This window comes from Giraffa tippelskirchi, chromosome 7 (genome assembly GCF_054371585.1).
Source record: "Giraffa tippelskirchi isolate mGirTip1 chromosome 7, T2T-mGirTip1v1.2.pri, whole genome shotgun sequence".
Lineage (NCBI taxonomy): Eukaryota > Metazoa > Chordata > Mammalia > Artiodactyla > Giraffidae > Giraffa > Giraffa tippelskirchi.
In genome coordinates, this window is record NC_137281.1 from 58,261,243 (window position 1) to 58,517,162 (window position 255,920).

The 255,920-nt window shown below is 45.2% G+C and overlaps 3 protein-coding genes, 1 long non-coding RNA gene and 1 pseudogene across 38 annotated transcripts; 3 read left to right on the forward strand and 2 right to left on the reverse strand.

Annotated features, from left to right (window-relative positions):
• Window positions 1-13,487: 13,487 nt before the first annotated feature.
• On the reverse strand, window positions 13,488-14,941 carry LOC145512931 (endogenous retrovirus group PABLB member 1 Env polyprotein-like; annotated as a pseudogene).
• An 11,701-nt stretch (window positions 14,942-26,642) lies between these two features.
• On the forward strand, window positions 26,643-152,925 carry WDR59 (WD repeat domain 59). Of its 31 annotated transcripts, none has more exons than XR_014059179.1 (28): window positions 26,643-26,802; window positions 38,294-38,343; window positions 43,702-43,837; window positions 46,951-47,036; window positions 48,119-48,199; window positions 50,492-50,529; window positions 54,481-54,569; window positions 58,243-58,359; window positions 61,552-61,629; window positions 64,078-64,234; window positions 67,592-67,671; window positions 68,683-68,815; window positions 68,949-69,073; window positions 70,988-71,152; window positions 74,206-74,301; window positions 74,457-74,613; window positions 75,280-75,349; window positions 83,097-83,250; window positions 86,784-86,840; window positions 92,144-92,277; window positions 93,514-93,595; window positions 95,466-95,684; window positions 96,975-97,087; window positions 98,616-98,766; window positions 98,862-98,934; window positions 100,048-100,183; window positions 100,561-100,703; window positions 106,542-107,334. XR_014059179.1 is itself a non-coding variant. In XM_081508676.1 (27 exons), the coding sequence occupies exons 1-27, from the start codon at window positions 26,749-26,751 to the stop codon at window positions 152,203-152,205; spliced, it is 2,754 nt and encodes a 917-aa protein (XP_081364802.1). In that variant the 5' UTR covers window positions 26,643-26,748; the 3' UTR covers window positions 152,206-152,925. The 31 variants fall into 31 exon arrangements, 27 of the variants coding, with proteins under 27 accessions (XP_081364802.1, XP_081364801.1, XP_081364793.1 ...); XR_014059180.1 differs by having other exon boundaries at window positions 100,057-100,183; XR_014059177.1 differs by lacking the exon at window positions 95,466-95,684 and having other exon boundaries at window positions 99,570-100,183.
• A 10,861-nt stretch (window positions 152,926-163,786) lies between these two features.
• Window positions 163,787-219,759, forward strand: FA2H (fatty acid 2-hydroxylase). The gene is made up of 7 exons (XM_081508693.1): window positions 163,787-164,120; window positions 194,370-194,462; window positions 206,843-206,985; window positions 207,601-207,707; window positions 215,219-215,391; window positions 216,705-216,957; window positions 218,323-219,759. The coding sequence occupies exons 1-7, from the start codon at window positions 163,851-163,853 to the stop codon at window positions 218,400-218,402; spliced, it is 1,119 nt and encodes a 372-aa protein (XP_081364819.1). The 5' UTR covers window positions 163,787-163,850; the 3' UTR covers window positions 218,403-219,759.
• LOC145513179 (uncharacterized) lies at window positions 165,702-181,081 on the reverse strand. The gene is made up of 9 exons (XR_014059181.1): window positions 180,946-181,081; window positions 173,356-173,436; window positions 170,829-171,704; window positions 170,568-170,652; window positions 168,662-168,802; window positions 168,261-168,507; window positions 167,866-168,024; window positions 167,377-167,553; window positions 165,702-167,217 (listed from the first exon to the last, which is right to left on the reverse strand). It is a non-coding gene; the product is annotated as an uncharacterized LOC145513179 (long non-coding RNA).
• A 4,674-nt stretch (window positions 219,760-224,433) lies between the features above and the next one.
• On the forward strand, window positions 224,434-250,418 carry MLKL (mixed lineage kinase domain like pseudokinase). 5 transcript variants are annotated; one of them, XR_014059182.1, is made up of 11 exons: window positions 224,434-225,118; window positions 229,558-230,023; window positions 232,078-232,149; window positions 233,253-233,448; window positions 234,473-234,570; window positions 235,609-235,744; window positions 238,352-238,436; window positions 241,202-241,353; window positions 241,678-241,755; window positions 241,960-242,100; window positions 248,493-250,418. XR_014059182.1 is itself a non-coding variant. In XM_081508709.1 (11 exons), exons 2-11 carry the CDS (start codon window positions 229,570-229,572, stop codon window positions 248,522-248,524), a joined length of 1,416 nt encoding a protein of 471 aa, XP_081364835.1. In that variant the 5' UTR covers window positions 224,434-225,118; window positions 229,558-229,569; the 3' UTR covers window positions 248,525-250,418. The 5 variants fall into 5 exon arrangements, 4 of the variants coding, with proteins under 4 accessions (XP_081364835.1, XP_081364832.1, XP_081364833.1 ...); XM_081508709.1 differs by having other exon boundaries at window positions 241,678-241,727; XM_081508706.1 differs by having other exon boundaries at window positions 224,434-224,638; window positions 235,588-235,744; window positions 241,678-241,727.
• The last annotated feature ends 5,502 nt before the right edge of the window (window positions 250,419-255,920 follow it).

A 255,920-nucleotide genomic window follows, 5' to 3' on the forward strand; every position in this document is an offset into this window, starting at 1 on the left:
AGCAGCTAGTCATTCAGGGGGAATCCCTCTGTGGGCGGAGGGGCGGCGGTGGTCGGAGGGGTGGGAAGAAAACCCGGGGAAGAAGAGAAAGGACTCCAGACGCCTACCTAGCCCTGAGGGTCACTGGTCAAGCTCCCCTCCCGGCACGAATTTGCCCCCGCAGCACCCTCTGGTGGACGTGCTGTCCGTTCTATCTGAGGTTCAACATCCTGGAACCCCCAACACCAGGAAGCTTAGCATTTTGGGACTTGATAGTTTTTCCGGGATTAAACAGGGCTCGGGGGGGTGGGGGTGGGGGGTACTTGTGATTCCAGATTTTGCTGCCAATAGATCAGAACTTCCTATTCTGGACTTAAGCAAATGGGCAGATCCTTAGATAAAATGCGATTCTGAAAATCATCAGGTGTATGATAAAAAACAAAAAAATAACAGATGTGGAAATCTAATAATGCAGCTAGAACTAGTGATTTTAGAAACTCCCTGGTTCAAGGAAGGACTCCTGTTTTGTTTACCGTTTATCCAGGTATGCATCCCAGGGACTGGGACACAGCAGGTACTCAATATTTGCTCACCGAGTCTGCGTTTTGCAATGTCTCCCTCACATACTCAAATTCAGTCACTCATTCATTCTTTCGTTCATTCATTTGTTCAACAGCTGAGTGCTGGCTAGCACTATCACTCAGTCCCTGGTCTAACTGACTTCCTTGTTCTAAATGTCAGATACTTCCAAATCAAGGAGCCAAAACAGGATGTAAAGAAATATTAAAACTAAAAAAAGAAAGGTTGACCTGTCATAGGTATTGCTTGTCCCAGTGTGACCAACTTGGAAAGAATAGGAGGCTTTTGCAAGCAGCAAAAAGCCCTGCAGAAGGAAGCTGAGATTTCTGTATGAGAAATGATGGAGGACAAAACAGACTATTTTAATACCCAAAAAGTTATCTGTAACTTTGCAAGAGTCGGACACAACTTAGCAAGTGAGAGAGAGAGAAGTTTCCAAATGGGGAATTTGTATACAGCTAACATCCAAATCAACGATTTGAGGAAAAACAAAAAAAGATTAAATTTAACCCAATTTCCTCCCTGAAAAAAGAAGAAGGGTAGTTCAGCACTGTGCAGAAAAGAGGATACCCTCAACAGATCTCTACTGAGGAGATAAATATATAATCCCTAAGTATTGTAGCCATCTAACTAGCTTTTGATATACCTATTCATTCAAAACTTTTTTTTTATGTTGAACAAAATATGAACCTTTTTTTTTTTTTGGCTGCACTGCGAGGCTTGTGGAATCTTAGTTCCTTGACCAGGAATCCAACCTGGGCTCCCAGCAGTGAAAGCACAGAGACCTAACCACTGAACAGCCAGGGAATTCCCAAAATATGAATTACTAATAAGTGCCAGGCATTGTACTAGGTTCTGGGATATGATTCTGAGCAAGACATATGGAGTCTTGTTCTCATAGGGCTTCAGAAGAAACACTAACCTAAATGTTCATCAACTGGTGAGTGGATAAGGCAAATGTGATATATCCATACAATGGACTGTTATTCAGTCATTAAAAGAATGAAGTGCTGATACCTGCTACCACATGAATGAATCCTGAAAACACTAAATAAAAGAAGTCAGTCACAAAAGACCATATATTTTCTGATTCTTCTTATATGAAATGTCCAGAATAGGCAAATTTATTGACAGAAAGAAAGGTGGAGGGTGGGTGAAGGGAAGGAGCAGAGAATGGAGAATGACTGCTACTGGGTTTCTTTTTGGGGTGATGAAAATGTTCTGGAATTAGATAATGGTGATGGTTGTATAACTTTGTGCATATACAAAAACAAGCACTGAATTATACACTTAAAAGAGTAAATTTGACAATATGTGAATTACAGTGCAATAACACACACACACACATATATATGAGGTATCAACGCAGGCAGGGACACTCCAGTGTGGTAGATAAGCCTAAAACAGTGCCTGGCAAGCAAGCAACACTCAATATATGTTTATGAAATGAATGAATAAGTGCTATGAGAATTCAAGACCATGTGCTGATGGAAGGAGACAGGCACAGACATAGTGATTCTAAGCCAAGACCTAAAAGATGAGTTAGAGATTAGCCAGAGAAAGCAGGGTGGGGGTGAGGAATTAGTTGTGTTTCAGGAAGAGAAGAAGGTTCCAAGCAAAGGGAAAAGCATGTTCAAAGGAACTGAAAGATGCAATTGAGCTGCAAAGAGAGGAAGTGGGAACCAGAGATGAAGCTGGTCCTCAGAGCTGACAAGAGGGTCCAGGGTAGCCATAAACTGTATCCTGAGGGGATGGGAAGCTATGGAAAGGTTTATCAACATCATTATTATTAAAAATAGTAATGATTAATAAGGCCAAATGATTCATGAGCCCTGAAGATGCTGTTGCTGCTGCTGTTTAGTCACTTAGTCATGTCCGACTCTTTGCAACCCCATGGACTGCAGCCCGCCAGGGTCCTTTGCCCGTGGGATTTTCCAGACAAGAATACTGCAGTGGGCTGCCATTTCCTTCTCTAGGAGATCTTCCTGACCCAGGGATTGAACCCATGTCTCCTGCATTGGCAGGCAGATTCTTTACTGGTGAGCCACCGGGGAAGCCTCAAGCACTGAAGATACCAACTTGAAAAATTAAGAAACTTATCTTCTCCGTAAAGTTGTCTATATTTTTCTTAGCTTACATATTCATAAAGATATGAATGGAAGACTGGATAGAAACATGAAACAACATAATGTAATCCTCTGGGGGGTGGGAAGTAGGAACTGGAGAGCTGGGGTGATGGATGGGAAGCGTTTCATTTCATTATATACTTTTTTGTATTTTAGTGTTTGAACAGAGAGCCTAGATAAAGAGAGGGGTATATGGAAAGTGTAAACTACTGGAAGAAACAAAGCTGGATTTCTAAGCTTTACAGTGAACATGCTCATTAAGGCCTCTTTGGATGACAATTTCATTTTTTCTCTATGCTTCCCAATGGGGTGAAAAAGATTAGATCTGCTTAATAACTGTATTTCTTTTTGTATATTAATAATTTGCCCTGAGGAATATATTCCAGTCTACTGGTTGTCCTGTCTCTCTCACATCTGGCGCCACTGAATGGCTGAGAGTTTAATCTGCAAAGGTGAAGCCCCTGCTTTCTGCAATGTGATGACACTGAGCTTAAGTGGCCTGTGGGACCTTGAATGGCAGTCTTTCTCAGGCAATGTCCTTGTTATCTCCTTGCACAGTTATTCAGATGACAAATTTCCCCCTGAAATAAAAATATTAAGATATAGAGCAAGGAAAGTTCTTCATTCAGTAGCTTGATTCTATCTGTTATATCTTAGAGAGAGTGACTCATGCCATAGCAACAGGCATCCACCAAAACCTGCAACCTCAGATTAGTTTCATTTTGTCATTTGTTGCATCAAGAATCCAGTATGTGTTTTGCTCCAAGTCTCTCCTGTGGGTTCTTGGTTTAAAGTTAACAGATCTGGGGAGAGGTGGCAAGTCATTCTGGACACACTTGATGCAAGGCTATCATATGCAAAAATGGCCCCAGCTAGATGAGAACCCTCTATTTTATTTTTTATCTTCACGCTCTCACTGACCCTAGGGGAACTGTTTCCTGGCTCTCTGCCAGCTGTAAACCAGGATTAATAAATCACTGGCCCACCAACCGGAATAGTCAGGAGAAAGAGCTGACAAAATCAGCATTGCCTGTAATCAATATTTTATAATAACTATAAATGGAGTATAATCTTTAAAAATTGTGAATCACTATGCTGTACACCTAAAACTTTTATAATATTGTAATCAACTATATCTCAATTTTTTTTTTTTACAAATCAGCTTTGCCAAAGCCATTTGCCTTTGCAATGTGAGTGTGTGACAGTGACGCAAAACCCCAGTTTGGAACATCACCTGGAAGAATGTAAGTCTGGGACTTGAAGGGTTCAGAAAATGAAGGAAAAGGCTTGTTAGGGCCCACTCCTGGGAAGTAGCCAGGCTGTGGATGACCTCCCACAGCTTCTGCTGCTGCTGCTGCTGCTAAGTCACTTCAGTCATGTCCGACTCTGTGTGACCCCATAGACGGCAGCCCACCAGGCTCCCCTGTCCCTGGGATTCTCCAGGCAAGAACACTGGAGTGGGTTACCATTTCCTTCTCCAATGCATGAAAGTGAAAGTGAAGTCGCTCAGTCGTGTCCGACCCATAGTGACCCCATGGACTGCAGCCTACCAGGCTCCTCCGTCCATTGGATTTTCCAGGCAAGAGTACTGGAGTGGGATGCCATTGCCTTCTCCGCCCATGGCTTCTAGGAGTTGACAAGTGTCTCCAAGTAAGAAAGGTCCTCTCAGCCCTCTCATAGCTCTTGGTTTTGTTTTGTTTGTTTGTTTCTTTGTTTGTTATTGGCGTTGTTTGTTTTATTTTGTTGGGGTTTTTTTTGGCCACACCCTGCAGCATGCAGGATCTTAGTTCCCCAACCAGGAATGGAACCAACATCCCTTGCAGTGGAAGCCTGGAGACCTAACCACTGGACTGCCAGTTAAGTCCCCTCTCATAGCTCTTTAGTTTTTGAATCATTTTACTTGAAAAGAGAAAACGTAAAGAGAGAAAACCAGGCTAATGATCAACCAAATGTATGTAGCAAGGAGCCAGAGCATGTGGGCACATCCACAGATATTTGTTGATTGATGAAGAGAGGAAAATTACTGGTAGACTTCAGGGCAGGGTTCCAAGCTTCCCAGATATAGAGAGACTGAGGGGTCAGCTCACTCCACATTCTGCAGAAGAGGAAGCAGGGGACCAGAAAGATAAAGGACTGTGCTCAAACTTGCAAGGCGAGTTGCTGATAAGAGCCAGCCAGAGTCCTGGATTTCAGGGTTGGCCACATCATACCCTGCCTTCCTGTGGCGTGGCTAGCAAGTGACCTTCTGAAAAGACATTGTTTGGTGATAAGGGCCCTGCAGCCTGGTCAGCAAGTTGGGATCTGCCTGACAAGGGACCCCCAATGCTCTTCCATCTCTAACTCAGACTGGACCTTCAAATGCAGATCTCGGGGAAGCACAATAGTGAAAAAGCAAGCAGAGAGCTCTGAACTTCTCTCCAGAGTCCTGACTCTTTCCTGGTGACACCATGGGTGGGAGATGGAAAGAAGGCTTGAGGAGATAGCTAGAAAGGGGCTCATGGGCCCTCTTTAAAAATTCTCCTTGGCCTTGTTCAGGAAAGAAAACGTTGGGAAAACAGAGAGCACCGAGGGCTTGAAACCCAAAGTACTTTCTGTACCTAATACCTATGATAAGCAGATTCTGAGAACTAGACAAAAATAAACTAAAGAGGTGGGAGTTGAGGAGGGTTTCAGAAATGCTTGGGCAGGGGCAGTCTTACTCGTTTTAGTGGGAAAGGAATTAGCAAGTTACATGGAGACAGACAGAGAGGTTTGGAATCCCTTTCTCAATCTGTATCCAAAATAAAACTTCAAAGCCTAAGCAGGTCCCTTCCTAAAGAGCCCTTTTTTGCTTTTCTAGCTGTACTTTTTGTTACATCCTGCCATCTTCCCTAAGTTATAGCTATACCTGACTATTTGCTAACTACTCGTTCAGAGGACATCTACTTCTGCTTCATTGACTATGCTAAAGCCTTTGACTGTGTAGATCACAACAAACTGGAAAATTCTAAAAGAGATGTGAATACCAGACCACCTGACCTGCCTCCTGAGAAATCTGCATGCAGGTCAAGAAACAACGGTTAGAACCAGACAGGGAGCAACAGACTAGTTCCCAATAGGGAAAGGAGTACGTCAAGGCTGTATATTGTCACCCTTCTTACTTAACTTGTATGCTCTGTACATCACGTGAAATGCCCAGCTGGATGAAGCACAAGCTGGAATCAAGATTGCTGGGAGAAATATCAGTAACCTCAGATATGCACATGACACCACCCTTATGGCAGAAAGTGAAAAGGAACTAAAGAGCTTCTTGATGAAAGTGAAACAGGAGACTGATAAAGCTGGCTTAAAACTCAACATTCAAAAAACGAAGATCATGGCATCAATTCATGGCAAACAGAAGCGGAAAAAATGGAAGCAGTGACAGATTTTATTTGTTGGGCTTCAAAATCACTGCAGATGGTGACTGTAGCCATGAAATTAAAAGACACTTGCTCCTTGAAAGAAAAGCTATGACAAACCTAGACAGTATATTAAAAAGTAGAGACATAACTGCTAAAAAGGTCTATATAGTAAAAGCTTTGGTTTTTCCAGCAGTCATGTAATGGGTGTGAAAGTTGGACCATAAAGAAGGCTGAGCATGGAAGAATTGATGCTTTTGAACTGTGGTGTTGGAGAAGACTTTTGAGAGTCCCTTGGACAGCAAGGAGATCAAACCAGTCAATCCGAAAGGAAATCAGCCTCTTTAGTTCCTCTTCACTTTCTGCCATAAGGGTGGTATCATCTGCATATCTGAGGTTACTGATATTTCTCCCAGCAATCTTGATTCCAGCTTGTGCTTCATCCAGCTGGGCATTTCACGTGATGTACAGAGCATACAAGTTAAGTAAGAAGGGTGACAATATACAGCCTTGACGTACTCCTTTCCCTATTGGGAACCAGTCTGGTGTTCCTTGTCTGGTTCTAACCGTTGTTTCTTGACCTGCATGCAGATTGCTCAGGAGGCAGGTCAGGTGGTCTGATATTCATTGGAAGTATTGATGCTGAAACTGAAGCTTCAATATTTCAGCCACCTGATGGGAAGAGCCGACTCATTAGAAAAGACACTAATGCTGGGAAAGATTGAAGGCAGGAGGAGAAGGGGACAACAAAGGGTGAGATGGTTGTGTAACAGGAGGGAAAGGGGCAAGGCAGGACTTCCGAAAGGATGACATAGCCTAAGGACACAACATAAACCAATTAGAATCAAATGGTACCAAGATGGCAGACAAGACTAGACCTTAATTCTCAATAAACAAGTGAAATGACACACCCAGAGGTGCCATGACAGTTCCATGGCACTGTTAAAAGACCAAGGAGTGGGCAGTGGCCCAAATCCAGGAAATCTCCATTTCAGTCAGTTCAATCGGTCAGTCCTGTCCAACTCTTTGTGACCCCATGGACCATGCCAGGCTTCCCTGTCCATCACCAACTCCCAGAGCCCACTCAAACTCATGTCCATTATGTCAGTGATGCTACCCAACCATCTCATCCTCTGTCTTTTCCTCACGCTTTCAACCTTTCCCAGCATCAGGGTCTTTTCAAATGAGTCGGTTCCTCAGGTGGCCAAAGTACTGGAGTTTCAGCTTCAGCATCAGTCCTTCCAATGAATATTCAGGACTGATTTCCTTTAGGATGGACTGGTTGGATCTCCTTGCAGTCCAAGGGACTCTTAAGAGTCTTCTCCAACACCACAGTTCAAAAACATCAATTCTTCTGCGCTCAGCTTTCTTTATGGTCCAACTCTTAAATCCTACATGACTACTGGAAAAACCATGGCCTTGATTAGATGGACCTTTGTTGGCAAAGTAATGTCTCTGCTTTTTAATACGCTGTCTAGGTTGGTCATAACTTTCCTTCCAAGGAGCAAGTGTCTTTTAATTTCATGGCTGCAATCACCATCTGCAGTGATTTTGGAGCCCCCAAAAATGAAGTTTGTCACTGTTTCCACTGTTTCCCCATCTATTTGCCATGAAGTGCTGGGACTGGATGCCATGATCCTAGTTTTCTGAATGTTGAGTCTTAAGCCAACTTTTTCACTCTCCACTTTCACTTTCATCAAGAGGCTCTTTAGTTCTTTTTCACTTTCTGCCATAAGGGTCGTGTCATCTGCTGGTAGTTTGAACATTCTTTGGCATTGCCTTTCTTTGGAAATCTCCTCCCCTTCCCCAAAATAGTTGGAGCAATCCTCCCACTCTTTAGCATATGAAATTACCCAGCCTATAAGAACTAACCACACCAAATTTCACAGCCACTTTCGCCCTCTGTGATGGCCTACACTCTGTGGAGTGTGCTTCTCTCTGTATCTGAATAAATCCACTTCTGACCTATCACTCTGTCTCGCATTGAATTTTTTCTGTGATGAGACATCAAGAACCTGAGCTTCATTAGGTCCTGAAACCAGGTACTGTGGGTTTTGGTTGGGTTTGAGTCCCAGCCACGTGGGTTTAAGTCCCATACTGGGTTTGGGCTGGTTTCGAGTCCCAGCCATGTGGGCTCCAGTACCAATCTGAGGTAAAGGGTTTCAGCTGATGACCCAGATGGGGCAGTGATAAGGTAAGAAAAGGTTTAGAGTCAGGACTTGGTCCTAAGAGGTCCCTGGGACACTGTGAGCCAGGTATACTGAGGAAGACACTCTGCTGTTGTCTGCCTATTTGTGACTGGCAGGTCAATCCTGTGTGCTTATACATGTCCAAAAGCAGGTCCAAGACAGAATTATATCTTTGACTCTGAGGTTTTTCTCCTACATTTTTTTCTTCCTACTCATTTCTGCTCTGTTTCTTCTGTTAACCCCAGAAGATTGCTTTTATTCCCTCCCTCTAACCCTTACAAGTGTTGACCCTTCATTCCCAACTTAGAAACAACCTCCAGCTCATCGTCAACACCTTTGGGGAAGTCTTCGTGCCGTTTCTTTGTGACAACTTTTGGGCGCTAACAACCGGTTGGGAGACTCCCTTGGAAGGAAGGGACAGCATCTAAAATCCTAAGTGCAAATCTTGACCAAATTGTGTGGTGGATTCTGACTTAAGGGTAAAATTTTGAATAGAATAGGAGTTAGAGACATGATCTCTGGTTTGGGTCTGAAGTGGGTCAGGAGGCATCAGTCCCAACCAATACTCCCCTGGGTCTTATCCTCCAAGATTGGGAAAGATTTGAACGACTGGGATTAAAACCAAAGAAACTTGTTAGGCTTTGTAATCACAACTGGCCACAATATGAGCTAGGAAGCCAAGAAAATTGGCCATTAAGTGGGTCCCAGTGTTATGATACTATATTGCAGCTAGATTTATATAGTAGAAGGAAATTTAAATGGAGTGAGCTTCCCATGTGTTCAAATTTTCATGGCCTTGTATTTAGACAATGACACCCACAAAGGATTTAAGGTGTGAGTAGTTCAGAGGGATAATTCCAGTAAGGACACAAAAGACATTTTAACTGATCTACCCTATAAGTAAGTAAGTAAGTAAGTAAGTATTAGTCGCTCAGTCATGCCTGACTCTTTGCGACCCCATGGACTGCAGTCCACCAGGCTCCTCTGTCCATGAGATTTTCCAGGCAAGGATACTGGAGTGGGTTGCCATTTCCTTCTCCAGGGGATCTTCCCAACCCAGAGATCGAACCCGGGTCTCCTGCACTGCAGGCAGATTCTTTACTGACTGAGCTACAAGGGAAGCCCTGATCTACCCTATGGGGCCATCCAAAGGTTAAATCCTCTGCAAGGAGGAGCCAGAGCTGCTCTTGACCTACTGGGAGGAAACATTGACTCAGGGGAAGACACATCTAGGGATGAAAAGAGGCCCCACCCATATTCAGGAACCCCTTCTTTGTACCTTGAGTTACCCAAGGTGCCCATCCTTAGCTCAGCTAGCACAGTCGATGATACAGGTTACCAACCAACTGCCCCTACAGTTTTGCCTCTGAGAGAAGTTCCTGATGGAAATTGAGGAACACTAAGAGTCTCTGTACCTTTCTCAATGTCTGATCTAACTTTGGCAGAGAATAAGTTGGGAAGTTTTTTCTGAGGATCCTGAAGGTTCTACAACATAATTTACCTGACTAGTGAGATCTTTTGATCTCATCTGGGAGGACTTACAGATTTTACTATCCATTGCTGCACCTGTCGAGGAAAAGCAGTGCATAATACTAGCAGCCCAAGCCACGCAGTGCACCTTGGCAGGAATGATGCTGTCCCTGAGGCAAATCTGCAATGGAATTACCAGCGGAATTCTATTGATAGAGATAGACAGGATCATATGATTAACTGTTTAATAGAAGGTATGAAGAAACTTACAGTTCAGTTCAGTTCAGTTGCTCTGTCGTTTCCAACTATTTGCAACCCCATGAATCACAGCACGCCAGGCCTCCTTGTCCAACACCAACTCCTGGAGTTTATCCAAACCCATCTCCATTGAGTCGGTGATGCCATCCAACCATCTCATCCTCTGTCGTCCCCTTCTCCTCCTGCCTTCAATCTTTCCCAACATCAGGGTCTTTTCAAATGAATCAGCTCTTTGCATCAGGTGGCTAAAATATTGGAGTTTCAGCTTCAGGATCAGTCCTTCCAATGAACATTCAGGACTGATTTCCTTTAGGATGGTTTGGTTGGATCTCCTTGCAGTCCAAGGGACTCTCGAGAGTCTTCTCCAACACCACAGTTCAAAAGCATCAATTCTTCTGTGCTCAGCTTTCTTTATAGTCCAACTCTCACATCCATACATGACCACTGGAAAAACCATAGCCTTGACTAGACGTACCTTTGTTGGCAAAGTAATGTCTCTTCTTTTTAATATGCTATCTAGGTTGGTCATAACTTTCCTTCCAAGGAGTAAGCATCTTTTAATTTCATGGCTGCAATCACCATCTGCAGTGATTTTGGAGCCCAGAAAAATAGTCAGCCACTGTTTCCACTATTTTCCCAGCTATCTGCCATGATGTGCTGGGACCGGATGCCATGATCTTAGTTTTCTGAATGTTGAGCTTTAAGCCAAATTTTTCATTCTCTACTTTCACTTTCATCAAGAGGCTCTTCGGTTCTTCTTCACTTTCTGCCATAAGAGTGGTGTCATCCGCATATCTGAGATTATTGATATTTCTCCCAGCAATCTTGATTCCAGCTTGTGCTTCCTCCAGCCCAGCATTTCTCATGATGTACTCTGCATAGAAGTTAAATAAGCAGGGTGACAATATACAGCCTTGATATACTCCTTTTCCTAATTGGAACCAGTCTATTGTTCCATGTCCAGTTCTAACTGTTGTTTCCTGACCTGCATACAGGTTTCTCAAGAGGTGGGTCAGGTGTTCTGGTATTCCCATCTCTTTCAGGATTTTCCACAGTTTATTGTGATCCACACAGTCAAAGGCTTTGGCATAGTCAATAAAGCAGAAATAGATGTTTTTCTGGAACTCTCTTGCTTTTTTGATGATGCATCGGATATTGGCAATTTGATCTCTGGTTCCTCTGCGTTTTCTAAAACCAGCGTGAACATCTGCAAGTTCACGGTTCACGTATTGCTGAAGCCTGGCTTGGAGAATTTTAAGCATTACTTTACTAGCGTGTGAGATGAGTGCAATTGTGCGGTAGTTTGAGCATTCTTTGGCATTGCCTTTCTTTGGGATTGGAATGAAAACTGACCTCTTCCAGTCCTGTGGCCACTGCTGAGTTTTCCATATTTGCTGGCATATTGACTGCAGTACTTTCACAGCGTCATCTTTCAGGATTTGAAATAGCTCAACTGGAATTCCATCACCTCCACTAGCTTTGTTTGTAGTGATGCTTCCTAAGGCCCACTTGACTTCACATTCCAGGATGTCTGGCTCTAGGTGAGTGATCACACCATTGTGATTGTCTGGGTCGTGAAGAACTTTTTTGTACAATTCTTCTGTGTATTCTTGCCACCTCTTCTTAAATATCTTCTGCTTCTGTTAGGTCCCTACCATTTCTGTCCTTTATCGAGCCCATCTTTACATGAGATGTTCCCTTGTATCTCTAATTTTCTTGAAGAGATCTCTAGTCTTTCCCATTCTGTTGTTTTCCTCTATTTCTTTGCATTGATCGCTGAGGAAGTCTTTCTTATCTCTCCTTGCTGTTCTTTGGAACTCTGCATTCAGATGGGAATATCTTTCCTTTTCTCCTTTGCTTTTCGCTTCCCTTCTTTTCACAGCTATTTGTAAGGCCTCCTCAGACAGCCATTTTGCCTTTTTGCATTTCTTTTTCTTGGGGATGGTCTTGCTTCCTGTCTCCTTTACAATGTCACAAACCTCCATCCATAGTTCATCAGGTGTTCCATCAGGTCTAGTCCTTTAAATCTATTTCTCACTTCTACTGTATAGTCATAAGGGATTTGATTTATGTCATACCTGAATGTCCTGGTAGTTTTCTCCACTTTCTTCAATTTCAGTCTGAATTTGGCAATAAGGAATTCATGATCTGAGCCACAGTCAGCTCCCGGCCTTGTTTTTACTAACTGTATAGAGCTTCTCGATCTTTGGCTGCAAAGAATATAATCAATCTGATTTCGGTGTTGACCATCTGGTGATGTCCATGTGTAGAGTCTTCTCTTCTGTTGTTGGAAGAGGGTGTTTGCTATGACCAGTGCGTTCTCTTGGCAGAACTCTATTAGCCTTTGCCCTGCTTCATTCTGTACTCCCAAGGCCAAATTTGCCTGTTACTCCAGGTATTTCTTGACTTCCCAGTTTTACATTCCAGTCCCCTATAATGAAAAGGACATCTTTTTTAGGTGTTAGTTCTAAAAGGTCTTGTAGGTCTTCATAGAAGCGTTCAACTTCAGCTTCTTCAGCGTTATTGTTACTGTTCCAGGCATAGACTTGGATTATGGTGAAAAGGTGAAAGACCTCCAACAGGGACAGGATGAAAATCCTACAGTCTTCCAAAGGAGATTAGCGGAGGCTTTTAGGAAGTATACAAATGTGGATTCCTCCTCCCCTGAGGGACTGGCCCTCTTGGCTATGCATTTCATAGTCCAGTCTGCGCCAAACAGAAGGCACAAAATTCAGAGAGCAACTGTTGGCCCTCAGACTCCAATGAACGATTTACTCCAATTGGGTTTTTCGGTTTTCAATAACAGGGATATGGCTGAAAATGCTGAACACACCCAGAAAAATATGCAAGAGACTCAAATAATTGCATGGTTTGTCTGCTCAAAGACCACCATCTAGGAGGCTGCCCCTTCTGGGCCAATCTGGTCCTAGGAGACCACAAGGCCCATGGGTACCCCTGCAAGGCCAGTGTACCCTCTGTAGACAAAAGGCACTGGAGGAAGGACTGCAGTCAAGGTGTCTTTTGCAAGCGTCCAGGGCGCTGGTGTTATAGCCACGCGTTCCGGGAAACAAGCTCACTCAGAAGGACGATGCAGATAGTGAAGTGCAGTTTATTACACCGGCGGGCCCAAGGCAGAGTATCCTCTTAGCCAAGGACCCCGACCAGCATTTGTGAAAATCTTTTATACCCCATGTGTATGTGTCTGAACCCACCACCCAACTTCCTTGTGACTTACATAAACAAAGGAAAGGTAAATACAATCACAATAACTCCATCATTCATGTGTTATGTGTTCAAACAGTCAATAATCAATAAGCCTGAGGTTACAGATAAGAATTTATGACCTGTCCAGAGGGGGTCTTGTCCTTCTATTGTCATTTCCACAGGCACTAAGCACAGAGTTCAGAATCCATTAGAGAGGTGGCCAAGCATAATCAGCACGAACAGGCCTAAGATGGAGTCCAGGCCCTTTGAATTCCTTCTTCATTCCCCCCCTCTTGATGCTCCTAGTTTCCATAACGAGCATCATTCATTGAGATATATTGTACTTTAGCCCTCTGGCCACCCACATGAGAGAAGGCTATCAACCTCTGGGTTACAAAGTTCACAAGACATTGTAAGAAGCAGGGCCCACAAAGCAGTATGATTAGAACTATTATGACAACAGTAACAATAGTTTTCCACCAATCTCCCTTTACCCAGGACAGGACCAAAGTCCAAAAGGGAATATTTTCATCAGACATGGCTTTCACTTGATTTTGCATATCTTCCAAGGCAGTAGATACATTTTTAGACAGGTCAGGGATGTATACACAACACCCGACTTTAATGACTTTAATTATGGCGCAAGTCCCTCCCTGGGCTGCTGTGAGTATGTCTAATGCCATCCTATTTTGAATTACTGCCCTCCTCATCTGAATTTGTTCTTTGTTCAAGGCTTGAATGGCTTTTGTACTGTCTAAGAGGGCCTATTTAGTGAAATTAGTTAAGGCCTCCACCTTAATCATGATATCCCTTATCCCTACAGAGGGTACAAACAAGGCAGCAAGATAGTCATACCATTGGAACACAGATCTTGTCCATCTTGCATGCAGATAGGGCAGGTTTACTGGAGGTTGATGTAGGCTAGGCTTAATACTGCCATGGGCGAAAGTAAATCCCAGTGTGCAACGCCCTACCCAGCCAACTGGTAACCATGGCCATAAGTTAAGCCCACAGAGCCACTGGGTCCCGTTGGGGGCTACCCAATAGATTCCGGGATTATATTTCCAGTCGGAACCGGGCCACTGAACCGACTGATTGGGGTGATAGGTAACTTCTATGATTTGTTTACATTGTTCAGGAGACAAATAACCCATATATTTTAATTCTTTTGGGTCTAGGTGGCGGTCTCCAAATCCAACTTTGTGTTGTTTTTTTTTTTGTTTGTCCCCAGCAAATAGTAGCGGGAGCAATCAACTGTCCTTTCTCAGTAGTCATCCAGAAATATTCATCCCAGACCTGGTAGTATTGCTCAAGGTACCGGGAGGCCTGTCCCCCTTGCAAGGGAGCCCTTCTCTTTTTTTTTTCATATATGAGGTATAAGCTCTTGTTGTCTCCATAAGACTAGTGTTCATATTAAATGTAACCCCATGTCCCTGGCCCATTGATGGCTTTTTTTTTTACACCAGGAGAGCAAAGAAAGTTTATGATTGGTGAGAGAAAGGAAAGTTCCCTTTTGTTGTTCCAAGAAGGAGCACAGTGGTATAAAGTCTCCACAACGAAGTGGCGACACCCACCAGGGGAGTCCGTCCATAACTGACAGGGGCATAGCCCCACATACCCAACAGTCGGAGGAGTTGTGGAAGTCCGCATAGGAATGTGCCCATGAGATGAAGACGTTGTCCTATGCAGGAACAGTGGTCAGGTTCAGAACTGTGTTGGTGAGGCCGAGTAGCAGGAGTCGTTTACCCAGCTCCATCCTAGAGAGGGCTCGTCTAGGACCTCGTTTTCTTCTTCCTCTTCAGAATGATCTTGTTTTCCCGTGGGCGGTGGGGTCTTTCTGGGTGGTCAACTCGGCGTCTTCCGGGTCAGCGTGGTATGCCTTCTTCGCTCTGGTGTGATGGATCCAAGGGACAATGCCTGCAACTTTAACTGCAGTAGGGGTGGTTAAAACAACAGTTTAAGGACCTTTCCATGGGGGGGCCAGTGAGTCATGTTGCCAGTCTTTCACCCATACCTGGTCCCCTGGTAGAAACTCATGCATCTGCTCCCCCAAGGGGAACGGTATTCTTTCTTGCACAAACTTAGTTACTTGATTAATTACCTTACCTAGTTGTTCCATCTGCTGTGATATCCCATCTCCCCTTACCTGAAGTATATCAGTTGTTACCTGTCTTATTAGGGGAGGAGGCCTCCCATACACAATTTCATAGGGAGAGTAGCCGTGGGACCGTGGGGTCATCCTGAGCTTGAGCAAGGCCATGGGAAGTAAATCTACCCAGGAATAGTCAGTTTCTATAATCCATTTTGAAAGTGTCTCCTTTAGTGTCCGGTTAGTTCTTTCTACCATTCCGGAGCTCTGAGGCCGGTAGGCGGTGTGTAACTTCCATTTTATATTCATGGCTTTTACTTACTTGTTGTATCAGATCTGATATGAAGGCTGGGCCGTTATCTGATCCTATGCTGGTGGGGAATCCAAATCGGGGAACTATTTCCCTAAGCAGGCTCCGAGCTACTTCTGATGCTCTCTCAGTTCGGGTGGGGAAGGCCTCCACCCATCCCGAGAATGTACATACCAGGACCAACAGGTAGCGAAAATGGCGATATGGTTTCATCTCAGTGAAGTCCACTTCTAGATGTTCAAAAGGAAGAGTACCTTTTAATTGGATACCTGGAGGTTTTGGTCTGCACCCTGGAGCGGCGTTAATCTGAGAGCAGGCGTTGCAATTTTGGGATTCTGTTCTACATAGAGAGGAGAGGTGAGGAACCAGAAAATACCTTCGGATCAATTCCTATAATTTGTCAAGTCCCAGGTGCGTCATGCGATGAGCTTGGCTCACCAGAGAGGGGGCCATCTTTTCAGGCACTAGTAGCTTACCATCCGGTAGTTCCCACCATCCTTTTTCTGTCTTGGTGGCTCCCTCCACTTCAGCTAGTTGGTTTCGAGCCTCAGTGTATGTTGGGGAGTCTAGGGCCAGCTCGGGTAGCTCAGCTAGGACAAAAGTTCTCATGGGGATTTCCCCGGATTCTTTTTTGTCCTCAGCTGCTCGTCTGGCTGTCTCGTCAGCCAGCCTATTCCCTCGAGCCTGTGGGGTGTCTTCCTTCTGGTGCCCACGGCAGTGCATGACTGCTACCTCCGTGGGACTCCAGACAGCGTCTAGCAGAGTCAGGATCTCCTCCTTATTCTTAATGTCCTTTCCATTGGCTGTTAGAAGGCCTCTCTCCCGGTATAGCGCCCCATGTACGCAGAGCGTAGCAAAAGCATGCCAGGAGTCGATGTAGACGTTCACCTTCTTACCCTTTGACAGTTGCAGTGCCCGGACTAAGGCCCATAATTCAGCTCGTTGGGCTGACCGGTATTGTGGTAAGGAGCCGGCCTCGATAACAGTCCTCTCTGTGACTACAGCATAGCCTGACATTCGCTGTCCTAGCTTTACCAGGCTGGTGCCATCAGTATACAGAGTCCAGTCAGGATTTGAAATTGGCCTGTCTTGGAGATCTGGACGGCTAGCATAGACCTCCTCTAAGACTTCCTTGCAATCGTGGGTGGGTCCACCTTCTCCTGTTGGGAGAAGCGTTGCCGGGTTTAAACCCTGGCAAGGCTCGATACGGAGGTTGGGGTTTTCACATAGCAGTCCCTGGTATTGAATAATCCGGGAATTGGACAGCCATTTGTGGGGATCTCCTCGAAGGAGGGTGTTGACTTCATGTGGGACCTTTATGATCAGGTCCTGGCCGAAGGTTAATTTTGTGGCTTCACGTACCAGTAAGGCGACCGCGGCTACTGCCCGCAGACAGCTAGGCCAGCCGGTGGCAACGTTATCAAGTCTCTTTGAAAGGTAAGCTATCGGCCTGTCCCACGTTCCCAAGGTTTGAGTCAAAACCCCCATGGCTGTTTTATCTTTCTCGGTCACATATAAGGTGAATGGTTTGGTGAAGTCTGGCAGTCCCAAGGCGGGGACAGAGGTGATTGCTAGTCTTAGCTCCTCAAAAGCTTTTTGCTGTTTCTCAGTCCAACTTACTGGATTTTCTTCAGGCCCTGTCAGGAGCTCAAATAGGGGTTGGGCTATTTGAGAATACCTTGGAATCCAAACCCTGCAGAATCCAGTGGCTCCTAGGAACTTCCTGACTTGTTGCCGAGTCTTAGGCGTGGGGAGCCTCAGAATTACCTCTTTTCTAGATTGATCTAGCAATCTTATGCCTTATTCTTCCCTCTGGCTCTTTGGCAGAACGGAGCCTTTGTTTAATTCCAGTGGTTCCTCCCCCTTGTCCCGGAGTACTTACCGGGGAGTGGAGGGTAGAGTTTAGGGAACGTAGAGGCAGCATCGGGGGTGGTAGAGTCCAGTGGGCTCATTGTCCCTCCAGCTAAGGCTGGAGCCTGCCGAGTGGGCGGCTCTACAACCTGTGGAGCTGTTGGGACCGCTGAGGAGTCCGGGAGGCTGACCGGTCTCGGGCTGGTTCCTCCGGTTGGGCCTCCGGCAGCCGCGGTGATACTAGTTGGCAGGACCATCATCCAATACGGTGGTGGGGGAAATTCATCTCTTTCAGGGTCCTGTAAAATTTCCTCCTCATCCTTGGTTATCTTTTGGGCCATCAAGATTTTTCCTTCCCCGCCATGAGCATAAAAACGGGCCCATTTGGGGGGGTCTTGGGCTATTCCCAGCCAAGAGTCTATGTACGGGAACTGATCGGGGTGTCCAGGCTTTCCCGTAACTATAGCATAGACTGCCTTTATGAGATTTAAGTCCATAGTTCCCTCTGGTGTCCAGCCAACTCCCATGGAAGGCCATTTGACTTCACAAAGGGTACGGAGCCGGCCTGGTGTCATTTTCTTTTCATAGTCTCCATCGAACCCTTTCTTAAAATTCTTAATCATATTCTCCAATACAGTGGCCTTAGATCCGCTTCCTCCCATTTTCTTACCTCTGGATTTCCCTGTCCCAGGGCCTTCCCGAGAAGCCAATCTACCTGTTTACACTGGTAGGGGAGATGATGGGTCACACAGCAGATGGGTACCTCCTGGGGGAGGGCAGAATACGAGCACACGGAATTCAATATCTCCTTTTTAAAACCCTGTGGCGACCGTTCGGCATGTTCCCTAAGACGGCGTGGACACAGCTCCTAACTGGCTTTCTTAAACCCTAAGTTCCCTTTCTTTATCCCTGGCATGGCCGTCGACCCGAGTGCCAAGTAGCTATTGTCGCCAACCTAAACCAGTTTCCTATGTGTCTCCCTTCTGGTCCCTCCCAGGGGGGTGATCAGGCCCCCTCTTCCACCCTACCGGGTGGGTTCCTCCCTACCTGAGCGCTCAGTTCCCTTGCTGCCGTTCACTACCTGCCAAAGCAAAGAAACCGGGCGTTGAAAGGCCGAGTTCTTCCAGAGGGGCGAGGCACCTTCCCCCCTCTAGGAGATTCAAGCTACAAAGCCTCGGGGTGGCCTCAAACGAGACCTGTCTCCTCAAAGTGAGGAGTTTCCCGGCCAACGCACCAAATGTTATAACCACGCGTTCCGGGAAACAAGCTCACTCAGAAGGATGATGCAGATAGTGAAGTGCAGTTTATTACACCGGCGGGCCCAAGGCAGAGTATCCTCTTAGCCAAGGACCCCGACCAGCATTTGTGAAAGTCTTTTATACCCCATGTGTACCTGTCTGAACCCACCACCCAACTTCCTTGTGACTTACATAAACAAAGGAAAGGTAAATGCAATCACAATAACTCCATCATTCATGTGTTATGTGTTCAAACAGTCAATAATCAATAAGCCTGAGGTTACAGATAAGAATTTATGACCTGTCCAGAGGGGGTCTTGTCCTTCTATTGTCATTTCCACAGGCACTAAGCACAGAGTTCAGAGTCCATTAGAGAGGTGGCCAAGCATAATCAGCATGAACAGGCCTAAGATGGAGTCCAGGCTCTTTGAATTCCTTCTTCACTGGCAGAGAGAATGCCCCAGGCACCAGAGAGTGACAGGGGGGGCCCCTCCGCCATTGATGGTTTTGCAATCAGAACACTGAAGGGGCCCAAGCCCAAAAGTGGCTCTGCCTAGAGATATTGTCTACATAACCAATGTCCAGCCTCGGGTGATCATTGATGTGGCTGGCCGCTTTGTAGAATTTCTTATAGACACTTGTGCAACCTTCTCAGTGTTAACCCAAAGGATTGGAAACCTTAGCAATCATAAGGAATATGTAATGGGATTGTTAGGGAAGAAACAGGGTTACACTTTCGTAGAGCCCATTTGTGCAATGCTAATGGCCAGTTGTTTTTACATTCATTTCTGTTTGTGCCTGATTGTCCCATCCCTTTAATGGGAAGAGATTTATTAACTAAGTTAGGGGTCACTCTGTTTCTGGAAGGGCAAAGGAACCACCCTCATTGCCAAATGATTTTACCAGAAAACAGAAGGGGGCAAATTGAATCTGAAGTTGAAATAGAAGACTTACTAGGCCCTGGAATGCAGAATATCCAGGTTCCATATCTGGCCAAAGAAGTCCAACCAGTGGTTACTATACAAGATCCTCAAGAAATGGCTGTTGACCTTAGAGGGCATCAGTCTCAGATTCCCAGGTCTGAAATTGGAAAAGAGAATCACTGAGCTGACCAAGAAGCAAAGCAAGCAGCTTATATACAAACAGATAAAAACACAGATAGTTTTAGAAGTCCTAGGGTTGATAGAGGAAATGCCACAGCCTTCCTATACCAAGGGAGAAAAGTGAAAGTGAAATCGCTCAGTCGTGTCCATCTCTTTGCGACCCCATAGACTGTAGCCCACCAGGATCCTCCATCCAGGCAAGAGTACTAGAGTGGGTTGCCATTTCTTTCTCCAGGGAATCTTCCCAACCCAGGGATAGAACCAGGGTCTCCGCATTGCAGACAGACGCTTTACTGTCTGAGCACCAAGGAAGAAAACAGGGCTAAAAATAGGGGGTTAATAAGTCTAAGGGGATGGTATATGTTAGATGAAAGGACTATGATTTCACAAGCTCAGCAATGGAAAGTAATCAAGGCTTTATATGAAACTACCCACTGTGGATGTGAAGCTCTTTGGTATTTACTACAAAGATTGTGGGTAAAGGAATGAAAATGGTGGTGGCCCAGATTGCCAAATCATGTGACACATGTTTACAAAATAAGCCTAGAACAATGCCACCCCCTCCTCCATTATTTAGACCCATTCAACACCAAGAAAACATGGAAAACTGGCAAAATGATTTTACTCAGATGTCCAAGTCCAGAGGCTACAAATATTTATTGGTAAAGGTAGACACATTCACTGTATGGGTAGAGACTTTTCCCACATGGACAGAAAAGGAGCAACAAAGAACTTGATTAAGAAGATAATCCCATCTTTAAGATTACGTCAGTATATACAAAATGATATTGAACCTCTCCTGGATTTAGGAATTATTTTGGAAAAATTGTTCGGGTTCTCAAGATCTCGGCTGAAATTCTGGAACAGGTACCCTGAGGTCTCTGTGTTTGTGTGTTCATATGTGCCTATATGTGTAATAGATGTGTGATATTACCAAAAATTCATTAAAGAGCTCTATTTAATTGACTTAAAAGAAATTAAATACTCATATAAATACTCAAAAATGCAAAATAATCTGGCCAGAATGAATTTCAGGCTCATGTTATCTGAAAAATGTTCAGGACAAAACTGATATCTGGTATTGAAAGTGGTTTAAGCTTTTTGTTGTGATTAATATAGGCAAAGAGTTACACATGATCAGGATTTTCTAAAATTGGATTAAATTTTGTTGGGTAAATGGATTTTGTTAGGAATAGGCTAAGACAAGACTGGATTTAACTTGTTTCTCCAAAGTTTCTTCAAATGCTACTTTTGACAAACAAATTGAGATGAGTTTCTTAGCCTGTAAGTGATTTATATTTGCTTTTGAGATCTTTAGGGAAAAAATCTTTAGGTTAGGGAATAAGTATTGTCTTCCAGTGACTTATGATCTTATCTGACTAAAAACTAACTTTGGGATGTTTTAGAAGGCTCCTGAGGTATCTGAAAGACAAGTATTTAACTAGGGTTATTTGGTATGTTATGTTAAATGTGATCATTTCTAATTCTGGTTATTGTAACCAAACTTTATTGTACACTGTAATCAGATGTTTGACCATGTCTTTTGAGTTTTTTGTCATTTATAGATATTTCTTTACACTGGTGCTGATACAAAAATGCTTCATAATCAAAAAGATGCATAGGAAGACTAAGGAACCAGTTGCAACAGTTCTGCATCAAGATGATGGCTATGTAGGGATTTCAGCTGATGTGGACTGAAACAAGGAGCTGCCCTGCCCTTGGGGCCCCTAGATCTGGTATCCAGAGATTTTTACTCCCAGATAGGCAGGGTCAATTCCCCTACTCAGCCTCGAGGCAATTACAGAAGATGGACCTTTGCCCTGAGGGGGGAATGTAACAGGAGGGAAAGGGGCAGGCCACAACTTTTGAAAGGATGACATAGCCCAAGGACACAACATAAACCGATTAGAATCAAATGGGACCAAGATGGAAGACAAGACTAGACTTGATCCTCAATAAACAAGTGAAATGACACACCCAGAGGTGCCATGACAGTTCCAAGTCACTGTTAAAAGACCAAGAAGTGGGCGGTGGCACAAATCCTGGAAATTTCCACCCCTTCCCCAAAATAGTTGAAGTAATCCTCCCACTCTTTAGCATACGAAATTACCCAGCCTATAAGAACTAACCACACCAAGTTTCACAGCCACTTTCACCCTCTGTGATGGCCCATAGTCTGTCTGTGGAGTGTGCTTCTCTCTGTATCTGAATAAATCCACTTCTTACCTATCACTCTGTCTCTCATTGAATTTTTTCTGTGATGAGACATCAAGAACCTGAGCTTCATTGAAAGTGAAGTCGCTCAGTTGTGTCCGACTCTTTGCGACCCCATGGACTGTAGCCTACCAGGCTCCTCCGTCCATGGGATTCTCCAGGCAAGAATACTGGAGTGGGTTGCCATTTCCTTCTCCAGGGGATCTTCCCGACCCAGGGATCGAACCCAGGTCTCCTGCATTGGAGGCAGACGCTTTAACCTCTGAGCCACTAGGGAAGTCCTGAGCTTCATTAGGTCCTGAAACCAGGTACTGTGCGTTTTGGTTGGGGTTGAGTCCCAGCCACATGGGTTTAAGTCTCAAACTGGTTTTGGGCTGGGTTTGAGTCCCAGCCATATGGGTTTAAGTCCCATACTGGGTTTGGGCTGGGTTCGAGTCCCAGCCATGTGGGTTTAAGTCCCATACTGGGTTTTGCCTGGCTTTGAGTCCAAGCCAGGTGGGTTTGAGTCCCAAACCCTGGTAAACGGTTTCAGTTGGATGGCATCACTGACTCAATGGACATTAGTTTGAGCAGGTCCCAGGAGATGGTGAAGGACAGGGAGGCCTGGCAGGCTGCAGTCCGTGGGGTCACAAAGAGTGGGACAAGCCTGAGTAACTGAACAACCACATCCTAGGGCTTCTCAGATGGTGGCTCAGTGGTAAAGAACCTGCCTGCCAAGCAGGAGATACGGGTTCGATCCCTGGTTGGGAAGATTCCCTGGAGAAGGAAATGGGAACCCATTCCTGGGAAATCCCATGGACAGAGGAGTCTGGCAGGCTACAGTCCACGGGGTTGCAAAAGAATGCGTGGTGACTGAGTGATTAAACAACCACATTCTACATCCTAAGCAATAGGCAAATAAATAAGAATATAGTGTGTTAAGTGAACTCACTTATTCCTATGTGATAGGATAAGAATACCTGGAAAGTATTCTTTATCTTTCAATCTCCTGCCCTTGACTCTAGCTTGCAGTGTTTCCCCTTCCTGGCTCTTTGAGCTGATACCCTTCTCTCCAGAGCATTCTAGCATTTTTGATGGAGAATTGGGAAGAAACTGTAAGGTAGGAAGAAAGTCCAATGCAGGAGTTTGGAGGCCAGGGCTGGAGGAGATGTTTGAGGACTGGGTTGTGTGAGTATGTCTGATATGTGAACAAGAAAGAAAGCAAGGGATTTTAGGGAGCACTATTGGTGATTCTGTGTTACTTTCTGGGTGTAAGGAATTACAAGTAAGGACCTTGAGTTGTTTTAGGAACTGTTTTTGCATTCATAGAAGGCATCCTTTTGATGTAGACAGCACCGGGGGGCATGACATATACTTTTTGCCTTTATCCATTCGACCAGTATTCATGCAGTGCCATGTACTTCCTGTCACCATGGAGGGCTGAACAAAACAGACCTGGTCCCTTTCCTTCCAAAGCTTGAAAATATTCAATAAACAAATAAATATTGAGTTACAAATTGTGATGTGTATATTGAAGGAAAGGAAGAAGCCACAGTGTCGTGAGTAAATTGGGGAACTGTTTTATGTCTTTGGAACACATCCTGCTCTTCATACTTTATAACGCTGAAGTACATTTTAAAATAGAGGACTCTATCAAAAATCCTAAAATTATATTGTAAAGCTCAAATGTTACTGTCTTCAGGATGTTATGTCAGGTCTCCCATTTAAGCTGCTTTCTTCCATCACATTGCTTTCATAAACACAGTTCTGCTAAGTGTATACTGTTGTGTCCCTGTTTGCCCACATTGAGCAGTTTCCAGGCATGAGTTGGTCATCCTAACCTGCTGACAAGTCCATATTCCCAATAAATCCACACTTCAAGAGGGAAAGGAAAGCTTCTCATCTCTATTCGTGTCACAACTTGCATGTATAAATAGCTATAATTTTAACACCAGTAATGATAGCTTACACTTGAGTATTCACTATATTCCAGGCCCTGTGCTTGCTTAACTCCTTACAACAACCAAATGAATTTCTTCCTTCTATGGAGAAACTGTCCCAAAGAAAGGCAATGTCAAAGAATGCTCAAACTACCACACAACTGCACTCATCTCACATGCTAGCAAAGTAATGCTCAAAATTCTCCAAGCCAGACTTCAACAATATGTGAACCATGAACTTCCAGATGTTCAAGCTGGTTTTAGAAAAGGCAGAGGAACCAGAGATCAAATTGCCAACATCCGTTGGACTATTGAAAAAGCAAGAGAGTTCCAGAAAAACATCTATTTCTGCTTTATTGACTATGCCAAAGCCTTTGACTGTGTGGATCACAATAAACTGGAAAATTCTGAAAGAGATGGGAATACCAGACCATCTGACCTGCCTCTTGAGAAATCTGTATGCAGGTCAGGAAGCAACAGTTAGAACTGGACATGGAACAACAGACTGGTTCCAAACAGGAAAAGGAGTACGTCAAGGGCTGTATATTGTCACCCTGATTATTTAACTTCTATGCAGAGTACATCATGAGAAACGCTGGGCTGGAGGAAGCACAAGCTGGAATCAAGTTTGCCGGGAGAAATATTAATAACCTCAGATATGCACCCTTATGGCAGAAAGTGGAGAAGAACTAAAGAGCTTCTTGATGAAAGTGAAAGAGGAGAGTGAAAAAGTTGACTTAAAGCTCAACATTCAGAAAACTAAGATCGTGGCATCCAGTCCCATTACTTCACGGCAAATAGATGGGGAAACAGTGGAAACAGTGACAAACATCATTTTTGGAGGCTCCAAAATCACTGCAGATGGTGATTGCAGCCATGAAATTAAAAGACGCTTGCTCCTTGGACGAAAAGTTATGACCAACCTAGAGAGCATATTAAAAAGCAAAGACATTACTTTGCCAACAAAGGTCCATCTCGTTAAGGCTATGGTTTTTCCAGTAGTCATGTATGGATGTGAGAGTTGGACGGTGAAGAAAGCTGAGCGCCGAAGAATTGATGCTTTTGAACTGTGGTGTTGGAGAAGACTCTTGAGAGTCCCTTGGACTGCAAGGAGATCCAACCAGTCCATCCTAAAGGAGATCAGTCCTGGGTGTTCATTGGAAGGACTGATATTGAAGCTGAAACTCCAATACTTTGGCCACCTGATGAACTGACTCATTTGAAAAGACCCTGATGTTGGGAAAGATTGAAGGCAGGAGAAGGGGACGACAGATGAGATGGTTGGATGGCATCACCGACTCAATGGACATGAGTTTGAGTAAAGTCCAGGAGTTTGTGGTGGACAGGGAGGCCTGACATGCTGCAGTCCATGGGATGGCAACATGTCGGACACGACTTAGCAACTAAACTGAACTGAATTGAACTGATAGAGAAATTGAGGCTAAGCCAGGTAAGTCCAAGATTTGAAAGGCTGAGGCTGAAAAAGAGAACTTAATCACCATTCCTCATGCTAACATAGCAGTTCTCCAACTTTTGGATCTCAAGACCCCTTTAGACTTCTAAAAATTACTAATAACCCCCCCAAAACTTTTATGTGGGCTCTATTTAGTACATCAGAAATTAAAACTGAGAACTTAAAAAAACTTATTTCATTTAAACATCAATGCATATTAATGTTGCTGTTGTTCGGTTGCTCAGTTAATAAAAAATATTACCATTAATAACACATTTTATAAATGAAAAATAACTTAATTTCCAAAACAAAAGCTTTAGTGAGGAGAGTGGCAGATCTTCTTAACTGCTGGCTTAATAGAAAACCTCTGTATTTTCACATCTGCTTCGTTCATTGTGTTACGAATATGTATCATGTAGCCTCTGGAAAACTCCACTGTACATGGTGAAACACAGTAGAAAAGACAAATAACTTAGGATCACAATGAAAATTGTTTTGCCTTCAGAAGCACACTCCCCCTCCATCCTTGGACACTTTGGCAGGCACTGCTGTACTATATGGGCTTCCTTGGCGGCTCAAACGGTAAAGAATCTGCCTGCAATGTGGGAGACCTGGGTTCAATCCCTGGGTTGGGAAGATTCCCTGAAGAAGGCAACAGCTACCTACTCCAGAAACGACTCGTGTGTTGGCGCTTTTCAATGCCTTTGTGGCAGGCCTCTGGGGAATAGGCCATTGTCGCTATTCAGTGGCTAAGTTGTGTCCCTCTCTTTGGACTCTTTGTGGCCCCATGGACTGCAGCACGCCAGGCTTCCCTGTATTTCAATATCTCTCAGTTTGCTCAAACTCATGTCTTTTGTGTTGATGATGCCTCCCAACCATCTCATCCTTCGTCGCCCCCTTCCCCTGCTCCCTCAGTCTTTCCCAGAAGCTTGGTCTGGTAACCATTGGTCTGCACTAATGTCCGGCTTTGGTTATCCACGGCCTGGGCCTTGCCATGGACCCCGGCCGGAGGAGAACATCTTTCTCCCCTGCGCCAAACCCTAACCTGCAAGCTCTGCCCGGGTTGCGGCTCAACCTTGGACTACAACTCCCGGCAGAGCTTGCGGCAGGGGGGGCGTGTCCTCACCGCCCCGAGTAGCGAGGGTGGCTCGAGCCGAGGGACGGAAGAAGGGGGCGTGCCCGTCTCGGGGCCGGCACGGTGCCGCAATTGGAGGAACTGGGAAGAGAGGGCGTATCCAGTGGGTGTGTGAGCCAATGGCTTGAGGCCAGACGGGCGGGGCGTGGCGGGGCGGACCCGAGGGCTGCGTGGGGCTTTCTGAGCCCGGGAACGCGGGTGCAGGGGCTGGGAGCGCGTAGTCCTGCGGCCCCCGCGGCTGGGCGCGGGCGATGGCGGCGCGATGGAGCAGCGAGAACGTGGTGGTGGAATTCCGCGACTCCCAGGTGAGCTGGGGGCCAGTGGGGCCTTCCGAGCATGCGCCCTTCCTGGTTCCCCTCCCCCACGCGGCCGGGTCTGTCCCGGGGGCGTCGGGTCGACCCCCAGCCTGGCTGGGGAGGTGGGTAAGAGGGTGGCCAGGAGTTGTCAGGCCCGAGCGGGCGAGGGGAGCTTGGATGACCGTTGGGGGTGGTTGGGGCTGCCATTGGCAGGGTTTCGGGGTTCCCCTCGTGGATATAGGCAGTGGGGTCTGCCTGGGGACATCTAAGTGCAGAGATTGCGGGTTTGTGAGCGCTGAGCAGAGGCTTCCCAGGACCAGGGTGATGAGCGAGGGGGTGTTTGCAGTCCTCGCGCTTGGTGATTTTGGGCTTGTCACAGAACTTCTCTGAGCCTCAGATGCATGGATTTCCCTGCCTCACGGGACTTTGGAGTGGATTCGATTAAAAAAAAACCAAAAACAAACTGCATGCAAAGTGCCTGTTTCAGCGTCTAAGCTTCTAAGTGTTCACTGATTCTAGAATTGTGGAAAATATCGTACAGCGAATAGGAGTATGCACTGCATATGTTAAGCCTGGTTCGAATTCCGCCTCAGCTCTTAGCCTGTCCTCACTCTCTGCTCGTGTTTTCTTACCTGTAAGAGGTACGGATCGTGCCTACCTCGTAGGGTTGGTTTGAGAATTTTATGAGGTCATACATTTAGAATGTGTGGCACAGTGCTGGACACATGGTGAACCTAAAGGAAAAGCTCCTACTTACTAGAAGTTTTTACCTGCTTTCTATTTCATTCCTTCCATATGTCGGGCCTTGTGCTAAGTGGTTTATTTACATTTTGTTTTAATAATGCATGAAAAATCGTGCAAGGTAAGTAGACATTACTCCTTTTTTTTCCCATTGGGGAAGCTGTTCCCCATTTGGTTGATTCCAAGTGACTTGGCCACAGCCTCTCATTATGTGATCCCACTGGGATTTGAAGGCAGGCATCTGGCCCCAGGGACTTATTGGGCTCATTACACTACCCTGCTTCATACTGTATGAGTCTAGCATAAGGTCATTCCACGAGAAATATCATGGCCCCCTTCCCCCAGCACCTAGGACAGTGTCTTGGTGTTTCTCTTCGTTCATAGCACACATATTTATTGAATACCTTGTCAGTGCCTGGCTTTCATGCACTCACTTGTTCAATAAAGGTTTCCTGAACTTTTGCCAGGTGCATGCTGTGCCAGGCACTGTCTTGGTGCCGAGGTGATCTTTACTGAAGGGGAATCTGGATTTATGATAAGAGGATGATGTGGTTCCTTCTTTTGCCATGAAGATGAAGGAGTGGAGAACCTCCCACCAGTTTGCTCTGTGGTGCCCTTGATACAGAGCAACTCTGGGGAATTTGAGCAACCGCATTTGGATTAAAGGATCCTAAAAGCACTTTGCACTGTCAGCATGATGTCTCTGGAAGGAGGGAAGGTGCCAGACTCCCAGGGAAAAAGAACCATATTCCTGTTACCCTTCTTGTTAATTGCTTTCACTGAGGACTAAGAACAGAGTCATGTGTCCTACCTCTGAGCCTGCTAATTTGGAAGCTACTAATCTGCAAACCCTTTAATTTTCACAGAAACCCAGGTAGTCTCACCCCTACTTCTCTGCAGAGATGTAATTGGAAAGACCTGCAGAGAGAGTGCTGACACAGATATTAGGATGCTATGAAGTTGTATCGAATAATTAAACCTAAACAGCAGTTGTCATAGTCAGAGAACAAAGTAAATTGAGTAATCTAACTGCCTTGCGGGAGTTTCTGTTTTTCTGTCTGATTTTTCTGTTCATTTGGAAGGGTATGTCTTAGTGTGAATTAGCATGATTTTGTGATTGATTTTGGTGGTCTTTGGGAGGGATAGGGACCTACTGAGACCCATTTTATTAACTGTTTCATTGATGTAGAAAAGAAAAAGTTAAAACTCTTTATATCGCTTTTCTGAAGAGCAGAACAATAAACTTTTCCAAACACCCACCACTTTAAAAAATCATTAAAAAGACTTAAAGCTCTTAAGGACTTTTCTGGTGGTCCAGTGGTTAAGAATCTGCCTTATAATTCAGGGGATATGGGTTCAATCCCTGGTCCGGGAACTGGGATCCCACATGTTATAGCGCAACTAAATCTGCGTGCTGCAACCCAGAGCCAGTGGAGAGCCAGCATGCGGCAACTGAGACTGGGTGCAGCCAAATAAATAATTTAAAAAGTGGAAAGCTTTTAGATTTTTCAGAGAAAAACCCTAGTCTGAAAGGTGAAACTCTTTTTTACATTTTATATGTGTCATTTACTTTATAAAACAGATGTTACTTTCACCGATTACTAGTGAGGAACCTGTGCTGCTTGGCATCCACTCTGAAGTGGTCGCTAGAATCAATGAGATCAATGAGTGTGAACACTAAGAAAGCTTAGTGATAGTTTTCTGGAGCAACACCATCCACTAGAACTTTCTGAGATGATGGACATGTGGCTCTTCAACAATTTAAATGGATCTAGTGTGACAGGTATCTGCTGCTAAGTCAAGTCAGTCGTGTCCGTCTCTGTGCGACCCCATAGACGGTGGCCCACCAGGCTCCTCCATCCCTGGGATTCTCCAGGCAAGAATACTGGAGTGGGTTGCCATTTCCTCCTCCAGTGCATGAAAGGGAAAAGTGAAAGTGAAGTCGCTCAGTCGTGTCCGACTCTTCGAGACCTCATGGGCTGCAGCCTACCAGGCTCCTCCATACATGGGGTTTCCCAGGCAAGAGTACTGGAGTGGGGTGCCATTGCCTTCTCCAGACAGGTATTATATTTTAAAATTTAATTAGATTTTAATTAATTGCCATTAAATAGCCACTTGCGGCTAGTGGCTCTGGTATGGAAGGTGCAGTTCAGGGAACTAGGAAGATGGAGATTAGTTTCTACTGTCAAAGAGGGGGAGTTGGTGGACTGTGCAGATAAGGATCTCTTAATTCAACAGTTAAGTACAAAAATACCAAAGGGCATGACTTTTGTGATGAAGATATGAAGGGCAAACTCATAGCAGCTGTCTCCTTAATGTCTCCACTTGGGCATTTGGAAAATGCTCAAACTTTCCCTGCACCCCAGCTTCTTGCCCCCTTCCAGTCCACCCTCCATACAAAGTGATTTAAAAGAAGTACAGGTTTATTAAGGTATACTTAATGTTCAATAAAAATTCACCCTTTTGAACTTTCCTGGTGGTGTAGTGGATAAGAATCTGCCTGCCAGTGCAGGGGATGTGATTCAATCGCTGGTTCCTGAAGATTCCACGTGCCTTGGAGCAACTCAGCCTGTGCACCGCAACCACTGGAGCCAGTGTGCCCTAGGGCCTGTGCTTGGCAACAAGAGAAGCCACTGCAGTGAGATGTTCTAGCACCACAACCAGAGAAAGCCTGTGCAAAGCAACGAAGACCCAGCAGCATCTTACAAAAAAAGAAAAATTTGCTGTCTATGGTGTTTTGTTATAGCAGCTTGAATGGACTGATAATTAGAGAAGAAAACAAGCAAAAAATCCCTACCCACATCATGCTTTCATCTCTACATCTGATTTTCACTTATCTAGTGCATATGAAATGGCCTATTATTTGGGGGTTTAATTTGTATTTCCCTGACTATGTGAAGATGAATATCTTTTCACATTTTTTTCCCTATGAGATGCTTGTTTATATTTTATACCCCTTTTTTAAAATTGAGTTGTCTCTTTCTCATAGATTGAATGTAAAATTTTTTCTGAATTCTAATCCTCTATTTAGTTATGTAAGTTGCAAATATGTTCTTCCAGGTTGTGGCTTGCCTTTTCATTGTTCTAATGGTATTTTTAGATGAACAGTAGTTTAAGCTTAGTGCAGTTGAATTTATGGATTGTACCTTTTCAGTCTTCTTAAGAAAAATCCATATCCTAGGTTCATACAGATTTTCTTCATAATTTTTCATTTTTTTCTTTTCTTGTTGCTTTGAAATGGAGAATGAGGCATCTCAGGAGAAAGCTTGCTCTCTGCTGCCCCTGGTGGTTGATGACTTATTAGTCTCAGCATTACTATAACTTCTAGACAGATGAAGACTGAGGACTGGTTTTTGCTCTAAAAAAACCAAAAAAGAGTTGAGCAAATTCTTTAGCTAAGGAGAAAATTATGAATAGTTTATAGTCTGTACATTTCTGTCGAGCAATCCAGCTTTGATCCCTGCTTTTCTGGATTTACTTTTTGAGAACTACAGGGATGTGGGGAAATGGTAAGACTATTTTTGGTGGAAGTGACTATTATGATGTGAATGCTGCAGGTTGTTTTCTAGAAAACTTGATATAAAAATGCAGTGGGTAAGAGTCTGCCTACCAGTGCAGGGGACATGGGTTCGATCCCTGGTCTGGGAAGATTCCACATGCTGTGGAGCAACTAAGCCTGTGTGCAACAACTATTGAGCCTGTGCTCCAGAGCCTGCAAGTCACAGCTACAGTGTGTGTGTGCTGTGTGAGCCTGTGTGCGCCCTAGAGCCTGTGCTCTGCAGCAAGGGAAGCTACCACGAGGAGGAGACGGAGCACCGCAGCTGAGAGGAGCGCCCGCACACAGCAGTGAGGACCTAGCCCAGCCAAAAATAAATAAATAAACATTCTTAAAATGCTGTGAGGGAAGAGGGACGAGTATAGTAGAGCAGAGAGGGTTTGGAGCTAGAGGCTCAGCATGAGGATCCAGGTTAGGCCATTTATTTGCCGTGTGATCTTAGGCAACTTATTTCCTTTCTGGGCTTCAATTTCCTCATTCATAAAACTACGGTAATAGTACCTGTCTGTGTCCAGGATTCCCCAGACCAGTCCCAAGTTTCACTGGGAGGATTCACACTCGTATTTGCAGTTATGATTTATCAGAGCAAAAGACACAAAGCAGCATCTCAGGGAAGAGGAGAGAAGCCTGGAGGAAACTGGGCACAAGCTTTTGAGTCATCTCCCCGTGGGGTCACTCCGGACATGCTTAACTCCTCCAGCATCAAATTGTACCACCCATGAAATGATGTCCACCAGGGAAGCTCCTTTGGGACACAGCGGCCAAGGTTTTTCTTTGGAGCTGGTCATGTAAGAGCCCTCTGGCTAGCACAGACCAAAATTCCACGTTCACTGAAGCGCAGCAGTGGCTCTGCACAAACCACGTTGTTTGTACGTACAGTTTAGACACAGCACCTCTTATCCGTTAGGGAATATGGGACCCCCCCCCCAACCCCGCTGCCTCAAGTCCGAGATACCAGTCAGGAGTCAGCCTTGTAAGCCAGCCTTTGTAAGGTTAGCAGTCTCATGCCTGCTGGTAACTCTTTTCTCCAGCTACTGAGTTCCCATGTGGATTAAATGAGATAATGTACACAGAGCCCTTAGCAGTGGCCAGTGTACTTCTACATTAAATGCTTGATGCATGTTTATTACAATGGTGATATTAGAAAACTTGCCTGAGGAAGCAGCAAACTTGGCCAGACTCATGGGACTGAGAGGACCTTTGGGAGTCATCTCATCTCTCCTCTTATTTTACAAATGAGGAACCTGAGACTCAGAAAGTTTAGGTAATTTTCCTTGTGAAACCAGTTTGTACCATTTGAGTTTGTGGGAAAGTGAGGATGTTCTCATTTTAAAGGGAGAGACTTCACTTCAACAACCTAAGTGTCCAACAACAGATGAAGGGGTAGAGAATTCGTGGTACATCTATACAGTGGAATATTACTCAGCCATAAAAAGGAATACAGTTGGGTCATGTGTAGAGACTTGGATGGACCTAGAGTCTCATACAGAGTGAAGTAAGGCAGAGAAAAACAAACATTGTATATTAATGCATATATGTGGAATCTTGAAAAATGGTACAGATACATCTACGTTGAGGGCAGGAATAAAGACACAGATGTCGAGTGGACATATGGACATGGGAAGGGGAGGGTGGGATGAATTGGGAGATTAGAAATTAACGTATGTACACTCATGGGTAAAATAGATAGCTAGTGGGAACTGCTGTAAAGCACAAGGAGCTCAGCTTAGTGCTTTGTGATGACTTAGATGGGTGGGATGGGGGTGGTGGTGGGAGGAAGCCTAAGAGGGAGAAGATATATATGTATATATGTGTCCAGATAGCCGGGGCTTCCCAGGTGTCTCACTGGGTAAAGAATCCGCCTGCAGTGCAGGAGGCAAGGGCACCCCACTCCAGTACTCTTGCCTGGAAAACCCCATGGACAGAAGAGCCTGGTAGGCTGCAGTCCATGGAGTTGCGAAGAGTCAGACATGACTGAGTGACTTCACTTTCACTTTCCACTTTCATGTATTGGAGAAGGAAATGGCAACCCACTCCAGTGTTCTTGCCTGGAGAATCCCACGGATAGAGGAGCCTGGTGGGCTGCCGTCTATGGGGTCACACAGAGTCGGACACGACTGAAGCGACTTAGCAGCAGCAGCAGTGCAGGCGACTCGGGTTCCATCCGTGGGTAGGGAAGATCCCCTGGAGGAGGGCATGGCAACCCACTCCAGTATTCTTGCCTGGAGAATCCCATGGACAGAGGAGCCTGGTGGGCTACCGTCCATAAGGTCGCAAAGAGTAGGGCACGACTGAAGCGACCTGGCCCACACGCACATATATATAGCTTATTCACTTTCTTGTGCAGTGGCGGCTAACACAATACAACATTGTGAAGCGATTATACTCCAGTCAGAAATAATAAGTAAAGAGGGAGACTTCCCAAGAAAGGCTCATTGTGCTGAGTGTGTAAGCAGACCTCTGATAGATAACCTCTCTATAAGCAAGGGTGGTTTGAAAGCAGGCTTGGCAACAGTGTCTGCTCTAATTTAAAGCGATCGGATCTTGTCATGTTAAATGCTCTGATCCTTTTCTATCAGTGGGTTTCAGTTTGTGGAATTGTTGTATGGAGTCTGGTAATGCATACATTACAGTCAGTGCTCAGGCACGTGACATCCTGATCTTAGGGGAATTGACCTAGCTCTGGTTTGCATTGACTGAATGTTTCCACTTTGCATCATTTAGAAGGATGGCAGGCAAAGCATTTCTGTTTTTTGGACAGCTCTTTCTAATTCAGCTGGGGTCGAAAGAGGAGGAAGAGCTGATTTCTTCCCTAGTCCTTTCAAAGAAACCAACCCTAGCTTTTGTTCTGCAGGTAGCAGAGGCCTCTAGGGAGGCTTTCCTTTGCATTGAATCAAGGCAGAAAGATAATCCTATGAAGCTGTGTTACAGATTCTTCCCAGAGATCAACTTCCTAACAGAACCTTGTGTTGGTACCCAAATTTAACTGTAAACCCAAGGTGGATGTGTAATGCAATTCATCTCCAAATTCAGTGTCATTTGACTATTATACAGTCTCATACCTGTTATTTTTTAAAAGACGAAAGTGTTTTACCGTAGCATTTTTTGGGTAACAGTTTTATTGAAATATTTTTCACATATCATATGATTTACCTGTTTCAAATGTATACAATTCAGTAGGTTCTAGTACATTCACAAAGCGTGTAACTCTGACCACAGTAATTTTTTTAATTTTTTTTTGACCGCAGTAATTTTTGGAACATTTTTGTTACCCCAAGAGGAAACCCTGTACCCTTTAGCCATCAGCCCCCTAGTACCCTGATACCCCAGCTCTAGGCAGCAGCTACTAATCTAATTTCTGTTTGTATAGATTTGCCTATTCTGAGGATTTCATACAAATGGAACTATACAATATATGGCCTTTGTGACATGCTATTGTATAGATGTACCAGATTTTATTTATCCATTCATCAGTTATTGGACATTGGGGTTATTTCCACTTTTTGGCTATTATGAATAATGCTGCCATGAACATTTATGTACACGTTTTTGTATAGCATAAGCTTTTATAAGACCTGTATTGTGTATAGTAGCTAGCGTTTATGGAGTGTATACCATGGACCAGGCATTGTGCTAGTAAATTGATTTTTACCTTCCAGAAATTGCAGTGTAATGGTGGAGACCTATCAGTAAGTAGATAATTATTGTAAAGTATGATCAGTACTGTATAGGGACTCCCAGCAGTCCAGTGGTTAGGACTCCGTGCTTCCACTGCAGGGGGCACGGGCTTGATCCCTGGTCAGGGAGCTAAGATCCCGCATGACATGTGGCACAGCCCAAAGCAAAAGCAAACAAAGAGTAAATGCCGTGTAAAGGTGAGCCTTGGGTATTGTGGGAGCATAGGCAGGGCACTGAATGTGTGTAAGCGGGGAGGATTCGGAATAAATTAAAAGAGCCAGAACAGGAAGGAATGAGCCAGGTGAAGACTGGAGAGAAGGGTCTTCAAGGCAGAGGAAGCAGCTGGTGTGAGGCCAAAGAGGAGAGAGTGCTTGCCTGAGTTTGAGGACCTGGAAGGAATTCTTCTGAAGAATTCCGCTTTGTCCTCCTGTCAGCAGCTCACACATAGGAGTTCCCTGGAGCCGATGGCTGGAGTGTTGGGCTGGGGTTGGGAGGGAGAGGCTGAAGGGGGAGCAGAAGAGAGGTCTGAAGTGACCTTTAATGTCATGCCCAGGCTGTGAGAGGAGTGGAAAGAGAAGAGACTTGGAAGGGGGCCTTGAAAAGATAGGAGGGCTTTTTATTATAAAATACTGCACATATGTAAGAATGTAGGCTCATTTAGAGGAATAAAAATCTGATAAAAATCTCTACCATCTAAACATTTTCATATAGTTTTTTTCAGTGTTATTCAGGCTAAGTAGCCGATTTAAGTTTTAGTTCATATTAGGGAATGAAATATCACTTTCCCTCTGTAAGTAAGGTGCAAGCCGTTACTCACAGGGCTTACTTTACAGCAAGCCCTGTTCACAGCTGGTGGGCGTTTTCTCTCCTCGTGCGGCTCCCTTCCTCTCTTGCAGTGGCATCGCACAGGAGCCCCATGGCCCTTCGCCCTCTGATGTCCGGACTGAGCATCTCTCAGCTGTTCCCCATCGAGAGAAGTGAGGGTGCTGAGGCCTTGCGGGGGACTCCTGTCCTGGGTAAACTCCACCTTTTACTCTTGTCAGTTGATTTCACAGCCTGTCTTAAAGCACTTCTCTGTTTCCATTTCCCCCTTTGGAGCAGCCTAGCATAACGCTCCTTCATGTGCTCCTGCAAACATAATGTTGGCCTCTTTTATGTGAGGGGGGTAGGGGTAGGGAAGTGTAAGTTAGATGTGGGTATTCTTTTGTTTTACTTCTTAAAAAATAACTTACTCTGACGAGGAGATGTGGTGAGTTATGATAGTCTAGTTGTAGGCTGGGTGCCTGCATTTTTCTGTCATCCTTTAATATTTCTGGAATATTCCATTGTATAGATATCTGTAATTTACTTATAGATAACATGAATTCAACAACTCTGTGTATAAAAGTTTTGCTGTATTTTGAATAAATTCTGGAGGTGGAATTACTGAGTCAGAGGACATGACGTGTTTGGTTTTTTTTTTTGGTGTTATTACCAAATCATCCTTTATTGTCTCTGTACCACAAACTTAGCAGCTTGAAGTGGCACCCATTTATTAGCTTACAGTACTGTAAGTCACAAAGAGTTGGACATGACTGAGCTCGCGTGTGTGTGCACGCATGCACACACACACACACACGCACACACACTCTATAGGTCAGAAGTCCAGACTGCTTTCTCTGTCGAGGCTGAAAGCCAGGCATCACTTTACTGTGTCCTCATCTGGGGGCTCCGTTGACTTAGGGAAGAATGTGCTAACAAGCTCATTCAGGTTGTTGGAAGAATTCAGTTCCTGAGGGTTATGGGACTGTGGTCCCTGTTGTGTGCCGATTATTATTTAGGGATCACTCTCAGCTTCTGCCATGTGGTCTGTCCATCTTCACAGCCGGCAGCAGAGTCTTCTCCCTGTTAAATCCCTCACCCTCCAAATCTCTGACTTCCTCTGGCTCTGACCTCTGACCTACCTTTAAACGGCTGATGTGGTCAGGTCTCTCTATCTCTGTCGCTCCTCCAATAACTGTTTCATCATCCCAAATGGAAACTATGTACTCACTAAACTGTATCACCTCACTGCCAGCCCCCTAGTCCCTGGCAACCTCTACTATACTCTCTGTATCTACGACTTGACCTTTACCTAGTCTGGACACCTTATATAAGTGGAATTATGCAGTATTTACTCTCTTCTTTTCTGACTTACTTCACTTAGTGTAATGTTTTCAAGGTTCATTCACACTGTAGCATGTATGCCATTGTGTGTATATACCATGCTGTTTGTCCATTCATCAGCTGATGGGCATTTGGGTTGTTGGGGTTGTTTCAGGCCTCTTTATCTTAGGGTGAACTGATGTTGGACCTTAATACACCTCAGAGTACTTTTACTAGATTAGTACCTAGACTAATGGGGAGAATGTGTGTGAATAGCAAGGGCCCAGAATCTTGAAGCCACCTTAGGATTCTTGCTACCACACACCCTCTAGAAAGATGGTACTGCTCCTGGTTGCAGGTACCATCTTGCCCTCTTTCATACCCTTAGTGTATAAATTTTCCAGAAGAGTTCTGGAAATGGCATTTCATTTCACAGCCTGTTTTTGCACCTGGGTTTTTCTCTGCTCACGACTCCAGTGAAATGAGGAATGCGTATTAATTCCCTTCTCAGCCTCCAGTGAAAACACTCTGACATCTTGTCCCTAATATTACAAGTTTCTTGGGGGTATATGAGTGAGAAACCCATTAAGAAGCCCAATGAAAGTGAGGAAGAGAATTTCTGTTTACCATTTGTGATTTGTGAGTGTAGCAGGATGTACAAAATGCATTCTCTCTGGACTATCTCTTGGAAAGAGCTTAGAGCACTTAATAAGCAAACAACGGCACAGACTGTTTCAGATAATGCCCTGGGAATGCAACAGGACTTGAATTTGCCAAATAAGAGAATTTAGGGCTGTAACTGCCATGATTAAAATTAGTCTCGTGCTCCAGCCTGAATGCAAATCTCCTTGATTCAGCGTGGTCTTTTGGAAATTGGATATCGGCTCCGGAAAAGATGGTGCTCCCTAGAAGTTGGGAGACCTGGGGAATGGAAACCAGTAAAATGTGCTAGAAATCTCAGATTAAATAGGAACTGAGCATCTCAAGAACATGACTGTAGATTCAGCAGAAGTGGTGTTTGAAAATATTCAGTTGCCGTTTAGCTTGGAGAAGAAGTCCATGCCCTTTGGAAAGGCATGGATTGTGTGTGTGTTTGGAAGGAACTCTTAGTAGCTCATTTTGCTCTGAGCTAGTTGGATTCTCCGACAACTCCAGGACTTGTTTCCTCAATTTAGACTCTGCCCGCTTGGTTGTGTGTACCCCTGGTGGAACAGACCACAGCTGCCCTGTTGTGGAAGATGAACGTGAGATTTGGATGAGAACTAGAAGGGTGTTAAAGAATCCACTGTGGGGAACTGCCTGGGCCATGGGAAGAGGAAGACCTGCAGGTGCCTACCTGCCTGTCCTCCCCGACCTGAGCTGGTCTCCCTGGCAGGACTGAACGCCTCTTCTCTCTCACAGGCGACCGCCATGTCCGTGGACTGCGTGGGGCAGCATGCAGTGCTTTCTGGGTAAGTGAGCTGGCGGAGTTCGTCTGCCACGGTTTCCGGGAGTAAGTTGCAAATCAAGAGGCTTCTGGGAAATTGGACAGTGCTTCTTTAATGTAAAGATTACAGTCATTAGGTTTAGTTCCACTCTCCTAGTGACCTCAGAGATCGTCACAGGGATTATTTGCGTCTCTGTCCTAACAGGTGAGCGATAAAATTCCTTTGAGCTGTTAGTTAGTCACTAGCAGTGTGGTCTTGAAATCTCCATTTTATGTTTGATGCGTGGACTCTTTGGAAGGATGCTGTCTGGTACAATCTAACAGGTAGTTGGTTCCTAGGTTTGAAAGGATCTGGGTTCCATTGATGATGAGCCCCTGGATGTTTATTCAGTTGGCCTCCTTGGACTTAGTTTGCTCATAAAGGAATTGGATTTCATCCTGAAGAAATTGAGTTATGTAATCTCTGTAGTGTCTTCTGGTTCAAAATTAAGATTCTGGCAAATGAAGTCCATCCCTGCATTTGCTAACCACCCCAACATTGTACCAGGATGATAACATTTGATGGTCAGAGTCCCCCTTTCCCTTTCATGTTGCTCTAGATTGCTGCCTCTCAATTCAGCTATATTTTCATTAACTTTGTTGTTTGTGGACCCATTTATAAAATGAAGTGTTTTCTATTCATTAATTTATTTTGAAATCATGTTTTAATTTACTTTTAAATAAAACCATTGCAAACATTGAGTAACTCAGAAGGACATATCATGGAAAGTAAGCTTCCCTTTTCCCTCTGACCCTCTCTCCAGATACCACTTTCTTGTATCACATTGGATGCATAGATGAAGAAAATTTGCTGTCTCTTTCTCCCCTCCCTCAACTGGCTTTTTAAAAAAGAGCTTTATTGAGATATAATTCACATACCCATATAGTTCACCCATTTCAATGTACAATTCAGTGGTTTTTGGTGTATGTTATTAATTTCTGAATCAGTTATTTTAAATTTTTTATTAAAAATTTATTCTTTATTTTTTGGCTGTGCCGTTCCCTGAACAGGGATTGAACCCGCACCCCTAGCTTTGGAAGCACAGTCTTAACCACTGGACCACTAGAGAAGTCACTCCTAATCAGTTTTTAAACCTTGTTTATTAATGAACGAAATGCCTATACATGTTTAAAAAGCCAAGTAGCATTAAAAGCTTATATTGTCAGCAGAATCCCACCTCACCCTTTACCCACCCCGATCTCTCTCCCCAGAGGCAACCACTTGAAACTTTTTTTTTTAATTTGAAAAATAATTTATTTGACACTGTATTGATAATATATGAATGTCTATTTCAACCTAATTTTTAAAATAGCCAAAGATTTGAATAGACATTTCATGAAAGAAAAAATATCAATGGCCAACAAGTACATAAAAGATGATGAAATCTCTAGTCACTGGGCATAATGAGATACCACTATACATCCACTGGAATGTCTAAGATTTGAAAGTCTGAAAATGTTAAATGCTGGCAAGCCCATTGACGAAAGTGGAGTGTTAATGTCCCGTACTATTATTGTATTACTGTTTATCTCTTTTTATGTCTGTTAATATTTCCTTTATGTATTTAGCTGTTCAGTGCATATATACTTAAAACTGTTACAGCTTCTTGTTGGGTTGATCCCTTTACCACTGTACAATGTCCTCTGTCACTTGAGACTCTTTTTAGCTATTTTTTTTTTTCTTTTTTTGGATTGCCTCCAGTTTTCCAAGTGGTATGCTACATATTGGAGAAGGAGATGGCAACCCACTCCAGTATTCTTGCCTGGAGAATTCCATGGACAGGGGAGCCTGGCGAGCTATAGTCCATGGGATCGCAGAGTTGGACATAACTAAGCAACTGACACACACATACTACAGATACTCCTGTATCTTGATTTATCCATCATCAATATTCAAATTGAGTTCTTACAATAGAAGATGAGTACTGAGCATTTTTATTTAGTCTGTGAGTCCCTTACATATATACCTGACTTTCCCCCTCCTTCCAATGTAGTCTTATAACAGTTGTTGTGTTGAATCGTATTTGGGATTCTTTTTCTCACTGTTATTGTCAAGAGGTCCTATGCTATTTTGATTCTGGGCTCTGTATGTGACCTATTTTTTCTCTTTGGAGAAATCCTATCTTTATCCCTAGTGTTATCTTTGCCGCTTGTGTGTGTGACATTTTCACCATGACTGATTTGGTATGTCTTTTTTCATTCATTTTGCTGAGGACTTAGAGGGACCCACCTCCCCTGTCTGACATTATTACCTGCTTTATCTAAACAAAAAGAAAAATAACATATACTTGGCATTATGTAGCCATATTAACTGGAGAAGGAAATGGAAACCCATTCCAGTATTCTTTCCTGGAAAACCTCATGGACAGAGGAGCCTTGTGGGTTACAGTTCAAAGGGTTGCAAAGAGTTGGACATGACTGACAGCTGAGCACAGCACACAGCCGTATTGACAGCCCATAATATACTTTCAGGTGCCCTGGAATAACTGTATCTTAAACGTTAGACTTCTCAGTACTGACTGCTGTGGATATTGTCATTTGTAGCATTCTAGGAGAAAATCAGATTATGTAACTGGACATCATGCAAGTGTTTCTGTTTTGGTGGTGTTCTTAGACATGTATACATCATATTGTTTTTCAACATGAGCTTAAAGGTCGCCATTTCATTTTCTTATATTGAACTTTAAAATGTGTGTAGTAAGGTATATCCTTAAGTGTATAGCTCGAATAAATTACAAATATATGCACTCATGTGATCACCAGAGTAAAATACAGAATAATTTTTAGTAACGTGGAGGGCCCTTTCAGTCTGGAAATCTGTGTCTTTTAGCTTGGAGAAAATTTCCTGCATTCTCTCTTTGATCATTTTCCCCATTCTTTCTGGAGCTCCTCTTAGGGCTTGTTGGATATCCTGTATGGATTCTCTTCTGATCTTTCGGTCTTTTTATTTTGCATTTTGAGAGTTTATTTATTAATTTTTTTGGCCACACCATACAGCATGTGAGATCTTAGTTCCCCAACCAGGGATTCGAACCCATGTCTCTTGCATTGAAAGTGCAGAATCTTAACCACTGGACCACAAGCGAAGTCCCACATTCTTGGAGATTTTGTCAACTTTAACTTCCAACCCTTCTATCAGATTTAACATTTTCAACTATTATTTTAATTTCTAAGAGCTCTTGTTCTCGGTTCTTTACCTTATCTTCTTTTATGTCTCTGAGACTATTAAGTGTAGGCTTTCTTCTTTCCTCTGTGCTGCCCATTTCTTTTCTTTTTATCCTTTTGGTTGTTTTGGTCTCTGTCTTTCCAGTTTCCTGCCGTGACTGATGCTCATGGGCTCTGTGTTAATATTAAAGAGTAAGTGCAATTTCTGTTTACGCGTGTGGTGGTGGAGTTCGCTGTAGGGAAAGCAGTTGGAAACCTGGCCCTTTTGTTGGAGTGTGCCGAGGTGTCTGGAAGTTCTCGGTTCACGTATGGTTGAAGCCTAGCTTGAAGGGCTTTGAGCATTACCTTGCTAGCGTGTGAGAAGAGCACAATTGTGCGGTAGTTTGAGCTTTCTTTGGCACTGCCCTTCTTTGGGATTGGAATGAAAACTGACCTTTTCCAGTCCTGTGGCCACTGCTGAGTTTTCTAAATTTGCTGGCATATTGAGTGCAGCACTTGCACAGCATCGTCTTTCAGGATTTTTAAATAGCTCAGCTGGACATCATCTTCAGGGCCTTGTTTTTGTTGTTTGTTGGTTTGCTTTTGTTCTTTCTTGGGCTGGTCATCTCCCCCGTCACCATCAGTGTCTGGAGACTGAAAGCCACGCGTGGTGAGTGCTGCACAGGGGAAGAGGCCTGAGGGTCGCGCCCCCCGCTTCACACCCTGTTATGGGTGCAGCACCTCACGCTCACCCCCTCCTGTCCCAGCCCCGGCTCCTCTGAAGTAGTTTCTCTCCCCCTCCAGCCCCTGCCCGCCTGGATTCCGCAGTGTGAATCATTTCGCCTTGCAGGCCCTTGGGTGCTGGCTGTCTTTCCTCTAGATCAGTTACCATTTTCCTGCCTGCTTTCCATTTTTTCCTCTGTCATTTTCCGTGTCTTTGTGGATTTCTGTCTTTTATATTTTCACCCTTACTCTAGTGGATCTTCAGTGGGGGAATGAAGACAACCAGTGTGTTCAGTCAGGCGTATCTATCCGGAAGTACCCACCTTCTGCTAGCCTGCATTTTCCCCGTGCTGTCTCTGGGCTCTCCTGTTGATACCCGCGTCATTTATATAGTGTTGGGCCTTTGCCCTGTTTTCGTTCTAATGAGAAGATGCTGGCCTGCCTGCCGTATGATCAGGTGATTCCTTAGGAAGAGGTCAGAGGTTCTAGGCTTTTGTTCTGCACCAGCCTTCTCAGAAGCCCCACAGACTCTGAGTTTGTGTCTTAACCTGTGCTTCCCTTCTCTCTTAACCTGTCCCTCCTAGGGCTCCTGCTAGAGTTTGATCTGCCACTTTTACTTTCTAGTTCCTGTCCCTTTTGAGCAGGGACAGTTCTTCTTTGTCTTCGTTGCCGAGCCCACCTGTCCTCGCTGACACCCTGGGCACTCGGAGAGCTCCCAGCAAAGAGCTGCTGATGGCTGCTGAGAGGTTGATCCACCCACCGAGGGCTTTTTTCTTAGAAGGAAAATAGGTGAGCAGAGGACGTCCCCGTTTTCAGATCCTTCTTTTTGATTGGCACTGTGAACATTATTGGCACTTAATATGGTTATTGTTTTCATCATTATTTTTTGGTTGCTCTTCCCCCTTCCAATAGTGTTAATTTAGTTCCTGTCACCAGGTCGTCAACTTGCATGGGAATCCGAGGTTTTCTACAGAATGTTTGGCTAAGTGATAAGTGATGTGTTTGGTTTTACCCACACTTATTGAATGCAAAGCACTGTGCCTAGCAACGAGGGAGTACAAAGATATTCAAGATGTGGTCCATACCCTGAAACGTTCAGCTGCTTTGGGACAAGAGCCTTTACATGGGCAGTTCTGCTGTGGAGATGGGTGCTGTAGTCGAAATGCAGACTGCGTGGTGGGGGTCTTGTGGAATCAGCTGTGATCTTCGCTGGGGGAATGGGAAAGCCTGAGGAGCTGAATCTGGTGGAGGAGGTCAGGATTCCGGGGGTACAGGAGGGAGGACCATCTCTAGAGGCAGACCTTGCAGGGGTACAGCAGCCACGAGTTACTCTGGTCACTTGTATGCCTTTCGGAGTCAATAAACATCATGTGCATCTGGGGATGTTTTTTTGCGCACTGTATGTCATTCCAAATGTGCTTTTCTATCTTCACGCAAATGCTGTTCTGTCGTTAGAATGTTGATGTTGTTTTCCCAGCCGTCGATTCCTATACATCGTCAATCTGGATGCCCCCTTTGAAGGTCACCGGAAGATCTCACGCCAGAGCAAGTGGGACATTGGAGCTGTGCAGTGGAATCCTCATGACAGCTTCGCGCACTATTTTGCAGCCTCGGTGAGCTCATTTAACGAGTACTGGAAAAGGCTTTTAAATGTGAGATCTGGGCTGGTAGGTCTGTGTTCTAGGTAGAGAAGAGAATGCAATCCTCCTTTCTCAAATGGGAAAGAGGTGTGCATGCTTCTTAAAGGAGGATGGAAGCAAATTACAGATTTAAGTTATATATGGAAAGAATCCGGGGACCCATCAGTGTTTCTAAGGATTGAATCCAGATTTGGAAGGGGAAGCAGCTAGATACCTCCTTGTCTGTTTATGATAAGAACCCGTTTTCATTGCAGGAATGTAACTAGCCAGGGACTCTGAAAGACCTTCTCAGGATGGACCTGGTGAGCTGGTCTGGGAGTGATTGTTGCTTTCAGAGCGATCAGAAGATTCCAGACACCTTTCCACTCAAAGGAAGGGATCCTTTTCTTGACTAGGATTCGTTAGATTTGTTTAACCCCCTGAAATTTTATGTACCTATTTATATGTGAATTCTTCCAGGGAAAAGATCATACATTTTATTAGATTTTCCAAGGGATTCCAGACTCAAAAAAGACCTGGGCTTTGATCATTTCTAGTATCCCTGGCCAGATTTTTTTATCAAGATTTGTTCTCCTAGGACAGCAATCTAAACCTCTGGCTCCTTTTGCACTGGGCAGGGAGGGCAGTATTTGAAGGAGTCCTCATCCTCCAGGGAATGTGACCATTCCCTGTGCCGTCTGGGTCTGTTCTTATCAGGAATGACAGTCTGTGAGAGGAAAGCATCTTACAAAAGAAAGAAGAGCAGTGTTGTCAGCTTTAGAAGGAACAAAGAGCTGCTCTTCCCTGTTGTTTCTAAAATAGAATCTGACTGTCTGCCTTTAACGAGGGACAACAACTAGATTGGAACTGGTTCCAGGGACTATTGAAGGGTCAGGCCGGATCATTCTTCGTGGCGGGGTCTGTCTTGGGCTTTGCAGGAAATCAGTAGCATCCCTGGCCCCTCCTCCAGAAGATCTCAGTAGCATTCCCCCACCCCCATTGCGACAACCACAAATGTCTCTGGACATTGTCAGGTGTTGCCTGGGAAGCAAAATCTCTCCTGATTGGGAACCACAGATTTAGGCTGAGCCCTTAGTACTCAACCCAAGTGGACTAACACTGCTTGTGTTTAGGAGGGGCAAGACAGCACCTTGTTGATTTTTTTCAGACAGTCATTTAAAGTGAACAGTTCAGTGCCCTTTACTACATTCACTGTGTTATGTAATCACCACCTCTGTCTAATTCCCATACACTTCCATTGCCCCACAGGAAACCCCTGTATGATTAAGCAGTTATTCCCTCCACCCACAGCCCCTAGTGACGTCTCTGTGTTCTATCTCTGGATTTAGCTCTTCTGGACATTTTATATAAATGCAATCAAATGATACATGACCTTTTGTCTCTGGCTTCTTTGTCCATGTTGTAGCATATATCAATACTTCTTTCCTTTTTTATGGCTGAATAATATTCCTTCGTATGAATACATCACATATTGTCTGTTCATCCACCAGTGGACATTTGGTCTGGCTATAAGGAATCTTGCTGATAAGCACATGTGTGTATGTATACTTTTTTGAGTACTCATTTTCTCTTCTTTTGGGTATATTTCTAGGAGTGATGGGAGGGCCACTTGGTAAGTCTGTGTTTTACTTTTTGTGGAACCATCAATCTGTTTTCTACAATGGCTGGACCGTTTTGCAGTCCTGTCAGCACTGCACGAGGATTCCAGTTTCTCCAGAGCCTCACTGAAATTTGTTATTTCCTGTTTTTGTTTTCGTAATTTAAAAATTCTAGTCATCTTAGTAGGTGTCAACCAGTGGTACCTTACTGTGGTTTTGATTTGCATTTCCCTCATGGCTAATGACATTGAACATATTTTTGTGTGTTGGTTGGCCATTTTCATATCATGTTTTGGAGATTTGTCTATTTAGTTCCTTTGCCTGTTTTTGAACTGGGTTATTTGTCTTTTTTTACTATTTAGTTGTAAGACTATAGACCCTTATCAGTGATCGGATCTGCAGGTATATTCTCCAGTTCTATAGACTGTCTTTTTAATTCCTTGATAATGTTGTTTGTGACATCTCATTTTGATGAAGTTCAGTTTTACTCATTTTTTTTCTTTCCTTCATTGCTCTTGATTGGAAGGCAGACATTTTCAGGGAAAGAGCTTTGGAGTTAGGACATCTGAGGTTAGGACACAGTTTTAATGCTCACTGTTTTATCTTGAGCACCCACCCATCTTTGGAGTCTTAGTTGCCTTGTCTGTGATGTGGGTGATGACATCTAGTGTGCAGTGTGATAAGAAAAAGCAGAGGGCAGGTTTCTTAAAGTTCCTGTTCCATAAACTGGCCCTAGCAGACCCTGGAAATGGCAGGGAATGTTATTACAAGATCAAGAAGGCTTTTCTTTTCACTCCTATTCCCACTGGAAGCATTCTGAATTCTAACCTTTTGAACAAGAACCTTACGTATTTAGAATTGGAAACTGGCATTTCTGGGTAAAAATCTCAGAGCTCTGCACAAGTGTCTCTGAGCTAAAATGAAAACCAGTCTTCAGAAATGATTAAATAGACTATTAATAGTACTAGTAGTAGTTAGTGTATTAGTAATCTTCATCCACTGTCAGTGTGTTTCATGAACTCTTGATATTTGGGGAGCATTTGCTGGCCTGTTGTTTCTTTAAGTGAAATGTAGTTTGATGGAAGCTTTTTCTTTTCTTCCTTCTTCTTATTGTAGTTGTGGTTCCTTCTGGCCCATTTGCCCTGTGTTGTTCTGCTTAACCTTTAAAGAAGTTCACATGTCAAGGAGTCTTGTATAATTTTGCCTTCCAGGACTCCCTTTCGGTAGTGGTTCTGTTTTCTTTCCCATGCAGGCGTTTTTTCAGAGTGCGATAGGTGGCTTCCAGGTGTTTGACAGCGGGAAGGATGAGCTGAGAACGCAGAGTGTGACAGCGACCAGGGAGATGGGAGTGTGACCTTCAGAGCGGGGGGTGGCTCCCCTGACAGTGGAGGAGCGCTCTGTGACCTGTAGCTCTCATGCTCAGGAGCGCATCTGTAGCTTCAGTTCAGCTGTGACGTTTAAGATGGCATTCCCCTTGTTTCTTTCCAGAGCAACCAAAGGGTCGACCTTTACAAGTGGAAAGATGGCAGTGGGGAGGTTGGCACGACCTTACAAGGCCACACTCGCGTCATCAGGTAGGCACTGCCCTCCGCCGCTCCCGGGCCTGTCTTGTTCGGTCACCGTCTCTGGGGAGATGAAGCAAAGACACCATCCCCCTCCTGGCTTGACCCTCTGGGTTTGCATTGACCCTGGGTGTCTGCTGGGACCTTAGCAGTCCTGAAGTGATGGCTTTCATGGCGAGGAACAGCTGGAATTTGGGGACCCTCATCCCTGTAGCTATTAACCCCGATCCCAGGAGATACCTAGACAGGTACACCCCGCTCCATAGTGAAGGATTAGAGTTCCTTTGCTGCAGGAGGAGATGAAGCTCCACCTGTGGAATTCCCCGGGGCTCACGGTCAGCGGTGGCCAGGAGCACAGAGACCTCGGGGCCCAGCCCTTAGCTCTGTGTCCAGCCGCCGTGGGCACCTTGTGAATCTCCTGGACCACAGTCTGTTACCCAGATGTGCAGTTTCTTCTCCCTGAGGGCCTTCCGGCTGGCTTCTCGGATGTTCCTTGGGTCACTGTCTCAGGGTGCGGACATTTCGTTGCGGGAAGTAGCAGCAGGAGCAGCGAAGGTGACGTGGGAGGTGGTAGGAAAGCCCAGACCCCAGCCTGTGTTAGCTCTGGGTGTAGTAAGTGCCTTTCGAGGAGGGCGGACATTGGCAGGGGGTGCCAGAGGCCTCGTGCCCTCCTCGGAAGCTGTGTGGCAACGTGGCACTTTGCCACTGCTTTGAAGATGTTGGGTTTACTCAGGGTACCTGTGGTTAAGTCTGACTTAAAAAAAACAGTAAGTCAAAAATTCTACATTATTTTTTTTCCCTTTGTCTTATGTGCACACACGTGTGTATGTGTGCATTTGGGTGTGTGCGTGTTTCAAGTTGAAGTGCTCCATTTCTTTTGGGGGAGCAGATGGTAACCAGGGAAGGACCTGAAAATTTCCTTCAGAGCTCAGTTAAGTCTTCTTACCTGAGGGAGGATACCCAGCCTCAACCGTGTTCAGGGGCCCCTTCGTGGTGACTTTTTGAAGCCACTAGAAGTGAAACCTGGTTGTGCTCTGGAGCTGGGCTCAATGCTTTCTCGTCATTGCTGTCTTCTTTCTTCCTTATGTTTCCAGTGACTTGGACTGGGCAGTGTTTGAGCCTGATCTCCTGGTCACCAGCTCTGTGGACACCTACATCTACATTTGGGATATCAAGTAAGAACAGTGAAAGGGCATAACTGCTCAGCTGCTAGGGGACCTTGGCTTTAGAGATCGGGTGTCTTAGTTTGGTTTCCGCCCCCATGCAGACCCTGAGACAGGGAGACGCTGCAGGTGCCTTGTTGAGGAGGGGACAGAACTGCTAGTTGGGGCAGAGAGGAGATACAGGCTCAGGAAGGTGAACAAGAGGGCGCGTCGTCCTCCTGGGGACACTGGGTACCGGCGCCCCACTCCCTCCTCAGAGGCGACGCACCCCACCCCCTCAGCAGGAAGCGGGGTGCATCTGCTGTCAGTCATTGGTTGAAGGCTGTCCACAGGGACCTGGTTCCCTGGCAGTTCAGGCCCATCATAGAGGTTTGCAAAACAGGCTCCAGCAGCCCGGGAAAGTCCCGTTGGCAAAGAAACCCGGGTTCTGGCAATGGGAAGGCAGGCTGGAGTTTGCTGAAGTGGCAGGTGACGGTGGGGGCATTTTGCTGGGCACACACACGGGTGCTGCAGCGGGCAGTGCCCCCAGACAGCAGCTCAGCTCTTGGTGCCGCTTCACTGCCCCCTGGAAAGGGGACCGAGAGCCAGCTCGTAGGCCAGCTCTCCATGGAGCTAAGCGTGGAGGAGTGCCCAGCCTCGGGATCTGCGCATCTTAAGTTCTTAATACACAGCTATTCTCCTTTCTCTTTGCAGAGCAGGTTCCCTTCCCTGTAACCCCTAGCTAGAGGCTGCGTGGCCTGGGGGGGTTCCCAGGACAGGACACTCTCTTCTCCACCACCGTCCCAAATGGCAGTGATTTTGTGACACTGGACACTGAAAGGTGAACTGTAGGCAGAGGACAGGCCAGGTATTGAGGTTTGCTGGAGCAGACAGGCCAGCGGAAGGGATTCTCAGGGAGTAAAGGTGCGCACAGGTGACTTCACCAGCATCCCGTACAGGTCCACACCTCCGAGGTGATGGGTCTAAAGGCAGCACCAGAGGAGGGAGAAGGAGCAGAAAATCCAGGGGAAGTGGACGAAGAGGGGCTCTTAGCAAACAAGCAGTCCCCTGGGAGCTCTGGGGCAAAGATCCCTCGTTTATATGAAACAGTTGTTTTCATAATTTAAAGATGAAAAGACACTGAACTGATTTGCCTTCTTGATAAGCCAGCGCTGCAGCTTTGCCTTGTCTGGTCCTCCCAGCCCTACGTGGCTGCCCACTGACCGTTTGCAATGAACCATTGACCATTTGAGTCTCCTACTGTATCCAGGAATAGTTTTGTTTTTTTTTTCTAAACTGTGGTAAAAAAAAACACAAAATGAAATTTACTGTCTTAATCGTTTTTAACTGTGCAGATTGGTTGTGTCAAGTATATTCACATTGTTGTGCAATGAAGCTCCAGAACTTTTTCATCCTGCAAAACTGAAAATCTGTACCCATTAAACAGCCCCTGGTTCCTACTCCTTCAGCCCTTGGCAGCCACCACTGTACTTTCTGTGAATTTGACTATTCCAGCTCTTCAACTTGAAACACGCACACACCCAAATGCACACATACACACGTGTACGTGGGATCATACAGTGTTCATCCTTTTGTGACTGACTTATTTCACTTAATATAACGTCCTCAAGGTGCAGCCGTGTGGTAGCATGTGACAGGATTTTCTTCCTCAGTTTTTTTCTTTGTCCCTTCGGCGCAGCATGTGGGATCTTCCTTCCCTGACCAGGGATCGAACCCACGTCCCCTGCATTGGAAGACAGAGTCTCAACCACTGGACCGTTGGAGAAGCCCCCCTGTCCTTCCTTATTAAGGCCTGGTGACAATCCATTGTCTGTATAGACCATAGTTGGTTTATGTGTTCATCAGCCACTTGGGTGGCTTCTGCCTCTGGGCTGTTGGGAACATCCAGAGTAGTTTTTCACGCCATCCTGGCCATGCTGTTGGAAGCTCTTGCACAATTGCATCTCCACAAGTGTCCCCTTGTTCCCTAGGAGAAATGACACTGGGAAGGAGCCTTTTGGCTCCCTGCACGTCCACCTCAGAGTCACTTAGGCCGCACTATTATTGAATACTAGAATTTGTTCTCTGTGGAGACAGCTGTATGATTTGAAATTCAGATTCCGCCTCAGTTGAAGAGGTTGAGAAAGTTCATCTCCCTGGAGGGAGACAGGCCTCTCTTTACACCACTTATTAAGGTCCTCACATCCCCAGTGAAGCCCCAGCACCCCCTGAAAGGAAAGTGAAGAAATGCAAGCAGAGGGAGAGAGGCCCCAGGCAGGTGGTGGTGGGTGGATGGGCGTTTGACTTCTGGCTTTTGCGTTTCAGAGACACACGGAAGCCCACTGTCGCGCTGTCTGCTGTAGGTGAGTGACTGCCCATTTCCCTCCCGACGGCCTTCATTCCCCTCCTTCCACTGCTCTGCTTGCACCGACCCCCATCTCCCTCCTACCCACGCTGTGTGCCCCGAGCTCTGTCCAAGCTGTGTGGACCTTGACCCTGCTGCTCTCAGAAGTTATAGGACTGGAGAATGTGGTCAGGAACTTATGTCAGAGTTCAAGGGCAGGAACCACATTGCTTTTCAAACTTTTTATTGTGGAAACTTTCGAAAGTGTGTAAAACAAGAAGAGACTGAATTGCCTTGCGTTCATCATCCAGCTTGAACAACTGTCAACGTACAGTCTTCTGTCATCTTTCACCTCCACCCCTATCCCCTTTGGGATTATTTTTGAAGCAAATCCCAGGTGTCATATCATTTCATCAACAAATATTTCAGTAATTGTTTTTTACAAGAGAGGACCCCTTAAAAAAACACATAACCACAATACCATTAGTGTACCTAAAAATATTAACAGTAGTTCTTTAATATCCTCAAATATTTAAGCAGTATGCAAATTTTCTCAGTGGTTTCAGTAGATGTTGTTTGGTTTTTTGTTCTCCTTTTACAATATTTTTGAATCAGAATCCAAATAAAGCTGGTGTTGGTAAAGTGGTTGATACATTTCTCATCTCTTTCAGTTGGTAGGTTTCTTCTCCCTGCCCCTTTTTTGATTTGTTTTTTACTTTCCTGCAGTTTCTTTATTGAGGAAACCAGGTAGTTTGTCCTGTGATTTCCGCACCGTCTAGGTTATGCTGATTTTATCCAGACAGTATCATTTAATATGGACACTGAAACTTTGAAGTTGCCTTCTGATCTGCCCGTTTCCATCACCCTTTTGGAGTTGACTGCTCTTGCAGTTCTGCACTGGGCTCGTTACCACTTCCAAGTAGATTCTCACCACTTCCTGAGAGTTGAACTTGGGCATAGAAGTGTTTTACCTTGCCCCCCATGATGAAGCCTAGTTATCAGGATTCTATTTTGACGTCCTTGATCAAAACAGATCATATTATCTGTCTCTTAAATCCTCCTTATTTTGAATCTTCTTGGGTCATTTGAATTTACATTTGATGTTTGCTCCAAAATGATTGCATGATTCTTTTTTTTCCTCTGCACCCCCACACCTCATCATTTGAAGGCATTAAACATCACGAATGGATTAAGAAGTTGGTTTGTTCGCTCTGTGAGATTAGGGACCACGTTGTTCAGGGCTGCAGACCAGGGTCAACCTAAGTGCCTGCTCCGAGGAGATGCTCTGTGAGGTTTTGTTCCCTGGATGTAGGACTCAAGCGCCTGTGCCTCTGTGTTTAACAGTTTAATTGATCTGGCCCCCACCCCCACGCAGATACTTCTGATCTGAGGCGTATAATGACCCACAGACATGGTCGCAGAGGACATCCAGCTGAAAGAAAGTACCAGGGATGTGTGAATGTTCAGTCACCCATCCCTGAATTCGTTAGTTCTCTTGACATGTTTCTAAGTTAATTGGATTGTAGAGGACCCCTAAAAAGGAAGATTATTCTAATTGCTTTCTTTTCTAAGTCCTTCTTAAGAAGCAGAGGTAGGAGACATCTTTCCTTTTCGTCTCAGTGAGGCTTCTTAGTGGTGGTAGAGCTGCCCTGGGGGGAAAGAGGCAAATGCAAAGCTTGTGGACCTTTATGTAAAGCTGTTCTGGCTAACGTTCCCTGAGAGGTGGAGCTGGAGGCTGCTGTTCCCTAGAGTCTGTGGTCCCCGTCTCTCTGTGAGGGAATTGTTTCTCCCATGGGGCAGGAAGTCAGTAAGAGCACGTCTGGGTGTCCTCCAGAGCCTTCTCTGATTCCGAGAACTCTGGGGCCTTCCTTTGACCTTGATGTCATGATCTTAGTAAAGCAGGTGGAATTAGGAGGTTACCAGAATCCTTTGGGAGGCTTCATGTTCTGATAGACCACCTACTGGGAAAGGTATATTTTCTTGAAACTTGTTTTTATTTTTTTTCTTCTTTTTAAAAATTTTTCTTCTTTCTTCCAGTTTTATTGAGATATAGTTGACACACAGCAGTATATAAATTTAAGGTGTCCAGCATAATGATTTGATGTACAAAATAATGATCACAATAAATTTAATGAATATACATCATCTCATATAGGCACAACATTAAAGAAAGAGAAAAAAAATTTTTTTCATTGTGTCTTCAAACTCCTCAGTAACTGTCATGCAGAAATGGTACAGTCTTCTCTTACACTTCCTCCTCTAGCTGATATGCTTTCTTGCAAAGAAACTGGGTCTCCTGAGTAATATACCACCTTCCTCCAACTTCTGGGGTGTCCACCATTCATTCTTAGGTGACTTAAGGTGCCCTGTGTCTCAGGGAAAAAAACACAACAAACAAAGAAGCAAACCAACAAATACTCTCACCAAAGCCAAGCAAGGCTAAAGTCTGGGCCTTACTCTGTTTCCTGTTGGGTACCAAGCCCTTGATTTCTCTCTCATCCTTTCCAGATTCTTGGGTCAGGTTGCCCTCCAAAGCCCTGGATCCACTGTGGTATCCCCAAGTAATAAACACCCACCCGAAGAGAGAAGGTGTCAAGGCAGAAATCTCATGTGTTGTCTGAACAACAAGAAAAGGTGGAAAGAGAGTCATCATGTTGTTCTGGTTTAACGTAATTAATGTGATTATTTTAAGAGTCAGCTAGAAGTGCTGCTATGTCCCAGTTTTCCACCTGTCTCAGCCCCTTCTGGCATCTTCCAGTGCCAGTACGCCCCCTTGCTTAGTGTAGCTCTTTTGTCATTGTTCCCCCTGTGTATTGGCAGAGGACTGAGTTCTTGTCCCCACACAGGGCCACGTGTAATTGATGATGGGGAGATAGGAGAAGGGGTGGGGAGCATGTAACCTTCTGAGGGCAGAATTGGGGCTCAGTCTTCAGCTGAGCTTCAGCTGGAGGCTGTGTTTTTCGAAGACTGCTCCTCCTCCCAAAACAAAAACAGAGTGGGAAGGTGCAGGCTTTGATCTGAGGCTCTTGTGATCGCAAGTTGGTGTTGGAGAGGATGAAGGGTGGGTTGTACGATGAGTCAGTTACCATCCAGCAGAGCTGAGCTGAACTGCTTAAGCAGCTACATTTCCTGGGCTTCCCTGGTGGCTCAGTGGTAAAGAATCTGCCTGCCAACCCAGGAGACACAGGTTTGATCCCTGGTCTGGGAAGATCTTGTATGTCATGGAGCAACTAAGCCTTTGCACTGCAACTATTGAGCCTGTGCTCTAGGGCCCTAGAGCCCCAACTTCTGAGCCCTGTACTACAACTCTTGGAGCCTGGGCATCCCAGCGCCTGCGCTCTGCAGAAAGAGAAGCCACTGCCCTGAGAAGCCCATGCAGCAACGGAGACCCAAGCTTGTGCTAAGTCGCTTCAGTCGTGCCTGACTCTCTTCGACCCTATGGACCATAACCCTCCAGGCTCCTCTGTCCATGGGATTCTCCAGGCAAGAAAATTGGAATGGGTTCCCATTTCCTCCTCCAGGGGACCTTCCTAACTCAGGGATTGAACCCACGTCTCTTAGATCTCCTGCATTGGGAGGCGGGTTCTTACCACTAGCGACACCTGGGAAGCCCCCAGCATAGCCAAAAATAAAAATAAATAAAATTTAAAAATAAATACATAAAAGTAAGTTAAAAAAAAGAAACTACATTTCCCTATTGATTCTACTCAGAGGTAGCCTGAAGTGTTTTTTTTTTCCCTTAGTGCGATTATTTCCTCAATTAGGTGACTCTGATCCTGTTCCCATGTGTTAATTCATTAATTTTTTGGCTTCATTTTTTCTCTCATTGTGGAGCTGATGCAGTCATAGAAGCTTGAAGAGTTCTGTTCTTATTCATCCGGAACTCATTATCCAGCTCCCCTGGATAAGCTCCACTCTGTTCCAAAGGCGTCGAGGGCAACAGCTTTCTTCCCCTGATTTTGCTTTGCAGCGGGTGCCTCACAGGTCAAATGGAATAAGAAAAATGCTAATTGCCTTGCCACCAGTCATGATGGGGATGTACGGATATGGGACAAGCGGGTAAGTGATCTGTTTTTCCCCCAGGAGGGTATGAAGAGGATGTTGTGAGCAGCAGGACTTGTCTTGAGAGTCCAGGGTAGCATAGTTAATTGCCATGTTAAGATCCTAGTACCAAATGACATCTGCTTCCTGACCGAATTGGTGTTGAAGAACATAGGGAAGTGAGGCATTATGATCACAGGTTAAGAAAATGAACTTGGCCTGACCTAAGCTACAGTCCCGTTTTGCTACCTCCTGATTATGATACCAGGTGAACCACAAACTTTTCCAAGCCTCAGTTTCCTTATCTTTGGAATAAAGATGGTAATAGTGGGTGTATCACTGAGGAGGTCAAGCCTGGGGAACCAGACGCCGTTCTAGAATGGTCATCGGGCTTCTTATCCCTGCCCCAGATTGCAAAGGGAAAATTCATTGTTCTAGAACATACACCATCCAGATCTGAATCACTGGGACAGGTACTCAGTATGCTCAAATCTTCCCTTAGAAGTCTAGCTGTTGGGACTTCCCTGGCAGTCCAGTGGTTAAGACTCTGCACTTCCACTGCAGGGGACACAGATTCAATCCCTGGTCAGGGAACTAAGATCCCACGTGCTACGGTGTTGTGGCTAAAATTTAAAAAAGAAGTCTAGCTGTCCTGTCAGTCTCAAAAGAGAGCCTGCAGATCGTATAATCTCCCTGCAGCAGCCCACAGTCCTGAGAGGCATGAAAGAGGTACAGGGCCCTGGGCATCTGCTGTCATGGCAAGCCTGTCATGCTGGCATCAGGGAGAGGGCCTCTTGCCTGGATAACTCCCAGATGGTGGGGTAAGAATGCAGAGGGCAGTCCACTTACACATGATCTGGAATGTAGATTCTGCTTCCTGCTCTGTGAAATGGGAGGCTAGAGCTCCTGCCTTTGTGGGGAGGACCGACTGTCAGTTTTCCCGAAACTTGTTCTGCAGCTGTCCCAGCTGGGATGCTGAGCGTCCAGTCTCAGTGTTGCTTTTTGCTGCCCTGCTCCTTTCCCTTGTCAGCAGGGAATAAAGTCAGATGGTGGGAGAGGAGAGGGAAGTGAAGCAGAGACGGGGAGGCTGCGGGGTTGGGTGCTAGGACTTGCTGGGGAGGAGGTGTGCTGGTCAAAGCCCTCGCCTTGGATAGCTCTTCGGTGATGAGGTGATTTTATAAGGAGAAACTGGATGGTGCATCTTCTGTGTTGCTTTTATATCTGTCTCTTTACTTCAGTCTGGTAATAGCCATGCTTTGTCCCTCTTTATTTCTTCAATTGGCAATTAGTTTTATTCATGTTTTTCACTGGTATAGCATTTAAGGGCTTCCATGGTGGCTCAGTGGTAAAGAATCTGCCTGTAATGCTGGAGATGCAGGTTCGATCCCTGGGTCGGGAAGATCCCCTGGAGGAGGAAATGGCAACCCACTCCAGTATTTTTACCTCGGAAATCCCCTGGACAGAGGAGCCTGCCTACAGTCCATGGGGTCGCAAAGAGTCAGATACAACTTAGCCACTGAACAACAACAACAGAAGTACCATTTGACTATAAAAAATGATTTAAATAAAATGTTTGATTAATTTGTAGTACATGCATATTTATTTGCCTTAGAGTGTTTTCAGAACCATAGGCAAAATAAACAATGTGGTATTTAGCCATGAATCTAGGACCTGTTTTCCAAAACAGTGGCTGTGTTCCTTATCTTGTAAAAATACACTGCTGAGCTGTTCCTTTATAGGCTTCTCTTTGGTCCGCTCGTAACCCTGACTCCCTCAGCAAGTCTGTTATCCATTTTGTTTTAAGAGATTTAGCTTTTTTTTTTTTTGGCTATTAATACTCAGGGTTTCTGTTCATATGGGTTGTAAAACTTGTTCGTTGTAATTGCGTTTCTCTGGGACTTCTCTAGTATCAAAGCAGGACTGTTGGCAGCAAGCATCACAGGCTTTAAAAAGTGCAGTATCAGTGGTGGTGTTAGATTTTCACTCAGACTCATGAATGCTTAGTAACACTGCTATTTCTTAGTGTTTATTATGCGGAGGCATTGTTCTAGAACTTTATGTGTATTGATTCATTTCTCTTTATAAATAGCCTTTAAAGTGGTTACAGTTATTACTCCCATTCTGCAGCTGAGTAAATTGAGGCACAGTTTGTTGCCAAGATTTAAACTCAGGGAGGCTGGTTCCGGAGATTGTACTCTTTAACCTTATAGACTATTGCTGATGACAGAAAGTAATACAAAAGAGAACATAAAAATCATTTGTAGTCCTATTACCTAGAGTCAGATGCTAACGTTTTGGTATTTTCTTTTCTTATGCTTTTTTAAAAACATGGTGTATCATATCTTACACATAGTTATGCATACTTTTTTCATTTAACATTAAAATAAATTCATTTCCTCTGTTATAATAAGCTCTTTCTAAGTATAACTTTAGTGGCTGCATGATATTGTATCAGATAGCTGTACAATAATTGATTCTAACATTTAATTAATCCCCACTTATCATTCATTATGTTCCTGGTTTCCTAGGTGTTCCACATAACACCAAGATGATCATCTTTTATACCTAAAACTTTTTGTGAATTTAGAATAGTCCCTTAAGAAAAGAAGAATTTTAAGCATCTTGATGAAAAGTGTCAAATTTTTTTTCGCAGAAAAGATTATACTATTTCATATGTATACCAGCAGTGACAAATGCTGCCTCACTATGTTGAATATCATTTCCAAGTATCTTCTAATTTGATTGCTTTAAAAATGCTTTTAATGTTTTAATGTATATTTCTGAGGTTTCCTTCTGACTTTGTTTTACATGTACTTGGTAATCATGTATTGTTTTCTTTTGTGATGTGTACTCATTCTCTTTGGGAGTCTTAGGGCTTGATCACTTTAAGCTTGGTGGTTTTCAGATAGAGTTTGTTCTCTGTGACAAACTAGTGGTTACCACTGGGAGAGGGAAAGGAGGGGAGGGGCAATTTAGGGGCAGGAATTAAGAGATACAAACTATTATGTATAAAATAAGCTATAATACTGTGTTGTTGTACAACGTGGGAAATATAGTCAATATTTTATAATAGCTGAAAATGGACTATAATCTTTAAAAATTGTGAATCACTATATTGTATACCTGTAACTTGTAAAATATTGTTGTATCAATATTGTATATCAACTATACCTCAATTTAAAAAAAAAAGGTTGATGGTTTTACCCCAGGATTGGGGTGGGTCTGTTTGGATGTCACAGTCCCTCTATGTGGGTGATTGTGAGAAGGGGAGCAGGAATCACAGACCGTGGTACCAAAGGCAAGATGCACCCACTGTCTTCTTTAAGGCCGTGCCTGGGCCCGGAGCAGAAGAAGATTAGATTCACAGGCCGGTGTTCTGAGCATGCGTGAGGGAGAGCTGGTGAAGTCTTGTTGTTTTGTTTGTTTTAGACAAAACAAAATGGAGTTTCTTAAGAACAGAGACGGCCTCTGAGACTTGTTTTTTTGGGGGGGATCTTAGTTCCCCAACCAGGGTTCGAATCCCTCCTCCTTGCCATGGAGGCATGGAGCCCTAACCCCTGGACCAGCAGGGCATTCCTCTGGGAGTATTTTTGTATCCCCACCCAGCAGACTGGGATAGGCTGTGTCCAACTCAGGTGGACGCGCTGAGTTCTTTGTAAAGTGCCAACTCTGGTTGATGATCCTGTTGCAGAAACCCAGCACAGCAGTGGAGTATCTCGCAGCCCACCTCTCTAAGATCCATGGCCTGGACTGGCACCCGGACAGCGAGCACATCCTTGCTACCTCCAGTCAAGACAACTCTGTCAAGGTGAGTGGAGCCCCTGGGGCAGGGTGGGGAGTGTGTTTGGGAGGCACCAGGGGTCCGCGAGCATTTCCTTCAGAAGGAAAGCTGCAGCCGGTTAGCATGGCATGTGTTTCAGGGGCACGTGTGCTTCTTGGGGAGCTGGCCACGTATCCCTGGTGATGTGGACCAGTGGAGTGATGTAGTAGCACATATCTGACTTGGTGCCTATGTTTGCTTGAAGGGTCTTCTTTCTGTTTGTGAAAGGAAGTCAGAGACAAAAACATTTAGAAAGGATAAGAAGTTTACTTGCCAAGATATGGCCAGTCTAAAGGACTGGCTTATCAAAATAATACAACAGATACCTAAGTAAAGGAGAAAGATCCACACAGTCATTAAAGTTACCAAGTTGACCGTTAGTCTGGGTGGAAAAACAGCAGTTTTCACACATGATTATCATATCTGCAAAAGTTAGGATATTTTTGGTCATCCACATTGCACAAGTCAGGGATGGAGTTGATTCTCTAACTTAGGGGTCCCCAGCCTCGGGGATCTAATGCCTGATGATTTGAGGTGGAGCTGATGTAATAATAATAGCTATAAAGTGCACAACAAATGTAATGCACTTGAATCATTCCAAAACCACTGCCCCCAGGCCCGTGGAAAAACTGTCTTCCACGAAACTGGTCCCTGGTACCAAAAAGGTGGGGACTGCTACTCTAACTTGCAGGAAATGCTCAAGGACTTACGTATGTCAATGAGCCTATTATTCTTGGTTTCTCTCAGAGGGCAGTGTTTCTTGTTTGTTCTCTGACTTTGGAATGTGATATGCACCCTTGTTCAAAAGGATGCAGGGCACGGAGTTTCTCCTTGTGGTCTGGTCTCTGCCTGAAAGGACAAAGATTTGACCGCAGATGTTTGCTTAGCAATTTTGTGATTCGCTTCAGCGATGTAATTCTTTACTTTATTTACAGACATCTACAGCTTTTTGGTATGGTTAGCAAAGCTAGAATCATACACTCAGCCTTAAAGGTTAACTTCCTTCTGGAGGTTTGTAAATCCCCTGGAGTTGTAATTTAGATTTATGTGCCCAGAGTAGTTTTTCTCTTTGTTTGTTTTGGGCTTAAGTTTTTGTCCCCATGACCTGATGGCTTGTTTCCCAAGTTCAGGAACCAGAAACCATCTGATTCAACTCCTCCTCTTTCTTTGAGGTCTCCAAATTTGTCAGTATTCACTGACAGCTTTATTACCCTTGAGGCTGGGATGCCATAGGTAACAAAGCAGATAACAGGCCAGTTTCCACATGTGAAACACAGTCCTTGTTCTTACTAGTGGGCTTGTTGTTCACTCAGTTGTGTCCAACTGACTCTTTGCGACCCCATGGACTGTAGCACGCCAGGCTTCCCTGTCCTTCACTATCTCCTGGAGTTTGCTCAAACTCATGTCCACTGAGTCAGTGATGGTACCCAACCATCTCATCCTCTGTCACCCCCTTCTCCTCCTGCCCTCAATCTTATCCCAGCATCAGGGTCTTTACCAGTGAGTTGGCTCTTGGCATCAGGTAGCCAAAGTAGGAGCTTCAACTTCAGCATCAGTCCTTCCAGTGAATATTCAGGATTGATTTCCTTTAGGATTGACTGGTTTGATCTCCTTGCAGTCCAAGGGACTCTCAAGAGTATTCTCCAGCACCACAATTCAAAAGCATTAATTCTTCGGTGCTCAGCCTTCTTTATGGTCTAACTCTCACATCAACACATAACTACTGGAAAAACCATAGCTTTGATTATAGAGACTTGTGATATTTCTGCTTTTTAATACACTATCTAGGTTTATTGTAGCTTTCCTTCCAAGGAGCAAGCATCTTTTAACTTCATGACTGCAGTCACTGTCCGCAGTGATTTTGGAGTTCAAGGAAATAAAATCTGTCACTGTTTCAACTTTCTCCCCTTCTATTTGCATTTAGCTTTTGAATTAAATGAGATTTTTAGCATAGTATTTGATTTTTTTCATATATTCTGGTAGAAAGACAGTTTTTATTGAATGTATATAAATAACATAATTATAAAAAGCAAAGCAATTTAGAAGTGCTTGTAATAGTCAACCACTGTTTTTAGTATTTTGTTGTTAAGGCTCAATGCATGCCATTTTCTCCTACATAATCATTTACTTAGTTTATCTGACAGTTTATTAGTTTCTAATTTATATGAATTTTTATTGTGTTTTTGCTGTGCAGTCTAAGGAGTCTGCTGGAACAAGATACCACTGAATGAGTTTCACTTCGCTTTGTAGATTGTAAACTGTAAAACAGTTGAATTAAGGGTTAGAGCTAGGCCAAGAAGGAAAAAAGGGGGTTGGAGAGGATGGGATTAGAAGGGGATGGCAGGAGGTAATTCCTGTTTCTTCTGACAACCCTTTTTGCCAAAATTAAGTCCCATATTCAAAATAATATTGTTAAGATATCATTTCTATCTAAACTGTTTTTGGGTTTCTCACATGGCAGTGGGGAAGCTATACTTGCTCCCTCAACTTATAAGCAGTCAGCAGTCACTACATTTTAGCTCCTGTTAGTGTAGTGTTAGTCACTCAGTTGTGTCCAGCTCTTTGCGACCCCGTAGACTGCAGCCTGCCAGGCTCCTCTGTCCATGGAATTCTCCAGGAAAAGAGACTGGAGTGGGTTGCCATTTCCTTCTCCAGGGAATCTTCCCAACCCAGGGATTGAATCTGGGTCTCCTGCATTGCAGGCAGAATCTTTACCGTCTGAGTCACCAGGGAAGCCCATTAGTATTGGGTTGGCCTAAAAGTTTGTTCAGGTTTTTCCGTAAGATGTTATAGAAAAACTTGAATAAACTTTTTTTGCCAACCCAATAGTTAAATTCCTCTAAGTGGTGTACAGTGATGCAGGATGAAAAGGTTGTCGCTTTTACCTTCCAACTGTGAAGGGGGTTTAATAGGCAGACTGGCAGTGATCTGCCTCGAGGATTGATCCTCATGAAGTCTGTGTTTCTCCTATAATGTTTCTAAGTGTGAAAGGGGCATTGTCTTTGTGTCTCTGTCATGGGAGCATGGCCCTGGGGGCTGACTCAGATGCACTGCTGAATCTATCTTCAGAGGACAGAAAGCAAGGAGTTCAAAGGCTATGCTTCTTTCAATAGTTGAGGTTTGTTTTTGTTTTTTTTAATGGCATTTATTTCACAAATTATCCTGCTTTCTTTCTTCCAGTTCTGGGATTACCGCCAGCCTCGGAAATACCTCAACATTCTCCCTTGCCAGGTGCCTGTCTGGAAGGCCAGATACACTGTGAGTGAGATGCCCTTCTTCTTGCTTGGAAAAATTATCTCAGTGTTTTGCACGCGAGGGGCCAGCGACATTTTCTCTTATTTTCTTTGTCAGGCAGTTTTCTCCTTCTGTCTTGGTTTAGGGGTGGGACAAAGGTGGTAATGACGGCATAAAAGCTGTTATCTATTTAAAACTTTGCCTTGGAATGTTGGGTGAGACTCTGTACTAGCAGCAATGGACTAGGTGGGCTGGGTGCTGGGCAGAGTGAAGGTGGTCAGTAAGGGCGAAGAGGAGGGTGAGCTGGAGGGCTGAGAGGCTGGAGGTCAGTGAATTGTGCTGCAAGGAACTCTGGCTTTAGATCCAGAAGACCTGGGTTTAGGGCCCAGCCATCCCATTTAATTTTTTTCCAGCTTTATTGAGATATAATTGACATATCACATGATGTAAGTTCAAGTTATGCAACATGTTGACATGTTTCATTTGTGTATTGCCAAACAGTTATCAGTATAATACCACTATATATAATATACTGTAATATAGCATTTATACTACTACAAATGCTACACCACTATAGCATTTATTAACACCTCCATCACTTAACATGACTACCTTTTCTTTTCTGTGATAAGAACATTTAAGGTCATATTCTCTTGCACCTCTCAAGTATACTATGTCATATTATTGACCATAATCACCACGCTGTACATTAGATCCCCAGAGCTCATTCATCTTACAACCAGAAGTTTGTACCCTTTGACCAGCATCTCCCCATTTCTTCCACTTCCCAGCCCCTGGTAACCACCATTCTCCTCTCGTCTCTCTGAGTTCCGCTTTTTAGATTCTGCACATAAATAATACCATGGAGTGTTTGTCTTTCTCTTTCTGACTCATTTAGCTTAGCATAATGCCCTCAAGGTCTGTCCATGTTGTGACAAGTGGCAGGATTTCCTTCTTTCTCATGGCTGAATAATATTCCATTGTGTACGTTCCGTGTTTTTATCCATTGATGGACAATAGGTTGTTTCTATATCTTGGCTTTTGTGAATAATGCTGCAATGAGCCGTTTAATATTTGTGTGGCCTTGGACAAGCCACTTGATGTTTTTTGAGTAATAACTCCTCCTGAGTCAAATATGAATAGTTTTTAATATGCCTTGCTCTTTTTTTTTTTTTAATTGTGATAAATTTCACTATTCTTTAGTGTCCATTTCGGTGGCATTTACTACCAGTACAGTATGCTCTCTCTTTGAAAAAAAGCCATGTATGAAAATGTATAAACCATAAAATGCTGCAAATGTAGTGGGTAGGCTCTTATCAAACTTCCATCTTTTTTGCCACATTGATTGCTGCTGATCAGAGATGATATATTTCCTTCAGTGTCAACTTGAAAGGGAGCCCGGGGGTGAATAAAGGTTCCTTTATACATCAGGCTGTTCCCTGGGGCGTCGTGGAGTGCAGAAGGTAATTGGGATATTAACTGGCCTTCACATCTGGGAGCATTTGGGAAGAAGTCAGACGTTGTTCTTGTGAATTGAAATACTTCTCTGGATTAATATGTTTGCTTTGAAAAATAAACCGAAAAGTTCGGAGTGCTGCCAGGAGAGCAGGCGAAGATAAGTATGCTCTTAGGTGGCTGTGGTTTAAGAACAGAGTCTGCATATCAAGCAAATGGGCCTCTTAGCTACCACACAGATTGGGTGTTGAGAAGTGGAGTGTGTTAGTCCTGAAACTGAAAGGTTTTCCTTTGAAATGGGTTTCCCTGGTGGCTCTGACGGTAAAGAATCTGCCTGCAATGCAGGAGATCTGGGTTCAGTCCCTGGGTCAGGAAGATCCCCTGGAGAAGGGAATGGCAACCCACTCCAGTATTCTTGCCTGGAGAATTCCATAGACAGAGGAGCCTGGCGGGCTGCAGTCCATGGGGTCACAAAGAGCTGGATGCGACCGAGCCACTGACACTCAATTCTTCTGAAAAGCTGTGGTCTTGGGGGCCGGGGGAAGGTGCTCTTCACATGGATAGTGTGCTTCTGGTACTTTTCCACAAGGCAGGGCTGTTTGCTGTCCGGGGTCACCTGCAGTGTGCCTTGTACCCTCATTCCAGGAAAGCACTCAGTAACTCTTAGAGGGTCCGGTGAGAGGAGCCAAAGTGGGAAACGGTGTGTTCCAGGGTGTGACCTCCAGAGCCATTTGCTTATTTTACATTCAAAAACATTCTTCTCCAATTATTTGGCTTAACTTTATCTTTTACTTAACTATGGTCACTTCCTTCAGTAAAGAAAGAAAAGAGAAGAAAAGCAAACGAAAAGTAGACGAAAAGTAGACGTTAACTTAACATCTACTTAATGTTCCCCAGGTGGGTTGGGGCCTGCCATCATCTAATTTGTGTAAGTGAGACGAGAACTCCAACCTGGGTGACTCAAGACTCAGCGGATTCCCCCCTGAATGATGCCTGCTCTTCCCGTTCTCACCGCAGCCTTTCAGCAATGGGTTGGTGACTGTGATGGTTCCCCAGCTGCGGAGGGAGAACAGCCTGCTCTTGTGGAATGTCTGTGACTTGAACACCCCGGTCCATACCTTCGTGGGCCACGATGACGTGGTGCTGGAGTTCCAGTGGAGGAAACAGAAGGAAGGTGGGTGGGAGAGAGACCGCTGACCCGTTTCCTCGAGCTCCCGTCAGGGTGGGCTTCGTGACCGAAGGGGAGGATGTGGAAACAGGGCTGGCTTCGGAGCGGGAGTCAGGGTTCCCGTGCCTTTAGACGTAGATGGGTGATAGGGTGTGTGAGTGTGATTCTCCCCCAAGCCCATCTTCTTCTCTTGTGTTCTGTGCAGTCTCTCTCCTGCCTGGAAGGGGCTTCTGAGAGGTTGGTAGCTTTGCTGTTGGGTCACTTCTAGAGCTGAAAAACTCCGGGGTCACCACACCCTGCTCTTGCACCTTCCCCCTCTGTTGATGAGGGAGATGCAAAGTCATCATCAGTACCACCCACCACATATTCCCCGTTCTCTTCACAAACACAGAGGGCTGTTCCACCTCCCATCCCCTTGAAGAGAGGTCTGGCCCTGTGACCCACTTGGCTCCTGAAACAGGAACAGGGTAGAAGCTTCTGGGTAGAAGCAGTAACGGCCAGTGTGCAGTTACTCTCCTCTGCCTCTGCCGAGGCACATGGTAAGTTTAGCTGCAGCCCCCCTTGTCTTGAGATCTTACTGCCACGCTCTCTAAATGTTCTCCAGACCACAAGTAAATTTTGTGGCCTTTCTCTATCACAGAAGGAAAGCCCCAGGCAGTGGAGTGGTCTTTAGTGGACCTGAGATTAGAGCAGACATCTTATCCCAACTTGTTTGTGACCCTCACAAGCCTCTTCCAGGATTGTTTTTGAAAGGACTCTTTTGATGATCCTCTTAATTTTCCCATCTTCATTTCTATAATCTCTCCGGCTTCTAGAAACATGAGGCTGCTTGGTCTCTGTCCCGTCAATTTCCATGCTTGACTTCAGCTTTCAACACATTCTCTTGCACTTTGCCATAGAAAAGAGATGACAGAGTTTCCCCATGATCTGACAGGGAGAGGTTGGCCTGTTGTTTTGGATTGCAGTAAAAAGTATTTAGCAATCCATTTTCAGTTGTCTGTGTCATCTGTAGGCTGGCAGGGTGAATTGTATAAATTGGGGCTTTTCTAGCCAGTAGTGAAATTTTGCAGTACAAGTTATAGGTGTTTTTTTTAAAACTCCTTTTATTGTGAGATACCTCATGTACAAAATTGCATAAAATACGTACAGTTTATAAAGTGAAAGTCTGAGTAACTACCACCAAGGTCAAGAAGGAGAACATTGCTAGAACTCAGAAACTTCCTGATCACAATTCTTTCCCTTCCCTAGAGGTAAACACTGTCCTAACATTTACAATATGATTTCTGTTTTCTTGTTTATAGTTTTACTACCCATCTCGGCATCCCTAAAAATAGTTTCGGTTTATTTTTTTGGAACCTTTTATAAATGTAATCATACTTCATGCATTCTTACATTTTATTTCTTTCTCAACCTAATGATATTCCGTTTTATTTTTACTGCCATGTCCTCTTAGTCATTTTTTATTGGCCTGCCTCAGACTTTGATGTTCATTTTCACTGTGGTGAAGGAGCTCCAGAGGTAGGAAGAGAATCAGGATGTTGTGGTCCATGGAAAAGGATGCTTCGTGAAGGAAGCAGAGGTCATTGGTTTCAGATTTTGCTGAAGGATCTCCATGCAGAATAAGAGAGAAGCACTTAATTGTGTAAATAGGTATAAATAGAAAGCCATATGATCACTAAGAGAACAGTTCCAAAAGCACATTGAGGAGGGAAGCCTGATTATAAGACAGTAGAAACAGAGGCAGCAGGAAGTGGTTTTGTGAATGAGGTTGCCTTCAGAGGCAAGGAGTAGACTGAATTCATTGGCAGAGGCTGCTTCCCTCTCGATTTGAAGGCATGGAGAAGACGAAAAAAAGGGAGTCTATAGGAAAGCAAAGGTCTTTTGAAAATGGGAGGGAATAGGGCCAAAGGCCCAAGTAGAGGAATTGGGTTTAGAAAGGAATTAGGCATAACTTTTCTTCAAAATCAGAGACATGAAAAGAGGCTGGAGGGGACTTGCTTGGTGCTCCAGTAGTTAAGACTGTGCTTCCAATGCAGGGAGCGCAAGTTCGATCCCTGGTCAGGGAACTAAGATCCCACATGCCTCGTGGCTTGCCCAAAAAAAAGAAAAGAGGCTGGATGTAGAGTCAGAAGATTGTTGTTATGAGCATGGGCTGGATGGTGGGACTCATGACAAGCAGTAGCTCAGAATACTTAACTGTCTTGATTGTTGTACACAGGAATGTATTAAAACATTGAGTGAAGGCTTGGTTGAAGGCAGTGACAAAGAGAAGGAACTTTTTTGGTAAACTTTTATTTTTGTATTGAAGTGTACCTGGTTAACAATGTTGTGACAGTTTCAGGTGGACAGCAAAGGGACTCAGCCATGCATATACAAGTATCTATTCTCCCTTAAACTCCTCTCCCATCCGAGCTGGATTTAAGTGGAGTTCTCTGTGCTGTACAGCAGGTCCTTGTTGGCCATTTGTCTTAAATACAGCAGTGTGTACATGTCGATCCCAGACTCCCTAACCATCCCTTCCCCCCATCCCAGACAAGGAACCTTTGCCCCTCACTGTTCTCTGCTGTCTCTGTTTCCCCATCCCTAAAATGAGGGAATCGGATGAAATTGTTTCTAGATTGTTTACCCTCTGAAGATGACTATAAAGAAGATTCTGGATACTACAGAATTACCCTAAAATGTCCTGATCTTTCATAAAGCTCTTTGAGAAACCACCTTGAACCTTGTTAGAGTAATTTCCTTTTGACTAGCCCTATTGTGTGGAAATACAATTCAGTTAAGACTATTAAAGATCGATTATTTCTTTTATAAAGAGATGTGTCTCTTTAGCAAAAAATTCTTTTAAACAGTAAGATGTCATGATGCATTTAAAGCAATACATTTTACAGACAGCCTGTTCATCCCCAGCTCCTCTGGAGCAGAAAAGGAAGAACATTTGTGGAGGTGAAAGTTCAATGAGACCTTAAATTCTAGCATCACTCTTCACCTGCTAATTTGCCAGCTTTTATTTCACTTCATTTAAGGTTCTGCTCAAATGTGACTTCCTAGGAGAAGTCCTGTCTAAAAATAGCTCTCCTTTCTCTAACCGTTTATCCCACAGTGTTTTTTTCACAACACTATCACTACCAGACATGATATTGTATGTTTGTCTGTTTCCACCATTTGAATGTGAGATCTGTAAAGACAGAGATTCTTGATTCATGTTATAGTCCTAATACTTAGAACAGTGCCTGGCATATAGGAGGTGTTCCATAAATATTTGTTAAATGGACGAATGAATGAATGAATCTCCCTCCGTCTCCACCTGTAACAAATTTGATGTTGAATCCAAAAACATCAGGATTCTTATCTGGTGATTTCCAGGGTCCAAGGACTACCAACTGGTTACATGGTCACGGGATCAGACCTTGAGAATGTGGCGGGTGGATTCCCAGATGCAAAGGGTATGTATTCAATGCTGCTATGGAAGAACGTTAACTGGATACGCCAGAAACTTAAAAGATTTGGTAGTTGCAGAAATTAGAGGATACGTGATTGCCGTTTAATACATACTGGCTGGTTGGCCAAGGGCTTGGGTTTGCTACACTGAGGCTTTGAGGTCTTCAGGAGCCAGCTTCAGTATCAGATCTTCAAGGATGCAAAGCCTCTGCATGTCTTTTTCTCCTCTTGCCCTGGTCTAAGACAGTGTGGGTTAGAGTACTGAGAAGGTAGCCTGGAGCATCGTTTTTTTCTCTCACAAATGGGCTAGGAAATCTACCCTGGCACAGGGCAGTGTTCCGAGTCCTCCATGTTCGTCAGCAACACCAGTTATGTGAAGCCCTTTCCAGTTTGTGCCCCATAAATTGTATCTGCTGTTAGATGAAGCACCGTGGTCCCAGGTGTGAACTGCTTTCGTGGCCCTCACTTTGCTCTGCCCCATTACGGGGTTCTGTCTTCTCATCCAGTGGCGAGATTCCTTGAAGGTGGGAATGATGTCTCACTTATATTGTATCCCACACAGTGCTCTATATACAGGGGATAGAAAATGCCAAGACAGATTTGCTAAACTGCTTAGTACCAAGTCACTTTTGAGCATTTTGGTCAAACATCATCACCTTACTGCTGTTTAAATTTTTTTTCTCCAGAAAGTGCCAGTTGCTCCAAATGCTTTTAAGTAATATTTTTGCTCTTGGCTGGCTCGATAACTCCATCAAAGCTTGAAGTTTAAAAGGTTTTCTGAGATTTTCAAAAACTATGAACCTGATAAAACATTTTCTGGGGTAGAATAATAGTCTGTTTTCCTGTGTATTTAACCAGGGAGAGTTGGGGATGGGCAAAACCCATTTTGATTGTATAGGCTTGGGGCTGACATTTCTCTCCTTTGTGATTTCCATTTTTGGAGTCATAACTCAGCCAAACATGACAATCCTTTCCACTGACTTCTCTAGACCCAGATCCTCTCCCCTCTGTTGCAGCTTTGTGCCAATGACATCTTAGATGGTGTTGATGAGTTCATTGAGAGCATTGGCCTTCTCCCGGAACCAGAGAAGACCCTTCACAGCCAAGACACAGATCACCAGCCCAACTCCAGCCATGGGGAAGAAGAAGGTAATTGGTCACACTGATGGTCTAGGTTTGGTGCCCCTCTCTGCATCTCTGAGTTGTGGTAAACACCCCAGAACTGCTCTCTGAATCCATCTCAGAAATGTTTTCCAACAAGTGACTCTGTTTCTCCTGCTAGTCTTAAAGGAAGACCCCCCAAGCAGTCTCCTGGAGGAGAAGAAATCAGAGCAGCTGGGCCTGCCTCAGACTCTGCAGCAGGAGTTCTCTCTGATCAACGTGCAGATCCGCAATGTGAATGTGGAGGTGCTCAGGTTTTCTGTCTCACACTTGCGGTTGGTAGCCGAGGGGACTGTTTCAGCCATGATTGGGCTAGCAAATGGCTTTGCTGCTTTAACATGGAAGTTTCTGTCCTTGCTTTTTTGTTCCCTAGGTTTTGTAAGGAAATAATTAACTGTTAACTGTTAGTTGTTCAGTTGTGTCCAATTCTTAGCAACCCCATGGACTGTAGCTTGTCAGGCTTCTCTGTCCATGGAATTTTCCAGGCAAGAATACTGGAGTGGGTTGCCATTTCCTAGTCCAGAGGATCTTCCCAACCCAGGAATCGAACCCCTGTCTCTTGCATCTGCTGCATTGGGAGGTGGATTCTTTACCACTAGTGCCACCTGGGAAGCCATTCCCATCTATTCTAAAGAAAGAAATGTTTTACAAAGGCAGATTTTTCCCCCCCTTACGCTATTGTTTTCTCATAAGATTAAATAAGGGATAAACGGGTGCTCGTATGTCTTAAAATCTCCTTAGATGCTCCAGCACTTCATTTCACCCTATGTGAAGGTGCTCAGATCTGGGAAGGTTTAGTGTTTTGGCGGAGGCTGCTGGTCAAGTGAATGGCGGGGCTGAGTTTGGAAGCCAACCTCCTTATTCTCCAAGGTTCTTTGTGCTTGCCTTATCAGTTGGTTATTTCCTTGGTGGTTTAGATTCATACTAAGAAGGTGACCCAGCCTCTTTGTTCATTTAACTTGGAGAGGTTAATTTACATTTTTCCTTTAGGGCAGGTATTGAAACACTTGGCTTCAGAGAATTGAGTCTCTGTGAAGGAGTTTTAAAACTTGATTAATTTTGCTTTTGCCCAGATTCCATTAACAGTAGGCCTGGGTCTGTGCACTTACATAGTTGTCTCCTTTGGCCTTTAAAACAGCTCTGAAGTAAGTGGTCTTATCCCCACTTTACAGTTGAGGAAACAGAGACACTAAGAAATGACATAACTTGTCCGAGGTGAGCAGGTATTTGAATCCGAGTCTCCAAGTTTCCTGCACGTGTGGCTCTTTTCACCATCCCATAGCTGCTGTCTCTAGTTGGCACTACAAGAAATCAAAAGAGACAACGGACTCTTTGGTTGATTGGTTATCTCGGGCAACTCAGTTTCTGTTCCCTCTGTCCCAGCTGAGAGCAGTTGGGATATCCAGTGATCTAGTCCAAGAAGGAGATTTTGATTGCTTTCCCAGGACTGCTTTTTAGAAATTACTGGAAGGGACTTCCCTGGTGGTCCAGTGGTTAAGACCCCGTGCTTCCGCCGTGGTGGGCACAGGTTTGATCCCTGGTTGGGGAACTAAGATCCCACATTCTGTGAGGCACAGTCATAAAACAATCTAGAATAAAACAGAATAAAATCACATACCACAAAATTCACCCTTTTAAAGTGTATAATGTAGTGGTTCTTAGTACAGTTGCAAAACCATGATTTACAAATCATCACCACTGCTACTTTCCGAGCGTTTTTCATCATCCCCAAAGAAATCCTACATCCCTTAGCAGCATCTTCCTATTTCCTTTCTCCCCAGCACCTGATAAACACTCATCTTTTTTCAGTCTCTATGGATTTTCCCAGGAGTACTTTTAACTTGAGTCAGATTTTTAACATCTTCCTGCTTTGTTTTCCCATCTCAAAATAAATATAACAAGTTGCAGCGTATCTCACAGCTTCGAGATAAAGCTTTTCTAAGTCAAAACACTTTGAGCTTATTAAATCAGTGCTAAAATTAAAAATCCATTTTGAAAATGAGTTGTCCACATGTTCGCTATTCATTTGTCTTGGGAGACTCTCTCCCTTGACTCTGTTACCAGCAACCTAGAGCATTCCGTTACCTTATTTAAACCCGTTTGCCTCTGAAGACCTTTTGCAGTTCCTCTCTAAAGCAGCTCTTGATTTGTCCCCCGCAGATGGACGCTGCAGACAGGAGCTGCACAGTGTCTGTGCACTGCAGCAGCCACCGCGTCAAGATGCTAGTGAAGTTCCCCGCGCAGTACCCAAACCATGCGGCCCCCTCCTTCCAGTTCATCAACCCCACCACCATCACGTCCACCATGAAAGCGAAGCTGCTCAAGGTGGGCGTCTGTGTTTGCAAGTTCTCCCTGATGCCCTCAGGGTCTGAGTTGAGTAGTAAAGTTGAAAGAAAACACCTTTGTTAAGATTTGGACGTCATCTGTCCTTTCTCATGTCAGTGTTAACAGTTGTATTCTTTTTGTGTTGAAAATCCTGAGTGCTGTTTCTTAATCTCTTTGGGTCATGGACCTACCTCCCTTGAAAGTCTAATGAAAATCATAGACCCTTGTGCAGAAAAACTGGCACAGATGTTGCATGTAACTTCAGAAATAGTGCATGTAAATAACAAGCAGTTCTGTAATTGCATATAGTCTGCTCACAGATCTCATTAAAGCTATGAGATCCCGGGTTAATACAATACAACTTCATTTATTTGGAAACTATAGGCAAAATGTATTCTGAAGCTACAAGATAATTTCTAATCAGAAAAAAAAGTACTTAAGGTCATTAAAAAAAACCTGTTCCATAAGAGGAGAGGTTGTCACTTAGAGTGAGACTGGCTTGCTGGACAAGTTGGGACAAGTTAGGTGGGGTGTGTGATATGACTGTGGTGCCTGAATGAAGGGGAATAGCCTTGTTGCAGGAGGGGGGGCCCCTTCCAGGGCCCGAAATTGGGCTCTTGTCTAACACTCAGAAATGAATTGTCCGAGAGACACTTGCTGACAAAGCAAGAGATTTTATTGGGAAGGGGTGCCTAGGCAGAGAGCAGGAGGGTAAGGGAACCCAGGAGAACTGCTCTGCCACGTGACTTACAGTCTTGGTTTTATGGTGATGGGATTCATTTTTGGATTGTCTTTAGCCAGTCATTCTGACTCACAGTCTTTCCTGGTGGTGCTCATGTTGTTCAGTCAAGATGGATGCAGCAGCGAGAAAGATTCTGGGAGGTGGTCGGACACGTGGTATCTCCTTTTGACCTTTCCCGAGCTCTTCCGGTTGCTGATGGCTTATTAGTTCCATGTTCCTTACCAGGATCTCCTGTCGTAAAACAACTCATGCAAATGGTTCTATGGTACCTGGCCAGGGTGGGCAGTTTCAGTCCGTGTGCTTCCCCTAACAGCCTGGCTTTCATCTTGACCCGGATAGGTTCAGAAATTTGATATGTCAGTTTACACAGAGCTGATCAGATGGAATCCTCATAAAAATGCCCCTCGAGCTAGAATGATATGCCTGAGCAGCATCACATGTGCAATCAGTGAAAATGTCCTAATGACACCAGCTTGACCTGATTGCTGTTCATTTTTTGCCTGCTGCTGCTGCTGCTGCTGCTGCTGCTAACTCGCTTCAGTCGTGTCCGACTCTGTGCGACCCCACAGACGGCAGCCCACCAGGCACCCCCATCCCTGGGATTCTCCAGGCAAGAACACTGGAGTGGGTTGCCATTTCTTTCTCCAGTGCATGAAAGTGAAAAGTGAAAGTGAAGCCGCTCAGCCGTGTCCGACTCTTCGGGACCCCATGGACTGCAGCCTACCAGGCTCCTCCGTCCATGGGATTTTCCAGGCAAGAGTACTGGAGTGGGGTGCCATTGCCTTCTCCCATTTTTGCCTAGTTTGTATTATACTCACTTGATTGTTCCATCTTCTTGGGGTATGATAGGTAACCAGGAAACTTTTTAAGCATAGTAAGAGTCTCTGAAATGCTAATTACTCAAGTTTTGTGATACTTGACATCTTGTCCTTGGAATCGGAACTTTTCATTGCCTCGTTTGAACATACAAAAAAGATTTTTCTGTTGGTATAAAAATGATAGGATAAGGAAGTGTTTTAAAGGTCTAGTTCAGTGGTATCCAATAGAAATGAAATGTAGACTGCATGTAATTCTCAATTTTCTAGTAGCCATCCTAAAAAAAAAGTAATAGGTAAATTAATTTCAATAATATTTTTATTTAATGTAGTATATCCAAAGTGTCAACATATCAACATGTAAGCAATATAAAAATTATTGAGATAGCTTTCTTTTTTTTCCTTCCTTTCTTAAACTAAGCCTGCAACTTTTGGTGTGAGTTTTGTGTTTACGGCATGTCTTGATCCAGACTGGCCACACTTCATGTGCTTGGTAGCCCCATGTGGGTAATGACTTCCGTGTTGGACAGCCGAGGTCCAATTTACATGCCTGTCTTCAAGTGTGTCGGAGAAGGCAATAGCATCCCACTCCAGTACTCTTGCCTGGAAAATCCCATGGATGGAGGAGCCTGGTAGGCTGCAGTCCATGGGGTCGCTAAGAGTCGGACACGACTGAGCGACTTCACTTTCACTTTTCACTTTCCTGCATTGGAGAAGAAAGTGGCAACCCACTCCAGTGTTCTTGCCTGGAGAATCCCAGGGACGGAGAAGCCTGGTGGGCTGCCGTCTATGGGGTCACACAGAGTCGGACACGACTGACGCGACTTAGCAGCTTCAGTATGTGTATGTCAGTTTATATCTATAGCATGTACTTTAAAATGTCAGATTTTATATTTTTAAAGGATCAAAAAAAAAGATACTTTCTAATTCTTACTAAAGTGAGATCTGGGAATTCGCTGGCAGTCGAATGGTTAGGACTCCATGCTACCACTGCCAAGGGCCTGGGTCAGTCCCTGGGTGGGGAACTAAATCCCACAAGCCACAAGCGCAGCCAAAAAAAAAAAAAAAAAAAAGATGGAATCTGTTCCCTCTGTCATGTATGTGTCACTTTGAACAGTTTTCGGTTCAGACTGGAGGATGTTACTTCTGAGTGGTACTGAGATTTCTCATGGAGGAGGGTGGGGTCAGGAGAGAGCCAAGGAGTAGAATTCACTATTAGGGAAGAATGGTCATTCTATTACAAGAAATGTGCCATCTCAAAATCAGCATGTGTGCGTGCCCTGGCAAAGGAAAGGGCTTCTGGAAGAGCACTCACAAAGGAGTCTTCTCTCTCAGCCTCTTTGGACAGGTGGAAAGCAGCGTGTTGTGTTGGCGGCCTCAGACACAGCCACACTCTGGTCACCGAGCATCACTGCTGCTTCCAGTGCTTCTCACAATAAAAGCAAGTCAGGAGGAAGAATGTTGCTCTTCTTGACTGTGTTTTGTGCCTTTTCTAGATCCTGAAAGACACTTCCCTGCAAAAAGTGAAACGCAACCAGAGCTGTTTGGAGCCCTGCCTGCGCCAGCTCGTCTCCTGTCTCGAGTCTTTTGTGGTGGGATCCTTGTTACCTACGTCTGTCTGGGGCTTTTGTTTCCTTTCTCCTTCCTAAAGTCCTGGGCTCCCTGATCTTGTAATAATACATCCTATTTTGTAATTCATCTTGAAGACCGATGATGGGTTTTAGTCTCTTTGACTTTAAAATTTCAGAACCAAGAAGACAGTGCTTCCAGCAACCCCTTTGCGCTCCCGAACTCTGTCACGCCACCCTTACCAACGTTCGCCCGGGTGACCACCGCTTACGGATCCTACCAGGATGCCAATATTCCCTTTCCTAGGACGTCAGGGGCCAGGTTCTGTGGGGCAGGTAGGTCTTTTTTGCTTCTCTGATTATAGATTTTGAGAGAAAGAATGTCTATATAAATAAAAATTTCCATCAGGAAATTTTTGTTAATTTCCTGAGAACTCAAAAGATTGCTGTCATGGTGTTATCTGAGGTGGATTGGCATTTGCAGACATATTCTAAGAATGTTTAGAAGAATTATGGTCTTAACTTTTTTCATTCTGATGAGTGTGAATTTGAGTCTTGACTCAGAATATTGAGAATGTATATAGGAAACATAAAGCACCTGTGAAGACTTTTCCAAACCACATACCTCCTTGTCTCTCCTGGATCCTAGAGATTCTTTTTTAGGGGGGCGCTGCACTGGGTTTTCGTTGCAGCACACTGGCTCTCTGGTTGTGGTGCCTGGGCTTAGCTGCCCCAAGGCATGTGGGATCTCAGTTCCCCAACCACCCACATCCCCTGCATTGGAAGGCAGATTCTAACCACTGGACCACTAGGAAAGTCCTGATCCTGGAGATTGTGATCTTTGTCTTAAGTATGGCTGCAGTCATCAGCCCGTGCAACTTAAAATACTGTCTTATCCTTCAAGTATGTTGATGTAGACAAAAGATTAACCAGTACTGTCGTAGGATTTCCCATGATCAGCTCCCTGACCTTGATGTGCATGTGTGATGTCTCCTTTGACAGGGTACCTGGTGTATTTCACAAGGCCCATGACGATGCACCGAGCAGTTTCTCCTACCGAGCCTACTCCACGGTGAGTGGGAGATGCAGGCATAAGCTACATTCATGGGCTAGAAGTGAGCAGACACGTGGGAACTGGCTTTTGGACAGTTTGTGTTAGTTATCAGCAAGTGCTCATTATAAAATTTATTCCCAGAAGATTAAGGTTAATTAAATTGCACCTCTGCATTCAAATGGATATATCTTTCCTTTTCTCTTTTGCTTTTCACTTCCCCTTTTTTCACAGCTATTTGTAAGGCCTCCTCAGACAGCCATTTTGCTTTTCTTTTCCTTGGGGATGGTCTTGATTCCTGTCTCCTGTACAATGTCACGAACCTCCATCCATAGTTCATCAGGCACTCTATCAGATCTAGTCCCTTAAATCCATTTCTCACTTCTACTGCATAGTCAAAATGGATTTGATTTAGATCATAACTGAATGGTATAGTGCTTTTCTCCATTTTCTTCAATTTCAGTCTGAATTTGGCAATAAGGTGTACATGATCTGAGCCACAGTCTGCTCCTGGTCTTGTTTTTGCTGACTGTATACAGCTTCTCCATCTTTGGCTGCAAAGAATATAATCAATCGGATTTCGGTGTTGACCATCTGGTGACGTCCATGTGTAGAGACTTCTCTTGTGTTGTTGGAAGAGGGTGTTTGCTATGACCAGTGCGTTCTCTTGGCAGAACTCTATTAGCCTTTGCCCTGCTTCGTTCTGTACTCCAAGGCCAAATTTGCCTGTTACTCCAGGTGTTTCTTGACTTCCTACTTTTGCATTCCAGTCCCCTATGATGAAAAGGACATCTTTTTTGGGTTATAGAACGTCTTGTAGGTCTTCATAGAACTGTTCAACTTCAGCTTCTTTGGTGTTACTGTTCAGAGGATAGACTTGAATTATCGTGATATTGAATGGTTTGCCTTGGAAACGAACAGAGATCATTCTGTCATTTTTGAGATTTCATCCAAGTACTGCATTTTGGACTCTTGTTGACTATGATGGCCACTCCCATTTCTTCTACGGGATTCCTGCCCACAGTAGTAGATGTAATGGTCATCTGAGTTAAATTCACCCATTCCAGTCCATCTTAGTTCACTGATTCCTAGAATGTCGATGTTCACTCTTATCATCTCCTGTTTGACCACTTCCAATTTGCCCTGATTCATGGACCTAACATTCCAGGTTCCTATGCAATATTACTCTTTACAGCATCGAATCTTGCTTCTATCACCAGTCCCATTCACAACTGGGTGTTGTTTTTGCTTTGGCTCCATCCCTTCATTCTTTCTGGAGTTATTTCTCCACTGACCTCCAGTAGCATACTGGGTACCTACCAACCTGGGGAGTTCATCTTTCAGTGTCCTATCTTTTTGCCTTTCATTACTGTTCATGAGGTTCTCAAGGCAAGAATACTGAAGTGGTTTGCCATTCCCTTCTCCAGTGGACCACATTCTGTCAGCAATCTGATCCTCAGTGATCAATGCAAAGAAATAGAGGAAAACAATAGAATGGGAAAGACTGGAGATCTCTTCAAGAAAATTAGAGATACCAAGGGAACATTTCATGCAAAGATGGGCTCAATAAAGGATGGAAATGGTAGGGACCTAACAGAAGCAGAAGATATTAAGAAGAGGTGGCAAGAATACACAGAAGAATTGTACAAAAAAGATCTTCACAACTCAGATAATCACAATGGTGTGATCACTCACCTAGAGCCAGATATCCTGGAATGTGAAGTCAAATGGGCCTTAGGAAGCATCACTACGAATAAAGCTAGTGGAGGTGATGGAATTCCAGTTGAGCTATTTCAAATCCTGAAAGATGACGCTGTGAAAGTGCTGCACTCGATATGCCAGCAAATACGGAAAACTCAACAGTGTCCACAGGACTGGAAGAGGTCAGTTTTCATTCCAATCCCAAAGAAAGTCAATGCCAAAGAATGTTCAAACTACCGCACAGTTGCACTCATCTCACACACTAGTAAAGTAATGCTTAAAATTCTCCAAGCCAGGCTTCAGCAATATGTGAACTGTGAACTTCCAGATATTCAAGCTGGTTTTAGAAAAGGCAGAGGAACCAGAGATCAAGTTGCCAGCATCCGCTGGATCATCGAAAAAGCAAGAGAGTTCCAGAAAAACATCTATTTCTGCTTTATTGACTATGCCAAAGCCTTTGACTGTGTGGATCACAATAAACTGGAAAATTCTGAAAGAGATGGGAATGCCAGACCACCTGACCTGCCTCTTGAGAAATCTGTATGCAGGTCAGGAAGCAACAGTTAGAACTGGACATGGAAAAACAGACTGCTTCCAAATAGGAAAAGGAGTACATCAAGGTTGTATATTGTCACCCTGCTTATTTAACTTCTATGCAGAGTACATCATGAGAAACGCTGGGCTGGAGGAAGCACAAGCTGGAATCAAGATTACCGGGAGAAACATCAATAACCTCAGATATGCAGACGACACCACCCTCATGGCAGAAAGTGAAGAAGAACTAAAGAGACTCTTGATGAAAGTGAAAGAGGAGAGTGAAAAAGTTGGCTTAAAGCTCAACATTCAGAAAACTAAGATCATGGCATCCGGTCCCATCACTTTATGGCAGATAGATGGGGAAGCCGTGGAAACAGTGGCTGACTTTATTTTTCTGGGCTCCAAAATCACTGCAGATGGTGATTGCAGTCATGAAACTAAAAGACGCTTACTCCTTGGAAGGAAAGTTATGATCAACCTAGATAGAGTATTAAAAAGCAGAGACATTACTTTGCCAACAAAGGTTAGTCTAGTCAAGGCTATGGTTTTTGCAGTGGTCGTGTATGGATATGGGAGCTGGACTATAAAGAAAGCTGAGCGCCGCAGAATTGATGCTTTTGAACTGTGGTGTTGGAGAAGACTCTTGAGAGTCCCATGGACTGCAAGGAGATCCAACCAGTCCATCCTAAAGGAGATCAGTCCTGGGTATTCATTGGAAGGACTGATGTTGAAGCTGAAACTCCAGTACTTTGGCCACCTGATTAGAAGAGCTGACTCATTTGAAAAGACCCTGATGCTGGGAAAGATTGAGGGCAGGAGGAGAAGGGGACGACAGAGGATGAGATGGTTGGATGGCATCACCGACTCAATGGGCATGGGTTTGGAAGGACTCCGGGAGTTGGTGATGGACAGGGAGGCCTGGTGTGCTGTGGTTCATGGGGTCGCAAAGAGTCGGACACGACTAAGCGACTGAACTGAACTGAAACTGCACCTGAGATGAGATTTCTACTGTTAAGTTACTACTGGGAGGAAATGCTTGATAAAAGCTGATAAAAGTTTGCTTGTCAAAACAAGGCAAATGCTGTTTTAATGTGCTGTCCCCCTATTGCTAAAGTATCATCTGAATGTTAAATAAAACTAGAAAAGTAGCAAAAGAGATTATTTATAGTTCCATAATACTAATAGGGTAAAGTGTACGGTCTGGTGGCTTAGATGGTGAAGAATTTGCCTCTGCATTGCAGGAGACCCGGTTCAATCCCTGGGTCGGGAAGCTCCCCTGGAGAAGGGAATGAATGGTTACTCACTCCAGTATTCTTGCCTGGAAAATTCTGTGGACAGAGGAGCCTGGTGGATATAGTCCATTGGGTCGCAAAGAATTGGACACGACTTGAGCAACTAACACTTTCACATTTTTCTTTCAACACTAATAGGTCATTCCTAACATTACTACATATGTGTGGTAGTGTATGTGGATGTGCAGCCAACCATCCCTAAAATCTATCTATAACCTTTATTATACCAGAAAGAAACTTTGAATTCCTTAGGGGTCACCCTAGTTCCCAAGTCCCCCATTCCTCTAGCCCTGGGCAAATGCTTATCTATTTTCTGTCTATAAATTTGCCCAATTCTGGACAGTTCATATAAATGGAATTATATATGTGTTCCTTTGTTGCTGACTCTTTTCTCTTAGTATATTTTTAAGGATCATACATGTTGTAGCCTGTATCAGTTATTTCTTTTTATTGCCAAATAATATCCATCACATGTATATATACCATATTTTTTTTATTCACTCAGACCAGTCACAGACATTGGCATTCTTTCCACTGTTTGGCCATTACAAATAATGCTGCTATGAACATTCTGTACAGATTTTTGCGTGGATATTTATTTTTTCATTTTTCTTAGGCATATACCTCAGAGCTGAATGACTGTATCATATTGTAAATTTTTTTCTTAATTAATACACTTTATCTTTTAGAGCAGTTTTAGGTTCATAGCAAAGTTGAATGTAGAAAACACATATCCCTGACCCCATGCGTTTACAACATCCCCCATACTAGGTTTTTTAACTTAAATATTATGCCATAGACTTTTGGTTCTGCAGTGTGATGACCAGAATAACTTGGAAACACTCTTGCTACAAACGCCTGGTTATATGGTATAATTAGCAGACTTAATAATGAATGGCTAAGCTCACAAGAAAGAAAGTTTATGAGCAGATGCTACTGCTGTCCTGGGAGTTTGCCCGTCTCTGCAATAACCCAGGCAGATGAGAAATTGGCCCCACAAGAACTGGGAGTTAAATGCCAGAGAAGCCCCTTCATGACACCAGGTTCGTTATTCGAAAGGCTGCACTAGAAAACAATCACCTACTCTTAAAGGGAGACCGCAAATATCCGTATCTGAACTTGGGTCAGCGGGAAGATGTTCCAATTAGAACATTTTTCCTACTAACAGTTTTTTGCTGAGGTATAATTTTGGGTACACAAATGTGAAGTCTGTGCGTTGATGACCAGCATCCAGATCAGTATAAAGCATTGCCCTCACCTCTCCCTAGAAGTTCTCTAGTCCCTTTACCTAGAGGAAACTACTCTTCTGCTTTCATCACTGAAGTTTAGTTTTGCCTGTGCTTGAACTTCAGCTGTATAGAATCATGCAGCATATAATATTTTATGTCTGGTTTCTTTTGCTCAACTTAATGTTTTTGAAATTGATTTCCACATTATTGTGTGTATCAGTAGTTCCGTTGTATGAAAGTAATATAATTTGTTTGTTAATACTCCTGATGATGGACATTTGGATTATTACCAGTTTTTATTTTTATTGTGTGTAGACCTACACATACAAGTCTTTTAATGTACATGTGTAATAATTTCTCTATCCAAGAAAGTAGATCTCTAGGTCATAGGATGCGTGCCTGTTTAATTTTATGAGAGTTGCCAAAAAGTCTGTCCCTCGTGGTTGTGCCATTTTATACTCTTTGAGCAATGTTTCAGAATTCTGGCTATTGCTAAACTTGGTGGTTTTAGCCTTTTCAACTTTAGCCATTGTGGTGGTGTGTAGTCGTAGCTCATTGTGCCTTTAACTTGTGCTTCCATGGTAATGACTAATTGTAATAGACTGGCAGCTCTTAATATGCTTCTTTGGTGTAAGCTGTAACCCCCCTCCTTGGTTACCTTGCAAAGGTTCCTGTGGGCCCATTAGTGGTCCTGCTTAGCCATTGGTTGATGCCTTATTGGGCCCCTCCCTCAAGCGACCGTCAGTGAGTGACTGGTGGTGGTCCTGCTCAGCCATTGGTTGGTGCTGCAGTGGGCCCTCCCCCAAGTGACCAACTGTCAATGAGTGACTGTCAGTTGGTTCATTCAGCCAACAGTCAGTGGTGTGGTGGCCGTCAGGCTGGGAGAGGTAAGAGGCGGATCCCAGTCTTCTCCCCGGAGCCCTTCAGCTCACCCACTGGCCTCCGGCCCAGGCCTTGAGGTAGCAGTGAACCTCTCCGCTGTTCCTGCCTCTGTGATCTAATGTCAGCCACAGTCCGCGGAACCTGACCCCCACCGTTTGGGCAGCCTGAGGGCCTGTTGGGTCCTGGGCTCCTGACTCCCTCAGCAATGACAGCTGGGGACCTGGCCCTGAGGGAGCCACCAACTGAACATACCTCCTCTTAGCCAGGACCTGGGCCCCAGAGGGTGAAAGTTTTGCGGAGAGACTGTGCTCTTTCTTGTCAGAACAGAGAATAACGTTTGTCTAGTAGATAGTTACAGGAATGTCGTTACCTGACCTCAAGAACACAGGATCTGACGCCAAGAAGTTTGCAGCAACTGACCCCTCCCCTCCCTCACTTTTCCTATAAAAGAGCTTTGCTGAGAACTCTCGGGAAGTTTGGGGCTTTTAAGGGACGAGCCATCCATCTCCTTGAAGGACCCTCAGCAAACCTTTCTCTGTTCCAAACTCCGACGTTTTGATATTGCTTGACCTCGCTGTGCATCGGGCACATGGACTTGCGTTTCAATAACATAATGGTTTGTTGTTTAGTTGCCAAGTTGTGTCTGATGCTTTATGATCCTATGGACTGTAGCCCACCAGGCTCCTCTGTCCATGGGATTTTCTGGGCAAGAATACTAGAGTGGGTTGCCATTTCCTTCTTCAGGGGATCTTCCCAATCCAGGAATCAAACCCATATCTCCTGGATTGGCAGGCGGATTCTTTACCACCGAACCACCCGGGAAGCCAGCATAATGATGGTGAACAGCTTTCATGTGCTAATTGACCACTTGGTTATCTTCTTTTGTGATGGGCCTGTTCCAGTATTTTGTCTAGTTTTTTTAGATTATGTTTCTTATTATCTGTTTGTGGTAGTTCTTTATCCATTCTGGTTGCAGATCCTTTGCTGGCCTAATCTGTGACTTGTATTTCTCCCTCTTTAATAATTTTCATTTATTAGCAGCATTTAATTTTACTGCAATTCAGTTTATCACTTTTTAAGTGATAGGGTTGGTGCTTCTGTGTCTTGTCTAAAAAAAAAAGTCTGCCTACCCCAAGGTCGTAGAGATATTGTGTGTTCCCTCTTAAAAATTTATAGATTTAAATTCCTTATTTAAGGTCTATAATTAATCTTGAATTAATTTTTGTGTATGATGTGAGGTGGGGGGGTGAAAGGTTTTTTTTTGTTTTCAGTAGAGATAGTTGTTTTAGATATATATGTAGCACTACTTATGGAAGGCATTTTGCTGTTGTCGAATTTGCATTGGTACCTTTGTTGAAAATCAATTGACCATATGTTTTGAATCTATTTCTGGACTGTATTTTCTCTTTGATTTGTTGGTTTCTTCTTATGCCAACGTTACACTGTTAATGTAGGTTTGTTTAGTAAGTCTTCAAATCTGGTAGTTAGGTCCCTTAACTTTATTATTCTTGTATAGGATTGTATAATTTCTGTAAAAATAGAAATCAGCTTACTGGTTTCTACAAAAAAAAATCTGCTCATGTTTTGCTTGAAATTGCATTAATTCTGTAGATCAATTTGGAGAAAATCAACACTTTAACAACATGAAATCTTCCTGTCTATTAACACAATATATTTCTCTGTTGTTTTCAGTCTTCTTTAATTTCTCTCAGCAATATTTGTGTTTTCAGTGCACATCTTTAAGTGTATCCCTAGGCATTTAATGTGTTTAACGCTATTGAAAATGCAATTTTAAAAATGTTTATTTTCCAAATGTTTGTTTTTGATATAAAGAAATACTATAGATTATTGTAGATTGACCTTGTATTTAAATACACTTACTAGTTTAAGTAGTTTACAAATTTCTTTGAATTTTCTGTGTGTATAGTCATAGAAACAGTCTCTGCTTCTGCAGATAAAGCATTTTTCAGTTCTAAAATTGCTTTTTGGCTCCTTTTTGGAGTTTCCATCATCCCTGTTATATCCATCTTTCCCTCCTGATTACATCAAGTGCTAAGAATGGCATCACTTAGAACCATGAAAAGATTGAAGAAGCCAGTATGGATAACCTTGCCTTTTCAACCACAGATCTCTCTCGGCCTTGTCTGCCTATCACACTGGCTTGATTGCGCCCATGAAGATCCGCACAGAGGCCCCTGGGAACCTCCGTTTGTACAGTGGGAGCCCCACGCGCAGTGAGAAGGAGCAGGTCTCCATCAGCTCCTTCTACTACAAGGAGCGGGTAAGCAGCTGAGCCATGGCCTTTGATACTTATCCCTTCCCTAGACTCTTGTTCTTGGCCTCCCTACCTACCATGCGCAGCACCTATTAATAAATTAGTGATTCCCCCTGTGGTCTTTCCCTTTCATACTTAGTGTGTTAGAGAAAGACCATTGGTTTCTTCCTTTCAGTTGGTTTTAGCTACTGTAAATTGTATGGGTATGGGAGAGTGGGTGACTGGTTGTTATAATCCATACTCTTCCCTCCCTTTAACCTTGTCTTTGTGATCCCCGTTCATGAAGTCGATTCCCATCCTCTCAGAGTCACATAGCTTCAGGTCTTTCTGGGTATTCTGATGTTTGTTAGCAAATTTCTGGATGCTTCAGTAGGCTTGGTATCCTAATATATTTGGAACTTCATAGTTGTGGGAAGTTTTAAAGTTGACCTCTAAGAGATTTTATACTTTTAGTAAGTCTGCACTGAAGTACCCATTTGAATGGACTACTTTATACAAAAATCACCTGAAACTGTCTCTTTCTGTTTCTGACTTCTTAAGGAACTCACTGTCCCTAAAGTAGCTATTAAGCTGTCAGAAACCTTTGGTGATGAGAGTGTAGAGAATGTCGGCAGAGCGTGGGAATGATTCTGAGGACTTTTTGTGTCGTCAGGTTGAGTCTGGCTTAAACTGGCTTTTAACTGACAAGATGTATTAGTTGGTTACCACTGAGTTACTCACAAACTCAGTCCTTAGTAATGCTTTGTTGCTCTCTCCTGCTAATTGAGAAATGATAGATTGACTATAGTTAAAATTTGTGTTTTTTGAATTGAATTATTTAAAATAAAACCCGAATTTCCAGCAAGTGTTAGAGGTGTCTTCACTTCAATTGCAGTGTAGTGTCTCACCTTCTTGGTTTGCGAGATAGTTGGCTGTCTCTGACTTGGTCAGGTCTTTTAGGGTTGTATGTGACAAATGAGTGGCAGGAAGTGATGCCTTTGAGACATGACTAGTCTTGGGCAAAACCTTCAGTCAAATATGGAAAATGATTTTTTGTTGCCTTTCTGGCCAACTCCGTAGTCCCCTTCTTTGCATCACTGATGGAGTTCTCCACCGTCCCCCCACAACCCAACCCCCACAACTGTCCATGGCCCTTCTTAGAACACTGTTGTCTTCCCAGGTGCTTTACATTCAAAGAATTTTTTTTCTTTTTCTGCAAGCTAGCAGGTAACTGGTGAGATGCTTTGATAAATGGATTGGAACTAAGGCATTTTATTTTTGATGTAATAGCCAAACAGACTCACGGTTGGATAACTGTGGGAATTTTCTTTAGCATCAGAGCCAGGTTGAGGAGATCTTTTAGTCAAAAAGGCAGTTCTGAATTCCCTTTCAAATCATACCACGCGCTATTCGTGTTTGGGTTCAAGCTGGGCAGCACAGATGGACCAGCACTTTTGACCCATGATAGTTTGTAAAGGTTGTGTTTCAGCAAGATAACTCCAGTTCCAAGAAGGGCCTCTCCTAATGCAGAAGCATTTGTAAACATATATGTTTTTGATGGTCTGGCCTCTTTTACGACAAAAGCCATAATCATGAAGAGGGAATAAAGGCTCGTAGATAACTAGTTACCTCTTATCAGACAGGATCTGACATTTCAGATTGGGGTGATTCCCAGTGTGCTACTTCTCCCTAGAAAATGGGCCATTGTAGTCCTCTAGGATGATATAGTAAGTGGTCTCTGAATTATATTTCAGACAGTGGCCAAATAGGGAGAGGTAGTTTTATTATAATTTCATATGAAACTATTGTGTTGATGTATAACATGTACAGAAAAGTTTGCAAATCATTGGTATATATTTCAGTGAATTAACAATCACACAGGCCAGGAAATAGACTATTCTAGGAACTCTAGAAGCCCTGGGGGAGGAAGGCACATTTTAGTGGATGACATATAGTAATTATTAAGAAACTGCTGATATTTAAGCATTTTTGACCTTAAGAAAAGGTTTCATGGGGTTCAACTTAGTAAGTTAAAATCAGTTAGTAATAACTGGTCAGGCAGTTATTTTGTGATGAATCTGAAATAAATTCATAAATTCTCCTTTGAAGCTTGTACACGTCCATCCCATTTACATGGGGCATAGGGGAGAAATTAAAGGTATGAAATATGCCACAATATCATGCATAGACCATCTTATCGTCCTCACAGAGGGTGATAATGGTTTTATCCCTCAAGGAGTATTTTCTGATTCTTGGTGTCTAGTTTCAAATGTCAAATCATATCACTTTTATTACTTTCATCCTGGGAACGATCCCAGTTTACTAAATTTTTCTGCGCTTGTCTTCATTTTTAGCCCAAATTTTATCTCATACATACTTTTATTCTTATTTAGATCTCTACACCTGAGGGCTTTAAATGAGTAAGAATAAAGGAAAGGAATATAACTGCATTAAAGTATAGCATTGAAGGAATTATAGAGTATTTTGGAGATTGAAGAAAAAAAAATCTCTTAAAGCTGTTGGGGACTAGTATTCATTTCTCTTGTTTTTGTGTGTTTTTAACCTTCCCTGCTTAGGTCATCTTGTTTTATCACCCAAAGGTTCTCCATATGGAATTCCAATGTTCACTCTTAAAATTTTTTTAAATGTGAGAGAGGTTTAAAAAAAAAGAACACGGTAAATTTCATAAGAAGTTAGAAAGCACAGAGAGATACTCACTTTCATTTGGTAACTGGACCATCTATTAATAGCTGATGAAATACTGTTTATTCTTAGAGTAAATCAGAAGGCCCAGAACCTAAGATAAACATTAGGGATTGCCCTGTAAACATTAAAAAACACTCGCAGCCTCCTACATTTGCGTCAGTTGATGTCACTAAAATAGCTTTAATGTAAATAACGGAGGAGGTCCTGAAGTTAATGAATAATTTCTGATTTCCTGAGACAGTGTGTGTGCTCCCAGTTTCACACTGATGCTCGAGTTGTTAGCAAGAGCCTTCCTTTCCCACAGGCTCTCGCTTCCTCGTGGTACCCTCCAGGATGGTCCTGGAGTCCCAAGATTGAAACTCCAGTCTCCCCAGCGGACCCCAGCCACACTCCAAAAGCAATTCAGTGTTGAGTCTGTTGAGGAACTTCTTCCTGTTTAGGAATGAGAATCTTCTCGCGCATACATGTGCTCTTGAAGGGGAAGCAGAGTTCTCCACCTGTTTCTTATGATCTTAATTCTTGTAGGAGAACCACAGGTCTCCATTGTAGTTCCTCTGTCAGAGATATGTGGACATTAGTCTCCTGATATCTTGAAACATGTTTCGGACTAAAGGACAATGACATTGAAGCTGTGTGTAGAGTGTGATGGGTTGGGAGGGGGTTGAGGGGCCCAAGTACTGCTGTGCTGAGGTTCAGGTTTTCCAGTCGTTCCCAGCCGGAGTTTGCAGTATATTATGGTACCTTTGAATCCATCAGATGTATGGGAAGCTTTCATTTTATTCTATATTTTTTTCCCTTTTAATTTTCTTGGTGTTTTTCTTCCCTCCTCCTGGGTGTAACGTTTTCACGCACAGATGTCTCCTCGCTCTGCCCGGCGACGTTGGTCCATACAAGCAATTAACGACTTCCCGGTACTGTGCGCTGTCAAATGCTCTTCTTAACTAATCTTGTCTCTGCCCAAAGGCCCAAGAATAAAATGCCACCTGCCTGGCTTTGAGGAACCTGAAATGACAGGCTGGCTGGTCTTTAGGACCAGCATAATCAATTTCTCACTCTTAGGAGTCAGGCCCCAAGGACTGCCTCCTGGTTCTATCAGTTTCAAATAGTTGAATACTGATATCACTAAGGACTGTGAATAGACTTCTTTGAAAATGAAGCTAAGCACTAGATTTCTTGGAAAGAACCCCGATGATAAGCCTTTAGTTCACCTGATTTCACTCGGAGTATTTGCATAATTTCATAGAGCTTTCAAAAGCCCACGTTTGGCATGGCGGGGCAGCAGAGGAAGATATGAGAGGCTTCTGCCATTCTGTCTCTGTTTTTATCGTCTTGTTTGAGTTCAAAGAGGGAAGTGCCCACCTGCTTCCTTGGCGTGACACTGAAGCTAGATTTTAATCCTTCGGGAATTTCCTGGAACAAATTTTTTTCCTTGTCGTCAATATTTTGCGTTGACAGCAGAACTTCTGCAATGGCCGTCTCCTTTTCCTCTTCTCTTGCTGACTCTCTCCTCTTCTGTCTTCCTCTCCCACCCGCTTCATGTTTCTTCTGTGCCATAGAGGCCTCAGGCTGTGCAAGGCAGCGGTCTTGAGGCTTTTGTGTAAATTTCCTTATAGGGGGATCATCCCGTAGCCTTTTCATATAACAGCCAGTTGAAATCAGGAACCCTTATTAGCAAGTGCTGCTGCTGCCCAACCCCTCGGAGGTGGAGCCGCCTCTCTGGCGGCTTTCCTCCGAGAGCCTGTCCTACCAATCCAACTGCTGTGTTTCCACTGATTTTCCAGGAGTCCCTGCTCCCGCTGCTATTTAAATAGGAACTCATTTTGACTCACTTCCCACTCTGCTGATTATTATGCATTGTTGATGGGGTTGCTGCGAAGCAGTTGGTGGCTTATTCTTGGGCTGTTTTACATTTAACCCATTTATTGGCATCAATGTTGCCTCCGATTGTAGCAGTAACACTGGTGGTTCAGTCGCAAGCTGGCTATTGGTTGTCATTCAGTGCTCTCTGCACCAGTGCCTCCCTCCTCGCCCCTCTCTCCCCACCGCAGTCCTTGCTGTCCTCTTTCCTCTAATTCCATGAACACCTTCTTGGTCTGTTCAGAGGAGCATCATGGTCTCATTGTGTGATAACTTGTCTGTCTTGCTTTGTCTCTCCTCCCTTGATCCTTGCTCATGGAATCTGTGGGGAAGGGGTGTTTTCTATTGATGGGGCATTGAGATGACCTAAGAGAAGTGCAGAGTCTTTTGCCTCCCAGAGGTGCCAATTTTACTGCACAGAAAAGTATCCACGTTTAAACCCATCAGAGTGGGACTGGAGCAATGCAGGAGGTTTAGGGGGCTTTGGGGCCCCAGTACCCTTATCTCACCTGGAAAGGTCAGCCACACCTCATCCCAGTGTATCATGGTTGTCACCACCTGATAGTGACTCAGACCGGATAGATTATCCTAAAATCACCAGCAAGATACTAGGGCAAAGAAGTCATGGGGAGGTGTGGATAAGATATGAACTATTTTTGTTGCCAAAGCACTGGAGGGAACACCCTGAAACACTGTCCATGCTTGTTAAGAAGCAATAGGGACCTAGGCCCTGACACCTGATTTGAGATCTACTGCATCTTCATTTAGGCAGCCTTGTTGGATTTGAATCCCTAGAATAACTGGCCCAAGACAGGACTACTGAGTGGCCTTGTAGCCTGAATGGGAGATAGCTCATATTTAAAAACCATCAACTCCCCCAAAAATTAAAACAAAAAAATTTTGTGACACCTCCCCCTTAAAGATTTCTCAATAATGTTTTCTGGTTATTCTTGCTGGATTAAATGAACAAAAAGAGCTGTCCCTTTATTGTCTCTGCAGTTTGATTCTTGGTGGCAACTGTCATTAGGGTGATCCTATTTTAGGGACTCTCCGTCTTTTATAGGCTCAAAGGCATCTTATGTAAAGCATTCCCTGTACGTTAGTATAGATCAAACAGAGAAGCACCTGGAAGCCTCTCAAGAAATTGATAAGGAAGTCCCAGGAAATACAGACTGTGATTTCTGTAATGCAGTTAAGGGTAGTTGCAGAAAGTTGCCCAGACCACTGTCTTTGCATTTTCATCAAGGACTAATTGATGACTCACATGGACCTGTTTCTACCTGTTTTATCCAAGATTGCAAATGGGAGAAGAACCCTGAAGCATCTCTTTAGAATTTTCTTCTCTCTGAATGTGTCCAATCCTAACAGATCCCAAAAGGAAATTAAACAGCTTGAGGTACAGGCTTGTGAGCCCAGCCTGGAACACAGCAACTTTGTCTGAGTCCGGTGTGTTAAGCCCGATTGCCTCAGAAGCAGTTTGCCTCTGCCCGTCTCCAGCACGCTGCTCTGACTCCGCAGAGCTCAACCCAGTGCTTGGCAGAGAAGTGTCTTTACACATGCATACTTAGAAGACGGTATGTTGAACAGGCCTCACTAGAATCAGCTATTGATCTCCTATTTATATGCAGAAGTGGATCTATTTTTATATGGACCAAACTGTTTATGTATTAACAGGTAGCTTAGGACTTAATTCCCCACTCCTTTAAAATCATACTTTTAAAGATGATTAGCAGGTATGGGCTTAGCAGCCTGACCCCTGTGTTCGAATCTCAGCTCGAGGAGTACGGCCTTGAGTAAGCTCATGTCCTCATTGGTCAAGTCCGGGACTCTCTCATTGCCCAGGTACTGGATCCTCTGTGTCCATTGTAGGGAAGGCTCTGGGGAAACAGGACAGCTGCTTGTGGTCTTCTTGCACATCCATCACTCAGGTCCCTCTGCTCAAATATTTTTGACGTTCTGAAATTGACTCTTTGCTAAGAAAACATTCTTACATGAACTAGTCCATTTGCAAATGAAGCACTTTGGGCACATGGACCTTAATTATTATTATGCTTTCATTAGGTTTGCTTAAAAAGTCAAGAAATTGTGGATGTTTCAGTGTGGTCTGAACGCTGCAGACCCCATCCCTCATGAATCCTCCATTGACTTCCACTGCTCAGTTAAACGGAGCTGGCATGAAATTCTCAGTTGTTGAAGGGCTTCTTCTTTGCTCTTTGTAAGAAGGAGCCAGAGTCAGTGCCTGGAAAGCAGTGTTAGAAGCCTTTTGATCAACCCAGAAGACCCAATTAGACGGATCCTATTTGGCTCCAGACGGAAACTGTTGAGTGTAAATGGTTTGGTTTTTTTTTTTCTGCCTTAAAAAAAAATCCAGTACCCTAAATCTCACTGGAGATGACTGATTATGTGGGAACTTGTGGGTGTGTCATTTCCTGGGATTTTTAAACTCCCAGAAACTTGGATAAAAGTCACAGTGAAGTGAGTTTGTGGACTTATGTCCCACCCGTTCTAGTTAACCACGTTGTTTTGTCCTGTTACTGTGGGGTTGGTGGACATCGAGTATCCCTCCCTAAAACCAGTCCTAGTGCTCAGAGCACTCGCGACTGCATGGTCTTGTGTCAGTGAATACTGCCTGCCTCCAGCCCATCCTGACAAGCTCTTTGGTCAGTATCATAGTCACCCCTTATCTGCACCCACATCAGGATTCTTTGCAAAGTAACCTGGGCCAGCAAAGACTTGAAGGGCTACCTGCCGATAATAGTCATAGCTTCTTGTATTGCAGAATAGTGACTTGTGTATGGATACATAGTATTAATAACTGAACTGCTTCTAAGACCAAGAGGGTTAAGGTTGATAGCATATATGTTTATATATATGTATCCAAATTGACTGGCATATATGTTTACAAATTACTATGAACAATTCAGATGCTTCAGTGAAAGGTCTGCTTTACCTGTCGTGCACTGACTCTAGGTTTCCTAGATTTAGTAGGTTCCATGCCACTTACTGATCCTATAGAAAATTACATGCATTGGACAACTTTAGGGGTTAGATGGGACATCAGTGGTTAGAAATGCCTGAATATAGACCATGACTGATTTATAGGAGAGTGACTTCAAAATCACTGGTGGAAGAGGAATTTATCTTTGAGTCATCTAAGTAATTATCTAACCTACATGCCCGAGAGTTTATGGACATTTATAAAAATTAGAGATTTTTAAATTGCACCTTTCCAGGTGACACTTGCACTCTCACCTTTTCATTGTCTGTTGATTAACCTTGTGAGATTGGAACCACAGAGCTTGTCCTGAGCCCAAAGTTACCAAGTGAGCGAAGAGAGAGTGACCAGAGCCTGCACTCATCGCAGAAAAGAAACGTGCTGGGGTCACTCTGAGCTGGGGCATGTGGTAATAAGACCAGTAAACCGTGCCCTGGTAATAAAACCAGGCCCTTTCATGAGTTCCTGTTGCCTTCTTCGTTAATAAATATGTCACTTCCCTCCTGAGTTCAATCACTTAGTTGACCCCCTTTCTAAGTTCTGGAAATAAAATAAAATAGAATATTGCTCCCTTGGCTGGTCGTCATTTTGAAGATACCAGATGGGGCTACACTCTCATAATTCTCATTCTCTAAGACATCTCTCATTTCCCACATACAGACTTCTCTGCACCCCTTTGTAGGGAAGGCTCTGGGGAAATAGGATAATTGCTCCTGATCTTCCATGTTCATTACCCAGGTCCCTCTGCTCAGGTATTTTTGACATTCTAAATGATCGCTTTTAGAAATAACTCAGATCTGCTAGGAATTCTCCTGCCCTCCTAGCAGGGCAGTTCTCCTTGAACCACTAAGTTTCTGTGTCTGCCTCCCATAGATGAAGGTTTGCAGATCCTACACTACTGTGTCTGAATTAAATTTCAACAAACTTGATTAAAGCTCTCTGAAAAGAGAAAAAAAAAAACCCAAACTTTGATTAATTTAAAGCAAGAATTTTGAGCCTAGGACTGAACCCAACCTTAAAAGTTGCTCTTCTCCCACATTTTTGTGGTCTTATACTAATGTATTTACCTGCTGTTCTTTCTTTCTTTTTTAAATTTTGGCTTCAAGTTATTTATTTTTGAGCACCTGCAGAATGTATATAGCATTGCAGTAGGTGCTTATTTTACTGTTAGGATTTTGGACCATGAGCTCAATGCCCTTTGTCATCCTTTTTATTTCCTACAGATGCTGATTCATTTAATTGTGGGCATGATGTAATGCAAAGTCTCTGCAAATTACAAATGACCCAACAATGATGTGCTCTGCAAGTGTAGGTTTCCATTCATCAAAGTCCCCATTAGTTATATCTTGTCATCTCCCCCAGAAATCAAGGAGATGGAAAAGTAAGCGTGAGGGATCGGACTCTGGCAATCGACCAATCAAGGCTGCTGGGAAAGTGATCATTCAGGATATTGCTTGCCTTCTTCCAGTTCACAAGTCATTGGGAGAACTATACATGTAAGTTCAGAATTTTAACTATGCCATGCTTCTCACTTAGACATGAGTATCAGAGTTGTTCATTGTATTTTTTGGCCACTCTGTGGCTTGTGGGATCTCGGTTCTCTGACCAGGGATTGAACCCAGGCCACCACAGTGAAGCCCAGAATCCTAACCATTAGGCTGCCAGGGAGCTCCCTATTTATTTTTTGAGGTATTGGAATCTTTTCTTCAAGAGCAGTTTTAGGAGAAGTCCAGTGCATTAGCTTTCTTTTGCTGGATAGCAAAATTACCACAGATCTAGTATTTAACACGCATTTATTATCTCACAGCTCCCCCGGGTCAGGAGTCTGGGCTTGGCTTTCCTCGGTCCTTGCTCTGATCTCCCCAGACTAAAGTCACGAACTTGCCGGGTGGCACTTTTAGCCAGTGCTCAGGGTCCTCTTCCAAACCCATGGAGGTTGTTAGCAGAATTCAGTTCCTTGCAGCCAAAGAACTCGGGGAATTTCATCTTCTCAGAGACCGGCAAGGGTGTCTCACTGATGCTTCAGCTTCTTTCTAAGATCTCGTCTGTTTAGGTCAGGCCCATTCAGGAGAATCTCACTTTTGACAATTATGGGAGTGACATCCCATCAGTATTTACTGGTCTCACCCCTATTTAAAGAGATGGGAGATGTGCTTTATACAAGGCGCATACAGCAATCTTGGGTACAGTCTTAGAACTCTGCCTCCTGCACTCAGTATGTAAAATATTGAATAGCAGAGCCACTTTGGTTGAAGGGAGATGGGAGGTGAGTGACAGGCCCACAGAGGCTGCTGGCCTGTGGTTCCCCTTCTTCCAGAACTTGAATGCATAACAAAAAATATTTCTTTTGTTGTGTGTACACAGCACATTACCCCTTGTGTTAGAAACTACAGTCAGTATTACACACATTTAAATCAAGTTTTATTCAATCCTTAAGCCTAGGGAACTCCCCAGGAAAGCTGGCTGGCAAATTGGTCTTTGAGTCTGGCCTCTTTTCCTGACTTAAAAGAGGTGAGCAATTTCACCTTCCCCAGGCCTGAACTCACAGTGTAACATCAGCTGTGATGTTGGGTAAGGTAAGCATATTATGTAGAAAAGGAGCTTAGACCAATACAGATAAAACATTTTGAGTGACAACCTAAAGAGACAGTTTTTAGTTTATTTGTTAAACTGGGAATAGTTGATTTAGAAGTCAGCTAGAAAGCAGCTTTTTAATTCTTTTTAAATTTCAGATTGAATGTGAATGATATTCAAGAAACGTGTCAGAAGAATGCCGCTTCTGCCTTACTTGTTGGAAGGAAGGATCTTGTCCAGGTATTTTCCATCCCTTATGGTAGAATTCTGGATTCTTCTTTTGGAGCAATTTCTATTCACTTTATGGTTGTGGTTTAGTGACATTTTCAGGTGTGCCTCCTATTTTGTAAATTTTTTGCCATTTTCTTTGCCAAACTCTAGGGCTATTGCAACTTTCTAAATTCCTTGGATATTTCTCTTATTAGTGCTTAGTTGAGAAAGTCCTAAAGCATTTACTAAGTATTTTTGTAACAACTCTTTTCTAGTGCATGGTGATGGTTAATAAATTGGGATATCTTAATCTTTGCCATTTACACCCTCAGTTCTATTTCATTTTTACTTTTAAAAGTGCATCATTTCATACAGGGTTTACAAAGGGAGTCCTTAAGGTAGAGATATGTTCAGTCCTAAAATATGATATTATATCACAAAATTTTAAATTTCCTTCATTTTTGCAGGAACACATTAGTGCATTAAGCATGTTGCACCTATGTTGGTAGGCTTTTTCGTTACTGTTGGTTTTCCTTTCTTTCTTTTTTTGGCCGCATTGCACAATTTGTGGGATCTTAGTTTCCCACCAGGGATTGAACCCAGGCCCTTGGCACAGAAAGTACAGAGTCCTAACCACTGGACTGCAAGGAAATTCTGTGTCATTGTTTTTTTTAAATTGTTTTATTGAGATTGTAGTCCAGAGACCATGCAATTCACTCATTTAAGATGTACCATTCAGTGGCCTTAGTATATTCACAGCATTTTGCAGTCATTACCACAAGCAATTTTGGTACATTTCCATTACCCTGTAAAGGCTCACTCCTCCATCCAGCCCTTTCCAACCACTAGTTTACGTTCTATTCCACCCTTTATTCTTTAGTGTATAGGTTAGATTGAGCAATGGAAGGTACTAGCTCTTGTCCTGTCTGCTTAGTTTTTTCCTTGTAACCTTCCAAATGACCCAGGACTAAGGCCTTCCCTTGATTTTTTTTTTCCCCCTTTCAGTATTTTTTTTTTTTTTTTTTGATGTGGACCATTTTTAAAGTCTTTATTGAATTTGTTACAATATTGTTTCATTTTCTGTTTTGTTTTTTTGGCCCCAGGGCATGTGGGGTCTTAGCTCCACAACCAGGGATGGAACCAGCACCCCATGCGTTGAAAGGCAAAGTCTTAACCACCAAACGCCCATGGAAGACCCTTTCCCTTGATTTTTATCTGATTGAAAAATCTCTAAGATTTCCTTTTGTCTCCTACTAAACACCATCAATGGCACCCCACTCCAGTACTGTTGCCTGGAAAATCACATGGACGGCGGAGCTTGGTGGGCTGCAGTCCATGGGGTCGCTGAGAGTCGGACATGACTGAGCGACTTCACTTTCACTTTTCCCTTTCACGCATTGGAGAAGCAAATGGCAGCCCACTCCAGTGTTCTTGCCTGGAGAATCCCAGGGATGGCAGAGCCTGGTGGGCTGCCGTCTATGGGGTCACACAAAGTCGGCCACGACTGAAGCGACTTAGCAGCAGCAGCAGCAGCAAACACCATCAAGTCTCTGGTTCAGAGCCTTTTAAGTAAAACTTACAGTCATGAATTTAATTTGTTTAAGAACCAAGCCACCTAAAATTCTGCAAACACTGAGAAGGCAAAACACAGTACTGGAATTAGTGGGAAATTTCTAACAGGAAGTGTCAGCCCAACTCTGCTCTCTTGTCGTGAAACCCTGGGCAAAGTATTTCAGGTTCTCTCAGCCACTGTGTGTATTTGTAAAATGAGACCCACAAGAATAATTACCTCATAGCGTTGATGAGAAGATTGGTTTACATTCTAGAAAGACATTCCCTGAGGAAAAATTACTTCCTACAGTGTTGTTTGTTTTTTTCTCTTTTTCTTTTAAATTTTCAGTACTTTTATGGCAGAGTTGATTTGGAAGGTCAGGCTAGTCCAAGTGAAGTGGAAAGACCCTTTCCTGGGGCTCAGACACACCTGGATTTACATTTGGGCTCTGTCCCTTTCATGTTGTGTGACCCTAGGCAGCTGCCTAATCATTTTGAACTTCATTTCCTCAACTCTAAAATAGGAGCAATGCTTCTGCTTCTGAGGTCCTTATGAGAACTCAATAAGGTAATATATGCACAATTTCCATACCTGTATCTCATAGGTGTAAATATCCAATATGTGGCAAAATTTGCTGCTATTCTTGCAGTTCCAGTCATCACTGTGGTATGGTCTTGCTTAATGGGCTGGGAATGACGTCAATGCTAATGCTTGAGTTTTTATTCTTTATTCACGTGTTGAAGATGATGTGTCACCTGTTTTGCAAGAAAGATTTTCAGAAATAAACCTAAGTATCAACTATTTCCGTTGAAGGCACTTAGGAAACATGTATTATAAATGAGGAAATAATGGGCCCAAGTTGTCAGCCAGGATAGTAAAAGTTGTTTCTTATTCCAGAAACCTCTGAACTTCTTCCAGCAACCACCCAGATGGGCCATTGATCATAGAAATGAATGTTTTTCATTTGAACCAATACTTGTGGGTGTTATTGGAGCCGCACAATTTAATTGATTTTTTTTTTTTTTACATATCTTATGTGTTTCTGTTCCTGTTTTCCAGTGTGTTTATTTGCTTTTTTTTTCCTTCTGTTTTAAACTCCTGATTGAAAGTCTGTATCTTTTTCCTTTCGAGTTTCTCTCAGAGTCTAGTAGTGTTTCCCAGTTAGTGGGCATATAATACTACTGAGAAAAATTTTCCAAAAATATATTCCATTTTTATAGGTGTGGAGGGGATGGGGGCTCTGTGGATGGTGTGATGTATTTGTATTTAGGGTGTGCTAAATCTTGGGTTTAATAGACACCTATGGACTTTAGTTTCTGCTTGATGAATCCAAGCCCTGTGAGGTTTCAGATTTGGAGATATTCCTCACATTTGATGTCAACAAAAAGAACGCTGGGTCTTGGCCTATTTTTCTGTAGCTTCAGCGAGTATACTGAAACTTTGATGATGAAAAGTTTTTCATTATTTGGAGAAAGGGCAGCTCTTTAGTGTGATAGTGAATGCATTTTTTTTTTCCTGCCAATTCACTAATAAAGCAGCAGAAAAAGACACACGGGTCGCGGGTTAAATGGACGTTACTGTGCAGTGCGCCTCTCTGACGTCCGCGTCATACAAGTTTTTAAGGCTAGATTTTTCAGATGGGGATACAAGTCCCCCGAGAATCTTGCAGAAATGCAAGTTCTGATTCAGTAGGTCTGGAGCATAGCTCAAACTGCATTTCAATGAGCTCCCACCTTAGGCCGCCCCCAGAGTAGCAAGGCTTTAGGCTGTGTATGGAGGTGGGGGGATGGTTCTTTCCTGGTTCCTGGTTCTCTCCTCCCCAGTCTGAGTGTGGGTGTTTCTCTTTGATCTGTCCAGGTTTGGTCGCTGGCCACAGTAGCTACGGATCTTTGCCTTGGTCCGAAGTCTGACCCAGATTTGGAAACACCCTGGGCTCGACATCCATTTGGGCGACAACTGCTGGAGTCCCTGTAGGTTTTGAGAGCTAAAAGTGAGGAGAATGAATGGTGTCACTTTTAGGTCTGTAAACGCTTTCAGTGTTATTGTCTAAAGTACAAAGCCCTGAGGCATGAGAAGAGGAAGTGAGACCTTTCCTTTTAAAGTTGCAGTAATTTCTGTGCAGAACTGACTTCTTAGAACAGGAGGAACTATACAATATCTGTCATTTATAACGAGGATTTTAGACTCAGATTTCCTTGAGAGAGTTACGCTTTGTCCCAGAAGTCGTATCTGTCTGAACACAGAGCTCCTGAGGCAGAAAGTTTGTTGAGGTGCTAGAGAACCTCGCCCCTGAGAGCAGGTTAGAGAACTGCATGTTGGGGTTGTGTTTTCCAAAGGTCGCGATGTGTTCACCCTACTAGACAGTTTAGGAAAGTACTGGGTTTGATTTATTGCAGTGAAGTATGACTCACAGGAAATACAACGTGCAAAATGATTTACAGCCAGGAAAATTCGCTGGAGCCTCCACGACAGGGAGGCCCAGGTCCCGAAGAGAGATGGAGAAGCTCTCCTTCCTTCAGGAGGGGGTTCGCTTTGCCTGCTTGTTGAGGCGAGATCTGGGTTGCTTGCTCACTCTTCAAGTGCCTCATGGTAACACAGGATAATGACGTTTGTTCTACCCACTTCCTAGGAGGCTCATGAGCAAGTGTGAAAACACCTTAAAACTATTAGACTTTGCTTGTTAGGAAAGTATCGATACTACTCCATTGCAAAGGCCAAGTTCGTGGGATCTCTACCTCACCTTCTGGGGCAGTTGTCCTGAAAGGAACAAAGGGGAAGTGAGGACCTAAGAAGTAATAAAACTGTTCCCTGTTGTTCTTATTTAATAGCTCAGACTCATAATGCCACCTCTGGAGTCTGCCCTGCTCCCCATTTCTCTGAGCACTTTCATGTAGCCTTAGGTTATACTAATGGAGGACTAGGAAACCCCCATAAAGCAGTGTGATGCCTCCTTGGAGTTGGGGAGGCCTCACTCAGGTATGAGTTGAGTCTTCCTGATTCTTGGAGAAACTTCATTCAAGTCTGAGCCCAGGCCTGGATACCTACCAAGAGCTTTCAGATGGGTTATCTAGGTCGTGTGTGATACTCTGATATGTGTTATTCTAAAACAAGTCGATCAAGCTGCTGGGTCTGTAGAAAGCTCTTGTTCGTGATGGGGGCTTTTGAGGCAGAATCAAGAATTCTCCCTTCTTTTATGGTTTATCATAGGATACTGAATTTAGTTCACTGCTATACAGTAAGGACCTTGTTGTTTATCTATTCTATATAAATTATAATGGAAAAGCATATGAAAAAGAATGTGTATATATATGTATAACTGAAGCACTTTGCAGTATAGTAGAAATTAACACAATGTTGTAAATCAACTGCACTTCAATAAAGTTAATTTTTAAAACAGTTCTTCCTTCCTTCCCCAATGGGAACAACCTGCCGCAGTCGTGACAGTCATCATTCCCCCGTTCCTTCTTAAGACTTCTCTCGTGTCCCGTTTCTCTCCAGACTGGCTCATTACTGCCGGCTCCGGGACGTGCAGACGTTGGCTATGCTCTGCAGCGTGTTCGAAGCCCAGTCTCGACCGCAGGGGATACCAAATCCTTTCGGGCCTTTTCCCAGCCGCTCATCTAACCTTGTGGTGTCCCACAGTCGATATGTAAGCTGGGAGTTTCCTGGTCTGAATCTGGCTTTTTGCAAAGGTCAGCCGTCACGGGAAGCGGCCCTCTCACGCTGCTCCTGCTTTCATTGCAGCCCAGCTTTACATCCTCAGGTTCCTGCTCGAGCTTGTCCGACCCGGGGTTCAACACTGGTGGCTGGAACATAGGTCAGTACGGAACTGCCTTAGCCCATGCTGAGGTTTTATACTTTCAATGTGGTATGTAATTTAATATGTGATCTTTAGCTGATGAATATTCTTCATATTTTCCCTTGTTTCTCATTGCCTTGTATTTATTTATTTACTTTTTAATTTTTTGGCTGTACTGTGCACCTTACAGGGTCTCAGTCTCCCAACCAGGGATTGAACCCAGGCCCCAGTAGTGAAAGTGCCAAGTCTAACCTCTGGACTGCCAGGGAAGTCCCCTCGTTGACCTTTAAATTGAGTATGGTGGAGACACCCATAGTCAGCAAGGGCTGAATCAGGGGCTTTTGTGTTTGAGCAGGCTGGTTTCTGCTGTCTCTCTGCCTTGCTTGGTTACTTTCCATCCTATAACCTTGAGAAACTGACAGTGGGACTTCCCATTGTCTGTCGCCAAGCCCTAACCCTTATCCTTTATCCTGCACAAGTCCCTTCCCCCATCCTCTGCCTCCCTCTCCCTATGAACCTCCTTCAGGATAGAGAAGGAAAGATGAACCTGGTCCCACCTGGCTGTAAAGGTCTATTTAACCAGTAGGTGTATATGTGTTCTCTGGAATTTTAAAATTTCTTCTTAAAAATGATTTTAATTTTGTTGATTACAGAAGTACTACTTGCCCAGTGAAGAAAACGAATGTTGGTGGAGAAAATACTAATGGTTGATTTCCCTGCCTAGAAATAAATAACATCTGTTAACATTCCAGGACATTTCCTTCCAGTCTTTGTGTGTGTTTGTGTTGGGGGCGGGGGTGGGGGGGCAGATCTTTCTACATTTGTGATTTTTATGTTCTATTTTTTATTTTATCGTGAGCATTTTCTCATGCCATTTAGAGTTTTTTGAAATAAGTAATGCCTGCCTAATAATCTATATCACTCTTATAATTTGCTTAATCATTGTGTGTGTACCTAGTTACCAAGTTGCCTGAGTAGTGAATACCTAGAGAGAAGGGCAAGGCTAGGAGAGTGCTCTTTTCAGCTCTAGGGCTTCTCAGGATCTCCCAAGTAAGCGGGACACGTGTGCGTCGTGAGTCATCGAGTTTTTCCCGCACCCTCTCTCATTTCCGTCTTCCCTTCCCGTTTGAGTTTCTTCAGTGGGAAGAGAAACGGAACACATATCTTCACCTTGGGGCGAGTCCTCACCAGAAGAAATCCGCTGTGGGAGTCTGACCTACAGTGATCCTCGTGAGCGAGAGCGTGATCAGCATGATAAAAATAAAAGGTAGGGACCTTCGTAGTCAGGAGCTGGAGTTCTGTGACGCTTAGATTCTTCCCACATTGGGACTCCTGCTTTTAAGAAAGGTCTATGCTGCCCTTAGTCATTCGGTCTTGTCCGACTCTGCGACCCCATGGACTATAGCCCACCAGGCTCCTCTGTCCATGGGGATTCTCCAGGCCAGAATACTAGAGTGGGTTGCCGTGCCTTTCTCCAGGGGATCTTCCTGACCCAGGGATTGATCCCAGATCTCCCTCACTGCAGGCGGATTCTTTACCAGCTGAGCCACCAGGGAAGCCCCAGAAAGGTATATTAAATGCCGTTTGGCTTCAAGCTTGTTTCTCTTAAAGGAACTGACCAGATGTGTTTTGAATTTGATGCAGGCTTCTGGACCCTGCTAATACCCAGCAATTTGATGACTTTAAGAAATGCTATGGAGAAATCCTCTACCGTTGGGGTCTGAGGGAGAAACGAGCTGAAGTGCTGAAGTTTGTTTCCTGTCCTCCTGATCCTCACAAAGGCATTGGTAAATATGAATTTCTTTCTGTTCTCATCCCTCTCTGAAAGGTTCTATAATTTAATGTGTCCATAACATAATCCTCGGAGTGAAGTTCCAGTGTCTCATTTATAAGTGGAAATTTCTGAAGTACTTTGAGTCTGTTTTAAGTTATTGAAAACCCTGGCATTTCATGAGACAATTACATTTTCATTGTAAAGGAAGAAGTTGTCTGTACAACCCTCAGATGTTGATTGGCAGTAGGGATATTTATTCAGTTATTCAGCGAACGTCTATCAAACTCCTCTCAGTCGCAGTGCTAGCACACTCCTCCTCTGTGGAGACTCCTAGGCCAGTGGGGGAGAAAAATAATTACAACCTATGATCAGTATTTATGAGCAAGCAAAAAGGATGTTGGGTCAGGGGAGCAGGGAGGGAGAATTTTAGCAGACCTTTTGAGCTGCATTGGGAAGGCTCTCTGAGGAGCCGCCTGTGCAGCAGAAGAGCCGCACGAAGGACATCCCACCCAGGAGTGGCCCCACAGGGGAAATAGCTGTTATTTTGAACAAGCGAAGGAAGACCAGTGTGGTAGAACACAGTGAGTGAGAAGAGTGCTGTAAAACTAGACCAAAGGATAGTCAGGGACTTCAAAGTCATGGTAAAGAATTTGGATTGTATTCTACGTCCAGTGATGAGTTTCAAAGGACATTAAGAAGTAAGTGATATGACTCTCCTAACAGTCCAGTGGTTAGGACTCTGTGCTTTCACTGTTGTCAGTCTGGGTTCAATCCCTGGTCAGGGAGCTAAAATCTTGCAAGCTATGTGGTGCAGCCAAAAAAAAAAGAAGTGAGGCCAAACTAACAGGGAGGGAGCATAGCTCCACCCAGCAGCAGACAGTTGGAAGAAGTGGTATGCTCCGGTTTCCACTGCAAGAGGATTTTTTTGGCTATAATAGGAAGAAAGGATTGGAGGAGGACAGAAGCAGAGGCGGAAAGGGCATTTGAAGACTGTTAAGGTGGTCAGAGAGAGAAGGACGGCCTAGTCTCAGGTGTTAGCAGTGGAGGTGGAGAGAGATGGATGAGGTAGACTCAATATCAATATGTCTTACTAACAAGTTGGATGTGGGCTTGAGGAAGAGACAAAGCTTAGATGATCCTAAGTTTCCAGCTTGAACTGGAAATGGTGGTGCCATATTCTAAGATTAGAAAAGATGGGAAGAAAATTGAAAACTCAGTTTGGAGTAGTAGAATATGTTGAAGTTCAAGCTGTAGAAATCATGTAGACAATTGGATATGAGTCTGGAGCTTAAATTAGAGTTTAGGTCTAAAACTAGGAATGTGGGGATATTTAGCATGTTGATGGTATTCATGCTGTGAGCATTGAGTGCATTTACCTGAGAACTGTGGGGTGGAATGGGCTCTCAAATAAGAGAACCCACTGATTCTGGGCCTTGAGAGAAACCAGTAGTTGGAACTTGAGTCTTGGAGAAAGAACCAGAAATAGACTTTGAATGAGATACCAGTGTGTTTTGAGGAAAAGCAAGACTATGATATGAAAGAAGCTAAGAGAAGAGATGTTTTCTAAAGAGTGTTATAAAAGAGAGACATAAAGAATAGACTGAACACATATTGATTTCCTTTCTCCCCCAGACCCCTCTGAAGTGTCTACATAGAGCTTTTATGAAAAGACACAGCTGTGCAAGGAAAACTAATATTGGCAATAAAATTTGGGGCCTGGGTTATGGATAGTTAGTGGTAGCTGATTTTACAGAGACAGAGCTGAACGCTGAACTGGCAGGCAGAAAAACAGTAACACACATGGATAACCCCATGTAACTAATCCCATGGACTGTAGCTCGTCAGGCTCCTCTGTCTGTGGAATTCTCCAGGCAAGAATACTGGAATAGGTTGCCATTTCCTTCTCCAGGGGATCTTCCTGACCTAAGGATCAAACTCAGGTCTCCTGCATTGCTGGCAGATTCTTTACCGTCTAAGCCACCAGGGAAGCCCAACACACATGGCAGAACCTCCAAATGTTTCAGGAATTAGTAGTACCCAGAACTTCTGCAAGTAGCAGGAAGGTGAGGTCAGAAACAGGAGCCTTGTATGATGGCCTTTATGGAGTCCCCAGATCCCCACTCCTCATTTGCAAAGCAGTTACCGCCCTTCCCCTCCCCCAGCAGAAAACTGGAAGTTCACTGTCTAGAGAAGGTGGACACATTTCCCAACAAAGGCGCTGCTACATAGCTAGTATATGAATGAGGAAAGACCTGGGGATCAAGAGAGGATCCTAGAAGCTTCCAGAGAGAGAAGATGAGTTGCCTGCAAAGGCAGGGATACGAATAGCATCACACTTCTTGCGAGCAATGAACTGGACGACAACAGTGCAGCAGTGCCTTCCCTGGTCTCGAGAAAAACGATCCTCTTAGAATCTAACCTAGAATTCTGTACACAGGTCATCCTTTAAGTGTTAAAGTAAACCTTCAGCCTATCTAAGGAGGAGAAATAGATGCAAAGCCGGGAAACCAGGATGTCAGGATGATGATGAAGGGTGATGTATGTGACATCCTGGTCCAGATTGGAGCTTCAGAGTGTTGTCTCCAAGAAAAAATACCTACCGTATTTCAGTATTCAGTGTATTTCTAAAAGATTCAGATGTTTGGAGATAAATTGTCAATAAGTACATAATTAAGCAAATTAAAAAACAAGACTAACTCTAGGAAAAACAAAATGTGCAAGAAAGAAAGGAAGTCATCATGGTATGTGGTTTGGCTTGAATAATACTTACCTAGAGAAATAATGTAAAAGCAATACTAATCCAACCAAATGATAATAGAACTGCGTGGGGAAGAAGAGCAACAAGTGGTCCATGAATCTGGTTGGGGAGATTGAGGAATGAAAGCACTTCCACTGGGGAAGGTCAATAGACAGTGCTTAAATATGACAATTAAGAAATAACTAGGGAGGGGACATATGTATACCTGTGGCTGATTCCGACTGATGTTTGGCAGAAACCAACACAGTATTGTAAAGCAATTACCCTTCAATGGAAAATAAATAAATTTTTTAAAAAAGAAATACTTTATAAACATGTTGTGTAGAGATAGGGAGATAAAAACAGAAGAAATAGTTAAATGGGTTGGAAGAATTTCCTCTAGGGAGTGATGGGTGTGGGAGTGGAAGGGAATGCTGGTTTTGATAATACGATGTATAGAGTAACTTGATTCTTTAAGTTGTGTGAATATAGTTTCAGTTAAATAAAAACAAACCAAAATAATACATAGATTTAAATGTTGAATAAAAGGATTATTTTAGTATGGATTATCTTGGTGCACATACATGAAGAAGTACAGACACAAAATGCTATTTGGGTAATCTATAATATTTGTCAGAGCATCTACAGGCATGCAGATATATCAGGGAAAGATTAGTGATGGCCTCCTGCAATTTGCCTTTTAGTTTTCAGGTAAATAAATGAATCACAGAGATATGGGCTGATGTGTCAGCCCATCAATCAGCTAGACTTTTTGACACCTCCTGTTCGAAAGGTTGTGCTGGGTTCTTTGGGCTGGACAAAGGACTTTAAAGTCTGGTTTGGGGTTGGAGTTGTTCAGGAAGTCTTTAATCCATACTCCTTTGATTACAAATCAGTCTGATCCCTCCAGTTCCGTTTTTTCTTTCTCAGGATTGCTTTGGCTATTCAGGGTCTTTTGTGTTTGCATATAAATTAAGCAATTTTTTGTTCTAGTTCTGTGAAAAATGTCATTGGTAATTTGATAGGGATTGCATTGAAAGTGTAGATTGCCTTGGGTAGTATTGTCATTTTGACAATATTGATTCTTCCAATCCAAGAATATGCTATATCTTTCCATCTGTGTGATCTTTGATTTCTTTCATGAGTGTCTTATAGTTTTTAGAGAACAGGTCTTTTGTCTCTTTGGGTAGATTTATTCCTAGGTATTTTATTGTGGCACAAAAATAGAAATATAGATCAATGTAACAGATTAGACAGCTCAGCGATAAACCCATGCACCCATGGCCAGTCAAGCCATGACAAAGAAGGGGAGATTATACAGTGGAGAAGAGACAACCTCTTCAGTAAGTAGTGCTGGGTAAACTGGACAGCTACCTGTGAAAGAATGAAGTTAACCTGAGTGTGAGACTGGATGCTGTAGAAGTCCTCAGAGGAGAACACCGGCACAACACTCGGACACAGATTGCAGCAATGTCTTTCTGGATCCACATCCTAGAAGAATGAGAACAAAAATAAACAAATAGGACCTAATTAAACTTAAAAGCTTTTGTACAGCAAAGGAAACTGTAAATAAAATGAAAAAATAACCCACAGAATGGGAGGAAATATTTGTTTGCAAACAAAGCAACCAACAAAGGATTAACCTCCAAAATCTACAAAGGGTTCCTGTAACTCAATATTAAAAAAACTAACAACCCAATCAAAAAATGGACAGAGGATCTAAATAGACATTTCTCCAAAGGAGACATACAGATTGCCAGAAAGCACATGAAAAGGTGCTCAACATTGCTAATTATTAGAGACGTACAAATCAAAACCACAATGATATATCACCTCACACCAGTAGAATGGCCGTCATGAAAATAATAAATGTTGGAGAGGGTGTGGAGAAAAGGGAACCCTCTTACACTGTTGGTGAGAATGTAAATTGATGCAGCTGCTGTGGAGAACAATATGGAGGTTTCTTAAAAAACTAAAAATAGAACTAGTATATGATTCAACAATCCCACTCCTGGGCATATATCTGGAGAAAATCCTAATTTGAAAAGATACAAACACCCCAGTGTTCATAGCAATGCTGTTTACAGTGACCAGGACATGGGAGCAACCGAAGTGTCCATCAACAGATGGATGGGTAGAGAAGACGTGGTGTATACATACACACACGATGGAATATTACTCAGCCATAAAAAGAATGAAATAATACTTTTGTTTCATCATGGATGGACCTAGAGATTATCATACTAAATGAAGTCAGACAAGAGAAAGACAAGTATCATATAATGTCACTCATATGTGGAACATAATTTTTAAAAAATGATACAAATGAACTTATTTACCAACCAGAAACAAACTTACAGATATTGAAAACAAACTTATAGTTACGGAAGGGGAAGCATGGGGAGGAGGGATAAATCAGGAGCTTGATATTAACATACATACACTACTATACATAAGGTAGATGACAAGAATGACCTACTGTATGGCACAGGGAACTCTATTCAATATTCTGATAACCCATATGAGAAAAGAGTCTGAAAAAGTATGACTATATGTGTAACTGAATCACTTTGCTGTACACCTGAAACTAACAACATGTAAAACAACTATACTTCAATAAAAAAATTTTTTTAAGTTATGCTTAAGAAAACATAGCTATTTATAATCAAGATTTTCAAACTGGTTTATCTCAGGATTTACCTTAACTAGGAACTACCATAAAATGTTTCCCTTAATTACTGTGTATGTAATGTTTCTATTGGTCCATTTTTATGACTGCCTGTTGTTTTGAAGCAGAGGAGCTGGTTCTGATGGAAGGAAGAACCCAAGACCCTTCCTCTACTGTAAGGGGTGAAAGAAGAGGGAGATGTGAAGATTTGTGGGTATTGAGATGAAAGGAGCCCCCAGTGAAAGGCTTCTGTTTCCTTAGGGAAGGGAGAGAAGAGAGGCCATCCATCAGGGGTTCTGCCATTTTAAGAAATGGAACAGCAGTGGTTTAATAAGATCCCACAGAGCCCTCCTGAGTGAATACCTCTTCATTACTCACAATGCCCAGCTCTCATTTGCAGGACTAAACTCACCGTGTCTCTTTTGGCCATGTCCGCCCTTCTCCAGAGTTCGGCGTGTACTGCAGCCACTGCCGCAGTGAGGTCCGGGGCACGCAGTGCGCCATCTGCAAAGGCTTCACCTTCCAGTGTGCAATCTGCCACGTGGCTGTGCGAGGCTCGTCCAACTTCTGCCTGACCTGCGGGCACGGGGGCCACACCAGCCACATGATGGAGTGGTTTCGGGCTCAGGAGGTGTGTCCCACCGGCTGTGGGTGCCACTGCCTGCTTGAAAGCACGTTCTGAGCTTACAGCCCTCGGGAATTGTGGGAAATCCTGGAGGACCCATCAGTGCTGGGTGACAAGCTCTCTGCCAGGAGCGAGGCTCCGGAGCCCACCTCCACCTAGACCGGGCGTGTGTTTCCCTCAAAGACTGACATGGTGTGGGCTGTTCCTCAGCCTTTGCCTCCTCAACTCTTGGCTGTTGGTGGCGTGGACGTTGGTGGAAGAGGACTTGGGCATGTGGGAACACCTGCCTCCAGAGCTGTGTTTACCTTTCATTTGTTGACCTTAAACCATTGACAGCATCCTTTCTGATGCCAATCACAGAGATCAAGGTCAGATGCAAAGGACAGTCTCTTGAGCCAAGGGACAGTGGACATTACTTCAGTTGACAAATGGACCTGTGACATAAGTTGGTGCATTTAATGAACTGATGGACTATGGCCTTTTAAAATACGATACTTAAATTATAAATATGTAATGTACTTAAGGATCCTTAAGATGTATTTTTTTGTTTGCTATTTCTCTTCCAGCAGCTTTTCCTTGGCTAATAAAATTCTAGTAATCATCTGGGAAAAAAAGAGGTGATATTTTAGTGGATCTTTTTTTAATTCTACTTCTAACTGAAATTAACTCTTTGGGATAGGACCAAAGTCACTGCTCAGATTTTTAAAGGAACGCTAACTTGCTCTTGTCATCCAGGAGGGGAAAATAGAACTTGACATTTAAAGTTCTTTCCAACTTGAAGAGTTTGGTTTTTTAAAATCATTTCTTCTAGCAAAAGGAAACTCAGATTACATGGCAGCATTGCTGTGAGAGGCTCCTGTTGCTGTTGTGCAAGTTGGCTGAGTTTCCATAAATGCTTTCCCTCTTCTTTTGGGCTGCTTCACAGGCTTCCACCTGTGTTTATCTCCATCCACCAGTTCTTCAGAACGGTTCTCAGTGCTGAGAGCTCAGTTGGTAAAGAAACTGCCTGCAATGGAGGAGACCCTGGTTCGATTCCTGGGTCAGGAAGATCCTCTGGATAAGGGATAGGCTACCCACTCCAGTATTCCTGGGCTTGCCTTGTGGCTCAGCTGGTAAAGAATCAGCTTGCAATGCAGGAGACCTGGGTTCAATCCCTGGGTTGGGAAGATCCCCTAGCAAAGGGAAAGGCTACCCACTCCTTCTGCCCTGGAGAATTCCATTGACTGTATAGTCCATGGGGTTGCAAAGAGTCGGAAACAACTGAGTGACTTTCACTTCACTTTCACTTCAGGAAAGAGAAATGCTTTTCGATACTGCTAGTGAAATTTATATTTATTTCTTAGAATTTTACAATTCCAGATTGATTAGCTTAAGAAATATAAATCCATGTCTCAAAATATGAAAGCCTTGTTCATCACTAACTACAGGTCAGGACTCATTAATAGATTGTGAAATCAATGTGGTAGATAAAAACCACAATTTAAAAAAAATTAAAGTAGAAGAGACATCGGAATGTACCAGTTAGGATAAACATTGTTTTGTGTAACTTGTTTACAAGTATATACATACACACTTGCACATGTGTATAAAGGATCACAGTATAAATTCATTTCTTTCTGAGGGTTTTGTTCAAAACATTTTCAGAACACTTTTATTTTTTTTTTTTTTTATTTTATTTATTTTATTTTTATTTTTTTAATAAATTTATTTATTTTAGTTGGGGGCTAATTACTTTACAATATTGTAATAGTTTTTGCCATACATTGACATGAATCAGCCATGGGTTTACATGTGTTCCCCTTCCTGGACCCCCCACCCACATCCCTCCCCATCCCATCCCTCTGGGTCATCCCATTGCCCCGGCCCTGAGCCCTTGTCTCATGCATCGAACATGGAATGGTGTTCTGTTTCACATACGATAATATACATGTTTCAATGCTATTCTCCCAGAACGTCCCACCCTCACCTTCTCCCTCAGAGTCCATAAAATTGTTCCATGCATCTGTGTCTCTTATTCTGACTCGCATATAGGGTTATCGTTACCATCTTTCAAATTCCATATATATGCATTAGTATACTGTATTGTTGTTTTTCTTTCTGGCTTACTTCACTCTGTATAATGGGCTCCAGTTTCATCCATCTCAGTAGAACCGATTCAAATGTATTTTTTTTAATGGCTGAGTAATATTCCATTGTGTATATGTACCACAGCTTCCTTATCCACTCGTCTGCTGATGGACATCTTGGTTGCTTCCATGTCCTGGCTATTGTAAACAGTGCTGCGATGAACATTGGGGTACACGTGTCTCTTTCAATTCTGGTTTCCTCGGTGTATATGCCCAGCAGTGGGATTGCTGGGTCATATGGCAGTTCTATTCCCAGTTTTTTAAGGAATCTCCACACTGTTCTCCATAGTGGCTGTACTAGTTTGCATTCCCACCAACAGTGTAAGAGGGTTCCCTTTTCTCCACACCCTCTCCAGCATTTATTGCTTGTAGACTTTTGGATAGCAGCCAGAACACTTTTAGATGAGGCTTATGTGAAGGTCATCCCTCTGTTACTGGATATGAAAGACCATGACGTAAGAAAAGCCTGGATCCTGTGCAATGAAAGCAGAGGTTTAACCCTGGGCTTGGAGTCAAGGTAAGATGTCATCCACTCTGCATCCACTCTGAATAACTAGGTGCAATAGGTACATGGGAGGTGGATAAAGGAGGAGGCCAAGAAAATCCAAATTTGTTCACTCTCTTCTGTTCACTTGTTTGTATCAACACTGCTGTAATGGCACCACGGGATTTGTATTAATTTGGCTAATTTGTATTAAGATAAAGGTTCTATCATGTTCTTCAATGGAATCATGTCATTTTCAGAGAACAATCTTTTCCTGTTCCCCCTCTGCTCTAACTAATGTCAGAATATAGTTTCTCATTCCAGTTTTAATCCTTTGACTCTTTCCCTTATGGTGGTTATCAGTATTTTCCAGTAAGACTTGTGACTGAAAAGCACTTAAAACTTTCAAGAATAGATGATGAATGTGAAGTCGACCATCACTTTGAAATACAACTAAAGACGCTTACTCCTTGGAAGGAAAGTTATGACCAACCTAGACAGCATATTAAAAAGCAGAGACATTACTTTGCCAACAAAGGTTTGTTTCGTTAAGGCTATGGCTTTTCCAGTTGTCATGTATGGATGTGAGAGTTGGACTGTAAAGAAAGCTGAGCACAGAAGAATTGATGCTTTTGAACTGTGGTGTTGGAGGAGACTCTTGAGAGTCCCTTGGACTGCAAGGAGATCCAACCAGTCCATCCTAAAGGAGATCAGTCCTGGGTGTTCACTGGAATGACTGATGTTGAAGCTGAAACTCCACTACTTTGGCCACCTGATGCGAAGAGCTGACTCATCTGAAAAGACCCTGATGCTGGGAAAGATTGAAGGCAGGGGGAGAAGGGGACAACAGAGGATGAGATGGTTGGATGGCATCACCGACTCAATGGAGATGAGTTTGAGTAAGCTCCAGGATTGGGTGATGGACAGGGAAGCTTGGCATGCTGGAGTCCATGGGGTCACAAAGAGTCAGACATGACTGAGCGACTGAACTGAACTGAACTGAATCCTGGGAGACTGGTTATTACCTCCTAAACTCGATAGCAGAAATCCCCAGTGCTGCCACCAGAGGGGAAATGCCGGTTAGTGTTTAGGAAGTCGTGTATGGGAAAGCCCATGGATAAATTCATTCAGATTGGACTAACAGAAAAAAGGCAAGAAAAGCACAGACAGGTGTATCCTGCTTTTCCTTCTATCATAAAAATATCCTTACAGTAACTTCCCGGGAGAAGGAAATGGCAACCCATTCCAGTATTCTTGCCTAGAGAATCCCATGGATCCAGGAACCATGGGGTCGCAGAGAGTCAGACATGACCGAGTGACTAACACTACCTTAATGTAACTCTTTGAACAATCTCTCTTTTTAATTATTGTTTTAAAGACTTATTATATATTTGTTTGGCTGTACTGGAGCTTAGTTGCAGCATGTGGGATCTCGTTCCCTGACCAGAGATCGAATCCCAGTCCCTTACGTTGGGAGTGTGGAGTCTTAGCCATTGGACCACCAGGGAAGTCCCACATAACAGTCTCTTAGTCCTGCCTATCTTTGGCTACCCAGATACAGTATAAAGGATGAGAAGACAACTGGACAGAAATGATATCTCTTTCCTCATTGAGCTCAGCTCTTTGGTCTCTTTGCTGTGGATTCCCACGCAGGAAAGCGCACACTCGCTCTCTGTGCTTTCAGAAGATTGAAAGTTTGGCTGCCACCTCCTCACCCTCCCTGCTAAATACTTCTATGTCCAAACTGAGACTAACCGTAGTTTAGAGGCCTGGGGCCAGGACAGATATCACTGTCTTCTGCCACTATCTTAATTTAGAGAGAATCGTTGATGGAACACCCCAAAACTGTCTCTGTATTTTTATTCTTTTCCTAATAGAGTTCAGAAATGAAAGAAAGGTAGAAAAGGTACCTAACATTGGTATCCAAAAAACAATCCCCAGCAAAAGATTGTTGGCATTAAGAGGCTTGGGCCAATCTGTATCATTATCAAATGGTTTTCCTTCTGCAGACAGTTTGGATGCAACAAACGGTTCGATGCAACAGAGTTTAAGTATTTTTGCAATACAAATAGAGGATATACTCTTTATTGTTTTACCCACAGAAGGCTTTGATAGAGTTGGAAATGCTGAAATAGAAATGATCAAACAAGCTCCAGGTGAAATTTTTTCAGAGTACAGAGCTTCCTGTTTTTACCTTTTTAAAGCTGAGAAGTTAACACTAGGTGGCAGCAGAGACCCAGATTTGGTGAATCTGATGGCTTCCTAAGACTTTCTATGAGTTTGCGGATAAAGATTAAACCACACTATACCTATTTCTCCAGTTGTGAGAGGAAGATCTGCTCCGTTCATGTAGATCCATCAACCCAGGGACTGAACAGACATACCATTGGAAAAGAACAGCTATTTGAAGTCCTGCCCATCACCTCGACTATGAATGTTTCTCACACATGGCGCTCTCTCTACCTACCTCATTATGTCCTTTCACTCAAAGATCAACTTTGGGTTGGCAAACATTGAACACATCTCAATACATTAATACTTAAATAACAAAATTTTTTTAAAGGACTGATTCTGAGTTTTTCCATCCATCCACTTCACAAGTATCTGTTCGGTTTCAGACACCATGCTACCTTTTGTTGAAGCACACTTGTTCATGAGACGTGTGATTCCTTCTGTTTCATGATCTTACATGTAGTGTGCACTATGCTTATTGTAATGAGGGTTTTCTAGGTTAGAAATTTGGAGTGGAGGGAAAGTGGCTGTGAATCTCAAGACCTGTGTTCCCACTGCAGCTTTTTAAAAAAATTTATTTATTTTTAATTGGAGAATAGTTGCTTTACAATATTATGTTGGGTTCTGCCACACATCAACATGAATCAGCCATAAGTATACCTATGTCCCCTCCCTCTTGAACCTCCTTCCCACCTCATCCCACCCCTTTAGATTGTCACCGAGCACCTTATTTCAGCTCCCTGCATCACAGCAAATTTCCACTGGCTATCTAATTTCGCATATGTTTCAATGCTACTCTCTCAACTCATCCCACCTTCTCCTTAACAGAAGAGGCTCGTAACAGAAATATGTGAAGCAAATGAGTGTTATGATTTGCTTTATGAAGACCATTTCAGTGAAATTCTCTAGAAAGACATTTTGCATATGAAGCACATTGGACTGTTCCCTTACACAAAGAATTGTCTTCTCTCTCAAATATTTTTTCTTGAACCCTTCAGCCTGCTAGAGCTTCCATTTATCTTCCCATGTCAGTTAGAGTCACAGTGTAAGGGATTTTGATTCAGCTGACTCTACCACAACTGGAAGTGATCAGTGAATCTGAGAGGGCTGGAAATCGGGCCTGGGGGCCGTGCAGCCAGGGGGAGTGTTAAAATACAGATGCCCAGGCGAATTTGAACTTCACTTGGAACATACAAGTTGTTCATCTGAGGTTCAAATTTAAGTGGAGATCTTATATTTTTATTTGCTGAATCTGGTGATCCTTGCCTAGGATCACGCTTAAATTATACCCTGAGATGACTCCAGCTGCTGGCTCCAGCAGGCCCCACTCTGGGGGGCCATCCTTGCAGATCTCTACCAGCTCCTACTCTGGGGCCTCACCTGGAATCTGTTCCTCATGGCTTCTTCTTTGTATCATTGTCCATATGAGGTCTTGAAGTCCAGTAGCCAATATACCAAAGGAAAGATGCCTAGTGTCTCCCTAGTAATCTGGGAAATCCAGGTTAAGATGGTTTGCTGAGATGACACACGGTGGTAGGAGCCTGGGCCCTGTGGCCAGACCGTGGATTGCGCCTCAGCTCGCCTGTATCCTTGGCTCTGTGCCTCAGTGTCTTCCTTGTAAAGGATGAGTAGCAGTACCTACCCCAATGGGATTATTCTGAACAGTGTGTTTCTAAATTTCCAGTATTGCTTCAAAGTTCACTAAACTCGGGCATAGAGTTCTTCCTGCTCCCCTGGCAGGATCTCCTGAAGAATTGGAGGACTCCTGTGCTGTGTGTACTTAGTCACTCAGCTGTGTCCGACTGTTGGGAGCCCTATGGACTGTAGCCCACCAGGCTTCTCTGTCCATGGGCATTCTACAGGAGAGAATACTGCAATGGGTAGCCAGTCCCTCATCCAGGGGCTCTTCCCAACCAGGGATCGAACCCAGGTCTCTCACATTGCAGGCAGATTCATTACTATCTGAGCCACCAGGGAACCCCTGGCTCCCTAATAATCAGCCTCCCCACTACAGTTTACTTTGAAACCCTCAGGACTCAATTCATTATGTTCTGTAGCCTTGTTTATGCCAACACAGAAAGTTAATAAATGTATTTCACTCTGTCAGATGATCAAGATCAACAGCAACAGTGATGAGTCATGTTGACAGTGTGATATGATAATGTGAGGAATTTTACCTGTATGGCCATCCTCTCCCAAATCCATAACCCCAGTCTCATTATGAGAAAAACATCAGACAGACCCCAGCTGAGGAACATCCTATGAAATACCTGGCCAGGACTCCTCAAAATTGTCAAGGTCATCAAACACAACGACACTGAAAAACTGTCACAGCCCAGAGAAGCCCAAGGAGATATGATGACTACATGTAACTGAACCTTGGGATTCTGGGTGGGAGCCTGAAACAGAAAAAGGACATTTGGGAAAAACTAAGGAAATCTGAGTAAAGTATGAACTTTAGTTAATAATAATGTGTCAATCAATACTGGTTTATTCATTGTGACAAACGTACCATATTAATGTGTGGTGTTAACAAATAAGGAAACTGTGTGTGGGGTGTATGGGAACCATCTATGTAACTTTGCAATTTTTCTGTAAGTCTAAGTCTCTTCTAAAATAGAGAGGTTATTTAGGGACTTCCCTGGCCATTTACTAGATAAGACTCCGCATTTCCAATGCGGGAGATGTGGGTTCAATCCCTAGTCAGGGAAGTAAGACCCCACATGCTTTGTAGCCACAAAAAAGAAAAAAAAAATATGATCTAAAATAAAAGTTATTTAAGTGATTTCAGTAAGGAATTTTAAATTTCTCTGAGTGGGAGTAATAACTTTCCTCCAAAACTATTTATAAGATGGAAGACACAGTTTGAAGATGTACTGTACTCCCTTTTCTACTAGCCTCTTCTTAAGACTGCCTGTTTTACATGCACATACAATACACATTGTCATCATTATCATGATTTCAAATGACATGGGCTGACATTTCTAAATAATTGAATTAATTCCTTAAGTAATTTTGATAGTTCCCTTAATTCTTAGTTTGACACTTTAAGATCAAAGAGGCATCAGAAGAGAATTCTCTAGAGGTCCAGTAGTTAGGACTCCTCGCTGGGGGCGGGTTCAATCCCTGGTTGGGGAACTAATATCCTGCAAACTACGTGGCATGGCCAAAATGTAAAATAAAAAATAAACACAGTGAAAAATAAAAGAGTAGTCAGAAAGGAACTCCCAAGCACTGTTTAGTATATAGTCTCAGTATATATTAATAATTAATCTTTCCAGTGTAGGCTGCAAAGCCAATTAATCACTCTTAGAAATAAGGATAAATTTTTGAAATAGCATCCATCCCTGTTACTACCTTGATTTTATTTAATTGAGTCACTGTGTTCAGAAATGGCAGAACCTTGCACTCATGGTGGACTGGCATACACGTAAACACACAGGAAATATTGTACTACCCATCAGACTGGCTCCTCTCGGCCGCGCTCAGTTCGCCGCCGCAGCCTGTCTCTGGGCACCTTGTGCAGGGCAGGAAGCCGAACTATAACTGATCCCATGGACCACAGCCTGGTCTAACTCAATGAAACTAAGCCATGCCCTGTGGGGCCACCCAACACGGACGGGTCATGGTGGAGAGGCCTGACAAAATGTGGTCCACTGGAGAAGGGAATGGCAAACCACTTCAGTGTTCTTGCCTTGAGAACCCCATGAACAGTAATGAAAAGGCAAAAAGATAGGACACTGAAAGATGAACTCCCCAGGTCAGTAGGTACCCAGTATGCTACTGAAGGTCAGTGGAGAAATAACTCCAGACAGAATGAAGGGATGGAGCCAAAGCAAAAACAACACCCAGTTGTGAATGGGACTGGTGATAGAAGCAAGATTCGATGCTGTAAAGAGTAATATTGCATAGGAACCTGGAATGTTAGGTCCATGAATCAGGGCAAATTGGAAGTGGTCAAACAGGAGATGATAAGAGTGAACATCGACATTCTAGGAATCAGTGAACTAAGATGGACTGGAATGGGTGAATTTAACTCAGATGACCATTGTATCTACTACTGTGGGCAGGAATCCCGTAGAAGAAATGGGAGTGGCCATCATAGTCAACAAGAGTCCGAAATGCAGTACTTGGATGAAATCTCAAAAATGACAGAATGATCTCTGTTCTTTCCAAGGCAAACCATTCAATATCACGATAATTCAAGTCTATCCCCTAAACAGTAACACCGAAGAAGCTGAAGTTGAACAGTTCTATGAAGACCTACAAGACATTCTAGAACCCAAAAAAGATGTCCTTTTCATTATAGGGGACTGGAATGCAAAAGTAGGAAGTCAAGAAACACCTGGCGTAACAGGCAAATTTGGCCTTGGAGTACAGAATGAAGCAGGGCAAAGGCTAATAGAGTTCTGCCAAGAGAACGCGCTGGTCATAGCAAACACCCTCTTCAACAACACACGAGAAGACTCTACACATGGACGTCACCAGATGGTTGACACTGAAATCAGATTGATTATATTCTTTGCAGCCAAAGATGGAGAAGCTCTACACAGGCAGCAAAAACAAGACCAGGAGCAGACTGTGGCTCAGACCATGAACTGCTTATTGCCAAATTCAGACTTAAATTGAAGAAAGTGGGGGAAACCACTAACCATTGAGGTATGACCTAAATCAAATCCCTTATGATTATACAGTGGGAGTGACAAATAGACTTAAGGGACTGGATCTGATAGAGTGCCTGATAAACTATGGATGGAGATTCGTGACATTGTACAGGAGACAGGAATCAAGACCATCCCCAAGGAAAAGAAATGCAAAAAAGCAAAATGGCTGTCTGAGGAGGCCTTACAAATAGCTGTGAAAAGAAGGGAAGTGAAAAGCAAAGGAGAAAAGGAAAGATATTCCCATCTGAATGCAGAGTTCCAAAGAATAGCAAGGAGAGATAAGAAAGCCTTCCTCAGTGATCAATGCAAAGAAACAGAGGAAAACAACAGAATGGGAAAGACTAGAGATCTCTTCAAGAAAATTAGAGATACCAAGGGAACATTTCATGCAAAGAGAGGCTCAATAAAGGACAGAAATGGTAGGGACCTAACAGAAGCAGAAGATATTAAGAAGAGGTGGCAGGAATACACAGAAGAATTGTACAAAAAAAGTTCTTCACGACTCAGACAATTACAATGGTGTGATCACTCACCTAGAGCCAGACATCCTGGAATGTGAAGTCAAGTGGACCTTAGAAAGCATCACTACGAACAAAGCTAGTGGAAGTGATGGAATTCCAGTTGAGCTATTTCAAATCCTGAAAGATGACGCTGTGAAAGTGCTGCACTCAATATGCCAGCAAATATGGAAAACTCAGCAGTGGCCACAGGACTGGAAGAGGTCAGTTTTCATTCCAATCCCAAAGAAAGGCAATGCCAAAGAATGCTCAAACTACCGCACGATTGCACTCATCTCACACACTAGTAAAGTAATGCTTAAAATTCTCCAAGCCAGGCTTCAGCAATACATGAACCATGAACTTCCAGACATTCAAGCTGGTTTTAGAAAAGGCAGAGGAACCAGAGATCAAATTGCCAACATCTGCTGGATCATCGAAAAAGCAAGAGAGTTCCAGAAAAACATCTATTTCTGCTTTATTGACTATGCCAAAGCCTTTGACTGTGTGGATCACAATAAACTGTGGAAAATCCTGAAAGAGATGGGAATACCAGAACACCTGACCTGCCTCTTGAGAAACCTGTGTGCAGGTCAGGAAGCAACAGTTAGAACTGGACATGGAACAACAGACTGGTTCCAAATAGGAAAAGGAGTACATCAAGGCTGTATATTGTCACCCTGCTTATTTAACTTCTATGCAGAGTACATCATGAGAAACGCTGGGCTGAATGAAGCACGAGCTGGAATCAAGATTGCTGGGAGAAATATCAATAACCTGAGATATGCAGATGACACCACCCTTATGGCAGAAAGTGAAAAAGAACTAAAGAGACTCTGGATGAAATTGAAAGAGGAGAGTGAAAAAGTTGGCTTAAAGCTCAACATTCAGAAAACTAAGATCATGGCATCCGGTCCCATCACTTCATGGCAGATTGATGGGGAAATAGTGGGAACAGTGGCTGACTTTATTTTTCTGGGCTCCAAAATCACTGCTGATGGTGACTGCAGCCAATGAAATTAAAAGACGCTTACTCCTTGGAAGGAAAGTTATGACCAACCTAGATAGCACATTAAAAAGCAGAGACATTACTTTGCCAACAAAGGTACATCTAGTCAAGGCTATGGTTTTTCCAGTGGTCATGTATGGATGTGAGAGTTGAACTATAAAGAAAGCTGAGCACCGAAGAATTGATGCTTTTGAACTGTGGTGTTGGAGAAGACTCTTGAGAGTCCCTTGGACTGCTAGGAGATCCAACCAGTCCATCCTAAAGGAGATCAGTCCTGGGTGTTCATTGGAAGGACTGATGTTGAAGCTGAAACTCCACTACTTTGGCCACCTGATGCGAAGAGCTGACTCATCTAAAAAGACCCTGATGCTGGGAATATTGAAGGTGGGAGGAGAAGGGGACGACAGAGGATGAGATGGCTAGATGGCGTCATCGACTCAATGGACATGGGTTTGAGTGGACTCCGGGAGTTGGTGATGGACAGGGAAGCCTGGCGTGCTGCAGTTCATGGGGTTGCAAAGAGTCGACACGACTGAGCGACTGAACTGAACTGCACCCATGGTGGACTGGCATACACATAAACATACAGGAAATATTTTTCCACCCATCAGACTGGCAAAGATAAAAAAGTTGAGGAAAAAAACAATGTTGGCTGGCATGTGAGAAAGCATGCAGCATTATATAACATGAATGGGAGTGGTAATTGGTGCAACCTTGTTAGAAAACAATTTGTCAGTAGCTTTCAAACTGTTCACTACCCAACCCTTAGACTCAATTTCATTTTTAGGAATTTATTCCACAGATACAGTTACACAAATGCACGAAAATGCTTTTATGAGAATGTTTGTTTTCACATTATTTATTATAGTGGAAAGAAATGAGACAACCTAAATACTCATCAATAGGGGACTGATTAAATTGTGATGTGCTCATATGGTGTAATATTATGCCACCACTGGAAAAATATAGATGCAGATTGTATGTGCTGCTGTACATATTATTAAGTGAAAGAATATACTGACAAACTATGTATTGAATGTGGTCCTATTTCTGGTTTTTTTTCTGGAAGGATACACTTTTTTTTTTTTTTTTACACAAGGCTATTTACTGAATATTTGTGAGGGTGAAAATAGAAAAATTAATTTATATTAAATAGAAGAGTGTACCAACATACTTTGATAGAACCATTGAAAATGAAATTTTGAAAGAATATAGAAAAATCTCACAATAAGGCCATTGACTATAATTTTTAAAGTTATGAGAAAAATAGGATGTCAAGTAAGTGTTATGTAATGTGTGGTGCATACCCAGAGTGCATATTGATTTTTCTAACATCATTAGACCTGTGTGTTGAGATTATGAGATCCATATTTCTCCTTTCTCTCTTTTTAAACTTTTTATTTTATATTGGAATATAGCAGATTAACAATGTTGTGGTAGTTTCAGGTGAACAGCAAAGGGACTCAGTCATACTTACACATGTATCCATTCCCAGATGGCGCTTGTGGTAAAAAACCTGCCCGGCAATGCAGGAGACATAAGAGATGCGGGTTCAATCCCTTGGTTGGGAAGATGCCCTGAGGAGGGCACAGCAACCCTCTCTAGTATTCTTGCCTGGAGAATCCCATGAACAGGGGATCCTGGTGGGCTACCGTCCATAGGGTCACAAAGAATTGGTCAGGACTGAAGCGACTTAGCAGCAGCAGCAGCATTCTCCCCCAAACTCCCCTCCCATGCAGGCTGCCATATAATTGGGCAGAGCTCCATGTGCTATACAATAGGTCCTTATTGGTTATCCATTTTAAATATAGCAGTGTGTATATGTCTGTCCCAAACTCACTAACTGTCCCTTCCTCCCATCTGGAAGGATAAGCTGTTAGAAAGAATGTTCTCTGGAGAATAGGCCAGGAGTGGCTTGGAATGGAAAATAACTTTACTTTTTATTTTTAGTTTTTTGGACTATTTGATTTTCTTGTGTTACCTTGACTTTTTAATGTACCAAAAAGCAAGTTAAATATTATAAAGCTTCCCTGTCAAAAACAAAACAAGCAACTTTTTTAAATATAAGAAGAGAAGTTTTTGTTGGCAGCTCCGTGCTTGACTGAGAAGAATTTTGTGCATTGGAGATAGCTGGGAGCAAACGACTCTAGTTCCTCAATTTTGTTTTAAACAAGATTGCTGAAGCTGGGGGAAAATGTTTACATGGGTCAGAAAGGTACACGCCAAAGAGTAGGTGCGTGCATTGCAGGCTTTCTATTGAGCGGATTTATTACTAGGTAAATTCTATGGGTGTGTTTCACATTTCAGATGCAATATCAGTTCTCAGTAATTGGCTTGAAGTAATTAACTTGAAGGTTAATAACTTTGTTAATAGGCAGTGACAACTAAAGTCAGATTTTGAAAGTCCTTCCCTAGGACTCCCATACATTTTGGCATCATGTATGTTACAATTCTTGAAATGATCACGCTGCTGAAGAAAACTTGACTCTTCTTCCCAAATAGTCTTGAAAGACAATCATAAACAGTAAGAGGAAAGAGATTTGATCTCAAACAGGCTAGCTGAAATTTGAATTCAAGAAGTTTGAAGCAATTTGGAGCCAATAATGATCATATATTAAGTATAAAAGACATGATAAAGAGCTTATATTTATGGCAGTATTCTAATTTTGTAAAACAAACCAAAAAAAGCACATACACACATTTAAAATCGTGGACTACAATTCCATTTACCACCCCAGTCCCTCTGCCTTCGGGCTGCTGGGTGTAGTGAGGACTCGGGCCTCCAGCCTTGCTGGAGCTTGGCAAGTGGCCCCTCAGGCTCCCTGGCCCCAAGAGAGGATGGGGATAGGGGTTGAGCAGGTAAGCTGGGTGGGCGTGCATGCTCGCTCACTCGTGCCTGACTCTTTGTGTCCCCATGGACTGTAGCCCACCAGGCTCCTCTGTCCATGGGATTCTCTAGGCAAGAATACTGGAGTGGGTTGCCATGCCCTCTTCCAAAGGATCTTCCCAACCCAGGGATCAAACCCACATCTCTTGAGTCTCCTACATTGGCAGGCAGATTCTTTACTGCTGCATCACCTAAGCTGAGTGGGGGTATTTACCTAAAAGAGGGATTAGTAGCGGCTACCAAAAGCAAGGGGAATTAGAGATCGGAGGGGCAACCACTAAATCCACTCACTGTGGGAAGTAGTCATTAATGAGGGTTGACCCACGAGTATGTATTTGGGGGCAGGATCCATTATTTTTATTTTTTTTAAATAAGGAAATATTTTTAAGTTGTGATTCTTTTTTAAAAAAATATTTATTTTTATCTATTTATCTGGCTGCACCACCTTAGTTGGACTTCCTTGGTGGCTCAGGTGGTAAAGAATCTGCCTGCAATGCAGGAGACTTGGGTTCAAACCGTGGGTTGGGAAGATTCCCTGGAGTAGGAAATGGCAACCTACTCCAGTATTCTTGCCTGGAGAATTCCATGAACAGAGGAGCCTGGTAGGTTACAGTCCATGGGATCACAGAGTTGGACACAATGGAGCGACTGTTTCTTTCAGACCTTAGTTGCAACATACAGGTTCTTTAGTTGTGGCATGTAGGATTCGGCTGCCCGACCAGGGATCGAACCCATGCCCCCTGCACTGGAAGTGCTAAGTCTTAGCCACTGGACCCCCAGGGAAGTCCCAGGATCCAGTGTTTTAAAGATTGTTGGTTTTTTTTCTAGTTTTATATTGAGATATAATTGATGTGCAGCACTCTATATGTTTAAGGTGACCAGCCTAGTGATTTGACTTACATACATCATGAAATTATCATCACAGTAAGTTGAGTATCATTTAATTTAGATACAAAATCAGATGATAGGAAAAAAAATTTGTCTTGTAATGAGAACTCAGGATTTACTCTCTTAACTTACATATATAACCTTCAGTTCAGTTCAGTTGCTCAGTTGTGTCCGACTCTTTTTCATGTTGTATGTTACATCCCTGGTATTTATTTGTCTTGGGGCTTCCCTGGTGGCTCAGTGGTAAAGAATCCACCTGCCAGTGCAGGGGACTCAGGTTCAGTCCTTGGGTTGGGAAGATCCTATGGAGAAGAGCATGGTGACCTACTTCAGTATTCCTGCCGGGCAAACCCCACGGAGAGGAGTCTGGCAGGCTATAGGGATCACTTGGGGTCCCAAAGAGTCGGACATGACTTAGCGCTAAACAACAACAGCTTATTTGTCTTATATCTGGTTTTAAAGTTTTAAAGAAAACCTCTATCTATACTGTTCAGCTGAAGATCATCAAAGCCACACTTGTAGGTAAGCACATTAGGATTATTTTCTGTTGCAGAGAGGGAGACTTCTCACCCTGGGTCCTGGGGTGTCTTGGTGAGAGGCTGCTCCAAGGACCCTCTTTACAGGATTTGCACTTGTGTTAGGTGAGTTTGATATGAGTTCATGGAAGTGGAGGTTTGCTCTTGGTTGGATGTTTTGTTCCTGTCAAAAACAAGGGTAATTCTATGATTTGATACATTAATAAAACGTAATGAGAGGGAGGAGAGGCCAGAGTGAGGCTATACTTGGTAAAGAAACAGCCATCACTCATATTGGCTGGGAGAGGGTGATGATTGGTATTTTGGGGCTTGGATGGTATTCAGGTTTTATCTGTGTTCAGACATGATTCCCAGGTGATCTTGTTTTCGTCTTGCTCTACATGGTCACAGACTGGTCCTGTCCAACGTTAACGTGACATTGTCTGTGTTCACCAAAAGAGCAAGACCTCGATCGAGTCAGACCAACCATTGGCTGTAAGGAACTGTTTTCCTCTGTCTCACTCACAATTAGAATAAATTTTGTCAGACTGATGCCCGCCCCCACCCCCATCCTTTTCTTGGGCACGCTGTGCAGCATGTGGAATTTTAGTTCCCTGACAAGAGGTTGAACCTATATCCCCTGCATTGGAAGCATGGAATCTTAACCACTGGACTTGCAAGGAAGTCCCTAATGCCACTTTCAAAGTAACCAAGTTTTTATCTACTCAACGAAATCCTTAGCAACTTGGTAGCTTTTCTTATTCTCAAGAGTTTTTTTTTTTCTTTTTTTTAACTAATGGTATATAAAAGGGCCACAGAGCAAAATGTTTTCCTTCAGATTCTTAATGATCCCTTAAACTTTAATCAAGGGTCATATAATAATCAGATGACAGCAAAAAAGGAACACAAGACAAACAAACACACATTATGATGCTATGCGTTTTCTGTGTTATGTGTATATATCTATAAATGCATTGAGAACTTTCTGGAAGGACACAGGTTAAACCAATAGCTACGGTTACCTTGAAACAGCAGGGAGACCCAGACTGGCAGTGATAATCAAAGGGAACCTCACTTTTTTAAAAAGAGACTATTTTTAGTCTCCAGTTCATAGCATAGTTGAGTGGGACATACAGAAAGTTCCCATATACCTCCTTTGCCACACGTACATAATCTCCTCCATTACCAGCATCCCCCACCAGAGTGATGCATTTATTATAAACAATAAACCTACACGGACAACATGTTACTGTGAAGGCATGCAAATTTATATTTTATTGGGTCATAATTAATATTCTATTTGTTACATGTTCATGCCTCAGTTTTTCTTAAATACCTCTCTTTCAAAACGTTTTTAAAATTTTTCAAATGTTTACAAAGGTAGGATAGTATAATGAACTCTCACATACTCCTCACCAGCTTTCACAATTGTCAGCACCCACCTATCCTATTTTTATCTCTTTTCTTGACACCCTACCCCTCCCACCTTGCCACAGGATTGTTTTGAAGCCAATCTCAGGTATCATATTTTCATCAATAACACTTCAGTATGTATCTTTAAAAGATAAAAATTCTCTTGTGTAAGCCAGCCATGGTACTTAAAACTTTTAACACTGATTCCTAAATATTCAGTTAGTTTTCAAATTTCCTAAATTTTGTCACAGATGTTTATTCAAATCAGGATCCAAACATTTTATTGCCATGTCTCTTAAGTGTCTTGTAATCTGATAGGATCTATAGGTTTCCTCCCTTTTTCATCCTTGCAATTTTTCTGTCAAAGAACAAATTGTTTTTTCTTCCAATCATTAAATGAAGTATTGTCTCTTTGCAAATTATCTGTAGAAGGACATACGTCCTGGAGAGTTTTCTGCATTCTAGATTTTGCCAATTGTATTCACTCTATTTCTTGTGAGCTGGTAGTTAGATTTAGAGTAGGGTTTCCGAATAAAATACAGGAAAGTGAAGTCGCTCAGTCGTGTCCGACTCTTTGCGACCCTGTGGACTGTAGCTTACCAGGCTCCTCCGACCCTGTGGACTGTAGCCTACCAGGCTCCTCCGTCCAAGGGATTTTCCAAGCAAGAATACTGGAGGGGTTTGCCATTTCCTTCTCCAGGAGATCTTCCCGACCCAGGGATCGAACCTGGGTCTCCCGCATTTCAGGCAGACACTTTACCCTTAACTAAACAATATTTTTTAGTGTAAAGGTGCTCACTTGTGCAATATTTTATCATCTTGTATTTTTATTTGCTAAGTTTGACAACCATAATCTAGAGTTACCACATGTAGGCTTGGGTTTTTGGCAAGAATACATTCAATTTAGTGCTGGGTACTTCTATCAGGAGACACATAAGATTTGGTTGTTTCTCTTTTTTGTGATGTGAGAAATGACGCAGGGGTTCATATTTATATTACCATTTATATTAAAACTTTTTCTCACCATAGTCAGTTGGATGCATCCTTTGTTAAGACAGCCCCTCAGCTTTTTACCTGATGATTTTTGGCAACTAATGATCATTGCCCAGAATAATTTATTAAGGCTTGCAGAATATTTATTCCAGATCTATCATTACTTCTGAATTCATAAGCTGGTATTATTCTGTAAAGAACTTACTCTATACAGTTTATGTAGTAAAGTTAAAGCTTTTTCCTTAAGGCAGAATTTTGCAAGCATCTATGAGAGAGCCTTACAAATCTAACAATAAAATCTTGCTAAGGATTTAGATAACTCTTACAAATTCAGTAAATCAAAATATACATTCAGTAAGGTAAAATTTTTAAAGCATTTCTAGATGTTAAAAATCGAACATATACCTTTACAAAATCAGAACTCTTCAGCATTTGAATGTTGACAGCACACTTAAATTAGTTAAATCTTCCTAAGGATTACAATTAAACATTTTAAATTGTCCAGTATATCAGATTATCTGAAATGATTGAAACCACTGAAAACTGAATAAAGGTTCTAAAAAGAAGGACAATAGTTATACAACTTTTCACACCAGATTTGACACAGTTTATATTAAACCTATGGACAGAGGTTCGTGACATTGTACAGGAGACAGGGATCAAGACCATCCCTATGGAAAAGAAATGCAAAAAAGCAAAATGGCTGTCTGAGGAGGCCTTACAGATAGCTGGGAAGAGAAGAGAAGTGAAAAACAAAGGAGAAAAGGAAAGATATTCCCATCTGAATGCAGAGTTCCAAAGAATAGCAAGGAGAGATAAGAAAGCCTTCCTCAGCGATCAATGCAAAGAAATAGACGAAAACAGCAGATTGGGAAAGACTAGAGATCTCTTCAAGAAAATTAGAGATACCAAGGGAACATTTCATGCAAAGAGAGGCTCAATAAAGGACAGAAATGGTAGGGACCTAACAGAAGCAGAAGATATTAAGAAGAGGTGGCAGGAATACACAGAAGAATTGTACAAAAAAGTTCTTCACGACTCAGACAATTACAATGGTGTGATCACTCACCTAGAGCCAGACATCCTGGAATGTGAAGTCAAGTGGACCTTAGAAAGCATCACTACGAACAAAGCTAGTGGAAGTGATGGAATTCCAGTTGAGCTATTTCAAATCCTGAAAGATGACGCTGTGAAAGTGCTGCACTCAATATGCCAGCAAATATGGAAAACTCAGCAGTGGCCACAGGACTGGAAAAGGTCAGTTTTCATTCCAATCCCAAAGAAAGACAATGCCAAAGAATGTTCAAACTACCGCACAATTGCACTTATCTCACACGCTCTAAAGTAATGCTCAATATTCTCCAAGCCAGGCTTCAGTAATACATGAACCGTGAACTTCCAGATGTTCAAGCTGGTTTTAGAAAAGGCAGAGGAACCAGAGATCAAATTGCCAATATCTGCTGGATCATCGAAAAAGCAAGAGAGTTCCAGAAAGACATCTATTTCTGCTTTATTGACTATGCCAAAGCCTTTGACTGTGTGGATCACACTAAACTGTGGAAAATCCTGAAAGAGATGAGAATACCAGACCATCTGACCTGTCTCTTGAGAAACCTGTACGCAGGTCAGGAAGCAACAGTTAGAACTGGACATGGAACAACAGACTGGTTCCAAATAGGAAAAGGAGTACATCAAGGCTGTATATTGTCACCCTGCTTATTTAACTTATACGCAGAGTACATCATGAGAAACGCTGGGCTGAAAGAAACACAAGCTGGAATCAAGATTGCCAGGAGAAATATCAATAACCTGAGATATGCAGATGACACCACCCTTATGGCAGAAAGTGAAGAAGAACTAAAGAGCCTCTTGATGAAAGTGAAAGAGGAGAGTGAAAAAGTTGGCTTAAAGCTCAACATTCAGAAAACTAAGATCATGGCATCTGGTCCCATCACTTCATGGGAAATAGATGGGGAAACAGTGGAAACAGTGCCAGACTTTATTTTTTTGGGCTCCAAAATCACTGCTGATGGTGATTGCAGCCAATGAAATTAAAAGACGCTTACTCCTTGGAAGGAATGTTATGGCCAACCTAGACAGCATATTTAAAAGCAGAGACATTACTTTGCCAACAAATGTCCGTCTAGTCAAGGCTATGGTTTTTTCAGTGGTCATGTATGGATGTGAGAGTTGGACGGTGAAGAAAGCTGAGCACCGCAGAATTGATGCTTTTGAACTGCGGTGTTGGAGAAGACTCTTGAGAGTCCCTTGGACTGCAAGGAGATCCAATCAATCCATCCTAAAAGAGATCAATCCTGGGTGTTCATTGGAAGGACTGATGTTGAAGCTGAAACTCCAATACTTTGGCCACCTCATGCAAAGGGTTGACTCATTGGAAAAGACCCTAATGCTGGGTAGGATTGGGGGCAGGAGGAGAAGGGGACGACAGAGGATGAGATGGCTGGATGGCATCACCGACTCGATGGACATGGGTTTGGGTAGACTCCGGGAGTTGGTGATGGACAGAGAGACCTGGCATGCTGCAATTCATGGGGTCGCAAAGAGTCGGACACGACTGAGTGACTGAACTGATATTAAAACTATTTCTCACCATCTATATGTTTATTACTTATGGCTTTCTAGAATTGCAGACTCACCACTTAAGGGGATCTGAGTAAGCATTGCCAGCGTCCTGCCACAGCTGAGAATGGTTCAGAGCAGCTGATCAGGAAAGGCAGCCAGAACTTCCAAGGGTGGGAACTTGGATCCACCAAACCCCATATGGCCAAGCCCAGGTCTGTGTCTGGCTCTCAAGTCCACATCTTCAAATTGAAGTTAATCATAAATTTGTTAATGCAGAGCACCATACATTCTTGGTCATCTATCAGACTTCATCCTACTTTCTGATGTAGCAGATGGAATTTGGCAATACTTCCTGTCCTCCCCACATGAGCTGTAGCCAGTTTTCCTGCTGCTGGTTAAGAACTCACTGGATTCTGCACTTTTTTGCTTCTATATCCACTCATCAGCACCCATTTCATGGTTTGTTTGTTAACAGGTCAACCTTAGAACTCCATATGAAATGTGGAAAGTGTCCTGAGGTCAAGTATCTCATTCTTACTGATGTTTTTCAGGTAAAGAAATAACCGCTGAGAATCTTTTTAAACTAATTAACTTATTTATTTGGCTGTGTTGAGTCCTAGTTGCAGCACTGGGGATCTTTGATCCTCATTGCAACACGTGGGTTCTTGAGCTGTAGCACGTGAACTCTCAGTTGCGGCATGTGGGATCTAGTTTCCTGACTGGGGTCAAACCTGGGTCCCCTGCATTGGGAGCGGGAGTCTTAGCCACTGGACCACCAGGAATGTCCCCACCACTGAGAAATTAAGCAGATGTTTCTTGTGAAACATCTTGTTTCTTATGAAACTTGTTTCAAGTTTTCAGCTGAGAGGACAGGACTATACTCCAGGACGCCTTTTCCACCATTACTAGGTCAGGCGTAGGCGTTCTGTGACCTGGATGCTGTTGTTGATTGTTCATCTCAATGGTCTCAGACTTTATCTAGCCCCCATCTCACCTTTTATTCTTCCATTTCTTCATGTCTGTGTGTAAGAGATCACTGCAAACACATGAGTGCCTTTACAGAGAGTGGTGGTGCAACAAACTGATTGTGATATCTGCATAGCTTGCACACAGAAAACCTCTGTTTAGGCATTGTTCACTCAGTTATGTAAAATGCTGACGTCCACTGACCTTGGATATTGGATGGCTTTGAGGCATTCAGGTAAAGATATTGTTTAGAGTAACCTGTACTATTCCCCTTACTATTAAGCAACACATTTCCAGTCTAAAGATGGAGATTACTACTGTCTCTCAGCTCACCTACCCCATTTCCGTTGTTGATTTGTCCTTGTTTTATAGAAACATTTGCAGTTTCTACTGCATTTGAAATAGCAGTCTGTTTACAGACTCCTAAGTGTAAAATAATTTTATATACTTACTTAATTCTATATTAGCTAGCTTTAAAAATTCAATATACTTGTTTGAAAGCAGAATGAAAGGGAATTCCCTGGCCATCCAGGGGTAGGACTGCCAGGGCCTCAGCTTGATCCCCAGTGAAGGACCTAAGATTTCACAAGCCACACAGCCAAAAATAAATAAATAAAGGGCAGAATGGGAGATAGAATCTGCATTAAGGCATTTTAGCTTGGGACATTTATTATTTTCATAGGGGTGACTTTAAAAGGGTTTTTTAAATCTTTATGATTGTAAAAGCTTCCTTTTCCTCATGGACTCTGTTCTTTTTTTAAGACTTTGTCATTAGGAGTGTTGTGTAATCTTGAGAGTATAGTTGGAAATATCCCAAAGGATGAGACCAGCCATACCTTGGCTAGTTCATAGGGCAGAGAGGTCATAAGCAACCAGTGTCTCTAGCCCTATCAAGTGATAGTTACATATCTCAGCCCTGGAGGGATTTTGAAAACCCTCAGAGGTTCCCATGGTTAGTTAGCTCTGGCTACTTGAACGCCATATTGGGCAACAAATTCTCACCTAATAAAATCAAGACCAGAACTCAAATTCCATTTTCTATTTGTTTTTAAAGGCTTCCCTGGCAGCTCAGTGGTAAAGAATCTGCCTGCCAATTCAGGAGACATGAGTTTAATCCCTGGGTTGGAAAGATCCCCTGGAGAAGGAAATGGCAACCCACTCCAGTATCCTTGGTTGGGAAATCCCATGGACAGAGGGTTACCATCCATGGGATTGCAAAGAGTCCGACCTAACAACCTGTAGTTGCAAACTTAGTGACTCAAAAACAACACATTCATTTGTAAAAGCATTATTATAGGCAACTCACAGTATAATATCTTACTGTTAGGCTGAATTATGCCCCACCCTCTGCCCAAGTTATACACATCCTAATCCTCCATCTTTATCACCTAATCACCTTCTAAACTCCCATCGCCTAATACCATCCCATTGGGAATTTCAACTTATGAATTTGGGGAAGGGACACAGACATTCAGTCTACGGTACATGGTAAAAGAGACTTTGCAGATGTTATTAAATCAAGGATCTTGGATAGATTATTCTGGAGTAACCAATTGAGCCCAAGGTAAACACAGGAGTCCTTAGAGAGGCAGTAGGGTCAGAACAGAGAAGAAGTGTGAAGCTGGAATCAGATGTTGGAGTGATATGCTTTCTGGATGGAGGAAGGGACCACAAGCCAAGAAAGGCAGGCAGCCTCTAGAAGCTGGAAAAGGCAAGGAAACAGATTCTCCCCTAGAGTCTGCAGAATAAATAGAGCTCTGCCGAAACATTGATTTTTAGCCACAAAGACCCATTCTTGGACTTCTGACCTCCAGATTTACATGATAATAAATTTGTATTATGGTAAGATAAATGAATATTTTTAAAAATAAGTAAAATTAAAAGCATTGTTGCAAATTTTTCCCCTGACCCAGAAAATAAAGGATGAGGTCACTGAAGCAAGGGCAAGAGGGCATAAGAGTCCCAAATGCCACAGAAGGTGAACGACTCTGTTTGACTATAGCCTGACCAGGTCTTAAAAGGAAGACTGAATGACCAAGGACGTGTGAAACAAGGAAAAGTTTTCAAAAGTTAGAGCTTTAGCCAGGATCACTGGTTGTGCAGATAAGCAGTTGGTACTGATATGGTGAAAGTGACTCTTGCTGCCTTAGAAAAATGATGGTAGTTACTCAAGGTTTATTTTCTTGGGTGGAATAAACCTTCATGATTCTTTCTCTATGTCTGTATAACTCTTTTAAATGTTCCAGTACTTTTTAAACCAGTTATTTATCTAAATATAAAAAGGTTTAAATAAATCAACTATGAGAACTTTTGATAAGGGTGAAAGAGGAGAGTGAAAAAGCTGGCTTAAAACTCAGCATTCAAAAAACTAAGATCATGGCATCTGGTCCTATCACTTCATGGCAAACAGAAGTGGAAAAACTGGAAGCAGTGATAGATTTTATTTTCTTGGGCTCCAAAATCACTGCAGATGGTGACTGCAGCCATGAAATTGAAAGATGCTTGCTCATTGGAAGGAAAGCTATGACAAACCCAGACAGCATAAAGCAGAGGTATCACTTTGCTAACAGCAGTCCATATTGTCAAAGCTATGGTTTTTCCTGTAATCATGTACAAGTTGGATGTGAGAGATGAACCATAAAGAAGGCTAAGCGCCGAAGAATTGATGCTTTTGAATTGTGGTGCTGGAGAAGACTCTTGACTGTCCCCTGGACAGCAAGGCGATCAAACCAGTCAATCCTAAAGGAAATCAACCCTGAATATTCATTGGAAGGACTGATGCTAAAGCTCCAATACTTTGGGCCACCTAATGTGAAGAGCAGCTCATTGGAAAAGACCCTGGTGCTGGGAAGGATTGAGGGCAGGAGGAGAAGGGAGTGGCAGAGGATGAGATAGTTAGATACCTTCACTGACTCAATGGACATGAATTTGGGCAAACTCCAGGAGATAGTGAAGGACAGTGGAGCCTGGTATGCTGCAGTCCATGGGGTTGTAAAGTGTCAGACATGACTTAGCAACTGAATGACAACAACTATGAGAAACCATAAAATAAATGAAATTATAATCTTTGAATGCAATTAAGGACAAATCCTGGACTATTGCCTCTCCATGTGCAAGCAAAACACTCTTGTAAGGCATAATATGGGTCAGTTCTGTTAGATTCTGATAGTCCTAACTAGAAATGCTTTTCAAAAAGAATAAATTTAGAAAAAAGTCTTTGTAGGAAAAGACTGTCTTCTTTTAAATTACACAAATTGTCAAGATCTCAGAAAACAAGACGAGGTTGATCAATGTTTGGGTTCAATATCCAGGTTCTAAGTGGGTGCATTTATTGAGTGTTTATTGTTGATGATTAACAACATTGTTAGTATTATTATTAGTGTAATTCCTATGATACATATGTAATAGATAATTAACAAGGTTATTATTAATCAGGTAAACATTTCATTAGTAGGAAATTTGTCTTCAACTGAATCTCTGCTTTTCTCTAATTTATTTTAAGGGGTAAATATTTGGTTGCTTTATACTCACTGCATGACTGCCACCAGATTTTGTAAGTGACATACAATCTTGTTCAATGAAGGGTAAATATTAATGATCTATGTTTCTTTTTTTTTCAAATTCTAAAATTGAGGTATAATTGACATACCTGCATGCTAAAAGTCGTTTCAATCGTGTCTGACTTTTGCAACCCTATGGACTGTAGCCTACCAGGCTCTTCTGTTCATGGGCCTCTCCAGGCAAGAATCCTGGAGTGGGTTGCCATACCCTCTTCCAGGGAATTTTCCCCAACCAGGGATCAAACCCACATCTCTTATGTCTCCTGCATTGACAGTCGGGTTCTTTACCACTAGCATATATAATGTTATTTTGGTTTTGAGTATACAGCATAATGATTTGATGTATGTCTAAATTATAAAATGATTACTATAATAAGTTTAATTAACATCCATCACTTCACATAGTTACATTTTTTTCTTGTGATGAGAACTTTCAGATCTACTCTTTTAGCAACTTTTAATACACAGTGCAATGTTGTTAACTATAGTCACCATATTGTCCCTTTCATTCTCAGGACCTATTTATCTTGTAACTAGAAGTTTGTACCTTTTGACCACCTTAAAAAGGTATAAACTTTTGGAAGTTTGTACTTTTTAACCACCTTCAAAAGGAAGCATGGATGAAATGGGCAGAAGTGGCCAAATGTATTTTTCAAGAGTAACCTAACAAAGATTTTTTTGGGCTTCCCCGGTGGCTCAGACAGTAAAGAATTTGCCTGCAATGCGGGAGACCCAGGTTTGATCCCTGAGTTGTGAAGGTCCCCTAGAGACGGAAATAGCAGCCCACTCCAGTATTCTTGCTTAAAGAATTCCATGGACAGAGAAGCCTGGCGGGCTATAGTCCACAGGGTCGCAAAGAGTTGGACACAACTGAGCGGCTAACACTTTTCACCTTTCCATTTTTATTCTAAAAGAGTATGTAAGATTATGTGTGGTGACCGTAAGAATGAAGCAATGAAACAGCCCTGGAGAGAGTTTTCTTAGTTCTTAAATGAAGAGTTTCTGGGGGGAAAACTGGCTTTCTGAAGTCAAAAGAGGAAAAACCCTGATGGATGTATGTACCGGGCTCCCCAGGATCGGTGCCTCCTACCCCTCTCTGCCCGCATTTCCTTCCCTCCCACTGTAGCCCCACCCATTTTGCAGTTACCTCTCTCCCTAGACCATAAGCTCCCCCAGGAAAAGGTCTGCTTTTTTCTGCCTCCACATCTCAGGTAGGTCTGGCACAATCCCAGGCATGTAGTAAGTGCTTTACCAAGTTTGCATAGCCTTCTGGAGAACCTTGCCCCAGTCCTACAATGTATTGCTACCTGATATGCGTTGTAACTGAGTCTTCAAAAGTCCATGCCACCATTCTGTCAAATCAGTCGTGTCGAGATGGTGGAGACATGGTAAGACTAATAAATTCCATGAGCATGGGCCTAGTGCTGTACTTCTTTTATTGTAAAGTGAGGTTCTTGATCAGAAGCGCGTGTAGAATACTGTGGTGATGGAGAAAACATCCTGTAAGTCAGGATGCAGAAGCAGTGGGTTCAGGAAAGGCAAATCCGTATCTAGAGGATCTACAAGCACACCTCATTTTATTGCACTTCACTCAGTTGTGATTTGCAAATACTGGTTTCTTACAAATTGAAGGTTGTAGCAACCCTGTGTTGTCAGATGATGCACAGCATTTTTTAGCAATAAAGGATTTTTAAATTAAGGCATTTAATTTTAAAATTAAGGCATTTAATGTATATTTTTTTAAAAAAATATAACACTGTTACACACTTAAAAGACTACAATATAGTGTGAACATACTTTTATTTGCACTGGAAAACCAAAAAATTCATGTGACTCACTTTTTTTGTGATATTCACCTTGCTGCAGAGGTTTGGAACCAAACCCGCAATATCTCTGAGGTCTCCTTGTATTGTGATAAATATACAATGCTGCCCCTTCCATGATGGAAACAGTCCAGTGTAGTCAACCTGCCACCAAGCAGATGACTGAGCACCCCAGAGAATGGTTCCATCTCAAGGGCTCAGTATAGTCTCTGCTTCTGGCAGACTGGGAAGTTATTGGCCATAGCCAGATCACTCTCAGTGAATGCAAGTCCATATTTCCAAGCCCATGCAGAAGCCTCCATCCCTACCACCGTGGCCACTTTGCTTATGAGTCCATTGAGTGATGACAGGAGTGGCAGGGGAAAGAGGGTGACTGGTATCCACAGAAAAGGTCAACCCATCCACTTGATTATTAAAATTCCCCTTGGCTGAGTTCATTCTTTGGTGAGAATTCACATGAGACACAAATATCTTCACACTTTTTGCCATTCACAGAGGCCTATCCATATACCTCTTTTCCCAAATTTCTTTGTCCCTAGTTTTCCAATTATGTTCCTTCTAGGTCCTTGACCATCCAGCCCAACCATTGGCTACAGCCCATGAATTGGTATAGAATTTCAATATGACCATTTCTCCTTCCAAGCTAAATGTACAGCGAGGTACACTGCAGGAAGTTCTGACCACTAGGAGGATTCCCCTTCACCATCATCTTTCAGGGATGTCCCAGAGAGGGGTTATAGTGTTGCAACTGTCCACTTGTAGGTGGTGGACATATCTACAGAACCATCTATAAGCCAGGTCTGAGTCAATACTTTCTCTGCCAGTTGATCATAGGGGACTCCCCATGAAACGATGAAGCACAAACTGGGAGAGACAAGACAACGTAGCAGCGATGGGGACCACAGGCATTTGGGCCACTTCGTCATGTAACTTGCTTGTGCCTCAGGGCCTGCTTGGGACAGATCATTTGTGTATCACTTACATTTGATGATGGAGTGTTGCTATGCACAGCTATCCTTATGGCATGGTGGGTTAGATATTAATAGCCTCCGTTTTATGATGGGCCACTCAGGTCAGGTGGTAACTTGGTGACCCACAGTCAAGTGTTCAGTCTGCACCAAGGCCCAGTAGAAGCCAAGAGCTCTTTCTCTAAAGGAGGGTAGTTAAAAGTGGAAGATGTCAGAGTCTTGCTCTAAAACCCTAAAGGCAGTGCTGTCACTCACCCTTGCTCTGCTTGTTTTTGTTCTATTTGCTAATCACTCATGTTGGTGAAGGAAATGGCAACCCACTCCAGTGTTCTTGCCTGGAGAATCCCAGGGACAGAGGAGCCTGGAGGGCTGCTGTCTGTGGGGTCGCACAGAGTCTGACACGACTGAAGCGACTTAGCAGCAGCAGCAGCAGCAGCAGCAGCATGTTGGTATGGATGATCTTTTATACTCAGTGTGCTGATTCAACTGCTGATCTCTTCCAGAAACCCTCTTACAAAGACACAACCAGAAATCAGGTTTTACCAGTTCTCTGGGCATCTCTTAGCCCAGTCAAGTTGACACATGGAATTAACCATGCCACGTGGTAGCTATTAGCCACATTGTCTATATCGCTTTAAAAATAATCAAAATTAAAAATTTGATATCTCAGTCATACTAGCCATCGTTCAAATGCTCACTAATTAGAGGCCACATATTAGACAGATATAGAACATTTCCATCCTCACAGAAAGTTCTAGTGGACAGCACTGCTTTGGAGAATGAAACCAAGATGTGCAAAACTTCTCTGACTTGACAGAGATCAAAGGACAAGTCTGTGGAACAATTAGGAGAAACACTCATCTCTTTAACAATCCCAGAATATTAGTTAATGGCAGGACAGTGGGTCAAGGGCCAGGGAAGGGTGGTAATATTTTTGAAACTTCAGCCAGCTTCTTTGGACATCCATATTCAGATCAGTTCAGTTCAGTTCAGTCACTCAGTTTTGTCCAACTGTTTGCAACACCATGGACTGCAGCAGGCCAGGCTTCCCTGTCCATCACCAACTCCCGGAGCTTGCTCAAATTCATGTCCACCAAGTCGATGATGCCATTCAATCATCTCATCCTCTGTCATCCCCTTCTGCTTTCAATCTTTCCCAGCATCTGAGTCTTTTCCAATGAGTCAGTTCTTCGCATCAGGTGACCAAAGAATTGTAGTTTCAGCTTCAGCATCAATCCTTCTAATGAATATTCAGGACTGATTTCCTTTACCATTGACTGATTGGATCTCCTTGCAGTCCAAGGGACTCTCAAGAGTTTTCTCCAACACCACAGTTCAAAAGCATCAATTCTTCTGTGCTCAGCTTTCTTTATAGTCCAACTCTCACATCCATACATGACTCCTGGAAAAACCATAGCTTTGGCTGGATGGACCTTTGTTGGCAAAGGAATGTCTCTTCTTTTTAATATGCTAAGTTCGTCATAGCTTTTCTTCCAAGGAGCAAGCGTCTTTTAATTTCATGGCTGCAATCACCATCTGCAGTGATTTTGGAGCCCAAGAAAATAAAGTCTGTCACTGTTTCCATTGTTTCCCCATCTATTTGCCATGAAATGATGGGACCAAATGTCATGATCTTAGTTTTTTGAATGTTGAATTTTAAGCCAGCTTTTTCACTCTCCTCTTTCACTTTCATCAAGAGGCTCTTCAGTTCCTCTTCACTTTCTGCCATAAGGGTGGTGTCATCTGCGTATCTGAGGTTATTGTTATTTCTCTTGGCAATCTTGATTCCAGCTTGTGCTTCATCCAGCCCTGCATTTCACATGATGTAGTCTCCATGTAAGCTAATTAAGCAGGGTGACAATAGACAACCTTGACGTACTCCTTGCCCAATTTGGAACCAGTCTGTTCCATGTCCAGTTCTAACTGTTGCTTCCTGACCTGCATACAGACTTCTCAGGGGGCAGGTAAGGTGTTCTGGTATTTCCATCTCTTGAAGAATTTTCCACAGTTTGTTGTGATCTACACAGTCAAAGACTTTGGCATAATCAATAAAGCAGAAGTAGATGTTTTTCTAGTATTCTCTTGCTTGTTCGATGATCTAACAGGTATTGGCAATTTGATCTCTGGTTCCTCTGGTTCCATATTCAGGTGTATGTATGCAATTCCAGTTCCTCCCTCAACATAATCATTCTTAAAAGCTCTTTCTGCATACCTTCCTTCTAGTGTGGAGGCCCCAACTTTGTTTCTGAAGTTGCTAAACCTTTCAAGAATCTGATGCAAACATTATGACCTGTCTCCCCGCTGCCCAGCCAATTTTTCTATACATTAAATGAGGAACTGGGGGAAAAATGAAAAGATATGTTTACAATTTATGTCCCTGTTTTAGGCAGAGTTACCTGTCTGCTTCCAAAGACAAAATTAAAATGAATCCATTTTCTGGAACAGATTGAGCCCATAGTTCGTTGTTTGTATGAGTGAATGATGGACTTTTTGCCAATTCTAATAGAGTCCCAGTTGCCCTTTATAGTAATAATCGTTGCTAACATGTACTGAAGTGTTACTGTGTACCAGGCACTGTGCTGATTGCTTTGCATGCTTTATTTAATAGCAGTCCTCTGAAGAGGTTACTGATATTAACTTTTCTTTGCAAGTGACGAGGCAACAGGAGGTTAAACACCTTTTCAAGGTCACGCAGCTTACACCCAGCAGAACCAAGATGTAACCACCTGTCTGCAGAGTTTGTGCTACGCTCCTTGGCCCTGTACTTTTTCTTGATTATGTTTATTATTCTGTGTTGGGTTTCATCTGTTTATTGTGTGTGTCTCTCCTTTAAGACTGAGGGCTTCTTAAGGACAAAGTCAGTGCCTTACGTACTGAAGTGTGTAGTTGCGTTTGGCTGCAACAGCCCTTCCTATTTTTGAACTCCCCCTCGTGCTGCCTTTGTAGAGTTTACCTCCCCTGTGAAAGCGTAAAAGGACACTCTTTCCCTGTCTCCAGACATCAGAGCGTGGACACGGGACCTGGCTTGGCCAATCACTTCTCCCTCCTGGAACACAGAATCCTGAACTAACGACACAAAGAGGGTGAGATGGTTAGGCCTTGTTCATGGTGACAGTGGTCTTCTGTGGTGGCGGCACCTGGACCAGTGGTTTCTGCTGAAAATGGTTGTGTCTTCCTCCTTGCTGGCCCTCCACCACTGCCTAATTTCCTGTCCATTTCCCATACCTAGGTTTCCTCCCTCCCATCTATTTCTTCCAGAATATTCCTTTCTTGTGTGTTGAGTTGGTTTCTGCTGCTAATAACCAAGAGTCATGACTAACACAGTCAGCTCTGTATAACCAAAGGATACGGGTAGTGCTTTACTAACTGTTTGTTGAGTGAATAAATGAAATCTCATAAGCTGTCACATATCTTATAGAAGGATGGACTAAAAGTGGAAAGTAGGATAAGAATGTGGATAAGAATCACAGAAAGGGAGGTGGGAAGGAATAGTTTTCCATTTAAATTCTTCTCCTTGTAACTTGCCAGATGTACTTGCTGTAAAGTGGAAGCTCTGACAAAGACGAGGCATAGGACAACTGTCATTCTTGAAAATTAAATTAAAAACATTTTTTTTAATTGTCATTCTGAATTTTTAAAAGAAAACTAAAAAAATTTTGATTGAAAAAATATTTTAAAAATTCTTAAAAGTATAATTAGAAAAGAAAATTACTCTGCTTAAATCTGTGGTGCAGGTCTTCAGCCTCCTCTGAAGCTTCCTATGAATTCCACTATGAGTCTCTTCAACAACTGCTTTTCAAACACAGTAACCCTGAGCCCCTCCAAGTCACCATTTACTCAGCTCACATGGTGACATGCTTGCAGGAAATTATCTTGTCCCTGTTTCCTGCAACTTTGATTGAGAGCAAGGATTAGTGTGGCTTCTTCACCTTTCATGAGTCACCAAGAGACATTAGGAAAGCACTTGAAAGGATTTGGCTCAGGCTGTCATAAAGAAGTATTTTATAAGATCAAGTCTCATTAATCAGCACCATAATGCTCCAGAAGGCATCCAAGTAGACATTAGACTTCACAGGAAATGCAATTGGATAAATGAGCTATATAAGCTAGAGTGCAGGAAAATTGTTGAAATTTTGTATAAACGTTCACCTCTATAGCAACACATCAAAATAGTTAATTGTATGTTACTCTTATGAAACTCCAGTACTTTGGCCACATGATGTGAAGAGCTGACTCATTTGAAAAGACCCTGATTCTGGGAAAGATTGAGGGCAGGAGGAGAAGGGGACAACAGAGGATGAGATGGCTGGATGGCATCACCGACTCGATGGACATGGGTTTGGGTGGACTCCAGGAGTTGGTGATGGACAGGGAGGCCTGGCATGCTGTGGTTCATGGGGTCACAAAGAGTAGGACATGACTGAGCGACTGAACTGAACTTATGCATTCAAAGAAGTTGTTCTTTCCTTGATTAATTATTTGATGACCCAAACCTAGCTGGATTGTCTTAGTTTGGTTCTACACTCTGTTTATACTGTGTCAGCCAGGGGTCCCCAAGAGACAAGAGGCCCCCTCAGGACTGTACGTGCTATTCACTTTATCTATTTGAGAGAGACAAAGAAAGCCAAAGGGAGAGACAGAGTCACAGAATCCACTGTACTTCTGCCCTTTGAGCAGACTCCAAACTCCCTGCCATGAACTTACTGGACTTTGCATGACTCTTAGGATCCCACCCACATCCCTGATTTTGTCTTCTCACACTGCACAGTTCTCTTTCCCAAACTTCCTGGTCTGGTGAACTCTTCCTCAGACACACTTTCCTACAGCCTGTCTGCGTTAAATAGCTGTTTGGGGAGCTCCCTGGCCGTCAGGCGGCTAAAGACCCCACAGTCTCACTGCAGGAGGCGCAGGTTCAACCCTTGGTCAGGGAACTCAGATCCTGCACACCTAGTGGCCTGGCCAGAAACACAAACAGCAAGCCTCATAGTTTTCTATGGTGATGGCATATTGTCTTGATAATATTTGGGGTATATTGTTGTTGCTGTTATTCAGTCGCTCAGTTGTGTCCAACTCTTCGAGACCCCATGGACACCAGGCTTCCCTGTCCTTCATCATCTCCCAGAGCTTGCTCATACTCATGTCCATTGTGTCAGTGATTCCATCCAACCATCTCATCCTCTGTCGTCCCCTTCTCCTCCTGGCCTCAATCTTTCCCAGCATCAGGGTCTTTTCTAATGAGTCAGCTCTTCGCATCAGGTGGCCAAAGTATTGGAGCTTCAGCAACAGTCCTTCCAATGAATATTCAGGACTGATTTCCTTTAGGATGGACTCTTTGATCTCCTTGCTGTCCAAGGGACTCTCAAGAGTCTTCTCTAGAGTCTTCTCCAACACCACAGTTCATAAGCATATTAGGTTAAATAAAATATATTATTGAAATTAATTTCACCTGTTTCTTCTTATCTTTTCAGTATGACTGCTATACAATTTAAGTTTTCTTTGGTGGCCTCCACATAATTTTCTGTAAAACATACTTTCTTAGGTTTACACTTAAGCAGTTCATTGGTGGTTTATCCTGGACCAGGCCATGCAGAGAGGAATGTGTCAGTATCACTGGAGCACACAGGGAGGAGAGCTGAGCCCAAGGTGTCAGGGAGGCTTTCGAGGAGAAGTGGCGTCTGAGGTGGGACTCAGTCTCTGCAGACATCAGCGATGGAGTTTCAAGGGTGCAGACTCACTGTGGGGAGGAAACTCCCTTCAGAACCTTTGTCTACATTCTGAAAGCATGGAAGACAGCATCATATACCTCTACTCTACGAAAACCTGACAGCCACACAAGTCCTGGCTTTCCAGACAAGGGTTGAATCAAGGTAAGGGATATTCTGATATCTGAACCTGAATCTCAGTATCTGGCCTCATGTGCGTAGTATTATGTCATGTAGTGAGTTGTAGATAAACATTGCTGGAAAAGTTGTTCTCCTTTCAAGGACATCTAAACAATGATTTCTAAAAATACAGTACAAATTTACACTGATTTAATACTCAGTTTGGTTTGGGAAATCATACTCAACTGCTACTGTGATAATCTTTGAGTTCTAGGGGACTTTGAAATGACATTGCTAACCAACCAATTTTCTCTTTCAAAAACCCTTTTTGAGTAGGATATTCAGCTCTATTTTTCAGGAGCCTTACTGTGCTAGAGGTGTGTGGAGTGAGGTAATGCTTTGTTTGAATCATTCATGGATCCATGAAGAAACAGATTTGTTTCTTATAGTTGAGCAATAGCAAGTGCATTAATGTACTCTGACTCTTTTTTTTGGTTGCTCTGCGAGGACTGTGGGCCCTTAGTTCCCTGACCAGGAGTTGAACCCCGGGCCCTTGGCAGTGAAAGCGCAGAGTCCCGACCACTTGGGAGTTTCCTGTGACACTTTTTTCAAAATAATAACTTTACTGAGATATAAGTCACATACCATACAGTTCACTCATTTAAAATATACAGTTCAGTGGCTTACAGTATATTGATAAAGTCATGCAACCATCACCACAGTCAATTTTAGAATTTAGTTTTTCAGTTAAGTTGCTCAGTTGTGTCTGACTCTTTGTGACCTCATGGACTGCAGCACACCAGGCTTCCCTGTCCATCGAGTCGGTGATGCCATCCAACCATCTCATCCTTTGTCATCCCCTTCTCCTCCTGCCTTCAGTCTTTCCCAGCATCAGGGTCTTTTCAAATGAGTCAGTTCTTCGCATCAGGTGGCCAAAGTATTGGAGTTTCTGCTTCAACATGAGTCCTTCCAATGAACATTCGGGACTGATTTCTTTTAGGATGGACTGGTTGGATCTCCTTGCTGTCCAAGGGACTCTCAAGAGTCTTCTCCAACACCACAGTTGAAAAGCATCAATTCTTCAGCGCTCAACTTTCTTTATAGTCCAACTCTCACATCCATACTTTAGTTTTTATCATGCCCCAAAGAACCCTGTACCCCATTGCCAGCACCCCAGGAGTGGGTTGAATTGTGGCCCACAAAGATATGTCCATTTAGAATCTCAAAAAGTGACTTTATTTGGAATGAGGGTCTTTGTGGATGTCATTAAAGTAAGGATTGTGAGATATGATCATTCTGGATTAGGGTTTTTAAAGCCAATGATGAGTGTCTTTATAAGAAAGAGAAAAAGACCATGTAGAGACACAGAGAGCAGGCAGTGTGAAGATGGAGGCAGAGACTGGAGTTACAAAGCCCCTCAAGGCCGGGAGCATCCGTGGGTCACCAGCAGCGACCAGAAGCCAGGAAAGCAGCATGGAAGGGATCTTCTCTCAGAGTCCCCAGAGGGCACCAAACTTGCCGACACTTGGTTTTGGACTTCTGGCCTCCTGAACCGGAAGAGAGTACATTTCTGTTGTTTTAAGCCTTCAAGTTTGTGGTAACTATCATGGGAGCCCTTGGAAACAAATAGACTCCAGGCACCCACCAGTTTCCCTGCTTCTGGTAACCACCAGTTTACTCTCTGCCTTTATAAGTTAAGTAGGTAAGTGAAAGTCGCTCAGTCCTGTCCGACTCTTTGCAACCCTGTGGACTGTATAGTCCATGGAATTCTCTAGGCTAGAATACTAGAGTGGGTAGCCTTTCCCTCCTCCAGGGGATCTTCCCCACCCAGGGATCGAACCCAGGTCTCCCGCATTGCAGGTGGATTCTTTACCAGCTGAGGTATCAGGGAAGCCTTTCTGTCTTTATAGATAACCCATTATGAGCATTTCATGTACATTTCATGTAGTCGTGTTGTTTTTTTTTTTTCTAAATTAATTTTACTTGGAGGCTAATTACTTTACTATTGTGGTTTTGCCATACATCGATATGAATCAGCCATGGGTGTACCTGTGTCCCCCCATCCTGAACCCCCTTCCCACCTCCCTTCCCACGCCATCCCTCTGGGTTGTCCCAGAGCACCAGCTTTGAATGCCCTGCTTCATGCATTGAACTTGCACTGGTCATCTATTTCACATATGGTAATATACATGTTTCAATGCTATTCTCTCAAATCACCCCACCCTCACCTTCTCCCACATAGTTCCAAAGCCTGTTCTTTACATCTGTGTCTCTTTTGCTGTCTTGCATACAGGGTTGTCGTTACTGTCTTTCTCAATTCCATATATATATGTGTTAATATACTGTATTGGTGTTTCTCTTTCTGACTTACTTCACTCTGTATGATAGCCTCTATGTAGTCTTTTGTGATTGGCTTCTTCCACGTAACATGACATTTTCAAGGTTTATCTGTGTTGTAGGACATATCTGAATCCCATTTCTTTTTATGGCTGAATAATATTTCAAATATGGATACACCACATTTCATTCATCCATTTATCAGCTGAAGGACATTGGGTTGTTTCTGCTTTTGGGTTGTTATGAATGATGCTTCTGGGAATATTTCAGTTCAGTTCAGTCACTCAGTCGTGCCCGACTCTTTACGACCCCATGGACTGCACCACGCCAGACTTCCCTGTCCATCACCAACTCCCAGAGCTTGCTCAAACTCATGTCCATCGAGTCGGTGATGCTGTTCAACCATCTCGTCCTCTGTCGCCTCCTTCTCCTCCCGCCTTCAATCTTTCCCCCCATCAGGGTCTTTTCCAATGAGTCAGTTCTTCTCATCAGGTGGCCAAAGTATTGGAGCTTCAGCTTCAGCATCAATGAGTATTCAGGACTGATTTCCTTTAGGTGGAAGTTTTTCTGTGGACATATGTTTTCATTTTCCCTGAGTATATGAGTCATCTGGTGACTCCATGTTTAACCTTGTGAGGAACTGTCAGACTGCTTTCCAAAGTGGCTACACTAGTGCACTTTCCTGCCAGCAGTGTGCAAGGATTCTTCACCTTCTCACCAACGTTTGTTATTATCCATATTATTTTTATCAGACCTGTATCCATACCACAAGACCCCGTGGACACAGGCAGCCTTCTCTGTCAGCACCACAAGTCCCAGCGTGGCTTTGGCTTCCTCACCACTTGTCCCTGTGGGCACACACAGCCTTCCATGGCGCACAAGTCCCCTGGAGCTGACACAGCTTACTGTGTTACACAGCATGGGTATCACAGTCTCAGGAATCCAGCACCTTCTGTGTCGACCCCACAAGTCACCTCAGATACTTAGAAACTCTACCTCCTCGCCTCCTGTACACACAGCCTTCTTGTCCAGCACAGAAATTGTTTTGGGTATAGACAGCTTGCTTTGTTCATGCAATTCTGAGGTACACAAGGCTTCTGTGTCTCCATTACATGTCCTTTGGGTTACACACAGCCTACTTTCAGTTCAGTTCAGTCGCTCAGTTGTGTCTGACTCTTTGCAACCCTATGGAATGCAGTACGCCAGGCTTCTTTGCCCAAGCACTGCAGCCTACTTTGCCCAAACCTAAAGTCTCCTGGATGCAAACAGCTTTCCGTGACCACACCAGAGGTCTCCTAAGGTCCTCAGAGTCTCCTGTACCTACACCACAATTCCAATTGGGTACACACCACCTTCTATGTCCTACTGTATCTGCATCACTAGTCCTCTCATACACACAGCCTTTTTTTGTCTCACTACAAGTTTCCTCAGAGACACACATCACAAGTCTCTGAGGTACACATGGCTTTCTATCCACACAGAAATTCTCCTCAGGGACACACCATCTTTTATGCCCATATCACACAGGGACACATGTTGACACGTCTCTGTCTACGCCACAGATCATCTTCGGAGCAAACAGCCTTCTTTGTACCTCGAAGCACGTGGGATCTTGGTTTCCCTACCAAAGATTGAACCGCCATGCCCCCTGCAGTGGAAGTGCGAGGTCAAGGATTAGACCTCCAGGAAGTCCTCGGAACAAACAGCTTTCTGCTTCCGTGCCACGTGTTGTCCGGAGCACACACACCCTCGTGTGCACTGCACAAGTCCTCTTGGGAGCCTTGCTTGTAGACATCACCGTTTTCCTCAGACACCTGCACAGACTCGGGGTCCACACTACATGTCCCTTTGCGCTCACGTGGCTTTATTTGGTCACATCAGGTCTTCGTTGTGGCACTCTGGTCACGCCTTAGTCCCCTCAAGTGCGCACAGCCTTGTTTCTGTACCACAAGTCCACTCAGAAGTACAAGCCTTCCATGAACACACCACACATTTCCTCCTGTGCTCCCACCTTCTTGGTCTTAGGCTTTTGCAAGGACTACTCTAGGCAATTAATCACTCAATATCTACAAAACTCGGGCTCTGGTTCTACTCAAGCTCATTGTGCTAGTACACCAGTCACTGCAGGCTGGTATTCTGATCAAGTTTATTTCTATTTTCTTTCTTTAAAAAAATTTTGTCTACGCTGGGTCTTTGTTGCAGTGCATGGTCTCTCTAGTTGTGGCACGCAGGCTCCAGAGTGTGTGAGCTCAGTAGTTGCCCTGAGGCATATGGGATCTTAGTTCCCCAACCAGGGATCAAACCCAAGTCCCCTGCATTGGAAAGTGGAGTCTTAGACACTGAACCATCATGGAAATCCCGAATTTATTACTTTCTAGACCTATATCCAAGCCACTGGTTTCTGTGGCTTTTTCATATCTGGAGACATTTCAACTATTGGTTAAGTTTAAACTGGCTTGTTCAAGCAGGTTTCATCTGTGACTTTATCATCTGAAGTGGAATTATATACTCAGATAATCAGGCATTTCAGATTCCTCTTCAATGTGCGTTGGCTTTTGCTTAGCAATTTGGAGGTTCAGTGGTTAGAAGTTTTCAGGGTAGCCTTAGAGGTTGGGTGGAAAAGCCAGAGCTACCTCACTCGACGCTCTGGGAAGCCTTGAGCCCCTTGGAAGGAGGGCCTTAGGCACTTGGGATCACCACTCATCCAGCTGGACCCAGCATTCTCCAGGCAGTGCACTTCCTCCAATCAGACGGAAGCAACCAGAATGGAAAGGATACAAAGGGCCTTGAAAGAGGACTGTGAAGGCTCAGGATTGCGCACTGGCTCCAGCACATCCCAGCGTTGCCTGACGCAGGAACAGGGACAGTCAGTGGAAAGGAGGCCGGTTCCGTCCTGCCTCCCCTGCGCCTTTCGTGATCATCTGATCTTCCAGTTCTGCCATGCTCGTGTTGATCTCATGTTTTCCCCGTCACTGTGGACCTGCCAACCCATGTTGTTGATAGAGAATAATTTCCCTCACACCCTCTTGGAGAAGAGAAAAGATGAACTTTGGCAAACCAATCTCCTAGATGGAATTTGGCTTTGGAATATCTTCAGTTAAGATAAAAAGCCAGACATTTTCCTTCGTCAAACAGTACTCTCCTAGTTGGCAGTGAAAGGAGGGAAGGTGGTCAACCCATGCGGTCCTTGTATAGAGCGAGGGACAGGAGTCACAGCTCGGAGTCAGGAGTCAAGCCAGCAGGGCAAGAGGGATGGCGCTTCTGCACCCAGGCCCTGGGGTTTGAGCTGGCCCTAGTCTTATCATTTGTGTCTAAGCTTGGGCTTGGGTAACTACTGCTCTGGGAGCTTCCCATGGTTACACAGAACAAATCCTCTCTCTAATCTCCAACTGAACTGAACCCAAACCCCAAAGCCAGCCTCAAAATAGACTTAGTCGTAGAATATTCTTGATCAAATGATTCTTCCTAGTATCCCTTTCTCACTCCCAATCTACTTGGTCTTAATCTGACTGGCTTGGATGTGCAAAAGTTAAGTACTAACAGAATTAAGCAGGTTTCTTTATTGCAAGATCTCTCTGAACCTTTAATATGCATTTTAGTCCTTTAGAAAGGGAACAGAATTTGCAGTTACTCCCACTTATTTGACTGTGGAACTTGTTTCTTACATATTTGTCTCTAAGACTGGAATGGGGCAGGACAATATTATTGTATGAGCTTCCCAGAAGCAGGATTTGAAAGGGTGATTGTTGTGCAGGAGATTTACCAAGAGAAAGGTCTCAGAAGAAATTCATAGGGTCATGAGGGATGGAGGATAGAGCAGGGGGTGAGCCAAGGAGAGACACAGGCTCAGATGGAGCGTTGCCTCAGCTTGGGCCCAGGGGAGCTCTAGACTGTGAAATGTGTCACAGAGGTTGCCCTCCCACACGCACCCAAAAGTGAGGGAGCCAGGCTGTTACACTCCCACAGAGCTGAGCAGTCATTGGCCACGGGGGCCCTCTGGGGCTGGTGCGGACCCTTCTGGGCATCTCCAGATAAAGCAATAGTGGCCAGCCAAGGCCGGGAGGAGGGTGTAGGGGTGAGCAGTTAATAGCCAACACCCTAAGGCTGGAGGACGAGCGCACACCCCAGCTCGGGGATCTGGGCAGGACACCAACAATTCTGCCACAGTCACACTTGGCGGGGAAAGCCCCCAGGCTGCACCAGCCCTGCCAGTGGTGTCTCCCACAGCTGTACAAGAATCAGGCTGGTCTTTGGAGCACCTGCCATTATTTGCCCAGCCATCCCTATTCTGCACTGTCATCATCTCTAAGATAAAGAGGACTTATCAGATGGAGGGGAAATTTCATCTGGAAGTTGCTAGACTACACCATCAGGACAAATGGTTCTCACCTGTGTGCCTGTGTATATAGAGTAAAAGAGGTTTCTTAGGGAAATGCACTTTCAGCCCCAAACAGGGACTTTCTTGGTTTAAGAAGGAGCAGATGGGAAGGTGGAAAAGTTCTCAGTGCCCCACAGTTCCCTTTAGGGGCAGCGCAGGACCTGGGGGAGCTGGGAGGTCACACCTGGTTTCCTGGGATGGCTGCACCTGGGTAAGCAGAGGAGCAGGACTGTTTGGTCTTCTCAGGGTGGTGCAGTGGGGGTGCTGCTGCTGGTGTGGCTCCAGCCGCCAGAGAGGGCAAGAGGATGCAGAGTCAGCTTGAGCTGGGGGAGGCATCCAGATCAAGGAAGAGTTGCCAGGTTTTAATACTTAGCACCGAAGAATTGATGCTTTTGAACTGTGGTGTTGGAGAAGACTCTTGAGAGTCCCTTGGACTGCAAGGAGGTCCAATCAATCCATCCTAAAGGAGATCAGTCCTGGGTATTCATTGGAAGGGCTGATGTTGAAGCTGAAGCTCCAATACTTTGGCCACCTGATGCAAAGAGCTGACTCATTGGAAAAGACCCTGATACTGGGAAAGATTGAGGGCAGGAGGAGAAGGGGATGACAGAGGATGAGATGGCTGGATGGCGTCACCGACTCGATGGACATGAGTTTGGGTGGACTCAGGGAGTTGGTGATGGACAGGGAGGCCTGATGTGCTGCAGTTCATGGGGTCGCAAAGAGTCGGACACGACTGAGCGCCTGAACTGAACTGAACTGAATACTTAGCCCTTGTCCAACCGTCCTCTGGGAGAGCACCAGACAATGGCCGTTGTCCCTCATGGCTCTGCTTCCCCTAAACTAGTTGATGAAGATCCCTGGAACCCTCAGCTCCAGGCCCCCTGGGGAAGCCCAGAGCTGCTTCAGGGCTCAGGTGAAAGCTCTGGGGCTGGCAGAGGAGGGGTTGGGGAGCCCAGGTGGGCAAGCTTGGCTGGTGAGGATGTGGCCGCCCTGGCGTTCCTAGAGTAGGTGCATTCTGCAGGGCGGGGTCCTGAGCCAGTGAAGCAGCGCCGCTGTGTGCACCTGCAGCAAAGGGCCCCGGACACAGGGGTGTGGCGATCAAGTGCCCTACAGGGGCCCCCACGTATTGATTAACTGATCCTCAAAGTTACCTTCCATTCACCAAGGAGACCCCGAGAAATAGAAAAGGAATGAGACAGCATCTTCCCACAGGTCCCCTGACCTAGGCAGTGCCCCTCACTGGGACCAGTGGCGATGGTCAGCCTCCTGGAGGTCTGAGCCCAGGTTCTTCACCTGCAGATGTATGACTGCTCAGCCAGCGGTGCTGCTGGAGGAGGACCAGCTTCCCCCCTTTTCTATAGACCTGGTTGAGGGGAACCCCTGGGAATGAACCTAGGACCTGATCCCCAGCCAGAATGTTTCCTCCTGCCAAAACCTTTGACTTATGCACCCATTTCTCGCAGGCCCAAAGCAACAGCCCAAAGGCAGAAGAGCTTAGCAGTCGAGTGTAAGTCTCCCAAGCACAGAACTATAGGGCTCACTTTCTCACGCCTGGGTGGAGGCTTCTCACCTTATTCTTCCTCTCTTCTGCATCCCCACACTACTTCCTCCTTTCCTCCACTTTTTTTTTCTGTCTGTGATGAGAGTCTTGTGGGATCTTAGTTCCCCAACCAGGGATTGAACCCATGCACCCTACAGTGGAAGCTTGGAGTCCTAACCCTGGACCACCAAGGAATTCCCCTCTACTTCTTTTCTGAACTTATAAGTTTAGGTCCATTTGTGGGATTTGCAGTTGATGTCATTCTACACGAGAGGGTCAGCAATGTTGGAAATCAAAACCCAAATCCAGGGACAGTCTCAAAATAAATGGTGTGAATTCTTCAAAAATGTCAAGCTCGTGAAAGAGAAAGGAAGTCTAAGAAGCTGCTGCAGATGGAAGGAGAGATGACATGGAAACTTAAATGCAATGTGATGAGCTGGCTTGGATCCTGGGCCAGGAAAAAAAAAAAATTGCTATATGGGACCTTATTGGAAATAGGTGAAATTTGAATATGGATTTGAATGGCTGGCTATGGAATCGAATATCCAAACAATAGAATTATATTAGTGTTAAATTTCTTGATCCTGATAGTTGTACTATGTAAGATGTCCTTGCTTTTAGGAAAGACACACTGAAGTGTCTAGGGATAAAGGAATATAATGTCTCTAATACACTTTCATATAGTTTTGCAAAAGTATGTGTGTATACATGTACATAGATACAGATATGTGCATTTTTGTATTCCATATATAATACCATTCACACATACAAAAAGGGAGAAAGAAAATAATACAACAAATAATAATTGGTGAATCTGACAAAGGCTATATGAAAATTCTTCGCAATGTTGGAAGCAGAAGTTGCTTCCTTGGCTCCATAGCTAGAGAGAAGGCAAAGGCTATTCTGTGAGATGTATTCACCAGTTCACTCTGTTCCTTTATTTTTCTTTTTGCTTCCTCTTGCTGTGATGTATAGCCATTAAAGGACTCACTTTTTTTTTTACTGAAATAAATACATATAAAAAGAAAGCTTTATACCACTATCACAAATGGAAAAGGCAATATACCTTGCCAAAAATATAAGGTAACTATAAAGACAAGCACAACAAAAGCAAATGAATGACATGATTATTAATAAATACTAGCTAGGCTTTGGTTGATCCAAAGACTCTAAGCTTCAGCAAGCTGTTAAGCATTTAGTAGCATCAAACAGAGGTGTTCTCTTTGACATAACCAGAAGGACTAGAGGAAAAATTGACAAGGGAATGATTTTCTTCCTGTGGCACTCAGTATTATTACGGTAAGATCATCCCCCCTTTGGGGGAACGTGAAGAGAGGCAAACCGGAGCAGCTGGTGGCGTGTCAGCACTGGCAGCTAGAGAGGCAGCTCTGCGGTGTGGGTCCTGGAGGGAGCGCTCGAGGCGTTGGCGGGGCGGGCTATTGACAGAGGAACAGTTTGCAGGGCTTCTCTTTCACCCCACTTAGACCGCAAGTCTGTATTGTGGGCTGACGCTGGGAAGCCACTTGGTGTGTTCCTAGATGTGTTGTTGGCCTGGGAGACTACAAAGAAGGGTGTGGTCGCAGGCAGGAGGGGCTTTGCTGGGCCTCATTCCCACAGGTTCACATGTGGCCAGTATCCTCCTTAGCAGGCCCCTGCCCTGGGGTTTGTGCCAGGCTTTGGCCCTGAGGGCTACACATTGCTCCATTCAAGACTTACCCATAAGATTTCCAAAGGAGAAAAAGAGTTTGAATATGGATCTGATGGAACTAGGATAGACTAAGGCGCTGAATGAGAATGAGTGTGTGGGGGTGAGGGGTGGGTATACAGGGTGTGGGTGTCTGTGTGTGTGTTGAGAACTGCAGGACTCTCAGCACGTAGGACCTTGCCCAAGCTCCAGCATTGCATCTAGCAGTATAAGGCCATGTCGTAGGATGACCTCAATGTACCTCCTCTCCCTGCCTTCTAAACAATGGCTGCTTGAGAACATTATGGAACAATTTCTAATTTCAAAATACTCTAAATAGGAAGAATTATAGGAAATAATCTAAACAGGAAGGATACTGGTCTAATAACCTATGTTATATCCCCACAGTGGAACCCTATGAAGCTGTATAAGAAAATAAGGAATATCTCTATGAATTGATATGGAGTCATTTCTAAGCTATATTGTTAAGTAAACAAAGAAAAGTACAGATACAGAAACAACCTAGTGTCCATCATGGACAAATGTATGAAATATATATATATATACACATACATACATATTAATATGTATAATATATTACAGTATAATACAACATATATTACAACATATATTATTATATATAATGCATAATAATAATGGGATATTATTCAGTCATAAAAGGAAGGCAATCATATCATTTGTGACAATATGGATGGACCTAGAAAGCATTATGCTAAGTGAAACAGAGATAGAAAGACAAATATTGTATGATCTCATGTATATGTGGAATCTAAAACAAACCAAAAGAAGCTCATAGATACAGAGAACAATTGAGTGGTTGCAGAGACAGCGAATGGGAGTGGGGGAGGGTGTGATGTAGGTAAGGGTGGTCAAAAGGTTAAAATTTCCAATTATAAGTAAGTCCTGAGGTTATAATGTACAGCATGGTGATATGAGCTAACAATATTATGTATTTGAAAGTTGCTAAGAAAATAAATTTTAAAAGTTCTCATTACAGGGAAAATAATTATAACTATCTGTGGTGATGGATATTAACTAAACTTATCACGGTAATCATTTCACAGTATATACATATATCAAATCATTATGTTATATACTGAAAGCCAACACAATGTAATATGTCAATTATATCTCAATTAAAAAAAAAAAGTATATGTGGGGCAGAAGTGGGGGTGGAAAGGTGACCAGAAGGAAATGAGCCACCCTGTGAATAGTGGTCCTCTCTTGTCAGAGAGCTAGAATTGGGGAGATTGGGCTGGGGATATGACCGCTGAAAGAGGGCTTGCTTGACTCACTCTTGAAACTTCTATTTCATGTAATACTTGCCTTTAAAGTCAGATTTGTCATTGTTGTGTAGTCGCTAAGCTGTATCCAACTCTTTGCAACCCCAAAGACTGTAGCCTGCCAGGCTCCTCTGTCCATGGGATTTCCAAGGCAAGAATAAGAGTGGGTTGCCATTTCCTCCTCCAGGGGATCTTCCTGACTCAGGGTTCGAACTCATGTCTCTGCATTAGCAGGCGTATTCTTTACCACTGAGTCAAAAAGACCTAACTGCTGGGAAGCCCAAAACCAGATTTATATACAGTAAAATTCATCCAAATGGGTATACCATTCTATGAGTCTTGACAAATACAGATATGTTACCACCACCAAAATCAAGACATAGAATATTTCTGTCGCCCCCAAAAGGTCCCTCATGCCCCTTTGTAGTCAGTCCTCTCCCTCCCCGCTAGCCCTGGATCTGATTTTTGTTTCTTATAGAACTTTCGTATACTAATAACACATTTGTGTATCACCTATGTACCTGGTGGCTCAGACGGTAAAGCGTCTGCCTACAACGCGGGAGACCGGGGTTCAGTCCCTGGGTCGGGAAGATCGCCTGGAGAAGGAAATGGCAACCCACTCCAGTATTCTTGCCTGGAAAATCCCATGGACGGAAAAGCCTGGTAGGCTACAGTCCATGGGGTCGCAAAGAGTTGGACACAACTGAGCGACTTCTTTCTTTCTTTCTTTATGTATATAAATCCATTAACCTAAATACGGTTATTCTTCCTTTTCCCATTATCCACCTGTGCTCATTTCAGGGGAATAAAAGCAGGAAACATAATATGGAATCAGAAGATGAAGTTCCAGTAACATCTTGGTGCGTAGTCTTCCAACTTTCTCAAATAGGCAGCTCGACCACACTTTTTAAATATGTTTGCTCCAAACTGACTCACATACGTTAATTTGCCCCATAATTAGCTAATTATCCCAACTCTCTTTATTGAATGATATAATGTCAGAGTCTGTGGTCCAGTGAGTGATGGATGGATCTATGCCTGGATGGTGAAGGCGCAGGGACGATGAGAGGTACCTCAGAGGTAAAACTGACACAATTGACACAGCTATTAAGCTATTATTAAATACTGATATTTAAAGCCTCAAGATGTCACTACAGAACTAAGAGAAGCTGGTTTTAGGGGTAAGAGGTTGGGTTTGAGTTCAGCATGTTGAGCGTGTAGAAGGCTCACAGGGTGGTCAGAAATGCCTTTTTGAGGACTTACCTGGCAGTCCAGTGGTTAAGCCTCGGTGCTTCCACTGCAGGGAGCATAGGTTCGATCCCTGGTCAGGGAACTACACACAGTGCGGCCAAAAAGAAAGAAACACTTCTCTGAGAGAGGATCAACAGGGGAGCTGTGGATTTAAAATCCATCAATTGGAAGTGGTTGTTGAGATCAAGAAAGTGGACAGTCGCCAAAAAAGAGTACAGGGGAAGCATGGAGACACCTTGTGAAATATCTCTACCTCGGAGATGGTCAGAAAAAGAAAATATGCCAGTAATAGGAAAAAGGAAGGTGCCATCAAAGAGGCTGGCAAAGAATTAGAAGAGTGTCAGGAAGCGTGGCAGAATCCACAAGGACATTGTGTCCAGCAGCCAAGGAGCGAGAGTTGTCATCATTAAGATGCTGATGGACATACAGGACAGATTCACTGGGGCCAAAACTGGTCTGCAGAGAGTGAGAGAGGAGAGCTCCCCGCTCTCAACAAGGACCTGAGACTCCATGCTCTGGCCCCCTGTGCCCCCTGTCTGTCTGTAGTTTGAGGGTAGCGTGAACAGAGAGGTGAGCCTTGTGGCTAGTGGACAGGGAGGAAGCCTCTGACCTCACACTGGGTATATCCTATCGACTGTGTGGATGTCATGTGGCTTGTGGGATCTTAGTTCCCCGACCTGAGGGATCAAAGCCCAGCCCTCAGCAGTGAAAGCATGGAGTCCTAACCACAGGATGGCCAGAGAATTCCCTAAACTGTGTGCATATTCTCCCATTGCACTCTGCACTTAGCACCATAGCAGTAAAGACAGTTTTTAAAAAATGATGTGCTTTACAGATACCTTCTAGCTTCACGTGCTCAGGGGATGATTTTCTTGGCTTTTCTTGGTGTCCCCAGCTCAGGAGAGAAAGGGCACTTGGCCAGGATGGAGGAAATGAAGGTCACTCTCTGCTCTGCACCAGCATAGAGCACTAAGGGGTTCCTCAACAACCCCGGTCTCTCACTGCCTAGCCTACCTGTCGAGATGCCCCCTCCCGGAAGATCTGCTCAGACGTTACTCCACTCACTGAATAACTCAGTCCCAGTGGTGGCAAGACCAAATTATGACTCAGAACCCTAAAGCAAATTATTGTCCTTGTACACAATTAGCCCATCTGCCCGGGATTGCTTTATCTGAAATGGCTGAGAAGGGATGTCTAGATTCAATTGTGAGCAGCTGGTCTCTGCCAGACCCAGTGCTGGGCATCGGATGGATGACAAGTTGGCACAGAGGAAGGGCGGAGGCTTGGGACCCCTGTCTCTCTCCCTGAGGCCAGAACAGATGATCCTGCCCATAACCATAACTATAACCATGGGCTCCACCAGCAGCAATTCCTGCAACACATGGGCACGGGGCTGGACAGCTGAGGAGGTGCTCTTTTACATGTTCTCATTTGGTTTCACAACAGTCCTTGCAACAGCCAGGCCAGGATTTGTTGTGTTTTTTTTTTAATCCCTATTTTAAACAGAAAGAAGCCAAATATTTATAGCAGCACTCTTCACAGAGTCAAAAGGTGAACAACCCAAAAATCTATCAACTGATGAACAGATACACTAAATGTAAAAAGAAAAGTGGCCTATCCATACAATGGAATATTTTCAGCCTTAAAAAGGAATGAGGTAATAGATACATAGTACAACATGGATGAGCCTCGAAAAAAAATATGCAAATTAAAACAAAACAGATACAAAAGGTCATGAATTGTGTGATTCCATTTATATTAAATACCCAGAATAGGCCAATCCATGGAGACAGAGAGCAGATGTTCGGGTAGGGAGCAGAAGGGTATGGGGAAGGGGGGCAGGTAATGACTGCTAAAGGATGTGAGGTTTCCTTTTGGGATGATAAAAATGTTTTGGTAGAGTTGGATGATAAAAATGTTTTGGTAGAGGTGGTGGTTGTACAACACTGTGAATGTACTAAATACCAATGAATTATACATGATAAAATGGTTAAAACAATGAATTTTATGTTATGTGAATTTTAACTCAATTTAAAAAAAAAAAAGAAACCAGTGTTCACTAGCATAAGAAGCTGGCTACAGTCACCAGGGTCAATGTTGAAAGTGAAAGTCGCACAGTCGTGTCTGACTCTTTGCAATCCCATGGACTATACAGTCCACGGAATTCTCCAGGACAGAATACTGGAGTGGGTAGTCTTTCCCTCCTCCAGGGGATCTTCCCAACCCAGGGATTGAATCCAGGTCTCCTGCATTGCGGGCGGATTCTTTACCAGCTGAGCCACAAGGGAAGCTCATGAATACTGGAGTGGGTAGCCAATCCCTTCTCCAGGGGATCTTCCTGACCCAGGAAGTGAACTGGGGTCTCCTGCATTGCAGGCGGATTCTTTACCAACTGAGCTATCAGGGAATCCCTAACAGATTTAGGGCTTCAGACTAAAAAACTAATGCTTCACCACTGATAACCACAAATATGATCTATTATCTGTTTTCTATGATTTTGGTTTTTTAAGATTCCACACAGAAGTAAGATCCTTAGACATCTTCAACTCACACACAGATATATGTCAATTACAACTCAATCAAATTGAAAAGACAAACCTTCCACACCCAGTGCTTTATCATATACAATGTTGACTTTTAGCAAACCAATCAACCAACAAGCCAACCAACAAATAAAAAGGCCACCAAAAATAAATAACAAACCTAGGGTTTGTCCCAAAGTGAAGGAGGTACATAGTCAATAACATGCGGAAGAAAAAGATTATATTTCCTAATACAGGTGTAATGTTTAGTGTTCAAAAGAGTACTTGAGCTCAGCCTTAGCCTGTGGGCAGCCATCACACCATCATGATAGAAGAAGCTGTTGGCTGCTGCCCGGTAGCCGCAGCTGCAATCTCCGGGACCAGCCCTCGAGGGCTCCTGCACCCTGCCCTGCCGCCACTATGCAGTCAATTCACTGCTACTCCCACGGGTCACAGGAGACAGATGAGGAATGTGATACTCGCTGGGTGACATACTTTAATACGTCAGGTATTGATGCTCGAGAAATGCGTAAAGGGATGAATGTTGGATATGATCTAGTTCCAGAACCCAAAGTCACTGTTGCTGGTTTGTGAGCATACCTGTGCTTAAATGATGTTGCTAGTATAGTTCACATCGTAGAGGTCGTTAAGAGCAAAGCAGGACCTCATAAGAAAATCTATCCCTAAGTCATCCAGGAACTTAGACCAACTTTAAATGAATTGGGAATCTCCAGTCCAGAGGAACTGGGCCTCCACAAATTGTAAACCTTATGGTTGGGCTTCCCAAGGAATTGACAATGCTACTTGATTGTGAACAGTCACCTAGAAATACTGATGATAACAAATTACCTTATTTGAACAAGTTTTCCTTTGTTGAATACCAAACCATGTAATGTACCTTGGACTTTTAATAAAAGGGAAAAGAGTTTGAACTGAAAAAAAAAGAGTACTTGAGGGAGTTCCCTGGCAGTCCAGTGGTTAGGACTCGACACTTTCACTGCCGTGGACTGGGTTCAGTCCCTGGTTGGACAACAAAGATCCCACGAGCCTTGTGGCCAAAAAAAGGAGTACTTGAAATGTGTGTGTGTTTACTTGAGACAAGTGTGTGTTTATACTGGCATGATTATTGGGAGGGCCAAAGTATTTGTTCAGGTTTTCCATAACGCTTTATGAAAAAACCTGAACGAACATTTTGGCCAGCCCAATCTAAGTAAATATTTGTTGATTTTCTAGTATGTGTTAAGGATTGGAGATTCAAACTGACTTGGAATCATTCCCTGCCCTCGAGTACTTTCAGTCTCGTTAGGGAGCAAGGTTAGCAGTATAGGACGTCATTGGTGAGGGCAAAATGAGTGAGACAGACGGGAAAGGAATCAGAGAAGATTCTTTGAAGAGGTGGTCCTTGAATACAGGCGGTCAGGCCTACCAGGCAGAGAGATAGGATCTTTCCATTTGAAGGAGGGCGAGGCAAGTCTGAGGAAGTGATTAGGGCTTGTACCCCAGCTTGAATTTGGATCACATCATTTTTGCAAGAGGGAACCTCTGACAGTTTCTGAGAAGGGTGATGATGTGTACTCAGTTAATTTGCACTTCTTCAGTGGTGTTGAATCAGAAGAAGCAGAGCTTGAAGGAAAAGAGACTTTGAGGTTACAGCAGCAGTCCAAACATCAGGGGAACATCTGAATTAGAGTGTGGAGTTCAGTTTCAACACATTTAAGCGCCTACTATGTGTCTGAAACTCTATGAGAAGCAAAGCAACAATGATGGAGGCGAGATGGCCCCTGCCCTTCAGTTGCTCACATCTAGTGGCAACAGAAAAATTAGCATTAAATTTGAAGTTAAATTTGGCCCCCAGATGTATTCCTTACTAGTTCTGTGGTCTCAGGTCTCATCTTCCTCATCAAATGATAAAATTGAACCATGTACCTTCTCTGGGGACACTTTTAATTCTGTCCTTTTTACGATGAAAAGAAAATACGAGTTATAGTAGATGCATTTTAGAGGAGAAGCCTGTGGTATAGGTCTTGATTCTATATGATTCTGAGGTTTTGCATGTCAGGGCTAGGTAAGTGGTGGTATCATGGACAGAAATAAGACAATCTAGAGGAGGCTACTGACTTAAGGAAAAACTTTTAAGTGCTCAAACCATAAAATTCCTAGAAGAAAACATCGGCAATACACTATTTGACATGGGTCTCAGCAGTATTTTTTTTTTTTTTTTTGATCTATCTCCTTGGGCATGGGAAACAAAAGCAAAAATAAACAAACTGGACTACATCAAACGAAAAAGCCTTTGCACAGTGAAGAAAACTATCAACAAAATGAAAAGACTGCCTACTGAATGGGAAAAGATATCTGCCAACAATATATCTGATAAGGGTTTAAATAGCCAAAATATACAAAGAACTCATACAACTCAGCATCAAAGAAATAAACAATATGATTTTAAAATGAGCCTTTTTCCAGAGAAGAGATGCAGATGGCCAACAGACGCAGGGGAGGGAAGGGTGTGAATGAGCTAGGTGAGAGAGGTTCAGAGATAGACATTTCCAGGCACAAAATAAATGAGTCTGGGATGAAGTATACAGCATGGGGAATATAGTCAATAATATTGGAATGACTTTGGTCACAGGTGGTAGGTAGACTTGTGATCATTTTGTAATGTATAGAAATACTGAATCACTATATTGTACACTTGAAACTAACATTGTTATAGGTCAATTATACTAAAAAAAAGACATGTACAAGAATGTTCATTAGCAACTCTAAATATTGCCAAGCTGAAAGCAACTCAAATAGTTATCAATGATAGAATGAATAAATAAGTTTGGCTTTTTCATATAGTGAAATACTATCAGCCACAAGAATGTACAAATGATTACTACACCTCAAAACATGCATTTCATGAACATAATCTGAGTGAAAGAAGCAGCTACAGAAGAGCACAACCTATATGATTCCATTAATATAAAGTTCAAAAGCAGACAAAACTGGGGTACAGTTTTTGAAACCAATATGGTGATTTTCTTTGGGGAAGAAGGGAAGAAGTAACTGTGAAAAGGGCATTAGGTAGAATTCTGTGGAGCTGCTAGTGTTCTTTCTTCTGGTAAGAGTGTGTTCATTTTGTGAAAATTCATTAAACTGTACACTTACGATGTTGTGTACTTTTCTCTATGGATGTCATACTTCAACCAGAAAAACTTTTTTTTAAAAAAAGAAGCCATTTACAATAGCTAAAACAAAACCCTATAAGGTATATTTGTAAGTTAATTTAACATATATGTGTAAGTCCTGTATGCATAAAATCTTAAACTTCATGGAACAATATCACATATGACCGGAATAAGTAAAGATACAGCTCAAGTTCATAAATAGGAAGACTTGGTACTGTAAACCTATTGTGTGTGTGTGCACGCTCAGCTGTGTCCGGCTCTTGGAGACCCCATGAACTGTAGCCCCCTAGGCTCCTCTGTCCATGGGATTTTTCCATGCCAAGAATACTAGAGTGGGTTGCCATTTCCTCCACCAGGGGATCTTCTCAACCAGCGGATCAAACCCGCATCTCTTATGTCTCCTGCATTGGCAGGTGGATTCCTTACCAGTAGTGCCGCCTTGCAAACATATTAATCCTTTCCAAATTAATCTATAGAGTCAATGTAGTTCCTTTCATAACCTGAATAGGCTTTTTCATGGACATTGACACATTGATTCTGAAGTTTATATGAAAAAAGAAAAACCCAAATAGAAACCAAGACACCCCCTAAAGGAGAACAGGGTGTGAACAGTAGACTTACCAGATACCAAGATTTATTGTAAAGCTATAATAATAAAGGCAGTGTGGTATTGGCAAAAGGAGAAACAAACAAACAAAAATCCCTGATCTTTATAATAGTATAAAAGATGCCTATAACTCATAGAACTGTATAGTTGACTCTCCATATCTGTGGATTGAATCTGTGGATTCAATCAACTGCAAATCAAAAATATTTGGGGAAAAAAATTGCAGAAAGTTCCAAAAAGCAAAACTTGAGTTTGCCATGCATCAGCAACTATTTACATAGCATTTACATTGTACTAGGTATTATACCTAATCTGATTTAAAGTATATAGGAGGATGTATGTAGGTTATATGCAAATACTATGCCATTTTATATAAGACTTGAGCATCTGCAGATTTTGGTATCTGTGTTGGGCCTTCCCCAGTGGCTTAGTGATAAAGAATCCGTCTGCGATGCAGCAGCTGCAGAAGACTCGAGTTCAATCCCTGGGTCCAGAAGATCCCCTGGAGGAGGGCTTGGCAACCCACTCAAGTATTCTTGTCTGGAGAATGCCATGGACGGAGGATTACAGTCCATAGTGTCACAAAGAGCTGGACACAACTGAAGCAACTTAGCATGCACGCATGCAGCTCTTGAGTTGGGAGGCAAATTCATTGAAATATACTATTTTTGCTTTAAAACTTATATATACTCTTTTATAAACCTTTAAAATATTTTTAAAATTAAATAATTTAAAACAATCATTAGCATACTATATATACTATTCTTGTTTTCCACTAAAAATAGCGTAGAGATTGTTCCTTATCGGTACATGTAGATCTACCTCCTTCTTTCTAATGATTAGTATTCCATTGACTACACCATCATTTATTTAATCAGTCCACCCTAAGGATGAATATTGTTTTTTTTTAATCTATAAGCAGTATTGCAATTAATATTATTATTCATGCCTCTGATGGAGTTCAGGACAGGCCACCACACAATATGCCACTTTGGCATACTGGGGCTTCCCTATAGCTCAGTTGGTAAAGAATCTGCCTGCAATGCAGGAGACCCTGGCTTGATTCCTGGATTGGGAAGATTCCCCTGGAGAAGGGAAAGGCTACCCACTCCATTATTCTGGCCTGGAGAATTCCATGGACTGTATAGTCCGTGGGGTCGCAAAGAGTCAGACATGACTGAGCGACTTTCGCTTTCACTTGGCATATTGACTATTTTCAATTAAATTTACTTAAAAAACAGCTGGTATAAGAAAAACACTCTGACCCTCCTTCATCACCTTAAGTGGAAGAAATAAATCTTCCATGTGAAAGGTGCCCTTCCTATACCAGAAGGTAGTTCAGTCAGTTCAGTCAGTTCAGTCGCTCAGTCGTGTCCGACTCTTTGCGACCCCATGAATTGCAGCACGCCAGGCCTCTCTGTCCATCACCAACTCCCGGAGTCTACCCAAACCCATGTCCATCGAGTCGGTGATACCATCCAGCCATCTCATCCTCTGTCGTCCCTTTCTCCTCCTGGTCCCAATCCTTCCCAACATTAGGGCCTTTTCCAATGAGTCAACTCTTCGCATGAGGTGGCCAAAGTATTGGAGTTTCAGCTTCAACATCAGTCCTTCCAATGAACACCCAGGACTGATCTCCTTTAGGATGGACTGGTTGGATCTCCTTGCAGTCCAAGGGACTCTCAAGAGTCTTCTCCAACACCACAGGTCAAAAGCATCAATTCTTCAGTGCTCGGCTTTCTTCACCATCCAACTCTCACATCCATACATGACCACTGGAAAAACCATAGCCTTGACTAGACGGACCTTTGTTGGCAAAGTAATGTCTCTGCTTTTATATATGCTATCTAGGTTGGTCATAACTTTCCTTCCAAGGAGTAAGCATCTTTTAATTTCATGGTTGCAGTGATTTTGGAGCCCCCCAAAATAAAGTCTGACACTGTTTCCACTGTTGCCCCATCTATTTCCCATGAAGTGATGGGACCAGATGCCATGATCTTAGTTCTCTGAATGTTGAGCCTTAAGCCAACTTTTTCACTCTCCTCTTTCACTTTCATCAAGAGGCTCTTAAGTTCTTCTTCACTTTCTGCCATAAGGGTGGTGTCATCTGCATATCTGAGGTTATTGATATTTCTCCCGCAATCTTGATTCCAGCTTGTGTTTCTTCCAGCCCAGCGTTTCTCATAATGTACTCTGCATATAAGTTAAATAAGCAGGGTGACAATATACTACCAGAAGGTAGAGAGATATCCTTATTAGAAACAGGGAATTAAGGGCTGATAAGGCTATATAAACAAACCTTGTTACTTGTTTACTAATTTACTGCTCCAAGCCCAAACTTATCAGTTCTTCACAAATATATTGTTTGTATAAAAAGTATAAAATTTGCCTGCCCTGGTCACTTCTTTGGCTCTTATAGATTTGGGGCCCCATACATATGAAATTAAATTTGTTTTTCTTCTGTTAATCTTTATTTTATTACAGAGGGTATCTCAGCCCAGAACCTAGAAGGGTAGAAGGAAAATTATTTTTCCTCCCCTTACACATGTTTATACAGTAAGCTGAAAGATTAAATTTCTAGTAGTGGAATTACTATGGTAAGAAGTGTGTTACAATTCTGAATAGATGACTAAATTGCTTATTCAGCTTCAGACAATAGGAGTTTAAGGCAATGGTGGAAAACTCAAATATGGGAGTACTACAGATATCATCATCAGGAAGTCCCTGAGGATACCCATGAGTGCTAGAATGCTTTTGCACATGCAAGATATTTGGAACAGAGTAGATGTGAAAGTGGAGTGAGAGGGACTATTTAGGTATTCACTATTTGAGAAAGCAACATTAGTGACGCAAGGCCTCCCTCCATGCCCAGTGGACACAATTCCACAGCCAACCTATGGACTCAGCCAAACTCTTGCCTTCTCCCGGAGGGTGAGCCAGGAAAGGCTTGGAAGGGAGAGAAGAAAGGACAGCTCTCCTAACCTTGTGTGTGTGTGTGTGTGCGCTCAGTTGTGTCTGGCTCTTTGAAGCCCGCCAGTTTCTCTGTCCATGGAATTTTCCAAACAAGAATACTTGAGTGGGTTGCCATTTCCATTTCCTCCTCCAGGGAATCTTCCCGACCCAGGGATCAAACCCATGTCTCCTGTGTCTCCTGCATTGGCAGGCAGATTCTTTACAACTAGTGCCACCTGACCTTGGACATGTCTGTAGCTGGGGTAGCCCCTAGGGCATCTGAGCTAGGCTTTTCCCACAGCACTGGCCCAGCATAGAAGCCCACCCCCACAACAGCATAAACGGGGGTGACCCTGAAAATACCTTTTTCAGGGAGAGAACAGAGCCAGCTAAATGGATGCAGCCTCAGTACCAGGACCCTTTTATTACAAACCATGAGCTGAAGTGGGCAAAGTTGTGTGCAGTTCTTCCCTGTTATAAACAAACCTGGATGAGCACCCTTGGTCTTCCCTCCCATCCAGCATGGTCACTGGGCTTCACTTCTTTAGATCCCTATTTCTTTTTCTGTAACGGCAATGTGATTCTCTGTTCTTCCTTCAGAGCCCTCTCTAGAAGATGAGACTAGACTGAGGCAACTCAGGCAGTTGCTCTGTGTGCAAAAGTTAAGGGTATGCCAAAAAATCTCAGTAATCAAGATAAAGAATATTTTAGGGACCTCCCTGGTGGCCCAGTGGTTAAGACTCTGCACTTACGCTGCAGGGAGCAAGGATTCAATCCCGGGTCTGGGAACTAAGATCCCAAATGTGGCATGGCAGTAATAATGATGATGCAGTATTTTAAAATTCAAAACTAGTGCAAAAGAATCTATGATGAACAAAATACTAAAAGCATTAAAGACAAGATCCTACCCTTCATGTTCACTACACTGCTTCACTCCTCTCACTAGTCCTAGTTCCACTAAAACTTTACAAAAGCAGGTGGCCAGCCCACTCACTGGTTTGCCAGTATTCCTTTATTTTTTTTAATTATTATATGTATTTTTATTCTGGTAAAATAGACATAAAATTGACCTTTTAAACCATCTTAAAATTTACAGTTCAGTGGCACTAAGCACATTTACATGATTTTTAAAATTTTTACATTAAAATATTGTGTGTCCTTAGTCACTCAGTCATGTCCAACTCTTTGCGACCCCATGAGCTGTAGCCCACCAGGCTCCTCTGTCCATGGAGTTTTTCAGGCAGAAATACTGAGACGGGTTGTCATCTCCTCTTCCAGAGGATCTTCCTGACCCAGGGATGGAATCGACGTTTCTTGCGTCTCCTGCGTTGGTAGGCAGATTCTTCAGCTTCTGAGCCACCAGGGAAACCCATTATTAAATATTAAATTTATCTATTTATTGTTAAAATATTATGTGTTGTGATTACAGGGTTTGGGGGCGTCAGAGGCCAGCGTCTCGGTTGCGTTACTCTAGTCGTCACCCTGCCTCTCCTCCTCGTCACCCACTCCTGGAGCCTGAGGATGGAAACCTGAAGGTTTCTCCCAGGTGGCGATCTGGAAGATCGGCGGAGATAAGGCAGCGGCGGTGGCGATCAGGCCAAGGAGCACGTCTGTCCGGACCGCCGCCGCCGACAGGGGCACTCGCCCGCCTCCATCCGCCTGCCCCTGTCCTCTCCAGCAACGAGACGCACCGGGCGGGCGCACCCTCTGCCTGCCTCGGGCCACCTGGCGGAGCACGCCCTCGCCGGCCCGCCCCGCTCGTGTCTGCCGGGCGTCCCGCCGGCCAATGGCGAAGCGGCCCCCGCGGAGTCCCGCCGCCCGGCCAATGGGAGCGCGGCATGCAAATGAGCAGGTGCGGTGGCGGCCGGCCCGTCAAGGCAGCGACGGCCGCGGGCTGCCAGAGGCGCAACGGGTAGCAGCCGAGCAGCCGCGAGCTCCGCTCTCCCGCCATGGCCCCCGCTCCGCCCCCCGCCGCCTGCTTCTCCGCCGCCGAGGTCCAGCGGCGCCTGGCGGCCGGCGCCTGCTGGGTCCGCCGCGGGGCCCGCCTCTACGACCTCACCGGCTTCGTGCGGCAGCACCCGGGGGGCGAGCAGCTGCTGTGGGCGCGCGCGGGCCAGGACGTGAGCGCCGACCTGGACGGGCCGCCGCACCAGCACTCGGCCAACGCGCGCCTATGGCTGGAGCAGTACTACGTGGGCGACCTGCAAGGAGACCCCCAGGTACAGCCGGGCAGTGGTCCCATACCCCTGCTTCCCTCCCCTCCACCCCAGCTCTCCACTGCCCGCGAGCTCCGTGCACCTGCGCTCCAGGAGGGCCCAAGGTGACAGCCACCTCCTTCTCCTCTCCTGGTAACAAGCCCGTGCCCGCCACCGCTGACTCCCCAACCAGGAATTTGCCCTTCCTTTCCAGCACTTCCCCTGACCCTCTTCTGTCTGCTACTTCTCCCACCTCCCAAGGTATCTCCTCCTTCCTGCTGGTTCCTGCTGCAGCCTCTGGCCATCTGACGTCTTGGATCACTTTTTCCCTCCCAGCCCCTCACACACCCAGTCTTTCCTTCCTGTTCCCTTATCAGCCTCTCCCTCTTTGCAACTACTCTTCATTTCTGTTTGAATAATAGCTTCTAGGCTCATCTGTCCTCCCCTCCCCATCTCACTCTACTCCTGCATCCAAAAGGCACAGACCAGTCACCCTTCTCAGTTAGTTTGGATTTCCCTGTGCCACCCTTATCTTGCACCAGGGCTTCCCTGGCTGAGAGGAAAAGTTGAGGCAGTGTCTTAGACGGCCTGTGTCTTCCCGCCCTTCAGACCTCCCTTCAATTCGTGCCCTGCGTGCTGGCCTGGGTGCCCAGCAGAGGGACGTGACGGGGTAAGCCAGTTTTGCTGGGGAGAGGGAAGTAGCACTCTGAGCCGCATGCTGCTGTGCATTCCAGGCTCAAGATGGTATTCAAACCTCTGACTGATCCTGAGGTGTATTTTATTATCTCCATTTGAGGATGTGGAAACGGGGGCCCAAAGAGACACTATAGTAGTTCGAGGTCAGTTTGTGATCTGAGGGAATCTGAGCTAGATAGTAGAAAAGTCAAGTGTGTCTGATTCCAAAATCAGTACCCTGTCTATTCCAGGGGCCTTTGGGTGTGGGAGATGATCTTATCTATTGGGCTCCGGGTAGGCCTGGGCCAGAGGCAAACTGACTCTTCAGGCCTTCCCCAGGCCCAGCTGTAGGACTGGGGACAGTGGGGCCATCATGCTTGGACATAAACCAACAGTTGTTCCCTGCTTCTAGCTCTTCGTTCAAGATGGTCCCAGCAAATGCTTTTAGGTCTCTGGATGAAAGGACTTGACTCTCACTGTTCCAGGTGTTTTTTCACTGAGTCATCCTGCCCTGTTCTTTAATCATTTGATTCACTCACTGACGTGATGTGTTCATGATTGGCAGCACTGAGCTAGGCACTGAGACCAATGGACTGAGGTACCAATGGACAAAACCATATGGCCTCATTCACGAACCTAACAAGCTACAGTAATTCTTCAGTTACCTGGTGCTGTCAGAGTATGAATCAGGGAGAACTTTCTGGAGAAAGTGCTGTTTACCCTGGGAGCTAATCAGTGGATACCTGGCTTTAGCCAGGTGGAGTGTGGTGAGAACAACACTCCAGACAGAGGGAACAGAATACCTGGAGGCTCTGAAGGGTAAGGACTTGGCAGAGTCAAGGGACAGAAATAAAACCAGTGTGACCAGAAGCCGGTGGGCAAGGAGAGGGAAGTGGAAGGAGGCCGGAGATCAGCCAGGCTGCTGTGGTTAGGATTTGGGGCATGATTCTAAGAATAACCGGAAGCCAGGGAACGGATTCAAGCGGGAGTGTGGCGTGGTCAGATTTGCATCTTTGGAAGAGCATCCTGGCTGCAATGATGAGAAGGAGTGGAGGGAGCCAAAGTGGGTGTGCGGAGACCAGGCAGGAGGCTACCCTGTAGCCCAAGTGAGAGGTAACGGTGGCTTTGACCAAGAAGAGGGGAAGGTTGAATTTGGGAGACTTCATAGGTAAAATGACAGGACTCACTATTCTGCAGCAGGAGCCCAGTTTAATCTTGGAAGCTGACGTTTGGTGTAAGGTCATGCCGAAGGGGTTTAGCTGTAGGTGTAACTGAAGCTGAGTGCAGGAAATGAGAGGCAGAGGCCAGAATACTAGAGACTTCCAGGCATGTGATGGCTTATGGAAGGCATCCTATATTGTAACTGTAACCTATCAACAGAAGCCTAGGGTGTGACCTCTCCTCCCAGCACTGTCCAGAGTATCTCTCCTGAGATGATGGCTCCACCTCCCGGCTCTGCTAGCCACCCAGCACTATGGTTTGATTTGGTTTGGTTTTGCTTTGCTTCCCTCAGAGCTCAGTTGGTAAAGAATCCGCCTGCAATGCAGGAGACCCCGGTGTGATTTCTGGGTCAGGAAGATCCCCTGGAGAAGGGATAAGCTACCCACTCCAGTATTCTTGGGCTTCCCTTGTGGCTCAGCTGGTAAAGACCTGCCTGCAATGCAGGAGACCTGGGTTCGATCCCTGAGTTGGGAAGATCCCCTGGAGAAGGGAACGGCTACCCACTCCAGTATTCTGGCCTGGAGAATTCCGTGGACTGTATAGTCCATGGGATCACAAAGAGTCAGACATGACTGAGCGACTTTCACTTTCGCTTGCTCTGCTTTACCTGACCTTCAGGGAATACTGAGTCTAAATTTGCTTCCTACCCCTGCCCTCACCTGTTACTCCGAGAGTCCCAGTGTGGCCATGGTTCAGGTGTCCTTATAACTGGGCCCCCACCTGAGGATATGGGGGAGAAGACTAACACCATCCTTACAAACCCATGGCCCAAACTTGACCTGTGGCCATAATCACCCAATACTCCAGTTGCTTGTCAGCTTCTGTCTGCAGATTTCTATTCTGGAAACAAGTGTAGGGTTGTCTTTATATTGAGGAAGAGAGGTAGCCAGAGGAGAAATCTAGAGAAGCTGTCCTGTCAGAGAGAAGCCCTCCTTGTAAGGCCTGAACACAGAGAAGACATTTCTGTTCTTCTCTCTGGTTAAGCCCCCCTAGCAGCCCCTATGCTGCCTTCTCCACCTCTCTCCTCTCCTCGGACTTGACCAGGGACGCTGACACCTGTTGAGGCTAGAACCCGGCTCCTGTAACGTGAGGACAAGGAGGGGCCTTGACAGGGAAGGGGAGTCTCATGAACCACCTCTCTTCTTTGGGGCTCATTTCTGAATGGTGCCCATCCTCAGAATCCTTCTTCCCAAGGGTAGTCCTCGGCGAGGAGCCTGCTGGAGCTCTGCTGTGAAATTGCAGGGACAAGACTCAGCCCTGTTGGTTTCCCCTGTTCCCCAGTTTACCACACCCGCTCTGTATATACACTTACACACACATTCATTCACACTCACAGGAAAGCACACACACGTGAAACAAGTCAAACTTGTTTGAGCCAACATACTGTGGGATGAGACAAGGTTTGTTATAGCCTCGGACTTGAGGAGGTGAATCAGTGATAGCTGAGCAGGGAAGCTGGCCCTCTTCTCAACCGGGCGCTCCGGGTTCCTCACTCCAAGCTTAGGTAAGAGTGGCTCACGTTGTTAGGGGGTGTGAAGCCCATTGATTGAGCTGCAACCGGCTTTTTTTAAAAAAGAAATATGAAAGAAATGATCTCCCAAGGCCATACATACTGTGTTTCCCAGACATAGGTCATCCACGAATCACTGTCCCAGTGTTTTTTCAAATTGGCATAGGATTTGAACTATTTAATGTTTATCTAAGTAGACTCCCTCTCTATTTTACCACTTACTTGCCCTAGGCATTATTACCAGTGAAATCACAGATTTTACATGCACTTTGAAAATAGAGCTATTAAAATAAATGCTCATCCTTCCATCCCCTAAAATCCTGAGCACTATCAGTGGAGTAAGTATCTCACTTTGGAAGTTACCTAAAGCGGAGCTTCTTAACCCTGGTGATTTGCAGAGTATTTTCTGAGACTGATGGAAGAGATGAAATTATGTGTAAAAAGGCATGGTTGTACATTTTTCTGGTGAGAGAGCTACAGCTTTCATCACAGTCCAAGCAGAGTCCTCCCCTCACTCCAGACCTGCCATGATGAGGAAAATAACTGTGAAAGGGCAGACCATACTACCCCCCACCATCTCACACCTCTAGACCTCAAGAACGCTTCTTGTGGGCAGACATCTAAGCTTGCCCCTGGTGAAAAGCCCTGTTTGAGGAGACTCTGGAGGAAGGCAAGCCCTGACTCCCAGCCCCTGCTGTTGGGCTAACCCTGCTTTCTGAATGTCTCTGGGTGTCGTGTCCTAGTCCCACAAGGCATACCTATCTCTGAGTGGCTGAGAAATCCACAGGTTCTGCCACGTGTGCTTCTGCCAGGCTCTGAGGGTCCAGTCATTCAGAGGTTCAGAGGTTGAGTAATTAAGGAGGAGATCTAAGTGCAGGAAGACTCAGGGTTTCCACCCCACCCCAGGCTCCGGAACAGCTTGAGCACAGCGCAGCTTGGAGTGCCGGTCTGAGCTGAGAGTTCAGATAAAAGCCGATGCTTGGGGAACTTGCCAAACTCCCCCACCTGCAGAGCAGAGTGGACGTGACAAGCCTGCTGACTGAAAGGGGTCAAGATCTGCTTAGCATACAGGAGGGCCCTGAAATGGCCCTGCCTGGCCCATCAGCGGCTACCATCCTTTGCTACTTGCGAGGGCCTTGTGGTGGCAGGTGAGCTTTACCTGGAGGATGAAGCTAGGGCTAGCTGGGAGAGAGCCAGGGACCCAAGTCATTGTGGTTCCATGAGACATGGGGTAAACACAGGCTCCAAGACTGCTCCCTGATGTCACCCCAGAATTCAGAGAATGAAGGGGCTTCGAGACCTAAATTAAGGGGAAGGTTGAAATTAGGGCTTCCCTGATAACTCAGTCAGTAAAGAATCCATCTGCAGTGCAGGAGACCCTGGTTTGATTCCTGGGTTGGGAAGATCCCCTGGAGAAGGGAACGGCTACCCACTCCAGTATTCTGGTCTGGAGAATTCCATGGACTGTATAGTCCATGGGGTCACAAAGAGTCAGACACGACTGAGCGACTTTCACTTTCACTGGATATTAGGACTCTATGGGGGAAATAATAAGAAACAGACAGGAATCTCAGAAACACCTGAGAGTAATCATTTCTGGAAACATTCCCAGCAGAGAACCAAAATTGATGCCTGAGAAACATTCATCATCTTCACTTTCTTTATTATTTATCTTAAGATACACACCATTGGTCCATACATTGTCTTCCATTCATTTAGACAGACAAGTAGGGAGCATCCTGTTCTCTCTGAAACCCACCGTGGTACTGAAAGTGCCCTTGTCAGGGTCATCGAGACCTTCCCCTGGATAAACCTGATGGTCAGTCCTCACCTGGCCTGACAGAACTCTCGACATGGCGATCACTGCCCTGTCCTTGATAGGCTGTGTTCACCTGGCTTCTGGATACCTCACTCCCTTAGCTTTCCACCTGCATTCATTTTCTTTTGCTGCTGTAACAAACTGCCACAAACTCTGTGAGGTAAAGCAACGCATACGTGTTCTCTTCTGATTCTGGAGTCAAAAGTCAGAAATGAATTGGCAGGGCAGCCTTCCTTCTGGAGGCTCTAGGGGAGAATCTATTTCCCCCTTTTCTAGCTGTTAGAGGCTGCCCGTGTTCCCTGGCTCCTGGCCCCTAGCCATCAGTCACATTGCTCTCTCCTCTGCTCTTCCGTCTGTTCTCGTTCTTGGCCTCTGATTCTCCTGCTTCCGTCTCGCTCACAAGGAACCTTGTGGTTATACTGTGCTCCTTGCTCCCGCACACACACCAGACAATCCAGGACCATCTCATCACAGAGTCTTTCGTTTAACCACACTGCACATTCCTCCATGCCGTATAAGGTAACACAATCCCGGGCTCCAGGTATTGGGATGTAGGTTTTGGAGGGAGGTGCATTACCCAACCCGCTTCACCCCTTCCGGTGGTTAGTGCTCAGTCTCCACTGCTAGCTCCTCTTGTTCCTCGTTTTCCAGAAAAGTACACAGAGCTCAGATGGAACCACACAGTGGTGTGCCCCGCGATACAGCTGTTTTCACTCAGTACCACATCTGGGAGATGACCTGTGTGTTCCTGCTGTCTCCATTCCCTGCTCTGTCCTGAAGGATCCAGAGGCTGTAGGAGGGGATGGGGGATAAAGCAGACTGGTGACTGGGACAGACCCTTGCTCATCCTCACGGCCTTCTGAGTCTTCCTTTCAGACGTCTGTCCACCACTCCCCTGCCGTGGCCAGACCCTTGTTACACTCATTATTGCAGCAGTCTCCTGGGCAGGTCTCTTCCTGCCAGCACTCCCTGCAGCCCATTGCCCGTGAAGCTTTCCAAAGAGCACGTGGTTATATTACAGCGGTATTCCTAAATCTTCAGTGGCTCCCAATTGCTGCATCCACGGCTCCATACCCGGAAAATTTAGTTAAACTAGGAGTTAATTCAGGTAACTATCCACTCTCCTTCCTTTCCCATCTAGAACTAGGTTTTTCCTTATCACAAACTCACATAGCACTTGGCCTCTATCTACATTACAGCATTCAAAATGTTCTTCCTTATTCACTGTTTTCACTACATGTCTTACCTTCTCAACTAAATTGTAAACTCTCTGAAGACTGGAATTGCCTGACTCATCTGGGTTTCCCTGGGGGACACTAGCACACTGGTGCCTGCCAACAGGAAGTAATAAATGTCTAAATAAATGAATGAATGAGCTGCTGAGAGCAGGGACGGCTCTCGATTGGCGTTTCCAAATGCCGAGATGTGTGCCAAATTGAAAAGGAAAGTGGTGATAGTAGCACGCACAAGATACTTCAAGTAGTAAGATAAGGGAACACAAACAAACCTCTTTCCACTTTCTTCTTTGTTAGCTGGAAGGATTGTGAGTTGATGGAAAGGATGGAGGACTATCAAGTGAGTCCCTCATTTCTGCCTTTGCCCTCAGTTTTTCATTAGCCAGAAAGAGTTGGCAAAACATCTTCCGCATGAGGCTACCGCAGTTCACCCCTACCCCTGAGTCCCCAGCAAGGGTAGAAGTAAAAGTAACCACAGGAAATGCCAATCAAGAGCCCTGCTTACTCTCAGCGTTGCGACTTGTAACCATGTGTCTGTAAGTGTCTGGATGATGTGTGGAGGTAGAACTCAGGTTCCTGGGTTTCCAGTTCTGTTGACTCTTTTCTGTGTCTTTTCATGCAAAACTCTCTAAAGCGTGTCATCTCCGAACTGTGAGTCACAATCTTCTCTAATTGCCGCTCATCTAAAATGGGCAGAAGAGTCTAACGACCTCTCTTCCCACCTGCTCTTGCCCTCTGATGGAAACCAAGCTCAGTCATAATAGTAAGGTTGGAGAATGCCAAACTTGATGCTAGCAAGAGCTGTAAAGTTATCATTGAGAAGCAGAAACCTCATACTCAGGATGTGTTGTTGTGAAGCCTTGCCCTGCTGCTGCTGCTGCTGCTGTCGCTTCAGTCGTGTCCAACTCTGTGCGACCCCATAGACGGTCGCCCACCAGGCACCCCCATCCCTGGGATTCTCCAGGTGAGAACACTGGAGTGGGTTGCCATTTCCTTCTCCAGTGCATGAAAGTGAAAAGTGAAAGTGAAGCCGCTCAGTCGTGTCTGACTCTTAGCGACCCCATGGGCTGCAGCCCACCAGGCTCCTCTGTCCTTGGGATTTTCCAGACAAGAGTACTGGAGTGAGGTGCCATTGCCTTCTCCGTGCCCTAAAACACAGATATTCAAATGCATTGTTTCTTTATTGCGATAGTATATTGCAAGGTGTTAAAATAGCAATACCAAATAAGCAAATTTGGGGGGACTTGTTTTAACATATTTGAACTACATTGCGTACAGAATGTCTTAAGGTCCTGTTAGAGGAAAGCTAGTAGCCAAAAATTCCATTGACGTAACTACACGTGACTACACACTTAAAAATGAACCATGCAATCTGCATCAAATGTGGTTGATAATTACCTAAGTAAATTAATCATACTTTCTTCTTTAAAACAAATAGAATTTAAAGGGAATAGTTCTGTACATTCTTATATGCTCAGCAGAATCTTTTTAACATTGTTTAGCATTGTGCAGTGCTCACATTTCCCTCTGGAAAATGGAATTGGAGATTTTTAGTAATGGCTAGTTTTGTTTTATAAATTCCGAATGTTAGTAGTCCACAGTTCAGTTCAGTCACTCAGTTGTGTCCGACTCTTTGCGACCCCATGAACCACAACACACCAGGCCTCCCTGTCCATCACCAGCTGCCGGACTCCACCCAAACCCATGTCCATTGAGTCACTGATGCCATCCAACCATCTCATCCTCTGTCATCCCCTTCTCCTGCCCTCAATCTTGCCCAGCATCAGGGTCTTTTCCAATGAGTCAGCTCTTCCAGTCAGGTGGCCAAAGTATTGGAGTTTCAGCTTCAACATCAGTCCTTCCAATGAACACCCAGGACTGATCTCCTTTAGGATGGACTGGTTGGATCTTCTTGCAGTCCAAGGGACTCTCAAGAGTCTTCTCCAACACCACAGTTCAAAAGCATCAATTCTGCGGTGCTCAGCTTTCTTTATAGTCCAACCCTCACATCCATACATGACCACTGGAAAAACCATAGCCTTGACTAGACGGACCTTTGTTGACAAAGTAATATCTCTGCTTTTCAATATGCTATCTAGGTTGGTCATAACTTTCCTTCCAAAGAGTAAGCGTCTTTTAATTTCATGGCTGCAGTCACCATCTGCAGTGATTTTGGAGCCCAGAAAAATAAAGTCAGCCACTGTTTCCCCACCTATTTGCCATGAAGTGATGGGACTGGATGCCATGATCTTAGTTTTCTGAATGTTGAGCTTTAAGCCAACTTTTTCACTCTCCTCTTTCACTTTCATCAAGAGGCTCTTTAGTTCTTCTTCACTTTCTGCCATAAGGGTGGTGTCATCTGCATATCTGAGGTTATTGATATTTCTCCTGGCAATCTTGATTCCAGCTTGTGCTTCCTCCAGCCCAGCATTTCTCGTGATGTACTCTGCATATAAGTTAAATAAGCAGGGTGACAATATACAGCCTTGACGTACTACCAGTCTCTTGTTCCACGTCCAGTTCTAACTGTTTCTTCCTGACTTGCATACAGGTTTCTCAAGAGTAGTCCATAATAACCCACTTAATTGCTAATAAATAGCCCCTAGTCTTGTGTAATAATGAACTTATATGAAACAACATCATTTACCCACAAAGATCTAAGAAAGATCTCAAGTTTTTTAGTCAAGTTAAGGCCCACACTTTGAGACTGACTGCCATGGAGAAATATGGAGCAGTTACATTTGGCTGAATATAAATACAGCGTCCATGATCCCAAGTTAGGGACCAGGGCAGACCAACCTAATTTAGTAGTTGCTTCCGCTTGTCCCAGTCAGGATCCTTTGGGGGACTCCCCTGCTGGTCCAGTGGTTAAGAATCCACCTGCCAATGCAGGGAACATGGGTCCAATTACTGGTCAAGGAAGATTCCACATACTGCAGAGCAACTAAGCCCGTAGGTCACAACTCTTAAAGCCCGCGTCCCTAGCACCCGTGCTCCACAGCAAGAGAAGCCAGTGCAATGAGAAGCCGAAGCACTGCAATAAAGAGGAGCCCCGCTCCCCGCAGCTAGAGAGAGCCTGAACGGAGCAATAAAGACCCAGCATTGCCCAAATAATGAATAACAAATAATTTTTATTAAGAAAACCCTTTAGAGTGGCAAGTATAACAGCTTATGCAGGTTGGAGACAGTGTGCCATAAAAAGTTCAGGTGTTCCTTGAACCTGAGTGGGAAGGTCCTTGACTCCTAGGATTAAAGGTCTTATAAAGTGAATCTACTTTAAATGAAGACCAAAATTTCATAGAAAATGGACTGAGGGGAGAAGGAAATTGTTTATCTTTAAAAATGAAACTGAAAAGTTGTGGGTTTTTTTTTTTTTAATTTAGTTTAATCTGACAGCAAGGGAATCCCCTGGCAGTCCAATGGTTAGGACCCTGTGCTTGTGCTGATCCTGATCCTCAAACTAAGATTCTACAAGCCTCCCTGGCAAGGCCAAAAAAAAAAAAAAAAAAACTGACAGCAAAATTAAGATTGCGCTTGGCTGTGTATTCTTAAATTGAGCAAATAGTGCATCAAGTAGTGTTGTTTTACGTATGTGGTTTTTTTTGACAAGATGTATGAAAGCACAGTGTGACATTCTAAGCTTTGCATTGGCTGTTCACAGCATGATCATAAAGAGGGTCATTCTAGCAAGAGTATTTAAGAGCTAAGGATCTCTTTTGATCCTTGGTAAACAATCTCTCCTCTTTTGAAGGGCTTCTTCCTTTGTTGATCGCCTGTGTTTCAGTGTTAAACAGCCTACATTTGCCAGATCCTTATTTGACCGTGAAATTGTAACTAAAACAGTTTTCTCTCACTTTCATTGACTTCATGATATTTTATAAGTTTTTGCATTGATTTTGAATTTTCACTTTGCAGTCAGGTTTCATTTTATTACATTGTATATTTTCAGATGGTAGTAACCTCAGCCATCAGCTTGTCCCTCCTTTTCTCTATTGTCATAACTACCTGTGAACATAGTTCATACTATGTGAAGAAAGCTGAGTGCCGAAGAATTGATGCTTTTGAACTGTGGTGTTGGAGAAGACTCTTGAGAGTCCCTTGGACTGCAAGGAGATCCAACCAGTCCATCCTAAAGGAGATTGGTTCTGGGTGTTCATTGGAAGGACTGAAGCTGAAACTCCAATACTTTGGCCACCTGATGCGAAGAGTTGACTCATTGGAAAAGACCCTAATGCTGGGAAAGATTGGGGGCAGGAGGAGAAGGGGACGACAGAGGATGAGATGGCTGGATGGCATCACCAACTCGATGGACATCAGTTTGGGTGAACTCCGGGAGTTGGTGATGGACAGGGAGGCCTGGCGTGTTGTGGTTCATGGGGTCGCAAAGAGTCGGACACGACTGAGTGACTGAACTGAACTGATAGTTCATGCACAAATTTAAATCACTAAGAGGAATGTGCAAAAAAAATTGGGTGCCTCTCCCAACCTAGTCCCTGTGTAAACACTATCAACAATTTCTTGTGGCCTCAGAGAAACACATATTTTATTCTTCCTGTTTCCCATGTAAAGGAGTTGTATGGTCAGGCTCCTTGGCAACTTGATGCTTTTTTTTTTAACCTAATGACGTATTTTGTACTTCCTTCCACATCCGCCATGAAAGTTTTCTTCATTCAAGAACATGGGCTATCTTTCCATGTTTTTGAATCCTTTTTTATTTCCTTTATTAATGTTTTATAGTTTTCAGCATATAAATCTTTCATCTCCTTGGTCAGGTTTATTCCTGGGCTTTGTTGGGGGGAGGGGTGCAATCTTGAAAGGTATGGTCTTTTTACATTCCCTTTCTGATATGTCATTGTTAATGTAAAAAAATGTAGTCAACTTCTGAATGTTAATCTTGTATCCTGCTACTTTGCTGAATTCATTTATTAGAGCTAGTAGCTTTTGTGTGGAGTTCTTAGGGTTTTCTGTATGTAGTGACATATCATCTGCGTATAGTGACAATTTTACCTCTTCTCTTCCAGTATGGATACCTTTTATTTCTTTTCCTTCTCTAATTGCTGTGGCTAGGACTTCCTATACTATGTTGAATATAAACAGTGAGGGTCGGAATTCTTGTCTTGTTCCAGATTTTAGCAGGAAGCCTTTCAGCTTTTTTTCACTGTTGAGTGTTATGTTCACTATGGGTTTGTCATAAATGGCTTTTATTATATTGTGATATGTTACCTCTTTGCCCACTTTTATATGAGGTTTTATCACGAATGGATGTTGAATTTTGTCAAATGCTTTTTCTATATTTATTGAGATGATCATGTGGTTTTTTACTTTGTGTGGTATACTACATTATTGACTTGCTTATGTTGAACCATCCTTGTGAACTTGGGAAGAATTCCACTTAGTTGTGGGGTATATTTTTTATGTGTTGTTGGATTCAGTTTGCTAATATTTTGTTGAGAATCTTTGCATCTATATTCACTGGAGACACTGGTCTGTAATTTTCTTGGTGGCAACTTTGGTTGGTTTTGGTATCAGGGTTATAGTGGCTTAATAGAATGCCTGTGGGAGTGTTTCCTCCTGTTCAGGTTTTTGGAGGAGCTTGAGAAGAATCAGTGTAAGTTCTTCTTTGTATGTTTGGTAGAATTCTCCTGTGAAGCCATCTGGTCCTGGACTTTTGTTTGTAGGGAGTTTTTAAATTATAGATTCTATTTCACTTTTAGTGATTGGTCTGTTCAAATTACCTATTTCTTCTTGATTCAGTTTTGGTGGGATGTATGTTTCTAGAAAGATGTCCATTTCTTTTCGGTTGTCAACATTCTTTCTAGTAGCTGTCCCTATTGATGTTTTTCCCTATTACATCAGTGCCATAAGAAGCATCCTTACATAATCATTTTGCACACACATGCAAATAAATTTGTAATGTAGAATTCTAGATTAGAAATTTCTATATCAAAATTATATCCATTTTGTATTTTAATGGATATTGCCAAATTGCCTTCTGCAAAGGTTGTACCAATTTAAATTCCCTCCAAAATCATACACATTCTCCCCATAGCTGTATATTACCAGTATTTTTAATTTTTGCCAATGGGTTAAAAAAAATGCTCCTCATTCAGATTTTCACTTATATGAATTACAAGAGAAAGTAAATGTCTTTTACACATTTCTGAATTAGTTGCACCTTTTTGATAAGCTGCCTGTTCAGATCCTTTGTCCATCTGTATTGGATAGTTAATCTTTTCCCTATTAATTTATGTATGTGTGTGTGCTCAGTCGCTCAGTTGTTTCTAACTCTTTGCCACCTCATAGACTTGTATCCTGCCAGACTGCTCTGTCCCTGGAATTTTCCAGGCAAGAATACTGAAGCATGTTGCCATTTCCTACTCCAGGGGATCTTGCTGACACAGGATCGAACCTGATCCCTGTGTCTCTTGTGTCTGCTGCATTAGCAGGTGGATTCTCTGCCACTGTACCACCTGGGAAGCCCTAGTGGTTTATATCGCTCCTTATATATAAAGAATATTGGCCTTCAGCCATCACACACATCACTACTTGTCTTCCAGCTCTCGTTTGTCTTTTACCCTGTTTAATGTTTTTTTTCTCCATTTAAACCTTTTAGTTATCATCATTCTTAGAAAGACCACCTCTACTTTATGATTTTATATATAAAAACAAAAATAGTATCCTGTTCATAGTTTTTATCCTTAATGATTCTGTTATTTGTTTGGTTTTGGTTAAACGTTTTATCTACTAGAAATGGGGGGTGTGTGTTATAAGTAACAAAATAGAGATTATTTTGGGTTCAAAATTCTATAAATGACCAACTGGTTTTCCCATTAGATTTATGGAATAATCTTATCTTTTCGCACTAACTAAAGGAAAAAAAAAGACCTTTTCACACATTAAAACTCAACATTCAAAAAACAAAGATCATGGCATCCAGTCCTATCATATCATGGCAAATAGATGGGGAAAAAGTGGAAACAGTGTCAGATTTCATATTCTTGGGCTCCAAAACCGATGCAGACGGTGACTGCAGCCACGAAATTAAAAGACGCTTGCTCCTTGGAAAATCTGTGACAGACATAGACAGTGTATTAAAAAGCGGAGACATCACTTTGCTGACAAAGATCTGTATAGTCAAAGCTATAGTTTTTCCTGTAGTCGTGTATGGATGTGAGAGTTGGACCATAAAGAAGGCTGAGCGCTGAAGAACTGATGCTTTCAAACTGTGGTGTTGGAGAAGACTCTTGAGGGTCCCTTAGACATCAAGGAGATCAAACCAGTCAGTGCTAAAGGAAATCAACTCTGAGTACTCATTGGAAGGACTGATGCTGAAGCTGAAGTTTCCAATACTTTGGCCACTGGATTTGAAGAGCCAGCTCACTAGAAAAGACCCTGATGCTGGAAAGGATTGAGGGCAAGAGGAAAAGGGGGCAGCAGAGGATGAGACGGTTGGATGGCATCACTGACTCAATGGACATGAGTTTGAGTAAACTCAGGGAGATAGTGTAGGACAGGGAAGCTTGACGTGCTACAGTTCAAGGGGTCACAAAGAGTTGGACATGACTTAGTGACTGAACAATCACACAACATTCACATACATATTTTGGACTATTCTTTTTTTAAATATTTATTTATTAGGTTGTGCCAGGTCTTAGTTGCAGCATACGTGATCTAGTTCCCTGACCAGGGGTTGGACCTGGGCCCCCTGTGCAGAGTCTGAGCCATTTGACAACCAGAGAAGTTCCGGTCTGTTCTTGGACTCTATTCTATACTAAAGAAATCACTCATTTGTAAATTTATTTTTAATTGGAGGATACTTGCTTTATAATGTTGTGTTGGTTACTGCTGTACAGTGGCATGAATCAGCCATAAGTATACATATATCCCCTCTCTCTTGAACCTCCCTCTCAGCCCTCTAGATTGTCACAGAGTACCCGGCTGAGCTTCCTGGAAACCACTCGTTTTTTATTCTGTTTTAGGCGTTAGGTTTTTCCCCCTCTTTGCTCCTCTGTTCTATTCCAGCCCGACTTCTGCTCCCACCTGCTCCGCCGGAGAAAGCAAAGGGCAGGCCGAGACCTGAGAAACAGCTCTGTGTCATGTTGCCAGCCTTGGGGGAACACGGTCAAGTCTGACTTTCAGGAGCTTTGGCTGACCAGCGTGCCCTGACCCTGAGGGCGTGTGGCTGGAGCAGGGGGAACATGGCTCTGAGAAGCCCACACAGGGTGCGGCCACAGTCCGCGCGTCCGTGGGGAGGGTGGTGCACACTGCGCGTGCAGTGCTTGTGGAATGGTAGTGATTTCTGCAGAGATGGGGAGAGGTGTGGAGGGAGCGTGTGCAGGCAGCCTTGCCTCCGTGGTGGCGGGTCTCGTGTGTCTTTCCTGCTTTGTGTCCCCAGCCTGTGGTTGGAGGAGGGCCGTAAGGTCAAGTTCTGAGAGTGTATGAGGGGTGGGGGAGCTCGCAGAGCTGGGGGAGGGCCTGGTGAGGGAACCCGGCGCCTCTCTTGCAAAGCCCTGTAAATCTAAGACTTCACATCCCTCTGGTCAGGGGAACTGCATACTTATCGCCCTCCAGCTTCCTTTCATCAAAATCAAATGAGGCCTTATTAAAAGAAGATTTCCTGGGATTTTGCTGGGATGACAAAAATGTTCCATATCTTGATGTGGACATTGGCTACAAGAAGGCGTATAATTGTCAAAACGTATCGTACAGTACACTTAAGATTAGTGGCTTTTTTCTACATGAAATTTATTTTTATTTTTTTATTTTATTTTATTGTATTTAATAAATATATTTGTTTTAGTTGGGGGCTAATTACTTTACAATATTGTAGTAGTTTTTGCCATACATTGACATGAAATTTATACCCAGTGTTCTTTCTGTTTAAGACTTGTTCACCTGTTTGCTTCTGGCGGCCCTGGGCCTTCATTGCGGCGTGCAGGCTTTCTCCTGGTGTGGCGGCAGGGGCTCCTCTCCAGCTGTGCTGCACTGGCTCTGGCTGCGTGGAGCACGGGCAGGAGGCACCCGGGCTCAGTGCTGAGGCCCGGGGGCTCAGCTGCCCCAGTGTGTGTTGTGAGGGCTTAGCTGTCTTACAGGCACGTAGAGTCTCCCCAGACCAGGGATCGAACCCATGTCCCCTGCATTGGCAGGCGGATTCTGAACCACTGGGACGCCAGGGAAGCGCAATACCCACTTTCTTTTAAATGGAGGCAAATAACTGGCTTCTAAAGATACGACCTCATGATTGTGAGAGTTAGGTGTTGGTATGCACCAGCCTTTAAAAATTGCTTCCCCCACCTCTTTGATCATTTTACCATTAATGGTAATTATGTATCAACTAGAGACTAGAAATCCTGGCTCAATTAAAAGCATGGAAACTCTGACAGGTTAAAGGAATTATCTCTGGTCATTCAACTCTTAATATCATGTAAATCATTTTTTTTTTCCCTACTAGAACTGGGCACAGTTGGAGCACCCTGAGGGAATGCTGGTTTGGATTTTCTGGTGAGGAGATGCCTTTGGAGAAAGACTAGGAAGCAGGGAGGTCCCAGTGTGGTATCCTGTGGGTACTGTGACACAGGGACTGGGTTTCCAGGAGATTAGCAGGTAGGGAGGTGCAAGGTCAACATTTTCCTTAGAATTGTCCACAGACTGTGAGGTGCTGCTTTGGCCTCTTGTTCCTCTCTCAGACATAAACAGAGTGTTATGGAAGTGGAATCACATGGTCTCTCTGGGCCGACCTTGTTTATTGTGCTTTGCTTTGTTGCACTTCACAGATACTGTGGTTGTGTTGAAGGTTTATGCATCAAGCAAGTCTATTGGCACCATTTTCCCACGGGCATCTGCTCACTTTGGGTCTCTGTGTCACAGTTTGGTAATTGTTGCAGTACTTCAAACCCTCTTCCAGCAAAAAGATAATAACTCACTGAAGACTCAGGTGATGGTTAACATTTTCTAGCACTAAAGTATTTTTTAAATCAAGATATACACAAAAAAGGCTTTTAAAAAGAAATAGAATGTGAATGGTAGTATCTAGGTAGTAGGGATACAGGGATTCACAGTAAGATTCTTTCACCTTGGCTGCATGTTTAAATTGTTTCTTAATAAAATGTTGGAAAAATACTGGTAGTTGCCTCATGGACATCACCCCCAAATTCTTAAAGAATGGGTGGGAGAGTAAAACAGGGTGACAGCACATGAATGGGTACGTGCAACAAGCCACCACGCTTCTAGTGACACTGTATTACTTTCTCAGAGCAGCTCTAGCAGAATTCCATAGACTGGGTACTTAAAACAGAAGAAATTTATTCTCGCTGTTCTATATGTGTGAAGCCTGAAATCAAGGAGCTGGCCAGGTTGGCTCCTTCTGGAACCTCTAAGGGAGAGACTTACCTCTTTCCTAACTTCTGGTGGGACTGGTAACCCTTGGTGTTCTTTGGCTTGTTGATACTTCACTACAGTCTCTGCCACAATCTCACACAGGCATTCTTCCTTGTGTCTTACATTTGTGTCCAAATTTCCCCTCTTCATACGAGGACACCAGTCATTCTGGACTTAGAGCCCACCCTCACCCAGTGTGACCTCATCACAGCGTGATGAATGGGAAGACACTGTTTCCAAATAAAGTCACATTCACAAGGGTCTGCATGAACATGAACTTGACATGGGTGGTGTGTGTGCATGCTCAGTCACTTCAGTCATGTATGACTCTTTGAGACCCCATGGACTGTAGCCCACCAGGCTCCTCTGTCCATGGGATTTTCCAGGCAAGAACACTGGAATGGGTTGCCATGCCCTCTTCCAGGGGATCTTCCCGACCCAGGGACCGAACTTGTGTCTCGTGCGGAGAGATACTATTCCTCCCAATACAGGTATCTTTAAATAACTTCTGCCATGCAGATAACCTTGATGGAAGTAAATATGATAGGCACTGGAGAATTGTGCTGTATTTCAGAAAAATGGCTCTAGTAGCAACAGAGATTCTATTTATGACTCTTGTGAAAAGTTTGATGTTTCGTTGGGGTGAAAAAATACAAATATAACTAAATTAGAGAATTAATTAACATAATTAACACAAGGAAATAGATGTGTATGAGTGCATATATATATATACATATACATATATAGACATATAGATATATATGGGCTACCCTGGTGACTCAGATGGTAAAGAATCTGCCTGCAATGTAGGAGACCCTGCAGGGTCTTAATCAGGTCTTTGATCCCTTAATCAGGAAGATATCCTGGAGCCGGGCATGGCAACCCATTCCAGTATTCTTGCTGGGAAAATCCCATAGACAGAAAAGCCTGGCAGGCTGCAGTTGAGGGGATCACAAAGAGTCAAACACGACTGAGCGACTAACACTTTCACTTTATTATTTTTTTTTTTTTTACACTTTCACTTTAACAAGGAGATAGATGTATGTGTGTATATGTATATATACGTTTCATATTCTTGGGCCATTCCCCACATCTACAAAATCAGAATCTCTGAAGGCAAGACCTCAGAAACCTACACTTTTAACAAGCTCCCTGTGTGCCTCGGAAGCAGCATAAACTTTGCAACCCACTGTCCTAGAAGTTTAAGGGCAGAGGGGAAATGGAGAGGGAAGAGCTGGAGTCACTGAAAGTGGCTTGGTGGGCAGGTCTTGTGGGATCACTAAAGAGTCAGCGTCCCCGAGCTCCCAGCGTGGAGCTCGGTGCCGAGCAGCTGTGCGGTGGGTGCTGAACGCACCGCCCACCCTGTCCCCTCCCGGGAGAGCGGGGAGCCTGGGGACGTGTAACTCTGGTCCAGCTCTGCATCTCATCAGCTACATGACGTTGCATGAGTCAGAAAGCTCTCCCGGCCTTTATTTCCCTTTATTGCCCCACTGCAGGATTTTGAGGAGAAGGCAATGGCACCCCACTCCAGTACTCTTGCCTGGAAAATCCCATGGATGGAGGAGCCTGGTAGGCTACAGTCCATGGGGTCGCTAAGAGTCGGACACGACTAAGCGACTTCACTTTCACTTTTCCCTTTCATGCACTGGAGAAGGAAATGGCAACCCACTCCAGTATTCTTGCCTGGAGAATCCCAGGGACGGCGGAGCCTGGTGGACTGCCGTCTATGGGGTCGCACAGAGTCGGACACGACTGAAGTGACTTAGCAGCAGCAGCAGCAGCAGGATTTTGTGTGGCTACAGTGAGATCAGGTGAGCTCCGTGAAACGGAGCAGGGAGGTTAACTGACATGGGATGATTATGAGCCCTTTCAGCCCAGCTTCTGCTAAGAAAAGGCAGGTTCCTCTTAGGCGGTGAGGAATGCGTGTTTTTAGAGTCTGAGTTGCTGAGTGCTCAGACTCTCTTGGGTTAGGCCACTTACCCCCTGTAGTTGCGTGCAAGTGGGGCCATTCAGTTTCTCAGAGTTACCTCTCCCCCGGCTACGGCAGGTGGGTCTGCACTGACTTGCTGCCCTCATTCTGCCTTCACTTGGACAACACGTGCCCTGGTCAGGGACAGATGGTCTCCAAAACGGAGGCTGGCGACCACCCCAGTGGTCCCAGGGGCTGGTAGGGCTCCCTCCTCCTCCCCACCATTCCGTCCTCTGTTCAGCTGTGCACATAGTGGTCACAGTGTCCTCATGCCCCCACTGAGCTTAATGCTGGGGATAAAAAGACAACTGGTTGCTGTCCTCACAGGGCGTACCTGCCAGTGGAATGAAGGAGGAAAATAGGACACTAGAGGGTGGTGGTAAGAGCTGTAGCATCCATTCTTTGGGTGGATGGATGAATGGATAGCAAATAAACTTTAGATCAAGGGGCTGCGACAGAATGACAGCTACAGCTTCTGATGGGAGTGGTCAGGGAAGGCCTCTCTGGGGAGCTGGTATCTGATGGATGAAAAGGAGCTGTCATAAGAAGAACTGGGTAAAAAGCATTCTAGGCAGAGGAACAGCAAGTACAAAGGCCCGGGTATAGCAGGGTTGGAATCCAGAAGGCAGCTCTGGTGTTGCTGGGAGCATGGCGGGCCAGGGAGAGTGCAGGGTGGGGGGGAGTGGGCAGCGAGCCGGAGCCTGACCTCAGAGGGGCTCACTGGTCATTGTTGGGGCTTAGAGTTTATTCTGAGAACAGTGGGCTGCAGAACTGTAAGCGGAACACTGACACAGTCAGTCTGTAGCTTGTTGGAATGTTCTGGCTGCCTCGTGGATGGTGGCTTGAAGGGTGTCAAGAACGGAAGCAGGAAGAGAGCTAAGAGGCCATCACTGTGGTCCAGGTGCCCAGAAGAAGTGCCCTGGACTGCACGGCCATTGGGGTGGAAAGAAGTAGATAGAAATGTCTTGGAGGTAAAACCGGTAGAACTTGCTGAGGGAGTTAATGCTGGGAGTGAGGGAAAGAGAAGAGTTGCAGGTAATATCATGGATTTGACCTGAGCAATTAGGTACTTTGATTTGTGTGAATGATGAATACTGGGATGAAGGTCCAGGTTTGGGATGGGGCAGTTAAAGTTCACTGTTAGGGGCCCTGTTAGGTGGGATAGGCCCAGGAAACACCCAGGGAGAGATTTCAAATAGTAGTTGAAGTCTGCTGTCCAGTAAGGTTTCCCTGAGGCACACGTGGCAATTTAATTTTAAATGAAATAAAATAAAAATTCAGTTCCTCAGTCATACTAGCTACATTCCAATCTAGAACATTTCTATCATTGCAGAGAGTTCTCTTGGGCAGCATTGCTCTAAGAGCTGTGGCCCAGAGTCACAAGGCATTTCTCTCTGGGCTACTGGCATCCTGACCTGGTGATTCTGGTCCAGGAAGCTGATGTCCCTGCCTCCTTCACAGTTGCTTCCTTCTTGTTGTCTCTCCCTCTGCTTGACCACACCACATCGTGTATTCAGTGACGTCCCCAACATGTGGCCTTGTGGGAGAGGCCTTGGCCAGCCAGAAGGACAAGTTGCCCTGGGGCTGTTCAAGGACCTCACCCCCTGAGGCTGAGCACCATTAGCGTGATGAGTATAAATACTCATTTATGTTTAATGAGTATTTAATGAGCATAAAACAGGGAGTGTAGGTTATAACTCATGAAGAGGTACTAGTTCTAGGGCTCACTGTGTGGACTTGGCTAATTTAAAAAACATGCAGTGGATTTGGAAGTTGTCAGGTCAAATGAGGGTGGAAAAGAAAACAGATTTAGAGTTAGACAGTCTTTTTATTATTATTGCTCTGTTTACAAAATAGCTCAGTGACTTTTATTGTTTCTAGCAATATAATCTTTTGCCATTTTGTAAACAGAGGAGAACAGCAGTGTTTTTCTTTCTTAAATTATTAGATTATAAAAGGCACATTTTGAAATCTTGCCTCTGGGATAGTGATATCTGAGGTTATTTGTAAATCTGTGGTCTTGCTTCTCTTTTAATAAAACAGCAAAATAGCATTTTGAGCTTAATCCTTACAGAAAGGAGTGTTACATCTGAAATTGGTTTTTTATATAAGTTGAGTCAGTAAGCAGATAACATATTTTATTTGGCTTAAGTGTGTCTTCCCTGTGGGTAACACATTCTGTAAGCCCACCTGAGGTGCCTTGAGGTCTGAGACTTGAGAGACCACAGTCTAGAAATGTCCCGTTGAATCTACGAAAGGCTAAACCTTGAACAGCTTGTCTCCCGTAGTTGCTGATGCTGCTCATCAGAGCTGAAGTTCTTGGTCCCGCCCATCCGACCACTACAGGTGATGCAGGGTTTGGTACTGCAGGACCAAGGAGGAGACTCTTGGTGACTTCCTGGAAATGGTGCCCTCATCTGAACAGAAGTGATCTGCATGGATGCAGATGGTCCATGTCAGGACTTGGTAGAGAGTCAAATTAGTAGCCCAGAAACTTGTGGGACACTGTCGTGAGTTTGGGGTGGTAATTTAGTACTTTCAATCCGCTGTCCCCCTTTCCCGATGTCTTGGAATGCCCACCTATGCTGGCTCCTGCTTCTGGTGACAGGGTTGCTGATGACGTCATTCAAGGGGGCTCATTTCACAGTTAGGAGCAATGCGGGGTCACAGCACTGCTGAAACGGACATCAAGGATATGTGGAGGCTGGGACTGTCTTGTCCACATCCCCAAACCTCCTGAGCGCAGGCATGAGGCACACCTCAGGACACGCTTCCTATTCCTACGCATTTTCTCTTCTCCTTTTGTCTTCCTGCCATGAACACAGGGAGGGTGGCTGGCCGAGCTGGTCCCTCTGCAGTGACTGGGCAGGCAGGATGTGGGTGTGCTCTAGGGGTCTGTGGCCTCTCATCTGCCAGGCGTGGTTTTTGTTTTGGTTTTGGGTTTTTGCATGTCAAGGGTTTGTTACAATGTCTTCAGGCTCGGATAGGGCACAGGATCTGGCTTCTGATTTCGACTTCATCACACAGCAGCCTACTGGGGATGGAAGCAAGCAGGTCCTGCCGCCTTCATTTTTGCCCCCAAGTTTCTGGTGACAAAAACAAAGCAGCTCCGACGCTGCCCCCTGGGGACCGCGGGGGTGGGCTTGTTAACAGGAGCTTCTCCCCAGGGAAGCCCCTCGGTGCAGTTACAGGGCCCCTTCTCCCAGGGCCTGCCTGGGCCACATACAGCCCAGGTATGGTGAGACACCTGGACCCCCAGTGCCTGCTGGGCCCCCGGGGAGTGGGGGAGAGCTGGACCCAGGACCTGGGGCACCATCCCATTTCAGAAAAAGAGTTTTCAGGCCAAGCCCAGGCTGCAGGATAAAAGGCCATCTGTCTGCCCCGCGGTGCCCAGCCCCGGCCTTCCCGAACAACACCCCTTTATGCAGCTCCCCCGCCTCCCGCGGCCCCCGCCCCGCCGCACACAGCCTCCTTTCAGCGCCTCTGTGGTCGGCTTGTTTGTGGCCGCAGAGTGCAGGCTTTCTGTTGTTCTTCGCTTTTCTCTCCCCATCACGCACCCTCCAAGCAAACCCTCTCTAGGGACAGCCTGGAGCACTGGCGAGGGGCCGGGGGTCCCATGGCAGGGGCTCGGAGCATCCCGGTGAGTCCCCCCGGCGGGGACAGCGCTGGAAGCAGCTTCCGGGCCGACTCTCCCAGCGGCCGTTGGCGAGCCCTTAGATCAGTGACTGGGGCCCTCTGTGCCTCAGTTTCCCCCGTGCAGGGAACACATCCTCAGGGAGAATTGTGTTGATGGCTGTGAGCCGATGGCCGCACGCGCAGGTGGGAATGGCCCTTGCTGGGGAGCGGGTGCCGACGTCCCAGAAGCCGCACGGCTGCAGTGGGTGTGGGGATGGCCAAGTAGGCTGAGGTCTACATCAGAGATGACTGCAGTCCGCCAGAGCCACAGGGCAGCTTGCCACCCCAACATAGGGTTCCACGTGCTGGAGCGAGACTTCTCAGGCCCTGAAGAAGGGGACCACGACCACCCTGGCTCTAGACGGGGACGGTGGGCTGGGGAGGGGGGACTCAATTGCCCAGCTCTCCAGGGCTGTCTGTGTGGGCTACCAGGGGCCTGGCAGAGGGCTGTGCCAATCACAAGTCCCCGGTGTCTGCTGCGGCCTCGGGTCTCACTTGCACGTCTCCTTGAACGCCTCCATCATCTGTTCTCATTCCCCGTGGGATTCATTCTCCTTCTAGGGCCCTGAGTCAAACCCAGGAGAAACTGGTTCAGGCCTCTGATTCGCTTGCTGGTGCTGCTGCAGGGGAGTCTGGCAGACCGGGTGGCTTGGGCAATAGGAATTGGTGTGTCATGGTTCTGGAGGCCAGAGCTCTGAGGTGTGGCGGGCTGGGCTCCTAGCGAGGGCTGTGAGGGAGAGAGCGCCCCAGGCCGCTCCCTGGCTCCGGCTGGTGGGTTGGCAAGCTTTGGCAGCCTGGGGCTCGCAGATGCTCCACCTGACTCTTCACAGGGTGCTCTCCAGAGGGGGTGTGTGTCCCCACATTTCACCTTTCTGTGCGGGCACCAGGCACACCGGATTAGGGCCCACCCGAATCACTTCATCTTAACTAAGTACACCTGCTGAGTTTCAAATAAGGCCCCGTTCTGATGGGCTGGGGGTTAGGACGTCAGCACGGGGGGTTGGAGGCGGGCTGGGCGTGGGGAGGGTCAGGTCAGCGCTCTCAGGGGAGGGAGGCCCTGGAGGGAGGAGCATCCTTGGGGCACGGCTGCGTCTCCCCTGCGGTCACTTCACCCCCACAGATTCGTCTCCTTTCCAGGCACCCTGAGGGGAAAGAGGGCCAGTAAAAGTCAGAATCCCCCACCCACTTCCGCTTCCTGACCCCCTGCTTTCCCTTGAAGCCGATCCTCCTGCCTAGACAGGACGGAGGAGGCCCGGTTGCCATTCACTGAACTTCACTCGGGCTCTGCTCCCCCACCTCGGAGTCAGTCTGTCGCCAACCCGCTGGGGGCCTTGGTGGAGCTGGGTGGGCACACTTGGATGCCCCGTGGGTTTCCAGGAGACAGAGGCCTTGCTCTTGCACGTCCACACCCACCCTTCCCCGCGGCTCCCCTGGGGGCGGGAGGGCTGAGGCTCACCAGGTGCTGCAGGCCGGTGGACCAAGGGCTGTGTATGCGCTCAGACAGACTGGTTTGGCCCACGTCATTCATTTTAAATGTGAAGCAGATTCTTAAATTCTGGAGATTTCACAGAGAATCTAGTTTTTCAGCTTTTCTTAGAAATCAGAAGGTCTGACAGCACTGGGCCCCATCCTTACCTGACCTGGACCCACGTCGGGGCTGCCCCCTTCCAGGGGGGGTGACCCCTGCAGGCTGCTGCAGGGCCCACCCTCCCCTGCAGCCTTCCCCATACCATGACCACAAGACAGCGACCATCGATTACTGCGCATGTTGCATTTCTTTTTTTTCTCTGTACCCCTGACTCCAGCAAAAGGGCTCCTCACGGTCTTGCTTGTCTTTTTGTTTCTTGGTGCCTCATGTTTTAAGAAAAATGGGAGTAAGCCTCTTTCCTCAAGGAAGTGAAGAGTACTCCTATGTGTTTAGTTACAAACAGAATGAGTCTGCATCATGCACCATATTCTGCCTGCTTCACTCATGGGTGGCACCTGCCCAGCTTGTGAAGAGAGCAGGAACTTGGGATGCCCTTGCCAGAGAGAAGCATTTCTCGTTCCAAGAGGAAGACCCTCAAGTCACAAAGCAGGTCGATGAGGGAGGTGGGCCTAGAACTTGGTCTCTGCGTTAGAGTGAATCTGCAGGGCCTGGACTGGGCAGCTGGCCCTGGACTCTTCTCCCTGAAGGCTGCCTCCCCGAGAGGCAGGCGTGTTGGGGTAAGCGGCTGGAACTTTACAGAGCCGGCAGGGAACCACTCCTGGGTCCTCTGTGAGCTCAGGTCTGAACTTAATTTATGAGAAAGGAGGGGGCGGCCCAGGGAGCCTCGGAGAGGGAGGGGTGGCGCCTGCAGGAGCGTCTCTGTGAGACAGGAGCAGGGGCCTGGGCTGGCCCGGAGGATAGCCCGCTCCGTGGGCAGCCAGGAGCTGCAGCGGGGGGAGAAAACTGCGCCGCTGCTGCCGTCTCACTGATGTCTCTCCCTGTGGCCTGGGGCCGTGGCTGGGAGGCCCAAAGGAGCTCAGGGGCCCTCCTCCTCCCCTCCCCCATATTGCCCAGCACGTCCAGTGGCTTCCAGCTGTGGGTGGGCAGTACCGCCTACCCAGTCTCCTTAGAGTGGGATACTGCCCTCCTCCCTCCCCCATTAGGCATCCTGTCTGCCGGGACCCCCAGAGCCTAACCAGGCCACCATCTACGCATGACATGCCATTCAGCACACATCCGAGTGCTGACCCTGTGCCAGCATCTGAGGACCCAGCAGGGAGCAAGGAAGCAGGGTCTCTACCCTCATGGAGCTTGCACTCTGGCTTGGGAGACAGTCCCCGGAAGAGGCACAGCAAAGCAATATGCTTTCAGCCCCTGAACGACTTTGCTGAGCTCACCAGCTCCTCCCAAACAGCCTTGGGCCTGACCATAACATATGCTTCTAGCCAGGTCTGCCATCTGCCTTCCCAGGGTGGAAAGGCCAGGAGCTCCATCCTTGCTACTCTGGGACAGTCTGGGGTCACTTGAGTAGACCCTCCAGGAAAGCTGTCATCAGGCACAGGTGGGTTGAACACCCACATCAAGCCACACCTGTCAGCACTCTGGCTGATCATTCTTACGAAAGTCGCTGTGTGTCCGACTACAAGACTACTCACTTCCCTTCCCCAAAGTCTGTGGCTGTACAGTCTGAAGGCAGGACCCAGAACAACGTCCTAAACCTGGAAAAGCACACAAGTATTCTTCACTTGCTCATGCTCTTTGGTTAAGGGTCTTTGGTTTTAAGGCTTGCTTCCAGGGTCAGGAGAGTCTATTAAATAATGCATTGTGGAAGTTTCTACAAAAAATTTTTTAGAGTTCTTTTTAAGTCTGAGTTGTACCTTAGTCCCTAGGAATGACCTTTACACACTTCTGATTCATGGTTGGTGTTTGACCGTGGAATTCAAGACTGAGCCCAGCTCACCTATAAAATAAACACAGAGGCCGGGAAGTCTGGAAGGCATGGTCCAGATCAGTGTATGTGCTGTGGTGTGATGGCTCCCGGAAGGACTTCCTTCCTGGAACACCCACCCTCTGCCCTGATTCATGTGGGAGCAGCCCAAGTTGCAACGGGAGACCTTTTGAAAACTCACAACTAGACTCTGGAAAAAGAGTCAACTAGAGGACACTTCCTTGTACCTGAGGGCATTTCTGCTCCTGGCAGTTCCCATGGCTACTTGCTCTGGTTCTCCTTGAAATCTCCTCCCATATTAGAGTCGTGTACAGTCCGTGGTTAATAAACCTGGGCTCCTCCCAGGGAGGGCTGTGGTCCAGATGAGGCCACCGGGAAAGCACCTTGCTTATGCTGCCAGTCTGGGATCTGCTGGCTAAAAGCATCTCACTCACGACATGACTGCCTGCTGCCTCCAGGACCCTCAAGCTGTACTTACCTGAAGTTGGGATGGCAGGAGGAGGCAGGAAGACAGGAGGAGGCAGCTTCTCCTGCCCCTTACCCCTCTCCTCTCCCCACCTTCCGGGGCAGCCCTAGACGGGCGCGGGTGCAGGATCCAAGGGCAGCGTGACTGCCTGGGGCTGGGGAGGCAGACGGGAGCCCACGCTGGGCAGGACCAGAGAGGGCCCGGGAGCCTGGGGTCCTCCCCCTTCTCCTTCATTTCACCTGAACTATTTCCAGCCGAACAACAGCAGCAACAAAGTCCCCTGAAAGTTCTGTTTTCATTTTCAGCCAACACCTCTCAGTGAAACTAGATTTTTAGTAATTTGTTAAGAAAACCTTAGAGCTGGAACAAAGAGTGCCTTTGATCCACTTCCTGTTAGACAGAGATTAGAGCCCCCACACTGACCCCCGTGAACCAAGAAAACAGTGACGTACAATTAATGCTCACAGAACAAAAATTTAGGCTGTCATTTTTCTGCATTAATAAACATTTTTAAATAGAATCTTTTTTTTTTTTAATCCTTGTGTGAGGTTGCCAGATGCCCTTCCTTGGGAAGAACTGCCTTTTGTGGGGCAAGCATGTGTTTTCTACCTACTTCTTTCTTTATGAAATGCTGCTAATGATAATTTTTTAAAAAAATACTTTTTTAAAAAATACCTCTTGTTTTGGCAAGATAAGATGCTTGTCATTTTGTATCAGACTAATGTAATTTCAGTTCTGTTCACGTCTGTCCCGTGGACTGAGGCAAAGGGCACTAAGGATGATCTATGGCTGAGATTACTGGAATTTGACCCTTGTGTCTGGGCACTGTCCCACCCAGCCGGGGGCAGCATTCTCAGGTGGTGTGTTAAGCGTCCTGCGCCACATTGCTTCCAAGCAGATGTGCTCACACCATTCGATTTACATTTCCAAGGAGCCCTGTGGAATTTCAGGGCTCCACCCCAGTAACACAGCCAGGGTCCCCTGAGACCCCTGCCGCGACTCAGGGGTCTGGGATCTCAGGGGATCATGAGTGGGTTGCAGAGAGCCAACACCAAAAACATGGTCCACTCTAGAAATATGAGTGGAGCATGAAGTATACTCAAGAGCCCATCCTAGGTACCTAGGAGAGGGAAACAGTAGTTTCCTGCCCTGTTGGAATCTGTAGCACCATTGGACAAACAAGATCATGGCCCACACATGCAAAAACAAAAAGAGGCAGAAAATTATAACTACCAGCTGAGGCGGTGGGACACATGGCAAGTGTGTCTTTTTTGTTTTTTTCCTAAATTGGAAAATGAAGACATCATTTCTGGCTAGAATGGTTAGGCGAAAAGTATATGGTGGTCCCTGGGACAGGGAGCAGGACCAGTGTTAGAGAGACAGGGACATTGCAGAGTCTTCTGAGCTGGTGCGTGGGTGGCACGCTGCAGATGTTCAGACACACGTGTCTGTGGATGAGTGGGTGACGGCAGTGGGTGTGGATGAGATGTGTGTAGGAGGGAAAATGACCATAGTGATGCTCACTGACACTGCCAGCCCCTGAAGAAGAGGCAGATATGGAGCCAGGGCTTCCGTCCCTGCAAACTCCCCTTGATGACCCCATTTCTTAGGGTTTCTCTGATTTCCATTGCCTCTTGCCCTCCCGTTCATCACTATTCCGGGCATCCCAGTCTTCATCATAGTGAATAGGTTTGCAGGTCCGAATCACCTTCCGGGCCACCCCAGCTCTCAACACCATGCCAGCAGCAGCAGTCCGTTAAAAAAGAAAAAAAGGAACTTCAGGTGGCCAGAAGTTAAATGAATGAGCCGCGTGAGATGGTGGTCAGAGTGCTGATGGGAGCTCTGTGCCCATGGCCTGAAACAGGATGTTCCATGCCGGGGAGGCACGCGCCTTGCCGGGTGCTGCCTGCGTCCCCAGTCACACCCACCTTGGAGGAGGAACAGGAACCGATCATTATGCGTAGAGACCCTATTATGTCCTAAGGGGATCTTAAGGAAGAGCAAATGGCAGTGGTCTGTTCTCATGTGTAAATATAAGCTACCAGGTGAAAAGAGCCTGTACAGTCCTAGAGGGCAAGAGCCAGAAGTCGTCCCTGAAAACTGAGGGAGTGAGCAGAGGGAAGATTTTCCCAAAGACTGTCAGTAGACAGCCGAGCCTTGCCTGAGCAGAAGCATGGGATGGATAGATGAGTGCTGTGTCCGGTGCTGAGAAACGGGGACCCTTCCTTCTGCTTCCAGTGGTTCCTTCCAAGCACATGCCCTAAACAGATCTGTGTCTGCCACTCAGGGATGTCTGAGAAGTGTAGCGCAGACAAAAAAATCATATGCTGATCTAAATGATAACCCCTTCCCTGCTTGGGATGAGTGGACCCCAAGACAAGCCTTTTGTGGAGAGAGATGGATGGAGTGAGTGAGTGGGGTTGGGGTGCCGAGAAGGATCAGATCACCCTACTTAAGGAAAGACCTGGAGAGACGGGAGCCAGGAGCCAGGGTAGGGGAGAGGACCATGGTTAGAGGGGAGACAGGAGCCAGGGTGAGGGGGAGGGAGAGGACCATGGTTAGAGGGGAGACAGGAGCCAGGAGGGGTGAGAAGACCATGGTTAGAGGGGAGCCAGGAGCCAGAGGTGGGGAGAGGACCATGGTTAGAAGGGAGTCAGGAGCCAGGGGGAGGGAGGGGACCATGGTTAGAGGGACAGGAGACAGAAGCCAGGGGAGGGGAGAGGACCATGGTTAGAGGCGCTCGGGGGTGTTTTGAGGATAGCACAAAAGTAAAAGGGACAAGATTATTATATGACATTTTTATATTGGATAGCTAGGGAATTTCATTGTATGAAATACTATAAAATCCTCTCTGTCCTCAAGAGATCTTCAGAGATGCTTTAAAAAAAAAAAAGAATTGGGATACTAACATGGTGACATAAATTAAAAATACTGAGATACCCAGACCAAGACAGGACCAGAGAAGCCCCTTGTTACTTGGATTGCATATGGGTTTTCCCAGAAAATGACAGCGTCACTGTTGCCATCAGGTTCTCTTGGTTCATTTGGAAGCAAAAATGTAAGAATCGTAACAGCAGAAACCCCAACTGGCTGCTCAAGCAGTCTTCTCAGCTTCTTGCAATTCCCCAACCTCTCAGGCCCTCTCCTCCATAGCCCCCAGCCCCACAGCTTCTGTTAGTCTCAGGGACTCAGAGGACAGGCCTCTCCTACTGGCAAGAGCTCTCCCCACCCCTCCTGGACGGAAATGTGCACCTTCCCTACGTGCCAGCCAGCCCTCTCCAGCCTCACCCCACATAACATCAGGGCCAGCTGGGGCCATGTGATTTTCGCGGTACATTCCATTTCCTCCAGCCTCTGCCTCTGTGCCCCTTGCGTTTGACCTTGAGCCCATTTGGGCTCTCCTCTGCCAGCCCCACCCCGTGTCCAGCTGCTGACCCGTGCCTGGGAGTTCCTGGAGGGCTGGCCCGCGTGCCCTACGGACTCTCCTTCTGCGGGCATGTGGCCCTATATACCCCGCCCGTGGCTCACCAGCTCCGTGGACTCACCAGGAAGAGAGGCATGGCCTGTCGTCATCAGGCGTGACGCGGCGAGCCTGCCAGGAGCCTGGGGAGGGGCTGGCAGGGCTCCCCTGGGCCAGGGCGTTCCCCCTGATGGCTCTCGTTTCCTTCCAGTCTCTTTGCCAGCTTCTCTTCTCCCCTGGATCTTTCTGCCTCTCGCTTTGGTGTATATTTCTAAGGGAGAAGACAAGTGCCAGGAATAAGACTACCCGCATCAGTGCTTACCCGCTTTCACGTGCACTCAGTACCCTTGATTTCCGCCCTCCCTGCCCCCTACTGTGCTCCCGTCATGGGCCGGCTTGGGACTCTCTTCCCTTGCTGCGATCGATAATCCCCTGGTCTTCTCTCCCCAGGGTCCCGTGGAGAATGGGTCTGTGGCCTCTGCGAACACTCAGAAGACAGACCCTGTGATGGAGCCAAAGCTCAAAGCAGTGGACTGGGACAAGGTAGCGGGCACGGGACAGGGCAGGGTGGTGACTGGGGCTCGAGGGGCTGAGGGGAGGGTGCGTGGAACCACAGGCTGTGGCTGTTCATGATAAGGGGAGATGAGGACCTGGGAGCAGGCACCTACAGCTCACGCACGAACTTAACCTGGGGCAGTAAAGCCGGCCCACGGTGGTGGGTCCCCGGAAACCAAAGACCCCAGAGGGAGGTCCCCCACAGGGACCCCTGAAGCCGAGAAGGACATGAGGACGGGGCAGACACGCCCAGCTTGACCCGTGCACAAGGCAGAGCTGCCCCAGGCGCCGGCAACCACTGGCAGGAGTCACCAGTGGGGGGCGTGGCTGGCGGGGACGGGGCTGGAGCCGTCTGCATCAGGCTGGTGCAGAGCCCAGCCACCCGCCTCTCTCGGCGCGCGCTCGGAGACCAGCATCCGGCCGTGGTTAGGCGCACCCGTGTGCTGGTCAGGGGGTCCTGGAGGGGCTGGGTGGTCGCCCGTGGCGGTAGAGCTGAGACGTGCAGGGTGGCATTGCCTGGGAGCACTGGAGGGAAGCACACTGGGTGCATTTCCCTCCAGCCTGTTTCATGGGACTTGCCCACTGTCATGTCGCCATGTCCTCCCGGAATAGACGCAAGTGTTTACGTCCTTAAATGTTCCCAACCCGTGCTGGACACTAGAAACAAAAGACCGGCAGGACAGGCCGTTGCCTTCAGGGAGCTCACAGTTTGGTGAGGAGGCCAGATCTCCCCCCAAACATGTTATTACAACATGGGGAGATGCGAGGAGCGCACCCAAGGAGCACAGCTGACCAGTGGGGGCCCACTGGTTGGTTGCCGGGCCCGTCTGACCGGGACTCCTGAGGCCCCGACCCCAGGGACCCAGAGATGGCATCGGTCACGGGTCAGTGGCCACTGCCTCCAGGGAAGCCCGTCAGCCCAGGGCAAAGGCGCTTTTGCGTCCTTCAATGGAGAGTCCAGGACAAGTGGCCCTGTGCCCTGTTCCATTCAAGGAGGGCTGCAACCAAAAGGGAGGTTGAGGGCAGTATGACCCAGAGGGCTCCCTGGACCTGATCTCCTGACCCTGATGCCAGACTCAGGCACGACTGCTCATCGCCCAGGCTGGGGCAGAGGACGAGGGTCTCGGTACAAATGGCTGGCTTCTCTGGAAGCTCTGGGGCTCTGGGCTTGTTCTGATGTGACCAGGGTGGAGGGGTAGACAGCCAGTGTGAAGGGACAAGGCCTTCAAGCTAGTGAAGTCAGGACCTGGGCCTGAGAGAGGAGGAGCTGCGATGGGAGCCAAGGAGGCTGTGGACGGGGCAGGACGGGGAGGAAGCCGCAACGCGTCCAGCTCTGGGCTCAGCGGCCAGTGGGCAGTGCTCTGAGGACCCCATGAAGGGGGCCCTGGGGCCAGCACGTGGGGGCTTGGCTTAGGGACTGAATGTTGGAAGGAAAACTCCCTAAAGAGAGCTGACCAGGCCTGGGGTGGGTAGCCAGAAGGAATCGCCCTAGAAGGGAGGGGGCTGTCCCATGAGCCTGGCTGAGGACGGGCAGATCATAGACCTGCGCTGGGGAGGGATCCTCCTGATTTCCCTGGGCTCCCCTAGTGTGAGGCGGGGGAGTCACATCCCCCAGGCCTGTGCCGCCATCCCCCTGCCCCCATCGAGGTGAAAAGAGGCCTCCCTCCCCACACCCCCAGGCCCAGCCCCTGGCCCCTCGCCAGCATGCCCGGGTCACACCTGACTCACGCGCCCCGCCTCTGTCTGTGTCTCTTGCACACACTTTCTCTCCCTCCTGTCCCTCTCCCTGCATCCCGGAGCTGAGAGAAGGGGACAAGGACTGGTGCAAGAGAGAGACCCACTGCGAGCAATGGGGGATCAGCTTCACGCCTCCCCCAGGCACTGAGAAGACCCAACTCAAGGAGCTCACTGCCTAGCGAGAACGAACCGTACTTTCCTTGCTTTTACCCTTTTTACCCTTTATATACTGTGTGGTCCGTCCCAGCCCTTCTGGGGGAGATGAGAGGCTGGGAGACCCCCATCTGTTTCTGACCCAGTCCAGGGGCCTCGAGGAGTTCTCGAGAGAGGCCAAGAGGGCAGGAACTTTGTTTTAGCCAGGGATCTGGGGTGGACTTGCCAAAGCTAACCCTTCATGCTAAGGAAGAGAGTCTCAGGTCCCGGCCCGGCCTCCCAGCCTCGAAGATGGGGCCAGAGTCAGCCACGCTGAAAAGAATGAGGGGAACAGGGATGCGGTGCTGAGGCATAGGGTAAAGGTTCTGAAAGGAAAGGGCCAGGACGCAACCCCAGTGGGCCCTGCCCTGCTTAGAGTTGCAGCAGCATCTGGCTTTCAAGCTCTGCATGAGATTTTATTGGAATTATTTTTAAATCATACCTTCCATCACCTATTGGGCAGGGCCCCAAGTTTCCTTGTGGGATAAGATACCAGGTAAGCTCCTCACCTCACACTATGTCCTACACATCTCCCTGTTTCCTGGACACCAGCCTGTGTGGAGCCTTACCCAGTGGAAGTTGTTGGAGCGCCCACTGCTCCTGGCTTCTGGGCACACCTGTCCCATTTGTCCCTCTGTCCTTGCTGTTTCATTGTGTCCTTGGCAGGGCTTCTCACTTGGAGTGCCAGCCTCCTGGGAACCAGAGTGAGCTAGTCTGGTTTGAGAGGTTTGCAGAACCCCCTGTCCAGATCCCCCTGGACAGTGGAATTAGCACCGAATTAATTCTTTTATTAAGCTCTTACCCTGTGCCAAAGACTGTAGGCTAAACACTTTGACGATATTATTTTTTTGAAGTTGTCATTCTCAATTACAGCTCTTATTTATCTTTTTAATTTATTGGGATATAGTTGCTTTACAATGTTGTTAGTTTCTGTTGTACAATAAAGTGACTCAACCACATGTATACATATATCCCCTCCTCTCCCACCCTACCCCCATCCCACCCATCTAGGTCATCACAGAGCACTGAGCTGAGTTCCCTGTGCTATACAGCAGGTGCCTACTAATTATCTATTTTATACATGATAATGTATATATGTCAATCTCAATCTCCCAATTCATCCCACCTCCATTCTCTGTCCCCCACCATGTATACACATCTGTTCTCTATGTCTGCATCTCTATTCCTGCCTTGCAAATAGGTTCATCTGTACCATTTTTCTAGATCCCATAATATATGCAATATTTGTGTTTCTCTTTCTGATTTACTTCACTCTATATGACAGATTTTAAGTCCATCCACATCTCTACAAATGACACAACTTCATTCTTTTTTATGACTGAGTAATAGTCCATTGTATATATGTACCAAATCTTTATCCATGTATCTGTCAGTAGACACTTAGGTTGCTTCCATGTCCTGGCTATTGTAAATAGTGCTGCAGTGAACATTGGGATGCATGGATCTTTTTGAATTATGGCTTTCTCAGGGTATGTGCCCAGTAGTGGGATCATATGGTAGTTCTCACTGTACTACCCAGAGCAATCTACAGATTCAATGCAATCCCTATCAAATTACCAATGGCATTTTTCACAGAATTAGATCAAAAAATTTTACAATTTGTATGGAAACACAAAGACCCTGAATAGCAAAAGCAGTCTTAAGAAAGAAAAACAGCTGGAGAAATCAGGCTCCCTGACTTCAGAATATACTACAAAGCTACAGTAATCAAGACAGTATGGTACTGGCACAAAAACAGAAATATAGACCAATGGAACAAGATAGAGAACCCAGAGATAAACCCAGGCCCCTATGGTCAACTAATCTATGACAAAGGAGGCAAGAATATACAATGGAGAAAAGACAGTCTCTTCAGTAAGAATCTCTCTTCAGATAGTCTCTTGGTGCTGGGAAAACTGGACAGCCACATGTAAAAGAATGAAATCAGAACACCCTCTAATACCATACACAAAACTAAACTCAAGACTTCCCTGGTGGTCCAGTGGCTAGGACTCTGTGCTCCAATGCAGGTGGCCTGGGTTCAATCCCTAATCCAGGAACTAGATCCCACAGGCCTCAACTAAGACCTGTTGCAGCCAAATTAATTAATTAATTATTTAAAAAAATAATAAACTCAAAATGGGTTAAAGACCTAAATGTAAGATCAGACACTATGAAACTCTTAGCAGAAATTATAAGAAGAACACTCTTTGACATAAATCACAGAAAGATCTTGTTTGACCCACCTCCTACAGTAATGAAAATAAAAACAAAAATAAACAAATGGGACCTAATTAAATTTGAAAGCAAAGAAAACAATAAATGAGATGAAAAGACAACCCACCAAATGGGAGAAAATATTTCCAAATGAAGCATCCTACAAGGGATTAATCTCCAAAATATACAAACAGCTCATGCAGTTCAATTAAAAAAAAAACCCAATCAAAAAATGGGCAGAAGACCTAGCTAGACACTTCTCCAGAGAAGACATACAGATGGCCAATAGGTACATGAAAAGTTGCTCAGCATCACTAATTGTTAGAGAAATGCAATACAATGAAATGAATAACTTACATGGTCAGAATGGCTATCATCAAAAAATCTACAAACAGTAAATGCTGGAGAGGGTGTGGAGAAAAAGGAACCCTTCTACACCATTGGTGGGAATGCAAATTGATACAACCACTATGAAGAACAGTATGGAGGTTCCTTAAAAATATTATCTTTTATCTAATTTCAGGTAGCTCAGTGGGTAAATGGAGAAGGCATTGGCAACCCACTCCAGTACTCTTGCCTGGAAAACCCCATGGACGGAAGAGCTTCGTGGGCTGCAGTCCATGGGGTCGCGGAGAGTCAGACATGACTGAGCAACTTCACTTTCACTTTTCACTTTCATGCATTGGAGAAGGAAATGGCAACCCACTCCAGTGTTCTTGCCTGGAGAATCCCAGGGACAGCGGAGCCTGGTGGGCTGCCGTCTCTGGGGTCGCACAGAGTCGGCCACGACTGAAGCGACTCCATCAATGCTGCAATGCAGGAGATGCAGGAGACTCAGGTTCGATCCCTCGGTCAGGAAGATCCCCTGGAGGAGGGCATGGCAGCCCATTCCAGTATTCTTGTCTGGAGAATCCCATGGACAGAGAAGCCTTGAGGGCTACAGTCCGTGGGGTCACAAATAGTTGGACACAACTGAGCACACACACCCCCCTCTAGCTTAGCTGTAAGGGATCCGGTTCAAGTCTGAGCTGACCCTGATGCTGGGAAAGAGTGAGGGCAGGATAAGATGGTTGGATGACATCACTGACTCAACGGACAAGAGTCTGAGAAAACTCCGGGAGATGGTGAAGGACAAGGAAGCCTGGCATGCTGCAGCCCATGGGTTTGAAAAGAGTCAGACACAACTTAGTGACTGAACAACAATATGATTTCATTCTTCCAACAACACAAAGAGATAATGATCCTGATTTAACTCATGAGGAAGAGCTTGTCTCCTGCCTAAGGTCAAAGTCACTCTGCTGGTTAGCTTAGGGGTCACAGCTAAACCCCCTGACCTGCCCCCTCCATGGGTCCTAGAACCCTTTCACCCTGATAGCTGGCTAAGAGTAAGACCCTGAGGCCTGTGACTGGGAGAGGGGGTGGCAGAAGGTGAGGGCAGTCTGAGGCCTCTTCCCATCCCTCCCCAGGCTAAGCCAGAGTCCAGCAGCGCTTGCTTCCCTCAGGCTCCTGGAGGACCCCAGTGGGAGTGAGCCACTCTCTTCCTTTAAGAGACAGGTAGAGTCATCCAGCCAGGCATGTCACAAAGCAAAATGCAGGTCCCCAACCTCCCTGCCCCTACACACACAGACACACACCCTTGGCATCAGGGGCTGCCTGGCAAAGATGTTGATGCTGACCACCTGAGTTTTATCCTTTCACAGCCCCCAGATAAGTCACTGAGAACTTGGTGAGCCTGAAGTGAAACCAGGGCTCCCAGCAGCTGCCCTGGAGAGGGCCGATCTTGACAACATGATCCAGGCCCTCTCCCCAGGACTCTGACCCCCAGTCACCTGGGGCCCCCATGAGCCCCCTCCCTGCCTTTGGCCCACCCCAGAGTAGCAGTCTGGAGGGCCTGGCTGCGGAGGAACCCATGGGGGCTTCCCCAGGACTGTCCTCCTGGCCCAGTTTTTGCCCTGCTCCCCGCCCCACACCTGCTCCGCCCCGTCGCTCAGTCTCTTTGCAACCCAATGGACTGTGGCCCGCCAGGCTCCTCAGTCCAGGGGATTCTCCAAGCAAGAATACTGGAGTGAATTGCCATGCCCTCCTCCAGGGGATCTTTCCAACCCAGGGATCGAACCCAGGTCTCCTGCATTGCAGGCAGATTCTTTACCACTGAGCCACCAGGAAACCCTCACCTAAGAGCTCAGCAGTGCTCAAAACTATCCCCAGGGAGACACCAGGCAGGCTGGGCTCTGCCCTCTTTGTCCCTGCAGGGGCACTGGACCAGGCAGGCTGGGGGCAGGAGGTGCCACCCGGTGACCACAGACAATTCCGGTCTGTTTCCCATCAACAAGAGGAGATTATTCCTGCCCCGTGTTTTGTGGGGTTGTTGGGAGGATCTGGAAGAACCTACAAACGGGGACCAGAAAGTGAGCTGCCGGTGAAAGTCCACCCGCCGGTGTGGGCTGGGTGCCTGGGCGGGGCTGCAGGGCACCGGCGAGTTTGCTGTGGCCGCCCCCGCCTGCCTCTCCCAGGCCTCCTAGCTCTCATCTCCTGGAGCGCACGGCAGCGAGCCTGAGTCCCCTCCTCCAGCTGCAAGGAGGTTAGGGAGCCTGTATGCAGGGGGCAGAACCCCTCCTGTGAGCTGGAGCTTGTCCAGCTGGGAGACCCCAATTAGACCTCATGGGACGGGCCTGCAGCGACCCCTGCGAGGCCACCAAGAGCCCCCGTGGGTCACACAGTAGACTCCGGTGCTCGGTCCCTCACAGCCTCCGTGCTGGAGAATTAACTGCCCTGGGGGATCCTGAGCCAGCTGAGGTCAGGACCTTGGCCCAGAGCTGAGCTGCACTCACAGCTGAGCTGTAGCCTCAGTCTCCTCATCTGTCAGATGGGCTCATCAAAGGCCCCGACTCGCAACATTCAGGCTTCCAAGAACAATAGACCTGGAGTCTGAGCCCAGGGGCCTGCGACCAGCCCGCAGAAACAGGGGCTGGAATTCTCGTCCCTCCTCCCCTCCCGCTGGTTGGAAGCCCGGCCTGCCTCCTTGGCCCAGAAAGCTACCCTGGAGCCATGCGCTTGGGGCTTGGGGGCGCATTGCTGTGAACAATCGCCTCGGCCCATTGTGGGGGTGGGCGAAGCTGCTGACGCAGAGAGGCCGCCCCCTCGACCCACCCCCACCCCCACCCCCTTTGTGCAGCGCCTTGCCGGGAGATGAGCAGGTTCCCGCTGCCGAGCGGGACGGCCCTGGAAAGAGGTTTGTGCCACCCGGCCCCATGCCGCCCAGGACAAGGGACCCCTGAACAGTGGGTGAGGCAGGAGAAGAGGCCCCCTGCACCCTGGCAGCACCCTTCCTCCCGCCCTCCGGGCAGCAGGCTACCCTGTCCCCCTGCCAGCCCTGCTGCGGCTGCATTCCTGGCATAGCCGGGAGACTCCCGCCCTCTCCCTCCTGGTGGAGTAGGGAGGGGGACGCAGGGCGCTTGGGCCACGCTCACCCTGACTGTTGTGCGCTTCCTGGGGCTTGGCCTTTGGCCCCAGGTCTCTGCGTTCATCCCAGCCTCCCCCCCCATCCCCCCAACAAGCGCGCTCCAGAGCGGTGTCTCGGCGTGTCCTCCTTCTCATCCCTGCTGTCTGGCTTTAGCTGGCTGCTCTGAGTCGATCAGCCATGCTTTCCGACCATCAGGTTCCACTGCTGTAAAAGGAGGATTTGCTATTGAGAGAGGTGCAATGGAAGCCCCCACACGCCTGGGCTGGTCCCTCTCCTATCCCTCACCCAACCTTCTTCTGAGGCCGGGAGACTTTTGCTGACACCTTCCCTATGTCCCCTGAGCCTCAGGAAGTAGGGGTGGGAAGGGGCCAGGAGCAGTGTGTGTGTGTGTGTGTGTGTGTGTGTGTGTGTGTGTGTGTGCGCGCGCATATGAAGTGGCCAAGCCAGGAGCAGGTCCAGCTCCAGAGGAAGAGAGCCGTGTGTGTGTGTGTGTGTGTGTGTGTGTGTGTGTGTGTGTGTGTGCATATGAAGTGGCCAAGCCAGGAGCAGGTCCAGCTCCAGAGGAAGAGAGCCGTGTGTGTGTGTGTGTGTGTGTGTGTGTGTGCGCGCGCATATGAAGTGGCCAAGCTGTCCTGGCCAGGTAGAGCAGGAAGTGACCTTTATCCTGAGTCCTTTCCCAGCTCATTGGGTCTGAGCTGTCATTTCTTTCATGTCTTGCCATCGTCACTTCTCTGCCAGTTGCCGTGTTGGAAATGACCAGCGAGTAAGCAGTGTTGAGTGTATTCTAACACCCACCTAAGACGCTCATCAGTGAGCAGGATGCTGCTGCTGCTGACAAGTCTCAGACATGTCTGACTCTTTGTGACCCCATGGACTGTAGCCCGCCAGGCTCCTCTGTCCATGGGATTCTCCAGGCCAGAATACTGGAGTGGGTTGCCCTGTCCTCCTCCAGGGGATCTTCCCATCCCAGAGATCGAACCTGTGTCTCTTATGTCTCCTGCACTGGCAGGCAGGGTCTTTACTGTGAGCACACCTGGGAAGCCCCAGTGAGCAGGACTGGAAGAGACCTGAGAAGACACACTTGTGTCTCTTAGGAGATTGTGTGGAGGATGCTATGAGCTGCGGGAGGCGGGAAGGGAGGCTCCTGCTATAGGACCAACCAGGTCCATCTCAAGAGTCACCTAACCACCCTGGGCCTCAGAGTCCTCATTCTCAAAGTGGGGAGGAAGTCAGCCAACCTGAATTTCTACACTTAAGGTGGAAGGGTTGCTTTCCTTCCCCTTTGGGCTGGAATCCCTGCTTTTTGCTCACCTAGACGTTTCTCCCTGGGTCTCAGCTAAATTAAGCTCACAAATACCATGCTGTTTTCTGCTCGCTTCACAAAATAAAAGGAAAACGGATCAACAGGAAAAATTTGCCCAAACTGCTTCTTGGCTGAGAAAGAGGTCTACCTGTTCGCAGTGCTGTGCCACAGCTGGAGATTTTCTTATCTAAGGTAGCTGAAACTGAATTAAGTGTCATGTGTATGCAAAAGTGAAACACATAAAAACCAGTAGTTTCTCTCGAAATAGGTGGTAGCAACTAAGAAAACTATAAAAAAGGCATCGCTAAGATAAGCAGATAATCTAGAATATTTTTAATACTTGATCAATGCAAACAAGTCAAGAAGTGAAGAACAGAGCAGGGAAATAGCAAGAAAACATTAGAGGTAAATGGACTGAATACTCCAGTTAGAGTGGGGTCTTCCCTGGCTTTCCAGAGGTTAAGACTCCCCACTTACAACCCAAGGGGTGCGGGTTCCATCCCTGGTCAGGGAACTAAGATCCCACATGCCCTGCAGCATGACCAACAAAGTTAAAAATGCAGAGAGTGACCGGAAGGAAAAGTCAGACTCGACTACACACTGTCTGCCAGGGATGCACTTCAGATGTGAAGACGTGAGCAAGGGGAAAGCAAAAAGGGGGGGGGGGCAGGGGTAGATCATGCAGACACTAAGCATGAGGAAGCTTCTACAAAAATCAGACGAAATGGACTCAGGACAAGAAGTCCTACCAGAGACTCTTTCCCAGTGATAAAGGGGCCAATTCATCAAAAATGTCTTCACTGAGCGGTCTTTGGCAAGTTACTCGGCTTCCATTTCCCCATCTGCGTGACAGCAATAATACTGCACCTGCCTGGTTAGGGGTATGGTGGGGATGAGAGGGCTTAGCTCCCGTTAAGGATCCAGAACCACGCTCAGCACGGAACCAGGGCTCTGTGACTCTCAGCCCTCGGTGTTGGTGCAACGGGGACAAAGCCTCGCGCTCTTGCTGTGCTCCTGACCGAGCTTCTCTGAGGTGGGGTTCTGTGGTCTGTTGCAAGATAAGATGTAAACACAGGCCACTAGCTGGTTCCTCCAGTTCTTTCCTGGTATGTGTAAGGGAGACGCAGAGAGAGAAAGAGAGAGAGAGAGAGAGAGAGAGAGAGAAAGTGTGTGTGTGTGTGTGTGAGTGACGAGAGGCAGAGGAATGGCAGGAATGAGTCAGCCTGCGCCTAGTAATCTGTTTGCTAGACCCAAGGCCTGAAGTCAAGGAGACGTAAGGACTGGGGCCAGGAGGAGTGTCCCAGTCGGGCAGGGTTTGGACTGTCGCCTGGTGTAACTGGTGCTGTATGGGGTGGCTCTAGGCTGCCCTGGGTCATCTTCCAGCCTGAGAGGCATGAAGGCCGTCAGCACCTGGGACCTGCCAGGTTCACATGGCCAGAACCACAGCATCTTTGGGCCTTTCCCCCTGGGCTCAGGCACAGGGAGAATGCTTGGGGGCCTTCCCCACTTGCCCCGAGACCCTCCGCCCCCTGCTCCAAGGCTGTCGTGGCAGGGCGGGGACCCTTGCTGGGGCCAGGCCAGCTGTGGCACGGAGGCCTGTGCAAGGAGGCGGTTCCAGCTGGGGCTGTGGGAAGGCGGGCTTGTGGGTTCCAGTCGATGCTGCCTCTCGGGCTTCCGTGGTCCTCCTTGGCACATATCCACATCCGTTCTCTCCGCTCCTTTCCGGACACCGCCTCCCTTCTCACTTGCAGTGGCAGCCTGACCCCCTGCGTTGGAGGTTCATTGAATCCCCTGAGCACCAGATGCGGGGTGCATGGACCCCTCTCTCCTATCATGCGTGGGGGGGTCCAGGCACACCTGGCTTCCCAGACAAGAGAGCTGAGAGGCTCTGAGAGGTAGACGCTTGCCCAGGATTCCACGGCTGATAAATGGCAGGGTCGGGCTTTGAAGGGGGTCGCCTGACTCCAAGGTCATTTTTTTTCTTTTCTTTTTTTTTTTTTTACTAATTTTGGTCTAGATTCATCTTCACTACACTGACTCATCAGAAATCTTCAAGGGCTGCTCATTGCCCAGAGCTGTGGCCTCCATACTTTTTTGATCTTGCATCCCTATAAGTAAAACATTTTGAGCATATTCTTCATTATATCTCCATTTTAATTATCTACAAACTATTTGCATGAACTAAGGTACTCTTGTATTATGTACTTTAGAAAGCATTAAAATATGGTTTATATATGAGAGAAATATATCAAGAACAGTCTCTAATATTTTCTCCCCACCTCTGGGAATCAGCCTGTGAGTACCTCTGGGGTACACATCCATCCTCACCTTGGGGAGAGCTGGCCTGGAGGATGAAGTGACAACCCCTGGGCCTGATACTGGGTGTTCTGTCATCTAAAGCCCTCAACAGATTTCTTTCTACTGCCCCACAGATCAAAGTCAAGGGGCCAAACGGGCCCCAGTCATTCTCAACTCCCATCTCTACGCCCATACTCCCTCCCCATCTCCATTTCCCTCTCCCTCTTGCTAAGTCTTCCCTACTATATGAGCCCCAACCCAAACCTCAGTTCTGTACAAAGCCCTCCTCTCCCACCCTAGACTCAGACATTTGTACCAATCATTCGCCTCCAAACTCAGCTTGCCTGAATCACCATTAAATTATCTTGCCTGGCTTGTCTCACCTTGCTGAGTACTTTATGTAAGTACCATTATTATTACTTCCATTTGGTAGCTAGGGAAACTGAGGCTCAGAGAAGTCAAGTAATTTCCTCAGGGTCACGCAGGAAGTGATGGCACCTGACCCTAGAGTCTGTGAACTCTGCTTCAGCACTAAGCTGTGTGAAGCAGAGATGATCTTTCACATTGTTGTTAATTTTTCCCAACAAACTAACACATATATCAGGCAAAGTGCTGAATGAATGATTGTTTGAATGGACAAATGAATGAATCGCATAGGCCACCACTAAGAAGAAAGGCCTTGGTGGAGGAGAATGGGCGTACTTGATTCCTCCTACAGAATGTATTGATTCCTGTACTTAAAGAGTCCTGGTTAAGACTCTGAGCTTCAGGCATGCAGTACTGAATCTGGGTGCTCCGATGTCATCAGCAGAATTGAGTGTCTCCAGCTTCTGGCTTGACCACCCTCCGTGTTGACTTAGTCCTCAGACAGGCTCCCCTGGCAACTCCAGGGTCATGCCCCACCAGCCTAGCCATCCCAGCAAGAGGAAAGGGCGTCTGATGGCTCACTGCACCAGCTTAGGCCATGGGCCTGTCCTGGATCCCATTTCTGTGGCCCAGGGGTTGGGATGAATGGTTAGTTCCTGATCTCTGCAGTAGGGAGGGTGGGTGGCTCCATACAGACCACGGGAGTTGAGGTGGAGCGGGGGATGGGATGCTGTAACCAGGAGAACAAAGAGGTGTGAATCTCAAGTGTTCACTTGGCTTTGTCTCTTGAAGGACCTGGTGGACTGGCAGAAACCCCTTCTGTGGCAGGTTGGCCACTTGGGAGAGAAGTATGATGAGTGGGTCCACCAGCCAGTGTCCAGGCCCATCCGCCTCTTCTACTCAGATTTTGTCGAGGCCCTCAGCAAGACAGTCTGGTGAGTCCTGCTCTGGGGTGATGGTGGGCTGTCCCCTCTCCTGATAGTGCCAGCCAGATGCAAAGGGGAAGGGGCAGTTGGGTCCCTCCCTGGAGCCCAGAGCTGTTCTGCAAGCTCTTGGTGACAGTGGAACATGCGATGGGCATAATCTATTCCTGTGCATGGTTTTTTCCACTGAGTGGCAACCCAACATGTAGCCAAAAACTGCTTTGAATATCCCTCTTGTTCTGTTTCAGACTCCTATGAGGCGTTTTTAGCCTCTGCTGCCCTGGCGGGGGGGGGGGTGCTATTTTGCCTGCAATTACCTCCTCTACCACGAGAGGCCAGCACTTATACAACTGCACTGTCAGTAGCCACAGGGATTCTTCTTTTTTTTTTTTTTTTGATCCAGTAACTCGGAGACCGAGGTGGATAGACTCACAGCCGCTCTTCTTTTCTCCTCCTCCCCTCCCCACCCCCCGCAGCAGTGTCCCTTGACCGCAGGTCCATGTGCTCTCTGCACCTGCTTTAGTGCCTTCTCCTCCCCCCTCTAGTGGAGAGGTATGTCTCTCGGGAAGCTGGGCCGTCTCAAGCTGCTGTGCATGTATCTCTCTCACCTTGATGGTCTTCCTGCAGGTACAGCGTCCCCATCGTCTGGGTCCCCCTGGTCCTGTACTTCAGTTGGTCCTACTACGGAGCCTTCGCCCAGGGCAACGTCCAGCTCTTGGCGCCCTTCGCCACAGGTGATGTCTAGTCTTTCTAGTGTGCAGCTCCCATGGCTCCTGGAGGCAGGGGACCTTGGTGCTCTCTCTGCTCCTGAGTTTCTTAGACCTTAGAACCCTAAACCACATCACAAGCATTTTAAAATGAGGCCTATCTGTAGAAATACTTGTCCAAAAGAAAGGTCAGACTTCCCCACCCTCCAAAAGAGGAATTAAAAAAAAAAAGAAACAGCCACACATTAAATTAAATCATTTCAACAAGTGGTATAGCAATAAAGAAGGGGATTTCCACTGAGTCAAAGAATAGAAAAAGTATGACCTGGGGTTGTTTGTCAGGAAACTAAATGAAGTCATTTCACCATATAGGACAGCAGAGCTGAACTCAGAATGGTTCCGAACAAAACAGAGATTAGAACCTGGAGGAGAAAGAATAGAAACAAAGATTAGATCCTAGGTGTCCTAGAGTGTACCCCAGGCAAAGGCCCATCAGCAGAAGCTGTGACTCAGAGTCACCCCAGTAACCTCTGCTGGGTACTTATCACATGCCTGGGACTTTCCAGGGACCATCTCATTTAACCCTCCCAACAGCCCACAAGCAAGGGACTTATCACTACACCTTTTTAGAGATAAAGAAATGGAACCTTAAGAAGTTAAGCAAGCAGGTCAGGGTCATGTGGCTAGGATGTAGCTGCCAGGTGCCACCCAGGCAGGCAAGGGACAGAGAGAAGAGCCTGTGAGGCTGAGTCTCTGGGCAGCACTTCTGTGGGCATGGCCTCTGCTGCCAGCCTGCCTCCCCAGTTCATCACCCACCTTGGGCCTCCAGGTACGTACCACCTGCCCAGGCAATCTGTCCATCCTGGCAGAGTCCACCTTGGGAAAGTGCTCGCCCATGGTGAGTGGCTCAGACAGAAGCCAGGTTGGGGGGACAGGTGGAAGAGGGTACTGAGAATTGCTCAGGCAGGCTTTCCTCTCCTGATCACACGTCACGTTCCTGACTGTGAGCCTCTGAACCCCTCTGTGCGCCAAATGCAAGCTCCTTCTCTCCACACTCCGGGGCTGTCTCCTGCCCACTTCCTCCAGGAGGACAAGTTGAGGGCTGAATGGTTTAGATGAGAGGGGCCACGGCCACAGCGCGGGGAGCCCCAGTTTTCCCACCTGATCCAGGATGGGGTTGGGCTGAGCCAGCTGCAGGAAGTCCCCCAGAGCTAACGCTGCTCCCAGACACCAAGGGTTAATGTGTACACCCCTCAAGCCAGGGTTACCCACTTCTGCCCACGCTGAATAGCTCAGGCACAGCACAGGGCTTGTTGCTCAGACGGCCTGCTCACTGAATCGCCCACTGTTCCTGCCCAGCATTCCCTGAACAATCACCAACAGTGGCGGGGCCGACGGGGCTGGGGCCGGAGGGAGAAGGGGATGCGAAGCTTTGGCCCAGGTCCCTCTGCAGGAGTCCTCCAGAGATGCCACTCGGTACCAGCTCCAGCCTGATGGGCTGACAGGGGTGGTGCTGGGGTGAGGGGGCGGGCAGAGCCTTGACCTATAAGAGGCGACTCTGGTGAAAGGCCGGGAGGGTGATTTGACGGCCCTGCAGAGAGCTGAAATGTGCTGTCTGATAAAGGTCTAGTGTAGGGGGTTAGTTGGCCTGTGACCAGGATGCCAGCGATGGTGGCAAGAGAGCCGCACACGCCTCCCTCACCCCTGGCTCATCAGGCAAGGCACAGGCCCAGGCAGGGAAAACAGAGCCACGAAGTGAGGCGAGCGGAGACTCAGCAGGGTCCCAGCGCAGCTCCTGGACAAGAGATACACTGGAGGAAATGCAGGAGACTCAGGGTGCCAAGGAGCAGTGGAAGCCGCACGGAGGCAGCAGCTCAAGGCTGAAACTCACAGGTGCATGTGTGTGAAAATGCTCTGGAAAGCAGAGAGGGTCTTCACCTCCCTTCACTCCCTTCACAGTTCCTGGAGGTTGTATGTCCAGTCCTTTCCCTGCTGAGAAGAGAGCTATGCAGCAAGGAAGGACTCTTGCACTTTAGGAGGGAAACTCCTTTTCCCGCAACCAGGGACCCTCCAGAGCCCTGCAAGGAGAACCGAGAAAATGCCCCCCAGGGAGGACCGTGGGTGGATGTATTTTGACAGATAATACTTAAAGATCATAGCAGCGACCTGTAACATATGAAGAGTGTTGTGTTATTATGATGTGTCCATATACAGTATATTATTCTTACATAGAAGTGAAGTGAAAGTGGAGGCACTCAGTTATGTCTGACTCTTTGTGACCCCATGGACTGTAGCCTACCAGGCTCCTCCGAGATACATACTTATCACACAGCCAGGTATTATATTCCCTGTGTTCTAGCAACAACCCTTCACAGCTGGTAGGATATTTTACTGTTGAGAAAGCATGTAGATAGTACAGAGCAGAGACCTGAACCCTGCACTTCAGCAGGGTGTCCCAAAGGACCCTAGAGGTGTCCAGCCGTCCCTCAGAGTGGGATCTGGTCAGCCAGAGCCGCCTAGACAAGGCAGTGCTGAAAGGCAAGCGTCAGGCCCGGGTATGGACACAGCAGGCCCTACTGATCAGAGACATCAGAGCAGCTTACCACCCGATTTGAGAGAGATGGGTCCTTGGGGGATTGAATCTTAGCTGCGTTACGTGTTAGTTTCCAGATGAGGCATGAAAAATCCTTTCTTAATTTAGAGACTCATTTGGAATGGTTTGTCATAATGGCCCAGAATCTGGTCCAGAGAGCTGCAAAGTCACCTCTCCTCCCCACCACCTTCCTGGATTCTCTCCTTCCGCAGTGATTCCCTGGCCATTCACACTGGGCACAGCCCTTCAGAAGTGCTTCCTTAAACAGAACCAGAGGCTGCCTTTGGAACAGCACAGGTCAAATCTTATCCATGTCCAGCCCTCCAGAGAGGTGTGGGTTGGCCCATGAGTCTCCCACGAGTGTCTGAGCACCTGCTGTGTTAAGGGTGCAGGAGATAGAGAACAGAATACCCACTCTGCCCATGAAATGCTCATAACCTGGTGGGGGCGAATGAGTAAAACAGAGCCACAGTTCAACATGATAAAAGGATGATGTGGAGGCCTCGCTCAAACCCTGCCCAGGCCAGGGCAAAGGGCATCTGCAGAGGTTTCTTACCAGAGGAAGGGAGGGAGGGGATTCCAGTGAAGGAAAGATGTGTGGGGAAGGGAAGGGAGCGTAGGGCCCCCAAGGGTCCCACGTGGTTCAGTGGGCCCCAGACGGGGTGGCTGCGGGATGAGGCAGGGATGTGCCTGACAGGGCTGGTCTCAATGGACCTTGAGTGCCAGGCTGGGGGACTGGACTTTACTTGAAGAGAATGAGGCAGCAGAAGAGGGTTTAGCAGCATGTAGGGGCAGAGAGTTGGAGTAGGAAGCTGCTGTGGGGTGCTGACAAGGTCATGGGGGAGTCAGAGTGGTGAACTGACTCAAGAGACGTGTTTTAGCTGAGATGAGATACGTACAGAATTAACCATTTTGAAGTGAACGATTCAGTCCACCACTCTGTCTAGTTCCAAAATGTTTTCATCACCCCAAAAGGAACCCCACCCCCTTGAGCAGCTGCTCCCCATTCCCCCTCTTCCAGCCCCGACAACCACCAACCTGCTCCTGTGTACACTTGACTTTTCAGGACGTGCTATATAAATGGACTCCTACATATGTGGTCTTTAGTGTCTGGCTTTTTTTTTTTTTTACTTTATCTGTCAAAAGATATTAAGGAGAAGGAGCTGACAGAGCTTGGTGACACAGGTTGGACACAGGAGAGAGGAATAAGTCAAGGCTTTGGTAATGTGTGGAAGTCATTAACCTCCCCCTGAGGTGCAGTTGGGTGGGAAGGAAGAAGAGGATGATTAGCTTTGTTTGGAAGCTGGTGACGTTGGAGGTGGGGCTGTGGACAGCTGCGTGGAGATGCCCAGTAGCAAGTGGCTATCCAGGGCTGGGCTGGAGACACAGATCTGGGGGTTGTCGACAGGTGGGTGTGACTGACATCCTAGATCAAACAGAGGGCATTTGAGAGGAGAGGGTCAAGGTTTTGACCCTGGAGACAGAGGCAGTTTCCACAGTGGAGCCTGAGAGAGGGCCTCTAGAGAAGAGGCGAGGGCCTTCCCTGCAGGTCCAGTGGCTGGGACTCTGCACTCTCACTGCTGAAGGCCCAGGTTCAATCCCTAGTTGAGGAACTAAAAATCCCACAAGCCCCATGGCAGAAAAAAAAAAAAGGAAAGAAAGAAAGGGAAAAGGGGAAAAAAGGTGAGAAGAAAAGAGCCAAGTATTCCAGCAGGCAGGGAGTGGAGCTCTGTGTTCAGATCGTTTTGGTCCCAGGTGCTCTGAGAATCTGGAAAGTTGTGGATCTGCCCCAGAAAGATGCACACAGGTGCATCTTTGGGATACCATGTCAACAGGTTCACTCTGAAATCCAACCAAGGACTCTCTGGGTGTTCCCAAACCTCAGGTTGGGAGCTTATGTGGTTACAGATTCAAAAATAGAGTGGTCACCAGCGTCATATGCCACAGCCAATTTTAGAGATGAATTGAAGAAATTACTTCGATCTGCCAAGAAATACATCACAAATGGCTTTCATAGTTCTTTGAAGAAGACAGACTTTAGAGGCTTGAATGAATGGAAAGAGGTGAAGTAGACTTAAGTCTAACTGACCTTTTCAGGGGGTTTGGCTATGAAGGGACTGCGTCTATGATGAGAAAGTCTTAAATGTGAGCAGAAGAGCAGTGGAGGAGAAGTTGAAGATGCCCAGAGGAGTTGGATGAAGGGGGTGGGGGGTGGGGGGCAGACTGAGGGCTGTTCACTGCCTCGTGAGGTGAGCTGGACAAGTGATGTAAGTTGTCTGTACTTCCACACCCTCAGTGACAAGGGCAATGCCAGCACTTCCTTTGTCAAGTTGGAATGAGACAAAACGTGAAGTGTAAAGCACTTGAATGGCGCCTGGTGTGTAGGGGCTGGTGAATACACATTTGCTGCTGCTGCTGCTGCTATTATTATTGCCATCACCACCATCCAGTGCCCAGGCACCTGAGTGCACACTTCTTCTCTGAGGAGCACGAAGTTACAGGGTTGAAGCACAATCAGGGGTGGTTGAAGGTGGACAGTTATGGAGGAGCCATTCTCCCCCTTCCTCTCTTCTACCCCAAGGACTCTTTCCCGTGAACTAGGAAGCTGGATGGAAGGGAAAGGGGGTGTTTGAGGGCAGTGAGGAGGGAGCTGAACCTGCAGATATGAAAGGATCTCCAGGCAGTGTTTGAGGCCTAGCTGAGGTTGAAGGCACCAGACTCATGGCTACACCAGGCTCCTCCTCCACCTTCAGCGTGTAGGGTGGAGAAACAGGCTTTTGTGCTCATCCAGGCTTGGGAGGTCATGGGGGCAGCGGAGGTTAAAAGAGAATGGTTAGCTTTAGGAAGCAGTTTGGTGGTGCCCCCAAAGTTAAACATAGGTGCAATAAGGTCCCAGAAATTCTACTCCCAGGCATATACCCAAGACAACTAAAAACATAGGTCCACACGAAAACTTGCGTATGACTGTTCATAGCAACATTATTCAGAATAGCCAAAAAAAATAGAAACAACCCAGCTGTCCATCAGCTGGTGAGTGGATAAACAATTATGGTGCATTCATATTAACAAGGAATGAAGTTCTAACACATGCTACAAAATGGATGAACCTTAAAAATATTGTAAACAAAAGAAGCCAGTCACAAAAGACCACATATTGTATGATTCCATTGGTATGAAGTGTCCAGAATCAAAAAATGCAATAGACAGAAAGTAAATTAGGGGTTTCCTGGCTCTGAGAAATGACAGAGGTTGGAATGACTACTAATGGGTAAAGCGTTTCTTTCTGGGGTGATGAAAAGTCTCTAAAATTGAGGTGGTGGTTGTGCAACTGTAGATATATCAAATATCCCTGAACTGTACACTTGAAATGGGTGAATTGTAAGATATATGAGTTATATTTCAATAAAGCTGCCACTTTTTTAAAGAGAGAGAAAGTATAGCCAAAGCAGTGGCTAGTGGAGAAAAGAAGTAAAACTTAGAGGGTAAGGGTAGACCTGAAGAAAACAGTGAGAGCTGAAGTCCCTGTGAAGTTAGAGAATCAATGAAGGGGAGAAAAGAAACAAGGGCCAGGAGGACGGCAGGCTGCCCTCCAAGAGCTGGGCGTGGGGGCCTCGCCCCTGATGATAATGATATCACGCCAGTCTTCTGGTCTCCAGGCTAATCGTCTTCCGTTTTTTCACATCTCCCTCATATGCTGTGCTTTTAGATGTTCTCAGTGAACCTCTCTCTCCTTGGGTTTTCCTGACCCTCTTGGCCCCCCGGCCCCTGGTTGTTAACATCTTCCATCAACAGCCCCCAGATCTGCTGGCTTCATCAGGATCACTCCTCCCTCTCCTCCAGGCCACTGAGGCAAGGTCACTCTTTTCTGGTGTCAGTCCATTTGGGCTGCTGTAACAAAATAGCATAGACTAGGTGGCTTGTAAACAACGGAAATTGATTGCTTATGATTCTAGAGGCTGGAAGTCTGAGATCAGGGTGCCAGCGCAGTCAGGTGAGAGCCCTCTTCTAGGTCAAAGACTCCTTGTATGCTGCTGCTGCTGAGTCGCTTCAGTCGTGCCCGACTCTGTGCGACCCATAGACGGAAGCCCACCAGGCTCCGCCGTCCCTGGGATTCTCCAGGCAAGAATACTGGAGTGGGTTGCTGTTTCCTTCTCCAGTGCATGAAAGGGAAAAGTGAAAGTGAAGTCGCTCAGTCGTGTCTGACTCTTAGCGACCCCATGGACTGTAGCCTACCAGGTTCCTCCGTCCATGGGATTTTCCAGGCAAGAGTACTGGAGTGGGGTGCCATTGCCTTCTCCGACTTCTTGTATACTCATATGTAAAAAAGGGGAAGATTCTCTTGAGCCTCTTTTAGGAGGGAATTAGTCCTATTCATCTGATGACCTAAGCACCTCTTATCACCTTGGAGGTTATGTTTCAGCATATGAATTTGAGAGAACACACTCAGACCATAGCACCAGGCAGAGGTCCAGCACTGACCGTAGCTGTTCCTCTTACAGTCCCTTTAAGGAATATCTCAGATCTCTAGTCAAATCTTACCATGATTCCAAAGTCAAAAATACCACAAGAAAGAAAACTCCAGGCCAGTATCACTCATGGATACAGATGCAACAGTCGTCAACAGAATACCAGAACACTGAATCCTAGAACATATTAAAGCATTATGTACTATGATGAAATGGGACTTATTCCTGGAATGCAAGGGCGGTTCAATACCTGAAATCAATGTGACCCACCACATCAGTAGTCCTCTGACAGGACTCCTCCTAAATAAGCCCACACACATCCTCACAGTCTCCTTCGTGTTTTGACTCACGGGCCCCAGTGGTGGGGGTCGGGCCCGCAGCTGCGGAGCCGAGGGCAGCAGCTCCCAAGGTGACGAGGCTGTGGGACAGGACCTCTGGGGCCTCCAGCCCCTGACCTCCCTCTCTCGCACCCGATGCAGAGTACTCAGTGGCCATGCCCGAGTCAGCGTTCCCAGGCCTCTTCCTGCTGGGGCTGTTCCTCTGGAGCCTCCTGGAGTACCTCATCCATCGCTTCCTGTTCCACATGAAGCCGCCCAGCGACAGCGCTTACCTCATCATGCTGCACTTCGCCATGCACGGCCAGCACCACAAGGTGAGCGGAGCAGCACCCCCCAAGGCCATGCTGCTGAAGCCTGCCCTCAGGAGCTCCCATCTTGGTGGGGGTTGGGTTGAGGGCGAGGAGAAGTCAAGGGTGTGTGATTGGGTCCAAGCCTGAACCGGCCGTGGACAGAGTGAGCATGCGTGTCCAACTCTAATCCTCACATTCATTTGCTCGTTCAACAAACGCTTACTGAGCGCTCACTCTGTGCCATGTGCTGTTCTGGACACCATCAATCAAAACAGGCAAGAATCACTGACCTTGTGGAGCTTCCCTCTGAAAGGGGTGCTACTGTTCTCCCCATTCTGCAGAGTGGCAGACTGAGGCTTGGGGAAATAAAGGAACTAAGCCATTTACCCAAGGTCGCACTAGGACAGCGTCCCCTGTGGACGCCACAGTCTATGCTGTTGGTCATCCACCCACCCTGGGGCTCCTTCAGGGCAACACATAAGGGTCCCCGCAGTCGGGATTGGAAGCCAGGTCCCCCCAGAGGATGTCCCTGGCCTGTGCTGTTCTCATCCTGCCCTAGGGTTTCCACCTTCTCCCTTCCCCTCCTTCCCCTTTGACCAGGAGCTGGGGTTCCGGCACAGAGCCCCGCAGGTCCTGTTGTTGCTCCGGTCAGAGGGGAGGGAGGCCCACATCAGGATAGTGTTCTGTCTCAGTCACCTGACTTCTCTCTCCTCTTTCAGTCCAGAGAGGGTCTCAGAATACTCGCACAGTCTCTAAAATTTTACCTCTGCCAGGCCCTTGGCTTGTGAAGCTTCAGGACCAAAGGCTAGGCTCTTTCGTGGTCTGGTTCAATGTGACAACACCCCCTTGGAACAAAGAAGGCCACCTGGGGTGGGGGACCTGCCTGGTAACAGCTCCAGGATCACCCACCGTGTGTGCCTTCATCACCCTCAGGCCTCAGTCTAGTTGCCCTGTGTGGTACTCGGGTGGGGTGGGGGCTCCTCTCCAGCACCTAGCAAGTTCCAGAGCCAAAGTGGCCTCTTGAGCATAGAGCAGAGCATCTCAAGCAAGATGCTCTGACCTGTGAGCCTCTTGCCCACGCTACCTCCACCTCCATGTGCCTGGAGTTTTCCAGCTCCCGTCCTGGCTTGGAAATTGGGGCCAGACCAGCTCTCCAGGGCTTCAGACTTGGTGGCCCGCCCTCCCCAAGCTGCTGATGGGGCCTGCACCCTCCCTGGACCGTCTGGGCCGCTCCACCCCCTCTCCCGAAGGAGTGTCTCCAGCCAGCGTGCTGTGTGTGACCGCAGGCAGGCCCCGGGGCCCAGGGCGTGTCCTGACGTGTGAGCCTCTCTCCGCAGTCGCCCTTCGACACCTCCCGCTTGGTCTTCCCACCCGTGCCGGCCTCCCTGGTGATAGCCTTCTTCTACGTGCTATTACGGCTCATCCTGTCCGCGGCCGTGGCTGGCACCGTGTTTGCGGGGAGCCTCCTGGGCTACGTCATCTATGACCTGACCCACTACTACCTGCACTTCGGCTCTCCTCAAAAGGGCTCCTACCTGTACCACCTGAAGGCCCACCACGTCAAGCACCACTTTGCACACCATCGGTCGGGTGAGGACCCACCATGCGCCGCCCCCCTCCCTCTTCTGCTCATTTCCCGTTTGACAGCCCCTGCTGAGCTTGCAGCCGGGCCTGCCTTGGTTCTGGGGGTTCACAGGCAAGCTGGGGACTCCCATCCTAGGCCCTGGAGCAGAGGGCTGCACAGAGACAGAAAAACCAGGAAAGCAATAAATAGCAAAGATCATTTCAGAGCAGTGATAAGTGCCAGCAAGGAAAGAAAGCAAGGTGATTGTCGGGAAACTGTGTCAGTGGGAGGGGGGTCCCACACTCGCTAATAAAATGCAGTGTGAGTTATAGATGGGATTTTACATTTTCTAGGAGCCACATTAACAAGTAAAATTAAACCAATGAAGTTAATGTAAATAATACACTTTATCAGGCCAAATAAAACCAAAATATTATCACTTCAGCATGTGATCAAACACTGTTGCGAATGCTCTGGGGGTCCAGTGGTCGGGACTCAGCAGTCTCAGGGCTGTGGGCCAAGGTTCCGTCCCTGGCTGGGTAACTGGGATCCCATGAGCTGTGCAGCGTGGCTCAAAAGATTGTTAGTGAGAGATTTTACATTCTGTCCTTCTGTTAAGTCTTTGATATCTGGTGTACATCTTGCACTTACAAGCTCATTTCCATTCAAGGGCTAAATCTCCATTGGAAATACTTCATCCATATTTAGAATTTATAAAATCAACAGTCAAAAAAGTAGATTCACATACATGAATTGCTCCAAATGTGCCTAGAGGTTATCCAATAACTGAACCAAGTTTAGGTTTTTACACTGGAATGTAAGTTAATTATTAATAAAATTAAATAAAATTAGGAATTCAGTCCCTCTGTAGCCCAGGGCTACATTTCCAGTGTTTAGGAGTCACATGGGTTAGTGGCTACCCTATTGGAGGGCAGAATGCTAGCTGAAGTGGTCTAGGAAGGCGTCACTACACAGACACCATTAGAGCTAAGACCTAAATTAGGAGAAGCCAGCATCTGATGTCTCAAGAAAGAGCATCCCAGGAGCATCAGGTCTGAAGCCTTGAAGCAGGAATGAACTTGGCATCTTCAAAGAGAAGGAGGCGACTGGGCTGTTGAGGAGAGAGAGGAAGAGGCAGGCACCGCCAGGCTTTCCCAGGAAGACAGGCCAGATAAGAGCTTTGGGGTTGTTCCCACAGCACCCTTGGGAGCCTAGGCATGCTGGTACCCTGCTCCTGACCTCTGCTAGGATGACCCTGGGAGTTGGGAAGGTCGTCGGGGGTGATGTTGAAACCTTGCCCATGTGCTCGCCCCAGCTGGGCTCCCTCCGAGCAGGCAGATCTCACTCCTTCAAGAGCACCTCACCTTCTCCCCGTTTGTCTCCCGCCCTAGGGTTCGGCATCAGCAGTAAACTTTGGGATCACTTTTTCCACACCCTGACTCCGGAGGAGTCCCACCTGAAGACGCAGTGACGTCGCCCCGCCCTGCCGTCCCTCCCTCAGCCCTGCCATGGCCGCTACCCGGTCCACCCCGCCCAGATCCTGCAAAGAAGGTTTGCTTGGCCGGACGGCATGGGCTTGTCCAGCCCTCGGGCTCGGTGGAGGGTCCTGGGGAGACCCTGAAGACCAAGGATGACCCTGAGCCTGCCCTCCTGACCCGGTGCAGGAGGGTCCCGTCTGCTGGGTGGCCTAAGAGCCCTAGAGGACTGGCTCTTCCCTGGAGCACCCCAGCCTCTCCACCAGCACCCTGCCCAGCCCAGCCCCCAAGACTGCTCCAGGAGCCGGCTGGCGGGGACGTTCCAGAGGGGAGTGAAGGCAACTGACCCCTGGGACCAGGCCTGTGTCTTAGCACCTTGAGCCCCCTGCTGCCCTGGAGCTGCTGGCATTCACAGCAAAGAGGGGGTCTGCGGGGCCCCCCTTCCCTTCCTGGAGAGGGTGTGGCAGTTCTGGACTGGAGAACATGGAGATGGATGAAGCGCTCTCAGGAGAAGAGAAAGCATGAAGCCTCTCACAGGCCACACCCAATCCTGGGGTGATGCCTCTGTCCCTGCCAATGACCAACACCAGCTGTACCACCAGGTGCCTTGGGCAGAGACACCTCCAGCGTCCACACAGCAGCCCTCACCTGTCTGTGCAGGTGGGCCGGGGGTGGCTGCTGTGGGTCTCAAGGCTGGAGGGAGCCCGCAGCCCTCTCTTTAGGAACCGGCTTTCCCATCTCTCCTGGCCTCCAGAATCACAATACTTTTCCCCAAAGGAGGTTAAAGAGACCTCTCCGTGAGTGGGAACCCTCTCCCGTCCCCAGGGGTTCTCAGCCCCACGTTGGCATAGATGGGCCCCCACCTGCCTCACTCAGGACCCTTCCAGCCGGTGCCTCCTTGGCCCAGAAGGAGCCTTGACACGGTGCCTTACCCCCCAGCAACCCTGCCTCAGCCCCGCAGGTGTGTTCCCACCCTTTCTTCCTTGTAACCAAAACCCTCGATGCCCATAGAGGGTCTTATTTATAAACTATATAAATACCCTTAGTTGGGCCCCGGACCAAGTAGCTGCTCAGATTGCCCTTTCTAATCCTACATGTCAAGCTTATGTAAAAAAAAAAAAAAAAAAAAAAAAATTTTGGTCTTAGTTTTTTTCCCTTCTTACCCACAAACCATTACTACTTGAAACTCGATGTGTGTAAAGGTTAAAGGGAAGCAGTTGGGCCAATCCTGTGATTTGTACTGTTTACTGAGGAGTTATTTAAAGATTTTGGAATAAATATGCAAACTACCATTGTGAAATAAAGGTGTAAATAAATTGTATATTTTGAAAAATAAAAACATTGGAAAAGAAACCATCAAAGATGAGGTGCTACTTATTGATGGCAACTCACCAGACTCGGTCAAGGCCAGGGAGGCACAGAAGGGTGGGAGTGGGGTGGCCACGTCCCGCGGGAAGGAGTATGGACTTGCTCACTGACCAGTTTGTGTAGATTTGCTGGGGTATAGTGATGATCAAAAGCAGACCAACCCTTATCCTCTTACTCAGTTTTGTTACCGTTTTCCAAGTCCTCATCACTCAGGGTTCAGTAGTCTGGCAGAGGTGGGCTCTGGATTTGCCTGCCCAAGCATGCAGAGGCGAAAATGAAAGCAGAGACAAACTGATGCTGGTGAGACTCTGGCCACAGGGAGGGACACCCGCTCCCTCTGCTGCTCCCTGCTCGAGCAGCTCCCAGCCTGAAGGTTAGGGCCAATGTCTGAGCCACTCATCCCTCAAGCTGCTGGACCCGGGCAGTCCAAGCTGCAGAAATCCAACCTTCGTTCCCTGGAATGTGCTGGGACTCCAACCACCAGGCATCACTCCCCAGGGAAAGGAGAAGACCAACTAGTTGTAAATACGGGAGTTCACTGGAAGCAGGTCTAAGATGAGCATGTTTGAACAAAAAGTTAATTCGAGAAAAAAAACAAAAACCTTCTTTAAAGAGATTGAAACAGAACTAGGAAGAAATGCCAAAATATATGTGAGTTTGTAGCATGGTGATGAGAAGATCTGGGGAGGGGGGAAGCCAATCTGTTAATGAAAAGGTCTACTCAGTGAATATTAGAGTCTCCCAGAGCGTCCTGCTGTGCCTGCTACAACTTTCCAGGGTGTTAGGAACTTCCACAAGGCCTTGGGAAGAAAGCGAATGAGCCCCACCCTACAGAGGAGACTAATACAGCAAGTGCCCTTAACCTTAAGTCAGTTGGCACTCATGGTGTGGTCCACTACTCAGTGATAATCTGCTAGAGTTAGAAAATTAGATCTTCAAATGCAAGAGACCTAAGGAGGCATCAAAAGATTCCATGCTAAAGCCATCAGGGGACATTATCAAGATGCCAACACATCTAGTGTGATGGAAAAGCCTGCAACTTGGAGCATGTGATTTTTTTCTCTGCCTTTGAACTTTGTACTATTTCTAATTGTGCCCAGCACAAAGCCCAACTTGTAACAGGCCCCAGTAAATGTTAGTCTCATCTCTGTCACTTCCCTGGTGGCTTAGACAGTAAAGGACCTGCCTGCAATGCAGGAGACCCAGGTTTGATCCCTGGGTTGGGAAGATCTCCTGGAGAAAGGCAGGCTATCCACTCCAGTATTCTTGCCCAGAGAATTCCAGGGGCAGAGGAGCCTGGTAGGCCGTAGTCCATGGGTTCACAAAGTCGGACAGGACTGAGCGATTCCCTTGTTTTGCCTCTGTCAGATCTCAGGCAGGGTACATTGTTCCGGCTTTGGTTTTCCACCTGTCCCCTGGCCGCTGCTGCCCCCTGATGACAGCATGAGGCTCTGCACCCTTGTGACTGGGAATCGGTGATCGTAAATTTTTCTCTTTTCCACCTTACCTGTTCTCTTAACTTATTATTTTATCTCATCTACTATTTTTGAGAAAAAGCTGGAACTATATACATGAACTTTCCAGTTCTAACTTTCTATAAAGATATGATGGCTGCAAAAAATCGATAGAGATTTCTTTAACAGAGAATAATAACAGCATAATGAGTAACTTACCTATTAAGGATGCTATGGGATGAATGTGAAATTTGGTAAATGCCAAGACTCTCATCTGCTCTCCATCTGAGACACCTTATCATCTTATATCCGGGGGAAAGGAGTGATGAGAAAAAGAAGAAAAAAATATCGTTTTGATGAAAACACAAAGGTGGGAGCCTGTCTTCATTAAGGTTCCCTAAAAAGCAAATCTTAAAACAAGAATATAGATGCAAGTGGTTTATTTAGGAGGCAATTGAACAAATAAGGAGTTACAGACTTGGAAGGATTAGAACGTGGCAGAGAATTACAAGTGGTGAAAGCTGGCATCCTTGCCTTATTCCTGATCTTGGAGGAAAAGCATTCAGTTTTGCAGTATTGAGTATGATGTTAGCTGTGAGTGTAATATACGGCCTTAGTTATACTGAGATAATTTCTTCCTATTCCTAATTTGTTGACAGTTTTTATCATTAAAGAGTGTTGAATTTTGTGAAATGCTTTTTCTGCACCTATTGAGACGAACATATGTTTTTATCTTTTCTTCTGTTAATGTGGTGTGTCACATGAACTGATTTTCATGTTACCATTCTTGCATCCCAGAAATAAATCCCACTTGCTCGTGGTATATGATCCTTTTAATGTGTTGTTGGATTTGATTTGTTAGTATTTTGTTGTACATTGTTGTATCTATATTCATCAAGGATACTGGCCTGTAATTTTCTTATCTCTTTATCTGGTTTGATATCAGGGTAATGCTGAGTTTATAAAATGCGCTTCAGAGTGTTCTCTCTTCTTCAGCATTTTGCTAGAGTTTAAGTAGGATTGGTGTTAATTCATTTTTAAATGTTTGGTAGAATTCACTAGTGAAGCCATTTGGCCCTGGGCTTTTTTGGGAGGTTTTTGATTACTGATTCAATCTCCATTATTAATTATGCTGATGGTGGTTTAGTTGCCAAGTTGTATCTGATGCTTTACGACCCCATGGACTGTAGCCCACCAGACTCCTCTGTCCATGGGATTCTCCAGGTAAGAATACTGGAGTGGGTTGCCATTCCCTTCTCCAGGGGATCTTCCTGACCCAGGGATCCGACCCAGGCCTCCCGCATTATAGGCAGATTCTTTACTGACTGAGCTGCCAGGTTCAGACTTTCTATTTCTTCATTATTTAGTCCTAGTAGGCTGTATGTTTCTAGGAATTTACATGTTTCTTCTAGGTTACACAGTTTGTTGGCATATAATTGATTGTTCATTGGAGTCTCTCTGTGTCTTTTTTTTTTTTTGGCTGTGCTATGGGGCTTTCAGCATTTTAGTTTGCCACCCAGGGATCGAACCCAGGCCCATGGCAGTGAAAACTAGACCACCAGGGAATTCCTCATTACAGTCTCTTTTGATTCTTTTTTATTTCTGTGACATCAGTTGTAATGTATTTTACTGATGACTCTTTTTATTTAAATTTTCTCTTTTTTCCCCTTAGTGTAGCTAAGGGTTTGTGGAGTTTATCTTTAATAAACTGCATTTCAGTTTTTTCTGTTATTTTTCTATTTCATTTATTTCTGCTCTAATATTTGTTATTTTCTTTCTTCTGCTGGCCTTGGGCTTAGTTTCTTCTTCTTTTTCTGGTTCCTTGAAGTGTAAAGTGTGGTTGTTTGAGATCTTTTCGTAATTAATTAATTAATGGCTGCACTGGATCTTCGTTGCAGCACGTGGGCTTTCTCTAGTTATGGTGAAAAAGTGAAAGTGACAGTCGAGTAGTTGTGTCTGACTCCTTGTGACCCCATGCACTAGACACTCCTTGGGATTCTCCAGGCCAGAATACTGGAGCGGGTAGCCAATCCCTCCTCCAGTGGATCTTCCCGACCCAGGAATTGAACCGGGGTCTCCTGCATTGCAGGCGGGTTCTTTACCAGCTGAGCCCCCAGGGACGCCCAGCTGTGGTGAATGGGGCTGTTCCTTGTGGTGTCTCGGCCTCCCGCTGTGGTGGCTGCTCTCACCGCAGAGCACAGGCTCTAGGGCGCGTGGGCGCAGTAGTTGTGAGCACAGGCTTGGTTGCCTCGTGGCATGTGAGATCCTTCCAGACTAGGGATTGAAGTTTTGTCTCCTGCATTGGGAGGCAGGTTCTAACCACTGGACCACCGGGGAAGGCCCTTTCTCCTGTTTTATGTAGGCATCTATTGCTATGAACTTATATATGTATATTGTTACGCTCTTTGTTGCATCCTCTAAGTTTTGCTATGTTGTGTTTCATTTGTTTCCAGGTACTTTCTGATTTTCTTTGGATTTCTTTTTTTGACAGAATGGTTGTTCACGAGTTGTTTAATTTCCACATATTTATGAGTTTTCCAGTTTTCCTTCTGCTATTGATTTCTAGTTTCATTCCACTCTGGCCAGAAAAGATGACCAAGGTGGATGGTCATCTTTTGGTATGATTTCAGTCTTCAATTTGTTAAGACTTCTTGTGGCCTAACTTCTGATGTATCCAGAGCAGAGCTCCCTCTCGCTCCAGAGCCACTTGCTCCAGACCTCTCCATGGAATCTGGCTGAAGCTAGTCTCCACGGAGACCAGCTATCCTTGCTTAGCTATTTTCTCCCACTGCCCCTCCTACCCTCGATCCTGAGAGGCTTCCTTCAGTAAATCACATGTACCTGATTCTTTTCCTCAGACTTCTAGGGAACTTGACCTAAGAAGAAAACTGACTATGCAGTAGGTGAAGAACAATAGCAAGAGAATGTAAATGAATAAACACCCCAGACATCCTCCACCCAGGTCTTCCCTACTCAAAAAGTCTTCTCTTACAATCCAATTCTATCCTTTTGGAGGGAACAGTCTGATGAGTTAATGAATGACATTGCCTAGACTTTCTAGCTAAGGACCCAACTAACTTTAATAAAACATGACTCACACCGAAACAGAAACTTCTGCCGCGACCTTAGAAGAGGAAGTTGGCTTCCGCCGCACCCACGCCCGCCCACACCTGCCTGTGTGTCTCTTCCTTGGCTCTCTCCCCCCACACTCGATATTTTCAAGCACCCAGAAGCAGACACGAGAACCTTCTCCCTAGTTCTGTTTGTTTTTTTTTTTTTTGCTCATCTAATCTTTCCCATACTGCGTGCTCGCTATACTAGTTTCTGGGACTTTATTCTTTTCTGCGTCCCCAGCCCCAAGCAGAGGACGTGGCACCAGGAATACTCCATGAAGTTACTGAGAGATTTTGGTAAGATGGGGGAGATGTGGACAGGGCGGGGGGAGAATACCAAGAGGAAGCGAGGGGCCTTCTGCCTGAACCACCTGGAAAGAGGTCTAGGGAACCAAGGCGCCTGAGCCTGGGGGCGGCTACAAGGTCCCTGTGACAGCTCCGAGGAGGCGCGTCAGACTTCCTCGTCCGCATCCCGGTCCTTGAGCGGCTCTGGGCAAAAGCAGCCGCCCGACAAGCTGACGAGGCCCACGGGGAGGGCGGGGGGCAGGGCCGGCGAGCAGAAGGCCGCCAGACTTCCGAGGGGCACGCCCGCCCGCATCCCGCCGCTGGCGTCTGTTCCGGGCCCGCCGGCCGGCCGGAGACAGGGCGCACGGAGCCGGCAGCTCCCCGGGGTCTCCAGTCGCAGACTTCGTGTCCGGGGGGCTGAATGTCCGAGAAGCCGAGGTGCCTTCCAGGAACCGAGCCCCGGACCGACTGGACGGCCTCGGGAAGGGCGGGGTGAGTCCGGCGGTCGTCCTGGCGCGCGCTGGTGCCCGGGGCGCGCGCTGGTGCCCAAGGTGGGGGGCGCGGTGGTGCCCGGGGCGCGCGGGCTGCAAGGCGCAGCCGGGATCCTGGGCGGTGAGGGGAGAGCCACAGGCCCGTTTCCTGGAACTCAGGACCGGGTTGGTTTCTTTTCGTCTGCTCCGAGGGTGCGGCCTCCCTCTCCCGCCGCTTCCTGCTGAAGAAGGCGCGGTGTAGGGGAGGGGACACGTGGGGGTCGCGGTGGAGGGGCCTCCGGAATCCGGCTCACTGCCCTGCACTGCCCCGCTGCGAGCAGTCAGTGCGGAAACTGCCGGGAGCTGATCCCACGTCTTGATGGTTAATGCCCCCTTGCTTTTCCAGAGCCCGTTTTAGGCACAAGAGGACTAACTCGGTGTTAAAAGTCTCATCAGAAAGGTTTGCTTGATGCCAGTTTTTGGAGGAGAGGGGGAAATGGCATCAGAATTTTTCATGGATTTATATTGTTACTAACCATTTTAAGATTTTTCACTTTTAAAATTAGTGACTTTTTCTCTGCTCCTCCTAATAAACTCATTCCCTTCTGAAAAAAAAAAATAAAAAATAAAATAAAATAAAATTAGTGACTTTTACCCCTCATTGTTTTCCTGCAAGGAACCTATGAACATATTCTTATTAGGGATGTTAGCAGTTTTACATATTATAAATAGCACCTCAGTGCGCATCCTTAGCATCCATCTATCTATACACATACGAGCTTCTTTACAGCACAAATTCCTAGAAATTCACATTGTTGAGTAAAAGTGTATATGTACTTATATTCCCTTTCGTCCTTCTGATATCTTTATCCTATACTCAATAAGCCCTAAACAATTTTAGTAATTATAATTTTAATATCTGACAGATGGGTCCCTATTTTATTACAAAATCCTGACTATTCCTTCTAATTTCCTCTTTCAAATGAACTTTGAGGATCATTTAGTTTCAATACCTGGAGAAGGCAATGGCACCCCACTCCAGTACTCTTGCCTGGAGAATCCCATGGACAGAGGAGCCTGGTGGGCTGCAGTCCATGGAGTCACTAAGAGTCGGACACGACTGAGCGACTTCACTTTCACTTTTCATTTTCATGCACTGGAGAAGGAAATGGCAACCCACTCCAGTGTTCTTGCCTGGAGAATCCCAGGGACGGGGGAGCCTGGTGGGCTACTGTCTATGGGGTCACACAGAGTCGGACACGACTGAAGCAACTTAGCAGCAGCAGCAGTTTCAATACCAAAATGTACCATTGAGAGTTTTACTGTAACTGCATTAAATTAGATTTATATTTGAAAAGGATTGCCAGGTTTGTAATTTTTAATCTCCCCAGCCAAAATAAATAATAGTTCTCTCCATTTCTTGAGTATATGTTTTCCATGGTTTTCTTCATACCACGTCATCACTTTTCCTGTGAAATGTATTAAGTCATTGCTTTGATGAGATGGGTATTTTCTCCATTATCTTTTGACTAGTTATTGCTAAGATATGGCTTTTTTGAATAAGATAACTGGAGCTTGTAGCTATGAATCTGAAATCCTCAAGTTTCCCTGAGCAACACTTTCACATCTGCTTCTGTCTCTAGTGGACCAGAGAAAGGCATAAAGTTCACTGCCCCCAGGAGTCCCAGAAAAATGGCTTTGAATCTCTCTGCTTAGCAGCTAGGAATAGCTAGGTAGCCTGAGACCCCTTGAGTCTTTTTTAAGCATGCCATAACACCTGTTACTTCCCTTCCTAGATCAATATAACACTAAGACAATAACAACAAAAAGTATCAATTAGTTGCTTATTTGGTTTCACTTCTACTAATTTTTTACTCACGTTTTAAAGCCAGATTTGGTTCCAGGCCAACTACTTTCTCCAAACTAGCACTACTACTCCTACCTGTTTCATTGAACTGTTGAGATTAACTTTGTTTAAAACTGCTTTGGAAACTGTTTCTGTGACCCTGTACTTATTTAAATGCAACCTTCTCCCTAACTTAGTATCTTCATCTACAAAATTAAGATAACCACTGTGACCTCCTGGTTCCAAATCACTTAGCCTGTAGCAGGTGAATAGAGAGATTCGTGATCTTCGCTGTTAGCATCATTCATTACTGAACCTAGTTGCTTTTGGTTGCATGTACAGCAAATATGATTCAAACTGGCTTAAGCAACAGAGAAAGTTATTGGTTCTTGAAGCCTGTAATTGAGTAATGGGGTAGACCTCAGGATCAATTCAAACCAGTGGCTCAGTGTTGTCATCAAGGCCTTGGGTTCTTTTCTTTCCATTCTGCCATCTGTAGGTTAGCCTCATTCCACAGCTTTAGAATCAGGGTTCTATTCATATTCCGAGAAAGACTGAGAGTTAGAAGCTGGCTTCCTGGGCTGTCTTAGAGAAGCCAGGAAGTTCCCCAGCAAACATTCCCTTCAAAGTAGCCCAGATGCCTAGTTTAGAACCAATCACTGTGATAAGCTATGGGGAATTGTCTGATGGCTTAGATCAAGGTTTCTCAACCCCTGCACTATTGACATTTGGGGCTGGATAGTTCTTTGTTGGGAGGAGGGTCAGCCCTATGCATTGTAGCATCCTGACCTCTATCTGCTAGGCATCAATAACACCCACTCCGCAGTTGTGGCAACCAAAACTGTCTCCAGATATTACCAAAAGTTCCAGTGCTGGTGGTGCAAAATCACCTTTACTTTAGAACCTCTGGCTTAGAGACATCAAGCCTCACCCTTAGAACCAGGGATAGGGCCAGATCCTCACAAACAGATTGCTGATTGAAGGAAGAACAGATTGTTACAGAAAATATGAAGGTAGTCCAAGTGGTGCTAGTGGTAAGGAATCCGCCTGCCAATGCAGAAGATACAAGAGACACAAGCTCCATCCCTGTATTGGGAAGATTCCCTGGAAGAGGAAATGGCAGCCCACTCCAGTATTCTTGCCTGGAAAATCCCATGGACAGAGGAGCCTGGTGGGCTGCGTCCCTGGGGCCTCAGAGTAGGACACAACTGAGCGCGCACACACAGTGCCTTAGGAAGCAGAGAAATGGATACTGTGTAGGCAACACAAATGTCTACCACAACTCTTCTGAGCCTGGAAAGTTTCTTAGTCTTGATGCAAATGCCTCTGAGGGACCAGCACTTATAACAAGAAGTCTTACTGATGCATCAGCCAGTGGGGAGGCTGAAGCAGATGTACAGAGTGCTAAAAACACAATAGAGAGGGATGAAGGTATGGACCATGGAGACAGGCATGCTCAAGCATTGGAAAAAGAGACAGAAAGAAAAGTTTGAGATTAACAGAAGCCGGCTTCTATTACAGTCCTGAATATCCTCAGCTGGCTATGGCCAAGATTGTAAATTGAAACTTCAAAGGCAATCTTCAGTTGGCAAACAAAGTTTATTTGACCAACACAGTGTCAGACTGCATAGTTTTTAAAACATTTTTTGACTTGGTTGTGGGATTTTAAATTGAGAGATTAAATATAAAAATCCAGATTTCTGACTGCTCTTTAAAAACTAGAAGATCTTCTACCACTGGGCTCTGTATCCTTGAAGAGCAGCAGCTGTTGACTTTACTAGGTAATCCTTACCTACTTTAGACAGGATCTGAGCATTTCAATCCACTGTCCTATAGTCACCCCTATACTTTGGCAGGATATGCTTGTTAGAATAGGCTGACCTGCTTTAACAAATTGACCCCAAAATGTAATGATTCAAGTGCAATAGCAGTTTATTCCTTGCTCACTTAGCAGTCCATGACAGTCATTCCAGGTTTATGAGCGTCTGTCCTCCAAGCGATGCTTCAGGGATCCAGGATTCTTCATTCTTGGGCTCCACCACACTCAGGGCTACATCCTCCTATACAACCAGCTGACAGTGTGTAGAGGAGACAAACCTGACTCAAACCCAAAGTAACACTTTATTGCTCATACCCCTTCAGTGAGAAATAGTCACATGGCCCCATCAAGCTGCAGCAAATTTTGGGAGATGTAGTCCTAGCTGAGCCAATTTGTTGTTTATTCACTAAGTCATATCAGATTCTTTGTGACTCTCTGAACTGTAGCCCGCCAGGCTGGCTCCTCTGTCCATGGGATTTTCCAGGCAAGAATACTGGAGTGGTTGCCATTTCCTCCTCCAGGGGATCTTCCTGACCCAGGAATTGAGCCCATGGCTCCTGCCACTTCTCCTGCGTTGCAGGTAGATTCTTTACCACTGAGCCACCGGGGAAGCCCCTGGCAAAGCCAATACTTCCCAGCTAAAACTGGAAGGTTTTGGTGGACGCAAGCCATCTCTACCTCACATGAAAATAATAGGAAGACCTCTTCAGCCATTTAATCACAGACACCCTTGATATTCCCTTATCCCAGTAGTAAATATGAAGGAGATTCCTGGGACTTAAACAGATTCCATCAGTTTCTTCCAGGTATGGATCAGTTGAAGCAGATCATCTCCTTAGGCCAGCTTATCTACAACAAGTGTGAGGAGATGAAATACTGCCGGAAACAGTGCCGACGTCTAGGGGACCGCGTCCAGGGCCTGCTGCAGCCTCTGCAAATGCTCCAGGACCGAGGAGAGATGAACCTGCCCACCCGTATAACCACCGCGCTGAGCCGTTTCCAGGCTGCCCTAGAGGAAGCTAAGGAGCGGATAGACAAGTTCAGCAATAAGTCCAATATCCAGAAGTTTCTAACAGCAGGGCATGACAGCATACTCTTCAGTGGGGTGAACCAGAGGCTGAGCGATGTCTGGGAGGAGCTCTCTCTGCTGCTCCAGGTGGATCAGTGGAAGCATATTTCAAGCCTCAGCCCAGGAGCTTCCTGGCAACAGGAAGATCAACAGGATGCAGAGGAGGACAGGAAAGCTATCCAAGGACTGAGTGGTGAGGATTTTTTTTAGGTGGGGGGAATGCAATGGAGGTGTATTAGTCTCATTTTGGTTTACCGGAAAATCAGGAAGGCTGAAGAGGTTTTGACAGGCAGAATTCCGGACATCTGAGTCGGGGGCGGGGGTGCCCGCCATGAGGCTACAGCCAGAGTGTGGATGTATGATATGACTACATGGGAGTGAAGACTTGGGGTCAATAATTCAGCAACACCAGGGGCAAGAGTGGCCTGGGCTGGACTGAGCAGAGGGCAGGGCTCCAAGGGAATGAGACACGGGCTAGGCTGGAGAGAGAAGGATGGAAACAGATATGACTTTACACTTTTGCAGATCGTGGTGATGTTAATTCCAGATCCCTCCCTCTTATTAGGGGTGTGGGTGAAGGGAGAGGAATTAAGGGGAGAGTTTGGATGAACCTTCCAGGCACTGGAACTCGGAGGGATAACCGTTCACCCCCTTGATGTGGAGGACGGTGCATCCCCAGTCAGGTCCGCAGGAGACTCTCCAACATCACAAACTGGATACAGAAGAGACCTGTAGGCAAACAGTTTTTTGTTTGTTTTTTTGATGAGGAAAAGTAAGGCATTTTTAATTCCCTCAACCAAACACCTACCACCAAGGAAAACCAGAGTTAGGAACTGGGTTGGAGTGAAGTTGAAAGCAACGCAGCAGCTGATCCTCCAAAGAGCAGGACTGGTCCCTGGCCTTCCTCATCTTTAGCGTTCATTGGTCCACTTTCTGGTAGAAGGAGGTGCCTCGGTGTCATCAACTTGGAGGAAAGGATATACTTCCTGCATCTGTGTGAAAACATTTTGACTCGGTAACACTTTCACATAGGACAAAATTCAGAGGGCACAAAAAGGACCCAGCATGAGGTGGAAACCTGCCTCTCACCCTTGACAGCAGAGTTCCATTCCCAGGCACATGCTCTCTTGCCAGTTTCTTGAATAGCCTTTTGGAGATTCAAGTATATATTTTCTTTCTTGTTGTTGTTGTACAATCAGTAGCATACTAAGCACACTGTTCTCCTTCTTGTTTTTCTCATTAAATATTCTTCCATATAAATACCCAGAGTTGTTTAGTATTCCTTGGTATATAGGGACCAGATATATTCAAGGAGCTCTCTATTGATGGACATTTAAATTGTGTCCAGTTTCCCACTATTGTTAATAGTTCTACAGTGTGTCTTTTTGTATGTATTTTCAGAATCTCCTTAGGGAAAATTCCTAGAAGTTGAGTTACTGGGTCTAATTGCTAGATCAAAGAGTATGGACATTTTAAAACTTTGATACAGGTTGGCAGATTAACTTCTACATAGGGGTCGCTAAGAGTCGGACACGACTGAGCGACTTTACTTTCACTTTTCCCTTTCATGCACTGGAGAAGGAAATGGCAACCCACTCAGGTATTCTTGCCTGGAGAATCCTAGGGATGGCAGAGCCTGGTGGGCTGCCGTCTATGGGGTCGCACAGAGTTGGACACGACTGAAGCGACTTAGCAGCAGCAGCAGGTTACAGATATATTACTGCTACAAACCATGTATGTCTGCTGAGATTTTCCTGGTTTGAGCACTGAAGGCCTCATATCCTCAGAGCTCCTCAGTCCTGAGAAAACTGGGATGGTTGGTCACCCTATGTAATATATGATCAATTTTTAACATATTTCTGAATATATAAATCAGGATATATTTGATTACACCGTGGTTCAAAAAAAACCTCAGTGTCTTAGAGAAAGAAATGTCTTTTTCTCCTTCAGAGAAAGTCCAGGAGACTCTCCAAGGTAGCTGTCATCCTTCCAGGATGCTTCAGTATTGTTGCACTTTCATGTTGACACAGACTTCCCTGAAAAGTTCTTTCACTTCATTTCTTGGCCAAAGCAAGGCACACAGTCATGCGTCAGGGCACTTCCTGTCTGCTTAGAAGTGGAGAGCCAGATATTCGTGAACAGTAATCATCCCTACTGTAATGAATATAAGAGATGAGAAAAGGGTATCTCAGTGTGCTTTTACTGAGTGTTGGTGTTTTTGAGTATTTGCTGCTGTTTTTCTTGCAGGGAAAGAAACTGTAGAAACTTTATTGAGGCAACTGGAGAACATGAAAGAAACCATTGAAGCCGTGAAGAGCTGTGAGTTGTCATGTGCCCCGCTGCTTCTGGCTGCCCCAAACTAGAAGTCATGAGTTTGTTAGGAACTTCAGGCTCCCTGCCCCCACTCTGGTCCATTTTCTGGGCTGGATGGCTGGAAGTAGCCCACAGGTTTTGGGGATGTGTTCATGGCTGGCCCAGGCTTTTGTGCATGGGGTAGTGTTTGAAGGGGATTTCTTGACCAGCAAGATATCTTCTAGCATCTGTCAAAGTGCTGACAACTGCCTCTGTTTTTTTTTTTTTTTTTTCTCCTTTGTGGCTTGTGGGATCTTAGTTCCCTGACCAGGAATTGAATCCGTGCCTCCTGCAGTAGAAGCTCAGAATCATAACCACTGGACCTCCAGGGAAGTCCCCTGAGGACTTCCTCTAGATAGCATCAAAGCTTCAATTCATTTGCTGAATTTCCAAGAAGAATCGAAATCTGATACATGTATATATATGACTGAGTCCCTTTGCTGTACCCCTGAAACTATCACAACACTGTTTGTTAATCAGCTATACCCGAATACGAAATTAAAAGTTTTTAAAAATTAAAAAAAAAATTCAAATCAAATTAAAAATGCTTATCCATTCTACACATCTGTGAGTCTCTGCTTTATGCTAGAGCCTGTGTGTGGAGGAAACTAAGATACAGAGAAAGGCCCTGCCTCCCGACAGTTCCCAGCCACGGCGTAGAGGAAAGGAGAGAGGAGACACATAATAGCAGTGGGGTTACTGAGCTTAAACTATGCATCTACCTGTTAGGATTGAACTCACTAGACAAGATGCCAACGCTCAGGCGCCAAGCTGTTGTGCCAGAGAGTGGATGAGAGAGATGGATTGAGATGGGGCGTAAGCTGGAGACAGGCATGATCCGAAGAAGAGGGGAAAGAAGTACATGAGACATCTCTGTTACCATCAGCTGTGTCTCTACCAGTCACTCAGAGGCACTGGGACCTCTCTCCCGGGAGGAGGCAATCAGAAGCTCCAGGCAGGCCCAGCTTTGGTTCACTAGGTGGGGCTTCCCCCTCAAGTGTTGCTAAGATGCCTCTTCCCTCATAACACACCCTCCTCAGCTATTGACTCTTTATTACCTTCTCTCCTAGGGATGAGGTCAGATTCACAGAAACCCAGGAAGGGGCTCCCACAAGATCAAATCAAGGAGATTAAGAAGGAGGAGCTTCCAGAAGCCGATTGGATCCTACTAAAGGAAAATGAATCCAGCACACTTTATGAAGGAAAATACCACGAATCTCCAGTGGCCATAAAAGTATTCAACAGCTCCCAGGCCAAAGACATTGGGTAAGTTGTTTTGTATGGTTCTCTCCCCTAGTTACTTCCTGTCTGTAACTCCTCAAGAAGAGGGGCAGACCGTCTCCGTATTCTGATGTGGGGGAACTCAGGCCCCAGAGGGTTAGATATTTGCTCTCTGTTATTAAAGAACACAGTCTAGAATTAAAGGCACGTCTTCCAAAGTCAATTCTAGAAACTTCTCTTGTTTATTGATGTATTTAGATATTTTTAAAGGCAGATTCCCTCTCATTCCTGTTTCTTGGTTGCCCATCCCTTTCACAGATGATGAAATATTTTGTCTGTATGTGTTCTTGCAAAATGTTTGCTGTTATTATATGTGTGCATTTTAAATGTTCACAGATGGTCGTGTGACATGTCTGTTGCCTGCTTTTCTTACCATTCTCACTCGGCGTCGTGAAACTTGTATTGTGCTTGTAGTCCTTTCCTTCTGACTGCTATCCATGGTAGAAATCCACATTTTGACTCTTTTTCCAGTGATGGAACACAACCTGCTTCTAACTTTTGCCCATCAAAAATAATGCTGCCATAAGTATCCCTTTATGGCCCTGTATGGGAATTTCTCGGGGCTATCTTGCCGGGAGAGGAGCTGATGGATCGCAGGGTATGCATAGATTAAGCTGACGAAGAATTACCAGGTTGCTGTTTAGAACAGGTTGTACACGCCTGTCCTCACCCCTGGGAGATGCTGATGATCCAAGTGAAAGTGAAGTCTCTCAGTCGTGTCCGACTCTTTGTGACCCCATGGACTGTAGCTTAGCAGGCTCCTCCGTCCATGGGATTCTCCAGGCAAGAATACTGGAGTGGGGTGCCATTTCCTTCTCCAAGGGATCTTCCTGACCCAGAGATCGAACCTGGGTCTCCCACATTGCGGGCAGTCACTTTACCATCTGAGCCACCAAGGAATGGCCGATGATCCCTCAAACCCCATGCATGTACAGACGGTCACTACACTGAATGTTTTCTGAAGGACCTCCCCATCCTGAAATCCTATTTTCCCTTTTTATTCTCATAGAATAGTGAGGCATACTTTCAATAATGAAATCAGGACCATGAAGAAATTTGATTCCCCCAACATCCTGCGCATGTTTGGGATTTGCATTGATGAAACAGGTAAGAGGTGCCTCTAGGACTGGGTATGCTGTTTGTGGTCTGTCATATAGCTCTATGCTTTACTGCATTGTTTTACTACAACAGCTCAAAGGGTGGCATCTGCATGGTGCTTTTATTATTGGCACTCATTTTTTCGCATCCCAAGATGCAAGTTCCCATCTTCTTTCAGGAGAAGAGGCTTGAAGTTGGCTTCAGCCTGAGGGCTGGTTTGCACTAATCCAACCACATCTCCTCCTGCTGATTCACTGGGAACCAAGGAGATGCTTGTTCAGATTTTGTTGCAATAAAACATTGCAAAGCTGACTGACCCAAACAAGGAATCTAACCTTCATCATTAGTGTAGAGCGAATCTAAAAGCTAAATTAACCTGCCCCTTTACCAAGAACTTTATTTGTCAGATTCATTTTCTTTTCTTTTCTTTTTTTTTTTTAATGTGGCTGCATTTCCTCTCACAATGTGGCCTCTCCTGCTGGTTATGTTTTGCTGCTTTTGCCTGCAGAGAGCACAGAGCAACTCCCTTCTTATCGCCTCTGGAAGTTTCTGCACAGGCTCAGGTGACCTGACTGTGGAGCACAGAATCCCAGGCAAAAGGAAAACTTCCAGTAATATTTATCCTCCTGGGTGACAGCCAAGGTGACCAACTCACTCTGTGTAGGTCGGTTCTTACATCTCATGCTCCTGCCCTGAGGCCTCAGCTTCCTGTCTGAGCTCCCCTACTCAACATATTTATTCAACTTCCCGTGAGCAATGTCTGGACAAAGCAGACCCTGCCCTCTTGGGTTGTAGTGTTGAGTCAGGGAGTCAGGTACTCAAATAACTAGGGAAAGTGTAGAGTTCTGACATGCCAAATGCCACAGAGGAGAGGCATGGGGACTCTGTGGGTATTGGACTCATTCAAGGAGTCAAACTATGTGAAATGGGGACGGAGAAGCACAGCAGAGCTGCATCTATCTCTGTAGAGAAAGGGTGGGATGGGCTACAGAGAGCAGACCTCTGAGCAGGGATGGGTCTTCACAGTGATCGGCTCTTTTCCACCAGTGGCCCCCCCTCAGTTATCCATCGTCATGGAGTACTGTGAGCTCGGGACCCTGAGGGAGCTGCTGGATCAGGAAAAGGACCTCACCCTGGCCAAGCGCATCATCCTGGCCCTGGGGGCAGCCAGAGGCTTGTACAGGTACCAGTGTGGGGAGAGGGCGCCCAGAGGGAGAGGATGAGTCTGTCTCCCTTTCCGTTTGACCCAGAGACAAGCAGAGAAGAGGCTGGAAGCCTCCTTGAGCAAATTGCCACATTTAGCAAATAAAAATACAAGAGGTCCAGTTAAATTTGAATTTCAGATAAGCAATAAACAATTTTAGTACAATGTAAGTATGTTCCAAATATGACACGATATACTTTTACTGAAATTTCAGATATACAGAATTCCATATACACTGTTTACTTTTTTAGTACTTTTTTTTTTTAAGTATTGATTTTTCAAAATTCAAGATCATCTGGATGGCCTGTGTTTTATCCATCAGCTCTACCTACTCTCACATGTAATCTATGGTTCCTTTAGCCCAACAGCCCCCAAAGGTCAGTCACTCACAGACAACATACATGGGTATTACCGTATTCACAATAATGCCAATATTATTTATTTAATATTTTCCTTTCAACTAGCTCACTTTGCAAAAAAAAAAAAAAAACTAAATAAGTTAGGAAAAAATGGGGGACATTTTCTATTACTACCATAAATTGGAGACCAGCATCACTTACCACAGATAGGTGACCACAAATAAAACCAAAGCAATGTTATTAAATTCTGGCTAAATGATGCCGCCTGGCAAAAGATCTGCAGTTCAGACCAGGATTATCTTTTCGCAGAGGAGATGTTAGCAGATTTAGAGAGGTGTCAAAGACATCCAGCACCAAACTGAGACTTTCTTCTTGACGTAATCAGAAAGATTGGGATTAAAAGAAGAAAAATTTTCTTACTATATCACCTTGCATACCACTTATCCCATACTTTGGGGCATACTTCCTTAGCTCTTCTTGGAAATCGTACAGTTTATTCCTTCTCAGCTTCCTACCCTAGTGGGCTTTGTGAGGAGGAATTTGGGGCTGTAGGGGACACTGTTAGTGCCTTTCCAGAGGACCACTGGTCCTTCTTACCTGATCTGCACTCTCATCCACCACTCAGCATACTTTGCTGCTAACAGCTCATCGCCGCCATCTGGAGAGGAACATCCATGGGTGCTAGAGCCCTGAGAGCTGAAAATGCCCGGGAACTTTACAGCCACCCGTCCCTGACCCTGTTTCCCGCCTCCCCTCCCTCACCCCAACCCACAGTCATCGAACAACTGGTGTGGGTACAAAAGTCCAGCTCCTTTGCTTCATGCAGAACAAACCCTGAGGGGTAGTTATTCTCCAGAGGTCCCTGTGGGATTAGGCTGAGCCTGAAACTTCACCTGAAGTCACGCCCTTGCTTGATTTCTCCCCCTTCTCTGTCCTGCTTCCACAGCTCCCTCACTAGTTTCCTGGGACTGTCTTCTCTTTTAAAAATTCACTCACTGATTTATCTTTGGCTGCTCTGGGCCTTCATCGCTGCACGGGCTTTCTCCAGTTGTGGAGAGCAGGGGCCATTCTCCAGTTGTGGAGCATGGGGGCCATTCTCCAGTTGTGGAGAGCGGGGGCCATTCTCCAGTTGTGGAGAGCGGGGGCCATTCTCCAGTTGTGGAGCATGGGGGCCATTCTCCAGTTGTGGAGAGCGGGGACCATTCTCCAGTTGTGGGGCATGGGGGCCAGTCTCCAGTTGTGGAGAGTGGGGGGCTTTCTCTAGTTGTGGAGAGTGGGACCATTCCCTAGTTGTGAAGCCTGGGCTTCTCACTGCGGTGGTTTCTCTTGTTGCAGAGCTAAGGCTTCAGTAGTTGTGGCATGAGGGCTTAATTGCTGGAAATACCTTCCTAATCAGTAACTTGTACCCAAGTCCATGCTCATGATCTGCTTCTGGGAGAACCCAACCTAAGGCTGACTCTGTGATAGAACCCCAAAATGGGAGGCAGGAGCTCCATTCATCCAAAGAACTTAGGCAGGTTCTTTACCACTAGTGCCACTTGGGAAGCCCCCACCACTTACTGAGTTGGTGGAAACCCCAGCTTTCCATTCTGTTTCAACCAGAAGGGTCCTAGATATGGCCCAACCATCCAGCCGCGCCTCAGTCCTTTGCTCTGCTCTGCGCTCCACAGGCAGAGCCCCACAGAAGCGTGCAGCACACAGTTGTCAGATCTCACCTCTGCATCCTGGTTTTCCTACTAACCCATGGATACCTACCCAAGAAGAAGGCTTGGTACTGACCAACCTCATTATCCCGGTATGACTGTCATGCCTTTCAGGAAAGTCTGTGCAGGGGCTTCCCTGGTGGCTCAGCGGTAAAGAATCCACCTGCCAATGCAGGAGACACAGGTTTGATCCCTGGTCCAGGAAGATTCCACATGCTGCAGGGCAGCTGAGCCCATGGGCCACAACTGCTGAGCCTGCACTCTAGAGCCCGGGAGCCGCCGCTACTGAGCTCACGTGCTGCGACTACGGAAGCCCACACGTGTCTGGAGCCCGCGCTCCGCAAAGAGAGAAGCCACTGCAATAAGAAGCCCGAAACTGGAGAGGAGCATTGCAACTAGAGAGCGGTCCACACGGCAACAGAGACCCTGCACAGCCAAAAATAAAATAAATAAATAAAACTATTTTTTTAAAAAAGAAAGTCTGTGCAAAGGTCACTAACATACCCTGCCTTTGGTCACGTCAGGCTGCACCATTCGGAAACGCCCTCAGAACTCCACAGGAACATCTGCAGCACAAGCTTCCTGGTGACTAAAGACTTCAACGTGAAGGTGAGCGTGGCCTTCCGGGCACCCTCTGAGTTTGACCCATGTGACTGTTTGGTGCTGGGAGAGGCATGCATGTTTCCCTGAAAGCCTGTGCCTGCTTGTTTCTCTGCCTTCACCGTGGAACTGAGCTCAGCTCTTCCTATGCCTGGACAGCGTCCTGCATGCCCCCCACTGGACAGACTCAATCCTCCCGGCTCTTCTGATGCTCGCCTTCCCCACTGTCCACCCAGCAGGGGCGGGCTAAGAGCCATCTCCTCTTAGATGCCTGGACGCCACTTCTGTGTCCCTGCAACACCCATAAGGGCGTCTTCTTAGGTCCAAGGAGGCATTCAGACTCACAGACTGGCCACAGCCCACACTTGGCACCTGGAGGCAATTAGAAGGATGTCATGCAGGAAACACAGCATGCCACCTAGGCAGCATCAAATCCTTCCATCCAGTGGGAGCCCCCACAGTCTTCCAGGAGATATTCACCTTGCCCTCACCCCGAGTGCGACAGAAAGAGGCTCCTCTCCATGGGTGCAGGAGAAGCTTAGAAGCTTCACGACTCACAGGAGTCAATATTATTTTTTTTAAAACTGGAGGAGTTTGTGTGTGTGTGTGTGTGTGTGTGTGGTATCACTGTGTTTTTTATTTATTTATGGCCGTGCTGGGTCTTCATTGCTTTGCAAGAGCTTTCTCTAGTTGCAGCGAGCAAGGGCTTCTCATTGCAGAAGCTTCCTTGTTGTGGAGCACAGGCCCCAGGCACTCGAACTTCAGTAGTTGCAGCCTGTGGGCTCTAGGGTACACGGGCTTCAGTAGTTGTGGCTCACAGGCTTAGTTGCCCTGTGGCACGTGGGATCTTCCTGGACCAGGCATCAAACTTGTGTCCCCTGCATTCTTATCCACTGTGGATTTTTATCCACTGGGCTACCAGGGAAGTCCTCGATATTCTTTTATAACAGCTCCGCAGGCATGCCTTCCAGTGTCCCCACAAGGGGCATGCCAGGTATGAGTCATCACATAACCCAGCATCCCTATAGCTCTTCATAGCCCCCACTGCTCTGACCTCTCGTCCATAAATGACTTACTAATCACTGGTCATTTTTTAATCAGCAGCAATATATATTACTGAGGAGCATAAGTAACAGCCTGCTTTTGTCAGGTTCCCAGGGGAATAGAACTAAAAAGTTCACTAACGTTCAGATTCTCCTATGGAAGAGGAAAGGGTTTTGTTAACCCCGTGTCCACAGTCCCCAAATGCTAAAAGAATATATTCTTTGTCATCTGTAGATAGCTTTCTCTGAATAACAGGAGACAGGTCTTTTCTGCCCTTCAGATGTCTTTCCCCACCATTCAGTTCAATTTAGTTCAGTCGCTCAGTCATGTCCAACTCTTTGCGACCCCATGGACTGCAGCACACCAGGCCTCCTTGTCCATCACCAACTCCCGGAGCTTGCCCAAACTCACGTCCATCGAGTCAGTGATACCATCCAACCATCTCATTCTCTGTCGTCCCCTTCTCCTCCTGCCTTCAGTCTTTCCCAGCATCAGGGTCTTTTCCAATGAGTCAGTTCTTCCCATCAGGTGGCCAAAGTATTGGAGCTTCAGCTTCAGCATCAGTCCTTCCAATGAATATTCAGGACTGATTTCCTTTAGGGTGGACTGGTTGGATCTCCCCGCCATTGGTGTAATATAAGTAAGTGTTCCCAAAGCATGGTGTCTATAGCACTCTCCTGGTGCTCATCACATGTGACTGTAACGTGCTATTCAGCTTCTCACCCCTGCTGGCTAGTGTGGAGCCAGACGTCAGAGGATGTCAGTGCTCCCTGAACTTGTGAATAAAAGAGGGAGGAGCCACATAAACATCTAATCCTCTTCCTGACCTTGCCCCTAGCTTTGGCTCCTTGGCTGCGTTTGGCACAGAGAGCCCTCTGTACACAAATGGTGCTAATGACAGATGTGCAGATGTACACGGAGCAAGAAGAACACACTCTCCCATGACTTGTGCTGTGCCTTCTTTAAGAGCATGGCATTGGCCATGTAGGGTCAGATACAACAGAGAGGACCCCCCGTGTTGTTGAAGGTTTTTTGTTTTGTTTTGTCTGCCTCCAAGAGAAAACGAGCCATTGGTAGCTCCAGGCACCCCTGTCCATCCTAACACAGTGGAGTTGAGTTATCAACTGAGGAAGCCCTGTACATATCTAATGTAGTAATATTAGAATAACTACAACATTCCAAGTCTTATGCGGTGGAGCAGTTAAGCCGTGAGCCACAACTAATGAAGCCCATGTGCTGCAACTCCTGAAGCCCATGCGCCTAGAGCCTGTGCTCCCGACAAGAGAAGCCACCCCAGTGAGAAGCCCGAAACTGGAGAGTAGCCCCCCGCTATTAGGGAGTAGCACCGCAGCTAGAGAGTAGCCCCCACTCTTTGCAACTAGAGAAAGTCCACCCTCGGCAACAAAGACCCAGCACAGCCAATTAATTAAGTTGAAAAAAACATACCAAGTCTTACAGGTGCTTGACAACCATCATTTCAAGTAATCCTCACTGTCTCCTTTTTACAGAGAAGAAACCTCTTTGTGTTTCTCTCTGTCAATGCACCATAATAGATTGAACCCGGAATGCAGCCGGGAGAGTAGCGACACGGCCAGGAGACCTCACTGGAAACACGTCCCGAAGGAAAAAGACAGTCCCCTGACGGTCACGTGTAGCACCAGTACCTGCTCTCTACTCCCTACCCGAGATCGTGCCGTTTCTTTCTGCCTCTGAGTCACCTCTCTCTCTAGCTTGCAGGATTTGAGTTGAGCAAAACACAGACTTCCATCAGCAGACAGACTAGAGGAAAAGAAGCAGAGAGAGTCAATTCTGCCGCATACATCTCACCCCAGAGGTTGGAAAATGTGTATAATAAATACGACATAAAAGCTGAAATATACAGGTATGTTTATGTTTCGTGCCAATTCTCAGATGAATCTGACAAGAAAGTCCAAGTCAAATGCCGTTAGGAAGGAGCATCTGTGGAATGTAATTGATGGTAATCAGGAAGTTCACTGTGGGGAGTTCCTGGTGGGCTAGTGGTGAGGATTCAGCACTCTCACTTCATGGCCTGGGTTTTAATCCCTGGTTGGGGAAACTGAGATCCTACAAGCTACACAGTGCAAAAAAAAGAAAAAGAAAATTCTCTGTGTTTTCTCAAATGGCTACAGGGGCATGGAAAAAAGGAAACTTGTTATCGCTGTTCATTTTCTTGCTTCTCTTTTAGCTTTGGAATTGTCCTCTGGGAGATCGCCACTGGGAAGAGCCCATTTGAAGGTAACCAGTGTGAAAGCTGACTCAGATGGTAGACTAAGTTACATATCAGTGCTGTCTTGGATGCTTTCTTCTTCAATGTGGGCACTGCCTGCGCTGGTTCATTGGGGTCACTGGAAGCTCCTGTGTCTCCACTTCTCAAAGTCCCTAGTTCTGATGCCAGCTGTCAGCATCCAGAGGGATGTGTGGGTGCCAGAGCGATCTTTAAGCCTCCATCATATCATTTCCACGCCAGGTTGTGATTCCAAGAAGATCTACCAGCTGGTGGCTGAGTCCCAGCACCGGGAACCAGTGGGTGAAGATTGCCCTCCACAGTTGCAGGAGATCATTGATGATTGCCGTGCCTATGAACCCTCCAGGAGGCCCTCTGTTAAAGGTAGGGTTCTTTCTGGTCTAAAGAGCATGGACCACACGTGTTACTTAACACTTGTGAAAGATTTTCTTTGTGTATCACAACCAGGGGTGGTTTTGCCCTTCAGGGGACACTGACATTTTTGGCTGTTACAGCTCAGGGGAGGTGGGGTACGTGGACATGTCCACTGGTATGTGGTGGACAGAAGCTACTCAACATCTAGGATGCACAGGACAAACCCTACAACGAAGATTATCTGGCCCAGATTATCAGTAGCACTGGAGTTCAGAAACCCTGCCCAAAGGGCATTGTTTAGTCTAAAGTGGGTTGGGAAGGCAGATTATTCCAGCCTATACTCTTTCTGTAGCTTGGAGGAGCAGCATATTGGGCACCTACCCACCTGGGGAGTTCATCCTTCAGTGTCATATCAGTGCCATTTTAGTTCACTGATTCCTAAAATGTCGATATTCACTCTTGCCATCTCCTGTTTGACCACTTCCAATTTACCTTGATTCATGGACCTAACATTCCAGTTTCCTATGTGCAGGGGTTAATGGTCAGCCGCCTGTTGCTCTGGCTAAGCCATAGAAAATCACCATGGGAAAAGAATAAAAGCAAAATATAGCAATACAGCGTAACCCAAATAAAAGTACATCGAATTGATGAGTTGGGGTCATCATGCCCTGCTAAGCTAAGGAAAAACACAGTGTGGGCCTTGGAGTGCCAGGTCAGCGCAGGTTCAGAACACTGCTTCTGCACACACCAAGATGCTTTCCCAAGGCGTGTGCGGGTCTGTGGCCTCCAGCTAGGGATAGCCCTTGTATAAGAAAATAACAGATAGTTTAAAATAAGCAATAAGACGAGAGACGTGACCAGGGACAGAGGAGGCTGACTTCATCGTAGCACAACAGATCCTCTCCGCTTGCCAAGACACTAAATAAAGTGGTGTGGCTCCAAGGAACAGGGCTCTTGACCCAAGAGGTCTTGAGTCCCCCAGTCCCATCTTTAAAACTTTAATTCTGTCTCTTTTTCCCAAATTGTGCGTCGACCACTTTCGATCCCTACCTGCTGTGCTGGCCACAACACCTATGCCATATTGTTCTTTACAAGCAGCGGACTTTTACTGCCATCACCAGTCACATGCACAACTGGGTGTTGTTTTTGCTTTGGCTCCATCTCTTCATTCTTCCTGGAGTTATTTCTTTACTCTTCTCCACTAGCATATTGGGCACCTACCGACCTGGGGAGTTCATCTTTCAGTGTCCTATCTTTTTGCCTTTTCATACTGTTCATGGGGTTCTCAAGGCAAGAATATTGAAGTGGTTTGCCATTCCCTTCTCCAGTGGACCACATTTTGTCAGAACTCTCCACCATGACCCGTCCGTCTTGGGTGGCCCTACACGGCATGGCTCATAGTTTCATTGAGTTAGAATGGTCTCTGTTCGTTTCCAAGGCAAACCATTCAATACTACAGAATTCCAAGACTATCCCCCAACCCGTAACACTGAAGAAGCTGAAGTTGAATGGTTCTATGGAGACCTACAAGACCTTCTAGAACTAACACCCAAAAAAGATGTCCTTTTCATCATAGGGGACTGGAATGCAAAAGTTGGAAATCAAGAGATACCTGGAGTAACAGGTAAATTTGGCCTTGGAGTACAGAATGAAGGAGGGCAAAGTCTAACAGAGTTTTGCCAAGAGAATGCACTGGTCATAGCAAACACCCTCTTCCAACTACACAAGAAAAGACTCTACACATGGATATCACCAAATGGTCAATACCGAAATCAGATTGATTATATTCCTTGCAGCCAAAGATGGAGAAGCTCTATGCAGTCAGCAAAAACAAGACCAGGAGCTGACTGTGGCTCAGATCATGAACTCCTTATTTCAAAATTCAGACTTAAATTGAAGAAAGTAGGGAAAACCACTAGACCATAGAGGTATGATGTAAATCAAATCCATTACAGTTATACAGTGGAAGTGACAAATAGATTCAAGAGTTTAGATCTGATAGACAGAGTGCCTGAAGAACTATGAATGGAGGTTTGTGACATTGTGCAGAAGGCAGTGATTAGGACCATCCCCAAGAAAAGGAAATGCAAAAAGGCAAAATGGTTGTCTGAGGAGGCCTTACAAAGAGCTGAGAAAAGAAGAGAAGCTAAAGGCAAAGGAGAAAAGGAGAGATATATCCATTTGAATGCAGAGTTCCAAAGAATAGCAAGGAGAGATAAGAAAGCCTTCCTCAGTGATCAATGCAAAGAAATGGAGGAAAACAATAGAATGGGAAAGACTAGAGATCTCTTCAAGAAAATTAGAGATATCAAGGGAACATTTCATGCAAAGATGGGCTCAATAAAGGACAGAAATAGTATGGACCTAATAGAAGCAGAAGATTTTAAGAAGATGTGGCAAGAATTCACAGAAGAACTATCCAAAAAAGATCTTCATGAGGCAGATAACCATGATGGTGTGATCACTCACCTAGAGCCAGACATCCTGGAATGTGAAGTCAAGTGGTCCTTAGGAAGCATCTCTATGAACAAAGCTAGTGGAGGTGATGGAATTCCAGTTGAGCTATTTCAAATCCTAAAAGATGATACTGTGAAAGTGCTACACTCAATATGCCAGCAAATTTGGAAAACTCATCAGTGGCCAAAGAACTGGAAAAGGTCAGTTTTCATTCCAATCCCAAAGAAAGGCAATGCCAAAGAATGCTCAAACTACTGCACAACGGCACTCATCTCACACGCTAATAAAGTAATGCTCAAAATTCTTCAAGCCAGGCTTCAACAGTACGTGAACCATGAACTTCCAGATGTTCAAGCTGGATTTAGAAAAGGCAGAGGAACCAGAGATCAAATTGTCAACATCCGCTGGATCATTGAAAAAGCAAGAGTTCCAGAAAAACATCTACTTCTGCTTTATTGATTACAGCAAAGCCTTTGACTGTGTGGATCACAACAAACTGTGGAAAATTCTGAAAGAGATGGGAATACCAGACTACCTTACCTACCTCCTGAGAAATCTGTATGCTGGTCAAGAAGTTAGAACTGAACATGGAACAACAGACTGGTTCCAAATCGAAACAGGAGTACGTCAAGGCAGTATATTGTCACCCTGCTTATTTAACTTATATGCAGAGTACATCATGAGAAACGCTGGGCTGGATGAAGCACAAACTGGAATCCACATTGCTGGGAGAAATGTCAATAACCTCAGATAGGCAGATGACACCACCCTTATGGCAGAAAGTGAAGAAGAACGAAAGAGCTTCTTATTGAAAGGAAAAGAGGAGAGTGAAAAAGTTGGCTTAAAACTCAACATTCAGAAAACTAAGATCATGGCATCACTTCATGGCAGATAGATGAGGAAATAGTGGAAACAGTGACAGACTTTATTTTTTGGGCTCCAAAATCACTGCAGATGGTGACTGAAGCCATGAAATTAAAAATTGCTTGCTCCTTGAAAGAAAAACTATGACAAACCTAGACAGCATATTAAAAAACAGAGACATTACTTGGCTGACAAAGGTCCGTCTAGTCAAAGCTATGGTTTTTCCGGTAATTGTGTACAGATGTGAGAGTTGGACCATAAAGAAAGCTGAGCGCCAAAGAATTGATGCTTTTGAACTGTGGTGTTGGAGAAGACTCTTGAGAGTCCCTTGGACTGCAAGGAGATCCAACCAGTCCATCCTAAAGGAAATCAGTCCTGAATATTCATTGAAAGGACTGGTGCTGAAGCTCCAATACTTTGACCACCTGATGTGAAGAGCTGACTCACTGGAAAAGATCCTGATGCTGGGAAAGATTGAAGGCAGGAGAAGGGGACGACGGGGGATGAGATGGTTGGGTGGCATCACCAACTCGATAGACATGAGTTTGAGCAAGCTCTGGGAGTTGGTGATGGACAGGGTGTGCTGTCCATGGGGTGTGCTGCAGTCAATGGGGTCGCAAAGAGTTGGACACGACCGAGCGACTGAACTGGTACTCTTTCTCTCCCTTCCTTCCTTTTCTTTTCTTTTCTCAACACCCTGGGGTAATTTCCTCTACTCAGACTTTTATTTCACCATGTTATCGCTGCTCCTCCGTAGTTTCCCTACACCATCTCCCTTGATGGGAATGTCTGCCTCCCCTACTCTAGATCCAGATCTCTCAGGCTCTCCTCAAAGCTCCAGATACAAGAGAACATGATTCACATGCAATATATCTAGATACTGAGAAAGTGTTTCCCTGAAGTTGCTGCAGTGTTCAAAGTTACAAAATCATGTTTTTCTTATCTTTATTGTGATATGTATCACAGTACAGCAATGACTAAATATATATGTGCATTTTTTGAAGTCGAAGAAAAAGAATATCACATATCCACTGCTGATTAAAGACTTGAACATTACCACTAACTCAGAAAGGGACCTCCGCGTCCCTTGCTTTCACATTCCTCTCCCCTCCACCAGGAGGAGCCACTATTCTAACTTTCTGGTAAAAGTTTGTCTATCATTTTATAATCAAGGTACACTAAATTATGGGCTTTCCTGTGGCTCAGCGGTAAAAAATCTGCCTGCAATGCGGGAGCCCCAGGAGATGCGTGTTCGATCCCTGGGTTGGGAAGATCCCCTGGAGGAGGAAGTAGCAACCCACTCTAGTATTCTTGCCTGGAAAATCCCATGGACAGAGGAGCCTGGTGGGCTACAGTCTATAGAGTCGCAAAGAGTCAGACACAACTGAAGCGACTTTGCACAAATGTATGAGGACTTTTTGTAAGTGATATCATGCTATATTCTACCACAACTAACAAATGATTTGAAATTCATCCATGCCAATGTGATGGTTTCAACTCATTCGTTTTCACTGCTGTATAGTAGGCCACTAGATAACCATGCACCTTACTTACCCCTTCCTCTATCTATGTATATTTTAATCGTCCTTTTAGGAACCTCACCCTTAAACCTTCTTGTGCATGTATCCTGAGGCACACAGGTGAGAATATCCTGAGTTAGAGACCTGGAGGTGAAGTGCATTGATAAATGAAGATTAAATGCCTTTAGAGAGGAACTAAAGAGATAGGCGTCCAGGCCTCGGGGGCAGTCCCCCCAAGGACGGCGCCACTATTTACAGAAGTCTCTGGCACGAAGATTGTCCTTCAAGGCCTTTTCATTGGTGGTCCATTGGGAATCACTCTTAACAGCCATGTTAGAGAGGGTATCTCATCCCTTCCCTTCCTTTGCCCCCATCCCTACCTTTTGGAATGAAAATCTGTTTTGCCGAAAGTTTTACTTTTGTTTTAAGTTCAAAAGATTCATTAACAAAAGATACCACTCATTACACACACAATAAACAATTTCAATATCTAATAGAGAATCGATTGACTTCATTTCAATATATAATCATTAAAAGAAGAGAAAAACCACAGAGAAAAGTAACAGCACTTACATTACCAAATTGGGCCAAACAACCCCCAGACTTCAGAAGTGCTGGGAAGTCCCTCCTTAACAGCAATCTGGAGTCCCAATGGGAAGAGGTCCCCGACAGTGAGTCTACCCCTCGGGTGAGACTTCCAATTGCAGTTTGGGGAGCTCCTGCTTATAATCCCAGGCTGCCAACTGATATCAGCATCAGTGTGCATGCAAAAATGCAGTGATGGCTTTTCTTTAACTTTTACAATGTTGTTTGTTTCATCTTTTGAGTCACAAGATTTTCTGGAACCCCAGGGAGCAGGCCAGGCCTCCGAGGGCTCAAGGAAATCCAAGACCCATTCCCTCTCTGATCAAAAGTGCCGCTTGGCTTCCTGGTAACAACTGGTATGTTTGCAAGCAGGCACGTGTCCAGGCAGGGTCAGAAGTCAGTCTGAGGCCTGCTTTCCTGCTTCTGAAGTCTGAACAAGACTACTTCCATTTTAATTTCCCTAACAAATTTTCCTTGCCTTAGCTTCTACCTGAAACTTTCTCTTTGCCCTCACAGCACAGAAGAGCAGACTCATTGGTGCTTCCTGAAGAATTATCCTTCAGGGTGGATGAGAAGCTGACAGTATTTTCTACAGTACCTTCGTCTCCTTCAAATTCTCCTTTGTCTTCTTCCTCCTCTTTCCAGGCTCCCTTAAACCCAGGGTCCTCCTGGTATTAAGAGAATCTAATACCTGAGACTAATTCACACTAAGATGTGAGCTTATGTCTCCCACAGGCTAGTTGTATTGTAAAAGTTGTCCAAGTAAAATTACCAAAATAAAAATAAACTAACAAAAATTGTCCAAGTGAGAGGGAATATCACATTCCCAAGGCATGAATGCAGATGGTGTTTTAGACTCCAGCCAGACCAAGGGGAGTGCAGTTTCTACACTGTTTTACAGTATGGAAATGTCTTTGTTTCTAACGTGGCTCTCAGTTCCTGAGCTTGTCTAACTTTGTGTTCATTCATTCACAGATATCTTAAAGAGACTGTCTGCCTTTTGTTAAGCCAAGTATTGAAACTGAAACTGTGTCCCTGAACAAGGAGCTGGAAGAACACGAGCTGGGCATCTTTTTCTCTCAAATCCTTCAGCATGGATTTATTTACGGGTGTAGTGAGGCAGCACTTCTTTGTTACAAATAGAAAACAACTCCAGTAATCCATCCCACTCCCAATGATACTGTCAAAAATACACCTTTGGTAATAACTCTGATAGTTTTACAAAAATGTATCTCTCTCTGGATCCAAACCTCTTGGCGTTGTGACTTAGCAGCCCCTCCCATCAGGAAGTCGAATCTGGGACTTCCCTGGTGGCTCAGTGGTAAAGAATCCACCTGCCAACGCAGGAGACATGGGTTTGATCCCTAGCCTGGGAAGATCCCACATGCCACAGAGCATCTAAGCCTGTGCGCCACGACTATTGAGCCTGTGCTCTAGAGCCTGGGAGCCGCAACTACTGAGCCCTACTGCTAAAGCCCACGCACCCTAGAGGCTGTGCTTTGCAACAAGAGAAGCCACTGCAAGGAGAAGCCCTCTCACTGCAACAAAGAGTAGCCCCCACTCGTTGCAACTAGAGAAAAGGCCTGCCCAGCAATGAAGACCCATCACAGCTAAAAATAAATAAACAACATTTTTTTTTAAAAAAAGAAGTAGAATCTACATCCCCACCACTTGAACCTAGGCTGGTGTTGTAATTCACTTTGGCCAATAGAATGTCGAAGTGATGGTGTTTTGGTTCCAAGCCTAGGCTTCAAGAGGCCTTACAAACTCCCCCGCCGGGAGCAAGCTGGGCAAGGGTGCTGGAGAATGAGAGACCACATGGCGCCAAGACAGCCTGCCCCAGCTGAGATCATACTAGACCGGCCAGGCCAGCAGCTGTCACAGGAGTGAATCCAGTTGAGACCAGAAGAACCACACAGCAGAAGCAGCCCAGACGGCCCATTTACAAAACCAAGAGCTAAATGGCTGTGGTCTTAAGCCACTAAGTTCCGGGGTGAACTGTGACACAGCAGTAAATAGCTGGGCAAACATCGACCCTTCCTCTTTCCCACTGAACTAAGTACAAAATCCCCCTTTGGATACCCAAGGCCTTTTATCTCTGATGCCAACCTGATCTCCAGTATCAGATCCCAGAGTGCTCCCACCAGAGACTGCAAACTAATACCTGTGAGGTCCATTGGGAGCCCAAAGAGTGAGTTGAGCCTGAAGGAGAGACTTCAGGGAACAGATGAGCTTTGTGAAGAAAGGGCAGCCTCTGCTCAGCTCCAGCCTATTTTTACCATATAGGAACGGGACCCCAGTGTTTCCAGAGCCATCCACTTTGTCACATTTTTGGTGAATTGACCATCTTTTTAAAGATTGGCACTTCATTAAAAATTATTTTTATGCTGTATAGGACAAACTAAATATATTAGCCTAAGAGTTCTCAGAAACCCATGTCTCCTGGATGTGACTTGTTTGTTCTGAATTTTTTTACACCTTTGCTCCTGGGAAGGTGACCTCTACATGTCACTGCTTTTCTTTCCTCCTGAACTCATCCCAAATCATTCAACAGCAAATGTGCTGGGCATTGTTCCAATCACTGAGGAGACAATAGGCAGGGAGAGGGGTCAATTGGGAGCTTGGAATGAACGTACACTTCTATATATAAGACAGATAACCAACAAGGACCTACTCAATAGTACCGGGAACTCTATTCAATATTCTGTGATCGCCTACATGAGAAAAGAATCTCAAAAAGGAGGAATATGTTTATATGTGTAAATGAATCACTCTGCTGGACACCTGAAACTAACACAACTATAGTTCCATAAACTTAAAATGTTTTAAAAATAGGCAAAATAAATTGGAGCTTATAATCTGGTAATCATCTCTGGGGAATTAAATTGTGGTTCATTTCTATTCCTTTTTATCTTTTATTTATTCTTGATGTTTTTAAACCTAGAATATTTTTAAATTAAAAAAGAGAGAAGAATCAATAGACAGGTTGAACACGGAAAATGAAGCTTTTCTCGAGCTAATCATAGGGTACTACTATTTTAATCTTTGAAATCTTTTGTTCTCTGTAGCCATAGGGGCTACAGCATAAATTCTCCCTTATAGGTTATACATGCTCTGGCAGACCCACACGCAGAGGCAGATTCACTGTGAAAGTATTAGTAATAAAGCTTAATCTTCAGGGACACCTGACTCGCACAAGACATCTTCCAAAGCCCTATACCTAATTTTTTCCTCAACATTTATAAATATAAAAATTTTCCAAATACTCAGAAATGTCAGTAGAGTTATGCTCTGAACATCTGAATAGTCACCACCTAGATTCTACACCTAACAATTCACCATATTTTATCACATACTTATCAATTCAGCCATTCTTGATCCATCTTTATTTTTTATGCATTTAGAAGAAAATTTCAAACATCAACACAATTCGTCACTAAACATTTCAGCATTCATATTATTAACTGCAGTTCAATATTTGTTTACACGGTGGCGGTGTTTGTTTGTTTGATGGGGGAAAATAATGTTTCCATGTTGTGAAATGCACAAATCCTAAATATACCATTTGATGAGTTTAATAAATTCATACACATGACTGATCAAGACCCCATCAAGATGACAAACATTACCGACATGCCCAAAAGTCCTATAATGTGCATACAGTCAAACCCCCTCTTCACTCCTGCCCCGCAATTCTGATTTAAATGGCATTTTTGAGGTATAATTGTCCCACAGTGGACTACACATGTTTAATGAGTGATTTGATGTTTTGACATATATATGCACCACCACAATCAAGATAATGAACATGTGCATCAATTCCCAAAGCTTCTTCTTAATCCTTTATAGTCACTCCCTCCCACCACCCCACCACCCCCATTTCCCTAGGCAACCACTGACCTGCTTTCTATCACTACTGGTTAGTTTGTATTTTAAAGTTTTATATAAATGTAATCATATGATATATGATAAGTTTGCCTTCTTTCAGTATATTTTGAGATTCATCCATGTAATCACATGTATCCTTAATTTATTCCTTTTTTCTAGCTGAAAAATAGTTGAAAACTATGGCAATGTATGAGTGTAACCATTTATTTATCCTTTGACCTGCTGATGAACATTTGAGTTGTTTATAATTTTTGGCTATTACAGATAAAGATGCTATGGATTTTTATGTACAAGTCTGTTTGAATATATGTTATTTAAATTTTTTTTTAACTTTTTATTTTATATTGGAGTATAGATGACTAACAATGTTGTGATAGTTTCAGGTGGTATATACTTTTATTTCTCTTGGATAAATATCTAAAAACGAACAGTTAGATCATATGGTAGGTGTACATTTAACCTTTTAAGAAACTGTGCAACTGTTTTCCAGAATGGTAGAGCTGTTTTCCACTCCACGAGTAGTGTATAGAGCTCCTCTATATCCTTGTCAACATTTGGTACAGTCAGCCTTTTTAATTTTGGTGATCCTAATAGGTATATAATGAGTGCTATGTCATTGAGCTTTTAGTTTGCATTTCCCTAATGACTAATGATGTTGATCATCCTTTCATTTATTGATCATTCTTTCATTTAAGCTGCCATCAATATGTATCTTCTTTGGTGATATGTCTGTTCAAATCTTTTGCTCACAGGTTGTTTTGTTTTACCAATTATCATGTTTTGAGAGTTCTCTATATACAGTATTCTGGATACAAGCCTTTTATCAGCTAAATGATTTGCAAATATTTTCATCTTTTTTGGGGGGCGGGGGGTGGATCATGCCACAAGGCATGCAGGATCTCGGGGTAGAAACTGTGCCTCCTGCAGTGGAAGAACAGAGTGTTAACCACTGGCCACCAGGGAAGTCTCGCAAGTATTTTCTACCAGGATTCAGTTCACCTTAACAGCATCCTTTGAAGAGCATATGTTTTTAATTTTGAAGTCCAACTTGTCAGTTTTTGTTTTCATGAGTCATGCTTAGGAGTTATCTAATAAATCTTTGCCTAATCCAAGGTCGTGAAGATTTTCTACTGCTTTCTTCTGTACATTTTATAGTTTTAGAATTTATACTTAAGTTTATGACTTATTTTGAGCTAATTTTATATTGAGGGCAAGATGTGGATTATTATGTCTTCAAATATTTTTTCTTCCCTATTCTCTCTCTTCTTTGATTCCAATTACATACATATTAGACTTCTAGATATTGTCGCACAGATCTCTGAAGGTCTGTTCTTTTACTTTTTCGTCTCTGTTCTTCAGACTGAATAACTTCTGTTACTGTAGCTTCAGGTTTATCGACTCTTTCTTCTTTGTCTCCAACTTTCCGTTAAGCTCATCCAGTCAGTTTTTAAATTGAGATACTGTATTTTTAAGTTCTGGGATTTCCATTTGGTCCTATTTTTGTTATTTCTATTTCTCTGCTGAGATTTCTTTCATGTTCCTTCATTATAAACATGTGTTCTTTTACATCCTTGACAATGGTTACAATAGCTGCTTCAAAACCCTTGTCTGCTAAAGCCAACATTTAGGTCATTTTGGGGTTAGTATCCACTGATTGACTTTTCTCTTGATTATGGATTATGTTTCAAGTATCTTCATACCTCCAGTAATTCAGAATTTTTCTTGGATACTTTTCCTGATAGTTACAGAGAGTATGGACTGTGTCATAGTTCTTCAGAGAGTATTTTTTCACAGGCAATTAATTTGGCTGGACTTAAATTCCAAACTGTATCTCCTCTTTACTTGCTTACATATGAAATCTCTGTGCAGTCTTTTAGGCTTAGTTGGCTGCTTTAAGTCTGCTCCACACATGCCTAACTCAGAGGTTAGAGAGAGATTTGGGCAAAGATTATATACAGAATTGAGGCTTTTCTTCTCTGGCTTTCTCCCTTCCTGAATTTTCCCTCTCACTTTGTAACTACTATGGTGGCTCCAAACTTTGTCCTCTGATTGTCAACCAAATTAGACTGAGAGCTTCTCTCCAAGTTTTAGCCACTGCAAATGGGCTGATGGGGTCTTACCCTAGGGATAAAAGCTGTGAAAAAGCAGGAGATTCCCCTACTGCTGTCTCTTTCTTCCAATTATAGATCTCCTCCTTCTAGTTTCTGCCTGCCTTTAGCTGCTTTCCAGTGCCTCCAGGTAGCTGTTTTTAAAAATATTTTATCCAGAGCTTTTATTTATTGTCTGTTAAAGGATTTGCCTAACGGAAGATAGTTGGCCTTTGTTGGAACTAATTTTACATTTAAAATTTTGTAGTCTTTTAAAAAATATTTATTTATTTATTTTTGACTGTGTTGGGTCTTCGTTGCTGTGTGCAGGCTTCTCATTGTGGTGGCTTCTCGCTGCGGAGCATGGGTTCTAGGCACACAGGCTCAGTTGTGGCTTGCGGGCTCTAGAGCTTGGGCTCACTTGTGGTATACAGGTTTAGTTGCTCCAAAGTATATGGGGATCAAATCCAGGCAGATTCTTAACCGCTGGACCACCAGGGAAGTCCTTAATTTTTTAGTCTTTAAGAGGTTCCTCCACATTGTTTAAGCATCAAGCCCCATGAAGCCTGCATCCAATCAAGGCTACTTCCTGGGATCTCATGCTGTATTAGTAGAATAGTGGTGACATGGAGAATAAATTCCTAGTACGTATTAATAGCAACCTGTGCACACTTCAATTCCCATAGCATTCCAAAAGGCTGATGCAGAGGAATTTCAGACCACCATTGTTCTGGTTGTTAATATCTGGTAGAGGAGATTTTCTTCCCCTCAACCTGCTTTGAACTTCTGCAACATTTTGTTGTTTTCTAGATTTGCTGCACTTCAAACAGGGACAACTTTTCATTTTAGTCCAGCTACTTCATTTTGCCATGCAAAAAATGAGGTCCAAAAATGGGCAGCACCTCACGTAAAATAGTAGCAATGATCGGGGAGGAGAGGCAGGACCCAGGTGTACTGAAGTCCTATCCAGTCACACTCGGCTATCACAGCACTTACCTTACTCTGTTTTTATTATAGTCATTTATGGACTATGCACCTTTCTCAAACGTTTTCTGAGGTCTTCAGATCTCAGCTGTAATATCAGCACTTCAGAGAGTCCTTTCTTTAACCTTCAATTGAAAAGAGGATTTTCCTAAGCACTTTCAACTCATGTCCCTCTGTTTACAACTTTTATTATGTTTACCATATGAAATTACCTACTTTATTCTTGTTTATTGGTCTATGATCTATCCCCACTTAGTAGAATGTAAGTTCCACTGGGTCAAGAGTTGTCTCTGTTTTCTATACCATATCCCACTTCCCTGATGGCTCAGTGGTAACGAATCTGCCTGCAATGCAGGAGACCCGAGTTTGATCCCTGGATGGGGAAGATTCCCTGGAGAAAGGAATGGCTACCCACTCCAGTATTCTTGCCTGGAGAATTCCATGAACAGAGAAGCCTGGCAGGCTACAGTCCATGGGGTCACAAAGAGTTGGATACAACTGAATGACTAAGCATATATATAATATACCATATAGACCAGAGCTGGGATTCCAGTAGTGGTTTAAGTATTTGTTGACTGAATGGACTAGAAAATGAATGAATGATGGTACTCCTAATGCTACAGGAAAACTAATGGCTTTCCCCAGAGCCTGGGGAGAAGGCTTACCACAAGAGTTAAGTTTCTTTGGCATATTTTAACCTTGAGAATTCTTCCAAATTTTTCATTTTATTTATTCATTCAGATCCCTAACAGTAATTACCATCATGTAGTTTCAGGGCACCCATTAGTTATATCTTTTGGTGAAGGGAAAAAAAAGACATACATCTAAACTCTTCTGTGAAGTGTTGCATAGTGCAACAGGGGGGTTGGTGTTGTAAGTAATAACCCACTAAATTGTAAACAAGAATTTCTCCCCTAAAATGGAACACAACCAACACATTTGTCCTCTAATTATAGGAAACTTTTGGAGGATGGAGACAAGACTATAAATTTCTGGCTTCTGTGTTTATTCTCTTATTCTCCTGATTAGTAAACATGACCATTAGGTGGATCCTAAATGAATATACTCTCAGAACTGTTCAGAAACATTCTGTATATTTTTCATAGTTGTCCAAATTTTGTCCTTTCTGTTTTCCAAATTTTGTCCTTTCTGTTTTCCAAATTTTTTTTTGCTATGTGAGTATTACCTATTAACTTTTAATGTAAAAATTTTTTAAAGAATCATTCATTATTTGATGATGTGCCTACGTATTCATTGACAAGGAAAGCAATTCAAGACATATTAAAGATTAAAACAATTCCATCTATATTTAAATATCCATATTTAGATGGATGAAGATTTTAAATGGAGTTAACAATGACTTCTCTGGAGACAATTTTTCTTTTTTGCTTCTTTGTATTGTCTAATCTGCACATGAAGAGTCTGAGGTTCTGCTCCCTGGAGG

Excerpts from the sequence above, each read along its gene's own strand:
- WDR59 (XM_081508663.1), top strand. The coding sequence starts at position 26,749 with ATGGCGGCGCGATGGAGCAGCGAGAACGTGGTGGTGGAATTCCGCGAC. Across the intron at positions 47,037-48,118 it reads GGCCACACTCGCGTCATCAG|TGACTTGGACTGGGCAGTGT; the intron begins GTAGGCACTGCC and ends TTATGTTTCCAG. Across the intron at positions 100,184-100,560 it reads CAGCATGATAAAAATAAAAG|GCTTCTGGACCCTGCTAATA; the intron begins GTAGGGACCTTC and ends AATTTGATGCAG.
- FA2H (XM_081508693.1), top strand. The coding sequence starts at position 163,851 with ATGGCCCCCGCTCCGCCCCCCGCCGCCTGCTTCTCCGCCGCCGAGGTC. Across the intron at positions 207,708-215,218 it reads CTTGGCGCCCTTCGCCACAG|AGTACTCAGTGGCCATGCCC; the intron begins GTGATGTCTAGT and ends CACCCGATGCAG. Across the intron at positions 215,392-216,704 it reads TGCACGGCCAGCACCACAAG|TCGCCCTTCGACACCTCCCG; the intron begins GTGAGCGGAGCA and ends CTCTCTCCGCAG.
- MLKL (XM_081508706.1), top strand. The coding sequence starts at position 229,570 with ATGGATCAGTTGAAGCAGATCATCTCCTTAGGCCAGCTTATCTACAAC. Across the intron at positions 235,745-238,351 it reads GCAGCCAGAGGCTTGTACAG|GCTGCACCATTCGGAAACGC; the intron begins GTACCAGTGTGG and ends TGGTCACGTCAG. Across the intron at positions 241,728-241,959 it reads TGGGAAGAGCCCATTTGAAG|GTTGTGATTCCAAGAAGATC; the intron begins GTAACCAGTGTG and ends TTTCCACGCCAG.